At 38.7% G+C, this 245,195-nt stretch overlaps 1 protein-coding gene across 3 annotated transcripts; it reads right to left on the reverse strand.

Annotated features, from left to right (window-relative positions):
- Positions 1–21,145: 21,145 nt before the first annotated feature.
- Positions 21,146–241,935, reverse strand: SUCLG2 (succinate-CoA ligase GDP-forming subunit beta). 3 transcript variants are annotated; one of them, XM_069866283.1, is made up of 11 exons: positions 147,784–147,909; positions 121,348–121,489; positions 91,956–92,055; positions 91,719–91,809; positions 85,410–85,562; positions 84,371–84,460; positions 81,932–82,028; positions 78,040–78,201; positions 76,437–76,579; positions 30,049–30,169; positions 21,146–23,094 (listed from the first exon to the last, which is right to left on the reverse strand). In XM_069866283.1, exons 1-11 carry the CDS (start codon positions 147,865–147,867, stop codon positions 22,979–22,981), a joined length of 1,299 nt encoding a protein of 432 aa, XP_069722384.1. In that variant the 5' UTR covers positions 147,868–147,909; the 3' UTR covers positions 21,146–22,978. The 3 variants fall into 3 exon arrangements, with proteins under 3 accessions (XP_069722384.1, XP_069722386.1, XP_069722385.1); XM_069866285.1 differs by lacking the exons at positions 121,348–121,489; positions 147,784–147,909 and adding an exon at positions 241,930–241,935; XM_069866284.1 differs by lacking the exon at positions 121,348–121,489 and having other exon boundaries at positions 147,784–147,884.
- Between the last annotated feature and the right edge of the window lie 3,260 nt (positions 241,936–245,195).

Here is a 245,195-nt window from a genome sequence, read left to right on the forward strand (position 1 = left end):
TCTCATATGAAACAAAAAGATTAAACTGTCAATATTAGGATGAGCCACCATGACGGCTGCCCTGATGGAATGGTGCTTCCGAACTGCTCCTAATAATATGTATGCAAGGAATAGATTTTTCTTTATAATGCATGTAATTAGAGTACAGGACAAAATGTTCTGTTCAAATTCATGACATGCACAACTAATAGAGAAAGAGAGAATAAGGCCCTTGGCTATTTATTTGCATGAAAAGGCTTCAATATAGGCTATACTTTAGAGAAATTAGTTTTTAATCTAGGTGACTAGATGAGATTTTGACCCTGAACTGTTTTTGAGTTGACCTGGGAGAATTTATGCAGAAATAAATGTGATGCCCTGGAAGCCAGATGGGTGTCTCTTTTTTCATTAATTTTTGAATGTCTCATGTAGTCAAGAGGAGCAGAAAATCACTTCTTTTAAAGGCTTACCTTATGTGAATTTGCTTTGACGAGACACAATCAAAAAAAGCAGATAGAAATCTTGGCAGGAATGTATTCTTTGTAAATTTGGGCATAGAAGGAGTTAGATACATTGATTCAGCAGTGACTCCCCCTGCCTGACCTATATAAAAAGGAAACCTACAACTGTAGCTTTCTATGAATACATTAAGTAGAACAACTTACTTGCCCAGCAAAAGTCTACTGAGGAGAACTATTGTTCTACAATTTTAATAATAACTGGATCCAACAACTCCTTGAAGGAAGGTTTCAGAGCACAACTGCTTTTTAAATAGTGTTGCTTGTTTAATGGCTGGTACAATAAACGTATGGCAACTGCAGGTGAAGATTTTATATAAGGTCAGGATACAAACCTCATATCTCCAGGGAATGGTTACTCCAAGCACATCTGAAAAGGATCTGCATCTCTACCACCTCACATCTTTATGAATCATTATTAACAGCATGAAGTATGATTCTATGAAGTAGGGACAATTATTTCTAATGTATCAGACCATTAAACTACCCTTCTTTCTACATGTATTAGCTTGAAGTCAGATCTATCATGTTGTTTTTATACAAAAGCAATCTTTCAAACAGATTTCAAGGGCTTTGGAGGCACCTTAGTTGCTGCTATGCTGCTTAGGATGCTGAGTGACCCTCAGCACTCGTTAGGGCTAGTTTTTTTGCTAAATTTCGTCTTTCTCTAGCTTCATCATTCTTTCCCCTTCATCCAATACTGCATGTAAGCTCCAGGAGAGATTCCAAACACCACTGTGCTAGATATTCAGCATCTCTTCAGCACGTCACCATTGGAAGTTAATAGTGCTTTTCTGTTAAGGAGGGTCCTGGCTACCAGTGGAACCAGCATATGAACTCCTCCAGACAGCAACGTAATGAGCACACAAGCCTCAGAGCAGTAAAGGACATCGAGCCATATTTATTGCTGTAAAAATCTCCAACTAATTAGTGAGAATATATCACTTCTTTATGGTTCTATGATTTGAGGAGGGCAGAGAAGAAAGGAGCTTTGATGGCTGGGGAAAACAAGGGCAAAGTGTCTCTGAGCAGCTTGATGAATGAACAGGTCACAACAGCAGAGGAAAAGCAAGGATTTCTGTTCTAGCTGATGAAAAGGGTGATTCTGTGAGCAACTGCAGAGGTTGGAGCAGGCCAAAGCCATTTTGGACTCTGCCTAAGGCTTGGGCAGTTTGAAAGACAATCTATCCACCAATTTCTGTGCTAATTGCTAAAACTGCTTTTAGGAAACCCAGCTTCCAGTCTTTGCTCTTCTGTAATCTCCTCTGAAATATAAGGCATGCTGCTTACACTGTCCATGGCTCACAGTTCTACTTGCAAACTTAGGAACAGTAGCTGGTGAGTAATATCAATAACACACAGAGGCACAGTGAGATGCCATGTGCTACAGTAATGGAAGGACAGTAAGAAGCAGGGATAGATATCCCTTACTCTTGTGCTTCCTCAACTGCTAATGTTCTATTTTTGGAGTGCACTTGGAATTTAACAACATATAAAACTGCTCTATTCCTGATTACTGCTTGTCACAACTTTCAGTAAGAAGAGCTCATTAGATGTAGTTAAAGGAATCTCCCAGCTTCCTTCCTTTCATCCCACAGCCATCATGCTGTTTCTCTGCAGGGTTTAGAAGCAGGTGGATTTGCTGATGTGCACACTTTTCTGCTAGCAAAGGTTCCTCTGCCTTTAGATTTGAACCTGATGTTGTTGTCTCTCTTTTCTCAGAACTGAGTCGTATTTTCAAAACCTTGGCCCACGAATCCTCCTCAGTCTATATCAAAAAGCAAAGCAAAGATATAGACTTAAAAGAAACCGCACCCTGCTGTTAAACAAGGAAAAACATAGGGACAATTTTATAACTGGGGCATTAAAGAGGCTCTGAGGTCACAAAAATAATTGGCTTAGTTTGAAAGGACTTCTGTTGCTGGGGCAGTGCAACCAGGTTGGCTTCTCAGGTCAGGTGCAAACAAGGGAAGTGGAGAGATGTAGAAGGTGAACTGTGGAGGAGGAATAATCATGGGCTGCATTTCCTGAGTGAAAATATGTAGAGGGCTGAACAGCATGCATGGGACATATACTGCCCTCTGAGGGCAGTGCTGGTGACATTGCCTGGTGACATTGCCTGGTCTCTGCTGATAATGGAGGCACGAGCTTTCCTCTCTTAGCCTCTAGCCTCAAACCAAAGCCTTTCCCCTGCCGCAGTGCTGTCAGAGGCACTAAAGCCAAGCGAGGGACAGCAGAGAACTTACACCCTGTGTCATCCCCTCCAGAAACACCTGAAAACTCCTTATTCATACACTGCCCCAAAGTATATTTCCTCCCAGGTCTTCTACACCCAACATATTCCTCAAGGACATCACAAGGGTGCCCAGTAAATCACACTCAATACTGCACTCAAACCCACCTCTGGTAGAGAAATTTCTTATAAACCTATCTTCGAAACTTTCACCAAGTCACAGTTTAATCCTGCTTCTAAATTTGAAAACAGGAGCGTTCGCAGTGAAACTTTACCTCACTGAGGACATCCTCAAGCAAAGAGTCACGTCACTTCAAAATATCTAAGCCAGGTCTACACAAGTCGCAGGTAAACTGGAGTACTTGTCAAGTGGCTTTCATATCCATTTCCATGACATTAGTTTGCTAAAACTTTTGCTGATATTTGCCACTTACCAAAAGACTCTTCCAAGCCAGCTTCTCCTAGATGCTCAAGTAAATGAAGGACTTCAGGAATGACTGTGAAAATATTTCCAGAAAAAATCGTAAATTTTCATTTGTTTTCCCAAGAAAAGCAAAGCTTATTAAAAATTCTGTATTTGTGGAGAAAATAACACAGTTGTTGTAGAACACAACATAACATGGATAAGGTGCAGAAGGTGAGGTAAGTCCTGATAAGCATTTTTTTTTTTTTCCCTTCTGGCAGGATTGTGCTATGGCTTAAATAAGGAAAAAAAAACCAAAGTAAAGGAACCTCAAAAATGACCATGAAAGATAGGTAAATATTCTTCCTCTGGCATTTCATTTCAAGCACCTATAAAGAGAAGGAATTAAACTAAAGCATAGGCCATCTGAAGTATGTGAATTCAGAAAAAAAACAACAAAAAAAGACAAGACCTGTGAAATATGCTATTTAGGTGTTGCAGCACCCATGTCTGCCCACAGTAAGTCTAACGTATTTTGATTAACCCATGGTCTTTCTTACAGCACACAGCCAGCTCTTCAGACTACCTGTCTGTGTGAGTTTAGGTTTTATAGCAGTATCTCACCTGCTGAGATAACACTTGAAAAGTCAGTTCACCTGAGCAGTTCCCATCACCTGAGGAATAAAGAGCCAGCATGAGGAAAGGGACCTTGTTACGAAGTCCTGTGCAGACAGAAGCATTTGGTGACAGTAGTTTCCCAGGTCAGTGCTCACCAACTGTTGCTCTAGAGAGGGATTAAGAAAACATAAAGTTGTTTAAAACCTAATCCAGATTGAGCTGAAACCGATGGGCATTTCCCTTTGACCACAGTGTGCAAACACCAACCTGTGAAAGGTGACATCCTAGGTGGAAAAGAACACTTTTTGATTGTTGTGAAGTCCAGAAGCAACAGATCTATGAGCAGATTGATACCTTCCCTGAGTACTGACCACATCTGTACAGAACCTGGCACATCTGGGTGGTGTGTTTCCTGCAGTGGCCATGCTCATGCTGCTCAACACAGTCAGATTTTTGTTTTGTTTTTCTAGATGATCTTGGCTTGTGAAAATGGGAAATACAGACAGAAATGCATTCAGAGAATGGTAATGAGGAGCCATAAAGAGTTTGCTAATACAGTTCATACATTCCTTGTATTCATAACTTTCTTTATGGGCTAATTATTATGCAGGCTCATGTTTGGTTTCTGAGCAGTTGGGAAACTAGTTGGAAGGTGCATGCTGAAGCTACACTGTCTCATTATGCTACTTGCTTCCTCAGTTGGAAAAATCATCTCTGACAAGCCACTTTCCTGGGTGCAGAGCTCAAAAGACGCCAAGAGGCTTGGGGCTCGATGAAAGGTATTTGATGTCAATAGCATTTGACATATGCAGGTTTGATATGTTCCTGGCTTCTAAGTGATGCCAAAAATGCAGCTTATGAGAATAATATAAAGACAGAGGACAGAGATCTAACCTCCTTCAGGTAATTGCTCTGAGTTGTAGCAAGGTGACCTTCATCCCCACACAGGCAGCTTACTGGTGAGAGTGCAAAAACAGTTTGTCTCTCCTTGTTTTCCGTAGGCACATGAGAGACAGTCAGTGCTGTTGAGAAACCACTGATGATCCTGTGTCTGCTGTCCAGGGAGGTTGAATGGTAGCCTTTGTATGAGCACAAGGGTAGCTGTCCTCAAACTTCCCAAGCCGTTATTGTTTGTGATGCTTTGCAGTCCCCCTGGTAAGACCAAACAATTTGGTTTGTAAGCAGAAACAGCAGCATGAACCCTTCTAGAGGTGTCAATCCACCTCTCCTGTCAGCCTCCAGCTCTGGGCACCTGCCCACACTCAGGTAAATGAATAGCCATATTATACAGAGGAGATTGCACAGAACATTGTTGTTTGGACACTTCCATGAAATTTTGCTCCAAGGTAAAAAACCGCTTTACACACCGTGCTCCCAGATGTAGATTAATTTTCCTCTGTGTCAAAGCAACACGGAGCCACAAGTTGGGAATACGAATGATGCTCTGTCTGGGCTGGGCAAAGCTGTATGGACCAAATTCCTTGTCAACACCTGCATCAAACACAAGGAGGGGAGAGGGAATAGGTTTGTGCCTGCCTTAGCTCACGGAGCATTGACGTAGGTTTATGCCTTCTTTCCAATGTCCAGGAGTAACTGTTTTCAGCTGGTTCTCAGCAAATTGCTTTGCTCCTTAATAAGAGCAACTTCCATGCTCACTTAGATTTTGCATCTCTTACTATCAGGGCCATAAGCAATCTGTCCTTCCTCTGTGAAGAATACTTTCTGTCCTCCAGCTGTTCCTGTTCAGATAGAGCTGTCTGCTGATGGCCCTATGGCCCTCACACCCATTCATATGTCGTTGTTCCCAGTAAAGAGACAATTTAAAGCTAGTCCACTTAAAAGCTTTTGAAAATTGTCACCCTAAATCTCTAAGCTAGAAGTCATGGATGGAGGCAGGACACAGCTGAAACAGCCCCACTGCTGTTTAAAGCAGAGTGTAACACAGCAAAACACTCTTCAGAACCAAGCCCTGTACAGGCAAGAAGTGGCATTGCACTCCCAGGGACATCTTGCTAACCTCTCCAGAACAGAAAATAGGTATTTTCTACCATAAAATTCTAAATCCTGCATGCCTCTTTCTAACCATTTTTTGTAAGCTGCCATTCCCATCTACTCAAATTTATGCCTTTTACCCATTGCTACAGTATTTTACTGAGAGCTTGTATAAGTCTAAATACTACATGTCATCTAACTGTTTGGATTCCTTTTGGGCTAGGAATTGTATGTGCTCATAATAAGACATAATCCTGAGTTGAAAGACACAAGCACATAAATGGTAGGATGCAAAACTCCAAAGTGGAACTGTTACACACAGTTTATGTAGCTCATATAGGTCCTACAGCATTTCCCCAGCTGGAAATCCAAATATCAGACCTGGAAATCACTTCTGAAAACGTGGTCAAATAGAATGAGTAATTTCCCAAAGACACAGGGAATCTGCAAGAGCACCAAGATAAGGAGCAAGATCTCCCAAGTGAAATTTAAATTGCTAGTCCTAAAATGCTCCCTGGTACAACACTACACAAGTCTTTCTTGGGTATCTCATACCTGCTTCTTAAATATCTTTTAATAACATTAAAAATGAATAAAAAACATGCAGGTGCTTCTATTTATGAGAAAGAAACTTTCTTAGAAATTCACAAGAACAAAAAATCAATGTGTGTTCCAAGGCACAGAAAGATTTCTGAGCAAGCCTTCTTTATTATTCAGTTTAAGCACAACTAAAATATATAGCTCTTTTGAACTTGGTTTCTATCTGAAGCATGCCTTGTAGAACAATGTTTCCCTCTCCTTGTAATTCTGGCTCCACAACACCAGTTTTATTTGCCTGGCCTAGCAAACAATGATCTATCCATCCATGTCAAGCATATTATGTCAAATTTATTACGGCAGCTTTTCAGCATATTTCCAGTCAAGGCTTCATTCTTCTTACAGTTTCTGCAAATGAATAACAGTTTTAGTTACAAATGCCTCCTGGTGAGGCAGCACTCCCGACAGCAGAACTGAACTTACTGTATTTCTTGCAGGATTGTGACACCCGTATAACCAATCATTATGACACCATTTTGCTTTGTGGTTGATATACTCCCAACTCAAAATGAACAGCAGCAGTACTGGGAGTCATTCAGACCTTGATTAGTACTTGAATAGATCAAGCATACATCCACAAGTCCTGATAGGAGAAGACAACCCAAAGAATTAGCTGCCCACAGCCAAAGCCCCAGACTTCGGGAGAGGCTTGTCCATGGAACAAATGACACATGTGGAAAAAGACACTATCAAATATGCACAGAGTATATTGCAAAACAGAAAGAACTGCAAGATGTTCCTTGACAAATGGTGGCGGTGCTAACGAGCATCTGGACTAAACGATTATATTCCCTTTTTGATTGAAGCACTTAAAGATTTAGATCATCTCTGACCCAGTAAAGTATTAACACCTGTTTATAGTGAGGCTTTCTGACTGTAATGGCAACACTCGTGTGCAGGAAGATAAATGAACTGGGATTTGGGCTGGAAAAACGCCCTGCCTGGCTCTACCCAGCTAGCAGGATGAGCACCCGGTAAACATGCCAGAGAAATACTATTTTCAAATCAGGAAATAGTCCTTGGTCTGCAGATTCTGAGCTGCGAACAACTGTGTAGAGACAAGCTCTGAGCTGCACTTGTAGAAGACTAGCTATAGTATCCCCCCTGAACACTCACCCCCTTCTCCTCCCTGACCTTGTCCCTCCTCTGTGCTCTTCTCCCATTCCTATGTCTAAGCAACCCAGCCATCCCTGGGGAGACCTGTCTGCTGAATGCAGCTTGGACAGTGATGTCCAGGAGCCCTGCAAATTAGAAGTGTTTGCAAAAAAACCTCTTTTTCACTTTGCTAATGGTTTAACTTTGGTTTCCCCACCTTCTCAACTCTCCAAGTCTCACAGTCCATGCAGTGGAGCCACCCTGGAATTTCTGTGGGCAGAGGCAGACCAAGAGGCTAAATACTTCAGAGCATTAGTTTACATGACATTCCCTGCTGCTCTGATAATCTGCTTCTCACAAAGGTACATTATATTATCAGTACCAGACCCACAGAACATGATTAATATGATTAGTCATACATGGACCGAGAAAAACTCATTTTGGAGTTTAGAGGAATGCTGTTGGTTGCTCCTGGAGAACTTGCAAGTGCAAAAAAATTGACCATCAAATAACTATTTAACCTAGCATGCCAGTATTTCTTTGTGTTGGAATTTTATACCAGAAACTGAAAAAAGCAGGATTTATTAATAATTAGCTGTCAGAGAAACTGAAAAGGCTTCACAGCTCCAAAGGTCTGAAGAAAATAAATGCAACCACTCAGAATATTTTTTAAATTGTGGACAAATGACATTGAATAAGCTAACAATAGTGAATTTCATGCAGGAGGAAATAGGAATATCACTCTTCAGCCCTAGGTTTTACGAAAGAAACCTGTGTCCTTTGGCAGATAGCAAACTGAGGTAGGAAGAAGTAAAAAGTTTCTTTCTCCTGGTTCCTCAGGAGACCACCTGGGAGTCATGAACAACAGACAAGTCTCCAGTATTTCAGTGCCTTTCTTACTAAGCAACACTGCTTATCCACGCAGCTTTATAGCTACTGTTGCTGATGCTAATGAAGCAGAGCTCAGTTCTGCAAGGTGCCGAGCCCCTTCATTGCCATGGCAGTGGGACGAGCCTCTGAGTTCTGGTTTTACGCCAGCTGGCACTGCTCTCTCTTTGGAGCAAGTGTGCAGGCTGAGCCATTCAAGTGCTGACAATTGCTAATGCTCAGCCACGGGGCAGCACTAACTCTGTCTTCTAAATCCCAGTTGTCTTGGAACCTGTACCAGATTTTTCAGCTCAGCATGAGAATCACTGAGTCACATGGGTGTGCTTTGAGGGATGCCAGAAAATGTAGAATGCTGCTCAGTGGAGGACTCGGTATCATGAAGGTTACTTCCTACCTGGTCAGGTTGCCTAGAGTTGAGAATCATAGAATCACTAGGTTGGAAAGGACCCACTAGATCATCGAGTTCAACATGGGTTCTCCCTCAAAAGTAGTTCCAGAGCTTAATCGTAAAGCAGCAGCGTGTCAACAGAACCAGACACAGGGGGATGAGGAACTGTCTTCTCAGGGGATGCAGGCAATAAACTCCTCTGCAGGTCTTGGTTGCAGTACAGCTGGAAGCAGGTGAATGTCTAATAAACCCCTCAGAGAACAAAACGAACTAACAAAACCATCAGCATCCATCCATGGTTTGTCAGGGAACACAACTTCTGTCTTCCATCTTTGCTTATAGCAAAGCACATGCTTAAGTGGTTTCCTGCAGCGGAATGTCTTTGCTGAACCGAGGCCTCCAGGAGCCATTGATCATTTCCACTGGTAAACAACCTTGTTTTTCACCAAGCAAAAACCACAGGCATACAAAAATGCAGGCTGTGGACTAAAAGGTTTTGCATCAAGCCCGGAATCTCAGGGAATAACTCTGGCCTAAAATAAAATCTAAAAAAAAATAAAAGAAAAAAGAAAATGTTTGGACACACCCTCCCTCCAACATCCCTTGGAGACCAATGGCTTAGTTTAGCTTACTAAGGAATGAACTTTGTAGACTATCATAGAATGTCCTGAGTTGGAAGGGACCCACAAAGATCACTGAGTCCAACTCCTGTCCCTGTATAGGCCAACCCCAACATTCAGACCATGTTTTTGAGGGCATTGTCCAAATGCTTCTGGAATATTTTCAGGCTTGATGCCATGACTGTTTCATTGAAGAGCCTGTTCCAGTGCTCCACCACCCTCTGAGTGAAGAACCTTTTCCTAATATCCAACCTATATCTCCCCTGGCACATCTTCCTGACATTTCCTCAGGTCCTATCATTGGTCACCAGAGAGAAGACCTCAGCACCTTCTCCTCCTCCTTCCCTTGTGAGGAAGATGCAGACTGCGATGAGGTCTCCCCTCCTTTTCTCTGGGCGGAACAGACCAAGTGACTTTAGCCGCTCCTCACATGGCTTCCCCTCTAAACACTTCACCAACTTTGTGGCCCTCGATACAGCCGTGCATCCATCTTATCATGCCCAAAAATCATTTAGAAAAAACATAGACTTTGACTCTGCCACAGAAAAGCTCAGGTTTTGCCATGTGAATCAATCAAACCTGTACAACATTTCTCCAGTTTCAGTATAAACTGTTATTGCTTAACTTTCAGTGAAAAACATCCATTCCAAACAGCCGTTTGTCTTCAAGTGCAAAAACAAATCTTCAACCACAGTACTTCAAATGAAGCTTATTGTTCTCACAGAAAAAAAAATAATCCTTTTCCCAGTCATCTGTGAATAAAACTTTTGGCTTCCTAATTCTATGTAGGGACCTTCCTGAACAGAAGGTTGTTTGTGACTGCTAGGTTAGGGAGTTGAGGCGCTTTAGGGTTGTTGGGTTTTTTTTGCTTTGTACTGTATTTATTTTTGTGGCCTTTAAATGTGACGGTGTGTAAAAGATATTATCATTTCTAATTAAACTCCCCGTTAGTAGAAACTTTAGTAATTCTAGGGTCAGGAATTTTTATTTACTGAAGATAACCAGGATCATTAAAAATATTCTCATTATCTGAAACACTGGAAATTCCTTGGCCCTTCGCGTGATTTAGCTCTAGTGGGAGTTTTCTTTTTTCTTTTCCTTTTTTTTTTTCCCTCTAGATTTCACAGAATCATAGAATCACAGAATCATAGAATCACCAGGTTGGAAGAGATCCACCGGATCATCGAGTCCAACCATTCCTATCAAACACTAAACCATGCCCCTTAGCACCTCATCCACCCGCCCCTTAAACACCTCCAGGGAAGGTGACTCAACCACCTCCCTGGGCAGCCTCTGCCAGTGCCCAATGACCCTCTCTGTGAAAAATTTTTTCCTAATGTCCAGCCTAAACCTCCCCTGGCAGAGCTTGAGGCCATTCCCTCTTGTCCTGTCCCCTGTCACTTGGGAGAAGAGCCCAGCAGCCTCCTCTCCACAACCTCCTTTCAGGTAGTTGTAGAGAGCAATGAGGTCTCCCCTCAGCCTCCTCTTCTCCAGGCTAAACAACCCCAGCTCTCTCAGCCGTTCCTCATAAGGCCTGTCCTGCAGCCCCCTCACCAGCTTTGTTGCTCTTCTCTGGACTCGCTCCAGAGCCTCAACATCCTTCTTGTGGTGAGGGGCCCAGAAATGAACACAGGATTCGAGGAGCGGTCTCACCAGTGCCGAGTACAGAGGGAGAATAACCTCCCTGGACCTGCTGGCCATTGGCCATTGGCCTTCTTGGCCACCTGGGCCACTGCTGGCTCATGTTCAGTCGCTGTCAACCAACACCCCCAGGTCCTTCTCCTCCAGGCAGCTTTCTAGACAGACTTCTCCTAGTCTGTAGCACTGCATAGGGTTGTTGTGCCCCAAGTGCAGGACCCGGCATTTGGCCTTGTTAAACCTCATGCCATTGGACTCTGCCCAGTGGTCCAGCCTGTTCATATCCCTTTGCAGAGCCTCCTGACCCTCCAGCAGATCGACACTTCCACCCAGCTTAGTGTCGTCTGCAAACTTGCTAAGGGTGCACTCGATGCCTTCATCCAGGTCATTGATAAAGACATTGAACAGGGCTGGACCCAGCACTGAGCCCTGGGGAACCCCACTTGTCACTGGCCTCCAGCTGGATTTCACACCATTTCCCACCACTCTCTGGGTGGGTCCAGCCTGTTCTATATTTCTAGACTTTTTTTAAAGACTGATCAGCATTACCCAAGGTATGACAGCTACACGAAAGCAAGGCCAAAGAAAATAGCTTAAATCAATATTTTTCATGTAGAGATGTATTTTTTCCCCTTCAATGTGAGCGAAAAAAAGCAGAGTGGCCTCTTACTTAGCAACTACTGAGACCATTAAGAGTTTAGCGAGCCAGTGCTGTATTTATGCCATAATTAAAAGCTGTCTCTCCTAGGGGTTTAAAATGTTCTTCCTTGAGTGCACCAGTTTTTTCATAATACATAAATAAGTTATTATTTTCTTTTTAAATTTCCTTCAAAAGTGTTCCGTTACATCACTCTGCAAGTCTCTTACACCTTAGGGAAAGGATTGCTATAGCTGTATTTTGGTTATCCCCAGATACACCATGATTGCATGCATTTAAATAGAAAAACACCAAGATTTTCTATTTCTTACAGAAATTGGAAGCTGTGCTAGAGCTCAGCCACAGCATTATGGTCAGGTTTTTGGTTGACTGGTTCTTCCTGTTGATGCCACGTCCCCTTCCCTTTCATGGAGGCAAGGCAAACATAGAGATAAAGAAAAAAAAAGAAATTAAAAGAAAAAAAAGAAAAAATGAAATAATTCTCAAGTTTCTTGAAATACATCCCACCTTGCTTTGGGCTCTTTTTGATTGGCTTCTGTATAATTAGTTCCTGCTCACAATTTCTGTGATAATTGCACTCTCTATTAATTGAGCATATATTGTACTCCATGCAGTCAGCAAGCGATGAAGCTGTCAGTATTTTGTTAGCTATTACATTTCCTGATTCTTATGGGCTGTTTGATATCAGTAACAAATTGGCCAATTTATATGTCATAAATAAGATTCAAAAGCCCTGTTTTATCAGCTGGAGAGAAAAATACTGTTATCTTGCTTGACAAAATGCTTGTACTAAGATTCCCCGTGCCTTTTGGCAGGAATTCATCAGGGCAGATGTATTCCTTCGATTGGGCACCATTTGGTTCAATTATTCTTAATGTTTAATGGTAGAATAATCAGACCAAATGGTAATATATACTCCAATAAAGTACTTTCATCAAATATTTTAATTGTTGGATGTCTATAACTGCAGTGCCGAGTTCTTTATTCTGCTTATTGACATTTGACAGATCATGATCTTAATACATTACTTTCATAAATCTCTTGATGGGTTTTATCAGAGGTGAACACTTAAACCCATGGAAGCGGTTCCTTCTCTGGGAAATAGGCTGGGGAACTGGAACAAATGGGTGAAAAAGCAAAGTGACCTAAAGCTCCTCCATCACAACCCCAGACACTGCTGCGCAGCCACCTTAGGCAAGAGGAGGAAGCGTGGGGGTGGTCATGCTCATTCTGTGTGTTCAAGACATATTCCAAACCTCTTCCCTCTGCTAGTGAGTAGCTTGGGCCAAGTGGCAAAGCAACTTCTTATTTCCCACTTAGGAGGCATTTAAAGTCGTGCTCAAAGTCTTTCCTTGGCAAAACTCTGACTGAACTGACAAGAGTTGTGACAGTGATAACGTGGGGTCTGATCCACACTCCATGGAGTCAGCATAGTCTAGTGATGAAAACAAAGTCTAACACCCTCCTGACCCTCCCCTGGTATTCTGGACTCCACTAGAAAAACTGCAGGAGGATGCTAGGAGGTGGAGTGAGCAGAGAGGAGGTGCAGAGCCAGGGCAGAAGCTATTGGAAGGGGATGGATAACTGCCTTCACTCCCTGCTGTAAGCAGGAAATGATCATCTATTGCCACGGACTGATGGCTCACAACCCAAGGGCAGACTTACAAACCAGGAGAGGATTGCCGGCTTTCCAAGGTACTGATTTCAGTGTTGCTTTTTTGGATAATGCTGCACACAACGGGCCCTTGGGCACTGGAAGGGCTCCTTGCTGCCAGGCACAGGACACAGTAATCCATTTGTCATGTGTTCAGAAGTGACCAGAAGCCAGTGAGGAGGAGGAGAAGCCACTTTGTTCCTGCACTAGGAAATTCACAGACCACATGTGAATAGTGACAGATTTTATTTTAAAGCTGAGATAAGGGAAAAAGCCCAGCAATACCTGCCAGTGTTACCTGCTTTTACATAGCCGTGTCCTGATCTCCACATCACCATCATCACAGCAGACACCATACTGGTTCCGGTAAGTGCACCAGCTCTGGGACCTGAAAATGCTTGTGCAAGGAGGTGGCAGCCCAGTATCTGCAGAAATGGAGACTGCCCAGGACAGAGAAGACAGCAAGAAAAGTGACCCTCCTGGGTCCCCAAACACCCCTGCTCTACTGCTTTAACTCCAGACACTGATCAAACAGGAGAGCAGTGCGAAATCCCCCGTGAAGAACTCTGTTGGGGATTGTTAGAGGATTAAACAGAGCAGAAGGAAAGGGGAAGAGATGCATTTTTAAAGCTTCTCAATTAGTTTCTAATTGCTGGCATCCAGCCAGTCTGGAGAGGGAAGGAAAGGGTGGGAGAAGAGCGGCTGCAGCAGCTGCTCCCAATGCAGAGATTTCCCTGGTGGTCAGTGGAACAGAAATGCCAGGGCTGCTCCGGCTGTGAGGGCAGCCTTCACACTGCACTCCTACTCATTTCTTAGGCCTGAGAAATGAAACAGAATCACTAGGTTGGAAAAGACCCACAGGATTATCGAGTCCAACCATTCCTAGCAGTCCCTAAACCATGCCCCTCAGCACCTCATCCACCCGTCCTTTAAACATTACACTGTTATGGATGCCTTTACTGTGCCTATTAGGAGAATTTTGTCAGAAGGTTGTTTTGTTTTTACCAATCTGATTTCTTTTGTCCTTTCTTGGGGAAGACAGAATTGATGAAAATTGAAGAGGAAAAGTATGGTAGAAAGATTCTACCCATTAAAGCTTTCACCACAAGGAAAAGCAGGAATTTTCCTAGGATATTTCGGCTAAAAAATCAGTTTTGGCAGTTCAGTCATGAACAAATCTAAAAGTTGGCCAAATTTTCACACTTCATATTTTCATTTTGCCAGGAAACAAAACTTCTAGTAAAAGTTTTGAGACGAAGATTTCCCATCAGCAAATACAACAAATCGTGTTTCACCTGTCTCTGTAGGTCACAAAATTCCCAAAGCAGCCCCATTAACAGCTTCATTGCCATCCCTGATGGGTGCTGCAAACATGACAGGACTTAGTTAATATGCACTGAAAATGTCTTTGGTGTATTGACTCTGTGTTCAGAGTAAATTCTGCTTTCTGACCTCTACAGCTGAAAAGCCCATTATATTCATTCAGTAACACACATCAATTTTAACATTGTTTTTCTAGAGAGTTATTCCACTGTGACTGTATTTGAGGTATACAACCAAAGGGCACATTCAAAAGGCATCTTTCCACAGTCTCCATCATCCATCCTGCAAAAACACTAAGCAGACAGACCTGGTGAGCACATTTCCAGTTTAGAGGCAGCTCAGCTTCACTGAAAAAGGAGGCGTTTACGGACACGGTGAATCTCAGCCACTTCTCCCTAGCTTTAGAGCAGACGTGGTACTGATACACTAAGAGAGGACAGGGAGTTATTGCAGCGCCTACTCTTGAACTGCCAAGTTAAAGTTTTACTGTGAACCACATATTCTGAGTTAGGGATGTGGGGAGCTGGGACGTCTGTAGAGATACTGCACAGCTGGTCCTGAAGACTTGGAGTGACACAGGCACGTTCTAAAATACCCACCTTTAAAACCCATCTTAGAAGAGGCTTGAACACAGTGTGTGGGTGGTTCTGTTACACCAGGAACAGGCAGCAAAACAAAAGGGACCGTACATAAAAGTCCTGCTGTATAGGCTGCAAACATGGGCTTTGCTTCTGCTGCCATTGCTGCATTTTCAGATCTCTGCAAGACCTGGAGACTACTAGGGGAGAACTCAAGCAGTGATGGAAAAAGCTCAAGCTTAATGATGAAACCTGAAAATCAATTGTTAGAAGGAGGCACTGCTAGGGCAGACCCCTCTGTGCAAGCCTTTTCCAAAGGACAGGCTCCTGAGAATGGAGATGGGAATTTCCCAACTAGAAAAGCCAATGAAGCTGTCATGCAAGAACAGGCTGGCTTCAGCAGATGGAGCATGACAGCAAGAATTCTTTAGGCTTGTGAGCAGCAATTTCTTCAATGGTTATAATCCAAAGTAGGATGCATAAAGTCAATAGATGGATAATGGTTAAGAAAATCAACAGGATTGAAGCTTTAAGGCTGAGTTGTACGTATGGTGAACTAACACCGATGCTAGTCTACCTTTGTCCTCAAAAGTTATGTTTTGATGAGGAAGCACTTGGTATTCTGGACATTGGCACAAGAGCAGCAGTATCCTACACGCATCATGGTGATAATGGAAAAAAAAGATTAATTCTCTTGCAAGTGACATTCTGCATGTCTGAGAAAATTTACTTTCTGCTCTGAGTATTCTCTGAAGAAAATTTAAGGACTGATTACCAGATGTTCAGCAGAAAAGCTGCAGAGGTATGTTATGTTAAACATTTCACCAGGGCTATGATACAATAGTTATGGAAAATTAAATGTATTGCTTCATTTTCCCTGTGTTTTGCACATGCTTATTTAGAGCTCAACCCAAAGGGGATTAACATCTTTACATCTGAAGTGTTGTTCCTCCTGCTGACAATATGGGAAAAGCACTTGGGGAAATGGTAGAAAAAGCCACCAGCACTAAGGGCTTTCCAGTACCTCAGGTTTAGGCTGAGCAGCACTCGTCAAGGAAGCTGAACTTCAGCAAATGGGCAGGTTATGAAGGTTCAGGAATAACGTTGGGAATTTGACTGACTTCCTATTAATGCTGGTTTCTTTGGTCCAGCCCTAGCAATTGTTAATGACATCAGTCAGAAATGCTCCAAGGAACAGTTACAACTCCAAAAATGCCTTTCTTTTCATATTTTCCTCAGAAAAAAAGGAAAACAAAAAGGACAGCAAGAAAAGCACCTCATCAGCCTCAGTGTGAGGTAAAACCAGGGTGAGTTCATAGCTCAGCTTGCCCAAAGATCTCCAGGAGCTTCTTGCCCAGAGCTGCCAAAACCAGCTGGCTTTCCTGGCACCTTTTGAGAGGCGAGCCAAACATCTTAATAACCTACACATAGGCCAAATATCACCTAATGATAAAGAAAGTATTTACATCTTCAGACTAAAGTTTGAGTTTGCCTGTACTTGGCAGAGAGGTGCAGAAGGGCAGGACACAAGTTGTTCTGCATTTGCTATGCAAACCTCTTCTCACTCATTGCTTGGTGGCAGAGGGAAGATGAGCTCTTTGATGTTCAATGGTAGCTCTCCTGGGCTCCTATTGCAACGCAGTATGACTCCCTCCAAAGCTGCAGGTTGTCTGTTTGCTACCCCACAGACCAGGATATTGCAGCCGTAGGAGATTAACACCACCCTGCTGCCAGTGCGCTTTGAACGAAGCCTGTGGTCACAGGTAGCTAGGGCCAAAGGTCTGTTTTGCTGAGCAAGCAGCACAGGTAAGGCAGCCACCAAACACCATTCATTTCCTGAACTGTGCTGCCTTGCAGGGTGAAGTCTTTTAATAGAAGCAAAAGAAAGGACAGTTGTTATGGGGACTGCGCTGCTAAGTATTGGCCGGTGTTCTCAGGGAGTCAAACAAAGCTGCTGCTCTGAACAAAATGGCATTTTCTAAACCCCTCACTAACTCATCTGTGAAACAAAGGAGGAACGTCTCTCCTGAGCACTTGCTGCACTGCCCTTTCTTGCCTGTTATTTTTTATTTCTGTTTTGGAGTGGCTGGAGAGCAGCAAACGGCACCTAGCTGTAAAGAGGCTGCCACAGGCAATTACAGAGGGAAAGTCTTGAAGCACACAGAGCTGAAGCAGAGAGACATTTGAAATAAACTTAAAGGGAACAGCTTTGTTTAGCTGCATGGCCTTTTGCTGCCCCGTAATTCTTCGTGTCGATTAGAATAGAAAGATCAAATTTCTCATTTTCCCATCTCTGTATCTACAGAAACGCAAAACCTCCTACACTTGATCTCTCCAAACCCTCTTTTCCCAGATTCACTTACCAGTACTTTATCACTGTCACTTCTTTGACAATGGCTTGTAAGCATGCACGTGTTCAGAAGAGTTGCTTGGCTAAATATGAGGGACCCAGTTCCCAAATCCCATCATGCTGCATGTCCCAACGGCACTTAATTTGTGGAATAACCTATTTCTGTCAGTTACTTCATTTTCTTCAGACTTAGCTATACGTGTTAATTTCATTACAAAATAGCCTGGATTTAATTGGGAAATGAGGCTCAGGCTATTTCCTTGCCAATGCAGGCACAAGGAGGTCAAGGATGATGTTCCAAGATGATGTGATAAGGGAATACTGTCCTCACAGCATTGCTCTTGCTTTCTCCTTCTTGACAATGTGTGAGTACTCCAAGGACACAAGGAGGACAGAGGTGGGAGACTATCACCACTCCAAAGTGGAGGTTCTTCCTCAGAAGCAGTGTGAGATACAGGAGGTACATGGAGCAGAGAGTTCCCTGAGGCCCAGAAAGGATCCACCTTCCACCCCCATCCAGTTCCTGCGGGTTCCCTGCAGGTTTTTTGCTCTGTGCCTGCCCATCAAGGCCACTTGGTACTTACGTAAACAATATGTGGAAGGGTAGCTCAACAGAAGCAGTCTGCAGTTACCCATATTCCAGAATGGAGTCCTGTCTCCAGCCTGGCACTGGGATCCAAGATAAGCAGAAAACTTTTTCTCTCTTCAGTACTCTAGGTCCTATAAAAAGGGAATGGCCCCTAGATCTGTAGAGCATCATGTGCTCTGCAAACTCTACTATGACTGTCCCTACACCACTCAGCACCTACAAACACAGGCAGGACAGGGAATGCAAAAGGTCAAATTCACATATGCACTAAAGATCCTTCTGCAGTTTGCAGGGGGGAGCTATCTGGTCTTGGATAAATTAAATCTCATCTCATAGTAGTTATCTCTGAGGAACAACGCACAATAATCCATGTATACTTTTACGTTTAATCTTTAGCTAGTACTTTGTGAGGCTGAACAGACATGTTCAGGATTCTACCAAGGGTGCATCTGTCTCCAGATGAAAGGATCCTAACATCAAACTGACTGCAGCTGGGCTGAAAAAAGTTTTAAATCACCGTGATCAACACAAGTTTTGCACCAAAGTACAAATACACATACCATGATTTCCTCTGGGTGATAGGCAAATCCTGTCATTCTACTTATGAATGGGCCTCATTAAGTGGAAAAAAAATTTGTTGGTGCAACCTGTTCATTTTTAAATTGAAGATATTAAAGTTGATAGACACCCCTAATTCTCTGCTCAGCCTTTTATGCATTTGCATAATCTGCTTCTCATTTCCCTGGCAGCTGCAAATCATTCTTGGTGACTAAACTAAAAACAGTTTATTTCAAAAATCCACCAGATCTGGCCTCTTCTTTCCTCCCGATACCTAGAAGTTAGGAATAAAACAAGAAATCAAAACTTTACCAACAAGCATTTAATCCTATCAAACCGGCTGGAAGGTCACCTCATCTGTCCCTCTGCCCTGAGGAAAAGATCAAGTCGGCTTAAGGCACCCCTGATAGATGCTCACCTAACTCTAAAAACCATCCACTGATGATTTCACAGGGCATTCCTTGGCTCACCTCATGGCTATAAGTCTGACCTAAACGTCCCTTATCAAAGTCAAAGCTCTTCACTGCTTGCCCTGTCCACACCAGGCTTGAGAAAGACTATTTCTCCTTGGAAAATTATTTCTTCTCTCTTTGAAACAGCCCTTTAGATGCATGTCAGGCTTTCCCATGGCTTTCTCTCATTGTATCTCTTATGAACATATCTGTGTACAACTTTTCTGAAACACAGCTATTTCAGAGCCAACGCTGCTGAACAGGCAGGTCACACTGTTCCTCAGCCCATTTTTGCTCCTGCGTTTGTCTAGAAGCAAGTGGAGAAAGCAGGAGGTCGGGGTCTTGGCCTCCTGGGACAGCAAGGGACACGTAGGGAAGAGGCATTGAGAGAACTCTAGGATGGCATTTAGGCTGGCGTGCACCAGCCGTGCCCGGTCGCTGATCCCTGCTGGCGTCACAGCACTAGGCTGGCGCTGGCTGACAGGCTGAGTGGAGCACATCCACTTCCCAGGTGGGAGCTGGGTGTTCACACAACACATCCACTTCCAGACCCACCAGCCCAACCACACAAACCCAACAAAGCCTAGCAGGGTGGATTCTGTCATCACCGAGGGAGACACCATAAGCAGTGAGGAAGTACAGAGAGCAAGCTCTGTCATAGAAAAATGAGATAAAGGAAATGGGAAGTTTAATACAGGAAGGGAAAAGAATCTGAGATGATAAATCAAAACATGCAATGATCTGCTTTCCCTCACTTGCCCCTTGCTAGCACTAAACTTGACTTCAAAAGAAACTCCAATTTTCTGAAAGTCAGCAAAAAGAAAAACTAGGCATGAAATCTCACCATCAGTTCAGAGGCTTCTAGCGGTGCCCAGCACCTGCATCCTACATGTCCTGCAATAATGCACTAAGCCTAGGAGGGTTTGGATTTCTCTAAGTGAGTTGACAGCTTTTACCATAGTGCATGGTTTTGCCAGCATCTAGCCCTGTGCATATAGGCTTGCCAGGTCTTCTAGCCCCGTGTTTCAGGCCACTCAGCAAGTACTACGCAGACTGCAGCACAACGGAACCATCCAGGCCAACCTGACATGTAATATCAGAAGTTAGTGTAGATGCCCAGGTCTGAAAATCCCTGAGGTCACCAGGCCAGGCTCTCCTTGGAGAGTAAGGCAGGCGGCACAGCGCTGTTCCCAGCTGGGGGAGTGGACTCGGCTGCAAAGGGACAGCCCTGCTTGGGATCTCATCTGGTGGCTGATTTGCACTGACAAGCTGTTCTGATCACAACCATTTTGCATACCAGCTGCTTTTCTGCGTGTAGGGAAGAACAGCCTTGACAAATAGGAGAGTAAATGCACGTTTAGGACATTACTCCCCAAGTCCCAGCTGTTACATTTTCACCGTGAGAACGTAAAGGTATCTTGTTAAAGACATAATACAATGTCAGCATTAACAGTTTCCTCCTGCTTCCCCCTCTAAGTGCCCAGTCCTACAGAGCTTCACTAATACAGGCTGAAATGTCAACATTTAAGGGCTCTCACTAAATCCTGCTTAAAATTTTCACAAAGGGGATTAACAGGAACTTCCCAACTGCCTAAACTGCTGCTCACTTTCTGCAGGGAGGGCAATTCTCTCTGGATACAGAGAGCAAACAGCACCTTGGTGTGAGTGAAACACCAAACGTTCAAAAGTACAAACCAAATGCTAATGAAAATTTCCATATAGCATCTGAAAATTTATAAATTACACTGTTCTATTCTGTATATGGCTTAGGAGTAATAAAACTTGTACGTACAGTCATTATACTATGTATAAGATATACATAGAGAAAAAATGGTTTACTTTTTTAGATAAAAAGATCTATATAGATATAAATATATATATAACATACTGATACCTGACTGAAACTGAATTCCTATGCATTTCATTTCACCCACCTGTAACAAAATGCTGAATGGAAAAACAATACAAAAGACAAATTAAAGTTTTGTACTTTATAGAAAGGAAAGTCATTAAATGTGATCATTTTTACATTTATTTGATGAAAGTGCATACATAATGTTAATTTGCAGAATAATAATCATGTATGCACACAATGAATGGTTTTGAGATCAGAAGTTAGGTGCACAGTGCGTGACAACATTGCATAACAGTTCTTCCACAGAATGCTTCTATTTCCAGTATTAAAATATATAAAATAGAGTGTGACTTTTCTATTTATTGTGGTGAGGTAAACATTTCTTCCTTCAAAACAGTGTGCTTCTATGCACCTTCAAGAGAAATGCTAATGATTCCCTTCATTCAGTCAGTAAGTACAAAACTAGTGGCATATTTATTGCTGTTCTAATGTTCATACATTTTTTCCTTGAGCAATACGTAGAGAAAGGAATGGAGAAGCAAAAACCTACAGTAATTGATGATAGCAACCTACCTATACTATTTGTGTCAAGGACCAGAGATTAGTGCAGATAATTTATTGTGAATGTAACAGTTTTAATGGAAATGTCAAGAAAAATTTATTTACATTTTTCTAAGTAGAACACGGTATTGATTACAGTAGCTCAAAAATCACAATTAAGGAATTTATTAGACAAATTTTTACCTCTCTCCCCATTTACAAGAGCAGATCATAATATCTACTCATTTGCTCAGTGTTCAAATTTATTGATGATTTTCAGCGTGCAGTTCCTGGGCTGAGGGAGATTTGTACTAAGTTCTTTAGTTACACAAGCCATTTGGTATTGTCTTCTGTTCCCCAGATGAATGATCTGTGCAACTAACAGCTTGAATTTTGACTGTTACAGAAGAATATATAATCAAAATAAATCTCAGTCAATATCTTGAGTACTGAAAACTATATTTTTTTTCTTGTATGCATTTCTACTCATGCCTGAGAAATCAAATACTTTAAAAATGGAAAAGTTAATTTGTGTTTTACTCCAAATAAATCAGAAATGGTTTTTGGAAGTTATATAAATGGGAGAATACTCCATGCTCCTGACAGAAAACTGCTTCAGGTTCACATCTTATTTTAAAACCTCACAGCAGTGACATACTCATGAAAGAGGTTATTTTAAAAAGTTAGCAGCCATTTTCTTACTGGCAGACACATCCTCCTGGAGCTCTCTGTATGGCACTGTTACAGCTAGAAATACTGCACCTCATTTCCAAGGACTGGAAAATAAAATTAATCACATTTTGCCGGCTTATAGGCACAGTGTAAGAGTGGAAGGTACTTTCACTACCAACTATTCAATTCCTTTTCCTATTGTGAGGTACTTTGGCATCTACAAAAGAAAATCTTCTTAAGGCAAAATGTGTGATTTCTAAAAAAGAAAATAAACATTCATTTGAATAAAAATAGATATTGTAAGCACAATTTTTTACATAATTGTATACGTCTATAAAAAATAGAAACCTATTATTAGTTTGCTGCCTCTTTATCATATAAAAAATGAATGAAAATATTGTTAAATAAGTGAACTAAATGTGTTTCATTGAAGAACAGTCCTGTCAATAGCAGTCAATTAAATAATTACTGTATCTTATCATGAGTTATCAGTGACATTTTGGAAGAAAAGTAGAAAAAGATCTTTATGGACTGAAGTATTACTACACTTCTAAATAACAAAATTAGCAAAATTAGATGAAGACACAAACCTTTCAAGAACATAGTTGCAAATTTTCTGACGCCTAATTTGCAAGCCTAGGGCCTGAGATTGCTATCTATCACAAATTAAATCAACCAATACCAATGACTGCTTAGAAAAACTCCATTACTCCTCTCTGAAACAACAGGAATGATGTCTTGTGAAACACAAATGCTTTCCATGAGCAGATCTTGAAGTCGTTATTTTTTGGCCACACTAGCCACTGCCTTCTTTGCTGCATCCTCAAGGTCATTTGCAGACGTGATGGGGAGTCCACTCTCATTCAGAATACGCTGGGCTTCGTGAACATTTGTTCCTAGAAAAGATCAGGCTATTAATCAATATTAATGAATAAATCAGCATCTTCTATTAAATCTATATAATAGTAGTTAATGCTTCAAACTGCACATCAGTTCAGTTTAACAACAGATTCAATGAGTGGTTCAGACAGAGCTGAGAATTAGGAACTCTTAATTTCAGTGACAATTTTGACAGTGAATGCAATCTGAAAACAGCACTTGCATCCACAATAGGGGCTTTGTGAAGATCAGAGCGACAGTCCAACATCCATCAGAATCAGCAGGGACACCCAGCAAGAGTAGTGGATAATGGATCATCAGGCCCTTAAGACACTCAGAAGATTTAATCCATTCATTAATGAAAACCAGGTACAGCTAATCTACAGTCAGTGAATCAACAATAACTAAATTCATCCATGTTAATTGGAAACTGCAAAATGGGCTATGGAAAAACAAAGATTTGAGTAATCTTGAACGATCTAACTGGTTTAGAGCTGGTCTTGAATATGCTTTTTTGCACTCCTGCTATAAAGGGGATCTGTGAAGCATTCAGCATGGCATCTTCCCCTCTTCTGCTGCTCCACTAAATTATCCCATGTCACAGAATCACAGAATCACAGAATAACCAGGTTGGAAGAGACCCACCGGATCACCGAGTCCAACCGTTAAGGATGTCGAAGGATATTGCGCAGCTATACAACACAAGTGATCCATTTTGTACATAAAGAGATCGAATTTAGCCAAGAAATACTTCAGAAAAGCATGTTTTTCCCACATGCAAGAAGCAAGTGCATCACTTTCCCATTTACTCTAGCTCATTCCTGATGGAAAACAAAAGACAAACAGCAACTATGAATTCTCCAGAGCTTTCTTCATCAAAGCCAACTGGCAGTTTTGATTGCTGATGTGCTCTGCACCACAGAAGAACCTGCAGTCAGAATCCTACTAAGGCAGTGGAACCCACACTTAGAGATCGCACCACCCATCACAGACACAAGACCCTGAGCTGATCATCAACACCCTCCCTCCTCCTCCTCAAGTTCCTTGTTATTTGCCTTGTCAAAACGCTTAATTACTTTGTAATTAATAGACCTAGCAAAATGAATTTTAATTATATTTTGAGCTATACAGTAATTATACCCTTAATTATTAACCAAGCAAGAAGCATGGTCTTTACTGTGCAACTTCCAGAATGCTCATTTTAAAGGTGATTTGGGGTTTTTGGCAGACTTTACAAAGTGTCTGAAATTGTACAGCAGAAATAGAGAAATTCCAAAGTCTTTTCATCAGCATGCTCAATCTGAGACCCCTGCTATGGACACTGAAAGACACCAGAGACATCTCTGTTGCACGCCATGGTAGGAGAGGCGGGTGTCTGCAAGAGGAATGTGGGGTCCCAGGTGCCAGCTTTTGAAAAGCCCTGGCAGAAGAGGTCATGCTTCCCATCAACATGCAGAGGACACACTGTGGGACTTGAGAAGGAAGGTCAAATACATGCAAAATCTCTGACAGAAGGGGGATGTGATTGCATAGTAACATCCAGAACTGTACAGGACCTTTTGTACACAAAAAAAAAAAAAGGTATATTATGGGCAAAAAAAGAACAAACATTTGATTTTTTTTTATCAACCATCCTACACGACACAACGTGGAAGCTACTAACTGCCAGTATAGAACTGTACAAGGAAGTTAGAAGGCGTTAATAAGATTCTCTTCTCTGTTAAACTCCTCACATTTGTACAGTGATTCCCATCAAGTCTTGAGTGTTTTATCAATTATCTAGACAGAAGTGTGATAAAACATTTAAAACAGTCAAGATTGCACCGATGTCTTAAACAGGATCCTACAAGACAAAGTGTGTTGAGAAGGAAACAAAGGAAAGACAGAAAAACTTTCCTTGATTTTTTCCCACAGACAAAATACTACACTGTCTGTGATAGGCATGTATTTAAAACTAACATTCGCTCTTCACTAAGTGGCCAATATTAATTTACTAAAAGGTCAGAGGGGAAACAACCTATTGGATCTATTTTATGCTGCATTGCTCTACAGACCACTTGTCTAACATGCATTACCAAATCAATACAAAACACAGTCCACTAAGAAGGGAGGGGCAAGTTTTACAGACAAATTAATATATGAAAGCTAGAAAAAAATCTCACTGCAGTAAAAACAGTAATGGTACACGTGGTATTTATTAAATAAAATACTGCTTTATTGGTAGGCCATGCAACTAAACATATTTTTCAGCAAGCAGTTACTTTGCTGTAGTTTTCCTTTTATAATGACAGATTTTAGCCTATTATGATAAATATTTTATATATACCAAGAATATAGAAATTATTATGAGACCCTGCTGAAAGCATAGGTGGGACTTAAAATTAAATGTTCAGAAAACACTGGAAACATTTAAGAATCTACAAAGAGCATCATACTGCAGCAGATGTTAAAATAAACAAACAACTAATCCCCCTATTCTAGCATTAACCTCCTACCACTGGATGGTGTCAGAGAACTGTAAACAGAATTCCATGCACAGGCGATCAAAGTAACCTGCCTTTCACTACATGGAGAAATGGTAAAAACTCAAAGGGCTGAAGGCAATGAGGCTTTTGTTGTAGCTTTTTTTGTTTTGTTTTGGGTTTGTCTGGTTTTTGTTTGTTTTTAAACTTGACTTCTATTAGGGGAATGGCTTTCTGATCAGAAAAAGAAGCTGCTTCTTTCTGACACTTGTTCCTGTCACTGACACTCCAAGGAAAACCAGGAAAGATATAATTTTATCAGCAGATACTTTCAGGCTTTTTACTCTAAATATCCTCCTCCTGAAGTCTGCGTACAAAACAATAGCTTACAGTTATATTTCTATTGCCTTGAAATCTCTGCTTTCACTAGCAAAGCGAATCAATTTAACTCACTACCTAAAAATCCTAGTAATAAGTAGTCTATCTAAAGCACGTCTCTATAAACTGTGAGATTATACCATCACACACTGTTACAAATGAGTCAAGAGGACTGCATAGGTTGAATGAAAACAAATAAAACATCCCCAACCATACTCCAACTGGATTTTGATAATGGTCATATATTCACTTGCACTGTCAGAAAACCATTAGGCACAAGCTAAACTGCCACTGTTTAATGCTGAAAACTAGAGAACACACAAGACACTGCACTGCCATTTCTAGCTTTTTAGGTAAGATATAAGGGGAGAAGACATAGTTATTTACATTTGGTATACCCTAAGAAAGAGACAACTAATGCAAAAAAATAACCTGATCTACCCCAAACATTCTGCTGTGACAGAGTATTTCATGATATACAGTATGTCTGACACTATTATTAATGTGAACACGTTACGTTATCGACAGCAATGGTTCAGCTTTGAGATGTTACACTGATGAGCACACGAAGCGCGAAATTTTCCCCCTCCAGTATGGATCCAGATCACATTAACTTCTGCTCACCCACAAGCTGGAAACTCACAGCCTCTTGGGTCTCAAAGGCAGACGCACCAGAGAATAAGAGGTTTAAAGTTCATCGCTAGGTAACCTTCACTCAGCATGTGATATGAGGTTTGACCAGTGATATGATTTAAGTAATCTTCTTTAGCAGGGAAACCTACTAAGTCTTGGTGGCTCACACACCTTGTAGTTGTTGGCTCTGCAGTCAAGACTAAATCAACTTTCACTATCTACTTACAAGAGACAAATCCTTTCTATTCTGCCTATACCATTTGCCCTTTTCTATCTAAAAACTTTTCCCAAATAATATTTTAATCTTTTCCTCTGCCCCATGTTTACACCCAAACTGGGAAAGACTTAAGCACATTTAAATTTATGCTGAATGTTTAAAGCCAAGATGCTGAAGAGACTAATATGAATACAGTTCTAAACATGACTTTGCAATTCCCCATTCTTCTCTCTTGATAGGCAATTTGGGATACTGAAAATCCCAGGCATACATACTAAACCATGTTTGTGAGCAAGCTATACAAACTGAAGCAAAACTGCACTTGCATGTAAAAGATTTCTGAACATATTAAAAAACCACATTAGATACTGAAGAACACAGAAGGTTACGAATCACATGACTGAAAATATAATAGGAAATGTTGGATTCAGACATCTGAATACAAGTGAACTTGCTTCTAGCTGTGTTTCAACATGTTAAGTTCTAATTCTTCCCAATTCTTCTAGTCTTACAACCAGAGAAGCAGAGAATTCATTTGTTGAAAGAGAGAGAATGTGAAATTCTAGCATATGAAGAGAGCATCTAATTCACAATTCTTTCTTATTCGTTCCTCTAACTCTGTGATGTATTAAAGAGAAACAGGGTTTGGCTTCCATTCAGCACTCTGAGTCAGTTTTCTCGAAACCTAATTGAAGTACATTACAATGTAAAGGGAACAAAATGCTGCAAAAAACAATCAGAAGTTAGTTTTCTACATCTGTAAAAGATAAAATTTGGAATATGTGGCGTCTTCATTTGTTTATGAGCTTTTTAAACAACAATAATCCCACATCTCAGCTGGTGAGTCCATTACTGATAAGGCAAGTAAATACATGTAATTATAAAGTTACCATTTTCAAAGAGGAGGGTAATCCTTTCTTTATCCACTGGTAAAACAGCTTGTAATTATTATACAACTGAGAACAAAGATTTGTGCACAGAATCCTGCTAAATCAAGACAGATTTGACTGATTAAAACTCTAGTCATCAGGACATTTGTAATACAGTGCATGTGGGCAGAGAGTCTTTAAAGAGCAGGTCACAAATCTGTTAGATTTATGGGAATAAATCATGAACCTTCTGTTGGAAAATTGTTCAAAATGGAAATTTAAAAAAGCACTTGTCCCTTTTTCTCCTTTTGAGGTGTAAAATGTTACTGGTGATGTTTGAGAAAGTCTTGGGTATCCTTATTACTTCCACTGTATTCATTGTTAATTCAAAATCCTTATATGTTTGGGCAACCTTGTGTGTATTCAAAGAAGAACAACGAAGATGATTAAGGATCCAGAGGGACTGATTTCTGAGGAAAGATTAAAAGAACCAAATATATATTTATATATTGCTTGGTTCAGTGATAGAGGTGCCAGAGAAAGCAGGAGTTACAAGCTAACAGTTTCTGAGTGCAACATGTGAAGGCTGTAAACATCATAGGGCTTTGTTTAGGATGAACTGATGGGCAACACCAGGAATAAGAGAAGGAATTAAGAAACTTTTGAGATAAATATTGTGCAAAAGAGAGAGTTTACTGTACTATACCGGGACATAGTTTCCTAAAGAAAATGTGATATTGCCATCTCTAGAGTCAGCATCTACTGTAGGAAAAGCATTATTACAAACCTAGTAAAGAAGATGACCAAGAAAAGATGTTTGCATTAAAATCTGTTAGATATTCTAAAGATTCAGCTTTGGCCTCTGTGGATGAAGCAGCAGATGACTCATAAAGGTTGCAGGCACAAGAGAACAGGCACCATGCAGTCACCTCTGCAGGGCTTTGGGTAACCCCCAGGCAGAAGCTTTCCTGCTCCACACCTCTTCCAGACGAATTCCACAGCACAGTAGCATCGGGACTCTCCTTGCTCAGCCCAGAGACTGCTTTGCTTCTTGCAATTTCCCAGAAATCGTGGTAAAAACCAACAAACACCCTTACTTGTATACAATCATGGAAGTATCAAAAGTAGCAAGGAAAGGTCAAGAAAACCCAGTGGCAGACCTAACAGACTGCAGTTTAAAGTGAGCAAGTTGCTTTTCCTGTTTCTCTTATACCAGTTCCAGATATCGCAACAGAAACAATGTACAACTACCTTGTTCATAAGGAAATCGAATAGCTTTTCCAATATCTTCTTGAAATCTTGAAATATAACGTTTACAATAGATGAGAAGTCTTGGAGTTGTGACAGATAAATGTTTTTCCAGCTATGACAGCTAGGAAAAGTTTTTTGCTATGACAAAAAGCTAAACAACATGGCCTACAGCTGATAAACAATAAGATTTTATACTATAAGACTTCCCTGCTCATAACCAACATCCATCAGTCCCTCCTTCATTCATATTAAACTACTTACTCTCTTAAGGTGGTTAGTGGTGCTGCATCGCCCATAGATAACTATCACAATTTGTTTCTAAAACCAATTCTAGAATATTATATTCTCCTGCACTTACTACAGCAAAAGTCATAGAATCATAGAATCACCAGGTTGGAAAAGACCTCTTGGATCATTGAGTCCAACCATTCCTATCTACCATTAAACTATGTCCCTGAGCACCTTGTCTACCCATCTTTCGAGTACCTCCAGGGATGGTGACTCCACCACCTCCCTGGGCAGCCTTTTCCAGTACATATCCCCTGCCATTATATTAAAGTCAGTAACTGCCAAGGAATGATTACTCTATTACTCTCTATTACTTTCTTGTGTCCAGTTTAACAATGCTGAATGTACTCCAAAAAATATTCCTTACCACTAGCAACTATTTTTTTAAAATGGGTTTTAGCTGGATTGGATATTTGGGCAAAAAAAACATGTTGCAGTAATCTCTCTCTCACAAATACTGTTCCTAACATCTTTCTTTTAATTATTATATCGGTTTACATTTAAGAAAATTATGTGTTGCTGCAGGTTTAGCAATAATGGAATTGCATTCAGTTAAAAAATCATTTGAAGAAGAAATACCTTCCAGTAAACAGAAACTTGCAACAAAATAATTTCTATTTGCATTGCAAATGTTACAAGGGGAAATATAATGCTTTCACTGCAAAATTACACTGCTTCAAGTACCACCAGGGACCAGAGATACAGAAATGTGTAAGGAAAGGTTTACTGACTGCAGGTCATGCTATGGATGAAAAGCTGCATAGATTCCTATTGTGCTGGACTAATCTGTTTAGTGCTTAGAGACCAAAGAAAGCCAGAGTGGATTACTTTGCACCTAAAAGACCATTTTTGTCTGAAACCATGAGCACTGACCTTCCAGTCTGACCACCAGAGGCACTTTCAGCTCGAGCTCTCGGCAGGCTTTGGTGATACCATTGGCTATGATGGCACAGTTCACGATCCCACCAAAAATGTTTACAAGTATTGCTTCAACCTGTAGGAAAAAAACAGAATACAAAATGGGTGGGGTTTTTGTTTGCAGGGTTTTTTTCCAAATAAATACCGGCAAAAGATCCAAACCAGGGTCCAAATTCCCCTCTCTCAGGCAGGTTCTCATTTACAGAAGGTATAAGCTTCACCTCTGTACTCAGAGAACTTGATTCTGTGTCTATTATTTCTGTAGCTTGTAGCAGTCATTAATGGCCTTGGTCTAAACTGGCACGACAATCAACATCACAAAAACATTATTGCACAGAAAAGGAGATTTTCTTCTGATAAGTGTAAATAAAAAGAGATTAAGCAATCTATATTTTGGATTTTCTTACTGTACTGAATAGTCACCAGAGAACGGAGCTCAGAAAACACAGTGTATGAATATGCGGATGCACGTGCAATTAAATATTCAGGTGGACACTCCACAAAACAATCTTGATATGCACTTTATCATAAGCGGTACAGAAGAAAAGGCAATATACTTGCCCTGACTTGATAAAGAGGAGCAAAAATCCCTCCTAATTAACAAGGAGAGGCATGTAATGAAGAACATGCATTACAACAGATTAATTGATAACCTCAAAAAACTGCTATTCATCAGTTTCTGGAAACTGAAATTCCTGCCCCCAATTCACAATTAAATTACCCTTCAAAACATACAAGACATTAATACATATGAGATATTAATATGGTTTCTTTCCACTTGGTAAAGTAAGGTAATATTGAACCTAAGTTCACATACCAAGCTTGCCAGCACGGCTTATTAAATCAAGGAACCATTGTTTCTTATTCCAAAGTGGGGCTAAGCCACAACATTCGGGATACTCCACAATAAGCTCAATGGGTGGCACAGACAAGCTTTGCCAGAGTCATATTGACTCAAGATAAGACAAGAGGGGATTAGGTTTGAAGGAATGAAATATCACTGGATTTCACTTGTGCATGATGTCAACCACAGTTATGCTTAACTCATTGCACAAGATGAACAGATTCACTTTGCCCATCTCCAGGTAAGCAGAGTCATACCAGCAGCAAGAAAATCCCCTGCAGTCACGCATGTTTATAGCTCTGCACAATCAGGTTTGATATTTCTCCGCAGAGACAACATGACAATTAACTCCTGGGATGTGCAGTCACACACACAGATTGAAAGCTCACCACTGTCAGTAAAACTGCCATCCACAACAAAGCAATAAAAAAGCAAAAAACCCCTTCAACAAATACTTTACTTCCCACAAGAAATCAGCTCACTCCTTAAGCAGTACCCTGGACTGCAAAAACATCACTTACTGTAAGTGCATACAGTGTTTACATTGCACTATCAAACTCCAATGCCAACACAACAGTCATAAAACCAAGACAGCAATGGAATCACCTCGTTGACATCTCTTTCATCACCTACTACCCCTTCAGCTCCAAGGCTTCTCATGATGCTACCCTGAATGGCTGTAACAGTTCCCATCTGACCATAAGGGACATAGCCCCATTTTCTTGGACTCGATGATCCGGTGGGTCTCTTCCAACCTGGTGATTCTATGATTCTTCTCTCAGCTCTTCCATTAGACACCAACTCTTTCATTCAGTTTTCCAGTGCTGATGTGCTAGGATGCTGTCAACCCAGCTACTTGTCTCCTCTTAACATTTGCAGTGGAGTCATCGAGTTAAGATTTGCTCACTCTTCTGGGCATCCTAATACTATATGCAGCATTCTCATTTGCCTTTTCGAAGTACAAAACATCTGTAATGCTCTACAAATAGAGCAATGATTAATAAGAAACTTCCTTCAGAATCTTCTCCCTCCAAACTGAGGTAGGATGATTCGGTACACAGCACCAACTGCTTCACTTCATAAGGCCTGCACAGAAACAGCCGGCATATAGGTTACGATATTGCTTCTGCATCACAGGCAGAGCACAGTGTGGATCAGAAGGAAATTAATAACCCAGTCAAATCAGAATATACAATTTAATTAATCTTCTAATTCTTTCTTATAGTTTAGACATGGGCCAACACTTCAATGCCATGTTAAATTCATGCATTTAACAGTTTTGGGGTTTCCGGATATTAAGTTGGTGATGCCATTGCAATTATTTATTTCACCTTTGCACTGTTACAAAATCCTTAACTGTGTAGGAGCTACCAGCAGTGAAGCCTCAGAAGAGCCCTCCTCTGCCTTGCTCCTCCTGCTTGTACACACGCAAACATTCTCAGTGTCAGGAGGCAAAAACACAAAGTGAAAATTAAGCTCATCAAACTCTTACTAAATTAACCCTTATGGTAAGGAAACTGGCTTTGGAAAGTGCTTTGATGTTAAAGTACATTACTGAGGTACTCTATGTGCAGGACAAGCCACAGACACTGCTCTGCCCTCCCTAATACACATTCCTAATGCAGGGACATTGCAGTAGGCATGTGACAGATCAACTTAACCAAGTGTGTTTACATTGTTAGAGATAAGGAGGCGGATTTTATGCCCAGTACAGATATTTTAATTCCTAATGCAGACATTCTCATTTAAGGATCTGCTTTTCAGCTTTCAAGCTGAATTCTAATCAGGTCTTCTAATCCATTGGCAGCAAAAGGAAAAAAAAAAAAAGAGTTGAAGGAAATGAGATGCAGCTTGGATAATTGATGTTTGTATTTTTGGCTTTAACAAAAATACACTGTGAAATTAGAGAGGAGTCTAAAAGGATTCAATCAATAGGAAACTGAATCAAGTAAAGAATTCAGTCTTGGGTTTTACTGTAATCTTCCAAATAAGCCAAAAGATCAGTCCAAATGATGCTAAGATTCACTTTAACTCCACTGAAATTTGTGAACATTGTTTATATATGCGTCCGTAGCCTGGCTAGATGTTGTACTTCCAGATGAAAGAACTTTAACATTCAGACCCAGTAGATGGATGAAAAGATTTTCTGTATTTCATGTGCACAGAGAAGGCACAACCTCTGCATTATCTAAGTCTGTAAGAAAAATAATCCCACTGTATACCAGAACCATTACATATTGATGTGCTCAGTATCTGATGAGTAGGGAATATTAGACATATTACAAAGAGGGCAAACTGTCTACATACAGGACAGGTTATGCAATAGCATTATACTCTAAAGAACATTCGCACCCAACAGCATGCCTTATAAAATTATTTTGTATTTCAGCAACATTAAAGAAACAGAAGCAGCACATCCACAGGTTAGGTTCCTCCCATCCACCAAAACAAGTGATAGGTGTGAAATCATCATCAAATGCTCTTGCAACTGATTATGGACCTCTCTGGAGAAATAAGGTAAGCCACAATGGCATGAAGTCATCACCATCAATCTTGGTAAGAGCCCCCAGTGTGCCAGCTCTAAGCCCCAACACTGGGAAGCAAAAGTGATAGAAACAAAACACTGTCTTCAGGCTAGATATAGTAATGATTCTTTGCAAATACTGGAATACCAATTAATCCCACAGCTCCTAGATACTACCTGAACCTACATACAGACACAGAGATGGCCTTCACTCTATACAAGAAATCAGATATATTTATATAGATAGATCTATATAAAAATATATGTTGCTTTATTAATTAAACTAAGAGTTTTAATTTACAGTGACTTTTTGAGCCTTGACAATGCCTGCAATTCTGCTTTGAATTTTGGCAGCAGAACCCCCCATCCTGAATAAGTGTAACTGATGCTAACTAAAGTAAGAGCGCCAGGGGATTGCTGCTGGAACTGTATCAGATCACTGACATGACCCGCACGGCTGCCAGGTTGCATACAACTAAGGGAGTTTTTCATACAGCAGCAGCAGCCTTAGCATACCTGCCTCCACTCTAGAAAATAGATACAGTGGGTCTGCATTTACTTCTTCCCTTCTTCACTAAAACGTTCTTTGCCTTAACAAAATGCACGCTGACATCTGATCATAATACACTTCAGGATTAATAGGAGCAGCACCTATAATAAAGCATTGCACCTCTCCTACAGCCCACTGATAAATCTATATGCAGGACGTCTTGCTGTCTGCATCTGCTGCATTCCAGGCTGCTGAATATCCTTTCGAGTCTGCATGAACACCACAAGTTGTGTACACAAAGAGAGAGAGGACAAAAACTTGACACTTGCAAGTTGTTTGTCTTTCATTTTCCACCTTTGTTTTACCCCAGAGCAATTACAACAGGCTGAGGGACACAATGCGCAGTAGCACTGAACAACGGCAGGTATTTCACACAGGGTAATGCTTGGAATCTCACATAAAACAGAAATCCAAAGCCAAATGCAAAATAATTGAGGTTTGATAATCATTTGAAGATAAGTAAGTGCAGCCACCAAAGAAGCTGTCTTGCTGCCCCCCTTCATCTCCCAGCACATAAACCCCCTTCCTTTTGTGTTCATATCAGAGCCATGTGGACGCCAAAGCAGCTCCTGGGTCCAATGACCCTGCGGACACAGAACACTGGCCCTGGAGCAAGGAGGAACCCCTAACGTGCTGCTGGGACCCAGAATAAGGTCCCAGGAATAAGGAATGTGCAAACTGATTGTGAAACCACTTTCTTAGCTATTGCTTTCCAGGATCTGAATGTATATTAGTTATATACAAAAATGTGAGGTCAGAAAGACGACCAGACAAGTGTCCAACAAAAATCAACCCCAAAATCACTAAGACTATGATTGCACAGCACAGATTTCTTCTGAATGCTACTGAAAATATATACTGGAACACAAGTGTGGGGTGTTTTAAAATATATGGTTTAAAATATGTGTTTTAACGCATTTTAATGTTTCAGTATGGCTGACAAAGACAGCTCAAAACATAACTATTCCAAAACTCAGATCCCTTTAAAAAAAATGTTTCTGCTAGTGTATTTTTTATGAGAAGCTCTTTCAAAAAAACCCCCACATTATCTCATCTGATGACAGCAGGAAAGACTTGCAATAGTTTTCCAGCTACTAGCAGTGTCAGATGCCTTGTGACTTTGTGTACGTCTTTTCCCTGATATGCACACACTGATGCAGGAGCACTATAAACATTATTATAAAATCACCAATATAATTTCTGACCTTGCTGCAAAGCGTTGCTCTGAAGCTCGATCCATTTATTTCAATTGAAAACAAGCTATTCAGCAACTGTCAGTAAAACCCCATCTGCAGCAAATTAAAAGCTACACTAGCAAAGAACTTACTTACAGTTTGCTTTGATTCAAATCTGAGAAAAAACACCTTTACATTTCAAGCTAAGTGAATTCATTTATTGACCACTCCCAACTCTTTCATCATCTAAAAGTGTACCCAGGCAGTATGAAGCAGACTACATATGTCATGTTTTCTTCTTCAGGGTGCCCCAGGTCACACCTACATGGAAGACAGTGGGTTTGCATCATACAGATGGCAAACATGCTCCTGCTCAGAGTCTTCCAGCATTTTTAAGCTTAAAACATGTATTATGTCTCCCAATCCTTCTGGTCAGTGGGTTGTTTTTATGAAACTAAATAATGAAGTTGCCAGAAAACAAATAAGAAAAGTAAGCCAGCATCTTACTGACAGACATTTGTTTCCTCTCTCCTTCTTCCAACATAATAAACACCAGTGAAAGGATTGTACCTTAAATCGCTCAAATACATCAAAGAATGTGGGGAAGCTCCCATTGCAGGATGCTGGGACACAAGCACTGAAGATGCAGATGTATTCTCAGATCACGGAGGGTAAGTAAAGGTGCTGTAACCTAACAACTGGATACACCCATCCAGGACTGCAAATACACACAAGCCAGACAAGCACAGTCATGCAAGAGTTTTATATTCCCATTATATTCCCATTATCTTCCGAATGCTTAGCATCTCACCTCCCAGGGAATCCTAGTTAAAAAGAAGGGTATTCACCACTCCTAAAATCAGATATCTGGGTTGCAGTTTGGCCTTGCACTGGCCTTCATAACAGCGACATAAAAGGGCTTCTTCCGCACAGAGCTGGAAGATTGTGGGAACCTTTACCAACAGCAAAGCATCAAGAACTGCTGCAGTTTAGAGACATGCAAGGCAAAATACACTTACATGAACAACACTTAGCCAGGATGAGAGAATCTCAGGAATATACACTTAATTAGCTACAGGTAAGCAAGGAACTTTCAACTTCTTAGCAGCTACACGTTGCTTTTATTAAGATAGAAATCTCCAGCATGACAAGGAGAGAGTGAGCCTCCTTGCTAGCTGTTTTGGAGACAATGAGGCTGAGAGGTGATAGTGTTTTCCAAACCCTTTAGAGATGGCTGGGTTTACATGGATTACAAATCAGATGGTCTTGTGTTCCAGACAAAGATCTATTCCCTGTGCCTTTTAAGAGATAGAGAGCAATACTGAGAAAAAAACCCAAACCATTGGGTAAAACGGGATGTATAGTTCCTCACTTTGAATGCAATAAAATGCATTTAATCCTTCCTATTATTCCCTTGGTCTTTATTATTCCTTCATTCACAGTTTACAAAATTTGTTTCAATGTGAGAGAAGATTATCTCCAATTCCCAATAAATGTAATAAAAATGTAATAAAACACAGATGCCATACACTCAGGCCATCACTCTGTATCTTTCTGCTGCAACTGATAAGTCACACATTTTAAATGTCTCTATAATATTGTAACTTGGACTGCAGGTCAAATGTAGCTTTTTCTTATCCAGTTTTGAAATACTACTCTACTCTTCTGGCTTTTTATATCAGACAATATTTACGGTTCATTTGAAAATAAAGATTAAACCTACTGTATCAGAGCAGTATGAAAGATTTACAAAGACAATTGCTTAAAATACCCACTAGAGGACAGTGCAATTCAATGTGGAAAAGGAATAAAAAAATCCCCTTGGAGTGAAGAGCAGGGTTATTTTTTCTACTTGAAGCTAAACTATCTCATTTTACTTTATAAAAATGATACAAAATATTTCTTTGCCTCTTTGGGGTGTAACTGTGAAAGTCTGAAGGGGTTAAATTTAAGGAGGTTGAATCAACAAAAAGCAAAGTAAGAAAACTTGCAGTTAAGGTGAAGAAATACTGATACAAAGGAATTTTGAATGTTTTTTACCCTTTCAAAATACATCAGTGTTTAAAGTTTGCGAGTTATGCCCCCTTGTGCCACAGCAAGAAAGAAAGTAAGTCTGATGAATCTCCAAAGCAAAATCCAGATTTTTCCATCTGGAAAGACTGGCTGAGAGGTAGGGAAATCAGGTTGCATTTTCCCCAAAGCTACTTTTTGTCCAGTATTCAAGAGGTTCCTGAGGAACCAAGTCTTAGTGAGAGTGAATACCCTTTTCCTGCTACATCCAGTTTTTTTGTATTAAGCCCTTTTCTTGACTGGCTGGTGAGATGACAATACCTGGCTTGCGTAGCCACTCAGAGATGGACAAAGTTCTTTTGGTAATGCAAGTCCCCTCAGGCCATGCTAAGAGTCTCAACTGTCACAAATTTTCAAAAATTAAACCTTTGTAGCTTCAGTTTCTGATGTGCTAAAGGAGTCAGCCTATGGTCTTCAGTATTTCCTACTTATAGCAAATTCAGGATCTCGGAAAAGATACAATTTTCTTGGCTTTTGCTGGTTTGAAAATGATTCAGCAACAATCCTCTGCTGATGGACATGATCCTGGTTGCTGCCCTTTGATGGGATGAGACAAGAATGCAGGTGAGCAGGTTTCTGTAGCAGGAAGAGCTCTGGCGCCCACTGATACCAAAGAGAGCTCTCAGGATGGACCACCAGAAATTGTTCTGTCCTGAGATTTTGTCTTACTTACCTGTGGCACTGATATAAAGAAATTAACAGATCAGAGCTCATTAAATTAATGGTAGGAGATAAAATGAAGACTGGTAGATTATGCACTACAGTATAGTATCTGAAACAGTCCTTTTTGACCTCTCTTTGCCCAGCTGTGCAGAGCCCATGTTTTGGGAACAGAAATACTCCAATTCTAGGTGCAGATTGCTTCAAAATCCAAAATATCATGGCAGGCAGCAACATGACCTTAGGAACCTTCATTACTTCTCAGTGAGGCAAGCCTCGCATTGAGCTGGTTTTGGGAATGTTTCATCATCTGCAGGACACGCTCTCCTCACACCTTAAGCCCTGGCGGAAACACATTCATCAAAATAATGTCATCATTCCCACAGAGCCCTTGGTATGTGATCACCCTTCAGATGTGTTTATGAAGATGAAAACTACCACATGCTTTCTAAGCCTGTGCTACCTCCTGGCAAGACTTCAGTTACATCCTGTCCAGAATCACATACACCATGTTGATCCAGTTCAGAGTGCCAGCTAATTAATCCTACTTCAGAACACAGGCAAAGCAGGCAAGTGAGTGCCTACATCCACACAGGCATGTTCTTTCACTGATAAGCTGCACAACCACCTCCTAGTGTAATCCTTTTTCATGTTAATAAAGGACAAAAGTAAGGAAAGAGAAGGAAAGAAAATTGTTGAGACCACAAAGTACTATTGTGAATTACAACTGAGAATCAAGACAACAACTTCTAGTACTGTTCTGGGACAAAACGCAGCTGCTACTTGCTAGAACAATTGCATTTTTGGTGCCAATATGGCAGGATAACTATTCTAGCAGATCACGGGTACAAGGAATAAAATACATAAATTTGTTCTGACTACCCTTTAAACATCTCAACTTCAAGAAGATCAAGCCCCTGGATGAGCAGAATAGAATGTCAATCAATATAAAACTAAGGGATGATGACTACCTACATGACCACTTATTGTTCCAAGATCAAAAGAAGACGTGATCAGTTCTTCTGTGTCACATAAAAGAAATGTGAAATATTGCACCCTCAACTGCCTCTTTGTGCACCCAGAACCAAAGGTAGTTAATCATAGAATCACTAGGTTGGAAAACACCTCCTGGATCATCGAGTCCAACCATTCCTATCAAACACTAAACCATGGCCCTCAGCACCTCGTCCACCCGCCCCTTAAACACCTCCAGGGAAGGTGACTCAACCACCTCCCTGGGCAGCCTGTTCCAGTGCCCAATGACCCTTTCTGTGAAGAATTTTTTCCTAATGTCCAGCCTAAACCTCCCCTGGTGGAGCTTGAGGCCATTCCCTCTTGTCCTGTCCCCTGTCACTTGGGAGAAGAGGCCAGCTCCCTCCTCTCCACAACCTCCTTTCGGGTAGTTGTAGAGAGCAATGAGGTCTCCCCTCAGCCTCCTCTTCTCCAGGCTAAACAACCCCAGCTCTCTCAGCCATTCCTCATAAGGCCTGTTCTCCAGCATGTTTAGGTCCAATCTGGGGGACTTTACTCTAGAAAAACCAAGCTATGTCTGTGCCAACGCTCTTGTAGGCATATTTGTTGAGCACTGGTCATTAAGTTCTTAGGGAATTCATCCTACTTGTCTGATCCATATTAGCATAAGTTATAGATACCCTCCAAATCCACTCACCCAGTATAGTTTATACAGTAGCATAACTGCAAGTATTTCTTCAACGACTGCAGAAAGTCTATTAATATTGATCCAATATTTGCTGAATTTTGCCTCTGCACTTCAGATTAGTTTCTCAATCAAAGGCACATAGTACAGCCTCTCTAACATTCTGAAGGCTCTGAAGTTCAAATTAGATTTTTGCTAAACAATAACCACCTCTCTGAAAAATAGCAATGTGATGACCATTTAAGCAACGTGACACAACAGATAGTATGTTTCAGCAACTTGCTATGCCCTGGGGTGCCTCTGTGTACAGTTTCATCATGCTTTATGATGTATTAAAAGGCAAAAGGCCCAATGATTTTAAATCATTCAAACTCAAAAAATGCAATGTTTCTCAAAAGAGTGAGTACTTGGAGAACACAGATATATGATGAAAATGGAACAGGTGCAGTATGCAATCCTCAGCACAGGCTGCAGTTAGATGAATTTTCAAATAGCAAGTTATACTGGACAGTGCAATGTGGTGCATTCCAGACAACTGGCAAATTACCAAAATCAATACTAATAATTAATACTACAACGGCAAATATCCACAAAAGGGACTGACTACATAGAACTGTTGATTTGATGACTAGTTCAAGTCTTCATGTTTATTTCAACAGCCAGCTAAAAATGCATATATTAGAAATTTGGAAACATCTTATGGAATGCTTTCTCTCTACCTGTTAGCCATGGATTTGACCTTGACATAAGTCCAGCCAGAATGTGCCTTACTATAAACAGTTACTTCGTAACTCAGGGAAGAAAAATAAACCAACAAAATCCACGCTAAGACCAGAAATCTTCATGTGAATAATGTCTGAGGACCACCAGTGACATTCCAAGCAAAGCACAACATTTCAACATGTCACTTTAAAACTTTCATTTTTATTATTTGCTTCTGGAGTCCTTCAATATCTAATACTCACGTAGCCTTCAAAAGGCACAGGGGATCCTATCAAAGCAGCCTACCTAACAGGAATGATGGTTTGGGGAAACAGTGAGATTTGTGGGCATACAGCCATTCTGCAAAAGAAGGCACAGCTATGGCTGATGAGAATACCCACAGGTCTACTAGATAACAAAATCTTGTGCCTGTACTCTCAAACATCTGTCATCCGCTATCTGGAAACAGTAAAAACTCATTTGTCCTGCAAGCTAGTGACATACTTTTTTCATTTCAACTTTACTATACCTTTCTCTAGTATTTGGCAGTGGCTACTTTCAAAGCAATGACTAATGCAAAACAAGTGTTGTCAGGTCTGTTCTAATCTGGCAATTTTTAGACCTCCCAGTCTGGATAGTAAAAATTGTGCCCATAAAAATCCCAAGCTTAAAATGTAAATGCCTTTTTGTGAACATGCTTGATGCTTACACTGTTCTTACAGAATGAACAAGAAAAGCCCCAAAACAAAAACAAGTCAAAAATAGTAACATAACCTTGAAAATGATTTGCAAATGAAGCATCAGAAACTCTTTCCACAGACAGAAAAGCGAGGTCCTAAAGGAATGGCCACATACACAAAGATAGCAACCAAAGAATCTGATGAATATTGCTAATTCCCAGGAAGACAAAACAAAGAAAGGCAAGTCAATCATTGTGACTTAGCAATTCTGCTCAGGAGAACAAGAAGAAAATAGTCCTTAATCTTTAAAACGGACTTTGATTTTCTCCCATATAGAAAGTTGGGAACTCACTCTACATGAAGATTTCATCTTCTGTTTAAAGAAGGCACGAGAATTCAGCAGTAGGGATTTTGATATAATTCCACACATTGAAAGATTGACACCATAAGACTTCACAGTGCCACAGTTAGCTGTCATTTCTTTTTCCTATCATTACACGTTCAGCTCTACACCTTGTTTTGGGTAAGGGACAGGCCCAACTACCACTTTTCAAGCCACCACGGCAAAGGATTTATTTCCTGAAATCAACAGTCATCAAAACCTATCTTTATTCACGCTTCAGAAATAGCCTTAGAAATATAAACACTGTATTTATCTAGAATATCAAATATTAAGTGATCATGAAAGAGATAAAGAACAGTTATTCTTCTGCTCTAGAGAGACTTGGCATCTTCCTATTTTGTCACCTGAGAAACATCTCTGACACATATTCCCCATGCAGAAGAGAACGAAATGCAATAGAAGCTTCTATCTAGGTCACATTGTTTTCTTACTGAGACAATGGAAACTTTCAAAAAGGAATTCTATACTTCAAGAAGCTTAATTAAAGTATAAAAATGCACTGTCATGGGTACTGAACTGCATATACACGCCTGAAATCTCCAAATAATTAAAACTTGTTCTTTTATGGTAACATTGTAGTCATCAAAAACCTGAATTACTGTGCTCATTAGGTTCCGAATTACTACCACATAAAAATCAGCTAACTATTAACATGTAAGTAAGTCAAAATAGAAATAGTAAAATTGAAGAAGGTATAAAGAAGAGTGACAAAGACATCGAATAAGCTTTGTATACAAAATGACTAAATAAACAGGGACTCTCCATTTTAGAAAAGGAAAGCTGAACAAGGATACACAGCAAAGGCTGCAAGGAGCAAGAGAAAAAGGAACAGGGTACACCCATTTTGTGACTGTCTCCGCATAATTTTATTGCTTAGTCCTTAGTTCTTGTAATATCAGAGATGGTGAAAATACAGAAGGGGTCCTTTACTGTTATTTTTAAATGAAGCATATAGTCATTGCATGAAACTCATTGCCACAGAATAGTGACTATGTAAAAAGCTTACATGAGTTGAGAATATACAGTAACAAATTCATGGAAGTATAGCCACCAATGACTGGTAAAGGAAAGGATAATCAAAGATCACTAGAAAGCAGCGAATATACCAGGAAAATACTCTCACACATCTGCCCACTTCAGGTATTCTTCTTGAGGAAACTGCTTTCGACTGCTACTGAGACAGAGGATCAGGTGAAGACAGATCCACATCTTGTTGCCTGGGAGGTACCAAGCACCATATGGAAGCCATCAAAAGCAAAATCAGAACACTTTTCTCCCACCTCCTTAACCTTGGCCTGCAGACAAGTGGGACAGATGACTGCCCGTCAGCTCAGACTCCCTCCCAGCCTGTACCAGCAGCAGGCGAACAGTGGGACCTGTGAACACCTAAACGTTAGTGAGAACTTTTGTCCCAGAATCATCTGTTCTGAAGACTGGCCACTCTGGCATTATAAAGACATTCAGCTCAGAACAGGACTGCTGAAAAGATGGATAATGATATTTATCTTCTAAAAGGTTTATACAAAGTAATTTAAACTAAAAAAAGTGACAGCTCAAAAATTAATGACCAGTAATAACAGCTTAGCATTCCGTTTGTGAGGATAAGAACTGTATTATTACAAAATGGGATGACTCAGGAGTTGACAAAGTGGTTCTAGAGACTTTTTGGATTGTCTAGCTACTTACAAAATCATAAAATGCAATTTAACTTTTTTCTTCATTATAACAAGGGGGAAAAAGATTGGCTTGGCTCTTTGACAAGTACTAATCAGTGATGTCACTTTATTCCTCCTAATAATTTAACCTGTCATCTTCATTTTTAGTAAAAAAAAGGGAAGAACCTTCACAGATATAATTATTCGATAATGATCTACCAGCCACTTTCCAGAAATTTATCGAAGCATTTTGCTATAAACAGAGCTGAATGTTTTAACCACAACCCCAAAGTGATACAATCAGCAAATCTGAGCTGTGAAAGAAGTTAAAGCTACATTAAGAAACAGATGGAGTGAGCATAAAACAATCACAGATAAGTCGGCGTAAAGGAACTTTAACTTCAGATTGATCAAGGTTGAGATGCTCAAGGCAGCCATGGGGAGTCATACACATTAGAATCAACAGGAGATGCATGTAAATCACAGCCTGCTTCTTAGGTCTCAACCCAGTTGTGTACAGAGCAACACACGAAACTGTAGTTCTCTCTGCTAAATACATACCCCTGCTTCAAAAGTGTTTCTGCAGTATAGTCAAGGAAAATGTATTAGGAGAGCCATTTTTTGAGTTTTCCAAGTCTACCTAAAAAATCTAGATACCTGTTAAATTTAATGAGAATTAGATAACCTTACAAGGATTTAAAACTCCCACATTATATTGCAAAAATGTCAGAATGAGCCTCAGATGTATGCAGTCTTACACTTGTAACTAAGCATGATGAAAACAAAGAAACAGCCAGCAAATATTCAGTTATAAAACTGACCGTCTACCGCACAGCCAAAAGCTGTCACTTGGCTTCAGTAGCAGACTTTTTCAGATTTTCTGCAGTGATTTATACAGTATTATATTGGCAACTCAACAATAGCTCCTCGGTGTAGAATCCAAAGACGAAAATAAAGAGCCAATTCCTAAAAAAAACTGCTTCAGAGCCTTACTGTAGTGCAATAGTTAATGCTAAGTAAACAGGCGAGTCCAACACCATCTCATACGTTTTAATCTCGAAATCAGATAAGCAAGGATATCCTAAGTGTATTAATTATTCTACAGTTTGGTAGCAGAAAAGTAAAATTCCAGGTTTGTATCTTGCTGTGGTGACTTTTTTTTTTTCACTTCTGTATTATACAAAGAAAGGAAAAAACTCTCATTGTCAGAATCTATTTCATCACCTGAAAAACACACCTTGTTCTCAGATAGACACAGTACCAAGAAGTAATCATGATCTAGGCTAAACTGTAAAAAGAAAAGCGAATTCAAAGTCTATATTTCAAAAGAAAATAATACAAATGGTTATAAGCAAGGAAATTAACACAGGCGGAAGCAATGTAATTAATGTATTGCATGTAGTTTTTGTTAATTACTTTTTAAGTACTTAAGCACAGTAGTAGCTAAAGAGAATTTGAAAGAGAGATTACATAAAAACGTTTCCAAGCGGGTGTTTCACGCTGAGCCACAGTCTGCCATGGCAGTGCAGATTAATCAGGAAAGCCTTGCCTTCACTTTCAAGGCCCTTAATGATCCACCCTAACCTCATTCCCTCCCTCGTTTTTCAAGCATCAGTAGGGTAAGTTGCTGCCTCGATTCTGTCTTGCCCGTTGATGGCAGCCACCATCTCAACTTAGCAGTCATCTTAATGAAATTTCTCATGTCTGAAAGAAGCTTTACATTAAGATTCCCCTGTGCCACATCTTACAATCTCCCAGAAAACTTGCCTGCTTACAAAGGCAAGACTCTTGGCAACCTGAAACCACTGTGATTGTAGCTCTGCTCCTCCATTTTCAATATCGGACCCTACTGGAACTTCAGGGCATGGCTTTAAAGCCTTTATTCCAATTAGAGCATGAACGATAGGAGAGAGGAGCAAAACTTTGCCTGTTCACCTAAGGTGACTTAGCTGTAGTGCAAAATCATATCCTAGGTCAGCTCTTCAAATTACAGACTTGGTGTTTATGCTGTATGGATACACTGTCTGGCACAACGAATTCCCGGTCCATCAAGAGCCAGTGCAATAGGAGAAATACTACCAGTAATAATAACAGTAATGACCTTTCACTGTAACAGCAATTAACCTAATCCAGCAGCTGCAAAATGACTGGTTCTACTGTGAACTAATGTACTGGCCCTGAAAGCAAATCCACATGTGCTTTAAGCCATTGCCTTTTCACTCACTGCGGCTGCCATTTAGTGCTACAATTCACCTCCACAGGAAAGCACTTTAAATGAATGCAGGCACTTGCAGCCACCCAGCAGAGCGACCCTAAATAGAGACAGATTACAGCTCTGGCAAGCAAGCAGATGACACATGGAGGCATTCTTGGGACATGTTATCCATGTACTTTGAAAGGGATGAGAACTCAACAGTTCTCAGTAGCGCTTGCAAAAAAAGACAATGGACAAACTGAACACTTTTGCAACACATCCTGGTTCTAGAAGGCATTTCTTTTTGGGGTGGAAAGCATCGCAAAATAGTCCCATTTCTGTGAGATGTCAGTCAAAAATACTTGACCACGTTTGGTTTTCAGGGCACCAACACATAGATGAAAATCTCTGCCTGAAGAACAGTTTCTTAAATTTGTTATTTAGTTTGATAAAGCCATCCACCAATCCAGTGTGGACACGCACTACGCAACTCAAGCCGAGTATTTTTGAAAAGCCAAGATACCCTGCAGCCCTCTCAGCAGCTCTCATCTCCCTGACACCTTCAAGTGTTTACAAAGAGCAAACGAAAGAACTCGGCTTTACTTCTGCCTAATTAAAACGTTTTAAAAGAATTCAATTATAATATGCCAAACTACACAAATGTAAAGACCTTTCCTACAGAGAATTAGTGATGAATTGAATGATTTTTTTTCTTTTTTAATCAAACTGTTGGCAAGCGGTGTGGGTTTCCTGTTTGTAAACAACCATACGAATGCTAAACATATTTATTCACAACTTGACACGAAAGACAGCTCTGTAATTAATCATTTCCCTATCTAATTCAAATGAAATAAAACCCCAAAGTTGTACCCCTCTCTTATTATGAAATAGTCAGTTACACATAAATGAATAATTATCTGAATTATCAACTATCTACAGATGCGTGGCTCTTTTCAGCCCAGACAATGGCATATCCCCGATGCATGCTGGTAATCTTGCACACATTCCCTTATTCTTGAAGTGAGAAAATCTCCTTACATATTAAATAAGCTCAATCATGGGCTATTAAAACTATTGTTTCAGGTTATCTATTAATTGCAGGCTTCCCTATCTATATTCATTGCTAAGGCGCAAGCCCTCTTCTTAATTGAAAAACGCCTGCATGACCGGGCAAAATGTTAAAGGCCATGGGTTAAGACTATTTCTGTGAAAATAAGGTAACTCTGAAGCTGTGAAAAATTTTCATTAGAATTAAGTGCTTGAAATCCTGTCTTCTTTTGACAACACAAAGGCTGAGGTTTAGATATTAAGAAATATTCATTAGAGCTTATTTAATTTCAGAGGCCTAAATAATTTACAAGAATAGTTCGCTTTCCACATCAACAGATGTTTAGATCTGAAAGACTGTATGATTACACTTCCTCTAAAATCTTATTTCCATTTTCTGAAATGCAACAATTGGGAGTCAATACAAAAACAGACCATGCTATGTTCCTTATGTTAAAAGATCAAATTCTTTGTAGGAATGTTTTATTAATCTAAAATAGACCAGAAGTGTAATCCATTGCTTGAACACGGGTTTGAATATAATGGCAGTGTTTGTGTGCTTTTTCCCCCCACATAAATGCAAAAAGTAAATTTACAACATCTTTACAAGCTCATTACATTCAAATAGAGTAGAGATAATACGCAGACATATTGCACAAGTGACATCTTTGACAAGACAAAAAACTGCAGCTGGTAAAATAAATAAGCAAAAAAAAAAAAATCAACACAGACAATTAAGGGAACAAAAGGCACGCCAAGACCTAGACTAGAATAGCATGATGCCACTTCTCTCTAAATGCTCTTTTCCATTATAGTCAGTGCCTGAACTAACAAAACACCAAATTCCTTACAGACTTAATGGAAGATTGACTCTTAAGTCCAATAAAGGAACTTAAATCAACTACTTTGTTTAGGTACCTGTAACTCATATATAGTATTGCAAACTAGTTTTCCTTGATGTCATGGAAAGAGGAATTGGAAAGGAGGAAAAATAATTTAAATTTATAATCCATGAAGCCGACTGAATGATTCTTGAATAACAACAGATAATAATACATTCATTATTAAAGTATCACTATGCCATTTGTCTTTAGTGTCTGTCGCTGGCAGATAGACTGATTTATAATCCTATGCCAGATGCAGACTGGCAAACTCTTTTGAATTAGTCCTTTGACTTGAGCCTATGAATTTAATTCTTTGCACAAACAACTGGGCAATGTTTCAAAACTTTGCTTCAAGACACCCAGAAAGTCCTAGGTTGTACTCAATAGAAAAACCAACAGTTCCCTGGTGTTTGCTGAAATGCTGATTCTCTTCAGAATTAAACACATTCTGGATGAAAAATTTAAGTATCAAAAGTAAAGTATCAACAAAACCCTTGCCCTACAAACTCTGAACAGTTCCATTTTTGATCCAGATTAGAAGTGTATCTAAATTTCCAAGGATTTTCATTACATGCAGTCCAGAAGTATTTATATGTTTTTAAATCTGTTCCACTGCCTGGAAATAGAGTGAAAATGGTTGTTCATACCAATGAAGAAAAATACTCTCCTTTTTATAGTTACAAACTCTTTGTTCCAAAACTAAGAGAGAAACACCTAACATCGTATAAAGAAGAATATATACTTAAAAAAAAATCACTAAATTAAAATCAAGGTATGTGGTACAGCGATTACTGTATCACTCCTTTCATTTTGGATTATTCTGATCATATCAAATTAGATAGACTGTTCACAAAATCCTCTATGAGCAGATGATCAAAGCTATCTCAGAAATGCAATGACTGCCAATCGCAACTCCAAGCAATACACTGCTGCAGACGACATTGATGCTTCTCAGGAATGAGAAGCACTGGAAACACGAGATAGGTCCTTGTTGAAACAACCAATAGATTCCTCTCATAAATACTCAAATGCTTTACAGTCACTGCTTCTCAATTTTTTTCCAACTAGCTGGATGACAAACCCCCAATACTTGATTAACAAAATATCAAGAGGCTTTCTGAATTAAGAATTAAAGAAAGAATGATCTGTGCCAGCAAGTTAGGCTACTCATGCATTATAACTACAATATACAAGCATTAGTAAAAGTTCCTTTGCAAGAGATTATCAAAGCAGTAATTTGATGTGGAAGAAAAAGCATCGTCATGGATTAAGAACAAGACAGATCAGATTCAGAAGCAGAAAGCAGAATGAAAGGGGCAGTGTTCTTTTTGGCAGATATCTAGCTGTGAATGTCTCAAGGTTTCATTTAAAATACACAGAAGTTCTCTAGAAAGCTGAGAGGTCATAACAGCCGATGGTCCAAGTGAAAAATTAAATGGCTAGAGTCAATGAAAACCAGGAGGAACAATAATACAAGCATATTGAAATAATTCCATTTACCAGTTCTTGCCCTCTTTCACCTGTGACTGTACTCCTCTGCTCAAGTAGAGCAGTAACATTATTGTACACAGTTGTGCTTTATTCATCCTGTTAAAAATCCAACACCTCCTCAAAGTCCAAATAATCAAGTTTGGATAACAAAGCACCTAAAAATATATAAAAATGAAGAACTTTGCATATATGTTTTCAAATACCCAATGAAGCAGAGATTAGGAAAAATCTTACCCAGCATTGTTTGCAAGGGATTACACAGAATCACAGAATGCCAGGTTGGAAGGGACCTCAGGGATCATCTTGTCCAACCTTTTAGGTGATGTATAGTTTAAATGAGACGGCCTGGAACCCTGTCAAGCTGAGCCTTAAAGGTGTCCAGTAGAGAGGAATCCAGCACTTCCCTGGGGAGACTATTCCAACGTTTAACTGTTCTCACAATGAAAAATTTTCTTCTGAAATCTCCCCAGAAGCAACTTACACCTATTACCCTTTTTCTTTTCCATGTGACTCCTCATAAAAAGGGAGTCTCAGTCCTTTTGGTAGAATCAAATGTAAACAGGTGTGGTACCTTACAGAGCAATCAACACAGCTACACTTGTATTTCATTAATCCTTATGCAATGAATATATTTACTCCTTCACATAAAGGGAACATTTTCTGTTAAAGTCATCACTATCAGAAGCACAGAGAATATATAAACCAATTTAAAATAAGTCATTGCTATTTAAATTATATTCTCAGATCGACCTTTACAAATACATTTAACCACTCCAAGCATATGGATTTTATCACTGAAAAGTCAATACAAAGTTTTAGTAAATTTAAAAAGAAAGTTTTAGGAAATCTGAATAAATTATTTTATTTTTGGTTCATAATTGCGTCTTACAGAGTTTCTTTAACCCTTCGCTTTTAAGCAAACATCTGTTGAAGGTTACATTTAGAGATATCTAACTAGCAGAGATGACAATTCTGATCCAGATTTGTAATGCTGTTGCTCGTGTCCTGTTCGTACTGACTCCGTATTACATACTAGCCTCCATAAGGACAGGCTAAGGAGGGCACAGAAGTCTCACCATGCTTATCCAACATCATCCTTTAACACAAACTGTCAAGGCAAAACCAAGGACATGACATATCACTGTCACCACTTCATCTGAATTCATAATCTGGGCAGTAATGTCTCAAACTGACTACTGTTTTCTGCGCTTACATACAGTGAGCACTCATTCAATGTCATAATCTCAGTTATTTTCTGGCCTGGTCTTCAAGTTCCCATAAAATTTCCCTTCCTGCAAAGGAAGGAACTGTGGTCCAGTTAATCACCATCATAGCCTGGCTCCATTACTACCTGCTAGGCTTTGATTACCAGGATCTCAGCAAATCCAATATCACTGATTTCCTCTTACGGCTGCAACTGTGATGATGACTTCTAGAAAACACTGAAACTGGCAGAAAGCACTGAGGTAGCTCTGCACTGAGAGCTTGCTGCTTTCCCTTCAGTATTAAATTAATGCATGAGTTACAAAGCTATTTTTAAAATAATGCTTTACTCTTTGGGCTTTGAAATCAAAACCAAACAAGTCCTTGCAAGCCTATTTGTATCTATTCAAATTCTTCTACTATATCCAATATCTTTTACCATATGCAATTCATACTTTGGAATTGCAATCCTCCTTTACGCCCCGCATATATTATTTGACAAATGATCTCCACAAAACCATCTAATGGCAGAGCTGCAAATGCTCCCAGTCAATAGTGGTTCTCATGAACAAGGCACCAAAATGCCAAAAATTTTACACACAATTGAACACTGCGAACAACTACGTTGTTAAGACTCACATACAAATTCTCACAGAAACAAATGCCATTTTATTGATTTCTGGATGGGTCTCTTGGTTTTCTTATTACGGAAAAGCTACAGGTAGCAGTTCCCCTCAGTATAACACAGTGCTGAAGTTGTTGCATGTTTCTCATTAATTTTTCATTTCTACAAGAAGAAGTCTTTTCTGGGAGCACTCAGTGGCAGTACAAGTCTGTTTCATCCACTTTTTCAACACCAGACACATATTTATTCCTAACTTTTCAATTTCATTGCCTAGCTTGCTACGCAACTTGCACACATCAACCACAGCAGCAGACAGCTTTTCACCAAAAACTTGTAACTTGACATATACCTTGTCTTGCCTTAGGCTTAAATTGATTAATTCATCTTTCACTCCTGGTAAAGTCTTCCATTTAAGATGTTTTAGTAGGAAGAGGCAGTTTTTACAAACTGAACCAGAAAGAGGACTTTCAGCATTTTTGTCACACATTCAAATTTGGTGTTATTGCACAGCTGTTAAGGAAGTCTTTAACTTAATTTTGCTGTTGCTGTCTACATCAAGTTTCTGGTTTTCAGACACTTCTTCCTGTGCAAACTACAAGGACTACAAAGCAATGGCCTTCTCAGTCATTTCGCCTCTTAGAGACGAGTTTAAAACTCACACTCTCAGATTTCTGGCAAGAAAACTGAGTCAGAGAAAGCAAGCAGAAGGGTTATTCAAAATCACAAAAATTCCCTTAACTTAAGAAGCTCAGTCTATTCCACTACTGAATGGAAGATTATAGAATTTCACAGAATTACAGATTTGACAGAAGATATCGAATCCTTAAGGAGGCTACAACTTGCAACAACAGGAAGCACAAGCTCAGGAAATTCAAATGGATAAAAAGAAATCTTAAGCATAAAAGCAGATTAACTATGGCAAAGTTTACATGTGTATGTGTGCTATCTGCCTAAGCTAATGGAGTACGTATATAAAGATTGAGAATTTCTTCTAAAAGACACATGGTAATACAATCACAGGCAGGAACTTTTATTCAAGAGTTTGCAGGAGGTCTGGCCAAATGATCTTAAAGGTCTCTCCAGATCTTAAAAACTGTCTCAAGGTGCACATACATATTTAGTTTTGTATAATCTCCATGTACTTTAACATATTGAGCATATTACAGATATAAATTTGGGTTTATCCTAGAGTAAAAGGGTAGCTTTTACTAGGTATGCTCCCCATAACTAGTGATGGGTGTAGAACATAAGTCTGCTCACTTGCATTCACACCGGTAAGGCCGTACCAGATGAACAGCTGACCTACAGTTTTTGAAACAAGTTTTTTTTATTAAAGCGTTGCAAGTATACAAGGAAACAGAGTTCAGAATCACTGAACTGGAATGGCAGATACTTGACATGACGCAAAAAGAATATGTACCTTAATAACAAAAACAATAACTGAAAGAGATGCTCAAGCAAGTAGAGTAAACCAAAGCCAGCATTTCCCTGGATATACATTCAAAGTCATAGAAACAGAAGCAACTAGGGCATCTTCTGCAATACTGATGCTGACAGTGCATCAACAAGGAAACGGAAGCGGCTACAGTAATTTCAGGGTTCACTAGAAACACAGAAGGTGGAGAACGAATCACTGTTTGCCAAATAGTAAAAGGGCAAAATTAGTAGGGAAAGAAGCTTTAATTTCAAGCTTGTTTAGTGAGTATTGTGAGTAATGTAAAGGTAAAATAAAAAATAAAACTCAAGTATTTGTGTCTATATACTCTAGAAAGGCAGATACCAAGTTACAGAAGTACAAGCTTCTGTAAAGAACAAAGGTAACACCCTAACAGTTATACCTCAGTGATCCTTTTTCCTACATGCCTTAAGCATCCTGCCTTGCTTGTCCTAACCATTCCTGGTGGGTGAGTATCTATTGACTGGAGCACGTAGCCAGGTGCTTCCTGGGATGAGACAAGAAGAAAATGAGCCATGTAGCTTCTAACTGTGGCTCCGAAACCTCATCTGAAGCTTGCCAGAATCTACAGAGAATCTTCCATCAACCTAAATACAGGCTGAACATAAGCAAAGGCAAACCCACTTTTCAGCATAACTATGCCTAATAGTAAAAGGCATCCCTTCAAATTCTGCTGCCCTTCAGCAGTCCTAGAAAGGTGGAGACGTTGTCCCATAGGACAAGAGGGAATGGCCTCAAGCTCCGCCAGGGGAGATTTAGGCTGGACATTAGGAAAAAATTCTTCACAGAAAGGGTCATTGGGCACTGGAACGGGCTGCCCAGGGAGGGGGTTGAGTCACCTTCCCTGGAGGTGTTTAAGGGACGGGTGGACAAGGTGCTAAGGGACATGGTTTAGTGTTTGATAGGAATGGTTGGACTCGATGATCCGGTGGGTCTGTTCCAACCTGGTTATTCTATGATTCTATGATTCATAGGTGACACCTACTATAACAGAACACACATTTTCAGCGATGAGTGTGCAAAACGTAGCAGTTAAGAACTCAAGAGTAATTTAAGGTACTGAGAGTAGGAGAGAGACATAACATCATCCTAATGAACGTTACAAGCAGTAGCAACCCATAGACACAAACCACACATGATTGATAATCAGCATATCCATCAGCTGCTCCATTGACAGCTCACTGTGATGGTAGGACATGTGATGAGAGCAGTGGTGCTCAACATAGAAAATAAACCAAGCAAATACAGAAAGTTCTGCTGAACGGAGCAAAGAGATGAATTAAAACCCCCAAATATTCATCAATTCGCTGAATTTTGTAGCCCTTGGCATTGTAACCCCAACAAGGATAGAGATGAGCTGATTTTCATCTGGCATTACCCCTTCAATAGCTCAACGTGTGGTAAACACACAAAATGCTCCTTGTGTGGTAAACGTTGTGCAAACAGTGTGTAAAAGCAGTGCATTTCAGAGGTTGCTGAAAAGACCTGTTTCCAGTTAACACCATGTATCTGCTATTCCAGGTGACACTGTTCTCTGCTTTGCAGCTGAAGGCCAGAAATTGCAAATAGCAGCAGTATTACCAGCTTGATTTTCATCTGCATTTGAGACACAGAAGGCCACTTCTAGACCTTTTCATACACAAAGCAAGTCTGACTAACAGGAAATGCTACTCTTCAAGGAATCCTAGAGAACACTGCTGCTGAACAATGAAGACAAGCAAAGGTATGTCCCTTGACAGGTAAACGAGACACAAGCATTTAACTACCCCATGCCTGAACAGTGAATGGAGCTGCAGAATGAAGGGTGTTTAACTGCAGCCGCGGTATCTCATTTAAACATGAAAACAAAGTCAGAAGCACCATTACAGAGCCTGCTCTCTAACCACACCGCTGTACTGCAACTTACATTCACATTTCTAAAATTGTATTTGTCCTGATATGAATGAACTTTGCAGCCTGAATTAGTAAATAAAAGAAACCAGAGCAGTTGAAATTTAAAACTATTATTAATTGTGTAGACTAATAATACTTGTGACTGTTCACACGGCACGAGATATGATAGACAGGGTAGCTACTAAACCATTCAAACCACGTATTTCAGAAGTCTGTATGATCCTTCCTCTCTCCCCCTCCTCAAATATTTATTTTCTAATAGCAGTAATGACCTCAGTATTCAAGGTAGACTTCGAAGATTAATGACCAGTGGAGGCTAATGGTCCTCAACTATTCTTTGAGCCATCAACTCCTCCCAGCCAGTCATTAATCCCCAAGAAATGCCTTAATGCTTCACTTATTACTGCTTAAGCATCATGCTTGTAAATTTTCAGGGCATTAAATCTCAAAAAGCAACCTTTTTCTCTTCATAGACCCCTACTACAACAAAGCAGATACATGAGATTAAATGAAAGTGACTTTTGTTTTTATAGAGATCCTCCTCAGTTTTACAAAACAATAGCACTTATTTGTATTTATATGCATTTATTTGTTTTGGACATTATTAAAACCCCACCTCTCTGGTGGGTCTCTTCCAACCTGGTTATTCTATGATTCTATGAATTTCCTGCTAAAACGCTGTTACCAAACCTTCTTCAGCCAGCATATCAGCAGAAGGAAAAAAAATCATTATGAGAACAATTTTTATTAGTTTCTTTTTGCTGCAGGAAAAAACAACATGGAGGAACTACTAATACTTCACTCTTCTGATGAATTAATCATTGATCTTTGATATCTATATAAATACATATGCCTACACATCCACTTCCCCCTGGACCCAACTCAGCAAGGACATCTGCAGCAGGAGACCACATCAGAGGATGTGGTGTAGCAGAACTCAGGACCACACAATCTGGTTTCTAACGTAGGCTCTGCCACTGGCTCCTGAGCAACCTTGGGAAAGCCTTGTCACCTCAGAGACCTTTTTCTGTTCAGGCTTTGCACATTTATATCAAATTGCTTAAGGAAAGGAAGACAATGACTATGAAGCCTTGATTTCAGCCTAAGTTTCTGCTCAGTACTGTGACGTAAACAATTACAACAAATCTCTTCCAATGGCCCATAACACTCATATTGAAGCACTTCTGGATCCTGAAGCATGTAAGAACTACCTTTCCTCCAAACTACTTACTAGTCTTTTGGAAAGTCACGATACATGGTAAAGTATGTTAATTGTCTCTGGATGCCAAGAAAATAAACCAGCAAAATGGCAAAAAATAAAGTCTTTATTCAAACAGTGACATCATCAATCAAATTTAATCTATATCCATTCAGAAAGTCAATTATCCAAATGTGTCTAATTTCAACTATACATGATCCAGGCAGCTCATCAATCACTTAAAGGGCAGCCTTTCTTTGCCTTTTTCTTTCCCTCTCTGTTATTCTTTTAAATGGACATCAAGTTTTACATTCTTTTCCTGTTGTCATACTCTGGCTAATAAGACACGTTTTACAAAGTGTTCACAACTTGAATTCTCTGATGTTCAAAAGAAAAAAAATTCTTTGTAGGGTTCAGAGTCCACAGATGTGACAAACAAAGCAATATTTCATTATTTCTCAATCATTTTCTTTGAGGAAAACACTACAACAGATTCAGAAAATTGTTGACATTACATTTAGAAGAAGACTAGACATAATATCAGACTATTACCATACTCATTTATATTGGCACTCAACTAGCATTAGTTGTGAAGGCAACAGGGCGAGCTGTCAAACATGCAAATTGACAAGCTATTAGAATGCTGACTGGATGTATTCAATTAGAAAACTAACTCCAGCACTGAAAACGCTTGCTTTTAAGATAAGGCAGAAATGTAGTGTGAGTTGACTGGGGGAAAAAAAGATAGAAAAATTAATAAGCATAGACAGAAATTTATCTCTTCCTTTCTGCAATAAAAGCTGCAAACAGAGATTTAACTCCAAAAATGAACCGTAAAAAAAAAAGGCTAATATCAAAAATGAATCAAAGGAGAACAGCATGGGCAAGTCTGTGTCATGGTCCCGCCCCAGAGACTGCTGTGGTCTGTGACCTTCTAGAAGCCACTTTGGAACCCTGATCATAGAATCACAGAATCATAGAACAGTTTGGGTTGCACGGGACCTTAAAGATCATCTAGTCCCAACTCCCCTGCCATGGGCAGGGACATTCCACTAGACCAGGCTGCCCATCCAACCTGGCCTTGAACACCTCCACGGAAAGGGCATCTGCAACTTCCCTGGGCAATCTGTTCCAGTGTCTCACCACTCTAACAATGAAGAAATTCTTCCTTATACAAAGCCTAAATCTTCCCCTCTCCAGTTTATACCCGTTCCCCCTTGTCCTGTCACCACAAGCCTTTATGAACAGTCCCTTTCCAGCTCTCTTGTAGGCCCCTTTCACCAGCTTTAAGGGACCCTTCAGTCTTTGACTCTTCCCCTAAGTACTGAATAAATTTACTTCTTAATTTCAAGCAGTGCTGGGAGGGGGTTAACATCTCTGAAGACCAAACAGCGTAAAGACCCACAACCCACACCTGGAAAAGCAGGTAACCCCCGCCTAGACACATCTCGGTATAAAATGACACCATGCCCACTTTCTTACTAATCTTTCAGAGTAACACTTGAGTCCTCCATCAGCGAGGTGTTCAGCTGCGGGGATGTACAACTGTAGCCACCACATCCTACCAGGGAGGCAGATATAACTCTGTATTTGGAAGTGTCAGTGCAAACTTGGGTGCAGAGGCTGGAAGGAAAATCAGTACCACAGTAACGACAAGGTGTTAGGAATAGAGGTCCCCAAATGAGAAAGGACGAAGGCACAGAGCAAGAGGAAAGAACTGTAGAGGTATTTCCTGTAAAAGCTTGGACTCTGAGAGAACACACTTGATGTCTGATCTCGTTATCAGACGCAAATCTGGAATTATGCCAACTGCCTCTAAAACCAGCATTATTACCTGCGATCATCTGTGCATGCAACACGATCACTAATTAAAAACCAAAGAAATGCCTATGAGGAGTTCCAGTTACTCTCTTGACAGGCCACAACATACTTTTTCAACCTACTTCCTTTCAAAGCTTTCCAGAGAGATGATTCAATTTTATTAGATATTAAGCACCCTTTGGCAGGATTTTGCTAACGGAAATGCAGACTGGGTAGGTGAAGAACCCACTCAGCAGACTCCTTGCCTACATTAGGAAGGGCACATGCCAAGCTAATTTCAGGATCAAAGTCTTACACTATAGCTCTTGCTGTTAGGAATTGTTTTGATGATATTCACTGCTCTGTTTTGTAAAAATGTTTAGTTCCAGTTCTAGTAAGATTAAATAACTATACTCCCTCCCTCATGTTTACACCTTTTATACACTTCAAAATGCTCAGCATGTCCCTCTTCCCAGGGAGTATAATGTTTAAACACTTCCCTACAACCCTTTCACCCCCTGCCTCTATTTTTGATGCTCTCTTTGATTTATTCAGACACAGAAGTTTTATGGAAGGAGAAAATGAAGGCATTTATGCGAAGTCCAATTTATCAAAACCTACTTGGGAATTATTTCAAAAGGTAGGAAATAAAAGTTTTCCCTATTCACATATTTACAAAAGGCAATCAAAATTCACTGTTTCCCTTAAAAAAATATTAACAAGAATAAAAACAGTGAAGAATTTTACTGTACCTCAGGGCAGGAAAAGTACGATAGACCTTAAAAAACTCTGGACTGGAGAACAGTAGCAAGATAAGGGAAGTTTACTTGAAACTGTTATGATAAAAACGTGTATGTAGCATGCTTGGGAAACTGGTATACGTGGTAGAAAAAAAGAATAAAAATTAATAGGCAGGAACCTCTAAAGGTTTCACTACTGTGAGCTTGGAGTGACACAACTCTTATGGGTGCTAGAGATATGAATATCATATGTGGATTTCCCTCATGAGTGACAACATTCATAAAGATACAGCATGTGCACCATCACATTTTATTTCATAACATTTATTTGGTTTTGTTTTTTTGATATTGGTCTTTTGTAGAAATCAGTTTCTATAGAAACAATTCTGTCATTGATGCAGCACCTGAAAAGCTGCAGAAGTAAAAAGTTAGTTCACATACTATTTTGAAATCTGAAGGGTAGTTTGGATAAAAAAAATAAAAAAACCCAACCTAAACAAACTATACTGAAATATCTGTTAGATCTATGGCTGCACCAATGATCTTTACCCAGTGGACAGTCACTGCTTCACTGTACTGTATCCAACTTATGAAGAAACCTTCTCCCTTCACCCTGCAGGCAGTCAGTTGCTGGGAGAGAACAGAATCTCAAAAATTTCCAACGCCAGTAGAATCTGGACCTCTTTGACACACAGCCAAAGGAAGGATTCCATCTGAGCATTCTGCCTTGTGCAAAAGAGGAGTTCGGTACTCAGTAAGATATCTGTCTTTGATCATAAGTCTCAAGAACCAGATCATCCCCATCTCATCTATCCCTGCTGTTTTTTCTGTCTGAATGGAAGTACTCCTGTTGGTCTTGAAAGGTATGAGGTGTCTCCTCTTGTCCTCTGGCTGAGATTTTCCAAGAAGTGCTGCTATGGAACTGTCATGACCACAGGAACCCTGTGGTGCTAGCCAGAAAGCTGGAGCTCCGCTCCGATCTTCCACTGAGGCAGCATGTGATTTTTAGCCTTAGTTTATTGTTCCTGCCACAGTCTGCTTCCTTCTGGAAAACAGAAGCTTTAAATGTGCTACAAAACTACAGTCACAAATACTATTTGTAAAATAAAACCAAAGAGGAACCTATAGTTTATGAAAACAAACCCCACTTTCCCAAACTATCACAAAGCCAGCATGCAAGATTTGGCTTCAAAGTGCACACAGTTATGTGAACACTGCTGAAGGCTCTGTACAGATGCACATATATAACGGCGTATGTGCATTACCTGGAAAAAACAATCAGCTGCATTCACTTTGCACAAGAAAGAACTGAGCAGGTGTTAATCACAGAATCACAGAACAACCAGGCTGGAAGAGACCTCCAGGATCATCGAGTCCAACCATTCCTATCAAACACTAAACCATGCCCCTTAGCACCTCGTCCACCCGTGCCTTAAACACCTCCAGGGAAGGTGACTCAACCACCTCCCTGGGCAGCCTCTGCCAGTGCCCAATGACCCTTTCCGTGAAAAATTTTTTCCTAATGTCCAGCCTAAACCTCCCCTGGCGGAGCTTGAGGCCATTTCCTCTTGTCCTGTCCCCTGTCACTTGGGAGAAGAGGCCAGCTCCCTCCTCTCCACAACCTCCCTTCAGGTAGTTGTAGAGAGCAATGAGGTCTCCCCTCAGCCTCCTCTTCTCCAGGCTAAACACCCCCAGCTCTCTCAGCCATTCCTCATAAGGCCTGCTCTCCAGCCCCCTCACCAGCTTTGTTGTTCTTCTCTGGACTCGCTCCAGAGCCTCAACATCCTTCTTGTGGTGAGGGGCCCAGAACTGAACACAGTATTCGAGGAGCGGTCTCACCAGTGCCGAGTACAGAGGGAGAATAACCTCCCTGGACCTGCTGGTCACGCCGTTTCTGATCCAAGCCAAGATGCCATTGGCCTTCTTGGCCACCTGGGCCACTGATGGCTCATGTTCAGTCGCTGTCAACCAACACCCCCAGGTCCCTCTCCTCCAGGCAGCTTTCTAGACAGACTTCTCCTAGTCTGTAGCACTGCACAGGGTTGTTGTGCCCCAAGTGCAGGACCCGGCATTTGGCCTTGTTAAACCTCATGCCATTGGACTCTGCCCAGCAGTCCAGCCTGTCCAGATCCCTCCGCAGAGCCTCCTGACCCTCCAGCAGATCGACACTTCCACCCAGCTTAGTGTCGTCCGCAAACTTGCTAAGGGTGCACTCGATGCCTTCATCCAGGTCATTGCTAAAGACACTGAACAGGGCTGGACCCAGCACTGAGCCCTGGGGAACCCCACTTGTCACTGGCCTCCAGGACCAATCTGATTAGTCTGTTAAGGACCCAATCTGATTTTAGTTACATTAATGCAAAACACTCCAGTATGGAGGAGATGTTAACTAATAGAAATATTTCACTGAGAGGAGAACCAGACCTTGACTGCTCATGGAAATAAATCTTTTTGCTTCCTATGACAGTTCTGAAATTTCATCTATAACTCCGAAAACAGAAATCTGAAAATTATTCTCTGTTAAATCCATAGAAGCACTGACCTTCAGTATCTGTAACATTCAAAGAAAAGACACTTCCACCTCTGATTGACAGATCCATTGCAAACACAGCCTCAGCAGCTCCAGAGTGAATGTTACGAAATGCAATCTGAGTGTCCAACACTTTTTCAAGTGTTTTTTTTCTCTGTCAAGAGAGTTGCATGATTTAAGATTCAGCCCTATAGATAACAAGTAATCAGGAAACCACTGTCACATATGAAGTGATCTTAAGCTTCAGAGTGACAACATAAAACAAAAGTCCCTATAATATTCAAATCAATCACAGAATCCATGACTCCAATTAAAATCTCAAGTTATCTTTTGTATGTACTACTTAGAGAATCCATAAGCAGTTTAGGTAAAAACTAACTCTGAAAAAGCTTAAAATAAATTTGAAGCTGCAAATCTGACAAACCTCAACACAATGACTGGCTGGCATAAGATTAACCTCTTAGGTTCATTCCAGAGAACCGTCCCATACAGAAACTGTACCTGCTATACTCGTATTAAACTGTCATCACTTCTCAGCTCCTGGTCCACTACTAGAAGCAACAGGCACATAGCTTCAGCTACAAAATCTGCTTTGACATCAGTTTTTTTCTGACTCCATACAAGCAGAGCTGGGACCAGCAGCTCCACTGCCAGGAACAAACAGAGCTTTCTATCATAAAAACCTCTCCCTGGAGAGACCTTCCTTGGATCTTTCCAGTCTGAGATGGCAGAACTGACTCCAACAAACTAAGGGCAACTTTTCCCATAACAAATGTTCTTTCTTTGACATACGAGCTCTCAAGCAGACAACATAGCCCTAACACAAATGAAGCTCAAATCATACAAATATCACAGCCCCTGCCCTACACCCCTCAGAGTAGTCTCCAAACCAACCCAAACCAGAAAAATACATCCAGGTTTCCTTACGGGATAAGGATTAAGAAAGAAGCATGCAATAACATTTACTTTAGTGAAAGGTACTCAAAACCACTGGGAGAATTGCTGTAAAACCTTTCCAGAAATGGAAAACATTGTTACAGCTTTAAGTGCCTTTGCCTCAAAACTCTTCAAGACCCTCTGTTATCTAAAATGTTAGATAATGCCTCAGTGCATTGCTAAGTTAAAACCTCTAGTTCAGGGCTGAAAAGCTCTTGAATACACAAGCAAGATCAAAGCAGGTAAGCTCAATAAACTCTGTACTCACTGTTTAGGGGCTTGAGGAACATCACCTCCACAGCATGTTGGAAGTAATTTTCTCTGGTGACATGCTATGTTTTGTCTTACTGAACATTTAAGCTCTAGATTTGGACAGCGCACATTTGGCACAGGCACATTTCTTAAGGGAACACCAGAGTGGTTACTTCAAGTGACAGTTTTCTAATTATTCTGTCAAGCATCAATCTGTGAAGTTCCCAGTTCCTCAGCACCCTGACTGACAGGGCAATCAGTGCTTTACTTAAAGTCTCTAGAGCTGTTCTGTCCCAAGAAATGCTTTTAAAAAAACCCCATCCAACCCCTCCTCCTCAGTATTGAAAGAAAGAGGAATATTCGACTTCGAAAACAACTCCCCACTTTTCTGCAAATACATTTCACCAAAGCAACAAAACTCCTGCATCAGTACACATAATGCAGCAGGGGAAAGAAGAACAGACCAAACCAGTATTTGCTTCTACATTACAGTAATTCATTTCAGGCTTTTTATTTTGGAGCAAATCTGCTGATAGAAGTACATTGAAACCAGAGGAGGAACTGAGATAATGCAATCAATTTCCACTAAGAAGTTTTTCTTCTCTTTTCTTGAGAGGGAAAAAAATCTCACCTTCACAGTACTTATAGCTCAATTCTGAGCTCCCCTTATTTCTGACGAGTTATCATCTTCCTCTGTTGAGAGTGGTACTGTGACTTCTCTTGGGGGTCTTACAGCACCACTGACTGTAAGAAGTGGGAAAATGAGGGACTTTGTGAGTGATAAACAACTAGCTCTGTACCAAGTTCAGGGAATTACACAAGCTATTTAGTAGTCATGACCACGATTTCCTAAATAACATGAAAGTACTTCATGCTCTTTATCTACTGTGTAATTAATTTCAACACCAAGGCTAAGATTTTGACCAATAAGTTGGCACTACAATTAGACAAGGTTTGATTTACATGCCAAGCTGCTGCACTTGAGAATTCAATAGTGGAGTTGTTATTCTTGGCTTGCTGGGACAATCTCATATTTCTATTATTCAGCTTCATACAAAGATAAGACTTCTCACCACACAGAACAGCAGCACTAATACCAGCATGCCACTAATACAAGTTTCTATTGTGATAAAACGTGTGTCCAAGCTGCTCTTTTGGTTTTAAAATGTAAGCTATGAATAATGCAAGTTTGGTGACTAGCTCTTGATCATAAGCACTACTGAGCGTCTATGGCAAAACACACTGACTGAACTCAGCAAGCCTAAGAAATGAAATATCGAGTGAGGTGTTAACAAAGGGTGGAAGAATACAGCACATTTGATCACTAATCACAGCAAACTGCAGAAAACCTCTCTCTAAATTTCATGCTTAATTTTATTTTTTTGAGGACATTAAATATGTAAATATATTCACACACACAAAACTCATTTTTTTCTTGGATCCAAGTCAAAACTCCTGGTACACAGACTACCTGTGATTTCTGAAATAAAGAAAGAAAGCCTGTTCTAATCAGAGCTCAAATTTAGTCATAGGCCAGCAACGGCTGCATTTTTCCTGCTGGGCAGCTTAACACTAGATGATTCTATGATATGTAAATCATCAACAATACCAGTGATTAGTTTTCCTTAATGGATGAGATTGCTTTTGGAGAAGATTATGCCAAGCAACACAGGACCAGAAAGCAGTTTCACTGAATTAAATAGGAGCACTGGAAGATGGAAGCATGGCACAGTGCAAGGAAGAATGTCAAGAGTCTGATGTGAAGAAGGGACCAACAACAGGTGTGAAGGCCTGAAACTTATCTCAACTAGCACTGTCCTCCAGGAACTACTCATCTGATCTAGGAACAAGCCAGTTCAGGCACCCAACCCTTCCCTGTTTTTACAGGTTTAGCCTTCTGCCGATGTAGCGCATTCAGCTTTTTCCCTGTGGTGTCGATGAGTGAAGATGCAAAGGAAGAGGAGGAGGGTGCAGCCACGCAGCATTATCTCTGATGTACCAAACAGCCACAGACCTGACTCCCTGACAGAACAGAATGACAGAGCTGACCACCGATACTACAAGTGCAGGAAGGAAGTTCATTGATAAAAGGCCTAAAAGCTGCAGTGGTCAGTAAGGGGAAACCTGTTCCACTGGCAGGGGGGAAAGTTGAACCCATCTGCCTTTTTATTGAAGTTCAACAGACTTTTAACATTATTAAGGGAGCTAAACAAATGTTGCTAAAATGTAGGCATCACCTTTGCCTAAGTTGCTTTTATTTTATCTCTTCAGTTCAACTACTTCCATAGTTTGTATGACTAAGTGGAAATAAAAATGTATTTGAGATGCTAATTAATACCCCCCCCCCCCCGAAAAACTGCATAGGGCCCCATGGAAGTTTTGCAAATCCTTCACAATTCAGAAAGCACATACTCAGTCAATGGTTAGAGCGGAAAACCTCCAGGGAGCAGCAGGAACCAAACAATTCTGATAAGGTTTCTGTGACTTTCCAGCAAATAGCAATTTGTTCTTTTATATTTCTTCAATGAGAAGTCAAGCATTGCACTCCCAAACCTTTAAATCAAATGATTTGCTGTGCATCAGGCATTTAACTTTCACCATCTACTATAAAACATTGACTCTGCACATTCATTCATTTCTATCCAATAATTGATTCTTCTTTTTTTGCCAGTTACAGGACTGTAATGGTATTTTGGGAGGTTGACTTAATCAAGATTTAGTTAAGAAAAAAGAGATCCTCAGCATTTTCAAGTTTTAATCTTATCTACACCAAATAAGCACGTACGTAATCTATTTTCTTAATGAGATGCTTTTACTCTTTTCCTCTATTATCCCTATTAATTCCAAATTTGCCATGCACGAGAGTCATCCATAGTTTACATGAAGGCTTCTGCTTTAATCATGAAGTTGGCATTGCTCTATCAAAGGACAGAGCTTTATGTTAGCTTTAGCTTAACATCCTTCTCGGCTGGAGCCTGTCTGTAAACACAGCCCCATCTGGCTGAGCTGACACAAGAGAGATTTCGCTCCCTTTTCTGGTAAAGTGAATACTGGCTTAAATGGACAGATGAAATGGTAACCACACTGGAATGCAGTTTTCATAGAATCATAGAATCAACAGGTTGGAAAAGACCCATCGGATCATCGAGTCCAACCATTCCTATCAAACACTAAACAAGGTCCCTCAGCACCTCGTCTACCCGTCCCTTAAACACCTCCAGGGAAGGTGACAGTGGTGGCAGGGCCACTGTGTTGCTTACACTGAGGCACTTCAGGCGTTCTTGGTTGCAGTAAGGCAGTGCTGCCCTCCGTAACGGTAGCTGCAGTTGCTAGTGAGCAGCAACAGAGCACACTCCTTTTCCCCTCACACTCGTGGTAAATGCACATCTGGTGCTCTGCAGCTCTTTTGGTTGCTTAGGCTTACCTTAAATAATCAGAAACGGGTTCTAAAGTTCAGCAACACTCAACACTGCATACAAAAAAAGGTGGTGCAAACGTGCACACAAATGGCATAAGAGCAGCAACCACATATACATATCTGGATACCCACAGACACCGCCATTAATGCTTCACTGTAGCAAAAAGAAGGTATAAAAATATGAAATAAAGTCTAGCTTGCCTTTTCCCCTTCTTAATTGATGATTAAAATGTGTATATAAGTAAAAAAGAATAGAAAAAGATATTTTTAAGCTGTAGCAGAACATTCAAGATGAAAATGGTGTCCTGTAAGCATTATTCTCTTCATTCAGAATATCTGATATAACACAGTACCTGCTCCACTCTGCCAACCGTAACAAATTATATAACAATTTGCTACAAGTAAGGCTACCTTATTCTTGATCAACTCTTCTAATGGCTTGAAAAAAATTCTTAAAAAATTTTGCGTTTCTTCTGCTAGAAAACAAAACCTCTGAATAATTTTTGGAAGTTCAGTAAAATCTACTTGGTCAGGGATTATCCAACTGTCTTCCCACACACAGGCACTTCTTTTACTTTATCTGGAATTTTCAAAGCCATTTGGCTCAAAATGTTTGAGCATTTTTTATTAAAAAGGAATTAATTAAAAACTGAGTTTTCAGCTTTTTTTTTTTTTTCAAGTCCATCCTGTTCCACTTAAGAAATGTGTGGTCTTCCATCAACCAAAAGAAAAATCATCAGTTTTCATTTAAAAGAATCTGAGATTTTCAATTAACTTCAGTTAAAGTGAAAGTTTCCATTACCATTCAGTTAACGCCACCGGAGGAAAAAAAAACCAAAACAAAAAACCAAAAAACCAAAACCCAAACCAACAAACCAAAAAACTTATGATTTCTATTTTGCTTTACAATAAGACATGGGAAAATGCTTGGAAATTGGGACCCACTTTTGTCTTGACAAGCAGAGCTATACAAGATCCAAGCTTTGCAACCTACGCCAAAAGACAGCAGTTGTCCACCTTGTGGCTTCCATAGCTCTTTGCTGCCTCCACCTGTATGGAATCTCTTCCCTGGGCATTTGGCACCAGAGGTAACTCCCCTGTAATTCCATGAGAAGTACTGGCACCACCATGAGATATATAACCTTTCTCAGTGAGTTTGTAAGTACACTTTACCCAATTAAAAAAAGAGAATATCTAATTTTGCTTATAGATCTGTAGGAATAAATCTATCCTTGACGGTAGAAGGTTGAATTATTCATTACAGTTTTCATTAGACTTTCTGTCCACATTTTAGAAAGGAATCCATATTGTCATTTTAATAATGAATACATTTCTTAAATAGAGGTATTTAAGATTACTTTCCCGTCCAGTGTTTTAGAAGGTACTCACATAGCTAATGAAGGCTGGATTCTGCTGAATAAAGAGAAGAGAGAAGTAACATCCTCAGAGTTGTTATGAAAGGAAGGGAAATACAGGGGAGTGAAGATTTCCTACTCTCCATTCACCAGAGTTAGACAGAATCTCCTGTGGTGTTTGGGAGTGCAAACCAAACATGGATTTTAGAGGATGGAGAGAGAAGTTTAGAAAACAAAACAACAAAAAGATCCACATGAAAACTACTTCCCTCCCCAAAGGTATGAGCTAGAAACCTAAGGAAAATGCAAAAAGTTAACAAAGCTCAGGGCTACACATCAAGCCAAAGTCACTGAAAGATCAAGTGAACAAGATGTGTTTACAGTACAAGATATAAACAACACACACTAATGTGTTTTCTCAGGGATAGTTGGAAACATAGAATCAAGGAACATCTTAAGCTGGAAGGCAACATCAAGTCTATGAAAACACCCACAAAATCCAATACATTTGCAGAAGGAGTTCCCAAGTTTTGCCCAGCTTTTGACTGATGTGGTTGTTTCTGTGGACTTTGCATCAGTCCTAAATTACCACTCTCCCCCACTCACAGTTGGTAACATGAATATTGGAGCCATCAGAATTGGTTGAACTTCTGTGCAACTGAGCCTGTTTGGAATATCCCTCCTATTCTTCTACCCTCTCCAGATGACGCACAAAAGAACTGGGGCCCTAGGAGATGAAATAAGTTGCATTTTCAGCAGATTGCTATCAAAAGTATGAGAACTATAAGAGAGAAGGTCTCCAGTTTTCACATTACTCTAAAGAAAATACCTCATTTTAAAGACTGCCTAGTAAGGCAAATATTGAAGGATACAACATGGATTATGTAACTTGAGAAACAGGACCAATTCTCAACTCCCTATAAGAGGACAGAGTTTCTGTTAGGTGATAAAACTAAACCTCTAGCAACAAGAGTAAGAACTACTCATTTGTAGCAGACGTGGACTTGATTTACCAAGTACTTAAGCACATGACAAGCTTTAAAAGTGAATAGGCTCATTTATTTCAGCTTTACCCAGCCACTCAGAATAATAGATAATAAAATATTAAACTTGAAACAGGTTTGAATATCTTGTTGAATTGGAGTATGAATAATGAAGTTGTGAAATAATTCAGTCCCACCTGAAACAAAACAGAGATTGAAGGGAAAGAAATAGTTACTCCCTTTTTCCTTAATCCATATTTCAAATAATTTTTATCTCTTCCAAAGCGTTTTCATCAGTCTGTGCTCCACTATGCAAATGAATGGATGAACCCAGGCCACGGAATATTTTCTTATTCAAATATAAATTAAACATATTCTTCTGACTTGGAAGATAAGAGTGTATCCTGCTCCAAAATCAAAGTTTATGTACTATAGAAAAATACATTTCCCATATCAACCCTAAAAAATGAAGGGGGGGGAGGCATATGCAGTGGAATACAGAAAATATCACATGACACACCGCACCTCAAAATCCTATTTTCATAGAAAGACATGGCTCTTCTAACACATGTTTTTCTTAAAAAGATGCCAAGGAATAAAAAAAGCTACATATTTCCCAGACCTGCATGTTATTCTTGATCATATTGCTGTGCCAGTCATTTCAGATAGCACATGGGATTAATAATAATAGGTTAAAACTATATCACCTATCATGATTTATTTCGTATATTAGGATGCAAATCAGATGCACAAGTGTTGCAGCAGAGATGCATGCAACACCTGTATTTATTCATGCAGATCTCCCCCCTTCCCCAGTGACCAAATCACTGAACCTGACACTGCAGCATTAGGTCACCTTTTCAGCTTAGAGACAAAAAGCTCATTTAATAAAACCTGCTTCATATCCCTCATGCCCTTTTTTTAAACAAAAAACCTATAGACGTCTCTTTAAAATAAAAATCTTAGCAACATCAAGTTCTTTAGTCTTCTGCCTTTAAAAAATAATTTTACAATGGGAAAATGCTCATTAAATTTTTTTTTCCTGTTTCATCAAGTTTCTCCCCAAATGGAGTCTTGTTCTTTAACTAATTTATGCTCTATCTACCTGTGCTCCATCCATCAAGGGTGCTTCTGAAATTATCAGTAACACCAGTTGATATTCATTCCACTGTCAGAGGAAGAGCCTGTCTTATCCAGTACAAATGGCTAAAAGCATCTACTTGAAGTATACAGTTCATCATCTAGGCCTGTTTCTATCAGGAACAGATGGAGGTAAGGTGATTAAATTTCTTCATTTTGATGGAAAGAACAAACACTTTCCTAGACAGCCAAAACACCTCAAACCACTTAAAAATAATGAGTATTAAAATGTGATTTTCTCTGCTGAAGAGTTTAAATAAGGACACGTACAACTTTTTCTTTTTTAATATACTATTTCCTACTGATATAATCAAATGATTTGTCTTTCATTCTCCTATAAGTATACTAGATAGATGATCTATAAATAGATTCATAATAAATTAGTCATCTCACCAAGATGAATTACCAAACTGAGATTCCTAAAATACCTTCCCTTTTCATCCCCACTAATTGTGAAATGAGTCCTATAAATTCTAAAATTTTCATCAATTTGTAAAGTACAGGAAAGGATTAAGCACTTCCCTGATGCATTATGCACGGTGTTTTCTTTTACCAGGTCATACTAGCACGCACACACACATGACTGCATGTTGTATTGCACACACTGGATAGGACATCAGGGGTTTGGCTGGTAGAGGTGATGCTGGCAACAGTCTCAAGACAGAGATTTACTGCCTGTCATCCTTTACTTCAGATCCTGGGCTGGAGCGAGAGGGGTAATACTACACAGTGGTATTATAGACACGTATCATCCCGTAAGCATCACCATGTACTTCTCTGAAACACGTCCCACCACAGGCTCAGCCACCCCAGAATCCAGATTTTCTAATCTGGATTAGCCCTTAGAACAAAGAATCAAATAAAAAGTCCTTTATCCCTCTGATCTGTAGTCAAATGTTATCTCCAACCAAGCAGGAAAACCCAACGAGTCTTGGCTGCATAGCAGCTATCATAGGATGGTAAGCTAGACTGTCTATGAAGAAAGGGAAAGGCTGTTCCTCTGTCCCTAGTTTACAAGGGACACTCCCACAAAGAGTGTAACTGCCACACAAAAATCCCACATACCATCCAAACCTAGCTGATCAATATTTGTTTATGTTCTACAATTTTTTTTCAGCACTTAACTTCTATGGAAACATTTGTGATTTTTCCGTATTCTGCCACAAAGGAGGCACTTACAAAATCTCTGCAAGTTTTCCTCTTGCTTAGTAAGTTTATTTTCATATCCAGTTTTTAAGATTCATTATAGCTGACTTTAAAATGCCAAAAGGCATTCAACTTGTCAGTGCCTATAAATAACAGCAGATTCAAGTTAAAGTATATTTACATATCAATTACTTAGGACTCAATACTACACATGCTCTTGAAAAATACATTACTCTTGATTATAAATCAAGACAATTCAATTATGCATTTTAAATGCATAATTGTCCTCACATTTTCATAAATATTGGCAATACGCTATCAATCTCTAAAAATACTTCAGTGAAATGAAAGAATGCCTTTTCAATACTTTAAGTGGTCTGAAAGATGACTAGTCATTTCACATTAATTCCTGCAAAACTACAAAGACACTTTAGAAGAAAGTTAAAGCTCTATCATTTTCTATCTGTATTTTCTCATCAATGCAGCACTAATAAAAAATGTGGGGAAACTTAAAACTACTCCTATAAACTGAAGTCCTACAGTAGCTACAGAGGAAATATAAGCTGCTCCAATACTCTTGGTTAAAGGCAAAGTATTGGCATAGATTTCTGAGACTGAAAATACAATACATCTTTGTCAACTTTTCCAGCTTTACAAGATGTTTATGTGCTCTAACAGGTCTTTTTACCCCTACAAACTGCCAACCTACAACCCCTACAAACTGTTTGATGGTAATCAAACTTCAACCAATTTTGGAAGCCAAGGCATTGTTGCATCTAAAACTACTGATTACAGCTTTAAGTGTAGGGCTGTTCTCTGAAAAAGGAAAACTCCAGTCCATTCACTGGCCACAAAGCCACAAAGCAGGATCGACTCTTCCTGAAACACCTTGGATAATTTTTTTTTTTTTTTACTTAGTTCTTAAAAACTTGGGGTGCTGGATAGGCTATAAGTTCCTAAAATGAACTGCTGCAGGACTCAACTATCTTTTCTGCTGGCCGGTTTCCACACCACCTAACCTAAATTCCTTTGCTGCATTTAAACATTACACTTTTTGTGTCTTGTTCCTTTTGCAATTCGAGTCTTCTGTGTATTTTAAGCAAGAGAAAAGGATGGCCTCTCCGCACCCACAAGGTGAAAGGGGCTCTCTACACACCAGTAGGAGAAAACATTATGAAGATATAGCAAGACCCAGCTTCCAAAAACTATGTGGCACACTTCAATGATTGATTCGACATCATCTTACATAAATGCCAAAATTGTAACAGAAAAACAACATGCTTATTATGACTTTTTTGTTCAAAATTTAATATTTTACTTCTACAAAAACAATGAATACAAAACTGCCATTAGGAAATGGGCTGTAGAATAAACAGTAAAGGAAAAGTGGCAAGTATTATCACTTCCACAACACTTAATTTCTTTAATGGACTATCTACTTTAAATCAGTGTTGAGAACAGCCATCTATGGTAGATGAATATTATAACCCACAGCTCACATGGAAGGGGAAAAATGAGAGTAGTCAAAGCCTGAACTTTCAAAGGCATCCGCTAAATTCAAGTGTGACCATTTGCAGACCCCTAGCTGCAGCCATGCAGAGGTGTGAACACTGGCCTCGCAGTTAGCACTTGTGGAACAGTATTCTATAACACAAATACTTCTTCACTACAATAACTCTTCAGCTACAGCTTTTAGAGTACTCAAAACAGAATACGATGCTTCACCCTCTTGTGTGAACCAGAGAAAAACAAAAAGCGTGAAGACTTTTCATGCTGTGTAAAGAAGAGCTGGGTAATGAAGTGTGTAAAGGGTGCATGATATTTGAACGAGAAAGCAAAAAGATTTCTAACGACTATATAAGAACAGAGTTGCTCTGCATTATCTGAAATGACATGCAATCTGACAATTCAAACAAATCCAGTGCAAACACTCTATTATGCATCCATAACTGCACACTTTTTACACTTCATTTTTTACTTCAGCACCATACACACACTGACATAGTCTGCATGTGTGATAGAGGTTATCTTAACCTGCTGATTTATGGTTTTGCCTTATTTGTAACACTGAGAAATCCACGACTGACAGTTAGTAAGGTAAATGCAGAAAATGGATGACAAATTGTTCACAATCAGCCTGTGCTCTAACTAGGATGAGGCTCACTGTCATAGCAAGAGTGGCTGATCTAATTTATATATTTTTAAAGCCTCTACATGTTATTTTTCACATATGACTTTTAAAGCTCAATAGTCCTCCTCCCACTCTCCAACGCTCCCCCTCCCACTCTATGCAAGACTTCCAGGACTCGCAGCAATAATAACCACTCTCATCAGTGGGCAAAGGCAGCCCTAGAAGGAAATCAAACGAGCTGGTTCTTTGTTTCCTAATGTTGCCTTTGATGTTCAAGCTGAAAGTCTTCCTCTTAGTCAAGACAGACTTGATAGCCTTGACTGACTGGCATGACTAATAGCACAACAGGCACTCTGCAGATCACATTAAACAGCTCTTCAAACTGCCTGCACTCACTACTTGGCTGCTGACATTATTTTTATTTGATGTGATTATAATGTCTCGGTGCTCAATCCTGGATCAGGAATGCCATGTGACAACACTCCCCTCTTCTTCCACTCTTTTCTTCTGGGCTGTTTGAAATGATGCCTCAGCAGGCAGGATGAAGGAAATAATTGGCTGGGAACAGAACAGACACCTGGCAACTCCCAAACAGTTTCTCTACCCAAAACCCTTGTAACCCAACAGTCAAACACCAGGTACAGAAGCATTGAATAAGAGATTTTTTTTCACTACTTAAGACAAACCCCTCAGCTACATAGACAAGCCTGGTTAGGAACCATACTCAAAGGTGCCTTTTCCCCCTAAAGCTGGGAGCAGGTGCTTCTTAAAGTTGCGGAGGGAGAGCAAACACTCCAGTAACAATCGAATACAGCTACCACACTCCAAACTACCTGAATGTTTGCAGACTTCCTGAATTGTCTTAACTGAACTAGCTCACCCAATTCTGAATTAATTCACCCAATATAAGGACCAAAAAAATTATATGAGGCAACCTTATTTTTATTTCTGGAATCTCAGAAAAGAATATCCCAAATCTTTCCTTTTAGTACAATGTTATCCCTTTTGTTGCCACATAATGTTAAGAAAACTAGTACTAAAATTCCCTCAAGCCAAAAGGGTAAACTGGTGATAAAAATGTCTTATATAATAAGGATCGATAAACTGTATTCCTTTCACACCAAGCACAGCCGGAAAATAAGCAAATTGCAAAATTATGATTTAATGATAACCTCTTTCAGAATTCTGCTCACTCTCTCAGATGCCTGGGAAATAAAAGCCCCGAGACCTCTCCTTCACATGCAATTTAATGGCAGGACACATCAATGCCATTACTGTTCCAGTCACCGAGGTGGACAGAGAGATGCATCTGACATATGCAAAGAAGCAAAGTGACAGGAACAAGAATGCCTTTTCCATATTAATAAAACAATAATTTGAATTTGGACTAAAGAATAACTAAAGGATAAAAAACTCAAGCTACATTTTGTGTGTGTGTTTTATTTTAATTATTCCTTGGATATGAGTTAACAGATGCCAATATGCACTATTTTTTCAGAGAGATGTTTGTCGATCTGTCAACAGTATTTTGCTTAAATGACAAGCAAACACTTGCTAACATCAATTGATTTCATAAGTCTTTAGCTGTATCACCGATGACAGGCTTCAAAAAAGCCTATGAAAGGAGCTCTAGGGGGAAAAGGAGAACAAGAACAACAAACAGTTTTGGACTTTAACTGCCTATATTTCAGTGATATTTTCTAACAGGAGTCAACAGTTAAGTTCAGGACTAGAGCCAGTGAACGGTAAAACACACCTACATACAGCTGACTTTGTTTTACTCATATTTCTGTATTTTAGCCCCTGCTAGGGGCACAGAACCAAGGAAAGGGATGATGTGTGGTCAAATGCCTGAGGAAAGACCAGGTAGTTCTATGTCTTTGTCACATCCCTAGTACCTGTACCATTTACGTCAGCATTAATAGGCAACTCTCCCATACCAGTAACTTATACAATATTATTTTTATTTTATTAAGCCAGCATGAGACAAAAAGGCAGAGGATGTGACTTGCTTCAGCTTATAGGTAAGCTGCTTTTGGCCTTTGCCTAAGCATATTCACTAAATACATTTCACCAAGAATCTACTCATTATGGGCTTTCATAAGGCCCTCTAAGGTCTTCAAAACCCCAATTCAGCCAGCCTGACCTCTGAAATTTGGTACCGAGTCTCTCTGAAATGTGCATTAAAAAAACAGAGAAATATCTGCAGGGATTCAGGAATGTGATATATGCAGGATGACTCCATGCGAAAGCAAAGGGCTGAGACGGCAACGAAGCCTCAGTGCCATGGACAGCAGATTTATTAACAAGACTACTTTTTCTGAGCTTTAGCTTCTCCAAAACTTTGATGAAGCCTAAAACCAATCATCACATGGCAAACATAACAGTCCAGGTCTTCAGCACAAACAAAACCAAGCACCTGTTGAGCTTGGTAAGGATGTGAGAGTACTCAAGGATGAGGAGGACTTCAGTGAGGCTGGCTGAAACAATTCATTCATGCCGGGGAGAACTAGGCATCACTCAGAACCTCTGAAATACAGAAATAAACAATTTCTTCTACTTGACTGTGGGACAAAGAGAAGCAATGAAGCTCCCATGGTGTCTCCCAGCAGTGTGAACCTCCAGAATTGAGTCATCTTCCTTTTTTCTGTTACTACCTGAAAAGAAGGATGATGGTTCATCTTCTGCCAAAGCAGATATATAGCACAAACTTATAAAAAAAAGACAGGCAGGAAGGAAGAAAAGAGAAAAAAAGGTTTGTGAATTTAGCTAGCGAAAAGAAAGTAATTCAAAACCATTGGAATGACTTGTCTGACCTAGGAAGTACCAGATATGGCAGACTGCAAACAAGACCAGCCGAGTATAAAAGGGTCACTGACTCCAGAGACAGTATTTCTATCTATGGGCCAGTGGGTAACCTTTTGCAACAAAAAAACCCCTCCTTTAAAAAAAAAAAAATCACAGACACTGACAACAGGCAGATAAAACCAGGAGCAAATCAGCTACCTTGCACTTTGTCCCATTGTCTCAATTTGCATAGCTACACTTGCCCTGGTGAGAGTAGCTAGTGTTAAGCAGTAATATATAAGCAGAATATATAACAGAAGAAGAACATATTTACAAGTCAAATGGGCACGCAGATGCTATATAGCCGAGTTACTGAAATCCCTTTCTGTTTCAAAATTGTTTAAACTCACTAAGTTTCATCAGCAAAATTAATACCTGCTGTTTGTGCTGTACCAGACAGAAGAACTTATTTAGCATAGTGATAATCATCAGCTAAGTTGTGTATCTAAGACTTTACTGCACCTGCTCCTCCATCGCTAATATAAGTTTCAGAACTAAATTACATCTGAGCTAAACCTTGATCATCACACTAAGCACGCGCTGCAGAACAACTCAAACACGCACAAACAAACCTTCATATAATGTCCTGAGAATAGCTAAAACTCACACAAATGAAGACAAGCAGAACAGTGTCTGCTAGCATCAGACAAGGAAGAAAACTCTCAGGCATGAATCTCAAAGCCCATCCTGCCTCCCTTCTGCCCCAGGCAAGATATTTTACTTCTCCTCTTCTCCGGGTCTCTGTTCTTTCAGGTATGTTAATGGCTTGAAGCTTATGAGACCAGTAGAAGGAGACAACAGATTCTCTTCCTGTGGTGTTGAGAACACAAACCTAGACCTCTACAAATAAAAGGTCAGCACGACCCAGGTCTATGGTAACACAAAAAGATCATGGAATAATGTTTCAAATACTGCAGATGACTGTCTCCAGTAGAGGTGAGCTGTCAGGGTACTACTTAGGGTACTATTACACGCCTTAAAAACATGCAGGAAGAGTTAAATCTGCAAAGACCTCACAACATGGAGTTAATTTGTGCTTATTTTGTACTGTTGATTTTCCTCTTGATTTTCCCTTTAAATTTTAGTGCAAACAATATCCTCCTTTGTCTGAAAAGTTGTAGTATCTTGTCACTTAGTGCTGCACAGGGTACAGAATTACAGCAATGCAGTTTTCTGAGGAAAGCGGGTTTAAAGGAACTATTATTACAGAACGAACACGAGGAAAGGGAACGGAGGCACAAAGAAAAGAGATAAAGGAGATAAAGCTAGACCAACAAAAAGAAGCAAAATGTTGAAACTGGGATTTCAGCAGAGATGCATAAGTGTAGGAGATAGAAAAAAGGATTAAAGCCCTTCAACAGATTTTCTTTAATGAAAAAAAAAATCAAAAATCTACAGCAACTTAAGTTTTGGCTACACACAAAAGCGTAATTCCATAGTGGCAGGGATGGTCAGCTGGCACCGCTCCAATGCCTATGCCTGATCAGTATTGTCTCAGTAGATATTCTGCTTCTCTGCAAAGAGGACCGATGACCTCAGCATGCTAACATGCAACTCTATAAGTAACTTCTACTCAACATATACAGACTAATGTCTTCTCCTGTTGTTCAAAAAGAAAAGAGCAACTGCACCTCCATCTCCATCTGCAACAGGAAGTGTTAGAGCGTACCAGGCTCAGATTCCAGCCTGTGCACATTAATTAAACAAAACTATCATGCAGAGAAAAATCAGATATTTTAGAAAACTCAAGCTTAAAAGAGCCCAAGCCAGCCTTTAGAATTAGCTACTTTCTGAATTTCTATTTACCTTCTCATTCTACTGCACTTTACACCGTTAGGAATAATATTTAAAGTATGTAAGCCTCCCCACAAATGGGGAGTCAGATGTTCAAACTTCAGCACAGCAATGCCCAGCATTAACTCATCTGCCTTGAGAAAGCACCCACTGAAGGATGACCAGCAAACCTGAGTGCATCAAGAACTGAAGTCAGTCCACTGGTTCACAGCGAAACCATTTTCCTCCCAGATCACTCCTTTGGTAACTCATCCTCTGTGTTCACATCATTACCTGTACTTTTCTGCACACCATTCAAAGTCCTTTAACACAGCTGTGTTGCTGCACAGGGAATCTTCTGGTCCAAACCCAACTTTTTACCTTTGGATCAGCAGTTAGCAGCTTGAATGCTTGATATACTTGTGCTTCCTTCACACCTCCACCGAGATCCAGGAAGTTGGCTGGTTTTCCACCGTTCAACGATATTATATCACATGTTGCCATTGCAAGTCCAGCTCCATTGACTGTAATTGTAAATATCAAGTGCTTATAATTCATATGAAAGTATATAAGGTTTGTGAAAAGGCTTAAAATATATCAGTACAACCACATAATATGGCTCAAAATGTAACCTAAATATCTATTTCTAAATAGGTCAATAGGTCAATAACTATTCAGGAATATCCAATCCAACAAATACTTCAAAATCTGATGCATACACACCAACATTTAGGTTTCTTTACCACATAGATGCGTACCTTCCCTTAAGCACACATGACCGGTGGAATGGTAACTGTGGAAAACTTCTGTTTTTTTTTTTAAAAAAAGGCACACAAAAACTTCTGGGAAAAGCGACTGCATGATAAGACATGAAGGACAAATTGACTCCTTCAGCTCCCCTCCCACCATTCTCAGCTGCAGATGATGCTTTGTATTTTAATAAAATCAACAAATAAATTTTAGGAACAAGCATCAGATTCTCCTGAAATTACCTTTGATTTTGTGCTTGCACCAGTCTAGAAACATTCCCATGGGCACCTCATCTAAGCTAGGTAAAGCAGCTGAGAATTATTTATGCCCACTAAGTTGCTCCTGCTGGACAAATTAAGGCTTCTGCATCATCTGTAATTCAACTGCAATATCTAATACTAAAAAAAAAAAATACTGTAGATTTGCCAATTATTGTTTGGGGGGCTGGCATTTTATTCTGTTTTAAATTGAAATGAAAGCCTCACTGTCACTCACTGAATCAACTGCAACACATTATCAGCATTTCCTAGATCTGTGGCTAGAGTATAAACATCTAAGGAATGTAAATGATAGACATTTTATCATCAAGCTGAGATAAAATACCTATTTCAATTAAATTCATAATAAAATATACTGGCTAAAAGAATTTGTACAAAGTGAAAATTATTTAAACCATAGCTGACTGTTGTACTTATCTCTTCTAAACACAAGAGTAATTTCTGTTCTACTGAAAAACTCCAGGCAAATAAAAAATGTTATTCTTTTAACATCCAAGCAGCTTCTTTAGCAGCTTTCCATAAAGGGAAGTGGTGTCCAATACTCCATTGAAAGTGGGAATATCATGTTTTTACATACATACTTTTGCAGTGTCTTTCAAGTAACACAGTCTCATTTTTGAAACTTAATGATGGTAATTTTACGACATCTCTTGTTTCATTCTAATTACTGGAAAGAACAATTGCATTGGCTTCAAAATTCAGAAGGTACAAACCCCCTGGACTCTCCCTTGCTCCATCTCCCTGACACCACACGTGCCCTCCCCACACTGCAGCCTTCAGCACAGTTCAACGCAATTTTAGTTTCATTCCTGCAAGAACCTGTGGAAGGATAAACCTCAAAAAAATAGACTGAAATACTGTCCAGGGTGGATTGAATGTCAGAATGTAAACAAAGTCTATACACTGAACAAGTATGAATTTGTCTTCAAATGTCTTTTGGATTTATTTGTTCTTACCAAAGCAAGCAATATTTCCATCCAGTCCTATATATTTTAAGTCATATTTGGCAGCTTCATTCTCAATAGGCTCATTTTCAGACTTGTCATCCATGGCAAATATTTCTTTTTGCCTAAATTCTGCATTGTCATCAAAGTTTATCTTGGCATCAAAACAAACAACTAGAGAAAAAAATAGAAAACAATGTAAAGGCATTTAGAGACTACAGAGAGGCAGAGCTCCTGAAATATTACACCAACTCCTTCAGCAGGGAGCGGGGGAATGCTGCTCAGGGACTGATGCTGCTTCCAGCAGATCAGCTGAAGTTCTAGCACCACGCTCAGTAGAGAAGGGCACTGTCTCCTCAAATCCCATATCAAGAAAAAGTACATCAAGTGTCTCCACACTACGCAGTCACATGCCTTTGGCAAGGGACGATCCTCTATGGTTGCTTTAAATGAAGTTTAAGCTAAGCGATGGAGGCAATTTTCATGATGTGGACAGGTCTGCAGTAATATCAGGGTTTTGAAAGTATAACAGACATAATAGGAAAACAGGTCAGCACTATTTATAGGTATGCACTTATTTACAGTTAAGCAATACAAAAATTTTTCCTTAGTCATATTTTTAATTTATGTTATCAGCTATACATATATCATTTCCCTAAAGATCTAAATTAAAAAAAACCTTTAAGTCAATCTAAGTTAAAAAATATCAAAATGTGACTTTAAATAAAGAAAATCTAAAAAGTGAATACAAAACTTTTCAATGTCAACATCTGTAATGTTTGTAAAAACGAATTAAAGACCAGTTAAGTCTGACTATATTAACCAACAGATACCAAAGAGTAACTAGTAGACATAATATTCACATAAAATCAAACAGTAGTAGAAATACATGTAGAGTGAACTCATTACTTGCTTATTTACTGACTTATTGCCATGGGTTTGCATAGGCAAACAACTCATTAGATTAAAAAGTTCCAAGTAAATGTAAGACTATATACTTATCATTTCCCTATTTAACTCATTTGATTTGTACTATATCCATATTATAATTACTGACCGAATTATAACTGATTTCTCAATGCAAACCAGTTAGATTTAAGTGCCTTTAAATGCTGCGTCCAGAAAAATAGAATAGTTTTTCATATTTGCTCTGTTTTGACTCATATTACCATTGAAACACATACAAGGTACATATGCGCATAAGCACTGTACACATCTCTGCAACTACAGGTCAATTACAATTAAAAAGACAACTCTTAGTCTCTGGTGTAGACAGTCATCAATAAAAACAACTAATCACAAGATGTCTTTTGGTGGATAAATACCTCTTATTTAATATACTATTGTTTAACTTAGGAGAAAATACCTAAGTAAACAGCGAACAAAACATTTACACAACAAAGAGTCTCAACTGTATGTCTTGATGTACACTGAGTTTTCTTGGTTTGATTTGCTGATGTTGTTGGGGGGTTTGCGGTTTTTTAAAAATACATTTTTTAATCAATACCAGTTTAAATTAAAACAGGATCAAATTTAGTTTCAGTGACTGCAGTTTCAGAAAATTATTCATGAGGCTTTGTGCATAATCAATCTCCCTTAGAAGAGTCCAGATCTTACCTGGTCAGCCTTCATGTAGGAATCTGCTAAAAGGAGACTGTCTGAAGTTTGTAACAATCTATTTCAGTACTAGAGCTGCTTTAATTTTTTTTTTTAACAATGGATTAAGACTTGTGCCATTTTTCTTCTTCAAGCTTTCAGTTCCTTATAATTGCTAAAACAACTCAAAGGTAGAGTAAAACTGCAGTTTCAGAGCTCTGTTTACCTTAAACATGAATATCTGCTGTGTCACATTAATAGAATCTCATTTCTACAGAACATTCATCTTTATCAAAGGCCATGTTGTACAAAGTAGCAGGAAAAACACCTATTAATATTTATCAAACCATTTTCACCATCAAAAGCACATTGTTACACGCATGATGGATTATACAAATGAATTTTTCTTCTAAACAAATATCAAAGAAAGCTCCAACACTTATATTCACAGAGTAGTTCCGTTGGTTTTGTTAGGAGTATGGGCTTTTTGTCATCTGCCAATTCAACAGCTTACAGTGAGAGCAAACAAAACAAAAATCCCAAAGAAATTGGCAGTTACTGGCTTCTGACCCAGTAGAGTTAAAGAATTTACTACAAAATTAAACAAAAGGAAAAACATCCAACAATGTATTTTCTAATGGAATTTCATAATAAGTAAAAGAAATAAATCTACCTTAACCACTAGTTGGACCAGAATAATGGTCTTCATACAAAGACTTATACTTTATCATTAGAAATAACTGCATTAAGCTACTCAAATGCTCTTCCATTTGTTTTATCTTTATTCTTCTTCAAGACATTTCAGATGGAGGAACTGCTAGCAAAAAACCAAATAAGCACAGGAAGACTTCTGGGTATGTCTGCTAGTAAGATGGCTTTCACAGCTTGAAACCCACTCTGTTTCTGTTACTCAGCTTCCTGGACGTGAAACACATGGGGAAAAACCTCAGAGAAAACAGTTGTTCATTATGTAGAAAAAATGAACACACACTTGATCATTATTATCACTGTCTCTGAACTATACTCATAGACATTAGTAGCAAATATACTTCTTTTTTTATTTATGTTAAAAATATCACTTTCCAATAGGGCATTTTAGTGTCCCAGAGTTTATTTTATAGCCTTTTAAGATGCGTCTATAACATGCGGTGAGATAGTTTTTATTTTGCATCTTTTAGAGCTTTGCAAAGTTCACTACCAGCAAAATTTTTCTTTTAAGCTGTGGACAATTCTCTGCCAGTTCTTTTGCACCTGGACTGTTAATAAAAGGAGAAAAACAAGGTTGGACAACTGGAAGAGACTGCATACTTTCTAGCCAAAATTCAGCTTTTGAATTCCTGACCAACTGAGCCAAAAATATGGATTCTTAATTGAAAAGCTGTTTATTTTACAAACTAGCTGTGGACACAAAATGTATTTTAAAAAATTCTAATTCTTTCAGTTCGTACTGACTCTGATGAAGAACTTGTGTTCTTAATTGACATAGCAGTGATGTTTTTCCAGAAGTTTTGAGAACAGCAATTAAGGATCCACATTCCTAATGTCTGTTAAAATGAGTAACAGCTTTCTCTTTCCCTTTTCTAATTTCCACTTTAATCTGTAGGCATATCTTATAAAGTTGGTGAAAAGATGGAATTGTCTTTCTTTACAAACATTCATAACAAATACTTGACACATCTGCCAGCACATCCCAATGCCAAAGGTTTCTCTGAAATCACAAAATGATACTGTAGGTAGGACCTCTACCAGGACTGGTGAAGCACAGCCCCTGGCACTGAAGTCTCAGCAAGCTCCCCCTGAGCTCCACAAGCTCTCCTCTTTATCCATTTCAATCAAAAACAAGAAATAAAAGGGAGAGGACACAAAATGCCATAAAATATTTGCATTAAGAATGAATGCATAGGTAAAAATACTCTGCCATGAAACAAGAGTGAGGTGACAACTATGAGCCATCTGGATCAGCCCTATTCTGTTTCAGTAATTCTAGCAGCACTAACAACAACAACCCCCTCCTCAAAATTTCAGAACAAAACCAAGAAAAACCCAACTTCACGCAAAAGACCAGAAAACGTTGCTGTTTCTCACCAAGTATAATATGTAGAAGTCAATATTTCCAGTATTTGGATAAAATAACTAAAGGTATTGAAATGTAAAATCTGCCATGGGAATATTTATGAATGTTGCTTAAATTACATTACAAAATGAAATTAATGCAAAGCTGCTGCTACAGCCTTCTATGCAATTTAATTTATAGTTTGCATAAATAAAGAATTATAATGCATTCATTTGTTTTCTTCAATTTTCTTACCTTGCCCTTCTGGAGTTTCACCAAAGGGATTCACTTCAACCTGAGTGGCATCAATTTTCAAGAAAAGATTATACAGCTTCTTAATTTGATCTGCTGCCTAAATTTGATCAAGCAATTTATAATTACCACACGGAAAAATAAAAGTTAAGGTTTTCAAGGCAAAACCAAATCATTATTGATTATTTTTAATGTATTAACTTGCACACTAGCTCTAGATAATTACTGTTTTTATTCTCATTTTCTAAATTATATTTATATAGTATCCAAAACAGCTATAATGTAGCATTATGGTAGTGCACAACATTTAGTAACTGCGCATTTAAACACCACATGAACTGGAGATGTGCTACAAAATAAACAGCGTGATTACTATGACAAGTTTAATTTGAAAAGGGCCTAACAGTTCATAATGGCACATTCTCTGATATGTGAGATCTAAGTTGCATCCACATGAATCAGTCTAAATTCAAAAACCATAAAGCAATATGAGTGAATTTAGGAAAAATATACATTTCTTCTTCCTATATCAGTCCGCAATGTTTTCTTGAAGAAATTATGCCAGAAGTATGCTTGTTTACTCCTTAAAAGATAACCTTCCTTGCTCCTTATTGTTCCTCATCACCTATCCCTGTGACTGACTACACACTTCCAAATCTTTTGTTCTTATAACACTTTCATTAACAGAATAACTAAAATATCAGCAACACGAACGTGCATTAAAAAAAATCCCTTTGGTTCATTACACAATGACTAGCTATTAGCTGAAATAAGTTTGCAGATGAAGAAGTGCACTAATAGAAAGCCATTCAAATGTGTTTCTTCATTACAGATGAGTTAAATGAAGTACACAAACCAAAAATATTTGGGATCTCTCCTAATAAGCAAAGTGAATGAGATTAAAAAAACAGAAGTCAGCTTTCTCCCACAATATCATTCACAAGAAAGAAAACATTATGACTGGAAAGACTCAACCCCAAAGCTGTACTACATCAGGAAGAACATGGTGAGGGATATTCCTCCAGTGACAAGGCTGCACCTGGAGTGCTGTGTCCAGTTTAGGGACCAACATGACCAAGATTCTTTGAAGAGCGACAGTTTAGAAGCAGCACACAAATTGCTTATGAAGTCTTCCCTGCTCAAAAGTCATCAGCTGATGCCTTCTCTGTGGTTCTGACTTAAAAAATGTTATCAATCATAAATCTGCACTCAGCATGGCAGCAGTACCCTCAGCATGAACACTCCAGTTGGCAAATGATCCCAATACCACAAGGGTAAGGCCACCAACAGCGACACTAGGGACGAAGTCCACCATGAAACCTCACACTGACTTTAGGTAACCTGAAAAGCTCTTATTGCCTCACTACAATGCTGTAATTTTGACTGATCATTAGAATTGCTTAACTTTTATTAAGGGCTGCTCCATCTTTCAGCACCTCTCTGAATCAGGCAGCTTAATTGCAACATTCCTCGTTCTCAAGGTCTACGAGTAATGAGCCTCTTTGAGGCAAAGCATAAGATCCCAACCTAGAAATAGTGAACATATAAGTAAACACTAGGATTTGTCTCAATAAAAGCTAAGTCCCTATGCTTCTGTAAGTGTCTTTGAGTTGATACCACAAGGAAAGAAATACATTCACTGCAGCATTATTTAAAGGTATTGTTCAGAAGTCCATATATTGCTGTTAATTATTAAGTACCAGAACTCTTCAAGGGTTGAAAGGTTCTACATAATCATTCCTCCTCATTAGACACACAGCTAAATCTTCAAATATGTGCTAATCAACTTAATGATTATGCACTTGTTAATTGCGCAGTTAGGATAGAAAATAATTAAAACCACTGAATTAAAAATAAAGAACTTGTACAAAACTGATAATTTGATACTATGGAAAAAATATAGGCAAAAGTAGTTTAAAGAAGTTTTCACTTATCTGCAAAATATTCATAAAACAACACATCTTATACATTTGTGTGCAATACGGAATTCCAATATATATAGAAAAGATACTGAGATGACAACAAGCTGGCAGCCTTTTGCTTTCCAGTTGAAGACTGAAAACAAAAAAGGCTTCAATTACACAGAGATACACTTTTCCTTCTCTCCATCTTAAGGGGCATTTTTTCCAAGAAAAGCTCTACTTGTGTAATTCACTGAGCTCCAATGGAATTCCAGTGAAATTAAAAAGAATCTGATGAGATGCAACAGCACGTCATCATCAGTTGCTTCGAAGACCAGGAACTTTTGCTTTGGAGCAATAAGGACCTTGTTCAAATTGCTAAAGTCTGATGACAACTGTGTAGGTGCAATTTAGTATTAAAAATGTCAAAACAATCCTGATATAATGAATATTTAGCCTTTTATGTCTATTTGGAAACTGTTTATTGTATAGCTGGGCTACAATGACTTCAGTAAAAACTGAGGGAGTAAAGTCAAGTTACCTGCTGCTGCAAAGGTCCTTTGAATCCCAAATTTTTTGCCATCTGCAATGCTTGATGATCCTTTATGCCTTCAAAAATATCTATTTCCTCCTGTAACAATAACATGCATAAATATAGCTAAATATTCAATCTGAATGGAGATTTACAACTTCAAAAGGAAAACACTTAGTATACATTTGCAAATTAGTAATTACAGCATGGCTGTTCGCCAAAGTTCTCCGAGACTGAGGCTATAGCAGCTGCCTATAGGGTATGTTATAATTACCACACCAACTATGAAACCGTCCTTCCAGAAAATATGTAATTCTTCAGGGTGGCACGCTGACAAGACAATGTGACACTAGTTTTCACTTTTAATTACTGTACAGATGGCGTTGACGAATATTTAGTCTGTTAATTTTTATGACATCTTCTGAATATTTTCAAGGCAACAGTGTCACTGCCCAGTAGCACTGTGAAGTTTATATAATTTTAAAACGCACATTAAATATTTTTACATTTTTTTGAATAATTACACTTGACTGTATCAATTATTTTCCTAGATGAATAACTTGTCTGCTCATTATCATGCCACAGTAACATAAAAAATACTTAGATGTAGTCATCATTAAAAAAAGTAATTACAACAGTTGGATTGCAGATGCAAAACGTCGTCCAGGTACAAAGAAATAACTAACGACTCTGTCAATTAGACAAAAACAACCACAGAAACAATAACCATATTGGCAATGCCCCACTTGTGAAAACACTGTGTGCCTTCCTGAAAGTGAAACTCACGCATAAAGCATTTCAGATATTAAGTTTAACATCCCATATAACAGCCAGATTTAAGCTCTTTTTCTAAATCAAACTGGAGACACAAACAGTAACAAAATCAGACATTAAGCATGCTTCATTTACTGCTAGATAACAGGTCTGATCCTTTGTTTGGTGAAACACAATTTTTAGGCTTCTTATTGTCTTTGTTCCATAAATGAAAAATATAGTATTTTGAGTAACTGACAAGGAGAATTTTTAGTCTAACATCTTATTTTAATACCTTAAAAATAAGTTCTGGGCTAGTAACTGCAACTTCTTCTATGTCAACACCACCCTGTGGACTGCCAACCATAACAGGTCCATTGCAGGCTCTGTCCATCAAAATTGCAAAGTATGTTTCCCTGGAAATATTCAATGCTTCTGCAACCATCACCTAAAAATGAATACAGGGAAGAAAAAACAGCATCAGTTCTGAGTGGTCCATCTTGCTGGTGACAATCTGAACACAGCTTCGCTTCCTTGAGGCGTCAAAGAGTAGCGAATGTTGTAAAACATTTTGCCATGTAAAAAGCAATTAAAAATAATAGAACCAATGAGGGACGGTATTTGACAGTGGAGAGGAGGAGAGGGAATGGCCTCAAGCTCCACCAGGGGAGGTTTAGGCTGAACATTAGGAAAAAATTTTTCACGGAAGGGGTCATTGGGCACTGGCAGAGGCTGCCCAGGGAGGTGGTTGAGTCACCTTCCCTGGAGGTGTTTAAGGCATGGGTGGACGAGGTGCTGAGGGACATGGTTTAGTGATTGAGGGGAATGGTTGGGCTCGATGATCCGGTGGGTCTGTTCCAACCTGGTGATTCTATGACTCTATGATTCCCTCTGCTGTGATCAGAGGACACTGGCTCACATTTTCTGCATTGCCCTAAAACGCAGCAGTTTGGTACTTGCTACCCTGAAAAGAAATATTTTACAAGATTTATCAATCCAGTTGGGTTTTTTTTCCCTGAGAAACCCTCTGTCCCCTGATGCTGTTGGTCTCACTGGAGCATGTCACAAGCAGTGTACACCAAGAACAACTAAGTGTTGGGCTTTTTCCCCAAGAGGAGAACCTGAGCCGTCTCTGTGTTCATAAAGGGGACCTCCATGTTACTTTTTTTTTTGCCAGCAAGCACATCAACACACTGCCCCAGAAAAACTGGCATCGCAAGGGACTATAGACTTGCAAATGACAGAGATGTAAGCAAGCGCACATTGGCTTTCTGATGCATCACATCAGTAGCTCTGTCCCTCACCAGCAAAGCCTCCAGCTGAGGCTCTCTCCCTCATCCTACACTTACAGCCCCAGCACTGAATTCCTGCCTCGCCTAAATATTTCCTAGGGAAATGAGTGTACAGATACTCCTGCCATTCAGCTTTTTGCTTTCAGTTTAGAAAGACAAGCAGATGCATAACCTTCAGATACTGGCACATTCTAGAAACATAAAAATTTATTTTTCGAAAGAGGTACTCATTTCTATTCATTAGTATAAAAGACTGAGCCCTCTCGTACCAATACCTGACAGACACCTCAGCATGCAACAAAAAAGATGATTCAAGCCCTACATGTTGAGAATCTACAAGCACTAATATTCAAACTGGGGGGAAAATAACTCATATAAATTCTCTGCTACAGCTTTTTCTCTCCTCCCAAAGCCCGAAGTCAAAGTCCTTTCCATTTCAGTATTACAATAATTATATCTTGCTCTTCATCTGAGCTGTCAATTTTGGCAATAATTTAACAATAGCTATTAAAGCTGCCTGAGATTAAATAGTTTTACACTTGGTAAAAGGCTCATAAACCTGTGTTTTGATGCAAGAATAAATTCCCCCAAATGTTCTTCATCTTAGAAAAACCCCCAGAATCTGCATATAATCATTACTAATTTTTCTTTATGATCATAACAGGCGCCATAATCTCAGGTGCAAAACCTGTAGTACTGCTTTACACTAGAATTTTGCTTTTTAGTCTGGAAGTCAGTTGAGCATCCACCTCTGCAATTTAATTAGCCCCATAGCTTCTCCTTCCAACCATCTACCACATTCTTCCTTAGCAGAGCTACTATTTCCTAACTTCTAATAGAACAGAAGTAGTAGAAGTCAGGTAAATTACTTTCCCTAGATCAACATAATTAAAAAACATTAAGTGGCAATGTTTTTCTCATGTGGTCTGTTTATAAAGTGGTAGTTTTGAGCAATGATCATACACAAAGATTATCACTCTGAATGAAAAATACAGTGAAATTTATTCTATCAGTCAGCAGCTCAAACTGCTTAGATCCAAGAGGCATTTCTGCACCTCCAGTCTCAGAACTCTGCCTACCCAGCAAGCTGTGTTCTATCAAATAAGTATTCCTGGGGTTTTCATAGTTCAAGGACTATAAACAAGAAAGATGCACTATACTTTCACCCAAGTCGCTTTTTTGACATTCTACTCCAGAGTACATGAGAAAGAATGTACTTACCTTCTGCCAGGCTGTACATCTCAACAGAACAGAAAAAAAGTAAGAGACAAGGAATCAAATAAAGCCCTCTGTGGTCAGAAGAGAAGGAAAGATGCTACTTCTTTATGAGTTTTTTGACGTGGAGAAATTCTCTTTATAGTAATTTCATTTCCTTCTACTTCTACCTTGCTTTATTTGTAGAACGTAAGGTGACATAAAGAAGTAGTTCAAATAAATGACTATTCAAAAGCAAACTAAAGAAAACTAGGGTGAAGAAGACAACCAAAAAGGTATCGTACTAATTCAAAGCATCTGCCTATTTTAGGCTACTGTAAAGGGATGCTAAAAGCCAACTTCAGAAAAATTGCTTAACTATCTAGCATGATTTGTCACATTAACAAGCAAAGATATGGAAAGCATCCTTGATCTGCTACTTCTTTTTACCTGCATGCATGTTTTCACCTTCTTAGATATTCTGCATCAATGTATCTGAAAAATTCAAGTCAATTGTTGTAGACTTAGGTCAAACAAAACCACCTGGTTCTACTGGATCTCGTATGAGTCGTTCTGATAATTCCCAGAGTGCTCAGGATCAGGGCCAGACATCGAATGGGAATCCACTCAATGAGTCATGAGGAATACATTTGCAAACACAGCAGGTAGAACTAACATTGTTAAATCAGGTATCACTTCAACTGCTACTTCTGACCTGAGGGATTGTCCTCCTATTGCTAATTAACCATGTCAACATAGTCAAATACTTCTCTGTCTTAATTCACAAAACGACTGAGTTTCTATCTATTTTGGAGTAGGCTAGCTTCTTGCAGAGTAAAAACTGTCAGACTGTGCAACGTCTCTGATATCTTCTAAAAAACCCCATTAGTTTCCTTCACCATCCTCCCTGTTTGATGCAGAGCAAAGGCAGGGAAATTGGTGTGTTCAAGGTCTTTAAATATATTATTTGTTAAAAGTCTACCTATCAGACACAAAACAAAGCCAAGACAAGCACATTAACAGTTAAGAGAAGTGAAACTGAATCTACAGACTATCAAGTTTTCTCATATTTTGTCTATTTTGCTTATCTGTTTACTACATAAATTTTAATAAAATGTGCTGGGGGCAGGAAAAGAAGTTGCCTTAAAAACTTCCTGGTAACTTCAAGCTTTCCTTCTTCAAAACAAATCGTTACCTAAAAGTTTAAGTCACACATCTAATTTTATGAAGGCAACTTAAACAGTCTCTTATACTGAATCAAATATACAAAATGTTAATTCTGTTATTGCTTGGAGAGAAAACACAGGTAGTGAATTCTCAGGTCATGATAAGAGAAGACTGTCTTCTCAGATAACCAGGCTCTTCAAATTCCAAGCTGCCATAAGAGGATTTTATGTAAACTCCCCAAATAGCTTCCAATTGACAAGGGAACTGAGGATATTGGTATTTATTTAAGAAATGCCAATCTAAAGAAGCACAAACGTGCTTTGATTTCTGTTGTAGGTGCACAAGCTGAGAAAGAAAGCTGAAAAGTCCATTTTCTGCTTCATAATTATTCTAATTGTAGGAAATATCTTTTATTCCTTCCTTACAACTACCTGTAAAAGGTACGTAACTTCCAGTCACTGACTTGACACCAGCTCATTGTTTGCCTCACAGAAAGCGATTTCATAACTATTTTCTTTCTGAAAAAATGTTTACTACCTAATTTTTTTTACGAATTAGTTCAGTCAAACTTTCCAGAACACCATAAAGTTTAAAACCTAAAACCTTTTCTTTTCTTCATGAACTGCAATTTTGTTTGAGTACATGTACACACGGGTATTATTACACACACACGCACAAAGCCTCTGCCTTGTAACACTAGTCATCAATTCTCAACTCACCACTGCTCTTGGCAAGCTCAAAGAGTCTGTCTGGCATTTTCTGAGAACTATCTACCCACTGCATTACATGACGTTTTAGACATAGCTAAACCCATACTTTAATTGTATTAGTGTAGTTTGCCCCTTGCTTAAAGTTTCAGGTTTGATATTATAACCCCAATACTACAAACCTGAATGCCTCCACTCCTTTAACTACTTTGAAGACCCTAGAGTGAGTTAACTTGGAAAAGATAAATTCTTCTTTTAAAAAGATTTTAATATTTCTGGGAGATGGTCTTCTGATAACCTAAATGCATTATTTTAAACGTGCTTTCTTCACTATCTAACAAGCAGTGGGGAAATCATTACCATACCATTGGCCAAGCTATTATACTATTAATTAATTTAAAACAGGATGTGTGCTCTTATCATAAATTTCCAAGAATCAAGATCCTAATACCAAAAAAATAAAATGTGCTATTACCTTGTTACATGCGTCTGTGATGTAGTTAAGAATTGGCCCGGGGCAACTTTGTAATCAGAGTGGATGCCTATGACAATAGATAATCGGCCTCTCCCAGTGAAACAAATCGTACTGGTTTGGCATGCATCAATATTAGAATATTTGCAAGCTACGTCCTGAAAACGTTCCATGTAACTACAGTGAAGCAAAAATACAGTCTATCAAGGATATATACTTTGTACCATCAAAATAAATCCCTGAAGTTCAGCAGTGCAAACCTCACGCATGCCCCAGCTGCTTACCCTTGACTACTGCTTATTCACACCAGCAATGTGCGGACAGGGACAAAAACAATTACAAGTTAAATCTATAGCTATTCTATATATGGTACAGAAGTCATCTTAATATGAATCCTTTGAATAATCTGTCTCAAAAAAACCCCCCAACATCCATGTCTTTCTTCCATTTCTATCAATTTCAAAGAAAATTAGATGGTTTTTTTTCCAGAACTGAATATGTAAATGAAGGAACAGGCTTGCACTCAGACAGAAGAGTGAAATTCCTGTATTGATGCATTCAAAGCAGGTCAACTAGGGCAAAAGAATAAAGCCAAAAGAATTTATAAAAAGAAAGCTGCTTTTACAATACAAATTTTTCAAAGCAGAGTTCCTTAAGACATGAAATGTATATCCTTTTTTTTATATCCTTAGCATTATCATGATCTCTGGCAGACTTACCATAATAGTAATACTGTTCCTTCTTTTTAATACCTAGTATTTCTTTCTAACAACAACTATGAAGAGTGATGATAATCTGCTCTCCTGCTACCCAAGAGAAAAGCTGCTGGCACACCTTCCTCCAGCTCTCATTAGATAGAATCCCTCCAGACAGGTGCTCCCTTCTATGCTAATATACCAATCTGTTTATAGTATATTAACAGCACACTGCAGTTCTTTCCAGCTCATGCCACATTATCTCCTGGCATCAAATACAGTGTGGCTCTTGACTACATACCTGTATGGAGATCCTTGCTCCATAAAACAAAGCAAGCAGTAAAAATATATATACAATAGATCAGCAATTGCTAGGGTTTCCTGCCTTAGAAAATTTTACTCAGGTAAAGGAGAATTCTGCTGAAGGGCTATCTATGCTTCTCTTATTTAGGCCAATATAGAGCAGTACATTTATGCTTAAGTCAATCTTTGCACCTTGCAGTACACACTTTAAGAGGCAAATGAACTACCACATGTTAGCTGAACCACTACCACAACCACATTTGACTCTGTATCTGTAACAAGTTAGGAAGAATCTACTTTTAGACACTTGGTTTGTTTTGTTTTAAAACTGAGATCATTCTCAGGCAAAGTCATCTGTCGCTGTCTTTAATAACAACTGCCCAAAGCTTATGATGAATGAAATATAGATATTAATTTTACTCATATATATTACCTCTCTGAGCAGAACATCAATAAACATGTATAGTTAATGCCACATACAGTTATGCTAGCATTTTGTATGCATTTGATGAAAGATTAAGCTATGACAAAGGATTCCCTTCAACATAGGCAGCAAAACTGAACTCGTTTTTCCACCACTAGGTATGCTGAAATTGATAGACAAAATACACACAAAGGCAGAAAAAGTAACTTTTTTTTTTCTTTTCCCTTTCATCAACTAGATGCAATTAATCAGAAACTGGAAGAGGAATGAGAACAATAAATCTGTGTCATACACCCTAGCAAAATTGCAATTGAACACAGTCCTTGCCTTTCAAGAGGTAAAAACCTTACCTTTTTAACTGTCACACCATCCTTAGGAGTTTGCTTTGTTGACAGATTGTACCCAATCATCTGTTTAGCAAGCTGTTCAACAATCTTAGGGCTACGAGCACAAGAGAAAAAGCTTACTTTATTGAAAGATATTAAAAGAAAGAGTCACATAGCTATCATAAACAGCTTAAATATTGCAACAGAAGCAATTTATTTATGCTTTTTCAATTCTAACTTATTACTTTAATGTCGACTTACTCTTTAGTTAGATGAACTCCTCCTTTCAATCCACTATTGAAAACACCTTTTCCTCTCCCTCCAGCCAAAATCTGTGCCTTCAGAACAATTTCCTTTGCCTCTGTAAAAGAAAACCACATTGTTATTCTATCAGGCGTCATTTATCGAGCTTGTTAGTGTAAGTTTTAACAGCACTTCCAGGTTAGACTCTTTAAAAAAAATAATGAGAAGTTGTTCATAACTAGTGAGTGACAAAACAATAGTCAATTCAGCATTTTCATAAAGGAACCCTGCAAAAAAGAATTGTTCAAGGCTGTTAAAGAATAAATATACACTACTTATTAGCTGGATAAATATGTCATTATTTAGATCAAACCCATGCTATTAATGTTACAGGGCCCACACAACAAACCATATAACCAGCATTCAGTTTGATGGCTTCCACTCTGGCACGGCTTTTAAAATATTAATCAGATCATATTTTTCTTGAATGCACAATGAACAAAGGCTCATCAAGAAAAATAAATTCAATTCCTTGTTCTGAACACATGTATGTAAAGCTAAAGCTATGGTCCTAGAAGAAGAGATCTCCGTCTCCAAAGGGCAGGAAAGGGTAGAGCAAGGGCAGGAGCTGCGAAAACACCTTCATCTGATTGAGAGTAACTACTTGTATCTTTGGAAATGTGAGCAAAACAGTATCTTAGTAACAAGAAAGTGTAGCAAGGCACCATGACTGAAGTAATTGCACCAAGACTTAGGTTCCAAAGAGAAGCAATCCTGACATTACAAAATAAAACAGGGGAGAGGGGAAAAGGAAAAGAAACAACCAACTAAAACCATAACTCATGATCTCTACAGCTCCATGGACCATAGCAGCTTCCTGAACCAGAAAGACCTGCCAGGTGCCTCCAAGACGTTTGTTCATACTGAATACAGACACTTTGCACATTTATCATAACATTGCCTGGTATTTTGCAAAGTCCGAGGTGCTAACATTAGTATATCATTAAGCGCTGCCTAGAAAAGGATAACGTTGTTTTGTGATTGACTCACTTCCCTCTGAAGTTTGTGGAAATCTCTGTTTTCAGTGATGTCTGGATTAGGTCACACCTTGAATCAGAATATTCTATGCAAGTATGCAAGAAAACATCGGAATCTGCCGTTAAACAGACAGAATTACTGTTTAAGTGGCACAGAGGACACAGATACTTCCATTCACAGACACACAGGCTTTCTAGGCTGTAATTACACAAAAACATTTTACAGGAGATTAATTGTAAGTTTGGAGGTGCGGGGATCTTTGATGTAGACCAGCAATGACAGTACCAGTTCAAAGTGTCCATATAATAATTTTCAGCAACAAGAAAAATGTTGAATCTTAAGATGGAAACACATTTTCAACACAGCTATTGGCAGTACTGAGATGCCTGACTTTCAAGCTTCTTAATGCAAAATCCCTCCATGTGTTTATCCATTCAGTAACATTTGACATACATCATTCTAAACCCTAAAAGCACTCTCCTTGAAAATACTTCATGCATTCCAATATATTCATGTTCTAGGTCCCCTATTACTCATGCCATACAAGGCAGATAACAAGGAAATTTAAATGCAACAAAAATTTTTATATTCCTAAGCACACAAATTATTAAGACAAATTAAAACAATAAATCACTTTCCAATCTGCTGCAGCAAATTCTAAAAATCACAATAGGTGCAGTGATAAAGAATCTAATTTTGCCTTGTTAATACATGCTGCAAGCATTTAATTAGATCGGTTTTAGGTGCCAGCCATGCTGACAACATGAGTGTTGACTGTCATTGATATGTGCTATCAATTATGTGAGTGATCATCACCCTCACTCCTAACCAGCACGCTACAGGAGTGCTGATTGCCTTCATTTGACTAAAAGAAATGAACTTAGAGAAAGAAATTAATGTGTGTGGTTTTACAATCCACTAGAGGACTATCAAGGCAATACAATAACTTCAGAAAAACAACTATGAACAAACACCCTAGAAAGTAAGGATAACTAGGCAAAGATTAGACCTGAAGAATTGATCAATACAGCAGCCCAGCGAAGCACAGCATTGCAGGTTCTTTTTGGAGCTGGGGGAAGCCAACAGGAAGCAATTTAATTCAATAGTTATTTGCCCAATCTCTGTAAAATTAAGTAAACCAGCCAGATCTTGCTTTACAGAAACTAGGCTTGATCGTTCAGTACTTGCCAAGTTGATTCACTACTTAGCATCACCATTTTATTTAAACAGCTGATTTCTAGAAATGCTCACACAAAGATTTTATGTTACCTCCTGCCTGAATTCCAAAATTATGTTATGAAAAACCATGCCTAAAGAAAAATACGGTTTTAGCTGGATTATTTGAAATAATTCACCTTCACTTGTAAGCTTTAATAAAAATAAATAAATAATCTAAAAAGCAGTATGCAAAGAAGTATTAAACCCGGTAGAAACGAAAAGCTGTAATTAATTTCCATTAACACCCTTGTAAACCGCTGTAGTAACACTGGAAAAATGACTAAGCAGGGCTACGTAGTTGTAAGTATTGGATTTGTACAGAACCCAGCACAAGTAACCTGTCTTTATCCCATGATGAAGTACAGCACAGCGTTTTTTTGCAGTACTGCATTTGGTGATTAGGGCTTCAATGAACTTGTCTTCATGTCTACTGATGGACAAGCTGTTGTGTAAATTAAAAACCAAAACTCACCATAAGACCCGACCCAACCCAAACCCAAACAACAACACACACTGCTTCTTAAGTGTGACCAAAAAAAAAAACCAAACCACTATGCAGATTTAAAGTTTTCTTTATCATTCAAAACAGCACAAAACCCACTGGCCTTTAAGTGTCACTAATTTAGCAGCAAATAGCCGCAAACTGCTCCATGCAGATTAATGACGCATTTCTGGTAGCAGCATGTGTTCTTAACTAATTATAACTTGAATACATTAATACCTCTGACTTAACAGTTTGCTTACTGGATCTTATATTTGTCTTTTTTATATTAATCTACAGAAGAAGAGAGATATAAACATTTTCAAAGAGTCTTCTGAAAAGTGGAGCAAAATACAGTTTGTCCCTAGATAAGACGCCAAGAAATAAGCAGGACCTTTACTCCTCAGCAAAGTCCTCAGATTTTTAAATTTCACAACTGCAGTTGGGTCTAACCTCATTTCTAAAATAAAAATCTAACCACATAGAAAGGAAGTCTGAAGCACTTTTCTTTTAAATAAATTCAAACGTTTCAAGAAAAACAGAATCTAACACTCAGAGGGATAAGCATCCTCTACACTGCATTCAACAATATCTCTCCTTCCTCTCAGTCAGCGCTCTGAATACAAATGCAGTGATACTCTTGCAACTGTAACAGCCTCAGTTCTGTCATGAAAGCCTATTTAAAATCAATAAAATCAGTCCTGCTTTCGGGAGCTATGATTACTCTGGTCCACTGGTACTGCTTGCAGCAAAAATGAACAGCTGTTTCTCAGCCCACTGCTGTGTATATTTAACTACTGAATTCTTGATCATGAAACAATATACTGAGCAGCACAGTTCCGCTAGTTACATGGTATGCTAATTTATTACTTGTGAACAACTTTCCATTATTATTGATACGACTGTGTGATTGCAAATTAGGCGTGTTAACAATTACATTAAAATGTGCTGTATCAAAAATAAACTACTATAAAGAACAGAGAATGGGGGACTGCATGGTAAGAGGCCTCATGCGTGCCTGTTCATGAGCAAAAGATTCTCTACAAGAGGGTATTCAGGGCTACTTTATCAAAGGCATCCTACAGTACTGCACTAGAGCATGGGACAAAGGGAAGAGGTCTGACATGAACCCCTAATCACATTTCTGTCCCACCATGGCTTTCAGCAGATTGGTTGAAAATTAATTAGTGTCTTCCTTTAAGATGCAGAACCTGATTCGATATTACACTGGTGTATTTTTAGCCAAGTGTGAGGCAACTGATCACAGAAGGTCTGACTCCGAACCCTGGCAGCACCAGAAGTATTGCAGCAGCAGGAAAACATCACTGGAAATCACACCACTCACTCTCTCCTGTACTGAGCTCAAAGCACATGGAAAAAGAAATGGAAGCAACTGGTGTCATGGCAGCAGCGCAATGAGAACAAACTGAAGACATACCAAATAAACAGCTTACAAAAGCACAGCCTCCTTACTGAACCAAGTGTAAAGAATAAACACAGAGTTCGTGAACACACAAGAGCCATTTCTACAAAGGCACAGGAGGAGCCCAGCCCAGTGTGGCCAGGCAGATATTAATGAATTTCAAGAACTTTGCTAGTCACCTTACTTTACCTAAACTTGTTCAGCTATGCTTGATGAGCAGAACTCTTCAAGCACATCCTCCCTCCCAAAGCCCCAAAAGAGCTAGATGAATGTGCAGCCAACCCCAAACTCTACAAGGAGGCAGAGGACAATCTAACATACTTACCTGGTAAGAAGACTCCAAGGGACACAAATCACTGTTGAGCGTGGACACGAACAATTTCAAGCCTCTGTCTGGCCTTGTCAAGCTTTAGTGACCATCTTTTTCATGTTTGCCTAGAACACCACTCCACTAAGGACTGGCTGGGACACCCACTAGATGACCAATTCCACCTCAAAACCACCTATGCTAAATGCAGATTATCTAAAAAATAGTAGATAACCTCTACTAAACTACACCTTCTGCAGCTCAGAGCTTATCTTCCATGGGTTTTCCCCTTACAAGCCCCCGAAGGGTCAAGTTTGGGTTGGTTTGGGGTTTATCTACCTACCTCCACCTGATCCAACAGTAAGGAAACCTACTTTTCAGGGTCTCACCTGTCCTGTTCTATTGTTGTTGCTTCTTTCTTTCTTGTTTTAATGCTACCACTACCACCTGAGGTTCTAGCTTTCCTTTGGGAAAGACTATATATAATTAATTTTCTGAATTTCAGCCATCCTATTATACAGCTCAGGAAAGGTCTTGTCAGAGATGCTTATTACTTTTTCACAATACTCCTGCCCAGAGACACTCTGGTATACTCACTTCAGCACAAGAAAGATGAGAGAAGAATAAAAGCTATAAGGAAGATAATAACAAACATAATACAATAATAAGAAATAGTAACAAAGCCTAATTCCCAAACTGCAAACTGAATCTTAAAATTCCTGTAATAACTTTTCACATTTGGGTCTCTTTACAAGAACTTGCTCTGAAATCTAGGACAGCTTTTCCCAAGGAGCAAGTATTGCTACCACTTCCATAGCTCCTCATCTTCTGAGAACTCCGGGGATGCAGCGCCTGAGACAGTTCCTATGCTCTGCCAAGAAAACAGATTGAGATGGGAAAAAGCTGTCCACAAGACACTGCCCACATTTAAAAAAGCTATCAGGGTGGTTAAAAGTCTTCAGAATTACATCAAACAATTCATTTTAATTTAAACTCTCTTCCTCTGTTATTTTCATTCGCATGCTCTGCAACACCAAAAAGAATTATGTTCTTACACGCCCAGTTTCTACAACCTTTGGTTTTCAGACTAGTTTAGAATTAAAGTTAAATAAATCATCCTTTTTACAACTCCACGCTTTTGAATATATAGTATATTTATTGCTAGATTATAAGCCTCATTAAAATCTATAATGATAAATTAGTCAGTCTCTTGATTCTGTCACTACTGTTATTAATTGCTTTCATAACCATTACTACACACTTCACCAGTAATAAAAATTTTAAAGCTAGATAAAATCAGTTAAGCTAAAGCTAAAGCTCACTCTTAAACCTTCTCAGAGTAATAGTAATCCAGTATTCACAGGTCCTACATATAAGTTAAACCTAATAAATTACTTATACAGCAGATGGTGCCTCACTAGATCCAGCAGCACCACTATAATGCATGAACTGATATGCAACTGTTCATTGTATGAGCTCATTTGAAACTCCATGAGATACTTTATTTCTGGTATTTTTCAGCCTTTAACGGTTTCTCTCTTCAACCTAGAGTTCTCATTATTTTTTATGTAACTTTCTCTGCAATAGACAGAGTTTAGAAAAACTATGATTTGTAACATTTGTTTACAAACTCAAGAGGAGACACGGTTTGAAAACTCAATCGGGATGGGAATAAGTTCTTCATTTGGTAGAAGAGCCCTGAAGTCTACTGATGCATGAATGAGCAAAAGCTTTTTCTCCCAGTCCTCAGGCAATATCCTATCTATCGGTCAAAGAGAGAAGGCCACTTTCTGTAACCTGCAATGTCAACCTGGCATCCTGCACCATGTGGCATAGGAAATGCTGAACAGAATGGGAAAGCTCATGCAAGCCAACACAGTGTTCTGCCTTCATTATAGCCATCAGTTTTAGACTAGCAATGTTTAGACCTCGCACATATCATAAAGAATATTACAAGTCACTACTGTTTGTCTCCTCTTGTGATGATTTCACTTCAAGAGACTGCAAAAGCAAGCACAGAATCCTTCCCTTGGTGTATTGGTTGTAATCCCTATTACCTAACACCACCATGGAAACTTCTCAGGACAATCTATTAGGCACTGAGAAATCTGGGCATGCAAAACAATGCAGTTTAGTAAACCGGTGTTCCTGATAAATATAAATTACATGCAAACATTACAAGCTTCCTAAAACTATTGTCATTTAAAAATTTGATGATTTAGCAGATTTTTAACAAGTTGTTTCTCTTCCCTAAACTTAAAAAAAAAAAAAAAAAAAGAGTGAAATGAATACACTGTCAGTTTTCCTTGCATCTTTACCTTTTAACGCCTACAGGGATTTCAAGTTTTCTTTGCCAAAATACCCTTCAACTTTTTTTTTTTGTTTTCTGAAATAAAACATATTTTAAAGTTAGCAGACTCGGGCAGTTCAGCTCTGTCCCAAATTCTTGATTGAATACCATAACACTGTTTTAATGTGATCCAGAGAACAGGTTTTATGCAATCTGTAGCGCTGAAGTCAAACAATCATTAAGAACAAACGCTGTTCTCACCTCTCGCTGCAACAATCCACACACCTGTCTTCCTGGAACACTTTCAAAATTTCATTCTTTGTGATTACGTGTAAGGTACAAAAGACAAAAAGTCTTCTCTGACTGATTCTAATTCTTTTATCCATTATTGAACTACAGAGACAATTTTGAAAAATGCGTGCATAGCATAGAAAATGCAGAAACTGGGGAACATACATAAGCTTCTTCATAATTCACTTCTAGAGTTGTTGTAGTAGAAGGTATTTCCAACCATAGAGCACAAAATAAGAAATCAAAGCACAAAACCAGGGAGCCCACATGGTAAAAAGCCAAGTAAAAATGCAGAGTAAAGACAACAGCAATGTTACCATTGTTATTTTAAAAGCGCTACCATTATTATTTAAAAAGTGCTAACAAATTCATAATGGAATACATGTGGCAGGTGAACCCCTTTCAAGTACAGGCTTGATTCTAGTTCTTCACTGAGGACAGTCTTTACGTACAGACCTGCTCTGCCTGACAAGATCCTTAAAAAATAAAGCATTAAAACAGAGGGCAAAGCTGAAAGAAATTTGGAGCCCAACACAGACTGGTGGCCGGACACATGATCAATAGCCTCCAAAAGCAGGAGAAACAGGCCATGTGCTGAAAGGCAGGAAAATTAATGTGGAGCAGCTTTAGATCCAGCTCCTGCAAGTTTGCCAGTGCAAGGGCAGGACGGCGTCCCTTCAGAGGGTATCATTGTCTCTTAGTGCCTTGTCAACACCAGGACAAACTGTGTAAGGCTGCACTGGATACCACACACTCTGCTGTTCAGACTATAAATAAATCAATCCACACCAAAACTAGAAATATGCAAAACAATAGCAAATCTGACAGTGTTTTGATCTGAATCAAGCCCAGTACTATCAAAATGTCGTCTAGCTGTCTGATTCATTATCCAACTTATGTGGCAGAATTAAGTACAAAGCTTTCGCTGTATGGCTGAAATAATTCACTGAGTCTCTGAAGAAAATCATTTGAGACTGGCCACAGTCTCGGAAACACCTAGATAGGAAAGTATTCACATGCAAGAATTTATCTGCTTCAGCAGTGCTACAGAGTTGGAAAGCATCATTTTGGAGCTGCTATTCCACATATGCCCTTGATTCCTGGTCCTGATTTTGAAGCAAAAGTAAAAATGAGACCGATTTGCTAAACTCCTCCCCAACCGACCAAACCCCTCACCACCAAAAAACCCCTCTCAAAAAACTCATATCAACAACAACAAAACCCCACCACCTTACCTTCCACATATTAAAAAGATAGGAATTACACACTTAAAAGAGGATATTTTTAAGACTACAGTATTAACTACTCAAACATAATCTCATTTACTGAGGTATTTTTTATTAGGAGAAGGAAAGAATATAAATGAAAATAATTTTCCAGCACGGCTTCTAACAGACATCTGACAGCATGTATAAAATCTAGATAGAAAAGTGAAACCAAAGAACAGAGATGCTGGGCAAAGGGCTTGCACAAGGCTATGGACACGTAAGTTCTTTTACAGATATAAGCAAGAGCAAAGTGGTGAACAGGTATGGCTCTGGCCACCTGGAGTAGCACTGAATTTACATCCAGATTAAAAAGAAAAACCATGAAGAAAAGAAAAACTATTCAAATTGGTTCTAATGTTTCATTCCTGTCAAGCAGAGGTTAAACAATTGGAGACTTCTGGGTAAAAGCTCATTCATTTCCAGAGCTCCAGCTCTAAAAGACAGAGAGTTATCCAAGTTTGAAACAGGTAGAGAAAGCTCACCACATAAAGGTTTAAAGATTACAAGAGAGAATGGAATACAAAAAGAAATGAAGAAATATCTACTTAAAACATGGAAGCGCTGCAACCAGAATAATAAGCACGTTTATTCCTACATGTATTTTCCCATGCAGTCTGCTTCAAGTCCTTGTAAGGATTACTGATATAAGTTCTCATGGTACCTAGCTTTTCATGTCATAAAACCCCCTACTATATAAAGCAGTACAAGAAGAAATATTTTAGCCCTCTCGCAACTAGTAAATATTATCTACTGCAGGCAGATGAAGTTTCACGTGTGGTAAGCACAACTGCTTATACTCCAATGTCAGATAACATCAGTAATACATGCAGTGCAACTAACAAGGGAGAGGATGGACTATCACCCTCCTCTTATTTTTATTTACTCATTGCATCTGTAAAATAGAAGCAATGGCCAAAATAATCTAACATTGGAAAAAGGTTAAGAGGAGATTCATTATAGGAGTCTGTTAATATTTAATTTACTATTTCAGACTTAATTACTCCATAAATAGGACATCTTACCAATCAATAACACACTGGTGAATTTAGATTCAAAGTTAAAAAAAATAGTTTAGAAGATCAAGTGTCAAGTCTTTATTTCTTGAACAATGTTCTTTTTACAGACCCATAAAGTTAGCCAACCTACATGATTCCTTCACATGCATGCGGTACGCTAAGACACTCAACATACAACCATTCCAAATGCATCCCTAATAATGTGTCCCTGCCAATATTAATTAGCCTTCTAAGAAAAAATAACTTCCTTTAGATATTGTTTTCTAGATTTCTTTTTTGTTCTGTGATTTTTTTTTTAACTATCAAACCATCTGCAGACACTTTTCAAAAACACTGGAGAAAGGCAATTTAGGGTATGTTCCAGATAAGGAAAAAAAAAAAGGAAAAAAGGTCCCACTGTGCTTTTAATAGCTTGGCAATTTTTACAGTCTTTCATCTTGGTAATTTCATCTTTTTACACTATTGTACTAAAAGTTTTCAATTTTGCCTGTTTAGTGGAAGCAAGACAATGTAATCTTTACAGATGCAGCTCCGAAGACTCGCTGTATATTAGGACAGGTTAAGGGAAAAAGACTTGAGGTTCAAATTGTCATCACTATACATTGACCACAAGCCAGAAAGAGACACAAAGCTTGAACCACTTACTTAGTCCAAACAAGTTTCTACTTGCTTAGCATTATGAAGGATGAAAGTTAAAAAAAAGCAAGACAGAAGCCTTTTATTCCGCTGAGATCAACCTTTAATTCAAGAAGGTAGAAGAAAGTATTAATGATTTAGATCACACTGCAAAGCAGTCGTCAAAATGCATGCTGAATCCTTGATTTCAGCCAGTACACAGCTTCTCTTCTTGTCTCAGCCTTTCTTCGCCCCTTATTTTCATTGTGGATTCTATAAGGAGTTGCTTGTTATATGCAGCTACAACAAGCTTTTGAGGACAGTGGACAAGCTGTTAGGTCTATTAACTGAATAATAGATTTCTGAGTGTGATTTCCAATTAATCTCATTTTCATCATTCCGTAAGAAGCCAAAATTACAGAGAGCCATATGGGGCTTCATAAATAACAATTAAAAGTTATTTTCTAATCTTCAGGCACTAAAAATCCCCATAAAAACACATATGGTTGCAATGACATGGAGGAAATTAAGCTTCAGAATGTCTGCAGATGTCCAGGAATCTCCAAACACTTGCTCGGCCTTTTCCCAAACTGGAACTTCATAACAGCAGCTTCCATGAAGATCTGTGTAGTACAGTTTGCGTTGGGATTCTGGTAACTCTTCACCTTTACCTATTGCATGTATTTGTTAACAGGTTTAGTTCTGACCCAGCCTTAAGTCCCTGCAGAGCTCTGCCAGGCAGAGAAATCACATCCATATGTCAGAACGGGCTGGAATCTTGAAGCCTGTCACTTTACTGTAGGACTTTGTCATTTTCCAGCAAGTAAGAAGTCACACTATTCCCCAAAGGCACGCATTTTTTAAAATTACCCAACAGGTAATTTTAAGTCTTGAATTTATGGTTCGATTCACCCTGGATACACACCTTTGCGCTTTTCTTGTAAGAGCTGTACTGCAACAACTTTTCTGTCTGGCAACAGAGGGGAAAGAATCCAAATGCTGTGTTGCCGACTTACAGTGCAGAGCCAGAATCAGCAATGTTCTTTTTGGTTCTTAGTACAGTCCCAAACATAAAAGTAAAGCAATCCCAGTGGCTCACTTTTAACAATTCCACAGTAAACCCTCTAAATGTTAATTATTAAAAAAGAAGAATAAAGGTTACTCATTGTATACTAGTGGCATTATAAACCTCATCAGCATTTAAATTTCCAGTATATACTGAAAACCAGCATTTTACCTGCTAAAGTAATGAAAAGACACCATAACTAAAATTGTCCGTTTTGGTGTGAAGTCATTTATGCCAAAGTGACACTTCAAAGAAATTATAAACAATACCTGTAATTTTCCATTTCTTTCCCCAAGAAACATTATTTCTAGCATATGTCCTAAACAAATCACCATCAATCTAAACCTTCCCTTATTTCCCTTTTTGGCACTTTCTTTTTTAACATAAACTATTTTATTCTTCTTTGTATATGCAAATTCATAAGAGAAGACTGTTTTTCAAATTCATCAGAAAAATAGCTGTTCCCATATCAGTAGATTTTTCTTCCAAGCAAATCGGATGCACAGCCTCTTGACTACAGTTTTAAAGCCAAATATACTGGATACAGGAGAAATGAAATCAGATAACATATACAATAATTTTCTTTTACTTTATTACCACTGATCTGAAACTGAACATCTACAATCATGTTTGGTTTTGGTTTTTTTTTCAATTAACTAACACCAAACTGGTTTTGCGACAGTACCTCAGCTGGTTTTTGCACAACTAAGTCTGCATTTGCTACAAGAATTCTTAAGCAGTGGCAATGAAATTGAGGTTAGATCCTCCTTACTTGCAGCCTGCAGTAAAGTCGAAATATCAACTATTTCCCAGGTTTTCAGCATAGGAAACATTATTAGAAGGCAAAAGATTTGAACAAACCCCTAATACGTCACAGAACAAAGGCTTGTCTAAAATGAAATGCTCCACCCTTTGAGGCAGCCTGTATGGTATCCCAAAAGGCCAAACAAGAAGACAGAACAAAGCATAAAGGTTCAGCATCGCCAGGACAAACCACTGACAACGTGCTTGCAATCTAGGAAAACTGCAGAGGGACAAGGGACCTGACAGCAAGAGAATATCAGTGATGAACCAGAGCCATCTTGTGAAATGAAGTTATTTCCCCTAGGATAGGGTTGTTTCATAGCTCTGTGCAGTGCAGCTCTAGAGAAAAGCTCCAGCCAGCAGTGCAGAAAAAGTGTTGATAGAACAAGACATCTGAGGCTCTGACCTTGGCCACTCACATTAGTCATGAGTGCTCCATGCAACAAACTCTTCATAAAGCTCCCAACTATCCTAGTCTAATGAAAGAATAAAGAGGACAACAAATTAAATTAAATATTATGAGTGGGCTACTTTCAGTAGCAAACTACAGCAAACATCTGTTCTCCTGTCCAAGAAGCAAAGTGATAAAGTACCATAATGCCACTTCCATGACATCACAGACAGAGCAGGCAGAGTTGGGATTTTCTTTCAACATTTCCAGGGAGCTATCCTGTTACATGATCAATTAAGCAAGCGGACAGAGAAAGGGAAAAAATACACAAATGAGCACAGTTAGAAAATCAGGCACATTTCATTACGATTATTTTTCTACATGGCTTATCACTCCTAATTCAGAACACTATTTGTCATCAGAAGTTAAGATTTAACTCCATAATAAACAAGCTGCAAGTAGTCTGAAGTGGCTCAAAATCTACATAAATCAAAAACACAGCCAGATTTTTATTGCTTATGTGGCACTGACATGCTATTACAAAGGCACCCAAATTTAAGCCCCAAAAATAAGTGGATTTGCTTTCAAAGCTTTCAATGGACACACCTGACTTGAAGGAGGTGGTGCTGAGCACAGGCCTAAACTTCATAAATTAGTGGTCATTTTTGACAATAATTTGGAAACATTTTCTAAGGGTTGTTTTTCAAATGCCTCAGTGTAGAGTACCCTTCCCTGAAAACACCAGACTCTTCAAAATACCCCTGTGCTGCCAGCTACAGTTGCTGTTTTTGAGACATCAGACCATCTGTATTCAAAGAGAGCATCCTGTAGCTATTTGCATCTCTACCATGCCGAGACAGACCAAGGGAAAGAGTCCCAAATATAAATGCATTCTGCCTGCACGGGTAAAGACCCAAACGAACACACATATACAAAATATTTTCCTGCAAAGATGCACCTCAAGTCAGCAGCTGCCTGTTTACTTTTCATACTTGGTATCCATGGAACTAACAGTTAGTACGGTTACAAAAGTACAAAGATGCCTACACAATAATTTTCTCCAAAAAGCAAAATAACATTGAGGTCAAAGACTTCTGTAATTATTTTCAACTTTTTACATTTATGCAGAAGACAATACACTCAGTAAAAGGTCTTCCGAGTTGTTTTTCAGTTTGGGGTGGGGTTTTTTTGGGTTTTTTTTTGGGGTTTTTTTATGTTTCAATGGAAGTTTTCCCACTCCTCCCTTTTATTTTTTCTACTGACATTTCAATCTTATAATATCTCTCTTATAAAAACAAGCCTATGAGAATAAATCACATTGTATTTATTAGAAGTGAAAATATGATTCAATATAAAGCAGAAAATACAACCTCCATAAAGTTGCCTTCCACAGTGACTGAAATTAGTTTTCATATGAAGATTCAAATACGTATCCTGCAAGACATTTAAGCAAGAATAAAAGTACTCCAACCATACAGAAGACTGGGTATCTTTTCATAACATGCTTCAAAAAAAAAAAAAAAAAAAAAACCCAAAGTTTTGGTCATTTCTAGAGAAGTAAAATCAATGGCAATTCTTTAAACCGTAAATATTCTGCAACAAGGAACATGACACAGCTGAGAACTGTTGTCTATACTGGTACCAAAGAACTCCACAGAATTAATATAAAGCAGTATTTTTTTTTACTTTTATATTCAGGTCACTCTTACTCCCAACATTGTTGATTCAGAGGAAAAAAAAAAAAATACCCTTGATTCTTCTGTAAATGTATTCTGCTTGGAAAAATGCCTGTATGAAGCACACCAGGGAACAGGAGTGCAAGCAGCCCACATCACCTTGCCCTTTGTTTAGATTGTCAGTTTTTCCTTTTGATCTTTCTTTGCAGTTGAAGAACCAAAAATTGATTTTCCCAGGTGAACTAAAGTAGAAAAAGGACAATGTTTTATTTAAGATCCTTCAGCCCCGCACATAAGTCTATTTCTTTCTTTATATACAAAAGAAACTGTCTTTTTATTCTCGTAAAAAAATATTTTCAAATGGGGAATGCTCTCAGTGTACCAACTGTGGCTTCACAACAAAAGAAAAAAAGAAAAAGGGCCATGTGTTTAAAAATCCCAAATATTGGCCTCCTGCAGAGGAGCACACACCTCAGAAGCCTTCTAGAGTTACAGAAACTGAGTTGCAGAAAAGCAGCAGTCATACTTGTTAGATGTTTGCATAAACCTACGCTACTAGCAGTGTTACACTCCAAGCCTTGTTTATAGGCAAAGAGAAAGCACAGCTTAGATATTTAGAGACAGATAAAGCCAAGAGCATATTGTTAATTATAAACATAATCTTAAGAATCTACTAAAGTTTTTTTATTCCTGACTTACATCATACAGAACAAGCAAAAACACCTATGTTTGAAAAAGTTTCAATAATAATGCAGTTAAAATGGTCATACAGCTATTTTCTACTTTCTACCCCTTTTCCTGGTGTCCCACTCATCCTTCCAGTGCCTTTCTGGGTCCTAAGGCTGCCAGTTTTATCCTGGTCTAGGGCTGTCATCACCAGCTGGAGTTGGGAGGAATATGATATTCATTTTGATGGTTCATTCTCACTCTAGGATCCACACAATTTTAAAATTTGCTCTTTTCCACTGGTCCATGGTCATCTGAATTTACTAAACACAGTGCCTTTTACAGATATTAGACACCAGCTCTTTGTTCTCTGTGTGAGCGCTAGAATCGTTTTATCCTGCTCATGGTCTGCATTCCTTTAACTGACCACAAGTGGGTTACCCATAGCTGTGGCACCTCCAGCAAGAAGCTGTGCTCTCTCATCCCCTCAACATCTGCACTCTACTACACCACATTCTATACCTCCACTTTTCAAAGCCTCTTATTATACCAGGTCTGTATTTCTCTATACTGCATCATTACATTAATTGTTAACCCACAGCACCACCATACAAAGATAAACAAAAGTAAACCAAATTAGCCACAGATACCTGGTCCGTTAGAAAAAAATGCTGTTACAGCTAAATCACATAAATCAAAGCTGCAACCAGAAGAAGAAAAGTTCAGACCAAGGACACCTGACAAGTCTCAACCTTAAAAATCTGCAAGCAGTACAAAGTTCATGGTCTGTGGCCAGCAATAGCACATTATAGGCCCACACAGGCCATGAGAAGCACTGGATGATACAGAAGCTCCTGCTTTTACTCATTGTTACACTTGCATTTCTGAATAAAATTTGGTATTGGCAGAAAACACAAAAAGGTCCTACAGGTAGTATTGGTATCACGGACTGCAAGTTTCCCATTATCACAATAAATTCTTATTGTGTCCTTGAAGAAAGCTGAGCTTACAAACTGCAGAGAAGTTCTTGAACCTCCCAGGAAAGCCGAGGAGACACACCCTCACAAACACTCTCTTAGAAGCACAAGAGCCTCCTGCCCACTGCAGGCTTTCCAGCACTTCCCTTGGCTGCTCCAGTCTTTCTAATCTCTCTCTTTCTGTGAACTCAGAAAGGCTTACCACAGCTTTACCCAAGGATTTCATTTGAATGAATTCCATATTTGATTTCTCACACAGGATTTTATTCAGAACAGTTTGCTGGATAACATAACAAATTCTGTATAATTATGACTGAACAGTCTGTAGTGAAGCCAACCACTGAGGAGTTTAAATCCAAGGAACAGAAACTGTGATTGTCTTTAAGATATATGATTATCTTCTTAGAACTTGGGAAGAGGAGGATACATAAGACAACCAAATTCTGGTATTGAGTAAGGTTCTTTTTACTTAATTAAGAGATATAGAAAGCACTGCATACACTTAAAATCATGAGGCACATGCACAAATCTCGGTCATCAGCAGTGATGAAGTGGCTATTCAAAAGCCTGCGCACCTTCCTCATTCAACAACCTTTCCCACACAGACCTTTCCTAGTCATTTGAGGAGATACAAACATCCTGCTCACCAGTTTTAATAGCTTTGCATTTATATCTCAAGCTCCAATCACTACTTCAATTGCAAAGACATAACTATATATATTACATTTACACTTCATGTTTTTTAGTTTATGTAACATTGAATTAGCCTAGGAAAATGACTGTAAAAGCAATAGAGAGGCATTAGCTTTTGGTTTGGCAGGCAGCATTTAAAATAAGAGATGCATCTCAATACAACTTTGAAATCAGCAAAGCTGTTTCATTTAGGCTTACTATGAGATGAGCTCTGTGGAGACTTTGCAGGTATGTATTATGCTTGGAACTTGAATTCTACATATTTTAAGGAAATTGCAAAGTCTAAACATCACAGTGAGTGAGCACTTGCATCAGACTGCTGAATTTGAAGCTTTCTCAATTACTCATATATAAAGGGAATTTTTCTTGATTCAAAAGGTAAAAATGGAATACGCAGCCACTGTGTTTGCAAAGAAAGTGCAGCTGACAAGTGTTTTGAACCTGTGTTGAACCTACAAAGGGACTGACATAACAGGTGAGCAAGCACATCTCCAGTGTTCACATTCTTTACGCACAATGCCATTCTGCAACTTCTCAGCTTCAGATGAGCAGGACCGTGTTGAATCTGTGTTGAACTTGCCAGCAGCAGATGATCCTATTTGTATCCCAGCTTTATAACCACGGTCCAGCTGAGAGTCTGTAGGTTCAGCCAATCTTCTATTTAAATGACAAATATGTGACCTATTCACCATCTCAATGGCCTCTTCTGTGAATCCTCAAAACCAGATGCTCTCTCTGACATCCTGACAACTTATTAGAACTGGTTAATATTTCATTAAATTAGGGTCAGCAAGCTTCTTTACCACATTGGACAAGCCACTTCACAACTCCTGCACAGAGTCATTTAATCGTGTCTGCCTGGTTTACAAATTAGGAGATGCTACTGCTGAAAAGAATGCTACAGCAGATTACTGCTCTTCTGTACTCTGCAAAAAAACCAAAAAAAACCTTAATTTTAGATTTTATTGAAGTGTCAGGTATGGAATAAGGCAATTTTTCTTTAAAAGGTAGCATTTTTGCATGATTCCTGGTTCATGCTTCTGACATCTCCTCCATTCCAACCTTCTCATTTTGAGGTCAAGTTCAGAATTTACATCTGAGGCACTATAAACCACATTTGTATAAACAATGGTCACAGTTAACTCCCAGAAAGTCTCTTGCAATATAATTTACCTAATAAGATGCAAAAGTAGAGGGATCTGAATAGCTAAAACAATTCTTAGAGAGACAAGAGAACATATAATTAACATTGCCCTACCTGCTGTTAACTGCACTAATTGTACTCCTTTCTACACAACTGACAACTATCACGTCATATAAACAGCTTCAATGATAGGCAACTCCTGTTAAAATATCTCTGAATCTTAACCCATAAAAACCAAAATCTCTGTCTAGTATTGAAGTTCACTGGTTTATTTCGTTTCTTCACCAGTCTAGAGTTTTCTGAAAGAATGCTTACTGCAGTCTGTGCAAGTGCACACATTTCACTATTTACAAGATACTAAATGTCAAAAACTCAATGTAAAAAATACCCATAAATGGGAACCCATAACATTAAAATTGTGAAAACAGATACAAAGCCGAATACATTCAAAAGACACAAGTCTCATTTTGGAAACTGACAACATGAAATATGAAACACGTTTTTTTCAACTCAAAATTGTAAAACAACTTTTCAGTACAAAAGCATCTTTAAGCATGTAACTTAGCTTCTTACGGATCTAAGAAATATCTAAGTAAATACTATCTGCATATGCATTTCAAACAGCGATGTCACTCAACAGATAAAAATAAGCAAGTTATTCATAGCACATGTTAATCACCATATTTAAATGGAGATTACTTTATGGCATGAGACATAAGTTTGTATCTATAGGGCAGAAAATGTTATAAGAAAGAAACAGTTAAATTTGAAGTAATCAGTCTCAAGTCTCTGGTATTGCACTTTCACCCCAACTGCTACAAAACAAAAGCTGTATTCTACTGAAGGTTAAGATGTAGGAAGGCCAAAAAGCAAAAGAAAAACCAACCACACTGAGCATTCAATGATCTAAACCAAAAACTGTTTATAAGATTTATCTGTGGTAACAAGAGGGGATGTTGGACATGCAGACACTGCATCAGAATTATTATGACAATAATCTTCAGTGGAGCACAATACTCACACGATCAGATTAGGAAAGCTGCTACTAAAATACAAAGACAAATAACTGGAGGAATAGAAGGATAACACTTGGTAGGGAGTAGAGGGAAGTGCAATGCAGTAATGGTGAATCTTCCCAGTGACTTTATATTGTTAACCATTTATTAAGTAAACTTTTTGTGGCTGCCTTCCTTTCCTCTCTCTCTGCAAAAAACTGGGCTGCTCTTAAGCATTTAGAACAATAAATGTATTTAAGATTTATAGCCTGAAGTTTGGCCTTATTTATCTTGCTCAGGTGTGCAGTCCAGCTAAGCCCAGGGGAGATGCAAGAAAAATGTTCTCTTTCACAATAACACAAGAAACAATAGCTGACTTGAACTGTAGGAGAGGGTAGAGTATACCATATATAGGTAAAACTGTCAGCAGACTTTTCTTTACAAACCAAAATTCACTTCAAATACAAGTACAGCTAATTTCTGAAACTAGCCTGAAGATGACTGTCACTAAATATTTTTCATTATGACATTCTCAAGGATTAAGGGCTCATTTAAAATATACTGTGATGCAGGTAGTCAGATACTATCTCCCAACTGAATGCAGCAGGGTTACAAAGACATTTCATATTCATAAGTGTGTTGAAATACTTTTCTTAAACTGCAAATATTTGAAGAAATGTAGATAAACATATTTTAAATTCTCAGCACTTTCTCAAATATAAAGTAGCAGACTAATGAAATGTCAGAACATTCTCAGATTCAAAAACTGCTCTACCATTTTAGGTAGAGATTATCTACCAAAAAAAATAATCATAGACTCTTATGATGATACTTTTCAACTGCTGATGTATTCAGAATATCAGCTTGTAAATTGCTCCCATCTTTAAAGATAAAACAAGCTCTTGCAATTCATACTGACCTTTGAAAAACACAAGTCAAGATTACTTCATAGATTGGGGAAGAAAAAGAGAGGGAGGGAATCACGGTAGAGATGCTGTTCACTGAGCTTTCTTAAAAAGGCTAGCAGTGAGATATTTCCGCCTTGGTTCAAAACTATGAACTTGTATATTTGCTGTGAAAGCAAATATCCTTACATATCAATCACAGCCCTTCCTAAGCCACCACCTATTCCATAAAGACAAAGGGATAACAAATTTCACATAACTGCTTGACAGATTTAAAAAAAAGGCAACTTCCTCAATGGAATTATATATGGAGAGTAGTTGTCTAACAATAGTACCTTCCTGCTATAATGTGCATCACCCAGGGGACACAAGCTGACATCAGGGAAACTGGGCAGCATCAAAGTAGGACAATAACCCTGACTGCTCTCTCAAACACTCAACAAAAGAAAAAGTAAGATGTGGAGCAATAATTCAGGATTCAGCTAAAGAAAAGCATGGTTTTTTCAGTAAAGTAAGAACGGTTTTTTCAGTGTAAGTTTAACTCTTAATTTGAAGGAACTTAGCACTACTCAAAAACTTCACTGTCCTTTATCATGCCAGTCATCTGAGGGCTGACCTAGCAAGCACTTATGAGCAATAGGGAGTAACTAGAGCTCATGCCCTGTTCACCACCTTTGCAGATAAAGCTGCAGCCTCAAATAAAACCAGTTCTGAGCATACAAATATCCACAGTATGTAGGAAGGAACAGGTCATATACAAGGTCTGACACAAAGAAAACAAGACTAACTCTGGAACCAAGTGTGGGAGGGGAGGGACGGAGAGTGGTGGTTACAGAACGTGTTCTAGCCTGTCACAGTGAAACAAGGTTCAACTGGATCACTTCACTCAGTATGAGTGGACACACGTTCAGATAAGAAACCTTTTCTTACCCTCAGTCAGAAAATGCTGGTGTGTGCCAGCCCACAACATTTTCCCTGGGTATTGTTTTTAGCTAATAACATCACTGTGTTTGAGCACCCACCCTGTTCACCATACCCGACTCCCTCTTCCCAAAGATCAAGTCAGTGCTCAAAGGAACTCAGTGTTGGTCTATAGAAGACATGAAAGCAAAATAAACAGAGATGCTCAACAGCCTTTGAGAAAATGATTTGCAGAACTGCTTTTAACACTGCAACCTTCGTATGCAGCTGTGTATCAACTCTGAAGCGAACTGTTCTGAAGTTGATCGTATGTTATCTTAATTTGTTAAATAAAAAGAGTTACAGGCACAGTCTCAGCTTGTTTTGTGTTGGACTTCATATTTATTCAAAGAACTTACTACCAAACTAGTGACTGTATGAAAGTTTTGCTGGCAGGATTTAAGACACCCTACAAAAAGGAGGTAAGTATAAGCTATCATAGGCTCTAGACTGTCATTCTGCTCTTAGATTTGCTACTAATTCGACTCAACATGATTTTTCTAATAGTACTCCTATTAAAAGCTTTAAGTAAAATCCCCACACCTCGCATTTTACAGACAAAGGTGTCAATTACGTTTTGACAGCCTTGTCCAGGGATTACATACCGACAGACTGATCACCTGGAAGATGCAGCACCACATAGCACACACCTATCAATATCAGTAGCTTTATTTTCAAGTTTTTAATTAACAAATGCTATTTCAAATTACCTAAAATATATCTCCTGCTAAGGGTTTATAACATGTAAAGAAAAGAAGTGTGATTCTTCTGATCATGGTCACCCTGAAGATCACACCAAGAATGCGGTAACGAGGCCCAGGGAGGAAAAACTACCAACTGCCAGCTGAGAATTTGATCTTTTCCATCACAAGTTAAATGCATAATAATTGCCATTTTTTACCAAAACTGTGCTTAGCTATAGTAACAACTAACACATATATTTCTTTTAAAGAAATAAATAAATACATCAGACTTGACAGGAAATGAGAGAGGAATTCTTAAGTGATAGTGTCACATGGCTTCTGGACAATAATCATTGTTTTATACTTGGTTTGTTAAGATACAAGTGCCAACTAAGTGATTGTTCAAAACTCAGTGTTTCTTTCAACACTGCTGTAGTTTCTATGAAATGAAAAATTTTGATTCAGTTCTGCCTTGAAACACGTGCAGCCAGTGATGGCAAAATCTTAAAACAACAGCACAACCCATTTATCATCCATCAGGAATGGACATTCCCAAGAGGAGAAACACTGTGGTATTCAGATAAAAACAGCAGACAAATTCAGGTGATTTGGGGAAAATAAAGGACCATTCAGTGTCACAAGTAGATTTTTGCAACAGGTTTTTAACAAATGAAACACAAAGTAAATGCTTTATCACATACATTCCCAAACAAGCCAGACCAACAAACAAGAAAAAACAAAAAGAGAAAAAGAAAAGTATTTGGTTTCAGTAATCAGTCTCCAAATGTTTAGAAGCAGCCAGGCAACAAGAGAGGGTAAAGGTGTGATTTCTCTCCTTTACACAGCTGTTAGTACAGCAGAGAAAACAATGTTTAGTGTCTCATACCTTATACATAAAGTGTGTTTAATAGTTCTGATTTTATGCATAAAAAAATGAAAATTTCATGCAGCTGCTTCTCAATTACGCATCTGGTTATTGTTTTGCAGCTGCAAAAGTACCTTGAAGAACCATAAAATATGGTGTGACAAGTCTGGAATAAATACCAGTAGTCATATTGTACTTTCCTCGTGTAACGTTGCTTTTTTTACCGCCTGTTAAAATTCCTGAATCAAGAGCTATGGCTTCTATCACCCCCTTCTTTTATCAACAAAAATCCGCTAATATATTTAACACAACTGAAATTTGTAAATGACTGCTTTCTATGGCACACATTAAATATAAAATTCAGTATCCCATTTCTAGAGTATTTTTTAGTTTGTGATGTTACTTTCAAGTAGCTATTTTGGTAATTTGATCAGAAATACAGCACAGAGAACAATAAGTCAGCACAACATTACTGTCAAACATCTGAAATGAGATTTTGATTTGTTAGCCCCCCAGCCATTACTCATATTACAATAAATCTATTGAATATGAAGACATTTGGTGATGAAGTATGGTTATAAAATACCCAACTATTGTAAGCAGTCTCAAGCTCACATCTACTGACTCACACTCAGCATGTAATTTTCTAACAAAGGGAACGGATAAGAAAAACAAACCAGATTTGTTTTTCGTAACAATGAATTTGAAATAAACTATTTCTGTAATTCCTCAGGAGACAGAGGGTCCTTCAAAGAATTTCTGTATCTAAAATATTTAAAAAGCAGCAATTTACAATTTAACTTGAAGCATAAAGGCTCAACTTTTTGAAACAATACCCAGCGGTAAGCCTTGACAAAATCTTTTATTAATTCTGTTACAAAAAGAATAAAACTTAAAACCACAGTTAGACAAGCTCTAAGTCTTTCTGCCTGTTTTTCTGGCACGCAGGATGCAACACGTGTGGCCATTACCAACCAATGCCTATGCTCTCAGAGAGCTGCCTGCTTTTCCCATTGGTGCCAAGGGCTTACGTAGAAAAATGTTGCTAAGGTGAAGAGGAGGAAGGAAGCATGTAGTAAAGGTAACCAAGAGCACCCCTTGCAGTGTTTACCAAGGGTAACTCACTGCTTAAATACTGCTGTGCTCAAAATTTTTCCTCTGCAGCCTCTGTGAAATAACATTTCCTAACACAAATCCCAGAGGGGAGCAAGTGGGAGTGAGAACAAATAGGAATTACAAGATTCAAACCCAATCAAAACAAAACACGTACACAAAGAGGAGAATGCGGGAATATTTTAGGGCTCACATCCTCAGAAAGGTCCTGCTACAGCAGTGCAAATAGACACTGTGTATGAAATCCTCAACTGGAAAATAATTCCACCTTAACGATGCCTTTATGTGGCTTAGCTTCCAAAATAAATGAAGTTAAAGCACCTAAAAGCAATCTGAGAGCAAACGAAGAATGTCCACAAAAAGAGCTACTATCAGTAAGCACTATACTCCAGCTTCGCAGTATAGCTGTATCATAGTAAATTCGTTCTAACAAAATCCTTCGTAAAGCAGGTTTCAGTGAACCCTTCAACACCTTCCCAACTCCTCTGATTGCCCATGTCTGATTTTTCATCCAGTAGATCAGGTAAAGAAATCGGATCACTAACATTGATTTTGAAGCCTCCCACAAAAAGCTAGTTTAAATAACAGTAGCATAGAAGGCATTGCCTTCATAAATTTTACTCTAGTTTATTTTCATCATTTTCAGATATGAATGAGACTTCTAAAACTGTTGACACAACAATTACGTTTGGAGCATTTAAAAAAAATCAAACCATTTCAAAGTGGGCAAATACAGAAAAAATCTTATTCAGTTAGCAATCACTGTTTTCTGATCATATACAGAAACATTAATTTCTATGATCACTATGGCAAGTAAATAGTGCAAAAAAAAAGAAGTATGCATACAAACACACAGCGGCTTTTAGCAGTTTACAACTGCTAAATATTTATCGTAAGAAGGGTAAGATATAACAGACTGTTCAGTTCAAAGAAAGGAAGAGTTTTTTCTCAGTCACTACTCCTAGAGTGGAAGATAGCACTAGGAAGAAATAAGAGAAAATGGACACAATGGGGAAAGGGCTGTAAGAAAGAACAGGAAATTGGACAAGGGGCAGAGGGAGAGACCTATAGATGACAGCAAATTTTGCGGAGTTTTGAAACAGAGGCACTCAAGTGGTGCCTATAGGCACTGTGAGTAGCAGACTATTAAACGGTATTTCCTATTGTTGAGAAGTTTCAGGAAAATGCAGATTCTTTCTAGTCTTAGATTTCACCACTCAGAGAGTGCAAAATCCATTAACTGAAAAACTGCTAAAAGGAAAAGAGAAATACTCATGCTCAATAATGCTGCATGTGGTCCAAAGGCAGCTCATCCACCACTAGTTTTTCATTTAATTTAAAAGGTTGTTTTCTAAATACTTACTCATTTGAGAATAGAATCATATTAGTCAATAACTTATAGCATTATTTTACCTGAAAGGATAGTTTCAGAAAACCATAATTTAAGTATAAAGAACTTCAATAAAAGCTGTCAGAGAAAATAAGAGGACTTAAGGGAAAACTGTTCCTGAACAGTGAGCAAGTTCTTTGCATACTGCTCCATGGAACACGATTTCAGCAAGGCATGATTTTTCAACATATGCAGAGAAGCATAATCCAAGGGGCTCTAAAAAAAATAACTAGTTATAACCACTAAGTACATGCAGGTTTTTGAGAAATAACTCATGATGCACAGGTGAAAAATTACTACTACACAGTGAACCATAGAACAGAAAGAAATATGAAAATCACAGAAATACTGAAGGAGGCAATTCCTCTTCCACCTATCCCAATGGAGGGAAGAAAGGGAGATAAATCATGTAAGCAAAGCACATAAGCACAGTAAAGAATCATAGAATTGCTTAGGTTAGAAAAGACCTTTAAGATTATTGAGTCCAACCATAAACCTAACACTGCCAAGCCCACTACTAGTACAAAAAGATCATTTAAGTAGCTGACACACTCAAAGACTGAGGAGTAAATTAAGTTACTTACATACAACTTTAACAGAATGCTGGTTTGTACAGGATACTCAGAGAAGCTGTTCCTGCTATCCCAAAAAAAGAACTTAAAATCACATTTGTAATATCCCTAGAAACATTGGGTTCATGGATTCTTTCCATTTTTCCAAACCTAAAAGCTTAAATGCAAACAGCATTATCACTAACAATTTCTTCATTATCTGTACAAAAAAAAGACATTACCAAGCTAAAGATCAATTTTTGATCCCTTCTAAACATGCACTGCTTTTAAGTAGTTTTCCCAACTTGTATTGGAGATGAACTTTCAGATAAGGGTTCTAAAACACCATCTAAAAAACCAGTCTTCCGTCTAAATTAAACATTGCAGGGTTTTATTTTTCTTCTTGGCTAACTAAGACAGGAAGAAATCTAGTGATCATATGACTGAAAACTCTTTCAGTATTCTAAAAACACGGTGAATAATAGGTGACAGGTAAACGACCTCATGGAAAGAAGCTTCAATAAACCTCTCCTGTTCTTTATAAAATACATGTTTACTCTCCAGCCTGATATAAAAAGCATGCCTTCAGTCCAAAGTCAAATTTTATGAGTTCCCTCATGCATAAGGCAATAGGAATAGGATATGCAGAGACTATATTTTGTTATACAATTTTCTAAAGAAGAGTGAATAAAAGCCTTGCACTCAATTCAACTGCATTTCTCTGGGATAGAGTGCGAACATTGCACCTGACTGATTCCTAACTGTAATGAAACACTCTTAAGTGGCAACAGGCAGCACTCTATTACCTTTGTTCAAAATCAGAAAAAGAAACACACGCCAAGCTTCCAGCATCCATTTAGGTCTGTCAGCATTTTCAACCACTTTGTAAGTTCTCTACTGATTCAAAAAGCCAACTGACAGCACAGGGTAACACCCTCCAGCATAATTATAATCCCTCTCAGCTTTGGCCACCTACTAGTTTAAAGTGATGGTTCCCTTAATAATTTCTCCATCAGGCAGAACATAAGAACAGTGCAGGAGCTGATGCAGACTTAAGAGTCTCCGGTAGTGAAGGCTAGAGAAAATGATGGGGCTTGAAGCGATGTACAGAGCATCTGCCCAACACAAGTAATGAGAATGCGCACATTCTAATGCCTGTGTGCATGTATGCATATATAAGAATTTTTCTCCTTTTATCAGTACTATAGTATGAGGATAAGAAATAGCAAGAAAAGAAATGCTTCTCTGGCTAAACACGCCCTTAATGTACCACTGCATCAAGTGAGAATCAGACCAGAAGACTCATGAGATAATGCAGAACAGCCAGACATTCTTACACTTCAGACAAAAACTCAGTTCCCAAATATTTCACTTTGTTCTGTTAAATAGCTGTGCTAGAACTGTAAGAACTTGTTTACAGGTTGTTTCCTCAGATGGCAGATCAAGCAACACCATACTGTCATGGCTAACCAGCAGAATGCCTTATCCTTTCCTCTCTTGAAAACCTAGTAATTTTAACATGAAACACAAATCCGTTTGTGACTGCATTTCTTGGTATTCTGTAAATATCACCTTCTCTACAATACTTACACCTGAAAATTGCTTAGCCTGTAAAAGGCAATGAATTCCTTGGGGCCTAATTCTGTGTTCCTTACTGTGTACAACTTCTTTGGAAGTCAATATTAGTGATGTCATTTTAATGTTCTTCACACCTGCCACTTGTATCTTAGAAGCAAAAACCCCAATCCTTTAACTCTATTAAAAATTCCTTGTAGACTGCCTTTTGTGCTGTTGGTAAGTTTTGAAAAACCCAAGAAAATTAATATTCAGAGTATTCAGTGTATATATTAATAAAAATAGAGTGCAACAGAGGAAATGAGCAAATTGTAACAAAACTGCTGATACTGCATAAAGGCAAACCCTTTCAAGAATGCATGCTTTAACACCTTCCTGACAAGTGAAGACTGCAGCCAAAATTATCTAATCCCATACTTTCCATTGCATCAATAGGAAATCCAACAGCAGGAAAACTGGTGACCACAAGCACTGCAGCAGGACAGACAGCTCTGCCAAGCCTTTACGGTTTAGATAAATTGTGAAATTAGTTTGTGAATAGCAAACTTAATAGACTGCCATGGTGGGAATTTCTATCCCTTTATCACACAGACTCATGTGAATGATGAAATGATGTAAAGTTATAAAGGAAAATAATTGTTTCTCCTGGATTCATGACAAATGGTCTATAGAAAGAACCTCCTTTCACAAGAAAAATACCAAACTTCTCACACTCAAGTTTTGATAACTTTATTTGACTTTTATCTTAAAAATAGATTGGCAAGCATCCTTTCTCATATTTGTAGAAGCTAAAGTTAAGGGTGGCTGCAATGTGGCATACAGTATCTAAACCAGCAGATTTATGAGCAGGACTTAACAGGCATGATTGGCCTCCCCTTTCACCATCTTTGACTGCAGAATGTCTGTCTAACAAAAAAATCTCAAAGCTATCCCCAATGGTTATTTTATTGTGGAATACCTTGTGCCTCCTCTAGGCTGAAATTTTTTGTTTTGCCAATAACGTTTTACTTTGTGTGGTTGCATATTCAGAATATGGCAGCCCATATCAAACCGCAGATAAACCTGACAGAGATATTGCTAGTCTGAAGGATCATAAAGAAGACAAATCTGATGAAATCTTGGAACAACGACCACAGTAGCAAAACTGTATTCTTGATGCTTAGTTTTCAAAGTGCATGTTAGTACAAGGACAGCACATTATCAGACTGGTTACAAGGGAGTTGTTAATTATTTGGTGGGTCAATGGAGTGTATCAATCATTTCAACATGAAATAGCTTCCACACTATAAACCGCAGTTCTTTAATGCCCAGTAATGCAGTATGCTTGAACGCAATTACACAAAATGAAGAAAAGTACCAGTGACTGATAATGTTTCGAAGAGTTAACAAGACAACCCAGTCAAAATACATACAATTTACCTGATAATGTTTGATTTGCAAGTAAATTTGTTTTTATATTTCACTTTTGATTTACATTTCAACAGTTTTTTTAATAGACCAATATTTCTGACTTGCAAAGCAACCAAGCTACAGAGGTTATTTAAAATAAATCTGGTGTCATAAACCAGAAGAGGTTCACTGCCTTTAATGGAGTAATTTATTTCTCCAAAGTTATAGAGATCGAGAATAGTAATAGTTATTGGATAGACCAATCCATTTGAGTTCAATCATGAAAAGGAGAATTTAAGTGCTGTAAGATTTGTGAAAAATCTGCCACAGCTTTAGCGAGCATTTCTTGATTTTCTCAGACATCCAGACATGAGGAAACCCTCCAATTTTGAGCTCTGCTTTATGACACTGTTTCATTTTTGCACTGCCCCATGACCATGACAGTTGCATTAGTTTTGTTTCAAATATACTGTTTGTCCTAAGGTTTTGATTGCTGAAAAGTATATCACCTTAATCAAGTTCAGCAAGCCATTATTATTCAGCTACTTGAGGTCTGATGAGTTGTGTTGATTTACTTTCCAGTATGCATTTAACTAACCAGCTTATGCATTATGTAAAATGTAACAACAAAAAACCTTCCTATTACTACACAATTAGACTACAATAATGTCTGTCCTCTGGCATTTTGATGTATGATATATTAATACTAATAAAAGCTAAATTAAAAGGACAGCTACGCTAACTACTATTAACTTTAAAAAGAAGAAAAACTTCTTTTAGAGTTAGAATCGGGCAAACAAACACATTTCCTTTTGAAATACAAGATATTACATAAATTCATTTCTGACCCACATTATCATCTTATGTTTGCCACACTAAAACGTGGATGTTGTCAGAGAACCAAAATGAAGTTCCAGAAGCGTGGACTTTTCTCCCAAATATTGTCAAGTCCTTTTGCGATGGCAGGTAACTCAACTTTCTTTTCTCTTCATATGGACAAACACATGTGAATAAGTTTATATTTATATAATTCTCTTGTACATATTTTATTCCCCCACAGAATTGTAGAACAGTTGAGGTTGTAAGGACCTCTGCAGGTTGTCTAGTCCAATCCACCAGCTCAAACTAGGGTCAGCTCAAGCAGACTGTATCCAGCTGGTCTCTGAATACCTTTCAAATCAGACTCCACTACCTTCTTTTTTTTTTTTTTTTGCTTCTTAATAGGGCAAATTCTTGTTTGAAAACAACTTCTCACACAAGTTCATTTACTTCAGTTCCTTAAATTATATCAAGTATACAACAACAAGTAATTTTCCTCAGCAACCATCCATTATGTTATTCTGTATTCTGAATTATTCAAAGTTACATAAATAATATTAATTAAAGACTTCAAGTTAGATGCTGCATGCAAAACATTTTAGAAATAAAGTTCTAAAGAAATATTGCTGTGGTAAACTGTTGCTCACATATGAAATTAAACATATATTTATGGTCTGGATAATATACTGAAGCTTTTCAATAAGCATCAATTTGAAGACTGTGTACAACTTGTTAGAAAGCAATTTATTTTCCAGATTGCTATCTGGTAAAGCAGATTCCTCCCATTATCAGCCAACTTACTTAGCCTTTGAGCAGCCTCCAGGGCATCATTTGCAGAATCAGCTACAAAGAATCTCTGAACTGTAACCCCATGGTCTGCCATTATTTTTTTGCTTTGGTATTCCTGCAGGTTCAGCCATCGTCTAGAGGTTAATTGAACAGCCTAGAAAAACGAGAGGGGAAAATAACATAATGCTCATTAAGAACAGTTCATGAGACAGCAACTGAGCTCTTCAGCCCTATGGTTATCTCAAGCTAGCAGTTAAACAACACTGTTTCAGAGAAAAGGTAAAATACATATTGATTTACCCAAGTGTCTTTCCTTAACAATTGAGCATCCAAAGTACCCTGAAAACTACAGATGGTTTTAAAAATCTACACAGGACTCACTGTGTGATCTTGGCTAGACAAAATGTCTCCCTTTTAATATCAACATAGATTGGCAAACTTTGCTTGAACTCTGAAATCTATTTATGGTTTTACATTATCCTGCACTACAAAAACATTAGCAGTCTGTTACCTTAAAATAAATTCATTGTTTCACATAAAATATCCTTATTTACACTATATTCTATGTAGTTCTTCCCTATAAAATTATTTCTACTGATTCTATGCATTTATAGCAGCCTACCAGAGAAGAAACAGAACTGAAGTAGAATTAGCATCATCTCGTAGGAAACTATATACATGTATTTTCAGTGGTCTGTTATCTGTGCTTAGCTGGTTGTACTTCTAAATATTATTTTGTTGAGGATGCTAGCACAACCACATCTGCATGCAAGGCCAGAAACAGCTGGAGAATAATTTACCTTTCACTTCCAGCCTGCCAGTTTAGACATTTGCATGTGCATATCTATATCTACAGAGAGAGATCTATATAATGATACAAAAATATGGCAAGTGTACACACAAAGATATCACATTTGTTTATAAGTATGGACACCATAAAAGTTATAGGATCATTACTGAATGATTTTAAGAAAGGACACATTCTCCATGCAGGAAAAATTGTTCAGGCAAAAGCAACCATCAAGGAGCTATCGCTGACTCATGGCAGTGGTATCATGGTAAAGGTGGCACTTACTCCTGGCAATGGTATAACCACATCTTGTGCCAGCAAAAGATGCTCTTCCCACATGGGGAGATGAACTCTTGCTCTGCTGGCAGACAGCCCACAGCCAGTTCTTGGTATCTCCTGAAGTAAGGAGCACAGCATGTCAGCTGTCACTACATATTTAGTTATGTTGGACAAAGAGGATTATTTACTATACTAATATTTTGATCTTTAACAGCATGATAAAAATAATATCCTAATGCAGCTTTATACTGAAAAAATACCCCTCCATGCTAAAGTCTTTCAATAATACATAACCTTTCCACAGTGCTAGAATTTTAAAAGCTGTGTTGTCAGAAAAGCGAACCCTGTCTATTCCTGCTTGCTTTGAAACACAGCAAAGGAAATTGATGCATAAAGAAAACACAAACCCCTATCTTTTACAGTACGTAACCATATTTTCTGTAAAAGTGACTCCCACAAAACTTACAGTTGTAAATAGCTCAGAAACACCCGTTTTGAATTCTTCCAACTATAATCTGTTTCACATATTTTAGAATAATAAAACATGCTACCTGTATGCTCTATGGCTACCTCTAAAAGTAGGCATCAAGCAGGTACCTCAGTATGTTTTACATTCTTCCGTGTTATTTAGAGACAATACGCTATTACATTTACACAATACCTTCAAGCGTAGGCTAAGTTTTAAGTCACTTTCATAATTGTTGACCTTTAATCTGTTGTCCTATTATAAGAGCTCTGTTAGGCTCTAACAGCTACTACTTCGCGATCATTTCCACAAAGGGATTAACACTCAGAGCCAAAAGAGACGCTGAAGATCAATTACAGCCTCATTTGAAAAAAGACCAGAGAATTTCAACCAAAAGCCAATACCATAAGCCCACAGACTATCAAGCTACAGAAGAACTTTCAATGTGACTGGAGAAAAGACTAGTTTTAACCCTGACAACCATTAACTTTCTTTCTGGCATTGCTTTTATAAAGACTATGTCATAATAACAATAATATAAATTATTATGAGGACTTCAGAATCCATTATTGAGACATACATATAATCCATACATATATATGCACACCAAAGAGAATCATCACCTGAAACTGCACAGGCAGCCAGGAGTCTACTAACACAGGACTAAAGCACATTTCCAAAGCCTCCCTCTCCTTTCAGCTGTGAGCAGCAACAAAAGAAAGAACACCCCAGCAGCAATCAGAAGCCCAGTGCATTTGCGGATGTAAGTAGGGGAGGAAGGAGGAAAAACCAATATACATCCCCAACCTTTCAGCCATGCTGCTCTAGTTAAAAGTCTGATCTGACATCCGCCCTCTCTTCACAGCGCCTAGAGCTACAGCAGGAGAACATCTACAAAGACATTTCCTTCCTCCCAAGCAACAAGGAATTTACCAATCTGACTTCTCGAGTTCAGAAAAATAAGCTCCCACCTCTAGTTAAAGTGGATTGACTTACACTGAAATTAAAAATAAATAAATAAATAAATAATCATCAATTCTCATTTAAATCTGAAAGGAAGAAATCTTGACATAAACACTCAATTATACTATAATTCTGTACCTGTGCTTTCCAGAAGAAAAGTTAATTCTCCTCAGCTAGAAGTTGATTTGAAACAAGGGGTAAGTCGATGCTAGGTTTGACAGCACTTTTTGCTCATCTGTTATTTATAAATAATTTATAAATTTTATATATTTATAATTTATTTATAAATTTTATAGGTAAAGTTCATTATTTTATGTAATCTTGTATTTACTAGAAGCCAGAACATTTGAGATGTATGTCAAGCTGATCTTGGATAGAATTAATTGAACACAGGAAAAACAATGTTAAAGTTGTATTTATAAAAAGCCGAGTTAAAAGTTTTAGTAGATTTCTCTCACTCCTAAGTATGTTTGCTTACAACTTATTTTTCTCATGCTTAACTATCTGCAACTAACTGATAAAGCTTTGGTGAGTGGCTTTGTAAACTGACAAGTCTTAAAAACAATGTATGATTTAGAACAATAAATCCATTTTACATATTTGTTTCTAAGCTGATCTAAATCAAATGAATAGGAAAATATTCAAACAATCTTATTCTGGGGCAGACTTGTTACTGTTTCTTGACAAAAACCTCTTTCGACACCACTTGTTTACAAATCTTCTGTTTGGGCAGGAATTTTAGTTAAGGAATTAGCAATGCAGCAGAGTCACATTGAGCAGATACAGCAAGAAAAACCAGGCAAAGCCCTGTTTTCTGAAGAGAGGTCCTCTCCAGTGCCACCTACCTGGTGTGCCTCACTCCAGCCTTAACTGTGCTCCAGCCTACCTAGTGAATAAAGCAAATCTAACTGCCCTAACAGCTGCCTGAAAGAAGTTCTGTTTCCAACCACCCTCTTGGTACCTTACAAAAGCTTTTGGTATGCATCAGTTTCACAGCTTAAAAGTAGAACTCAAAACGTTCCACAGGGATACCCCAACTTATTGCTGAGATGTTAAAAATCCTATTACATAGAGTGCATGTATACATAAGCATATGGACATGGGTTTCTTCTCTTATAAAAATTAAGCAATTAATGTTAAGAGATTAGGAGACTATTTGAAAGAACTGTCAAAGCAGTCCTATGCATGATGAAACAAAGATCTGGCCAAGAACTGTAGGCACAGAAAAGCAAAGCCTGCAGACTTAAGGTTAGCCAACTCACGCAGTTTTTCCCCCATCTCCTACATTCAATGATTCTAAAAGAGACCATCTTACTGAGTGCCAGCTGAAGCCTTTCAATCAAGGCTCTCTACAAATGAAACTCCTGGTTGTGAATGAACTACTCAAAGAAATGATTCTGTACAGCCTAGCACTGTATACAGGAGCAAAATATATTTAAGAAACCAACTGTGATGAAGTCTGTATTAGAAGCTCTGAAGAGCAAGGAACATGAAAAACTTGCTTTAAAGCACTTGCAGTATACACACCATATGTTCTCAAGAAAAGCAGGCAAAATAAAGCAGTTACAAGACATGAAATAAAGCAAAAGCTTTGAATCTGTGAAGACGGCTATTCTTTCAAGACCATCTTGAAAAATCAGAACAGTTGCAAACATATGCATTTTAGGCTTAAGGCACAAAAAAAAGTGACCATGAGACATTACAAATGTGAGTAAACAGATGATTCTCTGAACTAAATTCCAGCTCAAAGATGTTTTGGTTGCAATAAATATATATATCTGAACCATTTAAAAGAGACAGCAATAAAAAGAATCAATTAGTACAAGAATCTTGAAAAATTCTTGTCAGATGGAAGTTCCCAGCCCTTCCAAGCACAGTTATACCACACACTCATAGGAATTTGAGATAGGCTTTAAAAAGTGTAAGTTCTTGGGTATCACAAATTTCCAGGCACTTGAGGCTGACTGCAACACTGCTACTGCAAAGGTACAGCCTTCAGACAGCCTAGGCAAGAGTCTACAAAGCTCTAAAGAAAGCTGGTCTCCCACAGGCAGCAATAATCAATCCCTTTCCCATGAGACTTATTAGGAGTATTTTTTTAACACTACACAGAATACAACTCCGGCATCATGTGCCTTTATTATTTATTTATCCATTCTGCAGCTCTACTCTTGTCAACAGTTTAATTGCTCTTGGTAGCATCAAACAGCATCGACCAATTGACCAACATGGTCCTATTTCCCATGAAATACTGTGGAATTAGGTAGGAAATTACAATCAGAAAATAATTTCAAACTGACAGAGGAAAGGGAGAAGCAAGAAAAAGGGAAACTAAAGACCAGGAAAGCAGTAGCGACTTTTTAAGAATTTCTGTTCATTATTGATTCTTGCCACCTTCTACTCCCAGCTTATTCCCTGCTTGAGTACTTTTATCTCCTCTCCCCACATACAGGTCAGAAAACCATACTGGAAAACCCAGTATATCTCTCAGATCTTTCCAGGTAGCTTTGTCTATGGTTGAAATACAGTCTGTTCCAACAGTTTAAGAGATACTCGTTTCATCTGTTTCTTTACTGCAAGGTTGCATTGGAGTACAAGGAGTACAGTCTGTCATGTCAGCCTCCAAAGAACAAACTGGAAATATTATGCAGACTTCAGTAAAACCTGACTCCCTGTGTGAGACCTTACACTTCATCTTCATAAGATGATAGACAGGAACTACAAAATTTTCCATTGGTGGCATTTTTCTGTTATCCTTAAGACATTTTTTCTAACAGCAAAGAAGTGTTTAAACCTCCTAAAGTTACACACATTCTCATGACTGTGATTACACCTCAGCCTTGAATATTCACTTCTGTCAAGCTCTCAACAGCCCAAAGTAGGGCTGTAGGTTTAAATACATCTTTTTAGACTTTTCAGTGGCATTCTACTTCTTAACCCATTAGCTAAAGTCTCTATAACAAAGACAAACCTAAAATCATGCCAGTGAGTCTACATGAAAATCCAGTCAATACATTTTCACATAAAGAACAACTCAAACTGAAGGATTTGGTCTTTTGAAAGTGACTTGTTACTAAAAGGCTAAACCAAATATCATTCATGGCTCTGTTGAAGACTTCCACCCAAGACCTTTTATTGTTACCAGAAAAAGATAGCTTTCATTTGAGCTCTTCATGTGTGTTGTGTTTTGATACACACCTAGTAGATTGACAGTGGTTCTTATTTGAGATTCAGATATGCTAGATCGGTTGAAAGGGTTTCGGTTTGTTCTTTATTTTAAATGGCAAATAAGCTTTAAGAATAAATCAGTTCATAAAACTAAGAAAAACTAGCACATATGTGTATTTATGTAAATTACCATTTAAAATAAAGTTTTAAAGAGAAATTATTAATTTCTTCCTAATTACATTTCTAGCATAAGTGCTTATCAGAGAGTTTAATATACTTAAAAAGGGATCTATTGCAACTGATACATCAAAAATCCCAAAACTCAAGTAAACGGAATGAAAGGCTTCAATTGAGCAGTAACACGAAATGAGATGAAGTCAGAGTTACTAAACCAAATACAATCTTCACGCTAGACTCTCTCTGGCTTGCTAGAACTATTTGGCATTTTCCAAAAGCTCAAAGTATTCCTGTAGCTGAGGTTCACCTCTAATCTCCCTTCCCTTCTCCACCCCCTAAATTTTTGTTACTAGTCAGACCCACACTAAACACCATATCAGAAAAATATCTTCACTAGTAATTGTGTAGTATTTGGTTCTGAACAACCCTCCTGCTGAAAGTCACTTCCTTTATATAACTAGATACCATTCTTGGTCCAAGAACACATGTACAGTATCATAAAAACGAGTGGAATATGCATCAAGAAAACAAACACCCCTTTTTGACCATCTTAAGAGGGCCAGGTGCTACATAAATGTATCAATAGTTCATTGAGGGCCAGAGGGAAAAAAACTGATTGTTCATGTAACAAGCAAATTCTCTTATTTACCACCTTTTTGTTTGGTTTCTATATAAAATGCTAAGGGCTTTGCACAAATAACGTATCTGGAGAGTAGCTGCATTACTCTACCACTACTCAGTTTGCCAATTATTGAGCTGTCACATGGCAACAAAAAAATAATTTCCACTACTTGAATAATACAGGCTAAACAATAACATGGTTAAACAGGAGTGGAACTTCAAGTACATTTATAGCAGAAACCTCTTATAGCCTGCTTTGATGTAAGTAAAAAGATTTAGAAACAATGCAACAACCTAAGGACAAATCTTTGTCCTTATAGCATGAACTATTCTGATGTGCAACATCTTTCAGATAACCCAGGATGTCTTTTGAGTGCTTCCTTTTGCAAAAAACACACATAAAACGAGGATAAACCATCTTAGCATATTCACCAAGAAGTTCGCAAATTGCATGCTAACTACTCCAGCAAAACTCTGCTAAGAAATACAATCACATAAATGGTTTTGTGGTTATAAGGAACAAGAACAGCATCAGTAATGCAAGGTTCAAACTGGACTACTGATTATTTCTTATCTGAACCTGCATGCTGAAGTATCAGCTCAGTGTAATGTTTTTTCATTCTATGGCCTCTCTGATAAAACTCCTAAGGCCAAGTCAAAGACGGAGTGATTTCACATAAATACTGTTGTCGCACAGGTACACCCCAGGTACCAAAGATCATTACAGGCAAGAAAAACAATGCAGAAAACACCACGATGACATGCACTTATGTTAAAAAAAATCAGTGGTTTTCTGAAGCTGAATCAACTCACAGTAGAACAACTGAGGCTTGTGATGGGAACATTTTCAGCCAGCAGTATTCCCAGCTGCTGGAACTTGGCACTTGTGCTTCAACTCAGTAACAAGCTCCCTAATAGAAGATAGCATTCCTCCAAAAAGCAAAATGAAATTATTTTTTAAAACAGCAACAAGGGCTGGAAAGCAGCCTTTTCAGGCAGGCCTTGTTACCCATCTGTAGAATTCTAACTGTTAAGCACCACATATTTCTTAAAACATGAATGAATTGCTTAACTCTCTTCCATAACAAGTATATGAAGAAACTGCCAAAAAGAACTCAAAGGTCAAGTTTGACAAACAACCAAAGATTCAAATTATAATTTCTGTTTCAGCCAAGACCTTTTGACCTTAGAAAATTAGTTTCAAAAGCTTTTGTGCAATTTCATGCCTAAGTCCACATGGAGCTACCTTAGCTAAGCATCCACATTGACCAAGTATTTCTACCACATTGAGTTTAGTGATCTTGTCTAGATAATGCCGCTAAAAAAACAAACCTAACCTTAAACACCTCTTTTCTCTTAGCAAGTCTCTTCACCTCAACTCGGTACTTCTGCAATAATGCCAAATAATTTGAGGGGAAGAGAATCCAGTGATAATCAGTATGATTAAAATAAATGAAACCAACGCCACTACCACTAAGCAAATTTCTGGGATACCTGAACATCCTTTGACAGCGCCATGTAATTTAAGCAGCACTACTGTCCATATTAACCTAGCTTAATGCACTTTATTGCACAACTGTTAAGAGGAAGACATGCTTCTTTTGTAACATCAAACATTCCTTTTCCATTCATAGTATGCATGAAAGCCAGCATTAACATCATGAAACAAAGATGGATCTCTTCAGACCACCTAATATAGCTGGTCAAATAAAAGCCTACTACTTTCCTCCTCTTCTGCTGCTTCAGTGAGGCAATGTTGCTGTAACCACACTAATGGATCCCATGCCAGTATAAGACGGCTCTACCAATGCAACTAATCTCTGAATGAACGTATATAGTATCAAGTCTTATACATACGGTCTTACTGCAATAGTTACACTGATATTAAGTTATTGGGGAAGAAAAACTGTGATGTCTATGAGAAAGTCCTTTAGATGCATCCCATACCCCAAATAAAAAGGAAATGCGTTTAGCATATCTTATCTAAAAGTATCTAACCTAAAAAAACTATTTGCTTACCCAACACATTCTCAGCATCCCAGTTTATTCGATTTGTGTGCTCTAACCTGTAATACAATTCCAAGCGCATATGAAAAATCAGATCCACAAAGATGACAGTAATAAAACAGCATACCATTCATCAATACAAGAAATAAACCTTTATTATATTTATTGACAGATGGCTACCACAACCGACAAAGTTGTAGGAGAAGTTCCTATCAAAAAAGGACCATCAGAAATACAACTAAATGTGTACCTTCATATAAACCACCTCGGGTGCTGGCACATTTTATTAGGTCATATACTTGAAATATACCAAACAGGCCACTGAAAACAAACTAAAGCACTTACTTCAGTTTGCTGGCAGTGCTGACATAAAGAATAAGTATGCGTAGAGTCAGTCTGACAAGAAACAATTTTTTTTTTTTTTAAAAAGCACCACACTTAACAGGAAAAGTTTATCACAACTATAAGTCATAAAAAGCAAACATACAGAGATGATTACACTTTTCTCTGTATGAAAGCAAGCATTCCAAGCACAAAAGAAAATGGAAAGACTCTTGGTAAGATTGATTGGTTACAAGGTTGCCATGGCAAATCAAACTGCACACCCCCTTCTGTCCAAAGAGGCTTAAAGCCCCATAACTATCGGCATATTATGAAAAAACATGTGGTCAATGTCCTTCCCACGTAACATCCAGTTGGCTAACACAAAGGAGAAATTTTCATCTTCCAAAGCAGGAGTTAGCATCTAGACCATCCTGTTTAAAAGCCACAGCGGAAACCACCTTCCAGCAACATGCCAAACTGCTCACTTTAGACTGGACGCAATATGGCAGTGGGTCCTTTGGTATCAACAGAGACCATCAGCTTCATCCAACAACGACCATTCTCATCAATCTAGACTTCTGTGATATATTTATAGATGATAAAACGGATTCTGTGAGCTAGGTTAGGAAGAAATCTTGAATATTTTCCTGCCAAATCCACAGTTTCTATGCTTTTGTCCACAGCAGGTAGGAATTGTTTATTTCTTGTTATAATTTGTACCAAAACAGTATAAGCAATCTTGACCTTGAACAACAGCATTTATTTTAAAATCTTCCACAGGGATGACTGAAGTCTTTTAAGAGTTAAGTTCCATTATTTATTCCTACAAATTGGAACTGGATTAAAACAAAGGCAACACAAGCTCCAGTTAACCCCTACAGCCTTTTTGTTCCAAATTCACTACTTGAAATATATCACACAAAATATCTCGAGCAGTAAAATGCAGTTTGTCTCAGAGAGGAGAACCCAATTCTTCAAAAGCTACAACATTTTGATCAATAAACTGCAGGGGCAATTTACAGTTTCATACTACTGAACCATATACTGGCTTTTCAGAATAAGTGAAATCTGTCATTGCTCTTAAGGTTTATGTACCTCTCAACTTCATATAAAAAAAACAAACATTAAATATGCCATTATACTGTTGTTTAGCAAAGCTAGACTGTTCTGGTGAAAGCCTGTTCTGGTGGATAATTATTACAATTGTTAACAGCTACATGTATCTTCAAAACAAGATGTCTGTGCTAATTAACAAAATGATTCTCTTCACATGCACAAAAAAAAAAAAACACGTTATAAAAAAGGAACACAAACATGGATAATATTGTGATTATGATTTCTGTTGTTAAATTATTTACAAAAATTAAGACTCAGACAAACAGTTCAGAGGATTGCCAAGAGCTTGGAAAGTGTAAGTTTTGTTTAAGCATGCAAACTTTAAAGATATCAGAAGAGTGAAGCAGGCAACCATTTCTGCTCAGAAGTCCACATTACTGAAAATCTAGCCATCACGTTGTGTGAGAAAAATCTTGATAGATAAGCCCAAAGTTAAATCCTATTTCGCAAAATCTTTGCCCAGTGTTGCCTTAATATTGTTTTTCAATTACCTAAATGAGCTTATTCCAAAACAAGCATTCTGAAGCCTCTGAAAACAGTAATCCACCCTTAAGTCATGCTTAGACTGAAGGAGAAGCGTGTCAGCTCAATCCATAGGCAGTTTAGTGTCATCTACATAGCAGCACACTCAAGCAATCAACCAACTGCTCCCTGAGTGCTTCTGCAATCCAAGAAATCCAGTGCTGCATTACAGTGGTCTGCCTTATGCAGTTCTCCAAGCAAAGCTGGCACTAGTTTGACTTCATCACCACTCTCCCACATATTGCTGACATACCCTCACACAGCTATACAGCCTCTCCAACAGTTAAGTGCTTTCTATCACTTGAAACCTCAAAGCCAAAATACTGAAGAAGTCACTACTGCAGGGCTGTGGTTTCCCACTCTGCTCAAACAACCCAGAGGCAAGCTGCCACCACAGCTCCCTGGCTGCTCACCCCTGTGCCATCCCTTGCATTCTCAAGTCAGAAGCAGAGTTTACCCAGCCGAAAATTTCTTTTGTTGCCCACTTAGCTCCACCACTCAGCCCACCAAAGGACTGGGTGAAGACAAGATCCAGTGCAAGAGACATCAGTAACGCAGCAGTAAGGGTAGGATCCCCCTTCTCACAAAAGGGCAGCAGGGACATCAGACCACACTGCCTCTCGCAAACCAAGCCCGGGGAAGACAACATGGAATTGCATGCTAACAACTCAACTGCAGATTTCCTGCTGAAGCAATTACTCAAATTCTCTGGGATTCATTGTAGAGGGCAGTAACACTCCAGAAGATACAGTTCAGAAGTCTATAGTTTAAAAGAGTCAAAAGATTTTTTTAAATTTCTATATTATGTGTTTGTGTCACCATTTTAATTCTATTTCATGCAATCCATACAAGCGTTTAGTTAAATCTTCCCCTGAAGACTTTCACATAGTTCAAGGAAAAGCCAATTTCTCTTGTATTGTTGCAAGGCTCCTTTAATAGGAGTCACTGCAAAACAGAGATAGGAAGGCAGGAATCACAGTGCATCACAGCAGGAAACATCAAGACTACGACAAACATCAAAAAAATATAAAAGGGAAGAGCCTTCTTGAACTAGTAACATGTCAATTTTGGAAAAAGAAGCTTTTTTAACTGAAAAGCTAAAGAAGGTATATTTAGTTATCTCATCTTTTTCAGTTTAGAGAAGCTACCAGGCAGCCGTGATAGTCCTAATGCAATACAGTAAAGCAAGAATATAAACTACAGATTACCTACCTGTAGATAACAAAGCATGCTAAAAACAAATAAATGCCAGTTGACATCACTTGTTTGTTGAGAAACAAGCAATCACCAATTACTAACTGAATGAGTTTGTTTGTTTAATGATTATGCTAATTTACTGAACTCTTATTACACAGATATACAGGCAGTATCGATGAGTTCCATAAGGCATTATAAAGTACGGCTGAATTGTTTCAAAACAAATTAAACCAGAACATATTGTACACTATTTAAAGGAATAATAAAAGCCTGGTAGTGAGTGAATCCTCAGGATGAGCTCTCTGAAAAAGGCACAAGTCTTCAGAACTGTACAGACCTACAGACTGACTGCTACAGCAGAAAACATCACCCTTATGTACATGGGAACTTGTAGCCCAGGATTCTGCACCTCCAGAACACAGCTGAGAGAACATGCCTATCTGGCATATAAGTGTCAGTGCTTCATAAATCTTTGCAGAGGCACATGCTGGACTAGTCACATGTTAACAGAGGTCTGCTCAAACAGGTAGAGACTGAGAAACTGTCTGAGATTATACACCAACTCCACTGAGCTCAGCAGGGCAGAGGTTGAAGAACTTGGATCAGGGACACTGAAGAATGTGGTACTCTGCATTTTCCACATAGACACTTATTGTACCTTTCTGTTGTTGTTTTCATTCATAAATTTTAACCTATCTACAGGAACAGTGCAGTAAAAGATTGTCCATCTGCAGATTTAGTGCAGGACAACACGGCCCTAAAAAAGCAGCTATTAAACTTTCAACTCCTAATTTCACTTGGCTTGTGTTGGGCTACATTTAGCTTCATTTTTATCTTCTAAGAATTTTAAGTTCCTAAATTAAGAAGGAAATAAAAACTGTCTCTTCAACCATAACATGGCCATATAAGCCATGCTTCTGCTTTTTCAGGAGAAAATACAGAGCCAGACACAAGAGACTGCAGCAGAGTGTGCTTTAAGTCAGTGTAAGAAGGTCTGACATTTATGTGTAATACAGAACAGTTCAAAGTTGTACGATCCTGCAGAAACCATTTAGAAAAAGAATAGTTCTAGCCTCAACCTGAACAGCCTACCCTGAATGTTAAAATTAACCTGAAAGAGTCAATGATTTAACTAAAGAAATAAGCCTACTAGGTTTGACCCCAGACTAAAGTAATGAATCAGACTCTCTTGCTCTCCCCCAGCTCCCCGAGTGAAGAGGGTGAACCTTCCCTAAACTCACTCACTAGTTGAACTGCCAACTTTGCAAGGTATCTGAATCTAAAAAATGTGGCTCCAGTTGAGATTAAGGTTAAAACTCTAATGTCACCATGACTGGAGAGGCCTGAACATTTCATTCACTACCTGCTAGCTCAAATTAATTCATTAATAAACATGTAAAATGCTCTTGAGGATTTACCTCTTCCACTTCTAACCAACGTTCCCTGCCACTAAAAGTATATTTAACTGTAATGACATATTAATCAATATACTGTGTGGAAATATATAAGGATATTTCAAAACCCCTCTATTTTTGACTCAGCATTTTCTTCCCTCTCTCAGTTGTGGTTTCCCTTGGCTGGGAAAGAGGAACATCAAGACTGTGCCCATCAGTTCTGAAGTGGCTGGATGCTGTCAAGACTTTCTTGGCTTTATTTATCTCTTTCATTAAAACTCACCTTCTAAATCTTTCCACAGTGGCTCCAACGTGAAACAGTATAATTTTTCTGTGCTTTAACAAGTACCATGGAAACATAAGAGGACTCTAAGATAACAGTACCATACTCATTCACAGTTATTCAGAATTCACAAATGCAGATTTACAAAGCCATATAAACTGAATTAAAAAAATGGAACAGGATCAATTTAGGAACCTTTCCCTTTCACCTAACTCATAACAATATGCACATGAAAGCCACAAAGTTTTGAAAAGATCTCAGTTATGTCTTGGATATTTCACAGTTTTACAGATAAAATGGTAAGAATTATTACAGCTTTGCCAGTCTCTTAGTAAATGTACTCAGAGTGGAAGAGGGGCTGAAAATCCTGTTATTTTAACAAAATATTTTAACAAAAATTTTTGTTATTTAACAAAATCATAATTAATAGTTCTCCAGAACATTCCTGCTAGCTGTCTACTGCAACAAACCTTTTTATTTCAAGGGTAACAGAACGCCCCCCTCTACACCTCTCTGTCCTACAATGTTCTTTTGATTTTATCTTTACTAGTCCTTGCTCCTTTATAATCAGTCCGATTGCAAACTGATTGATCCCAAGCTTAACCTTTGCACTGCCCTGGAAACGATGCAGAACATGGTGTGATGTTCCCACACTGCAGAAGACAGGATAAAAAAACCCAACAGAATTCTGTTCTGATAAGACTTTAAATCACATTTATAAACTCAGCTTTCTGATTTATCTTTCTGTTTACTTCTCATGCAAGGAAGCAAAGACAAGAACGAACTTGAAGCAAGTCCTTCACTAATTGCAGATTTAAAGTCTCCAATAATTAATATACTTTATAGACCTACTTACAGCTTGCTTACACACAGGAATTTTGACAGCTATTCTGTAAATACACTCTCCCACCCACTAAGCTCCATTGTAAACTACCAGGAACATGCACAGGGTCAGACTTCAGCTCCTTCTGTCATCCTTATTCTCCTTATCTCAGAAAACCAGAATCTGAGCCCACATCCTTGTGCGCTACAACTGAGACCCTAGCAGCTACCACATGGATGATCCTTCTGGGTGTCTGTGGTTATGGTTTTTGCGAGGACTGCAGTCCTCAAAAGTGAAAGAGGAGACAGCGGAAAGGACATCTTAGACAGCAAGACCCTGACCTCACTACTCCATTTCCCATAGCTTGCCAACCTATCATTCAGCAGTCATTTTCATCAGCCTGTTACAGATGGACCTCCAAATTAAGCAGGACACAGCCAAATCCCTGACAACCTGCACCTCTGCCCAGGGGAACATCTAGACGATCATTTACATGCAAACACCGAAAGAGAAACTGCTGCAAATTCAGTGACAACTTCTCTACTGCATTCTGCTCAGCATTTTAAGACTAAATGGCACTGTTGCATATTCTCAAAGCTCACTGAAGTTCATCTGAGCAACTCATGAAAACGCTGCTGAAACATGGCAGGCTCCTTGTTCTATGAGATTACCCAACACTTTCTGGTTTATACAACATGCCTGAGGTCACACAACCAACAAGATGCCAGCAAAACAAGCAGCTGATCCAAACAAGATTATGCCAGTCTACGCAAAGAGGCAAGCAATTTTGAATTCAGTAGGGAACGTGCCCTCCTCACTTACCTTAGAAAGCATTTGCAATTTTTTTTTTCTTTATTCTTTAACCAAACTTCAACAGAATAAAGCAGTATTAAAAATTCATATTATATATCTACATGTGCCCAAGAAGCATTATTAATACTGTTTTATTCTACAGAAGCTTTACACTTCCGGAATCAATTTTCAGAGCCTTTGCTTGGGTAAAGGAAACAAGAACATGAAATTACAGATTCAGTTTCTGCTTTTGTCAATGTGCTAGCCATCAGCAGCACTGCTTTGCATTAGTAATTAATTTTAGTCAAATTATGTTCATTTTGCTTATTTAAAACTTCAAAGCTTCAGGAAAAGCATACTTCCCTGACCTAAAAAGTAAGAGCTTTGAAGTATCTGATAAAAATAAACTCACTACCGTACACAACAGCATAATCAGTTGCAGAAAACACCATAATACATACACCTTGCCTTTGCAAATGAAAGAAGATTCTTGGTGATATGCACCACGTACTCAAGAAGTGAAATGAGCTATCTTCTCCACATAAATCAGAAACAGTCTTTTCTTTTAAATTTCTTGAGGGGAAATTTAATATTTTTGTTCTGATCCCAAAGTGTTTAACTTCCTAATTTTTTACAAGATAAAAATTATACATTTATGCAGCTATGAAGAAATGCCTTAAACATTAAATATAACGAGGAAAAAAGTAATTCTAAACCCCTTTTACCACCGACCACGAGATAGAGATCATGCTTTTCAAACTATTCCCACTACTGAATTTTGTACACTTCATCCTAATTAAGATCCCTGAATTGTCATGAAACTTGAAGCATGGTCAATGGGTTGATCAGAAATGTTTCTGGATTCTTGACTCAAGTAATCATATCTATCAAAACTTTCACACCTACTACACACTGGAAGAATACTTTTCTCACTGATATTTAAAGAAAAATGCCATTAAAATGCCAGTTTAGGCAGTTTGAGCTCCATGTCTCATCATGGAGAGGCAAGTATGAAACAATCACAGTTTTTTTGTTGCAGCTCTTTAATACTCAAAGTCAAATCATGATAATTTCCATGCTACCTAATTACATCATCACAGAAAGTTATGACTGAGCACTACACAGCACAGCACTTCCAATCAGTAAGGATACAAATGCCCACAGCAGTAGAATAAAGAACTATACAAAAGCAGCAGCAGAAGCAGTTTTATGGTGTGCTTTAAGTAATAGCTGGTTTATCAAGCTAGTACAGAAGGGACTGTAACACTTTCTACCCTAGAAGCACAAAAAAGGAAAAAAAAACCTGGTACACAATTTTTATATAATCAGAATGCTTCACAAATTTTATGTTAAACAATCTTGTTTTCAATTAGACTATTTGACTTTGACAGACATGAAGCAAACTCAAAGGAACAAACATACAAGGGAAAGACAGTCTTCTGGCTGCTTTGGCAGAGTTAGGGAGAAAGCAGATATTCCCATAGAATAAATTGATGAAAGTATGCTTTTAATAGAAAGCCAAAAGTTATGAACATCTTTCCTTCCTTTGCAGGTCATTTCTTTATTAATATTTCTCCATTATTCACACTGGAACTTCATCCCCGTGCCATTCACAAACCTCAAAGCAAGCCTAGGTCAACATGAGCTGTAACTTCTCTTCATTATCAAAGACTCCAACCTTAAAGCAGATTTCTGCATTCCTAACATCACTCATTAAACTTCCCAGTCAAATGAAAATATTTCAAGTCATCCCAAAAACAGAGCAATCCTTTATTCCTTCCCAGAAACACAGATGTGTTCACCACCTGTGCTCTACTATTTGGAATGACTGAAACTTGCAGACATGTGGAAGCTGGGTGCACAGTAAAAGCTAATCAGTGAGCAAAGCGAGTAGGGGAGAACAATCCTTCATCAGAAGCATGTTCATCGAGCAGCTCTTTAAAACTGCTGCCTACCTGCCAGCTGATAACAGTAATCAGGCACTAAGTGACAGAGGTCACCGGCAAAGCCAAGGCTGACCCCAAATGGCTGCTTTACAAGGCAGCCAAGTAATGAAAAAAGCCCTCAGTCGCTGGCAGAAATCCAACCTGTAACTTGACAGAAACCCTTCAGCCAACCTCCCACACAAGTTGGAAGTGCCAGCTCTGCAGGGCCAGAAATTCCCAAGTGTTCCTCCTGGCCCTAGGCTCCTCTGTGATGAACACCAAGCGAGACATCTCTCCCCCACCTCAAATCTCCCACTGCTATAGGACTGGTCTAAAAAAATATCCTAGACAACAGGCTCTGATGGATGGGCTTTCAGAATGTCCCTGTTACTAGCCCTTCAAAGGAATAAGATGTATTACTGAAGTCAGAGACTTAAAAATATGTATTTTGCCTTTTAATGATAAAAATTTCATTTTATTTCACTCTGAACAGATGCTACCAATGTGGTGTGGGACAAGACATCTCTGCACCAGTGGAAAAAAATACAGCCCATGACCAGACAACAATTCTTAACCTGTAACAGGCTGCAAGACTGTAGAGAACTTTAAACTCTTCACTCCTCCGCCTGAAAGACACCTCTGCCTGCCCTGTAATAGTCACCTTGTACAGACTATCAGGCATTAGGAGGATTTTGAAAATGGACTGACTAACATAACCTCTCCATTAGCACTGCACTGATATAATAACTGAGGACATAGGAAAAATCCCAAACAGGCAGGTTATGCACCAGGATTTTTCTACTCTTGGTTGACCCCTAACATAAAAAGATCTATGTATCTGCATATAAACAATATAAACAGTCATAACAGATCACACGTAAATTAAATATAGTCTGAAACAACTCAAGTCAGAACATGGATGGTACTGAATGGCACCGAAACTTACTGAAACATAGGGCCTGACTATATGGTGGTAGAAGAAGCAAAGGAGGTTTAATCCAATGGAACAGAACTTCCAAGCCCAAAAGACGATGGCATTACTTCACTGATTAAGGGAACTAGGAATATTCTCAGCCTTGTTCCAAGTACCTTATTATAGGCCATGCTGTATGCATCAAAATAAATAACATCCATGCTCTTCCCTCAACTACATAGCCAGTCACCTCACCAGAGGCAGCTATTAGGCTAGTCAGGCATTTCCCCAAGCTGCCCCCATCTTCACATCCAAAATTAGTTCTTCCTTATTTGTACGCACAAGATCCAGTAGTGTCTTCTGTTGTCAGTTCCTCAGCCATGTGCTAAGTTGTTATTAACGCTGTCCTGAAACCTCCTGGATTACTTCTGTCTTGCTGCACGGCCACTCCAGCAGATACTAGAGTCACTGAAGTCCCCTGTGAGGGCCGGGGCCTGCTAACGTGAGGATTCCTCCAGTTGTCTGCAGCTTCATTTCTTACTGATCAAGCTGTCTGTAGCAAATGTAGAATAACAGCATTAACGATGTTGGTCTGCCTGCTAATCCTGACCCACAGGCTCTCAGCTGAATCACTGTCCCTCCTTAGATGGAGCTCCTTGCATTCCCATTGCTCTCATGTAACATTTCACATCATGCTTAAAGCAAGCTGTAAATATCAGTTCCTGTATCCCCAAAATTTATGGCATTACTTGAGATTATTTTAATCTGAGCCATTAAACTGAAAAAGAGACTGAAATTCTGCATGACAGAATTCAATTAAATAGATTCACTGTCTCCGGTGTGTTTGGAGTGGCAGAGTTGAAGAAGCTAGAAAGTTTCAGGAAAAATAAATTCCTTGTGCCATCTTCAGACCTTAAAAATCTAAGCAAGTAATCTGTTGACAATAGGTTTCTGTTGTTTTTAATAGCCCTTTCATGTTCAATTTTCACAAATACCTATCTGTATCTTTTACCTTAAACTATCATTATTATCTGTAATTTGCACATGTAATATTTCTCGTAACTGGAATTTCACAGACACTTTCATACCAACATTGTATGAGGAATCCCAACCCCCAAGGCAGTGACTGCTTTCTTGGTTGCCACTAAACTAGCAGATATCAAATGAAGCCATTCTTTTGTCCATGCATCCCTCAGAGAAAGATCTCAAAAGAATGCTGAGTGTTCCATTAGTAATTTGTGTCTGGCTTTTAATTTGCAGTTTCATATTTTTCAGTCAAATGTCTTCGATAATCAGATAAACCTATCAAACACAAACAAAAATCTCCCTTAATGCTCCACTTCTGCAAACTCCTACTAAACTTGTGCATTTCACAAAGAACTGAGGAGGACAAGAGTTGGACACCACAGGTGAAGTAACTACAGTGATTCTCTCTCCTCCTGACACAAATTGAGACTATTGCTCATTGCTTATACTCCTTGGTGACCATCTAGCACTGTAATAACCTTGCCATTTTTCATCTTTCCTAGTTATTGTTCCCATGAGCTTGCTTATTGCTCCAGAAGTATTCTAAACGCACACTGTATGAATGGTTGTTTAAAGTTGCTGCTACTAGTAGCCTGACAACATCATTCCATTTTCAGACAAATAAAACTCTTCCATTTACAGTTTAATTGCTAAAATATGAAATAACCCTTCTGTTTCAAACCGAATTACAGCCCACTGAAACCTGAAGGCAAGTATTTTATCTTAAAGAAGGTGGAACAGACAAACTGCCAAATTTATTAACTTAAAATGCCTAAGCACTTGATAGAGAGTCATATCTTCACTCTACAAATGCAGAAAGTACATTGTAAAGTTGCAACATCTATAATGCCTCATGTACAAGCCAATTTAGCTGATAAGGACATGCACATAACCTTTGGTCTTTCTCTTGTAAACAACACAAATCTATACCTTTTCATTATGAAGAGCAGAAAACTAAAATCCAAATCATTAACTATAACAAGATGCAAATGACAGAGGCAAATCTAAACTCCTTCGCTCTCTAGGGCCAATCAATAAAGCACTACTGCACAAATTAAAGGCAAAGGGGTTGAACTGAAATTGATCTGCCACCAAGCACTAGCAATGTGCAAGGAAATAAACCCATAATAATAACAACAACAACCAAAATAATAATAACAACAACAATAATAATAACAATAACAATAATAATGTATCACTCACAAAATATTTTTAAAGTGCTTTTCTTAAACAAAACAGTCTGACTGAAATAGCCCAACACACACTCATGCCCAGCAAGGACAGTGCCTAGAGCTTTATGATTTTAGATTCTAAGCTTATACACTATAGGATCATCACAGAAATAAAATGTAATTCAAGTTCCAGATACAAACTATTGCAGTTCAGGAAACCCATAAGCAAGCAGAAGGAGACCAGACAGAGACTAAGAAGGAAAAAAGCTCACGAGTAAAACTGCTCAACAAACCAGCAGCTTTTAAAAAAAACAAAAAGAGAAACTCAAACTTCTGTTGACTGAATATATTTTGTGCTATCAGCAAAAAAGTTTTACTAAGGATTTTAAAAAGTCTTTAAACAAATAAGTACAAATGCTTGCTATTTTTCCAATTCATTCACAGTCAACATTTAGCCACTAATTATATAAGCACATCGCTATCAGCATAATGCCACAAAACAAGAAAAATCACCCATCTTGAGTTCTTATTTCCTTATTACCATATTAAAGCAGGGCTGCAGCCTACGGTTTAGAATCTGATTTAACTACTGTTCAAACAGACACTTCAACAGCATCTACTCAACTGCACTGCATACCGCCACTATTAAGGAATTTTTCCCAATAGTCAACCTCAACTTCTCAGCTTCATGCCTACTCCTGCTGTGTTATCTAGTTAAAATAAGATCAATAGCCAGCTATTAATTATGGATCAATGGTTAATTACCAATTCCAAAGTTACTGTCATTATCAGTTGCACAGATAATGTGATTTCTATGTCCCATGTTTTATTAAAATGCTACAGAGAGAGGAAGAAATAAGTATATATACAGCTAGAAACTGGCTTTCTCAGCAAAGAGTATTGAAGAAGGGAGTTTTCTGGAGAAAAACCCTAGGGTTTGTGATCACACAGAGAAAGACTAGAATGCCTGAAGCAACAATGAGCTGAGCCACTTGCTACAGGTGTGGTCAACAGCAGCAAAAAACATTAGTTGGGGCTAAGCAATCCTGGAACCATATCTGTGAGCGGGAGAATTACATCTCCAAGCATTAAATGAATACATTTCAAATTTTTTCTGAAAATGAATCTCCCAAAGCGAAGAGAAAATATAGAGGAGAAATTATCTACTTCTAAGTAGATACCAAACCCCAAGTGTTTCTAAACACTCAACTCATTTCACTTTTCTGTATTCCCAACTGGGAGGAGTGGGCTCAACACCTGCTTTGTGCTGGCATTTTGGTTTTGTCCAGAGCTTGAAGACAGCTTTCCAGTTACTTGGTTTAGATACTTAGAAGAAAAACTGTTTGTGGAAGTCTGCAGGCTCATGTATTTCCTGCCTCTAAATGTAAAGCCTTTCGAATTACAGCAAAACTGTCAATTGGGAAAAGAGAAATAGGGAAATAGTCTGAACCTGCAATGAACTTTTAAGAACTTTACATAAAACCAAGTAAGAAATAAGAATTTGGCATTGAAGTAGCTTCTGAAGTCATGAATTGAAAGTTATTTTCAGTAATGTCTTCTGTTGCTTGGAAGATCATTAAACTCACCGCTGACACCTTCTTAACAAAGACAAAACTTGCTCTGTTTAGCATTAATGAGGCTTTCTCGGCATTTATGTCTAGGAACTGAAGGCATCTGCAGTGAACAACCTTGGACAGTTGCCCATTTTAAATTTACACAGCATTATAGAATCATAGAATCATAGAAAAACTAGGTTGGAAAAGACCCACTGGATCATCAAGTCCAACCATTCCTATCAATCACTAAACCATGCCCTCAGCACCTCATCCACCCGTCCTTTAAACACCTCCAGGGAAAGGGACTCAACCACCTCCCTTGGCAGCCTCTGCCAGTGCCCAATGGCCCTTTCTGTGAAAATTTTTTTCCTAATGTCCAGTTTGAACCTCCCCTGGTGGAGCTTGAGGCCATTCCCTCTTGTCCTGCCCCTGTCATAAATGTTCCATTTTTTTTTTAAATTACTTTCTTACTTCACTTAGCCTCCAGCAGCCAACAAACCACAGGCTTATATATAGTGTATTCTAACTTATCAGAAACGTCTCATTCACTTGATAAAAGAAAAGAGAAAGGTGACTAGGAAAACCAAATCAGAGTTTGAATTTAATGTAGCATTATATCCGGGCCCCTCGCTTCTTTCTCACCTTGAAAACTAAAAAATGTGTTTCACCATCAGGAGAAACAGAGTTACTCTGACTAGATGAAACGAGTTCTCTATTCTAACACGTACTCACCTCTTTAAGTAAGTTTTGTAAGAGGAATGTTGTTTAACCTCACTCTTTCCCCTCTTTTTTGAATATGCATAACATTTAACATGTATAAAATCTGGAAATGTTACGGCAGGGCTAAGGGGCATTTTGATGGCTAGGATAGGGTTGCATGATGCACCAGTCAATCTGCTCACTGTATTAGAAAACTGGAAAGTTACCTTAGGCATTTTAGAATAAATTTAAAAAAATTACTTAATTGTTCCTTATTTATATTTATCACTGAAATCCACTGCTTCTGAAGCTATTTCGATAACACCGCATTCTCCCAAAGGGCCCAATCCAACTCCCATTCAAATAAACAGCCTTCAATGGAGCCTATTTGTTGCTAGCCAACAAGATTGAATTCTGCTGCAGAGCAGTCCCTGAAGCGTTTGTCACAGCTCTTTACAAATATTGCTCCAGTAAGAGCAGGTCTAAATACACTTGTCCACATGCACTGCAGACAACTGAAACCTATCTTTTATCTTCTTGAAACACCTGGTCAGATTTAAACTCTAAAAGCACGAAGAATATCAAAGTCAAGAGAGTAAAACATGCTTAACAGTTATAAAAAGGTGACGTGCCAAAGGGAAAGCAGAAGGACAATAAAAATGTATTAATGTGATAGGATTAAGTACCATTTATTCCACCCTTAACATGAAATTACACAGAAAAACGTTTGTGTGTAGATTATAATGATAGTAAACAACCAAACTTCTGAAACAGCTTGCTTCAATACAGCCATGAACATTATCAACAGTTTTGAAACACTAAGAAGTTTTGCAACAGACAAAGGACACAAATACTACTCCACCAGTAAGTCATGAAGGTTATGAGGAAATATTCTCCTCATCAAGTATCTACTCACACAGGGTTACCAAAACAACAAAGTTTAAGACTGACATTTCTCAACTATAACCTTACCATATGAAAGACCATTACCAGTGAACACAACATTGGGAGAGGCTTCCAGAACAGGTTTTGCTGGTTTATAGTGAATAAATACAGTAACAGTGTAACTTCTGAGCTACTTAGGAAATTATACAAACGAGAAAAATCTTTGAATGGAAGGGCTCTTACTCTCAGATGCTTTCTCTTGCTTCATAACACAGAAATCCAGACTTTGGCTGATGAACCTACTTGTAGTTCAAAGTCTGAGCCAGTGGAAGATCAGGAGACTATTTGGATGAAAAGTCTATAGCGTAGTATTGCAAAAATGATGAGTTTCCCACAGGAAACCATTTTACTTCAAAATTAAGAACTTTGTTGTTACACAGTATTGATGTAGTTCTTTAAAACAGATTACTTAGAAAGCACAGATCTTGGGAGATGTTCTCAGTATCTATCAGAGTTCAGAAACAGAATAATAGTGTGACTTATAATACAAGTTCAATATCTCAATTTCATAAGTAACATGTAAAAAATAGTAAAAAAAGTTTTTAAAAAGTTGGCCACCTCAACATCCCAAGAACGTTCTTGAGAATCTAAGCTGATATTCAGCAATTTCAGTGCAGTACCTTACAGCATCGCTCCACACTTTGAGAGATCACAGAACAGACCATGAACTCCCAGTTTCCACTGCTACCTCAGAAGCTCACTGTGGCACCAGACTGAAAGGGCTTGAAACAGTGTTCAGCCAAAGCATCTTCCCCACCTCACTCCGACATGACTCTGTACAGACAAGGCACCACGCTCAAGCCCTACAAAAGCCCTCCACATCAGAGCCCTATGGAAGCAGCAGGGATGCACACAAGAGAGGTTACACCTCCAAGTTCCTTACTGTAGATCAGCGTCACATAAGATGTGATGGCAAAAACACAACTTGAACCCTATAATATATATGCACCAAACACTGTACGGACTAACAAGATTGCTTATCAAAACAAAGATATTTAAATATATATGTGTGTACACAGATAAATCCATGTATGTACACATCTAGGTGTTTGTATCCATACCCACACCCATACACACTCCTTGTCTGTGGGTGCGTATGTGAAACTGACACACGCTACATTAAGTGATCAGTTGCACCGAACTGCCAAATACTACACCAACCTGAAAAAAGGAGAGTTGAGCACCAAAGATGTGAGATTTAGAACTGAGCTAATTAACTTCTCGCAAGTTAAAAGACAAAATCCCACAAGACTACATGTACAACGCAAGTTCCATTCAGCAGCACCACCATCCCACGCAGCAGGACACTGGCAGCCACAAGCCCACCCAGCAGCAGCACCTGCAGAGCAGAATCAGCCAGAAGTAAGCTTTGTTTGCTCCAGGGGCTTTTGCTTCTGAGAAAATATTTATGCTCAGGAGCATGGACCAAAGTAAGTCTCCATGCAGCTGTTGATCTGAGAAAAAGACAAGATAATGAGGCTGGTTGCTGAAGACGCCAGAGCTGTCTAAAACATACATATCTCATTTTACCTTTAGTATTTCTGCTGTTGAGGTGAATCACAGAATCATTTAGGTTGGAAAAGACCTTTAAGATCAAGTCCAACCATACGCCTAACACTACCAAGCCCACCACTAAAACATGCCCCTAAGCACAACATCTACACACCTTTTAAATCCATCCAGGGATAGTGACTCCACCACTGCCCTGGGCAGTTTGTTCTAATACTTTACAACCCCTTCGGTGTTGTATTTCCTAATATCCAGTCTAAATCTCCCCTGGTACAACTTGAGGCCATCTCCTCTCATCCTAACACTTCTTACTTGGGAAAAGACACCAACACCTGTCTTAACAAAACTTCCTTTCAGGGAGCTGTAGAGAGCAAAGAGGTCTTCCCTCAGCCTCCTTTTCTCCAGACTGAACAGCCCCTGTGCTCCAGCCCATTCACCAGTTCAGTTGCCCTTCTCTGGTCACAGCCCAGCCGCTCAATGTCTTTCTTGTAGTGAAGGGCCCAGAGGTGAACACAAGGTTCAAAGCAAGACCTCACCAGTGCCAAGTACAGAGCAACAAACCTTCCCTACTCCTACTGGCCACACCATCTCTGATATAAGCCAGGATGTTGTTGGACTTCTTGGCCACCTGGGCACACTGCTAGCTCATATTGCTCTTCACCCAGCAAAGACTGTGGTCCTTTTATCCATCAAAGCCACGAGCAGACAGTTTTTCCAGGAGAACACAGTGGGAAACAGTGTCAAAGGCTTTATTAAACTCTAGGTAGGCAACATCCACAGGCCTTCCCTCATCCACTAAGTAGTACATAAAAGGAGATCAGGTTAGCCAGACAAGACCTGCCTTTCTTAAACCCATACTGACTGGGTCTGGTCACCTCATTATCCTGTAATTAAGAATGAAGAACTATTATACCTCCAGTCAGCTCCTCAACTCGAGCCCCTCCAGGAGGCCCATTCACTCTCCCATCACACTGCTGGGCAGCCAGAGCTCCCACCACACTTTCCAGCTGAACACGACCTGTCATCCTCCTTGCAGCTGTCTGTGCGATGTCAGAGCACATTTCAGTTGTTGGTGTGACTTCATGGATGGCTGCTTCTGCCATCAGAAGAATCATAGAACGGTTTGTGTTGGAAGGGACTTTAAAGATCACCTAGTTCCAACTCCCCTGCCATGGGCAGGGACACCTCCCACCAGACCAGCCTGCTCAAAGCCCCATCCAGCCCAGCCTTGAACCTGTGCCAGTTCCTCACCACCCTCACTGTGAAAATTTGTTCCTAATGTCTAATCTAAATCTGTCCCCCTCCAGGTTAAAGCCATTCTGCCTTAATCCCATCACTACACACCCTGTAAAAAGTCCCTCCCCAGCTTTCCTGTAGCCCCTTCAGGTACTGGAAGCTGCTCTGAGGTCTCCCCAGAGCCTTCTCTTCTCCAGGCTGAACAACCCCAACTCTCTCAGCCTGTGCTAGCATGGAAGTTGCTCCAGCCCTCGGGTCAGCTCTGTAGCCTCCTCTGGGTCCGTTCCAACAGCTCCATCTCCTTCTTACGTTGAGGATTCCAGAACTGTACACAACGCTCCAGATGAGGTCTCACAGGAGAAGAACAGAGGGGCAGAACCGCCTCCCCAAAACGCACTTTCAGCTCAAGGGGCGCCCAGCGGGGCCGCAGCCAGACCTTTGCCCCACGAAACCGCAGCCGCCTCCGTCCCCTTCCCGAGCCCCGCCGAGGGGGGAGCGGAGCCCTGGCTGGGGCCGGCGGGGCCGGCGGCTCGAGGCTCACTCACCGGGCAGCCGCCGCGCAGGCGGCCGGGTCGCAGCGCCAGGTCCCTCAGCGCGCCTCGCGCCGGCCCGAGCAGCGCAGCCGCCATCTTCGCCGCGCCCCGCCCCCGGGGCGGCCCGAGCGAGCGGCCGCAGCGCCGGGGCCGCGGGGACCTCCGAGCCCGGCCGGTTCCACCCCCTAGCCCGGGCACGGACACCTCCCACCGCACCGCGCCGCTCCCAGCGCGTTCAACCTGGCCCGGAACACCCCCAAGGATGGGGGCAGCCACCGCTGGGCGGCCTGGGCCAGCGCCCCCCTCATCATGAAGAACTTCTTCCTCATGTCATGATGGATTTATGTTATTTGGTCTTGTTATTTAGGTCTTACGAGGAGCGGCTGAGAGAGCTGGGGTTGTTTAGCCTGGAGAAGAGGAGGCTGAGGGGAGACCTCATTGCTCTCTACAACTACCTGAAAGGAGGTTGTGGAGAGGAGGGAGCTGGCCTCTTCTCCCAAGTGACAGGGGACAGGACGAGAGGGAATGGCCTCAAGCTCCGCCAGGGGAGATTTAGGCTGGACATTAGGAAAAAAATTCTTCACAGAAAGGGTCATTGGGCACTGGCACAGGCTGCCCAGGGAGGTGGTTGAGTCACCTTCCCTGGAGGTGTTTAACGCACAGGTGGGTGAGGTGCTAAGGGGCATGGTTTAGTGTTTGATAGGAATGGTTGGACTCGATGATCCGGTGGATCTCTTCCAATCTGGTTATTCTATGATTCTATGTCTGATCTAAACCTTTCCCCTCTTCCAATTTAACACCCTTCCCTTCCTCTTGTCGCTCCAGGCCCTTGTAAAAAGCTGGTCCTCAGCTTTCCCGTAGCTCTGTCAGTACTGGAAGCTGCTCTAACGTCCCCTCGGAGCCTCCAGGTGGGGGAGAATCCCCACCCTTGCTCTGCTGCCCCTGTGCGCCAGGCAGGACTTGTAAGCATTAAGCGTCACAGAATGATAAAATGCTTTGAGTTGGAAGGGACTGTTCACAGAGGCAGCGATAGGGCGAGGGTGCACCTTGTCTATAGTTTAAAGCAAGCTCGAGTCCAATCGCTGTGACTTTGCAGGCACCATCTGTATCTGAGCCTTCAGCATCCTCTGTCTGCTCCTGGGGAGCGCACTCTGCATAATCCACCCATTAGTGATGGAGAGGTGACTTGAAATGCTTCATATGAATCAGCAATTAACGAGGACAGTTTGAAAAAAAAAAAAAAATTGGGGGTGAAAACTGAGCAGCAGCTGAGATACTCTTGCAATTTTACAGCAGTTCATATTAAATTCACCTTATTGAAGCATGCAGAGTTTAGCATTATAGGCAGGCAGTAGTTATGCTGAACATTATAGGAATTTGGAACTTGATAGGAATGGTTGGACTGGATGATCCGGTGGGTTTTTTCCAACCTGGTGATTCTATGATTCTATGATTATTTATTCAGTATCTTATGATGAAACAGTTGGATAAACAAAACAGTCAAATCCCCATATTCTAGTCTAGGATGTGAGGGGGAACAAAGGAGAATGCTCCTGTCAGTGCTTAGGACTTACACTGTTTTTAAAAAAAAATCAGGACTGAACAACTCCTTTATTGGAATTTAATCAGGAAATAAATTATACTACTATAAGAAAAAAAATCTGCAATTTCATAAAAACTGAGATGCTAGAAGAATCTGGAATTGAACAGTTTTGTCTTTGTCATGACAATTTAAGTAATGTAATATGTTTCAATAAAGAATCTGAAGATGCAGCTTTTTGATAGCATTAAACAATAATGTATGGTACCCAGTATTAACCTAGGTATTACTGTGCACTTATTCTTTCAGAACATTATATACTGACTCTGGTATTATGGTGGAGGAAATATAATTTCAGTTTTAGTTTCATGACTGTGGTTCAGAAAGCACACAGTTTCCTATTCATACAAACTATTAGGGCTGTCTGCGTTAGGTTTATATATATAACACGTATATAAACTTTCAGGTAATGTGAGTGGAATGCAGGCAACGGTATCATTTAATGGTATAAGGAGCACTTTCACTGCATAATATAAATAGTGGGGAACCTTCTTTACTATATTTTTTATTGTTTGGATTTAGTAAATGGAAAATGCTGTGCAAAGATGCAATATGGGTTAGTCACCAAGAGACGATTTTTTTGTATCTCAAGGGTAGAAGATAACTGATCTTTAAAGTAGGAGAAAAGGTATAGAGAGTCATTGTCATTGTCATCACTTTCAGTTTCTTTCTGCATGTATGTAAACCAAGGAAAATTTAGATCACATAGCTCTCTGAAGCAGTTAGCAGAGCAAGAAAAGCAAGCTTCCTTGGAGTATAGGGTACAGGGGAATGTGTGTGGGTGTGTGAAAGAAGAGGTACACATTATGAATTATTGTTAGGAAACTCACTTGGATTTGGAAGCAGCTAAGGACTCATCCCAACACGCTGTCCTCACAAATAAGGAGGTAAGGGAAGTGACCTGTAAAATAAAAAAGGACAGAGTGAGAGAGGCTGATTTCAAAGTATGTTCCTTCCAAATATTCCTCCCAGTATCTATCATGGGTATGCAGCATTTGCCAGCACTGCCTTTCTCGTATCTTCCCCAGGATTAATAGAAAGCTAAATTGTAGCTAAGCTTTTTAGTAGTGGTCTACTTAATGCAAAACAACCAGTAATGTTTTTGCAATTAAGTTTAAAAAAACATCCCATAGGTCTCAGCTCTTAAGAACTTATCCTGAAGCCTAAGTAGTCGATAGCATTCAAGTGAAAACATTTTAAAACCAAAAAAGTTACCTTATGACAGGTAAAGCATAATTTTAAGTGGTTTTGCATTTTCTCTTCATTGCAGCAGTACTTGTTAACAGTGAAATAGTATATTCATTTTCTCATCCACGCAGATTACCTCCCAAACCATTATTTGCTAAAGATGGATGTCACACCCAGCACATGGATGGTGTATCCAGCCGTTCAGAAAGGCTGTTTATCATTAACTTTTCATTTAACCATAGAACCATTTGACAAACTCATTATAGCTAGCAGAGCTGAATGGAAGTTATTTTCTTAATTTTTCCTGAGTAACGTATCTGAGTGCATGCTGATACATGACAGGAATAAAATCAGTATTACAGCAGTGAAGCAGAGAGCATTTATGTTTTCATGGACAGGATACTCTTCTATTTTAGGCGGCAATAGAATTGGGCCAAATACATCTTTTCTTATTCACAGGATTAGCCAACTTCAGTAGAGTGAATACCTGCCATTCAGGTGAGCCCTCACACTTTCGCTTTTGCTCAGTGGTAATATGGTTGGTCTAGTCTGTATTTGATAGGTTGTTGACTCTTTTTCAGAAAACTATAAATGATGGACTGAAAGGCATTTCATCATGTGGATATTCCCTTGAAATTATTCTTGTGGCAGCTATAGAACTTGAATTTCATATCCACATAGGTTTCCTAGAGAATAACTTGCTTGTCAAAGATACACCACATACACCATCCCTAAGAATAATGCAGGAGGGTAGTAAAACTGCAACAAACTCACTAAAATAATCCCACTGTAGGTGACTGAAGAACTGGAAACATCATAGACTGAATGTTGTAGAGAGTCTTATGTGAAAGTCCCTCTCAGTCTGTGATGCTCTCTCTCAGTCCTTCACTGTTACTCATTCCTCTTCCCTGGTTGTGTCTGCTTGTCTCTAACTGTAAAACCAAAAAGAAAAAAATACAGTAAATGGTAAATATAGCAGTGAGTAGAGGAAGGGTAATGAAAGATTAAAATTGAATTAGTAACGAAAGATTAAAATTAAATTGACAATGTTCAATTCTAGAAAACAAAAGAAGGATGAAAATAAAGAATGAAAAATAGCATACCAGAATTGAAAATAACCTCCTAGGCACTGAGTTCAGTTGTTGCATACAGCCACAAGATCTCCATTTACTAAAAAAATTATTACGATGTAATGAGAGGGATCCTGGAAGCAGATAGGGTAGTGTGTTTTTTGGCTAGGTAGGATCAAATTTTCTGGTTGCACCATCTTCACCAAATATATTAGCTTTATCTATTGTTGCACCATCAATCTGTGTATGTAAATATGTCTGTCTTTTTCATTTTCAAGTGCTGTCCACCTCTGCTGTATATGGTGATGGAACTTGCATGTGGCTACGAACAAAAGAATAGTGAGGGCTTAAAACCATCTTTGCATCTTATGTTTGACACTATGGGAAGCCAGGGTGCCACGTTTAAACACTGTGTGATAACTTTTACATGTAATTAAAGCTAAAAACTGAAAAGAAGTGCCTGAACCAGGGAAGATTTTAAATAATAACATGTAGAAATAAAATGAAAAAGTAGTGAAGCAACCCATTTTAAAAAGATTTATAACAAAAGAGGCAATACCTAAGGGGGCAATAGTAAGCGTAATGCTCCACCTTTTTGGTATCTAACCATTTGACTCTGTGTAAAAAGGAAACATTCAGGAATTATGACATAAATTAACTGGATGAAAACAGTAGAAGTGATTCATCAGTTTACAAGAGATGTACTGCTACCTTTTGCCAGCGGCCTACTGTATAATAAGGCAGACAGGGGAGTTCAGGTTTCTCAGCAGATAGGCTGTAGTCTGTAACACTCAGTTCCAACAATGTTGAGAACTCTGATATTATGGCTGGAAAGACAATTTATTGAACTTCTGTCAGAGACAATATGGGATTGTGAATACAAAAAGTGTAAAGAACTGAGCTGTGGGATACCATGGAAGAAAACATCCTCTCGGAGTCTGGACCTCTTTGATAAGATGTGACTATATCCCTGCAAAGACTTTGAAGTCCTTTAAAGGTATAGACAATCTAAATTCAGGAAAGAAATGTCTAACGTTATGAAAAAGAAACAAAAAAAAAAGTAAAGTGTTACTTAAGGGAAAGGAAAGAGGATTAGAATAGCAGCAAAACAGTGATGTAATGAAAAGACAAGCTCTTGTGTGAGCTAAGCAATTCAATCTATTATGATCTATTATATAGGCAAACAGTCTAAAAAACACTTAGATTTATGGAATATAGATCAAGGCTACTCTGTACATTTTGTTTAAAAAATATTTAACAGCAAGCCATTGTATTTAAAAGCATATTTAGCAGCAAGCTGCCTAGGGTGTAAAGGAAAGTTCACAGATGAAGAGATTGCACAGACAGTTAGATGTGTGGAACATCCCTAGCCAAGGGCACACACTGATAGGACTCTGAACTATGTGTGTGCCTGTGCAGTAAAGCTCTTTTAACTATTTCACAACAGAACTGGAATACCCATGTGGAATAATAAAGGCAAGATCTTACTGCTGTAAGAAAAGTGATTTGGATGCTGACAGAACAATCTTTATTAATATAGCATTGTTTGTGTCCTGCACAGTATCTGCAAAAAGGTGAGTATTTTCCAGGAATTAAACCTATATAATACTTTAAACTGTAGACAGTTTTAGCTATAAAAGTAGTGTTTGCCTTTACCAAAGGGAAACTAGGGAAGTTAGGAAAGCTGTAGGTGTTCACATCACATCTAATCCATGTTTTGATTCACAGGTTGCAAAATATCTCATAGCATGTAGTCCCAACCTGTTACGGGGCTTGCAACTGTCTATTGTAATTAATTTCTAAACCTATAGGGTGAAAGGGCTGCTAATATGTGAGGGGTAATTTTTTTCCTGATGAATTTTATGGATTGCAGAGGAAGGGAAATTGATTTTTCTGCCGAATTAAGTATTGATTTAAACGTAGCTTTCTATGCTACCCAGTTTGGGGTCACGGGGTACTATTTCAGTGGGTTTTGTAGACTGCTCATTGTGTTTTCCTGTTTCAAGAAAATCTTTGGCATGGATGCAGGTTTCACTTTCATTACAATTGGTTGAACACCAGCAAGTGGTTGAGGGATCACGGAAGTTCATGAAAACAGAAACATTTCTGAACAGCCTGACAAAGTGCAGCACTGTGTAAAAAGTCTTATAGCAAAACCTGAATGAACCACTAGGCAAAATTGAAATGCCTAAAGTGAAGTAACAGCAGTGACTATGCTATTTGCTGTATATGCTTGCAGGTTTGTTGTCTAGACTGCATATTTGGACATTTACAAGTATGTAACGTAAAGGAAGATTTGTTGCCTTAGCTGGTGACAAGAGTATTTACGCCTGATGGAACTCGCTATCTACAGTCACAACTGTAGGTAAAATGCATCACAGTCAGAATTCCTACTGCATTTGCAAGTGTCACCTCCCCTACACAGAGAAGAGGAGGGTTGTAAATAAGCTGCATTAGCATATGCTGTTTGAATGGTGTTTGCACCTTCTGTGGGAAGAAAATGGGAAGCCTGGCAAAATGCAAAGCCTGTATCCTCATGGGACAGTATCTATATGAGCAGATTAATAGGGAGGGTACAGACTCGTGGTTGCTCTCTGCATAGATGTGTTTTATTCATAAAAGAAGCCATTTCATTTCCAGACTAAGGAATAACTTTTGGTAAAACTTTAGCCTGTAAGCAGAACAACTCCAAAATGTTTCGCTTATGAAGGTTGTTAGAATCTCTAATAAAATATATGCTTTCATGTGGGTATGGACACACGCAAATAATCGTGCCTTCAAATCTTATGTGTGTGTACACAATACAGTACAGTTTTTTCACACTTCAGGAAATGATACTAGAAAACTTTTTTTCTGCTGGTAGAGCTAGGAGGAATCAGAAGGAACTTCCCAATGGCCTGTCTTTTTAATAGCTTGTACAAAAGTGTGTAGGAATTGCCATATTATTAGTTAATACGCATTGGTTATGTAGATCAAAATGGGAACTCTTTAACCATCAGCTTGGCTGTAGCGGAGCCTAAAATACTGCTCTTTTGCATTCTGCATCAAAAAGGAAGTTAGAATAAAATTTATCCAAGCACCTGATAGTTCTAGTATCCATCTGATTTAGTGAAGTAGCATTTGCAAGATTAGCTGTTAAATTTAACAATATCAGATATAACTTCTGCTACGTATATTGGTTGTCCTTAGTAAGTGTTTTGATGATTTTGTTTCTCTAGGAAAGCTGGGAATGTTTTAGTACATATGAGCAAGTCTACAATCAAAATTCTACCCCAACGGATGTTTTCGTGCTATCAGTCTGTGCTTCAGAAAATGCTGAATTCCATCTTAAGCAGAAAAGTGAAGACCAAGTCATTAAAAGCAACTGCCATAGGAGGTACGTGATTTGTTTTGAGAGTCATTTAGGCTTAAAATGCTTACTGTAATAAAAATTCAGAGAAATAATAGAAAATCTACATGGACAACTCGTTTAAAAGCTGTGATGATTTTATGTTTAAAATTAAGGTAATATGCATATAAAGTGTAGTATTCTGAGAAAATCACTCTTACTCACTTTAGATTTACCTTCTTCAGACTTTTCACGTATCTTTAATGAGTGTTGAGCTATATACTGAAATGAATCAATTTGTTACTCAAGGCTACATGTGGCTTGCTTGATGGAATTCAGAGTAGGATTCCTGACAAATAACAGAATTTGAAGGGATGAATGCATAGAGTAAACTTTCTTATCTCTGCTGGTTTTTTGGGAACATAGTTATTACAGTGTCTAAGACCCATGGTTCAGTTCTATACAAAATACTGAACTTAATAATACTTATCAACCTGCAGATATTAATGCAAATGCATAATGTAGGGATACACCAGTCACAAAGTCTTATTTATAATTGAAAGCATTTAAAAAAATTAATATTGTCAATGCATACTCCCTCAAATTCTAATTGAATTTATTTGTATGCAAGAGGTTATGAGTGTTTCATTCAATAGTTGTGTATACTGTTGTCATCCATGAGAGCAAAACAATACTGTAGGACTTGTATATACATGCAACTTTCTGCCATGTTTCAACTGAAAGTATGCCTATTACCACACTGTAAACCTGAAAATTATTACAGCTAGTTCATTAATTCAGAATAACAAATGACTGAGGAATTTGCAAAATACATCTTTTTTTGTGAAGAACAGAAGAATTTGTAGTGGCAATAATTGCTATAAATTAGCACTTGGCTTTAGTGCTAAGTATAATCTTGTGGTACAGCATATAAACATGAGTTCCAGTCAATAAACAGACAATGAACAGGCTTGAGAAGGGATTTGTCTCTTGTCCAGAGTTCCCAGAGAATAGCAATGAGTCTTTGTTTTTTAACCCTCACCTTTCAATATATAAGGAGCAGTTAGGTTCATGTGGTTTTATATCAGGAGCACAGACTTTAGCAGTGGCACTGTGCCTTACACAATCTTGTCACCAGTATATCCTGCAGAAGTCTCTCATTCATTTCAGGACAGTGGGAATAATAACTCAAAGATTTCTGGCACCAAGTAAAGCACAGAGGATATGCAGGTGTGTGTGTATGTGTGTGTTTGTATGTGTATCTAAGTATATACTTATATAATGGGGACCTTTATTGATAGATGATTTATATTAAAATTATGATAAAATATATAAGATCTTTCTTCTACTGGTTTTTGTTAAATTAGGTATTCTGTGATATTTTCATTCTTAATTCCTCCAGTTTCTTCCTGTTTATTCAAAATTATGGGAAAATTTCAGTACACTTAATATTCGAGAGATTGCTCGAATGTACTGATTAATTGCATATAACACAGGTCAAATTGCATAGAATTGTTAATGTAACCCAGTCATGCCTTGATGCATCCATGCTGTCAGACCAAACATGTCTGTCTTCATAACCTGAAAGGCTGAGAAAGTGATAATCAGCTCCATAAAACTGCACCCAAATAAGAAAATCAGTCCTCTATGAACAGTGAGTACAGACCATCAGAAATCATTTTTCTTGATGGGCACATGGAGAAATGTGTTTTTGAAGGTAGGCTGTTAAGTTTTTGAAAGGCAGCTATCAGAGGTCTTTTTAGTCTCAGTTGATTATCTCTTAAGCTTTAGGTAAGACTAAAAAAGTCTTGTATATATAGCTGTGATCTGCAGAATGAAGGATGTTCATCGTTGATGAAAGCTGAAGAAAAAGGACAAAGTCAAAGTTCTCAAAAAGGAGAATCCTTACTTTTTTAGGAAAGCATGCTTATCAATGAACTGAAAGCTTGAGATTTTTTTATGTTTTATGACACTTTTGTCCTCTATGTGAAACTAATCTAGAGTGCGTGTTTGGTATGCAATTTCTGCCCTTTTTGCAAGAATACTGGTTTTGCCTATCTAAAATACTCAGTCGTTGCCCAGGAAGACAGGATGATCTGCAACTTTAAAAATAAACCAAACCAAAACAAGAGGCAGCAAGAGCATACAGAAACTGTCTCCTAGTCAAAAAGGCATTAGCAGCATGTCCTTATCTTTGTGATAATCTACTTCAAAGCCATGGAACAAAGATGAAGCAAAATCTAGCAGAGAGATTTGGTGTCAACTTATTTTGTCTAGTTCCTTTTGTTATCTGCTAAAGGGTACAATAGTCACGTTTTACAACTGTCCTTCACAGACAAAGTTGCCATCCTAACTTCATCCAGTTCATCTATAACTTAATGCTCATGGGGTCACAAGGCAGATGGTCTGCAGTATTGTTAACACTTCTGCTCAGATACCACAATGCCACCTAAACAATGGTCCAGTCTTAAAGCAATTCCCCTCATTTGTTGAAGTAAGCTGATATTTTCATCAGGGAGGTATTGCTTCTCATTTATAAAGAAAAACATCAGCTTTTATGGTAAAAATACAGAAAGCCTCATTAATTACCACACACAATAAAAAATAAAGTGAACATAAAGAAGCCAAACAGATGGTGGTTTATAAACAGACTTTTTAAACGGTAACCTTCACAGTAGGGAATGCTGCAGGTAAGAGTGCAACTTACATTTCATTAGAACAGTTTTATTTCTATGTTTAGAACATAATGTGTTCCCAGGTACGTTCTTTGCTGAAAGTTGAATTATTCTGGAAAGCCTGAGAAAAACAAAAAGCAATACAATTGCTTTCTAATTACAGAGACTGTAGGGTGGTGGGACAAGAAGGGGTATGCTGTAATGTTTGACTGGTTTCTGTCACTCCTTCTGCAATTTGAAACATAGTATAAGAAAATTGCTAAAAACGTTTTAAGAAGTTTAGTGGTTGGCAGACAAAACCGGGGAGGATGTAGCTCTCTGCTTTGGGAGTGTGGAATTGAGGAGGGGAGGCTTAGAGATCATTGCATAGAAGGAAGAGACTTTGAAGAACCATTTTCCCCAAAGAGAGGTGTAGGGAGGGCGAAAAAATACTGCTATGTGTTAGAGGCAATTTTAAGAGGCAAACATGGTAAAGATTCCTTGATCCATATCCAGCATTTCTGTATGCCTAGGAAATGAAAATGTAACATACTAGTTTCCCTTGTAAGCATCCAGAAAATATCTGTAATACAAACCTATAACATATTTCATTAGAGAAACAATAGCAATTCAATTGTACATACCATAAAACTAGCAAAACTAAGTCTGTCTGGGTTAAGAAGTCAATTCCTATCCAATAACCTACTAGCAAGATTTATTTTAATGAGTGAAATGAATGCTAAGGAAAAGCTGCTCTCTGCTTCAGCACAGCAATCATAGAATATTGTTCGTATCTGCTGAGTAACTTAACTGACCAGCCCCAGGAATGGCAGATGCTCAGATAAGATACTTTACATCCATGCTAACAGTCTTGGTAGGCTGTCTAAACTCAGGCTGCATGTAAATCCCATCTGCCTTGGCAGATGCTGCAGTGGGAGAAACCTCGAGGTTTCTTTTTTCGCTGGGTATCCTGATACCTCTTCGGGACAAAAGAGAGGATAACAGAAGGACTAGCTCTCTGGTAATAGCTGAGAAGGATCTATGACAAAAAGAGATCTTGGATCTCGGGCAGGTTGGATGCAACAGTCAGATCACTCCAAAGCCGTATCTGGGAGCTATTGTTCATAGCTTCACAAAGAATACCGACGTTTTCTCTGGGACAGTTTGTTTAGAGAAGTTTCTGTTCAGTCTTCTACTATTATTCAACCAATTAGGCTTTATTAGATTGTTCTTGAAATACCATATATAACTGTAGCTATTCACAGTATACACTCCTGTATCTTCCAGCTATGAACTGTCTGCTCCTTAATGACAGACATATTACATTTTATTGTTAATGGAAATCTAAGATTCATGTCTATACACTACCATTCCAATACTTTTTTTCTTCATGATGTAATTGGCAATTAAGTCTGGTTTATTTTTATTCTGGATATTCAATGGCAAAAAAAATAACAGTCAAATAGTCTATATTAAAAATAGCGGGATGGAGGAACATATTAAGAAAATACTTCTTGTTCAGCCTTCTGGGCTGGCATATGTTTTCAAAGTGGGCATAGGCATCTTGGATTCCTTATACTCTAGCCCATTTCTTGTCTCAAGCCTTTTGGTTTGTTATGTCTGAAATTGCAGTTCCTCTATATAAATATCCAGTACTTAGTACATATGGTATTATGTACAGAGAATATTCAGAGGAATGTTGTGTTTGTGGCTGTTCTTCTAAGGTCTGGGGTGGTTCACTGGCCAACCCGACCTTACATTGTACCTTGTTTTCCAGGTCAGGATGTCATAGGCAGCTCCATAAGATGCTACCACAATTCTCCTTTGGGTACCATTCCCACTGGCATTGGCCTGCCCTCTCAGTCCAACAGGCTATTTGGCTTAGGCCGCTTACGGTGTGTGTGTGTGTGGTGTTGTATATCAATGGTAAGATTTATCTGCTCCTTGAATGTGGCAATAGCAAGAGACAAACCCTATATCTCTTGATGAATACACACAGTTGTTAATGAAGCTTTCTTTCATCCATATGAAAAGATATCTATTATTCACAAAATACTTGTATGAAACTGTGGCAGCTCTGAAACTTAGGAAAGGAGCTCTTTGCTGCCATCTCTCAGTGAACTGCAAAGAGAGGTAGAGGTGCGTACAAAATTTTTAGCATACGTATTTGCCTGCTCTCTTCATGAGGGGCATTTTTACTGATTTTATAAGAAATCAATGAAAGAAATGAAGTAATGTTATACTTTTTGTATGATAAAGAAAATCAGGACTGTGTTTAAATATAATCTGTTTAGGAGTTATCCTAACTGAACCTCAATCTTCCATGGGGTAGTGAATGAAGCTGCGTCCGTATGAATATGTAAGTACTTCTTTTCATACCTGATCTGATGTGTTAAGTGTGCTGAAAATTGGAGTGGAGACATCAGCATGACAGAAGATGATGGTAGCATCTTTTAGGTGCAATGATGGAGGATTAGCACTGACAAAGTATGTAAATGGGTAGACAGTAAATTGCTTCTTTGAAATGAGGCAGCCCTTCTTGAGAGTATTGGTGGATTTGTCTACATCCTTCTTTGACAGTAGATGCTGAAAAGAGTGCAGCTGATAGGTAAAATACAAAATCTTTTATTCATCAAATGTTCAAACTGAGTTACAGAGTGTATGCAAAGATGCTGTGTGTGTCTTTCTTCATAGGCACAACAAAAGCACTTAGAACACCAGAATTTTGTAGAAACATTGCTAAGCAGTTGGTGCAAATAAGTGCCAAAATCCATTTAGTCTTCATTTGCTGTTTTCAGAGTCAGACGAAGCTCTTCAGAAAGAATTATTACTTCTTGGTCAACTCAGAGAAAATGTTTTAGGTTTTATGAACTTATGAGTAATATTTTGAGCTAGTTTTTGCAAGTTTTAAGAAAAGAAATCATAGTTTCTGAACCTGATCTTTCTTATTAGAAACAATATTTGGAGGAATAATCTAATGTTTATATCATTATGAGAAGTTTCCTCAACATAATACTCACGAATAGTCTCATTAAAATCAAAAAGCATGACTATATGGCTATGCAAACACTGAGTTTGACCCAGAAGAGGAGATGTGCTAGAGTTTCTGTGATATCCTCCAGGGATTTCGTTATTGCTATTGATTTTACACAATGGCACTCAGATGGTACAGTTATGGATGGCAGTATAAAACCCTAAGAGAGATGGATAGACATGATTAAGTGCTTACTGGCCAGCAGTCAGTATAATTTCCTTATCCTTTCAGGTCCCAGTCCACACACATTATGCTGTTACCGCTTTTAGCTCCAGGGTTGGTCATTAAACTCAAGCATAAATAGCTGATATATTTAGGTACAGAGGTCTCCAGTTCATTGCTTGTTTACCTCCATGCTGTAGTGTAACATTGTTGCAATGTTGAGCCCTAAATAAACAGCAGAGTTGTCATGGATATTTAATTTGTTAAAAAATTCTTTTTCAAATGTCATTAATCTCTAAAGTTTTTAGGTTTTTTTTTGCTCCTTGGAGAAATTACAATATCCCTTGAGATCGTAGTCTGTTGTTATTCTTTCCAAAGGAAACATAGAAACCATATTTTATCCCAAAAGGGTTTTATCCTCCCTTCATGTCTGTTTAATGTGTGAACTTTTCTAGACACATTTCTGGGATTTATGCATTAATAACAGACTCCAGATGGAGAGGCTTTTTATCAGATAAGCAAACCTGGGAGGAAGTTCTGAATGTTAACACTGGGATGGAGGCTGGTACAATACTCTTTCTTAGAGCAAATCTGATTGCGTTTGCAGGACACAGAAGATAGAATACCTTTATCTTATTCAGTCATTCTACTTCTCCCACAATGAATTATATAACCTCAGTAAAAATTTTCTGGGATCCGTTCCATAGCAAGGTGTACTAAGAAGCAATGAACGTGTTTTGTTGTTTATTACTGCTTGGTATTTAGACAGCCAACTTTCTTAAGAGTGCTTTCAGATCCTGCAGATCAATATTCTACTAGATTCTGATTTTAGTGTAGTTGATGGAATTTCAGAAATGACTTTCTTTGCAGCAAGGAGTTTTTCTGGAATGAAGGAAGTGGTCCTTTCTCAGAGAATATAGAACTTCTTTTCTGGCTCTTGATATCAGTTGATAGGGTATTGCTAGTACTCATCTCACTGGGTCTGATTTTGTGATCTAGGATCTAGACTTGAATTTCACAGAGGATTTTTTTCCCTAGAGGAGGGAAGAGAATAGTGTTTCTTGTCAGAAGCAACAGGCTAGATCTGCCCTGGCTAGAGTAAATAGCCAGAAATTATTTTTGTGATATCCAAAAAGTATGAAGAAAAGTACACCCTTTCCAACTTTGTTGCATCCTTTTAGTTAAATACAACTTACAACTAATATAGAGCATATATCAGATTTGATTTGAGCTAAGTAGGTAGCTTTTGGTGAGCACTAAACTAACACCATATTTAATTATTATTTTCTGCTCAGGATAAGCCTGTGAATTGCCATCATTTCCTTCTTCATAGCTGTTATTCAAGGATAGCTTTTTGGCACTTTTAGATTCAATAAGTTTCCGAGGAATGCTCTACATCTTAGATGTGTTACCCCAGCATCACTACTCAAGCAAAGTCATATGAAGTTATCTCAGAACAACAGTCTTTCTGGCACTCATAATAACATTCTTTGTAAAATCCACTTCCCATGGATCTGTGCCCAAAATTAACTGTGTATTAAAACAATATAGAGATGGTCAATTGCAAATGCCTCAGAAAAGTTAGTTAAAACAATGACTGAATATTCATAGAAACCCTTTTTGTATAATGTATCTTTTTACAATAAAAAATGTATTATTTATTTTCTTTATTATAGTGAATAAAGTGACACGTCAATGGTTCTGGGAAAAAAAAGCCTTTAAAAAAATATCATTGTTTTTTTCTGTCACCTCAAAGTTCAGAGCTACAAAGTCTTTGCCCAGCTAGCCTGGCATGTTGTCTATTGTCACTTGCTTCCGTTTATCTAACAAATGCTGCCAGTAATTTAGGTTTGCCACAGACTCTGCTTCAGTTTCCTTTCAACTCGTAATGTGACTTACAGCTCCATCACAGAACTGTTTAATAGATTGCTCAGCATCATTTCTCACTCCCTTGTCCACACAGTGTGGGGGGAATGTTTCTGATCCATTTTCCTTGCAAGGCACTCTGTACCAAAGATGTATCTCGTTGTCATCAAGAAGTACTTCTGTCAGCCTTCCTGTTGTGACTGAGTTGGGTGGCTGTTTTTCCCAGATGTATACCAGCCTGTTTATTTTTGGCTGCTTTCCAGCTGACCTGAGCACATTCACTTATTTATTTATTTATTTGTTTGTTTATTTATTTATTTAATGACATTCCATCTGTACAGATGTGAATGCTGGATTCTTTTTTTGCTGTGGAGCTCTGTTTTGATGTTTTTTTTCCAGGTTCATTCTTCCATATTCTAGACTTTATGGTCAAATGCTTCAAAAATTAATTTTCTCAAGCCTAGTCTGAGACTTCATTGGAAATATTGCATTGTATATGTAATTGCAGCTTCTTCCTCAAGATCACTCAATAAGTTATACCTCAATAGAATGTGTTTCTATAGGAAATCATGGTTGCTTGGCCGGCTCAATTATACTATGTGTTCCAGAAGAATTTACTATCATAAAATTGCATGGCAAAGCATTAAAAAAAAAAAAGCTGAATAATCCAAAAATAGCTGGAAACTTTATATAAATCAAAGTATTTATATAAAAACTGTTGTTATATAAATACCAACAGTACGTAGCATCGAGTAGAATTTATCCTAGCTATATTGGTATCTTCTATGCCTAAAACAGAAACATTGGCTAATATTATATAAAACTGTTCTAATATTTCAGCCATTTAACCTTTTTGTAGAGTATGTATTTTAACCACCCTGTGTTTTGCAGCAAGGTAGCTGGTTTATGACAAACTGTTTTATAGCTTTTCTTAAAAAACATTCATGATTTCCAATTTTTTCTTTTTTTTCTTTTTTTTCTTTACTGAAACCATTGTATTTTTACCACATCAAAATAATTCATAAGCATTCAATAGCAGACAGATGAAACTGAGTGACATTCTATTAAAGGTGCCAGTAACTTTATGCTTTCATGTATACTTTCAAAGAACAGACTTAAAAGGAGATAGAGAACTCACATAGAATGTGATGTATTTTGGAGAATTGTACAGTTCATATCCTAGGAGTTTGAGAGGATTGGATTGTATTTGTTGGGATGTGTTTGATAGTCTCACTGTGGTTCAGAGTAGTGGTGTTACAGTCTAGCAGTCTAGGTCCCCAGGAACTCTATCTGCTTTGGCTCAGTCAATGGCACATGAAGAGCCCAACTACACATCTTCCAAAGCTCCAGAAGAAGGAACACAATGATCTCCTTAACTGTGGAAGGAAATGGCAGACTAAAGCTCACAACTTTCCCAGAAATGGTGGATATTGTATTTTTTACTATATAGTTGCTGCAGAGGTTCATGGAATTTAAAAGGAGGAAAAGACAATTGCAAACATTACACTGAACTGGAGAGCAATGATATGAAATTTATAGAAGAATGTACCTTTCAGCTGCAATTTGATATTGCCTGCAGAAATCCCTCTAAATTTCAATTCCTGTCCTTGAGCTAAAAGAGGTGTATGAATTAGGAAGCATGATTCCTGTAGGCAAAGGAAGAAAACCTTTGCCACCTTGATGCTGCCTGTGCTTCTCTCTCTGTCTTATTATTCCTTCACAGTTTCGTTTTCTTCAGTGATGCGTCAGCTCTCCAGGTAACAAATCATAGAATCTTTGTGGCTAATGTCTTCATTTTGTATAGTAAACACATGCCATAAATCTAGGTGACGTTAATAACTGGCATCCTTCTTTTTGTGAATGGGAGAGACAGGATCTGCTTTCCCACTGGAAGAGAGAGAAAATTTGCAGTCAGCTGTTTGGGTACCACAGTGACTGATATCAATACTCAAAAAAAACCCCTGGGGTAGAGAGACACCAATACTGGCCTTATCACTTCCCAAAATCCTACTGGAAAACTCCGGATTGGTCAGAGTTTCTAGAAGAGGATGCCTTGGAAACACTTGTACCATGTCACCAAGTGCTCATCTATCAGCACTGACTCAAGTGTTCTGCTTCCAGAACAGTCATTGTTATCTGACACTAGGTAGTGTTATGGAGACCTGCTAGCCCTGCTTTACCTGGAGCAGCATTGCACAACACAGACAGGTCTTGTAATGACATTGTTTCTGCTGGGAAAACCAGCCTGTCCTCATCCTAACTATGCTTGCATGTCATACCTAACTTCCCTTCATGGAAGCCCTTCTAAAGAAATAAAGGGGCTGTGATGATTACAAGCAGTCCAAAATGGACTGAGGTAGTTTGCTAGAAGTGCATAGATATATAGAATCATAGAATCATAGAATAACCAGATTGGAAGAGACCCACCGGATCATTGAGTCCAACCATTCCTATCAAACACTAAACCATGTCCCTTAGCACCTCATCCACCTGTGCCTTAAACACCTCCAGGGAAGGTGACTCAACCACCTCCCTGGGCAGCCTCTGCCAGGGACCAATCACCCTTTCTGTGAAGAATTTTTTCCTAATGTCCAGCCTAAATCTCCCTGGGTGGAGGTTGAGTCCATTCTATCTTGTCCTGTCCCCCATCACTTGGGAGAAGAGGCCAGCACCCTCCTTTCTACAACCTCCTTTCAGGTAGTTGTAGAGAGCAATGAGGTCTCCCCTCAGCCTCCTCTTCTCCAGGCTAAACAACCCCAGCTCTCTCAGCCACTCCTCGTAAGGCCTGTTCTCCACCCCCCTCACCAGCTTTCTTGCTCTTCTCTGGACTCGCTCCAGAGCCTCAACATCCTTCTTGTGGTGAGGGGCCCAGAACTGAACACAGGATTCGAGGAGCGGTCTCACCAGTGCCAAGTACAGAGGGAGAATAACCTCCCTGGACCTGCTGGTCACGCCGTTTCTGATCCAAGCCAAGATGCCATTGGCCTTCTTGGCCACCTGGGCCACTGCTGGCTCATGTTCAGTCACTGCCAACCAACACCCCCAGGTCCCTCTCCTCCAGGCAGCTTTCTAGACAGACTTCTCCTAGTCTGTAGCACTGCACAGGGTTGTTGTGCCCCAAGTGCAGGACCCGGCACTTGGCCTTGTTAAACCTCATGCCATTGGACTCAGCCCAGCTGTCCAGCCTGTTCAGATCCCTTTGCAGAGCCTCCTGACCCTCCAGCAGATCGACACTTCCACCCAGCTTAGTGCCGTCCGCAAACTTGCTAAGGGTGCACTCGATGCCTTCATCCAGGTCATTGATAAAGACATTGAACAGGGCTGGACCCAGCACTGAGCCCTGGGGAACCCCACTTGTCACTGGCCTCCAGCTGGATTTCACACCATTTCCCACCACTCTCTGGGCCCGGCCATCCAACCAGTTTTCCACCCGGGAGAGTGTGCGCCTGTCCAGGCCAGAGGTGACAGTTTCCGAAGCAGAATGCTGTGAGAAACTGTGTCAAAGGCTTTACTGAAGTCCAGGAAGATACATCCACAGCCTTTCCCTCATCCAGCAGCCGAGTCACTTTGTCATAGAAGGCAATCAGGTTAGTTTGGCAAGACCTGCCTTTTGTGAACCCGTGTTGACTGGGCCTGATCACCTGGTTCTCTTGCATGTGCTTCATGATAGCACTCAAGATCACCTGCTCCATGACTTTCCCTGGCACAGAGGTCAGACTGACAGGCCTGTAGTTTCCTGGATCCTCCCTGCGACCCTTCTTGTAGATGGGCACAACATCAGCCAGCCTCCAGTCCAGTGGGACTTCCCCAGTCTTCCAGGACTGTTGGAAGATGATGGAAAGGGGTTTGGCCAGCACATCTGCCAGCTCCTTCAATACCCTTGGATGAATCCCATCCGGCCCCATAGACTTGTGGGTGTCTAGTCGGGCTAGCAAGGCTCTGACCACCTCCTCTTGGATCACGGGAGCCTCATTTTGCTCCTCTAGCTCCTGGGTTTGTACACAAATGGAACGACTTTCTTTACAATTAAAGACTGAGGCAAAGAAGGCCTTAAGTACCTCAGCCTTTTCCTCATCCCCTGTCACTGTTGTTCCTTCTGCGTCCAATAGGGTCTGTATGGTCTCCCTAGTCCTCCTTTTATTATTTATATATTTATAGAAGGATTTTTTGTTATCTTTCACAGACTTTGCCAATCTGATTTCTAATTGATCCTTCGCCCTTCTGATTTTTTCTCTACACAATCTCACTTCCCTCCTGTAGTCCACCCAAGAGGCCTGTCCCCTCTTCCAGAGCCCATAAACATTTCTCTTCTTCTTGATGTCACTCAAGATCTCTCTGTTCAACCAATCTGGTTTTCTCCCCTGCCGGCTTTTTTTCCGGAACATGGGGATGGCTTTCTACACATATCATCTCCACATTTCTTCTCCCAGCCTGACTGCTTGGAATATTTTTGGTGGCCAGATGCTCATGGTAGTATGAAGTGCAGGATCAGAGAGCCATTATCTCCCAAAGTGGAACTGACAGCTCTAAAACAAAGACAGTGGGAATTTTCTCTGAGCGGGAGTGGTAGTATCAGGTCCGTCATATGTAAGGCAATTACAATGTAAGCTAATGAAATTAGATGCCAGCTTTGCTGATATAACTAGTTTCACAACCTCTAGCCTTCCTATCATAACACAGAATAATTCATAATGGGACTGCACAGAACTCTTTCAATTAGATTTCAGCAGTGGAGTGAGTTATTTTAGCTAGGCAGAAGCGTGCAAAGCCTGTAGGCTCAAACACATGGTAATTGAATAAATAGACTCAGGCTCTTGCTATCACAAAAAGAAATTGAGAACTCAGTGTAAAAGGTGTCAGAATCTACCTGTAAAAGACATCTGCTCAGCTGAAATCACCTAGCTGCACTCCATTCAAAAATCACACTCATGGATGAGGGGAGAGGTTGCCATTTGTCAGAAAAACTCTCAGTGGTGAAGATGCCTTCAAGTGAACAGTGTGAGTGCAGCTGTAGCTTTCTGATGGTACTAATGTCAAAAATGCCTCCAATGCATAAAAACTTGAATCTTAATCAGTAAGCAGGGACTCTGAAGACAAACTCTTTCATGGGTAGGTTTATTAAAGGTGATATTTCATCATTTCAAGGAGGTATCAGTGCTAATCAGGTGAACCCACTACAGAACAGGCACTTGTGTTACTGTGAGGGGTGTTTGTATCCCAGCCACCAGCAACAGTTTTGCAATGCTCACTGCAGCCTGCTGGCCAAGGGGTGTTGAAAACAGCAGCTCAGCATTGCAGAAGCTGAATATTTCCAGACCAGTGCATTCAGTGCACAGATGTTTCTTCCTACCTTTATGATGTTTTTCACTCTTTTCTAATAGTGACTACTGCTAGGGCTCAAGTTTTCGTTCACTTTGTCTTTCCTGTTATGATGGGAAATCTTTCCCAAGGAATATAGCTTGCTCTCCAGCCAAATTGCTTCAGCCAAGCATCTTTGATCCAGGGCTTTTGTTCTGGGCTTCAAGTGCTTTCAAGAAGCAAATCAAAGATGAACATACTGGCATGGCTGACTCTCGATTTGCTAATGTGTTTTCCAGAAATTGTTTATATATCATCCTCTCAAGCGGAGAAACAGATGTCAAATTAGGAAAGAAGCATTCAAAAGTGTGGCCAGTTTGGAAGGAACCTTATAGGAGTTTTGGTGTGGGCTTCAAAAAAAGAAGAAGAAACTATTTTTCCTTCTAGGTTTGAATAAGAATTGCTTATAGTGAAATAGATTTTACAGCTCATTAAATTCAGTCAGTACAAAATGAACTTAACTGGCCAGATTGACACCTGGAGAATACACCTTGTGCTGGAGGGAATCTTCAGCAGTATAAAGTTGATGCAGCTGATTCTCTTATCTCCTGGTTTGTATCAGACATCTGTGAAGTGTCTGCTGCTGGACCCACATTTCCTGGATGATTTGGAACAGGCTGAGACAATAGGGTAGGCAGGATGAGTCAAAGAAAAATCAATGCTATTCTGCTATGCCCTGTCCTCAATTAGCAAAATAAGCAGACAAGAGCACTTAGTATCTTACAGCTCCAGTATCGTATATTACTCATCTAATGACCACATCCAAACCATGAATGTTGTGATACTTTCATTTGTCTTAATAATTGTTAAGAACAGACACCTTTTCTTCAGTGTGAAGAAGACGTAATGTCCTTTCCCTGGTGGAAATGGTATAGGGGACGTTGATGATGTAAACTACGAAATACTGTTTGAGATCCAGGCAGTGAGAAGAGGATGTGAAGGCAGATTTCTTCTGTACAAAAGCAAATGCTAACTCTGCTCTGGTCAAAAAATAAAAAAAAAAAAATCCTGTCTGAGAGAGATCCAGAATATTATATTCTTCACAGGAATGAAGGATTCTGAAGTTCAGCTAAACTGTTGACAAAATAGTTTATCACAGGGAAAACCACTTTCTTTAGATAACCCTTGCTTTTTAAATTCCTATGCATGCAATTGTTTTCCTTTTGAGAAGGTTTAAAAATAAACCTTCAAAGACGATATCTCCAAAACAACAAAATCCTGAAACAAAAGGACAAGTTCCTGAATCTGAAATTGTGTAAAATAATGTTCGGCCCATAGATGGAATAAATTTTTTCTCTACCATTCTCAGGTCTTGAATTAAGTTGTGCAGTATGAAACTGGCTATCGGCATGGACAATATCAAGACCCTCGAAAAGTAGTCCTATGGCAATCTAAACAGTCATGTTTTCCCAGAAAATATATTACCATTGTGTGTTATCATAGTTTAGCCTTTAGCCAGCAGCTAAACAATAGGCAGCTGCTCTACCACCTCCTCCCAATCAGGAGCAAGAATCGGAAAAGGAAAGGAAGACTTGTGGGTTGAAAGAAAAGCTTCTTTAATAAAAAAATAAAAAAGATAATAATGAGGATAATACTAATGGTAGTTATAATAACAGAATACACAAAACTATATCAGCCCATCCCCAAGTAGTAGTCATGAAACACTATGAGCACTGCATTTCCAGAAGAAACAGCTGCTGCTGAGAAGAAATGTAATTCTATCCCAGCTGAGGATAAAACATTACAGTGCTACTACTAAACCTAATATGTATTATCAACGTTCTTCCCACACTAAATTCAAAATGCTGCAGCTACTTGAAAAGAAAATTGCCTCCATCCCAGCCAAAACCAGGACATGTTTAAAGCATCAATCACAGTGTTTGATACATACCCCTTCCCCCCCAAAAATTTCCATTTTAATTTCTTTGCTGTGGTGTTGGATTATCTTTATAAAAATAGTTGTGGTTATGTGTAAATCATTCTATAAAAATAAAGGGAATGTTCCTGGACAGGCATGAATCTGGGCAGCACACTTTCTCTCATCGCTTGTGATTCAACACTCATTATGCTTAGTCCTGTAGTTAGCTGAGTGGATCTGTTGATACTTGATCAATGAAAATTGTACTGGATCATCATCATACCAATTTACCAACATCTGACTGTTTTTTCCAACATAGTGAACCATGAAAGCTGTTTATATCTTCTGTATATTGTACAACACTGGTTTATATAGTTTCTTATTAAATCATAAAGAGAAGCGTTGGAATTCATAGTGGTTCGATTATGGACTTGGGTAAGAATTTTGCATTTACTCAAGAAACATCCATGGGGGACAAAGAAATCATCAGAAGTGCTTTAAGCAGCCACTGCGAACCAGTTTTCAAACACAAAGGAAAGTTATGTAGTTCATTATGCTAATAGCAAAAGACACAGATGTGATAACTGGCCAGCCTCTGAATTGCACATGTGTGTGCCAAAGATACATTACTTCCGAGTGCTTTGTTTGGGAGAGAACTTTGACTTTTGCAGAGGTGTGAAGGCAGAGTTCCAGTCAGTTTATTTCCCAGAAATGTGAGTGGAGTATGGTTTTATTTCAGTTGATTCTAACTCAGACATTTACATTCCCTTTTTTTTTATTATTGCCTTCCTTTTTGAAGAATTGATTTCAATAAAGGAAGCAGTACCAGGAGAAGATTGGTTGTATTGAATTCACATTGAACTGATTAAAAAACTTGGAAGTTATTACAAAAATAAACTTATTTCCTTTTCCATTATGCAATATTTCATTGACGAATTTATTAGTGTAATATACTGTCTAAGTAAAAATGACATGGAATATTATTTAGCATCATTGGAGAATAATTTTGGCAGCTGGAGAACACATTTTTATGTATGTCATACAGTTCACAATTAAATATGCTTTTTATGAAAAGACCATATAGTTTTTCACCTTACGTAGCAAAGAATGAATAGGGTAAGGATAGTCTAAATCTACGTAAAGAAGCTGAATTTTCTTTATATTTCTTCTGGTATTCTTAACTACTGAAGTAAATCTATGTAAGGGTCATTTGGACAGTAATCAAGAGGTGGTCTAAGCAGGCAGATAGTATCACTGTTACCATTGTGCAAAGCTAGTGTTCTTGCACTGGGAGAGGTGCTGTAGCTGAAGTGAGAATCTGTTTTGCAACTTAGAGGGAAAGATAATTGAAAAAAGAATCAGGTGCAGTACACACACTTGTGAGAGAAGGTCTAATTGATTTTAGAATCAGCAGCTCCTGTCTGAGCTGGTGCAGAAGCCAGGCCTCAGTAAGCCCTAAGTACCTATGAACAGGAGAGATTTGGGGGCCAATTTTGTAAGAATAAAAGATGAGTCTGAATTCCCTTCAATATTTTGTTGTGTATATTAATTCATTCCCTTCTCTTTCCTTCACAGACGTGTATGGTTGCAATCTACTGTTAAACAGCAGCAGTGGCTTCAGCACTAGGACACATAAGGTAGTCCCAGGTCTTCTACCTGCCTCTTCCAGGTGTTATGAGGTTTAATTAATTTATGCTTCTATAGCACATTGAGGTCCCTGAAGGAAAGATAGTATAGGATTGTATTCCCCACTTAATTTCACTACTGACCAAGCAGATTGCTTGGAAATACAATTTGATAGGTGCAGGTGGCACTGCCTTCTGCAAGCTCTGTGCAGTTTCCACAGGGTTGATCTTTTTCTTTCTCCTTTAAAATTTCTTAGTGCAAGGAGAAAAACAGAAGACTGGTCAAAGAGATGCTTAATGCGAGACATCTTCAATACATGAAACCTTTCCAGGAGGCTTCATATCATCCGCTGTGATGACCAATTATGGTATCTTTTTTCTCATGGGCACTACTTCAGGAACAGGTGATGAATTTGCACAAAAAAAAGTACTGGTAGAATTTGAGACAGAAATAGATGCATAGAGATTCCTGGTATGCTGTGTGGCTTTGCTGTTTGTTTTTGTGATATCTCAGCAAACCCACTTGGGCTAATTCTCAACCACACCATAACCCATTTAATGTTGAAGTAAATTGAAAATTTTCTGTCAAAACCTGCATTTCTGATGATTCACTGTTATTTTGTTATTCACTTATTTAATGAAAATTGCTGCTTTCTATGGAAAATACTGTTTTCATGGAAACTAAAACGTGCACATCCAAATGTCAACTCGGTTGAATTGTGACCATTTGAACCAAAGAGATTTTTCAGTTGTTGGTTCTTTTTGGTTTTATCTCCCTAAAAGTTTGGGTCACAGTGGCTCAATTTTTAAGCAACATGGCTATAAGGATTGAACATTATGGCTTTCTGATTTTCCTTTATGATTACAAATCAAAAGACTGTTTAGTACTCTTCTTGTCACATTCCCTCAGCTTGGGGTTGGATCAGGAATATGAAGTTCTGTTTCATTGTTTCAGTTTGCTCTTTTCACTTTCATTAGATTTTCTGTTGTTGAGACTGTTGTTGGTTATTAGCTGGCACTATTAGACTGGGGAGATGTGACTTTGCTGGTGAAAAAAGCGTAAAGAATTGAAATGACAGGGTTGTACCAGTAATGTGGTGGCTGCTCTAACTCCAGCTCAGTTGTAGATTATGATGTGATATTACAGATGCCTTGTGATGCAGTGAAATTAGATCAGTGCCCCTGGGCCCTACCACAGAACTGTGAAACAACACAATGTTTTCCATGTCTCTTTACCAACAATATACACTAACTTTGCACAGTGACTGAAATGTGTTACCCAAGAGGAAAACTTCATATCTGCAAAGTGCATTGACCAAAATTCAGGCACTATTTTACCACTAGTGCTGTGTTGTTGCCACTTTTAATACTCCAATTTTGGATTATTCAGAGTCTAGCACAGCATTTGGAATTTATGAGCTCAAAACCAGACTGTGCTTCAAGTGTAAAACTGAGACAAGACCTAGGCATATGTGGAGGCAGAGTGGGGTCCTAAACCTATATGGATAACTGCTGGAGGCATTGTTCATTTACATTGATTTCAGTGCAGCTTCTGTGCTGTGTTGCCACATTTGGGCTGCTTCTCTGAACTGCAAAAGAAAAACTTCACTGGGAAGAGTTATTCTGTGGTGCTGTCTGGGTATCTCACTTCTAAGCAATGCCTGGGTTTAATGGCTGGAGCCTTCAATTAAAATGCTTCTACAGGGACTTTCTCAATTGTAGGAAAACTTGCCTTTGGCTACATTTTTCCTGGAAACATTTCCAAAACAGCATATTATCTTTCTCTTCACTCTGTAGGACAAGGTATTTGGCTGACATAGGCCTGACAATAATCTTCGATACAGAAGAACCTTTCAGTAATTTGGACCACCTGAAGAAATGACTTATAACTTGACCACCAATACTTGCTATATAAATCTGTGCACACTGGAAATTCAAATCCAAATATTTGTTCATCTGAATGTTTGAAATCATCAGCCGCAAGTCTATTCCATGAGAATCTTCTTCATACTTTTGCCCTTGACTAGTGGTACAGAGTGCCTGCATGCCAACCTCCAACTTAAAAATTCATATATTCAGTTAAGCATTAGATTTGGGATATTCATTACAATTAGGAGATAAATAAGACCTGTAAAAGTGGCTTTTCTTAGGAAGTGTGAGTGTTATTTCCATCCTTACTGCATGGTTCAGAGCACTTATGCAAACTGTGCACATCATAGAGGCCAAAAATGACTGTTCTGCAGTAACATGAAGAATGAGAAAACTGCCTGAGGAAAATCAGGCTAATTTCACCTATTTCTTAATTTTTCTAAAACCTAAGAGTTGATTAGCAGAGTTAAGTTTCTGATTGGTGAGAAGAACACTTATTCTGCATAGACAAATGATAGTGTACACCACAGATTTAATTAAAGAGAACAGAGATAAGTACTGCATTGTATGCTAAAGTAATGTTTACTATAGCAATTGATTACTCTGCAGACAGCTTGTTATTTTCTTTTCCAATTTAAAGGGAAGATAAGAATATAGAAAGATGATAAATACTCAGTCTGAGTTGTACCTTTTAGGGAGGTGACTGAAAGATACTGAGAACACTTATATAAGAAGTTAAGCTGCAAAATCTACAGGTGATGTAAACTGGCATGTTTCTATTTGACATTGCTGAATGTAGTTTTATACCAATTGAGAACCTAACTCACCAGAGCACTCACAAAAAATTTTGGTATCTTCAAACTGGTCTGCAAAGAGCTGGACTTTTTATATCAGTGTGCAATGGCCTGATAAATTGTTGCCCACATCTACTGAGAAAGTGAGGGGGAAATGATTGGAAACATTACCGTTGTTCTCTGGAAGAAAACTGTAGGGCATAATGAAGAGACGGTATCCTAATACTGGTCAGTCCTCATCTTTTCAGAGCCTACGCCTTTGTCATTTCTGCAACTGTTGTGAAATGTCCTCTCCTCCATTTTGGTGTGGTGGTTGCCCACGGTGTAGGAGAGTGGGACTTCTGCTGAGGTGGTAGACTGGGAAACAGTTCTGTCCCAGATCCATTATATGACTTTGTCAAGCTACCATGTTACTGTGTGCCTCAATTTCTTCATCAGCGTGCTCCTTCTAAGCTCCTTCTAATTTTTTCTTTCCAATATCCTATTCTTTCTGAAAGGCAGGATTGCTGTAGGTGAGAAGTGTTCTGGTGTATAAGTGGAATGATTTGCACTAGAGCATTGCATGTGCTGTGGAATGTTCAGTTTTTATTCAATGACTCAATTAGTCTACCTATGTTGGAGCAGACTAAATGCAAAATAGGGACAACGAAACTTACTGATTACCAAACAGCTGGGAATAGGTAGGTCCACAGCTTCTCAACTCTACAGGATATGGCGGAACACACAACTTGTGTCTAAAAGTTAGAAGTGGGAACTTAATCCCCTTATCCTGGTGTAGTGTGCACTTCAGGATCATACAGAAAATACAGTGTTCAAGTACTGCAGGAGGCACAGAGCTGTGAGCACTGCTGGCTCTGTAACACTGCTCTCAGAGCTGTGCACCAAGCACTCACTGGAATCTGGAGTGCTGAAAGCATTCAGCTCACGTTTCCAGTGTAGCAGAGCAAAGCCAGACTTCACATGTGTCAAATTTATTTAAAAAAAAAAGAAAACTGGATTATGTAAGCTTCATTATTCTTTTATTATTATTATTAACGGATATGTATTGCATGTAATTATAGTATAAGCTGATGTTAATTAATTCCAAATAGCCTTTTAAACTAGAAAGTTTATGTTGTATTTCATTACAGGAACTGGCTCTGGCTTTCCAAGTTTTCTCAAAATGAAAACAATTTTCTTTTAAAGTGTACATCACCGAAGTCAAAGAGACATAAAATTCCCAACTGTATAAAACAGCCTGTGGCAACTAGGTTAGAGCTGTCAGTTTTACACATGGGGTGCCTGACAAACATATTATACATACAATTCAAGGCTGACCTTATACTGCACCTGAATTTAAATCTGTGTACTGCACAGTGCTTTATATCCTAAATAGGCTGTTAACACCCTCTTGCAGCCCTTCTCTTTTATAATGGGCTGTAACTGCAAACTAAATTGTCATGAGCAGCAGCCAGAAGGTAATGCCATAAAATTAGTTAATTTTAACATAAAGATGCCAAATCACTGCTGCACACATTTGAAAAATATATTTTATTTTAAATAGTTGAGTGCTTGCAGAGAATAATGGTCCATAAAAAATCACCATGTCTTCCAGTGTTTTAAAAGGTCTGCTGTCTCCAAAATATATGGAATAAAAAAATGGTCAGTTTACAGGGCTGGGGACCTTTAACACAGAAATTCAACTTTGAAATAAGCTCAGAGAGTAAAAAATTAGTTCAAATAATTCGTCTCCAGCCATTGCAATAGGGATAGCTGTATACAATGGGAAAACGATAACAATCTCTATTCATGTTACGATACATCTTCTCTCGAGGCTATCACAGACAGTGTGGGGCTGTGCAGCCTGCAGTGCAGCTGAGGGCCTGAGCGAACAGAGGTTGGTGTGCTGTTGTGTAGCCTGTACTGGGATGTTTGTCCAAGGGCAGCATGCAACTGGGCAGCCGTGCTGCGTGAGCAGGAGCCAAGCCAAACCTAGCAGTGGGCTCCGTGCTGAGGCAGAGGTGGTGGGATTTTGTCTCTGAGCTGTTGCAAGTCTTGCAAAAATACGTTATGGGCAGTAGGCTACAAGGAGTTACTGTGTATGTGGATGGGGGCTCTAATTCATACAATGTGAAGCATGCTTTGCTAAGGTGTCCTAGCTGAATTAACTGGGGGGAGGGAGGGAGTTACTAAAACCTCTTAGTCCATCTGTGAGACAGTCTCCTCCAGACTAGAAATTTCTGGTTCTACTAGTTTGGGCATGCTGAGCTATTAGCCAGTGCTTCCAAAAGGTGTAGCACAGTCATTTGCAGTGGATGAAATCCTGTGCCAAACTCCTGATGACTTCAACAGGGTGAAATTTCTACTGTAACTTTAATGAGAGCGCAGCTATGCACTGCCCACAGAGCAGCCCAGCGTGCTTCCTCTGCTCATGTGCTAGGGCCATAATAGTTCGCTTCCTCTCCTATTATGACTGGAAGATTTTCAAAGTCTTTGCAAGGGATAGTGTAATGGTAGCCAATGGGGGAGGGGAGGTGGAAAGGGAAGATCTGAGCAATTTACAGCAACTCTGTGTAAACCTCTATAGGGTATACAGAAGACAAAAAAGATGGGGACAGATGTTAAGGCTGGTGTTTTGCCACTGCCCTACACATAAGCAATGAGGCTTCTCTTTTAACTCTCTCTCTCCTTTTGTGCCTCGGCAGGTTTTCAAAGCTCAAGTGTGTGTGGATTTGACATGTGTCTGAAATGGATTCTGCTCACCTATGGTCACAGAGGGAAACTGTCTTTCTAGAGTAGATTTAGGATGTTTGCGATACAGAATTTAAACACTGCATGTCCTGAGTGCATTGGCACATGTGCATTTTGTTGTGCCACTTAGGGACAACTGTGGCAGGTCTGGAAAGCCGTTCATCTCCAAATATTGTGTACGGCAGGTGAATGCCGCTGTAGAATCAGCACATCAGTCCCACGGCAAATAGGAACATGGAGGGAATCACAGAATCGTGAAATCAAAAGGAGTCCATTTGCCTGCTCAGTTCTTGTGGTTTCTCCCATCTCTGCAGCCCCTTCCCAGGAGATCTGGTCCATTAGTCCACTACACGCTCTGTAGCTATGTCCTTGCTCAAAATGCAAACAAATTCTGGTGCTTACTTTACAGCACTGTGTCTCTTATCTTTCTTGCTGCTGCATAGCTGTGCTGTTTGCATGCCAAATCACCCCCTCATTTCTTCTCAGTAGAACAAAAAAAACCCAATTTCATTCAGTGGAGACAAGCTCAGGAGAGCTTCAGACCAAGAATTCTGACTTCAGACTGATCCAAGGAGTGGGAAGGGTCAGATCAAGTTCTCAGCCTGAACTCTCTAAACCAGGTTTGGCTTTTTAGCTTGTTTCCAATCCACATGGGAACTGGTTGAGTCTGGCTTCATTCCCTCTCTCTGTGAGCTGGTAACATGCCTGGCACCTTGAGCAACAATGGAAAAAAAAATGTTGCTTTTCTTGGCATAAACAAAGCCATTTGGAAATGTTTTTAGGCATTTCAAAGAACTGTTTAGAAGTATCCAATTTCAATCTGTAGAATCTCTTTGTTATTCTTGTACATGCTCCTGTCAAGCACTAAAATGAATAGGTACCATTTCCTTTTAAATTCATTTGGAAGTAAAATCCTTGGGATATGTGGCTTCATTTCCTTTGATTTGGGTAGTTTCCACTCATTGACTCATGTCACACTTTAAAAAACTGGATACTTTACTTGCTAGAGCAAATGAAGACTAAGGCTGGTGTAGCAGGTATATTGTTATACTTAATGAAATTATTTCACGCCAGTGGTGCTTCACTAACAAACACTAGTAATTCATTGAGTGGATTAGTTTCTATAATTGGTTGCCAACTTTGTTAACAAGCTTGTGCTCAGAAACTTTTAAACATAAGGCTCCTCTCCTCCCTCCTCTGGAGACATCTATATTGTATGCATTATAAAATGGGCATAGCCTGTTAAGGTATTCTTTCCTACTTGCGTATGACAGATATTCTCAAAGGAGCTAAACTCATTTCTGCACAATGTGGTAGAGACCTGCAGAAGTAAACTATAATTTGTCTTCCCTGAATAGCACTTCTCAGTTCAGCGCCTCATCTGGATCACCTTCCCATGAACTGTGCCAGTGGATCTTTATCTGCTGACCCAAAGCCTTATGGATTTATTTTCATAATATACAAATAATTTTGCAGATAATGTTGAAAACAAGTATTTTATTACTGATTTCCTATAGATCAGACATTGTCATTGACAAAAAATTGACTAGTTACATAGATTCTATTACGTTCTTGCATATTGACTTTTAATTATGCACTGTTTAATAAAACAAATAACAATGTATTTCCCATTGAATGATAGTTAAAGTATACAGCCTCTATCATGACTTATTTTCTTAGCTCATCCTCTAGGTTTTGTGAGTTACGTGGAAATGCAGAAGTTCAACTTTGTGTTAAAAAAAAAGAGAACTAAATGAAGGCTCTAATGTTTTGAAACATTCTTACTTGGAAGAATGCTTTATAGAAGAGGTTTAAGGTGTTTGGTTGGCACCGATTTAACTGGCACAAGCAACTGGACTGTTTAAACTTGGTTTGTTTATCACCAAGAAAGACTTTTTTCAAGGTGCCATTATGCTGCATATCCTTCTTTAGAAATCTACAGTTGTAGGCTGAGGTTTTGGTATAGGATAGGAAGTATTATCCTGTTCTCTATAATCGAAGAGATAAAAATCACTGGGTGTCAAGTATCAGTTCTCCTGGCAGGGTTACCATGCTGGTGTTCATAGACATACATTAAGCCACAATGCTAGTACATTAAAGGATAAGAAACTGTAAGAAATTCTTTTTGGGCTTTTTCAGTAGCATGCAGCCCTTTAAACAGCTTTTCCTGGTTTTCCTTTTTAAGCAAAGTCATTGTATTGCCACTCCGGGAAGAGCCATTGTCCCTAGAGATTAGCAGGCACAGAAAACAAGAGCTGTTGACTGTCCCGGGTGTTAGGGTCCCAAGCATGAACAAGCTGGTGTGTGAGTACCATCATCAACATCCCTTTTTATAATGTATGCTTTCTGTTCTGAAGCTCAAAGCCATGAGAAGATCCTGCAGGTCAGGACACCTCTGCATGTTCCTCACCTAGTCCTGATTTAGCTGCTTCCTTTGTGCTACAGAGATATTCCTCCTTTGCGAAACAGGAGGGAGATGTCACAAATACAGAAAAGTTAGTTTAGGAAGGTACGTTAGAAAACAAATAACTTCTGGTAGCCCCATTGTATACGGTAGATGTCAAGTGCATACTTCTCTTCAAAACAGCCAGTATTCTGGTTTTGTGTTTTCTAGCCTGCTTTTGCTCATCCCAAGATTCCTCTTGAGCCCAGTGTTTCCCTGTAGCAACAACTGCAATTCCTCAAGTCCTTCACAAAATATAGTTTAAAAGCACAAACAAAATTAAGCTGTTATTCACGTATGAAACTGTGGGATTAATTTCTGTCTAATTAATCCAGAAACTTCCCAGAGTTTATTTTAAGGAGTCCAGTTTACAGACACACACGCCCAATGGGGCAGTCTGTGCTAAGGCTTATGTTTAGAATATATGCATGGAATTGCTTTATGTCCATATAAAATATAAACATTGCTTTCTCCAGATTGTAGTATCATGCTTCTAAATATCGAAGGCAAAGGTTGCTGTACTAAAATCCTGCCAACAGAATGAACAATAGTTATTAGTACTTAAATTTTTTTATTGCAGTATAAAATTACTTATCTTTAGTCTCTGCTCGCCTCTGCGTGACATCAGAGGGGGAGTCCTAAAACATTTCCATTTGCTGTAATATGAAACACACCAACTATTTCCCATTGCTCTCACTGACAAGCAAGCTGGTAGCAATTAATTCTTTGAAAAACAAGCATTTTTTTCAAGTGGCAGAGCTATTCCTTTAACAACTCTTTATGTTAAAAAGTTACTAGCACTTAAAACCATAATGGAGAGGTTTCCCAAACCTCCCTTTGTAAGAGAAATGCGGCTTGTAGACAAGGTGGGTGGGAATTCATATCTTCTAGTTTTAAGTGGAGTTTAACTTGCTGCTTCCCTCTAGGATTCTTCTGTAGAGGATGGAGAGATGCTAAATTCTTCAGCTGTAATTCAGATCAGAAATAGATTAAGCCACCATCTGGAGATACAGATTTTATTTTAGGGACTGTAGAAGCTTCATAGGATTACCGTACTTATACCACAGGCACATCAGGTAAATGCTTATGCTAAGCTGAGCTGGGGTGAAAGCAGGCTCCGCTATGCGTCTTCCTCAAAATAATAGGCTAAATTTATCCCATTCCTTTCTAATTCTAAGCAAGAATTAGGAACTGGCTTCTTGTTTCAGTGAGTAACAAGGGAAGTATAAATTTAAGCACATTTGTAGATAGAGATGCTGTTTCCAATATATTAGAATTAGTCATCTCCATGAACTGGGGTTGTATAGTCTGGAAAAAAAGGAGGCTGATGGGAGACTTCATCACTTTCTATGACTACCTGAAAGGAGGTTGTAGCAAGGCAGGTGTTGGTCTCTTCTCCCCAGGAACAAATGATGAAACAAGAGGAAACGGCCTCAGGTTGTGCCAAGGGAGGTTTAGATTGGAGATATTATTTCACCAAAAGGGCTGTCAAGCATTGGAAAAGCTGCCCAGGGAAGTGATAGAGTCACCATCCCTGGCGGTATTTAAAAGACGTATAGATGTGATGTTGAGGGACATGGTTTAGTGGTGGAGTTGGCAGTGTTCGGTTTATGGTCAGACTTGGTGGTCTTAAAGGTCTTTTCCAACCTAAATGATTCTGTGATTCTGTGATAACTCCCGGCATCAGGAAAGTAATTGTGTGAGGTGTGCACATATATTAAGGTATGAGGCTGCAACAGTAGAGGTTCCACTGAAATCAAGTCCTGAACTTCCAGAGTTGCAGTTTTCTCAGTGGTACGAGGGGCATGCAGAGAGACAATTAATTAGTTAGCTGTTGCCAATTGCATGTTAATATGCTGTTAATAATTGTTATTCAATAACTCCAGGACAAATTCAAGAGTGGATGAATAGGTGTAAATGCTTCAGTATCTTTCTGTGCTGGAGTTAACTAGCTACTTCAGTCTCTGGTATCACAGGGAACATATATTCAGTGGTCAAATTCAGATGTGTACATTTCATGAGACATGCTGCTGCGTTCTTCAAGACATGCATAAGCCACAGAGAACTGAAGATTAGCCAGATACATAGCAGCATATTTTTGCCCTAGCACTACAGCATGTGCATTTATGTGTTTGAACTAGGAATCCTATGTTCAGTCCTTCAAGCGAGCTTACCTAGCCAGGTGCAGGACATCTATCAGTGAAAACAGCTGTCTCAGGACTAATGAAAGAAGTCTCCAAGAACTGGCAGTTCCATGCCTGACAGTTTCTTTGATGCTGTAAAACGCAGGTGCATTAAAGCGTTTAGAAGCTGGATTCCTTGTGGTTTTGGCTGTGCTTTTCTAAAAGGGGCAGCTTAACTGTACTTCTTCATACAACAGAAAACAATGGAAATATCTGAAGAAGTAGTCTCAAGAGGCCAAATCATAGCTCCAGCAGAGAAATATACCACTTTTTCTTATTGACCTTTAATATAGCTTCCCCGGCACTCTGCAATCAATGTAATCTTTTCACTATGATCGTAATAGCCATTATCCTGAAGACAACAGATAAAATTGGAAGTGATATTAAATTAGAAAAATAGCCAAAGGATTTCTCTGTTTTCTTTATGGATTTCTTATGAGTTTTTCTTTTTTCTTTCTCTCTTTTTTTTTTTTTTCCTGAAGTCAAAAATATTTTTACACTGAAGCAAATGGTTGGCCCTGTTAATATTACGCACTTTCCTCTGTTTCAGTACATTGCCAACAGTAAGGTATTATTTAGGGAAAAATATAAATGCATAATAAACAGATCTATACAATCATTACTGAACTAAAATAGCAGTTAGGAAAGTATTTTTATTGAGAAAAATGGCCCTGTAAGACTTGCTGGCTATTTGTAATGTTGCAATGTAACTCAGATAAATTGGTGCCCAGAAGTGTGACATTTCAAAAGCTTGAAAATACGCTACATTCTTCTGATACACCATTTTTGTAATTCTGCTAGCTATTTTACAGTAGCAAGAAGCAATTCCTCTATGCCCAGGCAGTTCAATTAGAGTGTTGCAGATATTGTCAGAAAGACTCAAACATAAATGCCCCCAAGCAACGGTTGCAATTTCATAAAGTATCCTGTGCCCCTTCTTCCTAGTAATTGACCTTTCTGGTCACTTGTGTTCCATGCTATTAACTAACTTTTAAAATAATGACCCCTTTGTCTTGTAAACTTTATATGATAAACCCTCCCATTTGAGGTTAGAGATGCATTTTTTAGTAAAAACGTGAAGACTTCTGCAGACACAAAAAGCTTTTTTTTTCATTAAGTGTTCTACTAACACACACAGGTTCACCAGATTCTCGAGATGGATGTGGGGCAGACTGGTAATGATATCTGCTTATCTGTCATTATTCTTAGTACAGATCAAGAGTTCAGGAGATAGCAGAAATCCTTAGTGAATTGAGGCTGTGGAGTAAGAAGGGGAGAAGTAGATCAGGCACTGGCATAGCTGACCTTTGATTAAGTGGCTGTCCTAGCTGCCCAAGGGCTGGTCAAACAGCACTGGACTTTGAGGGGAGGAATTTGAAAGCATTTGGGAATATAGATGTGCAGTTTAATAAGCTGTAGAAACACACCAAGATTCATCATGTCCCTCACTATTTTGCAGGTTTTTATTGGCTGTGTGGGTTCTGTAAGCTGGTGAAGAGTCTAAGCTGGTGAAGGGACTGGAACACAGAGGTTATTAGAAGCAGCTGGGGGAACTGGGATTGGTTAGTCCCGAGAAGAGGAGGCTGAGGGGGGACCACATTGTTCTCTGCAGCTTCCTGAAATGAAGTTGTGCTGAGGTGGATGTTGGTCTCTTCTCCCAAGAAACAAGGGATACAATGAGAGGAACTGGCCTCAAGTTGTGCCAGGGGAGGTTTAGATTGGCTATTAGGAAAAATTACTTCACTGAAAGGGTTGTCAAACATTCGGAACAAGACAGTGACGAAGTTACCATCCCTGGGGGTATTTTAAAGAGGTGGAGATGTAGCACTTAAGGACATGGTTTAGTGGTTGGCTTGACAGTGTTAGGCTTATGGCTGGATGATCTTAAAGGTCTTTTCTGACCTAAATAATTTTGTATACCTTTAAGCACCTAAATGTCTGTATGGATTCTCAGTATAAAAGAAATGAGAATCATGGAGGTTTAAGACTTCAATTCACTGGCAGCATAGAAATGCTGACACCATTGTATTTCAGACTGTAAGCAACAGGCTTCAGCTCTGATCCAAGGAGCCATCCATGGTGTTAGGGGATGTAGCCCTTGGGCCAGCCAATCTTTGGGCTGAATACTAGGAGTAATTATAGGGCACTCGCTCCTTATTCTCAATGCAACCCCAATCACCTAAATAATTGCAGTTTTCACAGCTTTTCCCTGTCTTTACTGACTTCATACAAAAGAAATATGATTTATGCACATCTAGAAGTGGATTTACTTCCTGCTTCTGCTGCAGTTTTCAGACAACGGCCTTGATTTCCTTGATCTGAAACAGGACAATAACATGTTTTCTGATCTGTCTATGCAGCTAACTTTGTAAGGACAAGAACATTTTCCTACTGTATGTACACCTAATACTCAACACAACAGGGTACTGATTTTGCTAAGTAAAGCACAAACTCTCTTGTTAACCCCCAAATTCAAGAAGTCAAGAAATGGGAAACACTTTTCATAGGTCAACTATGACAAGTCTATTCCTATTAGTTTTCAGATTTTCTGGTAGAAGTTTGCACTGGCCACTATGAACAGCTACTGCCCAGTTTTCTAAAGTCCTCTTGTTAACAGGCAACAGTATTATTTATGCAATATGGAAGTCAATTCACTACTGTGAATTATCAGCCTTCATAGAGGTGGGAGTTAGAAATCTGGTCTCTAGCGATGATAAATAGCAGTTTAGGCACAGTCTGGTTTAAAAGCCTTTGAAAATCTCTGCGTGTGACTTAACATCAGGATATGAGATAGCATGACTTGATGCAGACTTGGTATTCTAACCTGGAGGCTTAGATGTCATAATGCAGCATCATATGATACTATTACTTAAGAGATGTTTGAAAGCTTGGAGATGACAATATGAAATAAAATTATAGACTGCATTTATGACAGTTTCAGTTTGAGGAATCAAAACATGTTCTAATTCTTTAAACTACAATTGTGACGTTTCACATTCAATCATCTAATCTCCCATTATGTAGCTGTCTTATCCTGTGTTTCTCATAGGTATTCACCCAAATGACATCAGCATCATTGTCCAAATAAAACACTAATACTGAGTTGGGATTTCGTTCTTATGTATACTTTAGCAGGGGCTGCTAACAATCTGTTACAAATAAAAGACTAAACCAAATGCCCTAACAATAGTTTCTGCTACCATGTGTTTTTTATCTATCTCAACTTTCATTTGACCTTGGATTTTCCCTTAGAGGAAAATGTTGCCATTTTCTGTTGACAATTGGCAACCATGATGTCTGGGGGAAAAGTAAACTTGTCAGATATTTTGAATTGTAATTATATAGAACAAGTTCACAGCAATTCCTAAAAGTGCTGTTGGCATATGTTGTATATCTAGTGTACTACTTGGAAACCTATTATCATAAGCTGCTGCTAAAAAGAGCAGTTATTGTTATTGTAATTGTGTCTGCAGCCTGTTAAGCAATCACAAGAAGCTTGAAGAAATTTTCTAGTGCATGTGAAGGATCAAGTCAGATTTTACCCACTAAGTCCAATTCAAAAAAGAACAACTTGAATGACCTGCAGTATGCTCCAATACAGCTTCTACAGATGTTGCCACTTAGCTCTCCAGTGTGATTGAGATGAATTTGGGATCTCTATCTAAATCCCTGTCTAATGGGAGCTGTAACAAAAGGTCATGGTATATTCATATGTTACATTGCATCAGAGATAAAAAACAACCAAACCACCAAACAAACAAATAAACAAACTGCAACTGAGTTCCTCCAACAAAGTTATTTAGAGAATTATAGTACTACAGAGAGCAGTTATTCTTGTTGTTGTTATAATCATTGTGTCTGCAGCCTGTCAAGTACTGACAGGCACCTCTTTACCTTAGTAAAAGGGAAACAAAATGATCAGATTGCAAAACTCGTAGACTTTGATATCTGATTATGTCTAGACAGTCTATGTCCCTGCCTCTTAAAGACAGTTGTCAGATGCTTTGCATCAATAATTTGATAAGTAACTAGTTTTGGGATGTTGAACATTAATGTCACCTCCTTAGGTCCCAAGTGTCTGCCTCTTCTGCATTAATTATTTTTAGATAATAATGGATACTTGCTTTTCTTTAGCTTTAATAATCATGCAGAACAAGCAGCTTCAATATCCGAAATAAACTGCTTCACAAATTAATTAAGTGCAGAACAAAGCCGTTTTAAGTATATGACACCCAATAAAGTCATTTGTGATGCATTATACAGTCTGCAGCCTTTTCTGCTCTGTACTAAATACTATCACCAGCTGCAGAGATGGGAGAAAAATTTATTAGAAACCAAGTTCTCTGGGAGTTTTCAAAAAAGTGTAAAACTGGATTTTATACATTAGACATGATCATTTAATATAAGTCCTAACATTTCAGAGGATTATTTAAGAAACTACATGCTTTGGAGAATTAAGAGAAAGAGCTGAAAATGGAATGCCTTGGATAGATTAGAAGCCTTGCAGGCAATCATAGTGCAAATTTCTCATACTGGCAGATACAGTCTAAGTCCATGTTTAAGTAGAACTGGACAGTTTGTGGTTGAGCTATAATGAACTTCCCTTAGCTCAGCAGCTCACTTGTCAGGCTTTTAAACCATGTCGTTGCGAGAAATAGATGAATTACATGCAACAGTTTTGCATCAGCCTATCAATGCAGATGAAATTAACTATTTTGGGTTTTATATTGGATATGAACAAAAAAATAGTTTTAATATTGAGGTAACTATCCCTCTTGCTTCTGGTTACTCTCAGGTTACAAGTAACTCTATCTTCTATCTGTTCAACAAATCTGGTCCCTAATGCATCTATGGAAATAACAGGGGGTACAAATGACAAATTAACATTGATCAATACACAGAGAAAGTGATGATTCTGAATGTATTGCTCTGTAGATGTGAAGACCTCAGTATAGAAATGATCTCCTGAGTAAAATCTATGTGAGATATATAGAAATTGCTACACAGAATATTGGCTTATTGCACTCCATAGATTTGAAACCATCTTTCTTGGATGACAGTGGAAAACTTCAATATACTTACATGAATTATAAATGATGTCTCATTCTCTTGTTGAAGTAGCTATTGTATGTTTTTCTAATGTAGGCACTTTGGCCTTTAAAATGCTGCTTTGTGTATGTGCAAAGGCAAAAGATTACATTTTGAAACTTTTATTGTTGTCAATACCATTGTGTAAATTGTGTAACCTACTGTAAGTATTTTTGTTATAATTGGGAGTGCCACAGATATTCCCTTAACATGGGAATGAAGTCATGGCTTTTAAACAATTAGTTTTGAGATGGAATTGATTTGGAAGAAATAATGCCTGTGAAGATGCCGTATATGAAACCAGAATTGATTGAAGGCGACAATTCCTAAAGACTTGAGACATTTTGGCGCCCTGAAATGAACATCTTTTTTGTCAGTTCAGAAATATAATAACTCACAACAAGGCAGATCAAAGGCAAGGAATCATCACTTTGCTTTTTGGATTCTCAGAAGTGATAGAATTTACATTCTTTTAGATGTCTTTGTATTGTTTTTATTTCAAAACACACCCTCTGGAAGTGCCTATTGCTAGACTGAGTCTTTAACCCTTTGTCAGAGTTATAGTAATGGGTTGCATACATGAATAGCTGGATAAAATTCACAAGGATGTGTGACAAGGTGCTAGACAAAAAGATCTTTAGATCCTACAGTGCTATGAATTTACTGCTGCTTCTTGTCAGGCAGGAAAATTACATGTGGTCTTCATTTGGAACTATCAGGATTCCCGTTAATTCATCAAACCACAGAGCTTTTTAATTTGGCACACACTTTCTATTGTCTGGATTAGGATGACTTTTCTTGTGCTGAGTAGTGCCATAGAGACTTCACAGCCCTATGTGAATGAAGGCATTTTGGCATAACGAGGTGTGCAGGTCCTCACTCTGCTGCTGACTTGTGCCCAGACACCAGATTCTGCCATGCCCATCTGCAGCGAGGGCTGAGATCTGACTTCTGAACTGAATCATAGAATCATAGAATCATAGAATCACCAGGTTGGAAGAGACCCACTGGATCATCAAGTCCAACCATTCCTATCAAACACTAACCAGGCCCCTCAGCGCCTCGTCCACCCGTGCCTTAAACACCTCCAGGGAAGGTGACTCAACCACCTCCCTGGGCAGCCTGTTCCAGTGCCCAATGACCCTTTCTGTGAAAAATTTTTTCCTAATGTCCAGCCTAAACCTCTCCTGGCAGAGCTTGAAGTGTTGCACTTGGTCAGAAATATGCAAGGGGCTTCTTGTTAACATCAGACCAGAAGATTTTGATGCTACATAGGCCTCATCATTACATTAGTTGAGTGAAGTGGCTGCTTGTAATGCTGTATCTGTGGTTCCTGGAAAGTGCCACCCTCAGTAAGGGTAGCACAAGACTGTGAATAATGAAACTGATAGGCAAGGCATTAGCCAGCCCAACCTAGCAAAGGTCAGTCAAGGATAAAGAAAGCTTGGCAGACTATGTGATGTAAGAATTACTTTATGCAAGAAGGACTTAATGGAAAATAGAATGCATTTCCTGAAAGAACAAGCTGACAAGGATGCAGTGAAAATACATATTATGTATGCCAAGAACGGTGGTCTAGACTGGAGCGTGCCAATGGGAACAAGTTTTACTATGTTTCAGACCCCTGTAAATATGGGAAGGCTGTACACAGACTCCAGCAAATCTGAAAGATGTTTACCTGGCTTGAAAAGAGCATTTTGTCTGAATTGAGTTGCTCTAAAAACAGCCTGGTTCCAGCCCTGGCAGAGTCTGTCTTTCAGTTAATCTGAAACTAAATCTGAATCACAAACCAATTTCCCCATCTGATGGGACAACTCGGGTCATTATCACAGATCAAAATGTGAGGTTTGCTCCAAGCAAGTGTGGGAAGGCGCCATGGTAAAGAGTCTGATCAATTCAATGGCAGCCAGTGCGACTGCAGAGGGATGTGCCCGGTGCAAGGGGTGATCACAGAAAGGTGGAATGAAACAGCATAGACCTTAAGGAGATCTGGGGTAATTTAAAAGAAACATGAGTTTGTAGTAGAAATTGTGACATTATTCAAAAGAGAGCCTAACAGAGATTACACTGAGCCTGTAAAAAGAAGAACGGAATAAAATAAGGAGAAAGTTGCCTGCAACATCACCTTATCTAAGCTCTGGCAGAGTACGTTTTCATCACAGATCTCAAACACACCTTAAAAAGGAAGATAATTATCATTACTCCTATTGTATGGCTTGGGAAACCCAGGGAATGAGGAAATGCTATTTACCCATTCTCATGCAAACCTGAGTCTAAAGCTGGAAAAGATGGATTTCCTAATTCAATCCATGCCTGCTATCATGTGACCTGTAAGTCACAGTTGACTGAACTGTAAAATACAGAACAAGGTGATGAATATTTAAGTCATACTTAGAATATTTGAATTTATATTTTTGCACCATTGATATCTCTTCTTACTGTACCCATCTGCCTTTCATTTTCTGCCGCCTGTGTGCTATGCTTTTTTTCATATTCATGACATAATTTAGCTCTGCTACTGTTTTTAAGGAAGTTGTTCATTTTTTGTTCTGCATTCCTTTGATGATTCTGTACCAAAATCAATTATAAATTTCAGATGATGTTGAGTTTTTAAAATACAAATTATAAGCCAAATTCCTTACTAGAGAAGACTGATTAAAATAAACAAGAAAAATGTCTATTTATCCTAGCAAAGACTTTCCCTTTTTGATTATTACTAGTGCCACTATCATTTTTAGACTTCATTTCTGCAATGAAAGCTTTCATGTAGAAAACTTTCCTTTTTGACAGTTAAAAACTCCCAGTGCTGTTATTTCTTAGTGGCACAGCAGCCCGTTGAGTAGTGCTGCACCCTTAAAGGGAACTGATAGGAACTGATGGACTGTTGCAAATGCAGACACAGAGTAAATGTTTTTACAAAAGAGAAAACAAGGAGTGTAATATAAATGACTGGTCAGAAGATATGAACACTCTATATTTTAGTGAAAGGACAATGATGTAGCCAATGCCACATGATATGCTCCCTATGTATGTAGCTGATTTGAGAACATGCACCTAGACCACTCTGTATGTTGCACAGAAGCGTAGAAGCTATTCATAATTCAGGAATCTTTAGTTGAAGGGCATGGTGTGATGAAAATAGCTCATCTGATATTTATTTTTTTCTCCTGTACTAGTTTTCTCTGAAATTAGGAGGGGAAATGAGCAATGTGGGCAAGGAGGCCTCCAGCAGGTCATTCTGGCTATACTCTGTGGTGCGTGTTTGCTTACTCATTGGTGGTAAAGGGCTGGTATAGACAACTGATCCTGGAAACATAAAGGATAGCAGGAGGCTGATTCCGGTCCTCCTTTGTGGACGACAGCAGTCAGTGATGCATACATGTCTCTTGGGAAACGTGCCCTCCTCAGTGTTTTGCCCATGGAGGAGGATGGTGATGGCAGGACAAATGACACTCGTTTCAACCTGCATCTGTCAGATTGCGGTGAAACTATTTTTAGTAAGAAAAATTTCTCCCCAAAATCTGAAAAATATTGAGTTGCAATCCCGTTTTTCCTTAGAAAATGAGTTCTGCTCATTCAACCAGTTAGAACATATGATGAGTTTGACAGCACAAATCCTTGTTGCACAGGCAGGTAGGTGTGTCAGTCATTTGGTTTGCTATTTACTCCTTGCTCCTAAAAAACACACTGAAGGGACACTGACAGGGTCTAGGATGCTGGATGTGCACTACAACATGAGAGTGTACTTGAGGCTGGAGTGAGGGATAGGCAGCAAATGACTGACCACAGGCTTTTGGCAGCAGTAGTTAGTGTACTAAAGGCAGGAATTGAACTAAACCTTTTGTCACTTAGGAATGCAGTACTGAGCTGTGGCTCCTGAGTGAGTGAGAGGGTAGTTGTAAGAAGGAATGACACGAGCCCCTGACACTTGGACTTAGCAAGAACATCTGAGTTCTTATAAAAGATTTCACTGTAAGTACCTTTGATATTTAATGTTCGTGGTCACCTGAGTCAAATTAGAAACAGATTCATCCCTTTCCTATCCTTATTCACTCCCGTACTCTTCCCAAGAGTTGACATAACGACTATTGCCAGGGTCATGTGTTTGTGCAGTGCTAAACATTAGTGGAATGAAGACTCGATCATTATATTTAAAGTGGCAGTTTGTGATTCAACAAAATTCACCTTTAAAAAAAGCAGAAGGGGACTGGTTGCCTGTAGGTTTATGAAGGAGTTACTGAGACTTCAGAAAAGGATGCTAGGATGAAATTTGCCTGTGTTGACAATAAGGTGATTTTGGTTCAGTATGATGAAGCTCTCCACCAGGGTTCAGCAATTCTTTAGCCCTTTGGCAACTGAGCAAAGCCATTTGCTTTTCTGGCTTGCTGGCTAAGGGGATGCAGGAGTATTTGCTGCCTTACTAGGGCTCTGGAGCGAGCCCGTTTGTTCTGCCTGGTTGGCTGGCTACTTGAGCAGTAGTCCATAAGCAGGTGATATGAACTGAGTATGAAGATGGAATGGGTGGAGTTTTCACATTTAAGGAAGAAGAAGAAGGAACACTGGGAAACACTGTGGTGTAGGCAGGTAGAAAAGGGGATTTGGTGGAACAGTACAATAGTAATTGGTCCCCATACTCACACAGCTATGCATGGCAGCTAAAGAAATGGGATGCAGAAATCCCTATGGCGTATTCATTCGTTCATTCACTAAATATTTCTTCATATTTAAGAACATGGTTTAGACGTTTCCTTCCATTTCTGTTGTATACATCCTTTTGCATTAGCAAATGACTACTTTGCTTTTCCTATTATCCAGTTTGTCATCTTTCCTTTGTACTTTATAATGCACAAGAACTAAATACAATAAAATAGATGTATATAAGGCAGAAAATACAGAGGATCTCAAATAGCTTTACATAAAATAATATCTAGGAGCTTTAAAACTGAACTGCATTTAAGGCTGGAAAAGCCAGCCTAAAAAGATAAGATTTCAATTTTGTCTTATATGAATTCACTGAATTTGCATTTCTGATATCAAGTAGCAGTGAATCCCATAGCATTCATGAATAGCAAGCAAAAGCCCTACAGCTACGAGAATTTAATCTGATTCTTTTATTTTGCATGTCTGGGATTTTTTAAAATACATTTCTTTTCATATGTTCTGAAATCTTTGTGGATTTTCAGTCTTATGGCTTGCATGGTTATTTATTCCCTGCAATTGTCCTTACATTCCAAATCACTAAATGAAACAGTCTTCTGGAAAAATATTGTTAACATGATAAATAGCTTTGAAATGACAGCCATGATTCATTGGAGCAGAATACTTTTAAGTGGAAAAGTTCCTTGCTGTACTGCTTTCTCTTTGAAAAAACCTAGTGATTCAACAGAAGTTGTGGTGCATGTGATGAATGCATAGGGATACACTTATAATTATATATCAAGAAAAGAAATAAAAATGAAAGGAGATCATCCAGGAGCTTTCAGTTCTGAGACTACTGCTGTCTAATATATAGGGTCATTAACCCAACATGCAGTGTTCACAGATGAGGAGCTGATAGGAAGAATGATTTTATGGCTAAGATTCAGGAGATCTACATTCATTCTTTGGCATTTTCTGTCCTCTGTGGCCAGCTGTGAATGTCTAACAGTTCTCTTTTTGTCTGTCTGATATGCTTCACCTACAAAGTTCCTGGGGCAATGGAGGTCTCCTCTTTTATGACGGCAGGATGGCACTTAGGGTGGAGCTGAAATTGAGAATTTCCTTCAGAACTGTGGACATGATTGCAATAAAGTAGGTTAATACAATAATAATGGATGGTAGGTAGGCATAACACAGTAGACTGTGTGTTTCTATTGCTATGGCGTGCCTCTCTCTCCTTCTGGCTGTAGTCAGTATGTAATCTCAGGATATGCCTACATTGCCATGAATACAGAGCATTGCAGTTTTGCTCCCTGAGACAGCTAGTTTAACTGTTGTGTGTACACATTGAATAAACAGAAAGGAACATCTGTACACATCCATTTGGTGTGGCCGCCATGAACTAATCCATCCACAGAGCTGATGGCCCCCACTTAGCTAACTTTACCATTGCAATCCGCTGCAAGAAACAAATGCAGTAGCCAACAAGGAGCTAAATTCTCAGAAATGTCTTTCTAACACTTGTTTGTTTCCATCTACAGCCATGAGTGCTATCAAAATGGTAAGAACTCCTCACTTCCTTGTATTATTCAGTCCAGAGAAGAGGGAATAATAAACCACTTCCCCTCTTCCCCTAAGCCATGTGCTGGCAGTGTTGGAGAGTGAATGAGTTTCAGTGAATGTGATGAGGTTAGGGACTGGAGAACAATTGCTGTCTGCAGCATGCTTGCCAGGTACCAGCAGTGGTCCAGGTAGGCATTCATGCCAACTGTAATGCCTTGCAGAGAGGGAATACTGCTCTGGCATAGACAGAATATGTGTTGGGCATATGGTTACAAAAGGGCAGATGCATTGGGCATTTTTCAACTTGGCTGGCTCTTCTAATTTTCCAGCAGCTGTTATTAATATTTGAATAACACTACTAGCATGCTCTGTTTGGATTCAGCCAAGCTGTTTTCTCCGATTTTCACTGTGCAAACTCCTAAGCCATGTGCTTCTTTACTGCCATGTTCAGCCTCCCCTAAAGCTGATATGGAGCTGAGAGCATGGGTACCATTTCCTGGGCATGGGTTAGAGCAGTCTTGGCTTTTTTCAAACATCTGTTACCTCCCCAGCCCCAAACCAATGTCTGTTCTGGTCAGCATATCGAGTGAGATGCCACTCTCAGTCCTCGCCAAAGGAGAACAGAAAATATACCTGTGAAGTGTATATTTTCCCATTTTGCTCCTAGTAGGGGAGACTCCATTTCTGCTTCTTTCAATTGCAAAGCCACAGAAAAGGTTGTAGGCAGGCAGAAGAAAGAACAGGTGTGGTTCTGTGGCTTTGTCCTCATAAAGCCAAATTGGAATTCCAGATCACTTACAATACCTGTTGTTTATTTTAGCTTTGGTAAAAAGCTGCCAGCTCAACTTTTTCCCCTTTTATAGAGTTGCTAATGGCTATTAAAGTCTCCTATGGTTTACTAGAAGTTATCCCCTTTCACAGAGAGCAATTTATGGGATTATAAAATGATGCCAATGGAAGAGGTCCCTCCAGGATATTCACAGATACTTGGTATCTGTTGTTCTGTCTCATCCTTCCTGCAGAAATACTGCTATCATGGGCTATTCACTTTGTGCTGTTGCAAAATGTCTTTGGCTCACAAGTACACAAGACATAGAAGTATGTTTCTAGGAGATCAGAGCTAACACTGCCAAAAGAAGTGCAAGTTTGCAGGTATCGCCCAGGCATGGATTTATTAGGGATGTTAACATGGTTATAAACTTTACCTAAATTTTGTGCAATCACTTGCTGTTCATCCTTTCCATTTTCCATATCAAAGTTATTTCCAAGTCCATTAAGCCCTGGGCAGAATATAATGTTTCTTATCTAACTGTCTTCCCTGATGCCTGGGCACTGAACTGTACCTACATGAGTAAGAAGTGCCTAGAAGAATCTGCATATTCAGTGGGAGAAAAAGGGGTCAAGCAATTCATAATCAGTTCTAAATGAGAGTGCACTGCAGAAGCAGACAAATCTCTCTCAGCAGGAACACCTGGCTGGAAGCAGGAGTACCTGATTCTGCACCTGGGTGGGAAATGGTTTTCCTAGTCTGTAGTGGTTTGTAAAATTTTAGAAATAATAATTTTGAAGCAGGATGAAATTGGAAATGGAAAGATCCAAAGTGACCAAGCATCTCCTGCTGTATCATTTAAGATCCTCATTTTGATCATTTTGAAAATACTGACAGTCTATTAGACCAGGAAATGAAACTTCTTGGCGAACAAGATGTTTGCTAATTTTGGCTTTTTGTGTGAGTCAGAAATGTGTGGAGGGACATATATTGAAACTAACCCCTTCTTGTGAACTGTTTCAGATTGCATAACTGACATTTGCCAATAAAAATATGTTACATCAGAAAGTTTCTGAACATAGCCAAAATAAAAGGCATTAGAAACTACTGCAAATGCTTTCCCACACAGCATTAAAGGCCATTGGTCACACTGGACTTTCACAATGGTCAGTGTGATGAAAGTCTGCTTTCTTCTGTGTCAAACTCCACCTAATTGCAAAATAATCATGTTCATTTACTGACTTGCATATTTCCACATCATTTACTTGATCACGGATCTACACAGTCTCATTTCTTTTTATTTCATGCTTTCAGCTACTTGGTGAAAGCAAGGTGATGGAAAAATTCAACTCTTTGAAATACAAGTGTATCATCTAGAAATCAGTAAAAAAGTCATGTTTCCCTTGATAACATTTTAACACCCACATGTGTTCAAAACTCTTAAAATTTTCATTTTGGCTTCTGGAAAGTACATCATAAAGTGAAAATTATGGCTACAGAATTAGAATTGTGATGTTCAAAATCTACAAAGTAGTTTGATCTAAATTATCCACAATTGTCTGTTTTTCTTCCTGCTGAAAAATAGTGTGTCACAGGTTCTTAGGATTTTCTTTGAGTGATTCTAAAGAGCTCTGCACATTACTTACTTGCTTCTTGCACTTTTGAACTGAAGCACTTGATGTTTGAAAATAAGCACTAAATATATCATAGTTAATTGGAAAAAAACTAAAGATTTTGGGGAAAGAATTTAAGCTTCTGCAACAGCTTAAAAGTTACAGTGAGATGTGATTTTATTGTCTTGATTTATGAGGCTTATGTTGAATTCTAATTGCATTGAATGAACAAGATATGTTAACAGTTATTGGAAACTACTGAGAGGTAAAATAACAGGAACAAGCATCTAAGTAATGTGAAGAATGAAAAATCATAGAATCATAGAATAACCAGGTTGGAAGAGACCCACCGGATCATCGAGTCCAACCATTCCTATCAAACACTAAACCATGTCCCTTAGCACCTCGTCCACCCGTGCCTTAAACACCTCCAGGGAAGGTGACTCAACCACCTCCCTGGGCAGCCTGTTCCAGTGCCCAATGACCCTTTCTGTGAAAAATTTCTTCCTAATGTCCAGCCTAAATCTCCCCTGGTGGAGCTTGAGGCCATTCCCTCTTGTCCTGTCCCCTGTCACTTGGGAGAAGAGGCCAGCACCCTCCTCCCCGCAACCTCCTTTCATGTAGTTATAGAGAGCAGTAGAGTAGTATAGAGGTAGTTATAGAGGTAGTTATGAGGTCTCCCCTCAGCCTCCTCTTCTCCAGGCTAAACAACCCCAGCTCTCTCAGCTGTTCCTCATAAGGCCTGTTCTCCAGCCTCTGCTCTTGATGTCCATTTAAAGCCTGCACTATGGCAGGTATGGGATTTCAAACCTCTCTCACTCAGGATATCTTTAGGTCTAATTTATTCTTCATGGGAGGTGTGTGGGGTGCCTGTCATAAAAAGCATTCCAAGTCACTGAGAGATAATGAAACAGAGAATGCTATCAGGAGTTAAAGCTGTCTGAATTTTTCAGCTCCAAATGTGATTTCTTTGTGGATTTATTTCCTGTAATGACACATGGTGGGTGGTTGGTTGTGTATTCATCTCCCCAATTAGTTGTCTTTGCATGAGCTCCACTTTTATCAAATTAAATAGAACAAAACTCAAAACAGATGCTACCTGCTGGTCAAGATACTGTGTTACATATGCCACGTGAATGCAGTGACAAAACCACAGAGCCTGAATGATTCAGTTCGTGTTTTGTTACAGCTAGACAAAAAAGTTATACTGATCTAAGCTCCAGGAGCAAAATATCTGTTTGTCCTCTCTTAGAGAAGTGGTCACAACCTGAAAATATTCAGAGCAGAGTTTAGTGTATCTTTCTTCAAAGCCCTTGCATTTGTTCCAAGGACTCTTGATTATTGGAATATGCCAACTTGGCATAACCCAGCACACAGTATTTCTATCATCAGTATGTTTACTGTGAAGAAATAGGGGTTATGAAACAGAAACTATTCTGGACAAATGGGTGGTGGGAAGTATAACGTGTTATTCTCCGTCTCATAATTCAGTGTCTTTTCTGGATACAGTAGAGTTGATCTAGTGTGCTCTGTGTCAGCTCATTGAACACACACCCCAGTATTTCTCCATTCAGTACGGCTTTGTATATCCATAGAGCTTATATGTGTACTGATGTGTGCAAAAGGATCATCTTAACCCACAAAGCTGGGAGCTTCTGCCATGGAGGAATCTGAGCACCTACCCGCCGTGTGTGTGGGGATCACCCACAGTGATCTCTGTATTTTTTTCCCACATCAGTGGATGAAATACAAGAACAGAATGATTGTGATATTGACAGTGGCTGTGAGTTAACTTTACAAATAAGTTAATACTATCTGGGTTTCAAACCAGCTCCAAACTTTCAATAAAAATTTAGTCTTCCCTCAGGATTGTTTCAACAAAAGGCTTAAAGCATCCATCTTTCTGTCAGCACAGACTCCCCTTTCCATTGTGTATACATATGCAAACTGTTTAAACCACTCATTATGTCGAGGAAGTGGAATGGAAAGCAAAGTGTGAAGACTGTTCTCCCTGTATGCTAAGAAAAAAATCTGTAGCAGGCAGTAAAGAATCTGGTAACAGGAAAAGTATCTGAAGTTATGTAACAAGGTAAAAGATGAGACTGTGGCTATGAAAACAAACTAAAACAAGAGAGAAGATAAAATACCCTTTACTAAGCAAAGTGATAGTATCTTGATGCCATTGTTTGTTGAAGGGTGGTGGTGAGGGAATTTTAAGAGCCTGGGAGTTGGCCCAACTGACTTTGCTGATGCTGATAATACACAAAATTCCCTCTCAACTAACCATATAGAATGTAGCTCTGACCAGGAGCAAAACCAGAAAATGAAAGGTCAGAAAATCTGAATTATGAAACAGGAGGCTGCATGATGTTTGCCATCATGGGATGTACAGCCCAGGGAAAGAATCCCCACTTGGATCTTTAACACTGGAGAGCTGTAAATAAACACTTGGAGAATATACTTCATTGGACATTAATAATGCAGTGCCTAAAGGATGTTGGATGTGCTTTAAATATTACATGTGAATCCAAGGCCTCTCTTGTAATAATTTTAGAAAATATCCATAATCTTGTCATTTTAACAGCAGAACAAGTTTTCTGGCCTTTTCGTCTTTCTTCGTTTATTAGGAGCTGATAAATGTGGACATTTTCCAGATAAAAATTGCATTTACTGTTATTTTTGCCCTTGCAGCTGTGTAAGTAACACTGTACTTGATTTCAGGCAAGTAAATTAAATTAAGAGAGGATGAAGACTCAAGTGTAATAAAACTGCTTTGGAGTCATTAAAAGACATAAATATAGAGCAACTATCAGGTCAAATCCATGTCTGACTTCAACAGTCACAACTCCAACCTCTACATGAATAGCCTATAAACATCAGGGTTAACTTCATCTATCAATCAAAATTTGGATTGATTGGAAAATAGTTTTAGACTTTGGAAAATAACATTAACAGTGCAACAGAATCACTGATCCATCAGTACAATGTTCTTGTCAATATGATTTTGACTGATTTATTTCACAATTCAAAAGAGGCATTACTGTGCATGCAGATGGAGACTATCCAGTTTTGTACAATATATAGAATAAGAAACAAATCTGATTTGCTTTTCTGCTTCCAAAATTTGCCCTAAAATAAAGAAAAAGGAGTAAAGGAATGTTTGAACAGGAAAAATAATTAGGGGTTTTTATTTCCCAGGGAGAAATGTGTACACTTCCAGCTAGCATCACTTGGATGAAGTAAGCTTGTAAGAAAACAATTTGTTCTTTAAATATTAAAAGATAATCAGCCTGTAGCTGTCAACAGTACAAGGTGGGCAAGTGATACTATGCCAGCCTGAACTAAATGGGTAGATAAAATATATATGGATTTCCTTCTTGTTTGATTTATCCCATACCTTTGATATTGCTGGACGGCAAAGGTCATGGTGAAGGCAGAACCTTTCCTTTGATATTATTAAAGCAGTGCTTAATTAATTTATTCTGGAATATATGAAAAGAACACAGTGTTACTTTGTGATACTGGTCCCTTCCCCCTAAACTAGTGACTGACAGAGATTCAGTCTGGTACAGAGCCATAATGATTATCTTCTTACTTTCTGACTATTCAGTTTACATACAGTTGTACTTAGTTTTTTAAATGTGTGATGCAATCAACATGCTGTTTATTTTCTTAGCTATCCATACAGATCCGTGTATCTGCTTGGTACTGTAGCAGCAGAGCAGTATTTTCAACATAAATTGTAATGATCCCCTTTCAGTAGTGGAGGGGAGGGAGGGAAGATCGGGCTGGGGATTAGGAGAGCAAATGCTCATGTTTGCCCTGATAGAGTGTGTAGCTACAGGCAGGTCACCTCACCTCCATGTCCTCTTTCCCCTTTTATTTGCTTTGAGGTGCTTTGAAGCAGGGATTGCTCCTTTCCTCCCGAGTCTGTGAAGCCCCTGGTGTGTTTCCCCCCTGATGTTAGCTCTTGATCTTGTACGAGGAGCCTGAGGGCACTGTGTTGATGTTTTTGCTGAATGTCCACTAAGCAAACAGGAGGCTGAACAGGTCAAGCCAGAGGCTCAGACTGCAACGGCTCCATTAAACACCCACAAGTTTAAATCTCACTGATGCCAGTTATAAATTGAGACCCTTGCACCCAACGGGAGCTGTGCGACATGGACCTCCTGATCCATTTTGTAATTTCTAGAGTGGAGGGTTGCAGTCCTATTTACTCTTTTCTGCTTTATATACTCTGAGAATAAACAAATATCCTGCACACACACACACACTGAAAGCAGAGAAGGTTCTGCAGGAAGCTATTCTGTGTGGAAGTCATAAATCACACAAGAAATGAGTGTCACTTCCATGGTCTGTGTTATATGAGGGCTCCGTTAGATAAGAAACGTTCCCAAAGAGAAGTTAAAAATGGCTTCCTATGGCCAAGACTCCTAAATACAACATTTTGTTGTGGAAGAGGGGAGCTCTGGCAGGGCTTCTGTATTTAAGTTGTCTCTGAAGGCAGGGGTGCACATGAAAACCGGGGGAATAGTAATGCAGAGAAGAAGAAAGCTGGAAAGAAAAAAGAAAACCACACAAAACTCAAGCTATTAATCACATCCCTATGTTGATAAAATATTTATGAGATCTCATTCAATTAATTAGAATAAACTATGTAACACTGCAGGAAACAAATTGAAAATTTAATAAAGTAAGTTCACTTCCAACTCCTTTTGAAGAAAGAAGCTAATTATATTTAGTTCTGTAATTATAACTTTAATTAAAATATAATGCAAAATATTTCATAAAGTGAAAACAGTTCTGTTAGAAAATAGAACCTTTAAGACAACTTGCTCCTCAGACAAAAATTCATAACAGTTTCAAAGGAACATTTTAATACACCTGTTTCTAAAATCTTTTCAGGGCAATTGTAGTACAAATCAGTCTTAGAAATGCTCATTAGTTTTAGCTTTTATTTAAAACATATTGTCTTACCTTGCTGCCTCTGTCCAGAAATGTTTCTTACTATGTATTAGGGATGCGTGTTTTACTTGCTGTATTTAAACCAGAGACGCATTCCTTATTTATACTAGTCTATACAGCCTACAGAACCCAATTTTTATTTAGAGAATAATTTCAAAACACATTTTCAAATGTATCCACATAGCAGCTGCCTTCACCTGAGCAACAAGGGAAGAGAGTGCCTCAGGCACAGAGATCCAGGCAGGCAGGGGGAAATTTGGATCTAGCAATATAAAATGAGAACACTGACAAAATGACCTTTCGTTGATGTTTTTGATGCTGATTTAATAGCAACAGAGTCTTCTAGGCTGTGTAAAATGAACTTGTCTTTAGGACTAAAAAAATAATTTTACAAATGATTTCTAATGCTCGGTTCACCAGGGAGTCTGGGAGGAATATGCTGTGTGTTGATTCTCAGAGTTTATCTGAACCATGTTTGAAGTCTGGCTGCATTTCTCCCACTTTGTTGGATTCTGATTCAGCCAAGCTCATGTCTATTTTATTTTAAAATAGAAACAGTAATTAGATACTTAAATATGTTTTTAAACAGGTTTAACACTGAGTCCTGATCTCAGTGAAAACATTTGGATCCTGGACCTTTAATTTTTCTTTAGTTTCCAGTAGGAAAACAGTTATGCTGGTGTATGACCGTAAAATCCCATCCGCCCTTGCAGCTTTAGCTGCCTGTTCTTACTGGCTGGCTCGCCACTCGTGTTTTCATCCCTAAGCTTTCCATGCTGGCCTTTAGTCTGACTTTTGGATAAGCATGTGTGCTGTTCTCTTCTCTTAAATAGTTAAATTCCTGTTATAATGTAAAGGAAAAAGTGTGCACATGGAAGAGGTGCACGCAAGGAACATAGGAAAAAAAGGAAAAAAAGATTGCTTCATCACACTGTGTTAACATACAATCATGAGCACTAATGTCATCTGACAAAGGTGCTTCTTGCCTCTTTTCTGTCTGGAGGAAAAAAGTCACCAGCTTTGTTCAGTCTTAATATCAGCCCTAGTGACTTACCTTCTGCCACTGTTTTAAGAAGGAAGAGAGGATCAGACCTCAGATCTTTCTGACTTTCACCTGTACATGTCACTGCTATAAAGTTCCTTAACTATTGGTTTTCAGTGCTAACAAAAAATCCTTCTGTTCTTCCCAAGCAGATCAGATGTAATGGTAGTGAGTCAGTTAGAGCAGTGCTAATTGAACAAAACAGGAACCTAAAATAGAACAGTTTGAAGGAAATGCTGGATTGACATATGCTGTTTTCGTACATTTGTTGAACATTATTGAGCATATCTAGTGCAGTAGTCAGAGAGTAGGAAAATATCTGGGAGTGTTTATTTGATAGAGTTTACATTACACAGCCTCCGATGCAGCCAGAGCAGAATTTTGTGATCTTTCTCATCATGTTGTTTGCTTTCTTCTCTTTGACAAGGTAATTGTTAAGTTCAAAATTGACTGCAAGTGACCAGAAACTGGTGTATCAAAGTCTGTCTAATGAATAAGAAACACAGTAGTGAAGGGAGTCCTCTCATAGTGGATCAGAGGCTGGGACACTATTATTGAAGAAGCTGCAGAGTTGACTCCTTTACTGACACTGTGACAGTGGATGCTTTTATTTCCCACAGTCTCTAGTTTACTCTGCCTAGCGAGTTGGTTGGGATGGTGGCCAGTCATCACCTACACTGTAAAGCCCTTTGTCCTCTAAGCTCTTTTTTGTGATGGAATTTCTCCATTTCAAGGAGAACAACTAAAGACACTCAGGTTGAGCTTGCTCCCTGTTTGGTAGAACTCAGCTATCCAGTGCAATTTCAATATCCCTTCAGAACTCGAAAGCTGAAGATTTGGGATAGCTGGGCTCATCCAGGTGAAAATCAAAACTGAAGTCAGTTAACTGGATCAGGACGTAATTTGTGCAGATCAGTAGTATCTCCACAGAAGTTATTAGAAGTGCTGCCATGTCAAATCTAAAGTAATCTTGTTAAATCCACGCAGTATACTTTCTTTTAAAAGTAGCATTAGAATATGCTTATTTGATACCAGGTTTATACAGACACAATATTAATCACATGATGTTTTGTGCCTTTGCTCCACAAGTGCACTGACTGGAGCAAACAGCCCAAGCTCATTTAGGTAAAGATGAAATTTTAAGAAAAGTCTTACAAAACCAGTACTTGATCAAACACACAATTGGGTTGAAATAAAGTTTTGGGGTTTTTTTTCCCAGATAAGGTGAAAGACAAAATCTATTCCCTTGAAAGGATACATTACTATTTAATGTTTTATTCTTTCCAGTAGAGATCAGCTCCAGTGGCCCCATTGCTGACGAGACTGAACTACAAGAACTCAGCATGCTGAGCAGTGAGTTGGGTGAGCACTTACATTGAGTTAGTTAACATAGAATTACTTATTATTGTATCTTTCCCATGGTGAGATCAACTCCTCTAATCCAGAGAAGAATTTGTGCTGTTTTTTAAAGTGACTTAGGAGAATTATGCACTCCAATTAATTACATTTGCAGAAAGATGCGGTTTATATTCTTATTTCTGTTGGTACCTTAGCATACTGCAGAAAACATGTGAGTGAAGATTGTCTCCTGATAGATATTATGGTTATGATGTACAGGGACCCTTCTGAGTTGTCTGCAACAAAATGTCATCTCTAAACTAAACTTAATCCATTGTGAGGTCTACCTTGAATCTGCTGTGCAACTGTTTTCACTTTCTGGGCATTTTTCTCTGCTTTGATCTTCTGCCTGCTTGGATTGTGTCATTTTTACACTCTTCTGCAGGAACTAACCTTTATGTTACGTCTATACTGTATCTAGAATAAAGGGGGGGTTAATCTCGGTGAGGGCCTTTTGACAGTATCAACTAGCAAATAAGAATTTAATCTGTTACTTGTCTGACTCTGTTGTCGTCAATGTTTCTATGTATCCAAAGAAAAACTAATAACAAGGGGGTAGAGACTCAGTTGTCATACAAGATACGTGAATACTTAAATAGCTGCTTGCTCTTTTTCATATTTTTAAGACTTAAAGTTTCATGGCTTTTATTCTCCCTGCCTGTGTTAAATGCAAACATCTTTATTTGATATTCATCATCCTGCAATGGCCATTTCATAACCTAGACAACATGAATAAAAGTTATTATTCTTAGTCATTAGTCACTCAGTCAGGGAAAAGAGAAAAATTGAACGTTTTAGAGCATTTTACTTTTCTGTCATTTTAGAGTAAATGACACTCCTAAATGATGGCCAGTCAAACCTACAGAATCTATTAGTAACTTGATAATAAGTGTGAAGGGATGCTGGGACCCAAAGGAGTCTTAAAGTCACATTTATCAGGCATGTCATATCATTGCTACTGGTAATAAAAGCTTTTTTGTTTTATGCTGCAGCATCTATAGAGAATAATATTTTTTGTGCTATAGCCAAAAGTGATATTGCTACATTCATCACACTGTTTGATATGAAATAGCCTAAAAGCATGGGAAATTGGCTGTCATTATTTGTTTCTTCCTTTTTTTTTGCCTAATCAAGGAGTCTACTACAGTGATGGGAAAAGTTTTCCTTGTCTTCAAATTAAGGCACACAGATACACCACAATTGTAACATTGCTCCATCAGAAATCTAACCCTTTGTTTCTAGTACTGTCTTAAAACTTTAGTGTCCTTTCAAGAAGAATAACTATCATTCACACCTTTCATTTTCATTTTGTCTCTCTTTCTGAAAGGCAAATCTGGTGCATTTGGTTTACTGTTACAGTCTTTCCTGGCAAAGTTTTCATTTGCTATAGTGAAAATTCTGTGTGCTTGATGCACAGATTCTGCAAGATGATGCCTTTGGATCTTAACTTCCAAGTGTTAAAAATAACGAAGTCATCAGTTGCCTATGAAAGTGAGAAAATTATTTGGATTTCCCTCTTTATTGAATCTCTTATAAGTAAGATAATTTAAACAAGGACAGGTCACAAGGTGCAACTACAAAGGTCACTGTCTATAGTACTGTTGTGGAAAGGGACAGTGTATATTGCTGAAAGGAATTTTCCTTGCTGGCATTACTACTGAGGATATAAACTAAACTCTTTTGGGAGGGATTTTTGAAGAAATTTCTTTTCAGGCCTGAAAGACACAGTGAAACCAAGCTAAACTTCTCAGTTTAGTTTTGGCTGGTGGTACCATGGGAAACTACTGCTGAGCTGTTTGTGAACTCAGTCTGTGACTATGATAGACTCTCATTCTTCCTTAAAACACTAACTGGTAGCAGTAACTATATGTTTAAAGTGAAAGAAACAAACCAAACCAACACCCCCACCATCAGTTCCATCAGTTACTTTTTGACTGATGGGTCAACCAGTCATGGCTTTGTGCTCTGTGTCCGCTGTACAGCTGCTGCAAATTTGCATGGGGAAGGTTGTGCATTTTCCTACAGAAATGTAAGGCTAGGATAGGGAGATGCATCACAGGAGCTTACTTAATAGCAGAGAGGAAACAGAGCACATTTATCATGTTGAATTTTTTCCCACTGATATTCAACATTTGCATGTAAAATTTCCATCTGATTTTCTTCCTCATAAACCCAGTGTGATGTTTTCCTTTTTTTCCTGTTGTCATTTTGGTTTGGATTTAAATCTGTCACTTTTGAACACTTATGCTCTTTAAGCCCCACTGTACTCTGGAGGTAGAAACTAATGGGATTTTTAAGGACCGGGGAAGTTAAAACATTCTTTGTTGAGTATGCTTGTGCAGCACAGTGGATTTTATAATTACTCAAGCCTTTTCTTGGTGGTGGGGTTGCTCTTTGATGTTAAATTGTACTCTAACCTTTTTTTTCAGACTACAAAATTGTCATATTGACTGACTCTGTTAAGATCTGACATGTCTTATTAACACTCTTTAGCAAAGCAAGCCACTCTTTGTCGGAAGCATATAGTCAGGCAAGACTGTTTGAGCAGCCAGAGCAACCTTTACACTTCTTAGGGGTATTATGGTGCCAATATTGTGAATAGCTCTCTGCACTTCCTTCACATTAATCTTATTCTGTCTTTATAATGTGCTGACATATCAGCGGACTCCATGGGACATTCGGCCCAGTAAGAGTATGATGACGTGACAACTTAATTCAGGTTTTCAGAAGTTCGTGGAGCCAGACAATAAGAAAGGCATATCAGGTGGAAATGTGGAAATGCACCACAAATGTGGAAATATATATAAGTATACCATCAGGATGGATGGACACATTTAAACTGGATGAACAGCTTATGCCTTCCTTTCTCTCGCTTCTTATGTAATTATTGCTGGTTCCTTACACAGCAATTAGGGACTTGCAGGTGAAGCAAGCTGTCGCTTTGAGGTCAAATTTATCACTCATAGAGCATGTTGCTAGGGAATAGCTTTAAAGAAATAAAACAATTTGTATATTATTTCAACCCTAAAAATTCAGGGACATGGTTTAGTGGTTGATAGGAATGGTTGGACTCGATGATCCTGGAGGTCCTTTCCAAGCTAGTGATCCTGTGATTCTGTGAAATAACACTAATTTATTTAACTCAAGAACTCCCTGTATGAAGCTGTTCATCCATCCAGAAGATCTGACATGCTTCAAATCAGTGGCTTAAACACCCAGAGGCTTAGAAATTTGGTTAGAAAGAACCGTTACAGGTCTTCTAGTGCAACCCTCTGCCATAAGCTGGAGAATCTTCAACTTGATCAGGTTGCTCAGAGCACTATCCAACCTGGCCTTGAATGCTTCCAGGGATGGGGGGATCTACAGCCTCTCTGGCCAACTTGTGCCAGTGTTTCACCACTCTCAGCATGGTGTTTTCCACATATATAGTCTGAATCTCCCCTTTTTTAGTTTAAAATCATTTCTCCTTGTTCTATTGTTTACAGGCCCTGCTAAAAACTTTGTCCCCCATTTTTGTTACAGACCTCCTTTAAGACATGTGGCAATAAGAGTTTTCTCCGTGCTGAAGAACCCCAAGTCTCTCAGCCTTTCCTCGTAGGAGAGCTGTTCTGGCCCTCTGATCGTTTTATAAATGTCTTCATGATTAAACACTGAAATCACCCTGCACAGGCTTAATTTCTTCCAAGTTTCCTTTTTCTAACAATATTTCTTTTCTATTTCTGACAGAGATTGGTTTGTGTGGCTTTAGGGTGACTCTTGTGGGTGCTGTTTTCTGCCAGTGGCTGTTTTCCTAAGTATTCCCTACTCCATACTCTGGTAGTATTTACCAATTTAATGCATATACTAACAGACAGTTCAGCAATAATCATGTCTTAGCAGTTGTCTTTGGTCACCAGTAATGAGAAGAAAGGAACAAACTCGATAAAATGCTCTAATTAGTTCGGGTAGATCAGAACACTTTTCAGCTGAAATAAGCCATGTGTCTTCACAGAGCTAGTGTCAGTGCACTGAAATATGGGCTTTTTGAGGAAAGAAATTGCAGTATGTTTTAAGAGACAAACCAAAATAATTTTATTATGCAAAACAAACAAACTGCAATAGACTGAGGAGAGGAAGTTCAAGGTTTGTGTCTGAAAATCTCAAAATCAAATATGCTTGAATTTATGTACTTACATTATTAGGTATTTATAGTTCATATGTAGTTTGTTATGCTCTGTGTTCTATGGATATTTTCAGACTGAGTTTCTTATGCTGCTTGCAAAAATTCTGCTTTTGTTTTTTCAATTCTCAGTTTCTTCCTTGTTTGTTTCAAACATCACTCCCTCTCTTACTGGATTTGAACTAAGCAAAATGACCCACTTTTGCTGTTTTTACTACTTACCTGCAAAGCTAGAGATATTTGCAAAGAATCCACGAATCTATTCTACAAGAAGAAGCTGTTACTGTTGTGAGCAAAGACAACTTTTGAATGGAAGCACAGTGGAATTTCACCAATAGCAAGCCGCAAACGTGATTCATTTGTTAGTGGAAACACTTCGCACCTCCCAAAATATTACTCTTTCAGGAGCAGCTGCCTCAGTTTCCACTGTATTTTGTGATGAAAAAGATACATGTGTGGATTGCTGACATCCATTGCTTACACACATCTACTGCGTCACGGTATCATAGAATGGTATGGATTGGAAGGGACCTTAAAGATCATCTAGTTCCAACCCCCCTGTGATAGGCGGGGACACCTCCCACTAGATCAGGCTGCCACATATATGCGCTCACTCATATACCTCTGTCCTCTTTAAAGAGAAGGAAAGCAAATACTGACATTTTCCTATCCCCCTATTTCTTGACATATGTTTACTACTTGCCTTCAGGGCTGCATCCCCTGACTCTTGCTGTAAGAATGAGTTCTGAATCAAACTAAAGGTCCATCTGAGCCAATATATTGTCTCTGAGAGTTGTCAAAGACTGATAAGTGGGGAGGAGTAGAAGGGGCAGACTCCAGCTGTTCTCAGTCTAAATACTAATTTTTCAGTAAACCTCAATGGATTTTAATTCCAAGAAATTTCAAACTACCCTGAACTAGCATCCATAATACGCTTAGACAAAAGGTTTCACAGACAAGGTGTCGGTTGCTTGACGTACCACTTAGCTTTGTTCTAAGCCTGGTTCAGGATTTCCTATCATCTCTCCTTTTTTTGCCTAATTTGAAAATTGCTTGTAATGTTTCTGTGCCCTCTTCTCTCCCTCTTCTCATAGTATCTCACTGTTGATACTGCTCTTACTTTCTCAGCTCCAGCCTCCTCCAAATATTCTATGTGGAATTAGTAAACTATAGCCTACGAACATAAGATCTTCAAAATGTATCTATCTTCCTTAGGTGGTTCTCCTCCTTTAGCTGTAATAGGACATAGATATTTAAGTAGGAAATGTGAGGTCTATGTATTTGAGGGTTGTCATTTCACTAGGACATGACAAATAAGATTAACTTTTTCTGTGCCAGTTTGTGTTATTTTCTGCTACTGAATGCATAGGAATTAACTTAGCCATTTAAAGACTATCCTGAGGCGTTTCAGAAAAATGCATTGGAATGACTCAGCAGTAATAATATTTCAGGCTCCGATGCAAAGTCAAATGAAAAAATATTTTGGCATTAACTAAAGTCTTGGAAAGAGCACCCTGTCTTAGGAGCTAAACTAGGCTACAGGTTAACTTCTATCTAATGACTAAGGCATAATGCTTTTCCAGCTGACTCCAATAATATATGTGACTTAGCTTTGGGTGCACAAGGTACTTTGTGACACTTAAAAGGCCACAATGGCATTTTTTGTTGTTGTATATCTTTGTAAATACTAGCATTACACAAATCATATTATCAAAGCCACTAGAGGAAAGATATAGATGCAGAGTTTCATTTTATGCTTAACACTCAGTGAATTCTTTGGATACCTAGGTGTTATGAAAAATACAAACAAGAGGCTGAACTTTGACACAAAATATAACAACAACAGAGGGAAAGTCATGATGCTCACTGTAAGACAGAGAAGTTTAAAATTTCCACTGAAGTTATATTTCATGGTCACTTGAGTAGGAGAGAAAAGTGGTCAGGAAGTGTCTAAAAGGCAGCAAGCCTGTCTTGTTTCACACCCCTGTCTGCAAAGCAGGTGTTTCCTCTTCAGCAAACTAATAAAAGGAGCCTGGTGCTCCTCTGCCTGATCTTTCCTGACAGAAAATGAAATCGGGTCTATTCTGATTTTACAAGCCTTGTAAGTATTGTCCTGTGTTCAATGTGTAATACTTTTGCTGATAGCTGGCTCAATGCTTTGCTGTTTCTGTTTAGTTAGTCTGTTTATCTGCCCATGAGAATGGCTTTTAATGTTTCAACATAGCAAACTTATTTCATTCAGGCAAGCAGAGACTCTCTGAATATGAATAAATATCTGAGTTGTTAAAGCTTTCTTTCTTGTAAAACTTTATATAAGAACTGATACCCCAGACAGTTAAGCTAGCATACAGTTAAAACTATAAGAAGGTTAGAACAGGTGACTCTTAATACCTAATTCATTACTGGATATTTGTAACTACAAGGCAAAGTTTCCTAAATAAATAGGAATGAAGGCTATCACTTACAGTTCATCAATTTTTACTTATAACACTTTACTTATCATCCAGCCTTACAGAGAGCATTCAATTTATATGATAGAGAGTAGAGCCAGACTGACTAGCTTCCGTTAAAGTTGAGAGTGTTAAAATGTCACTCATCTTTAAAAAGAAAACTGCTGAATGTTTCTGCACATTCACTAGTTTGCTGCAGCCTGACATTGTAAAACTTAAGTGATGGCATTTCTGCGGCAACCCTGCATGCAAGAAATTCATTTACATTTCTAGAAGAGGCATTTCCAGTGGTAACATTAACAATGATGCATAATACAGCAATGACAAAGGAGTCATTACATTTCCTAGTCTAATTCTGGGTGATTAGGCTTTGAGAGGCACCTCAATTTCTTCAGTTGTTTCTATAGCATCTTTGTATTTTTGTATATGGTCTGTGTGTATGTAGTTCCAAAACAAAGCTGGTGAAGGTGGGAGGAATATAGAAAGATGGAAGAATAATGTTTGCAGGAAAAGAGCTGAAAAGAGGAGAATTTCACGTATCTGGACAGCTGGATTGGTATGGAAGGGAATATTTGATGGAAGAGACATGCAGGTGTCAGGCAAGAAAGCAATACATTCTGACAGCTATTAGAGATCTAACAGAAAGATGCCTCTGAAGAATAAAGTTCTACAGCAGCATCTTCAGTGTATCCCGTAGAGTGGAGATGCAGCAGGTAAGACAGAATAAAAATTGGATGCTTTGGTAGAACATTTCTAGAATCTGTCTGGGACTGGAGATCAGGAAGGGGATTGTGAAGGATATTTTTTTTTTGTAGATCTGCCAACCAGATATTTGAGCTAGACATTGTACAGTGAAAAAGGATACAATTTCTAGTGAATTCTTCAATTTTCCATATTACTCAAAGCTTGAACCAGCAAGTTGTCAACTGTAGCTCACAGGGATGGTGAAGGAAAGTGGAAGACAAGACTATGACAGGTTGTGTTGTTAGGACTGAATACAGAAAGGGAGAACATCACATGAACTGAATTTGGATGGAGTCCAGGCTACTGAGATGCTAATGTGTCACCTCCTGATGTCTCTGCACAAAGGAACTTACCTGGTCAGAATCATGTGGTACTGCAGAAAAGTGCCCTATTATTGCAGAATGGTTGGAGAGGTGCAGTGTTACGACCTTTCCACTTGGGAAGACTAATACAGATATAGTAACTCAAATAAGCACTGTCCTCACTGCTGCAGTCATTTTTGTATCAAAAATAAGTCAAGATTCATGTTTATCTTTCTGGATAACAGTTTATATTGTAATGGGAAGGCCTCTCTAAATGAATCATGCTTCAAATACCTTAGCTGCTTGTTTTGTCCTATCTCCTAGGTAAGTTATAGATGATTTAGTGCAGTCCCAGCAGCTTACAAAGAATCTGAGAGCCTGCTTTCCTAGTTGGAGGAAGAGGGCAGTGTTTCTTTCAGTTCTAAGCATGCTTTTTTAAGGAAGGAAGGGGCAGTATGAGTGAAATATCTAAGATGTTAATCTGGAGGAGGATTTTTATCACATGTAGACATGCTTCAGATGGGGTAAGAGAGAATTTCTCAGTCTTGCCCACATAGGGAAATATCAGAGCTGTAGACTAGAGGGAGGAAGCATCTAGCTGAGATGCATTTCCTGGCATTTAAAATTTCTTTCTACATAAATCTCTGGGTGTTTTGTAGGTAACTGCTTGCATCTACCCATCTGATTAAACCTTGGACAACTCTTAGCTACAAGTGCAGCCAAAAGGATAATTACTTAGGGCAGCACTTTGCATCCATACTCTGCAGCTTAGCAGTGAATGGATATTGTGTAGTCACTTCAGTACAGGCCATAGTAAACTACTAGACAATGTCAGATTTTAGGAATTCAGGGATATAGTCTCAAAGCATGCAACTATTTGAAAAAGTTACATTAAGGATAGTGTTGTATTCCATCTTGGTTTCCATCACTAGTCATCCAGGGTATGTGGTCATATGAAAGCCTGTCTGATACTCAAGTTCTTTTCATTTTACTCTTGAACCTCTTCTGCTTTGAAAAACAGTGTTAAGTAGAGGTTACTGCTAGTTTTTCTGTCAGGTGAGCTACCATGTTATTTACACCAATTTATCCTGCCCCCTTCTCCATCTAAATCATCCCTGACTTAAAGATTGCTGTTAAATAGTATATTTTTATAACATGAAATAGGAATGATTGCTATCTGGCCAAGTGGAACTGAAATAAGATCCCACAGTTTGTGATAATAGCTTCATAGCGTGTCCTGAGGGCTGCTGAGCCACTGCAGTTCTATTGATTTCAAGATATTGCATACAAGTTCTTAAAATGTGCTATTAAATAGGATTTTCTCCTACTATTTGTTATAAGTAGAATGTGAAAAACCCCACAGAAAGTCACAGTGGAAGGACAGCTAAGGAGGCAGGTGAATATGGCTTGAGTCACTATAAAACTGATGATGCCCACTTTGTTCTAATGCAACTAAGTTTGTGTGAAACATTGCTGTAGCAGTTCACAGGTGGACCTCTCAGTTTTGTTGTATGCCAAGTCCATACTGCTTTGGCTCCTCCATGAAATTTTTAATCCTGAAATTTAAGGGAAATTAATTCCAGCCACTAGCTTTTGCATTGCTTTCTAATAACTGTAAAATTGCCTAGGTTCTTTGGAAATTGCCCAAGGATCATGAACTACAACAAACCTTTGGAAAATATTGTTATAAGTTCCAGATGCTCTTAGGAGTGTTTCCAACAGTCTTCAGTGATAAAGCCTGGAAACTTTCCAAAGCTGGTAAATGCATCTAATTCCCTCCAGGTCCAATACCTGCTACAACCTCCCTTGGAGCCTTGAACCATAAGCACGCTGTCCTTTTTTGTTGGCTAACTCAGACTTTCCTTTAGCAGATGATCAGAATGTAATCATGTTAGCAGCGAATTTTACATTAAAGCAATCCCAAAAATACTACCAATCACTTTAAGTTTATGAACCACATCTCTCAGAAATGAACCTGAGTAACAAGAATTGTGTAAGAGTCAGATAATCCTTGCAGCTGCAGACAGATCTGCTAGCAATTGTTTTAAGCTGTTACTGGAGGATGAAAGCACTGTTTTAGCTGTCAAGCAGTAATAAATGGGGTTTTTTCTTACACAGCATTTCTCCACCCTTTTTTCCTGACCATTCCCTGATAACTGTGTATTTTAATCCAATGCTATAATGGTTTACTTCAGATTTTCCCTTATGGCTTTTCAGCCCAGAGGCATTTTTTTTTCATTTCCTTACATTTCCCAGTACTTCCTTATTATGTATTTCCCATTACAATGATCCCTGTTGTTTTGAGTGGTTCTTGATCTGAAAGGTACTGCAATTATTTTACCCACATGAGTTTCAGCCTTTATGGGGTACTGGACAGGATTGCTATTTTGTATAATAGTAGGTTTTATATATTAAATCCTTTCCTTTGACCTGTATGATAGAGCGCTCAAAACTAATAGCTCTGAAAATGTTTGGCTGTGGACCCATGGCTGACTGTATTCTAGCTGTAATAGCTGACGAAGTCCACCTGCCCAGCCAAGGCATAGCTGGGGATAGTAACATCAACTGTGACAGCTAAATCCAGTTGGGCTATCTGTTGGGAAAACCAAGAGCAGATATCTGTTCAGCTTCAGAGCTCAGCTAAGCTGCAGCTGCCAATCTGAAGGTTTTGCCACTCAACGGGCAACCTAGGCAGCTCAGGCTTGTATAGATCTAAGTCTGAAACAGTCAGTAGAGGCTTCAACAGTCCTCCAGGGGATTAAAATTAGAGTGCAAGCACACCTTCCACCTCTCTGCCTGGTCTTTGTTGATGTGTTTTTCATTCTGTTTGCAGGGACACCAGAACATCTCATTAAATACTCCTAAAACTATTTAATTTCCAAGTCAGTGCATTAAGTGAACCAATTCAAAGTTGTCTAATAAGCCAGAGGGTAAATTACTGAGTTGGATGGTTCGTCACAGTTATCCCCACAATGGTGGCATAATGAAAATGGTGTGATAATGAAAAGCTGGGGGCAGTGACCTCTTGGTCAGGCAGAACACAACCCATCCTGCCACATGGGGCACAGTCCCATGGTTTACACTGACAGTTGTGGGTCTTAAGCATCCATGTAGAAAAACTTCTAAATTTATAGTCTGTAAAGGATCTTTCAGATCATGGGTTATGATTGAGTTCCTTCTAAAAGATTTTATCCCTGTGGATCTATATGAAATTGTGGAGAGGTTTTCTTGCTTCAGTGCCTTTTCTGGCAGAAACTTCAGAACAATGAGATGATCTGGCTATAGTCTCATCCAGATGCTATTTTAATCCCTCCTTACAGGACGACTCTAAAAATCACTAAATGTTTAGAAAGGAAATGATGAAAACTTATTTCTGTTAGCATAACCTTTTAGTTTTTTTTCTTTCACCTGCTTCCAATAACTCATCGGTACTTGGATATTAGGCTTTGAATCTGTGTACTTTGCCTGGAATTTAGGTTTTAAATATGGATAGTCTTCAAAATGGAGTGTTAGACAGCATCAACAATGTTTGTCATCACACAAACTCTAAATTTTGTGGTTAAAAGTATTCTTTTTCTTGCAATTTTTCTTCAGTGTTTGTGGTGACTGTAATGTCACCATCTGTTCAAGAAGAAACAGAATAAGGTGCCAGCTCAGATGTGTCAGAGAGATTAAAGCCCCGTAATGTTCCAAAATTTCTTATTATGATAAATCTATCTGGTTTCATTTAATATGTGTCTATACTGGTTATTGTTTATATTCAGAATGCCCAGCTCTAACAGTCATATTTGAGAAGCTAAAGACTGACTGGATATTTGGAGTATAATAAGCTTGGAAATTACCAGCTTATTTTGGGCCTGCTTAATAAAACACTTCAGTTCAGAATAGATGTTACCTTAGCAGATCAAGCTGCGTTCGGTCTAGTCTCGCATTTCAACTGTAGTGATCATCAAACTTTCATGATTCAGTAAGAGTGATGCTTCTGTTTTATCCTTGTCTGAGAGCATATCAGATATAGAATTATACTAGATATAAGGTCTTGCAATTTCGAACATCCACTTTTAAAGTCCAGGTTTTGTGACTAAACAATTAATTGTGCTCATTTGTTCTATCTAGTGTCTTTTGGGTGGGTGCTGACCTCTCTGGAGAATTAATCCTATTATTTTTTTTTCTTGCAACAACTGTTTCTATTATTAAAATATTTCCAGTGGGAATTGTTTAAAGGGATCACTTTATATAAAAGGGTCTTTTCCAAACATATTGCACAGGAAGCACTCATTAAAAAATCTATATGTAAGCTGCTTGTTTCTGTAGAAATATCCAACAGGACTGGATGTCCCCTTTGGAAAAAAAATCAAACCAAGCTGGAACCTGCAGGGAGGGCCAAATTCAACTACATTTTGACAGGATCCTCTTCTGACATTGAGATCCATTAATCTGTATAATCTGATAGTTTCTAACTTCTACTTATTCAGTGTCCAAAGGACGTATGAGATTTCTTCTGCCATGAAGAATCTTCTCCTCTGACAGTGAGGATTAGCTGAATGCATTCCCTTACAATGCCTCCAGAGTTTATAATGATGTTATATTTCAAATGACAGAAAAGAATGAAACTGCAGTAATGGTGATACTTGCATCAAAAACAAGTGCTGTCATCTCCATGCATTCAGGAGGCTCTCAAGGACCTCTGGCTTCAAAGCCTTATTAGGATCTTTCCTATTCTGCCTCAAATAGTCTCAGCCTGAACACTGTGATGTTAAATACATTCTCCTGCCAGCGTGGAGCTAGTGCAGCTGCAAGTTCAGAAGTAATTGTGGACATCAGAACAGGGCGCGAAGGTCTGACTGAGGAACTGTTCAGCCTTGCAGATATTTTTAGATGGCTGAACATCTCACTTAGTGTGACTTTTAGAAATACTTTTAAGAAGATTTACATAATAGTTCACTTCTGTATGCAGAAGGAATATTTCTCAATATTAATGTTGCAGAAGTTATAAGCAATGCCTGTACTAGTACCTAATGATGACAGCCAGTTAAAACTGTAGTGTTCAGGTTATTCCAAGACTCTTCCCCAGCTGTGTTTCTTTGTCTTCTGAATCTGGCTGTTGTTGGATAGAAGGATCAGCCCTACCATAGGAAAACCCATTCTCCTAAATACTGACATGACCAAATGGAAATTGAAAAGACACAAGAAAAGAAATAGGCTCCCACACCTGATGAAGATATGCAAAATATAATATTTCCTGGTACCTCAGTAGAAGTGATCATATGTTGTCATTCTCCTTCAATAAACAGTTTGAATTTAAGGTTTAAATTCAAGCAAGCTGTAGCAAAATTGCCAAGCATTGAATAGAGTGAAGATTTGACTCAAGCACAACTAGATAATAAAACTGCTTAGTTTCACTCTAACATATCCATCCATCAAGTTCATAAATTCAGGTAAACACAATTTTCCTTCAGGCAACTAGGCCAGTTTGTGTGAATACTATCTGGGTCAGAAATGGATGTATTGTGGTTGCTAGTACACTAGTTGCTAGTTGCTAGTATTGAAATAGTTCCTCTTAGAAACTTGACAGGTACTCTAGGATCAGACATTGTATGGAGAAATAGTTATGTTTTAGAACAAAGTATCTCACTTCAGAGAAGAATCAGTGCATCTGAAGTGATCATTCTTTCTAGCTAGATGATAGGTTTAGCACATTCCTTGGGTAAAGGCAGCAGGGGAGATTCAAATAATTTGTGCAGCTTGGAGGGCAGGAATGCTCCTGAGATACTGCATCATGGATGATATTGTCAGTTCAGCAACTCCTCTATTAAAGCAAACAAACAAAGAAAGAAAAAAAACAGAACAGCACTGCTAATAAAGTGCAAATGTGGTTATGAGTTTTGGCATTTAAAGTTCAGTCTGAAATATAAAGCATGCTTCTATAGTTTACATTAAATATATTACTTCAAAACCATATAACTTAGTATCTCTACAAAATGGAAGTAGATGATAATCTTCAAAATCCTTAAGGCTACTTTTGTTGAGCATTTTTAACAAAGAGCTTAATCAGTACAAGGAAATGGGTGAACAAAGCTTTCGCCATATGTATGACAACCTCAAAGTCTTAGTGACAGTTCTCATGCAATGGATGGGGATGGATCATGCATACAGCCCTGTCAAAGCCCATTCTTACACCAAATGAAACAGAAGCCTCTGGGCTTGTGAACTCAAGTGTATGGAGAAATGAGCAAAGGTTTCTAGAGGCATTTGTGTTTTTCATAGCCTGTTGAATTTGTTCTTTTAGCTCTTTAGAGTAGGAAACCTACAGCTGTTTCAGGTACAGCATAAGAGCTGTTTAAAAACTATAGAATAATTATAGAGAAGCCATAATGTGAGGTCAGATATTTACATCTTTAAATAGTATTGTTTCCTGTCATGCTTCTGTCATATTTCTGTTAGTGGTTGGTACCTAAACCCAGAAGGACTGAATAAAAAGTATAATAGTGTAAGACAACAGCTTCCTGATGTAAAAAGAGGGGAATTAATGCTTGACCCCTGTGAACTGACTGGCGTATGTCTGGAAGTATGAGATTTAATTAAACAGATGGTAGCATACGTTACTGCTTTAGAAATGTGATTAATCATTATGAATGTTCTAGGTCCTTTAGAAGAATGACTAGAGCATCTGGCTGCCCACACTGAAACAGTGTACACCCACCTGACAAGAATCCATCTCCGTAACGTAGATGACACTTGTGTTTCTGTTAATTACTTTGCAACTTTATACTTCAGTTGAATGGACAAGTGCTGGCACATTCTTTTAAAAAAGTAGATCCATTCTGAAGTTGGACTGCATTTGGATTCAATCTACTGTTAAATTTTAGCATCAACAAAAAGCAGGAAGCAAGAAAGTCCAACCTTAACCCACCAGTTCTCAAGAAACCTGGAGATGAAATTTAGTGTGGATTTCAAGACTAGGAAAAGGCCAAGTGCCTTTGCCTATTGTGGAGATACTGTTCTCCACTGAACCATCAGATCAGATCAGTCAGGAGCTCCATCACTGTAAATCCCAGGCATGTGCACTAACATTTGTCCTAAAGTGTTCTAGGTGTCATGTTCAACAACTCATTTCAAAATAGTTCTCATGTTTCACATACAGAATCCGGCAATGGTGAAGGTTGGAAGGAAACTCTCGAGCTCACCCAGTCCAACACCCTGCTAAAGCAGGATCACCTCAAGCAGATTGTACTGGAACACATCCAGGCAGGGCTTGAGTATCTCCAGAGGAGACTATCCAGCCTCACTGAGCAGCCTATTCCAATGCTCTGTCGCACTTGCAGGAACGAGATTTTTCCTCAGATGGAGCTTCTCGTGCTCCAGCTTGTGCCCATTGTCCCTTGAAACTCTTGATCCAACTTTACAGGCAGTCTATGCAGGTAAATGCTGCCTGCTTGTCTGAAATTCTCCGATTTTCATGTATATCATCCTAACATTTATGACCACAGATCACTTTCCTTACACAAGTGCTTGGCAAATACCTAACACCTTGCCTGTGTGTTTCTGAGGGGCCACAGCAGGAACTCAGGAGGAACCTCCAGATGCCAAGTCAGCCCCTTCTGGTGGGAACCTTTGTTTGTCTGCTGGTGAGCATGGTGAATTATTTGCTTCAAATAGATTTTATGTTTTTTAGTCCTCTATATTTATCCACATTCTGTCATTTAGTTCCATCTGCTGCACATGGGAAATCGAGTCTTTATTTTAGAATCTGGTTCTGCAAACTGATGTAAGCTTGAGGCTTTCAGGATTCGCAGTGCTTAAATCTGGACAGGAACCTTGTTTTTAATGTAGTCTTTGAAGTGTATGCTTCAACTTTATTCATTTGCGTTCTTCAATTGAACACTGCTAGCTGACTTACAAAGTATATAGCAATCATGCAGGGGATCTTTTGGTGCCTTGCAGGATGAGAAGATTCCCATGCAGCTCTTAAGGTTCCTCTTGGGAACATTTCAGTCAGGCTCAAAGAAATGAGATGAGACAAACTTGAGGCTGAATAATAGCCGTGAGGTCAGAGCAAGTGTTGCAAGACAAGTACTGTAGACTTAACTGATAACCTAACTGTATAGGTTTCTATACATGTTTTAATTTGCTAAAAGTCACATTCGGAGCTAAAGATACTTGGACAAGACAGATTGCTGTTTCTCTTGTTCAGTAGATCAATGGATGAATACTCTCTATCATTTTCATATGACTCTGAAAAGCTTACAAAAATAAACTTCCTTTAGAGGATTACCTTTTAGTTTCTGTGCATTTATAAATGCCATCTGTTCATATCTGAGAGCTGGGTGTTATGGTAACCTGAGTCTTTTAAACTTGAGCTAATTGCAGAGCACATGCCCATGCTCATGGAGCGCATATGCATGTGGGTGCATAATGCTGGCGTGAGGATGGTGACGGAGAAAGTCTAGAATATGGGAAGCCTTTGAACGGATCTTTCCTGCCATAGTGGTCTGGTTGGAAGCAAGGAGGACCTCTCTTCTACAAGCCCAAGAAGCAAGGAAGGTTATTTGCAATAATACAAGTGCCTAGAGCTCAGGTAACAAGGGTCCTGCCCTATTGACAGGGAAACCCAAACTTTGGGAAAAAGATGAGGACAGGGTGGAAGCCTCTATGCTGAAATTTTCTTTTTCATATTAACAATCAGATATCTTGTGGGTGATTCAATGAGATAGGATAGGCTGTTCAGTTCATTCCATCTGTACAAAGAGAAGTTCGTGGTTATGCTGGCCATGGAGTGAATCTCAATCATCACGCACACAATGTTGTGTCCGTTTACAAAACTTCTCAGGTTATTCTTCATAGAAAGTAACTCGGCATTTGTACACAACATTTTCTCAAATGACTTTTGCTCTTAGAAGTGTCTTTCGACATGTGGCCATGTAGATCTAATAAAAGTTAATAAAACAATTTCACAAGGTTAGACAGGTACACAGCCTCATTCCCCATAGTTGACTGTTGTATTAACTGGTACCCTGCTACTGTTTTCCTGCTCTGTGCATCCATTAATTATGGATCAATGATTCAATTCTTTAGGAACTCAGGTGATGCCTGGGCTACTGTGTTGTGAAATTAAAGCAATGCCACAGTGAACAGGAAAGAACGTGCATTTACTTTAGAATCATCATCCTACAATACTGATATTCCTAGGACAAAAGCATTTTTCGTCAATCAATAATTACCCCAATTTGTATGAATGTGCTTTTCACCACAGTGCTTCTAATCTTTTAGCATAAAGTTTGTCAAGACCTTCCTTCTGAGTAACAATCCTTCCATATCTTTTAACGGCACAATCAAAATCTGAGAGCCAAATGCCTTTTATCACTATAGGAATAATTCACTGTGCTCTGTGTTTTTCAGAAATGAAGCATAGCACAATTAACAAAAGAGCCAACTGCTTTACAAAGTGAATCTTGTAGTTCAGTAGAATTTAACCACTAAGGATCAGCTCAACAAATAAAGTATTAATTTGCTATTTGACATTCTGGAAAAAGTGTCAAACCAAAATGACAACGGTGGCTTCTCAGCTTCTAGGACTAGGAAGAGTAGCCCTCTTGAACACATTGCTCATTTTGCAGTCAGCCTCTTGCTTATGAATTCACTAAGATTCCTGTAATGTTTAGCTAGTTAAGTGTGTTCCTCTTTACCTTTGGGGAGTGAAAGTTCTGATGACAATTCTTTTGTTAGTAAAAATTGTTTGGTTTTGAAAAATGTTCTCTAGTATAAGAACTTGAATACAATCAAAACCAAATATTTACACAAAATAAGAATATGCTGGCAAATAAAGATAACGGACTGTTTTTCATTGACTTACCCTTTGTTTAGTCATCTTCATCAATCAAATTAAGCATTTAAGCAAATTGCAGGAAAAAAATCTAACACTTTAAACCTTTTTTATTTTTTTGCATGGAACAGAAAGGGAAATTAAGCTGATACTGTTTTCAAATATTTGTCAGTTTGCTAAAGCACCAATTCTTTAGAGTGATCCATTCAGTGTGCAGCCTTCCTTGCATCAACTGCCACATTGTAAATGGTCTTTAACAATGCAGTGCAAGGTCATGTTTAAATACATAGATGAGAAGGATCTGCACATTTTGCCTCCATGAGGACTAAAACTGGTGGCTGTTGTACAAATCTGTTGCATTTATCCTGAGACTGTCAGGTATAACAGGCCACAGAATGCAGCTGCAGTGAGCACAGGTAAAGCTGTGGCTCCTGGAAGTGCTCACAAGTACAACTTGTGTCATTAACCCTGGGGAGCACGACACTGATGTCTGTGCTGCTGAGAACAAGTCTGCAGTGTCAGAGTTCTTTAAAATCTCAGGACAAATGGTGCAAACCAGTTTGTGCCAAGATTTCCTCCAAAAAATCCTGTTTCTGTGCTAGGTAGCGAAGGGTTGACCACACCATTCTTTGAAGCTGACATGTTTCACATGTCACTGAAACACTACTCAGCACCCCCAAATCTGGAAACCCAACCTTCATCTATAGTTAACACAAAGTAATGTTAAGGGCTTCTAGTTCATTCATGACACTAAATTAGAAATCTGACATTGAGTAGGATAAAAAAACCCTTAGCCCCCTAAATCTGGCAGATGCATGAGTTTCGGTTTGGCTTTTGCCCAGTCTTTCAGCCTTCAAAAAAGGTTTTCAGTGCTAAATCTCCAAAGCAGAGTTTAAACTTATGCCCCACAAGGTCAGGCTTAAAAAAAAAAAAAAAGTTAATTTTCTTTTTATTTCCTACCAGGTTACCTGGAATTCCACCTTGAGTAAAGAAGAGCTGTGGACTGAAAGTTATATTTGGGATTCAAGCTTATTTAGAATTAGAAATTATTTCTGTACTTTCTGTTTTGTTTTGTTTTGTTTTCCAGAGACAAGATTCTGATCTTCTGTGATGGGAAAGGTTATCTTCTCTCATGTGGTCTGTGAATGTGTGAAGTGTATAAAATAAAAACTCTAAAAACTCAACATGTTTCTTTTCTCTCTCATTTTTTTTTCAGATTTCAACATTTTAAATGGCAAGAAACTTACTTCAGAGTAGTCACATTTCAATGAGTTTTTCGATAATGTAAGTAGACCTCAATATTTTGCTGTTTTGGCTGGGCACGTACATATGATACTTTCAGAGGTTTTGATGAGCGAGGAGCAACAATGTGTACCAGAAACTCAGAGTAACATTTTGGCATGCATGATTTAAATAGAGTTACAATATAGAGGGTTTTTAAATGGGAAATCTTTCACCTTTGAAAAAGCAATGTTGGAACATTAGTTTGCTAATTTAGAAATGAAGGGGTGAAGCTTCCCTTAGATTCTTTTGCAGTCTTCAGCCTACATATATTTGACAGTTTCTTCCAAAAAATACTTCTGAGGTGTAATAGCTGCCAAAGGATGGTGGCATGGTGCATTGCTCTGCTGGTGATTCATTCATTGACAAACTGCCTGCTCTTGGCACTAGATTTATAAGGCCATTTAAAGAGTGAAAATTCAGGACCTGTAGACTAGACAGGAGGATCATAATGTGCTATTTCTCCATCTAATGGAAATGTCAGCCTACCTGGTCCTCTTTTCTTCTGCCCAGAAATTCTATGCCTTTGAAGGGACGGTGTGTTTTATATAGAATTAATCTAAAGAAAAAGGCTCTTTTTTTGTATTCACTTCCTAATGGAATATTTTTGTAACCATGTGTGGAGCTTTCTAGAGAGGAAGGGACGTGGAGAGGGTCTGAGCATTTGTTCATTCCTGTGACCTGGCTGGAAGGAACGCCATTGAGTCCAGTTCCCTTCAGGTTTTAAATCTACATCTTCCTGAAAGGAATTCAGACATCTCTGACTTACCTCTGCCAGAAGGCATAATGACCCCATGCCCAAATCCACTCCCAAACCCAGAATGCATCTTGCAACAGTGACAGCTAGAATCAACTTTGATGTGAACTTGATTGTTCAGGAACCAGGAACTGCAGTCTTAGAAAGGCTGCATCTCTGAACCTCAGTTTGGCAGTTCTTTTAATGGGGTCAATAATATCAGCTTTAAAAAACAGCTAGGACAATTTAGATAGGAAGTACTTAGTAGGAGGCATTATTAATAGACTTCTTCTGACAGCCAAATGAGGATGACACTTTTCACTGCTATATATCAAAAGAGAGTATTTCCCTTTCTCATGATGAGTTGGAATAGTGTTAGCAACCATGGCAAATGTGTTTCCTGATTGCTTTTTCCTTTCTTTTTAACTTCAGAATACATCACTTCAGGGACCATGTATCATTTACTAAATTACTTCTGTTTGCCTCCCCCAGCCGCTGCCTGCTTTGTCAGCAGTCTAGGATCCAGCCGGTGACATTTTTCACTCCTTGTCTCAGAGGCACATGGTGTAAAGTCCTGCCCAGAAGCCCCTGCACGCCTTTCTGTAAAGTCTGATGATAGAGCTGTTCAGCTGAGCAAGACTTATAGCAAGAGGGGCAGGTCTTAAGAAAGAAAATCAGACAAAAGGTAGACTTGTCTCAGATGTTAAAAAGTTGGGGGAGAACGTGATTTCTGTTTAAAGGGCACTTCTGCTTGGCCAGTTCTGAAGTGCAACGTTTGGTAATAAGAGATGATTATGCCATGCAATAGCATAGATATACTAAGTGAAGCAGGGAGAAATTAAAAGAGGGTTCTTCAAATAAGACACGATGTAGTGACTTCTGTCATGCTTACCGCCACAAATGGAAATAGCAATTCATTACACACCAAAACTAAGTAAATAGTTGAAGCTGCAGGTAGTATGTAAGTAATAAAACCAAAGCCGATCTAAGGACCCACAGGCTGAGCGCATTTTCTGCTTTATTTATTAGTTTTTGTCTAGACCAGAATAGACTAGACTAGAAATAACCATCCACCTGCTCTGAGTACCCTGCCAATTATTTCAATCTACAAAATCAAAACACAATATGAACAGCTCACGGCTTCTAGCAAAGTGCAATAGTCAGTCAGATATTCCTACCTCTTCTTTTCCACTAGTACTTTAATTCATTTCCTTCTTTCCCAGTGCCAGGTCACACAGATGAATATTGCAAGCACTGCTGATAGATGCAATAACAAGTTGCTCTTTTCTTTTCTTTCCTTTCCTTTTCCTCATTTTCCAATGAAGAGTGGGGAATGTTGCCTAAAGTGCAATGAAAACACTTTGCAGTGTCTGGTTTTAGGAGCAGGCTTGTAAATGATTAGGCTTTTGTTTCTTGTTCTGACTTTTCTGAAGAGAATGCTGTTTCTCTTCTTTTCTGTGCTTAGCTACTTTATATAAAATTTTGACCTAACAGCTCCCTCTCTTTGCTCCATTCTACCTTTTAACTTACTAAAACTTGAATGCATGAGTAGCAATATTGTTTTTAGTAGGAGAAAGATACGTGAAAATCTGCCGGTGCTCTAGCTATTTAGCCATTATGTCTTTATTTCTTTTAATCTCACTAGAAGTCAAATTTAAGAATAAATCAAATAAGGATTAACTAATCAAAGGTATTATCAACCTTAAAAATTAACATTTGTAACAATTAATTTAACAAGTGTTGTTAATATTTAGATATAGACCAAGAAAACAGTTTGATTTTCCCAGACACACAAGGGCTCTTAGCACCCTGGAAATTAATAGCAGAATTTCCTGAAGTGCCAGTATCTAGATTTTCAAACAAATTTAGTGCCCAAGTCCCTTTGAAAATCACAGAGCACTCATAGGAAAGTCATCTCAACGTAAGGATGGTTTGAGGTCTGTAACCTCACTGTAAATCTAGAATTACACTGTGAAGTAACCCCATGGCAGTGAGAGCAGAATTTAGCAAAGGGTTGTTGAAAGAATTTAAGAGACTCAGATGCCCATATCCATGATTACTCCTTCCATTCCTGCTACATATATTATTGTATTTTTGGTTCATGCCTCATCTGACTCCCACAACTGGGTATAAGGCTGCAGACACAAATTCTTTTCTGGAGCATCTGTGCTTCTTAAAGAGGTTTTGCCCCCATCCCACATCCACGTGTCCCCTCTCCCTCTTGTTCTCTCTTTTGTTTTCATAACTCAGATGGTATCCTCTAAGTCTTCCAGCTGTCTGTCCAAATCTCACTTCTATTAGCAATAGCCACTGGAAGCTAGGTCACAAAATAGGAAAAGAGGAATTATTTCACCAGAAGGGAAAAACAGTATCAAGGAAAATAAGTGTAAAGCATGGGTTTTTTTTTTTCAGCCCAAACTCAAAGACAAAAAATGGATTTCTTATGGGCTTCACCTTGTAGTTTCCTTCAGTTTTTATGTAAACAGAAAACCCAGCTTTGTGAATGTATGTCACATTTCAGATCTGCTCTGAGTTATGCTGCAGGGGAACTCACTCCTTCTCCAGTTGATGCACAGGATCCCCAGGGATGAGAGTCTCTGAATACCTTCCCCTCTCTCCCTGACTCCAGTATTCCTTAGGTTTTGGTGCAATATATGCCATATAATCCCCAAGCTGAATCTTGATGTGCATATTTTTTTGCTTTTTCATTTCACGAGACACATTAGCTTGGTGTGTTAATAAATTTGAAGGTGTCTACACCAGACAAAATATTACTAGATCTCCTCCCTCCCACTTCTACCATATCTTTGGTGAGTTTTTGCATCCATGCAAACCAAGTAACTTTCTGAGCTGCAGCAGATGCTGCCTCTTCCCTTCTCGTCCCTCATAAGCCCCTGGCGTAATTACTGATGTCTGGCTGGATGCCTCCAGTGTTCTTGGTCTCCGTGTGTGCTGCAGGCTCCTGTTGCCCTGCTGTGCACAGCTCTGTCCTGCTTGCTACTTACTGTATTCCCTGCCTCTTTCTGGTCAGGTTTAGTTGTTCCCTCAATCAGGAACAATGTTCCCCTTCCCAAAATGGTAACAGGACAATGGCATTGCCCTTTCAAAGGATGATACTGCACAGACTGAGAATAAACAGATGCTATCACTCGCAGGAAAACTGAAAGCTTTTGCTTAATCAAAAGGCTTTGTACAGCCTATTTAATATTAATAAAGCTGATTTGTAAGCGTAATTCAGATAGTGCTTTGATACACAACTTGCCTTATGTGTTTTATAAAAGGCTGGAAAGTGCTTCTGCATTTCTCGACCGTTTCCTGCCATTGTTGTAGTAGCAGCAAACAGTGATGTATTGCTCTCAAGTATCATTGTTTGAATGCAAATCCATATTTGAAATGGCATCAAGACCTCCTTTAAATACCCTAGCAAATAAAAGGAGATAAAATCTAATTTATAGATGCAGATTCCAAAATTCCATATTCAATGTCCTTTAAACATTGCAATCCTATGTTCTTGAGATTTCTTACAGTTATTTTATCAGGCTTAGAACTGAGTAGAGGTGAATTTTTTTTAAGAAGTTAATTATAATGGTATTTCATAGGTTTGGTCTTGCAATTAATGAATTGTAAATTTATACTTTAAGACTTGAAGAACATGATCATATAAATAGTCTTATTGAAGTTAACAGGGCTGTGCTTTGAAGAAAAATGCCATTCAGCAGAACGCTTAAAAGTATGCATAGCTCTAAGCATATGTTTGAGTTCAAATGAAGTCAATCTATTTGGTTGTAAGAGGGCTTGACTGTGCTTAGGTTTCTTGAAACATTTATATTAATATATAGAGTGGCTGCTGCAGTAGCCTTGGGATGTCATTAATGTTTTAAAAACAATAGTCTTTCTAAACACTCATGACCATTAGGTAAGAGAATTACTGTTAGTTGGCAGCCTTAAAAACTCTGTCATCTGATATGTTTATTAAACTTTCATATATATTGCACAGATGCAAAGAGGAGAATTTAACTGCATGCAAGTTGTTGAAGCCTAGTCCCTATTGCCAAGACTTGTAAATAAAAATTTGGCAATTTGAGACTGGTGGTAAGAAAAGGATTTGCTATTTCTCATTTTTCCACCTAAATACTCAGAAAAAAAGAAATTGTGGATTTGCTCTGGAAGTAATTTTCCTTGGGTTATTTTGGACTCTCCCTGCCCTCATAGGCTGTAACAGTGCTGTATGGAAAAACAGGAAAGAAATGTCTGCAGTTGTACTCTTTGTATGGGGCACAGCATAGCATGATGAAGGAGCATCGCTGACACAGCAGCTACTTCAGTGCATCTCCCTTACAGCAAAAAGCTGCACTGTATAAGGGTATCTTGAAGGCAAAAGTTAATTTATTATATTTCTGTAACACAGGCATCTAATATCTTAATTACAAGAAACTGATACTGGATTAATAGGAACATCCTACATTATTAAGCAAGGGTATAGAAGTTGAATGTATTTTTTCCCTATACACATAGGACTCTATGTATACAAAGGAAACTTTCAAAGTAAGCATTCCAAATCTAAATCCCAAGGTCCTTATCACAGGTAATCTATCAAGAAATGGAAAGCAAACAGCACACATAATTCCACTGCTTAAGTGAATCTGTAGGTTACTTGCAGCATAAAGCAATCACATACTCCACAGAGCAGCATTTCCCTGACTGAAATCACCCTATAACTTTTTTCTCCCCTTGATTTCTAAAGTCTTTACATATCTGCAACCACCACTCTCTCCGAAACTGAAGGGTACTGCTACTGGCATGTTGGTTTGTATAGCCCAGTTTATACCTGTAATTTGCCCCAAACCTTCTGACTTTTCTGTAGGAAGGAGTTTCATTGACATCAAAGAGTTCTTCTAGTTCCTTTGGCCTTAGGAAGCTTTTATCTAAAGAATAATGATGAAAGAATAACAGCAATGATGACTGATCAAATCTATATCCCCTATATTTGAGGAAAATTTCTTGGAAATCATTTTGCATGTATGAGATTTTTCATATTTTTTGGCAAGGACCAGGTACATTCAGAAAACTGGAGAGAGAGAGGGAGTTTAAGCATATAATCCAGGAGTCTTTTCTTGCCATTTCACATCTGTATTCTGAACTCTCTATATAATAACACTTGTATACTGTTGTCTTTAATATTAATAGAATCATAGGATGGTTTGGGTTAGGGGCAACACTAAAGGTCATCTAGTTCCAGCCCACCTGCCATAGGACACCTTCCACTGGATCATATTGCTCAGAGCCTCATCCAACCTGGGTCTGAAGCCTCCAGGGATGGGGCATCCATAACTTCTCTGGGCAACCTCTCCCAGTGCCTCACCAACCTCACAGTAAAACATTTCTTTCTAATGTCTAATCTAAATCTCCCCTCTTTCAGCTTAAAACCATTATCCCTTGTCCTATCATGGCGTTTCCTGATAAAGAGCCCCTCCCAATCTTTCCTGTAGGCCTCCTTTAAGTACAGTAAGGCTGTCATAGGTTCCCCCTGGAGCCTTCTCTTCTCCAGGCTGAACAATCCCAACTTTCTCAGCCTGTTCTCTTATGGGAGGTGCTCCAGCCCTTGGATCATCTTCATGGCCTCCTCTGGACCTGCTCTAACAGATCCATGTCCTTCCTGTGCTGAGAACTCCAGAACTGAACACAGTACTCGGGTGAGGTCTCACCAGAATATAGCTGAGGGACACAATCACCTCCCTCAACTTGAAACATTTTCATTTGCATTAACTGGATGACGATCTGACATATTTTTAAGTTCTCTTCCATATAAATGCGCAGAAGTAGAAGATCCATATCACCATGCTTTATGCTGACACAAAACAATGCAATTCAGAAGAAATTCAGTAGTACCTCTTTTTTGAAGCCACACATAGATATGCATGAATTGAAAATAGCAGAAGTCCTTATCTTACTGTTGGTATTGAGATCCAGTACAATGGGTAAATGTTGATTAAACGTCAGATACACTACACTGGGCAGCACTTTAATCAGTTGTTTCTGTATATTCCAAAAAGAGATGCGTACTTTGAATTAAAAGCTCTGAGGAAAATAAAAAACCCAACACATTAGTTCTTTTGTCAATAGGACATACAGAAATACCAGAAGTCTAATTCAAACATTTTCAAGCTTTTGTACAGCAAAGCTATGCAGGGCTTAGAAAAATATATAATATCAGAAAAGGAAGCTTTTAACATTGCTGTTAGGCTCCAGGTATTTATAGTTTTGTGTATCTGTCACTCAAGGATCCAGTATAAAACCTATTAAGTTTATAATTAGAAACATATTCTGTTCCCTTTTCCAAATTCCAGCCTGTACTCTGGAAGTCAAGGTGCAAACTTTCTGGCATGGGCTTTGACAATAAAGATGAAGGCTTTATGCCAAATTAGGCCCAAATTAACATCCCAACAACCTTGGTTTCTTTAATAGGTCTGCACAAGGCAAAAACTTATTAGACAGTTTAAATGATGATGGTGCAAAGGAGGTAGCTTCTGTTCTATTCTTATGTCTGCTCTGGTTTTCAGGAGCTGAGAACAATCAAAATAATTTCTGTCATAAAGGCAGCAGGATAAGGCAACTGGTATATGAAAAGGACATCAGGCAGAGAAGGTGGTGATGGTCTTACGTATTCTCTTCTAACTGGAACCACAATTTGACTGGTAGTGGTTATCCTTTCTTCTCTCATGCAGAAAAAACTCACTGAGCCGTTGTAAGGGAGCTGGGAGCAAATTTTCCTCTGACTATTAAACCAAATTGTTTATTTGAACAATAGTTAGGAATCAGTATACTGTTTTGGTTTTTTTTTTTAATTAAAGATTACAGAAATAATGCCATGCTGGCCTGTGAGTCTTATGACTTTTTATAAATTTCTTTTGCCACCAGTTCTTCCTTGAGTTAAAAAAAAAATTCCTGTGAATGGAAATTTCCTCTGATGGTTGGTATTTAGAGAAGCATTTCTCTAGTTGCAGCTTAGTGTGGATGTTAAGGAATAACAGAAACTTTTAAAATTATAGAACTAATTATCTACATGCAGCTGATCAAACACTTTGCACTTCCAGCTGTGAGCACAACTCACCACATCTGTTAGCCTCTCCCTGGGTAAGTCTACACAGCAGTGGCTGCTGTGAATGTTATGGAGTGGAGACACACCAAAGGCAGCATTAAACTAACAAGCCTTGGATTTGGTAGCATGACAACACAAATCTTAATGTGGCCTTTTGCCTGGAGTCTTAGCCAGCCGCTTGCAGAGTGTTGGACGGGAAGTTTGGGATGCCACAAAGCTGGGCAGCTGCAACTGCTCTTGGCTGTAAGGGCTGGTACCACTCTGTCCTTCAGAATCTCTTTCCTCTTCTAAAGTTGCTTTAGTTATACAGAAAGCTTACTGGATCTAAAGATTGTACTTACTGTTCCTAGAGGACAAAGGAATGACAATGAATTGGCACAACATGAAATACGGAAAGATTCCAAACAGACTATGTGGTAGTTTATCCCTCCATGAAAAAGTTGAGTATCCTTGAGTTGTAGCTAAGTTAAAGACGCAGTTTGTTGAGACAGGTACTTGTCTTGAGTACATTGTGTTTTGACTGTTATTTAATATTCCAAATATCCTGTTCTCACCTAGATCATGAGGACTCAGTGTTGCAGAATATAAGCACTTTTACTGTACAGTGTACTCATCCTCACCTATCACATGGATAGATTGTATGAGTAGTCTTTCAGACAGTCTTTTAGACTGCATGAATAATCTTTCTGCACAGACATTTCCACATGCAGGAGTGGAAACACTGTTATCCATATGCCTTGGGAAACCTTCTACTCGTATCTCTGTACAGTCACTAACTTGTGCTCTATGTCGAGATTTAAATATGCATAATAACAGTAACAGAAAGGCATATGATGTTCTATTCGATCTTTATGTATAGTAACCATGCTAGAGAGCTGTATGATGCTTTGTATTCTCTTTGCAAGCGGAACCAAAGAAGCACTTGAAATCTTTTTGTTCAGACTCATGCCATTTTTCACCTTTCGGGATCAGCAGTTGTCAGCTCATTGTTTAAAAATCCCTTGTACTGGTTCTGTTCATGGTGCCTAAAGCGCTTGCTTTCTCTGGCTAATAAAAAGCTTCTTTTTTATTATTATTTTTTTGTCCGCTGAATGAGAGAATAAGGGCAAGCAATTTTTGATTTAGCCTCCTGCTGCTGAGTTTTCAAATTTTAAAGTATTAACAAAAGGGACTACGTGTTTTCAGCGCTGAAAGCTCTGATTATACTATGGCAAAAATTTATAAAAATCAAATGCAGGCAGAGAATAGTAGGCTGGAGATGCATGACTCTCTTTAACTGCTGGCCTCCTAGAATAGAAACAAAACTTTCTCAAGACAATAAGCTGTAAAAAAGAGACTGTTTTACCAAGTCTTAGACTGTATGCATTTTTGATAGATTTAGTTAACCTACAAGGGAACAACAGTATTGACATATATCACTTTGAAAAATGCCAGCTGAATGAGATATTTTTGTTTCCTGGGTTACATGCTGAAGCCATGTCATTTGTTCTGATTTTCTTCTGTCCCTGCTAACATACCCTGATCCTGTATTTTATGATTATATGTTCACTCTCTGAACTACCCCAGAGATATCGATTACATTTTTTGGTGAATGAACAGCAGTTCAAGCAGCCTATATGAAACTCTCACTTTTGCTCCTATTTATGTAATTGTTTGGACTAGAAATTTGGTTAGATGAATGAAATTACTATCTTATGGTAGATGATTTTTGGTGGAAAGACTTCTGATTCCATAGTTTTCCTCATCTGATATCACACATTAGAAAGGATTGTCCCCAAAGGAGAAAACTAATGAGATGATTAGTTAAGTTTGAGTCTTGCCTCAGTGGGTTTTTCCTAAGAATTAATCACTGCCTGGTTCTGTGCCTTTCGAGTCTCCCTTCTGGAAGGATAGTGAATACTAAAGAGAGGAACCTTTACATTTTTTGAGTCTTCAGTAAAACTATGGATGCAGCGGCCTGCTAACACACCTCACAATGCAGACTCAGGTCTGGGATTTTAAGATTCAGATCTGTTAAGATTCAGAGCATGACCAGAAAACCAAAATTATGTGGACAATATCACCACAGCTTTTACTTACAGCTTGTTTGGTGAGAACAGTTAGGGTCAGGTTTGTCAAGAAAGTTTGATCTGAACAAATCTTTTCCAAGAGAATTATTCTCTTTTGCTTTTGTTCTCTTCTCTTCTATTTCCTACATGTATAGGGAGCGGATGTCTGTGTGGGCAAATTCTGCTCTCGTTGTTTGCTGACATCCCATCAAATTTGTGTGCACAAGGCGCAAGCACTTGTATAATTCATACTGGTGTGACTCAGGATGCTGATTTGAACTTACTACTCAATGCTCCCTTCCTGGGAAAGCAATTGCTTGTTATTTAGGAAAGGAGTTGATAGTGTTGATAGCAGCTCGGAATATCTTTTCTCCCAGGAGAGTGCCAGAAAACAGATGTGTGATGTGCCATACCCTTAACAGATGGACATGCCATATGCCATTAAAAGTGGTTATCCAACTTCCTCTCACAATGTGGGTGAACAGCTCTTTCCTTTTGCATCAAAGCCTTAACAGGCAAAAAAAAGTGTTAGTTCCTTGAGGAGGTCAGTAACTCAGAGGAAGATTTCCCAGGCATCTTCCAGCCTTTCTCAGTGCTGAAGAGTTGTGTGCCTTTCCTTTCTGTCTGCCTGAGAGTTTGCTGTGCCCATATTGTCAGCTGTGGGAGATATCTTCTCGAACTCACAGTCCTGGGATCACATTGATGCAGGTTCAAACCTGAACTAATTTACTTTGTTTTTCCAAAGGCAAGCTCAGAGCTGGGCTAACATGGTCACGGGACACCTGAAATTACTCAGCACACATGAAGAATAAGATCCCATCTCCCCAAAGCAGAAGCAGGGCTTCTAGAAATGAACTTTGATGTATAACTGAACTCCAGCTTCCTTACAGGAAGGAGTAGAAAGTTGCACAATAGCCTAAGAACAGATACACATATAATTTATGTGTCAATAGGTAACTCAGTTAGGTGGGACACTTCCAGGCTGTCTCCCATGAGTATATAGGTACTGAACCACTCCTGTTTTGGGCTCAAACTTGATTACAAACCCATAAGTGATGCTATGCCATTGTGTGGTTAGGTGGTTTGATGGACTACTGTATATGTTCTATACAATATTTGTCATACCACTAGTCACTTGTGGCCTTAACAAAAAAGCTGAGATGATCCAGGTTTTATCATTTTAGGATGTGAACTGTATCACATAAGTGACTAAACCTATGTTGGTGAATGGCTGAAAATGGTTACAATAGTAAAATGTTGCAATTATACTGAGAAACATAGCTTTTATAAAATAATTTGTCCTTAGTAGACTAGCTTTCTCCAAAGAACATAGAACTTTGCTGGGAATGTGGAAGGAAGTCTGTTTCAAACCTGATTGACATATTGGTTTGGTTTCTCTCTCACTATAGATTTGGTTCATTCAGATGAATGACTTCACTGTGAGCTGGTTGGTATTTTAGGTGGAGATGATACAAAATGAGAGTCGAGAGGAAAAAGGTTTGAGGAAATTCTTCATAGGAAATGTCTTCTTAGACCCCAGCCGACTCCTGAGGGTGGTTGTTTTTCAGTCTCAAAATATTCAGAGTCCAAAAATGCAGAAGGATTACAATGAATGGTTTTGATTTGGAGAGTCTACAGCATAATGTGAGACAATAGCCACAATAAAACCTACATAGATTGAATAATGCAGAATCAATACATGAACAAAAGTGTATGACGAGGGTTGCTATGGCATCTCCCTTAGTTAATAAAGGAATAAATAAAAGAATGAAAATCTCCATAAGTGGTCTGAGTACAAATTAGGACTGTTCCTAATGACTCTAATGTATGCAGGAGCATTTTTGAAAAATTAATTATCTTCCTTCATAAACAAGATTTTTTTTTCTGATCATTCTTAAAATGATTTTAATTTGTCTAAATTTATGCCATTTCCAGTTGAACTGTCTCTGAAACTTCACTTGGGAAGGAGGGAAGTTATGAATAAAGAAATCTGTACGAGAGATTTGTTCAAATGCCTTTTGCTGGTTTGTGCTAGAAGTGTAAGAGCAGAGGCATAAATACACCCCAAAATACAGTTCCTCGGAGAAAATGAAACTTAAATCCTGAACAACTTGAGCCCTTCATTTTACTACAAGACTTGACAGAGAAGGGACAGTAAAAGGATTTACTGAAGGCAGTTCTGGTGGTCTATCTGTGATTCCCAAACTTCCTCCCAGGCCAGGATGCCCTGAGCTGGAAAACTCACACTTAGTTTCCAGCTGGAACTGCCAGACCACATCCTCACACATTTAGAATAAGGGTGGCCAAGCAATTAATGGCATTACACAATTTGGGTTTGGTGAAATGAAAAGGCAAGCAAGTTATATGCAATGAATAATTAATCTATGAGGTTAAGATCTGCTTCTGCTTGTCAAACATTTATTTTCTCATTTAGCATTAGTAGTAATTGATAAGATCACACACATCTGAATAGTTTTCCTGATCTGCAACTTTCGGTGTATGGTTTTTTGATTAGGTGTTATTAATCATGTGCAATAGTTCTTCATCTTGAATAAGACAGTGCTGAAGCTGTGCACCCATGTTGTAGTGTTTCGATACATAATTCATTGACAACAAATATATTCTCAGTAACATTCCTTACTGGTAAAATCTCAATTGTTCTAACAACTTTGTGCAAATAAATACTAAAGCTTCTTAAAATGTGGGGGTTTTTCCATTTAAAGGTTGAGTGGAGGTTTCTCTGTGTGCTTGAGCATTTGTTACCCCTTAAATGTATCCCACCCACCACATCTCCTGCTGTTCTTGGAGAGCGTGTCAACCTTTAAATGAGTATTTTAAAGCTAACGTATCTTTCCTGAGAAGCGCTGTAATGAATAGAGGTAACTGATGCCCACTAGTTATCACATTCCAGGATGCTGGGTGAATAAATTTTCTTTTCCTGGCACTTAAATGAAACAGTCCTAATTTGTGGAAATACATTTCATAGTGACAAATATCCCTCAAAAAATGCATGCAAATATAATAGTGTTTGTTATGTGCAAAAGGCCTTCACTCACTTGAGTCATAGGCAAGTTTGTACTTCAACAACAAAAACTAAATACCAAATGACAAATGATTAATGTTTGCTTAGGAGAAAATATCATTGTTTGCTTGTAAATTCAGGCATTTTTATGGGCTTGATTTAAACCCTACCAGTAAGCCAAAAGTCTCCCACCTCATGCAGGTCAGGCAGCTGCAGATTTTTGTGAAAATAGAAAACAGCTTATGGGAATATTTAAAAATAGTCAAAAATAACAGGTACAGACAAGCAAAATAAAGATCATTTGAATAGCTCCATATCTTTTGCTGTTTGTCACAGTTACAACACAGGGAAATAGAGCAGACACATAAGAGAACACGATGTGAACACTGGGTCTGTGTAGCAGTCTTGTTACAAAAGGGACTGCATGTTCAGTTACTTCAAGTCAGTGAATTGCTGCAGTTAATTACAAGTATAAATAATTTGCAAAAAGAGGATGAATGGGGCAGCAAAAATTATTTGTCCACATATTGGTTTCAAGAGCATTTTTCAAATTCCTCATGATATGGTAAATCCTCCAGGCAGCAAAAAAATTCAGGCCGGATCATTAGCTGAAAATTCTGCACCATTTGCATTGAATTCAGAAGCGGTGAACAGTGTTGCCTGACTGTAGCTCTGCTCTGTAAATCAGCAAACAAAATTTGGCAGCTGAGTATTTTATTCTCAATAACAAACTATACTTGAAAATGTTTGCACTTACTCTGTCCTGTGAATTTGCACAGATAGGCTGTTCTTTGGCAACAAGTCACTTTTCAGCCAAAACATATTTTGAAATTCAATAAGAAGCTAAAGGATGCTTATTAAGTTAATAATTACTTTTCACTTAGGCTGCATTTTCACCTTTTTACAAGAAGATCTTTAAACACCTTTTGGCAAAAATATACAGTAGGAAAGGATATAGCCACTCTGATTCGCAAGGGGATTTATATTTGCCTCAGGTAGGGACAAATAAACAGCTGCATTCACTATAGCATCACTTCATGCAACTTTCTCTTGCCACTAGTTAGGCCTTAATATACTTAGAAGGTTGCTCTTCTAATTTGAACTGTGTGAAACTTTGGCTGGAGGCTACCTCTGTGTCCCAGTGATAAAAGAAGACATAAAACAACCCAGTGCCTGATCATTCTCCCTGGCTGTCAGTGAATCATGTTTAATAGCAACTCCATTGCAGTTTTGGCCAATTTGCTTTCAATGGCATCCTTTTCCATGGGCTTAGTGCTCAGCAGGCCCTGAAGCAATCTATGAATAACTTCCCAACAGATGCTGTTTATGAATTGAAGCAAATGGCTTCCCTGTTTCTCTTTTTTCTCACTTCAATAATTTTCAGTTACATTATGATGAATATTTATAGTCCTATAGCAGTGCATAAAAATGGGAACAAGCAGACCTGTGCATTGTTTTATACGTGAGTGCTGTTCTAATGGGCTTTGGCTCGATGGTTTTAATAATGTTCTGTTGATGGGCTGAAAAGAGAATGCAAATTGTAGATCAGTCACTTCCATTCAGTATTTTAGCAGACTGGTCATTGATGGAAGACTATATTAGGAGCACAGATAGTGCACCTTATCTTCTGGAAATAAAAAACCCTCTAATACAACCCTACAATACCTTTCTACTCAGCTTTATTTCCTACAAGTAATCCCAAATAACTGCATTGATAAATACACGATCTCATCCTACTGCAGCCGGTCCTTACTGGGTTTATCAGGCTCTGGCTAAAATGTCATGGAATTTACAATAAAATTAATGTGTAGTGGTAATAGCAGCCAGTGTTACAAGTATGTAATTGCTATGAATTAAGTTGGAAAGTACAAAGGATAAACTGATTTGTGATCAGCCATCATTCTTTAACAGAACAGTGTAAAATTCTTCTTCAGTCCTAGAATGGCCAATTTACAACATTTTATAATTCTGTAACAGTTCTTCAATGTTGTTTTGCCAAGAAAAGTGGATAGATTTACAACTGTAGATGTTTATTGAGTTTTTTTCCAAGGCAACTGTTCTTGGTGCTGCTTCATTCATCTCCAAATGTCTGATCTACTTGTCATTCCCATTAAACAATAGAGAGGCTAAAGAAATAATGCTTTTACCATCACAGTAATTCCAAAATTAATAAACCCCTCTAACTTACGAGATACACTTGTAAAAACATATTGTCTATAAATATATACTAGATACGAACCTTGCATATTTAAATACAGAATACGTCAAGCTATTGCATTTTCCATTGCCATATAATAAATACATTTGTACAATAAAAATAATTGGAAATATGAATGACCAAACACATTATTCACACTACACATCTTTAACACAGCATTTTATTTGCCAGTACAGAAGCTGGAAACAGGAAACAATCTGAACAATTTCTCGTATCCTAATATGATTGCACTCATGTGGATTACAGCTTTTAAAAATCTGTCGTAAATAGGGCACACTAAATAAATATGACTGTTGTGCCTATGAAACTCAGATTGTGTCATTTCATCACTTCTGGCTTTCCATAAATGAATAAAAAGCATATACCATGTGAACTTATATTATCAATTGCTCTTCCAGGAAAGAAAACAGGGCCATGTCCTAAGTTCTAGGCCATTAAGTAGCAAAATAATATAGTTAAAAGCCATACCAAGCTACACTTCTAGAAGCATTTCTGTAACATTCCGAAGTCTCTTCTAAAAGGCACATACCATAGAAGGCTGGCACTTCTAATTGACAGGTTAATTTGATATTTGAAAACATGTATTTATTCCATTTTCCACCAAACCAATAATTTGAAGAGTTGTCATGTTAGGTTATTAAGGTCGATTAATTTGGACAGCAGGGTCAGGTCTGTTCCCCCACATTGGGTGATGGGCCCAGGCCTGTGGCCATTTGGAGAATTTGGCTCCAGCCATCTCTCTCCATCTCTTGACCCATTCTTCTTCTCCTTGATCTTCTGCCATCTGCTACAATTTCATTCTAAGTTCTTGGCACTTCTTTTCTACTCCTTTTGCACCATGAGAATGCAATGCACCAGTGTCTGTCTCTCATCTTGGTTGATGTTATTTCTGTTCTTCACTAAGCTGTCCTGCATACAGTATGGAATGATAGACAAGTCCTTCCCTTGATATTTGATGTAATTGAAGGTACCAAAACCACAGTAAAGGAAAGGCCTAATTTGAATTTTTCAGTATCTTTTAAGAATGAAAAAAAATGGATTAAAATGTTGACTAGCTGTTCACAAAAATGTCTTCTTCCTGTCAATCACACACAGTGGGTTTTTTTATTTAATTCTTCCATATAATTTATCTTCACAGTTCCCTCTATAACTCATTTCCACAGCTTCTTGCTTCTTGGACAGGTTATTGATCTAATGTGTACAGAGAAGGGTTTTTTTAAAGGCAATCTTTTAATAATAATCACCTATGCACAAAATCAAGGAGCTCTTTAATGTAAGCAGTCGTAGAAATTTGATCAATGTGAGCATTACAACATTAGGCCTTAAATTAATTGTTTCAGTTTACACTTTAGGTAACTTTGACATCACTTCAATATCTGGTCTTTTCAGTATTTTATTATGTAGGATACATTATCTTCATAAATCACTGTCAGCTAAGAAATTTTGCTGGAGACATAAAATAAAATTGGTGATGTGAACAATTTTCCAGTGGAAGTTAGGGACTGAACTAGATACTGGCCCTCATTTCCAGCTCACATGATTATGATTTAGTGCCTCAAAAATACCCAGGGAAAGCAATGAAAAGGCTCCATCCAAAACATTTGCAAAAAGTTTATAATGCATTACAGAAGCACCACTCATAAACTGCCATAAACATCCAGAGATTAGCTGTGCTTAACAGGAAGATTTGGTCTATATTCAAGAACGTTTCTCTCTAACTCGCTATACTAATTCCTGCTGAGGAATATATCTGTCTGTTAAGTTTTCATTAAAAAGGTGTTGGTTTTTTTCACCACTGGACTCAGATCAAAAGTGTAGACCTGATACTCCCTCCTTATTAACCTCGATTAGAAATGGTAAATAGATGCTTTCTCAGCTTAATCATAAAGCACTGACTTTCTAAGAGAAGCACCTGAAGTAACACTTCTGGACAACCCTGTGCAGTGCTACAGACTAGGAGAAGTCTGGCTGGAGAGCTGCCTGCAGGGGAAGGACCTGGGGGTGTTGGTTGACAGCGACTGAACATGAGCCAGCAGTGGCCCAGGTGGCCAAGAAGGCCAATGGCATCTTGGCTTGGATCAGAAACGGCGTGACCAGCAGGTCCAGGGAGGTTATTCTCCCTCTGTGCTCGGCACTGGTGAGACCGCTCCTCGAATCCTGTGTTCAGTTCTGGGCCCCTCACCACAAGAAGGATGTTGAGGCTCTGGAGAGAGTCCAGAGAAGAGCAACAAAGCTGGTGAAGGGGCTGGAGAACAGGCCTTATGAGGAGCGGCTGAGAGAGCTGGGGTTGTTTAGCCTGGAGAAGAGGAGGCTGAGGGGAGACCTCATTGCTCTCTACAACTACCTGAAAGGAGGTTGTGGAGAGGAGGGTGCTGGCCTCTTCTCCCAAGTGACAAGGGACAGGACAAGAGAGAATGGCCTCAGGCTCCACCAGGGGAGGTTTAGGCTGGACATAAAAAAAATTTTTTTCACAGAAAGGGTCATTGGGCACTGGCAGAGGCTGCCCAGGGAGGTGATTGATTCACCTTCCCTGGAGGTGTTTAAGGCATGGGTGGACGAGGCACTGAGGGGCATGGTTTAGTGTTTGATAGGAGTGGTCGGACTTGATGATCTGGTGGGTCTCTTCCATTCTAGTGATTCTATGATTCTATGACAGTGAACTCTGAAGGTCAAGCGCAATCACATTTCAGATCACACCCTGGTCAGCTTCCCAGTGGTCCTTGAGGACCATTGCTGCCAGCTGTGAGTACCTGTCTGTACCAGGGGTAATGGAACAGGCAGTGTGCCCTAGGAGCTGTAAGGGAACTGGATGCAATGGATATTCTTTCCAGGAAGAAGATATGTATATCAATGTCCACATGTTCGTTCAAAAGGGTTTATTGATTTGCACGTAGCTGTGAATAGTTTTCTATATATTTAAACAATTTGAATGCTTAGTGTTTCTAATGAGTTGTTTATTACTGTGGACCTCAATTTACCACATGCTGAGAAGGCTCTAAATACTGATTCTGTATAAATTATTAATAAAATCAACATCTTTTATCACTTTCTTGCTGACAAATACTATGATGAGCTGAAAGTCCTACAAATGCTTTTAAGCACTCCCCTCTCTCTCCTCCTGGTACACACAAAGGAAATATTTGCTTTTATACAACAGTGAAAATGCTTTTTCTGTGGCTAGAATAAATTTCTTCAGTCTTTCTACAGTGGATACTAATAACTAAAGTGGCTTTGTTATTACCTAACAAAAGGCTAACATGCTTTAGCTTTAAAAAATTGTATCTTTCCTGTTGTCCTTTTCATCTCAGCCTTGTTTTCTGCTATAGTTAATTATTTTTCTCATAGACAAAATAAACCTCATTAGTGCTAAAAAGGGAGATTCAGATTAAGGGCTCACAGAGGCTTGGATCTTAATGTTAGCATTATTGTTTAAGCAGGAATTTATCAATTTGGGATTAAAAAATAATCACCAAAAATATTTTAGGAGCATGATTCATCGTCAAACCAAAATACCAGAATGTTTGTTTGATTCTATAGAAAAGACAGATGTCTTTATCTTAGCTCTATGGGAATGCACTGGAAAATGAATAGGAGCGTGTCTTTAACAAAGCTAAATTTGAACCATCACATGTGATAATTTCATTTCCTTTTTTTCCCCTCTTTCTTTGCCTTTTGCAGTGTGACATGACTCAGACAGAAATAGCAGGATAATATCACAGATGTTCCTTTACAGCAATCACTGGTTATTGCTTATCCAAATGATGTTTTAATACAAACACACAACTGCTCCTTCTGTTTCATTGCTGTCAAAATTTTGTTTCAAATTTAATAAATGGAGAAGTGAGAGCAGATGTGTCATTGACAGTTTGCTTTCTTCACTGGGCTCATGGCAAGCTAGAGGATGTTAATCACATCTGCATTTTTAGAATATTTAATTCTGTGCCTTTTTCACCCAGTCTGGCACTCCTCAGTTGGTTGTTAGAGCCAGTGCAAATGGCCTATGGCTGTTCAGCAGCTCTGGAAAGCTACCACAAACATGGAGCTCTAGAGGGAGTCATCACCCCTTGTGGTTCCTGGCACCTCAGGTACCTCACTGGCTTCTTGGAGAACATTGAGTAAAATCAGTTTTCCAGCTACAGATGGTCCCTGAAAACCTTATCAATGCTTGCATTGATCCCAGGTCAGCCAGATCCTCATGGTTCTTATGTGATTTATCTCTTTAATTTATTTATATCAGTGACCCATCAAATGCAGATAGAAAATCAGAAATTCAGCACAAATTTGGATTGCCATAAGGAGATACTGAGGTTTTATTTGCTCTCCTCCTGCAGCTGCCTCTCCATGTTACGTGAACTGATCTCAAAATGAAGCACAATGAGGACTCATCTTGCCAGAATATTATTGATCTGTGATTTGGGTACCAGATTCAATAGACTGCAGGCACAGATGTGAAAGAGATAATTTACTCCCTCTCACCCCCAAATTTTTCAAAGCACTTAGTTTCAGATATATAAATCTGTACACATTTCATAGCAGTTTTGTGACCAAATATATGGCACTTACATTACTTAAGGGATTTTTCTGTAAAGCAAGAATGAGTTCTTGGATTAATCAGATGGTCATGGTCTGGAAACTGCTGACATCCATGTCACATGGCCCAAGGGATCCATACACAGCTACACTGGTCTGTAAGATAGTGAAGTGAAGGAGTTTCTTTCTTTTCTTTTTTATTTATATTTTTTTATTCCACTTTGGGATTTGGTTCAAGCTCAATAAATTCAACAAGTACCGGATCTTCAGCTGGTGTAAATTTCACACGTTTGCTTCAAAAGCAGCCACTGCCTTTCACAGTAGGAATTTTCCTGCTATCTTGGGTATGTACAATTTGCAAGTGCTGAAATTGGATTGTCCGTCTTTATAACTTTGAAAAAGAGATTTTTCATACTTGCTGGTGGCCACACTCTGAACAGTACTTTTCCCCTCCTCCCTTTGTTGTTGAATAGAATCATAGAATCATAGGATAGTTTGGGTTGAAAGGGATCTTAAAGATTATCTAGTTCCAACCCCCCTGCCATGGGCAGGGACACCTCCTACTAGACCAGGCTGCCCTGAATAGTAAAATGATTATTTGTGCAGATCTTTTCCAGAAAAATGTGACCAAATTATGCCCACAACATTTGAGGAAAACATGGTTCATGTATCAGGACAAGGCCAAAAATCCACAGCATCAGATTCTCTTTAGCCAGCTGAGATTAATTTTCTTTAAGGAAATCCTAGTGTTTGTACATATCTGTCCCTCCCTACCAAAATAATGCAACCCTCTCTCAATATTTGCCAGGAAAGTTGCACCAATATAGAAACAATTAATTAGAGAAAACCATGTCTGAGCACAGGAAAAAGGCAGAGTTTTACTTCTCTCCTAGCTATTGATTTCTTTCTTAGCCTCTGAGAAGTCAATGATCCTGCTTGCCCCTGCAGTGGCCACATATTCAGAATACAGGTGGTGCAGGAAAGAAAGGCTGATGGGGCAGAGTGTGTGCACAGGCACAGGGCTTGAATGAATATACACTTGTATAAATGGCTGCCTCTACTTGGGAAAGTTCTTTTATCTTCCATAGAATGGCATCAGTTCAACTTATGAGCATATTTATTCCCTAGGAAGATATCTTTAGGATTAGGCTCTTTGAAGTACGGCAAAGACAAGTTGCACTTTCTAAAGGCTATGACATTATGAGTAGAAGCTTCTTCTGATGTTTGGCCATTTAAATTGTTTCAAAAGTATTTTTTCTTAATAACTTTAGCCATAAAAATGAGATAATGGCATTCAAATATTTGCTCTTGTTCCACAATGATTGCCTTATTACATTATCTATGTCAGGGAAAAGCTGTCACATTCATGATGCAAATTTTCTACAAGTCATTCTTTATAGCTATGCTCAGCTTTATGCAAAGGCATCAGCTGCCTGAAGGCCCATTGAACTCTGCACTATGCTATTCTGTGATGGTCACAGAAATTTCTTCCTCAGCATGATAGGTCAAGACGGTAGAATGAAACTATGATGATTTCTGAAAGACAAGCACGGAAACCTGCTACCTGTTGTACCCTACCAAACAGAATGGTATGTGAGTAGTACCCTACTATTCTAGGTGTATCTGTGCAACCTCAGTCTAGAGGTATGGGCTGTAGGTGCTACACAAGGACCTTGGCTAGTCCACATTACTTCTCATGTGTAACCCACCTTGACAGCAATAGGAGAGAGAAAAGACATGCTAGTTTGTCAGCTGTGCCACAAGATAACCAAGAAATATTTAACTAAGGTTCTAGCATGAGTTAAGAATCTTATGTGTGTAAGGTGGAATACTAGAAAACACACTCTACTCTATCCTTATCCAGAGGGTGATCAAATAGCAACTTTCAAGTCCATTTCCCTGAGCTCAGGGTTTTTTTCTTAATTGTCTAAGAAGCTTTCTGAATTTCCTTTCTGAACATACGCTATTCCCAGGCTTTCTGACTACACATTCCTTCTCCGTTGTCCGGTGTCATGCTGCTGTGCTGACAGCTCATTCTAGAGTTCTGATAGTGAAGGTTGACAAGCATGGCACACAGCTGTGTCTCTGCAATTGTTATAGCCAAGGTTAGATGCATATTTTATCTGTATCAGGCATGGACACTCCCTTCATTTGTATCTCGTTAACAGGAGACTCCCTGATAGACAGCGTATGCCAGGTTTGTCTGAGTCTTAGGAAGATAGAGGATAACAGTATAACATCAGATCCGTCATAATACAAGAAGGAGGGATCCATCATATGTGATCTACTCTTGGTAAAATCAAGCCCCACTCAGACTTTCTAAACTGCTATGAACTAGTAGTGTGACAGACCAGCTCTTTGACTTCATAACAGGATTCCAGAAGCTGAAATTACAGTACCATCAAGTCACAGCTCCAAGAGGAGTCTATAATTGACTCTTTCCAGTGTCATCTCCATTGACCTCAAAAGGAGACTCACTTTTGCCATACTCTGTGGATTATGGAGCCCTCTAATGTCAAGAAGCTGCACTGGGTGAAACGTCCTCCACAGCTCAGCTCCTCACCTTTGAACTTGTTCAAGTTGTGGATACTGACAGATTCATTGCACTCCACTGAAACACAGGATAATATACTTTATGAATGTAAGGCACATCATTTGTATGTTAACTCTACATACAGACTTCCAAATCGTGCTCCTGTTTATACTTTGATGACTGCTGACTCCAGCAGTACTTAATGAGGCCAGAACTCAGATTTGTATTTTTAAGAAACTGATATTTTTCTTATTATACTTTTTTTACAAGCGGTGGTGACATACACCATTCCATCAAGTACTGAATGAAAAATGAGGTAAACGAGCACTCTGTTTCATGACAATATTTTCTTCGCATAGTAGATACAAAAAAAAATTCTGGAAAAAGTCAGCAATTTAAACTTAGAAATGAAAATCTGCCAAACTCTTACAGTTGGGAAAAAGCCACACAAAATATTAAAACAGAGTTATGCAGTTGAACCTCAAACATTGTCCAATTGCTGAAAGCAAAAGTAAGCTATATTAATAATAGGGAATTTAGCATTTAACAATGAGAAAATCTGTAATAATGGCTTTAAAAGCCAGTCTAATTTTCCATGACCCTACATAAGCTTAGTAATACTCATTAGTGTCTACATGAATTTGTTAAACCTTCTCAGTATTGAGAAAACATGACTTCTTTCAATTTGGATTTCCTTGCTTCTAAAACTTTTGTATGCTGTAGCTCCCATGGGAGTGACAATAATTTATATTTGAGGATTAAGGAAACACATTATGTATTCCATATCTCAATAAGAGTAGCTAAATAGCATAATCTACCGTATTTCTAAAAGCAATCAAATGGACAGATCCCTGGCCTTTTAAGTAAGCCAGCTTGCCTGTGAGAGAAGCATTCTGAATTTCATAATTAAATTAATAATTAGATGAAAGCAAGTGAGGCTCTGAGTTGATGCAGCATTATTCTAACAACAAGGTCATTAATAGTTATTAATTATAACTGGGATAAACTGCCAGACATCATCCATGTGTGACTAGGTAGACATGAACAAATGATTAATAAATGTGTCTGAAAGAAAAAGAATCCTTGGCTGAGACTTCAGTGAATTTGCAAGCTAGGAGAGTAGAAACAATGAAATATAGAAACAGGGCATTTGTTTTAATTTTGGGCACACTGTATTGGAATAACGAAGCCAGCATCACACAGTGGCCTGGAAATAGCAACGTTACTGACTAGAAGTAGGATGCAACAAAATGCCCTTTTTGGCTCAGAAGCCTGTATTCACCCCTGACTAATTTCATTATACTGCTCAAGCTGACATACTGATTAAAAGAAAGTCATTCCATTTACTGCTTCTTTTAATCATTAGGTAAACATAATGCCTAATGCTTGGTACACTTGGTAAATATGAAGTAGATCAGTTGTTACTCCTCAGGTGCTGATAGCCCTATCTCCATCTCTGGTGCTATCAGCACCCATATAGCAACTTCTTGAAATTGAAACATTGTAAGCAAGAGGCCTTTGGGTATTTGCTTTTCTCTCTTTCAAATATACATAATCACTCAGCAATAATAGGATGGTTAAATTATCCTTAGAGCCAAATGACTTTGAATGAGATTTCTGTCCTCAACTCATCAGTCCCCC

Source organism: Phaenicophaeus curvirostris, chromosome 11 (genome assembly GCF_032191515.1).
Source record: "Phaenicophaeus curvirostris isolate KB17595 chromosome 11, BPBGC_Pcur_1.0, whole genome shotgun sequence".
Lineage (NCBI taxonomy): Eukaryota > Metazoa > Chordata > Aves > Cuculiformes > Cuculidae > Phaenicophaeus > Phaenicophaeus curvirostris.

Bases quoted from the DNA above. Each gene is read 5' to 3' on its own strand.
- SUCLG2 (XM_069866283.1), bottom strand. From the start codon at position 147,867: ATGGCGGCTGCGCTGCTCGGGCCGGCGCGAGGCGCGCTGAGGGACCTG. The intron at 121,490-147,783 runs GTGAGTGAGCCT...TCGTTTTTCTAG, and splicing joins GCCTGCGCGGCGGCTGCCCG to GCTGTTCAATTAACCTCTAG. The intron at 85,563-91,718 runs GTAAGGTTTTTA...ATTCATTTTTAG, and splicing joins ATGGTGTGACAGTTAAAAAG to GTGATGGTTGCAGAAGCATT.